Here is a 288,358-nt window from a genome sequence, read left to right as displayed (position 1 = left end):
GCGGGATAAGTGCTCTGTAACTACTTACCACTTTTGTCATTGTACTTTTCATAAGAGAAAAATATACAAAACAATTTCAGTGTATGTACACCTAACCAAAAAGTTTTGCATTTCTTTTCTCACTTCTTTTCTAAAGCCTTTCTAAAAAGTTCTTAAAAAGTTGAAAAAGTTTTTTTTCTGTCTTTCTAAAAGTTCTGAAAAACTTTTTCTTCACTTTTTCTGTCACTTAAACACTGTCGAAAATGTCTGGCACAGGCCAAACTGTTGATCTGTCCAAACTTGTTTATGATAACCTTAGCTGGAAAGAAGCAAGGAGTCTCTGCATAGATAGAGGTTTAAGTGTGAGGAAGAATCCTTCTAGAGAACTGTTAGTGAATATGCTTATTGAACAGGATAAGGCCACAGCTGGCACTCCTGTTGAAAAGTTAGCTGATGGTTCCCACTCTGACTCTGGGGCTTCCCAAAAGAGGTGGTATCAGACAGGGGAAGCAATTTCATGTCTGCTTACTTAAAGGCCATGTGGAAGGAGTGTGGTGTGACATACAAGTTCACTACACCCTATCATCCACAAACAAATGGACTGGTGGAGAGATTTAACAAAACTCTCAAAGGCATGATTATGGGACTCCCTGAAAAACTCCGCAGGAAATGGGATATCCTTTTACCATGCCTCCTTTTTGCTTACAGGGAGGTACCCCAGAAAGGAGTGGCCTTCAGCCCCTTTGAACTCCTCTTTGGACACCCAGTAAGAGGTCCTCTAACACTTGTTAAGGAGGGTTGGGAACAACCTTTAAAAGCTCCAAAGCAAGACATAGTGGACTATGTACTTGGCCTCAGATCAAGGATGGCTGAGTACATGAAAAAGGCCAGTAAAAACCTTCAGGCCAGCCAAGAGCTCCAAAAGCAATGGCATGACCAGAAGGCTGTTTTGGTTCAGTACCAACCAGGGCAGAAAGTGTGGGTCTTGGAGCCTGTGGCCCCAAGAGCACTCCAAGATAAATGGAGTGGACCCCACACATAATTGTTGAAAAGAAGGGTGAAGTCACCTACTTAGTTGACTTAGGCACTGCCAGGAGTCACCTTAGGGTGCTCCATGTCAATCGCCTGAAACCCTACTATGACAGGGCTGATCTCACCCTGCTCATGGCAACTGATGAGGGACAGGAAGAAGAGAGTGACCCTCTCCCTGATCTCTTCTCTTCCACAGAGCAAGATGCTCTAGTGGAAGGTGTAGTTTTGGCTGATTGTCTCACTGCTGAGCAGAGAGACCATTGCATAAATCTCCTGGGTCAGTTTTCTGAACTCTTCTCTACTGTGCCAGGTACCACTTCTTGGTGTGAGCACACTATAGATACTGGAGACAGCTTGCCTGTCAAAAGTAAAATCTATAGGCAGCCTGATCATGTCAGAGACTGCATAAAGCAAGAGGTGCAGAAAATGTTAGAACTGGGAGTGGTTGAGCACTCTGAAAGTCCATGGGCTTCTCCTGTGGTACTTGTACCAAAACCTCATTCCAAAGATGGAAAGAAGGAAATGCGGTTTTGTGTTGACTACAGAGGTCTCAACCAGGTAACCAAAACTGATGCTCACCCTATACCCAGGGCAGATGAGCTCATAGATACACTGGCATCTGCCAAGTATCTAAGCACTTTTGACTTGACTGCAGGGTATTGGCAGTTCAAATTATCAGAAGATGCAAAAGCAAAAACTGCATTTTCAACCATTGGAGGCCATTACCAATTCACAGTGATGCCTTTTGGATTGAAAAATGCACCTGCCACTTTTCAGAGGTTGGTGAACACACTCCTACAAGGGCTGGAAGCTTTTAGCGCAGCATATCTGGACGATATAGCTGTCTTTAGCTTCAGCTGGGATGATCACCTGGTCCACCTATGGAAAGTTTTGGAGGCCCTGCAAAAGGCAGGCCTCACTATCAAGGCTTCAAAGTGCCAGATAGGGCAGGGGAAGGTGGTTTATCTGGGACACCTTGTTGGTGGGGAACAGATTGCACCACTTCAGGGGAAAATCCAAACTATTATAGATTGGGTTCCCCCTACTACTCAGACTCAGGTGACAGCCTTCCTAGGCCTCACTGGGTATTACAGGAGGTTCATTAAGAACTATGGGTCCATTGCAGCCCCTCTTAATGACCTCACATCCAAGAAAATGCCTAAGAAGGTATTGTGGACAGCTAGCTGTCAGAAAGCTTTTGTGGAGCTGAAGCAGGCCATGTGCTCTGCACCTGTCCTAAAAAGCCCTTGTTACTCTAAAAGATTCTATGTCCAAACTGATGCATCTGAATTAGGAGTAGGGGCAGTCCTATCACAACTTAATTCTGAGGGCCAGGATCAACCTGTTGCTTTTATTAGTAGGAGGTTGACCCCTAGAGAAAAGCGTTGGTCTGCCATATAGAGGGAGGCCTTTGCTGTGGTCTGGGCACTGAAGAAGTTGAGGCCATATCTGTTTGGCACTCACTTCATTGTTCAGACAGACCACAAACCTCTACTTTGGCTAAAACAAATGAAAGGTGAAAATCCTAAATTATTGAGGTGGTCCAAATCCCTACAGGGAATGGACTATACAGTGGAACATAGACCTGGGAGTAGCCACTCCAATGCGGATGGACTCTCCAGATATTTCCACTTAGACAATGAAGCCTCATCAGGTCATGGCTAGTCTTATTGTCCTTCGTTTGGGGGGGGTTGTGTAGGAAAGTACCATCTTGCCTGGCATGTTACCCCCATTTTTCACTGTATATATGTTGTTTTAGTTGTATGTGTCACTGGGACCCTGCCAGCCAGGGCCCCAGTGCTCATAAGTGTGCCTGAATGTGTTACCTGTGTTATGACTAACTGTCTCACTGAGGCTCTGCTAATCAGAACCTCAGTGGTTATGCTCTCTCATGTCTCTCAAATTGTCACTAACAGGCTAGTGACCAATTTTACCAATTTACATTGGCTTACTGGAACACCCTTATAATTCCCTAGTTTATGGTACTGAGGTACCCAGGGTATTGGGGTTCCAGGAGATCCCTATGGGCTGCAGCATTTCTTTTGCCACCCATAGGGAGCTCTGACAATTCTTACACAGGCCTGCCACTGCAGCCTGAGTGAAATAACGTCCACGTTATTTCACAGCCATTTTACACTGCACTTAAGTAACTTATAAGTCACCTATATGTCTAACCTTTACCTGGTAAAGGTTGGGTGCTAAGTTACTTAGTGTGTGGGCACCCTGGCACTAGCCAAGGTGCCCCCACATTGTTCAGGGCCAATTCCCCGGACTTTGTGAGTGCGGGGACACCATTACACGCGTGCACTACATATAGGTCACTACCTATAAGTAGCTTCACAATGGTAACTCCGAATATGGCCATGTAACATGTCTATGATCATGGAATTGCCCCCTCTATGCCATCCTGGCATAGTTGGCACAATCCCATGATCCCAGAGGTCTGTAGCTCAGACCTGGGTACTGCCAAACTGCCTTTCCCGGGGTTTCACTGCAGCTGCTGCTGCTGCCAACCCCTCAGACAGGTTTCTGCCCTCCTGCGGTCCAGCCAGGCTTGGCCCAGGATGGCAGAACAAAGGACTTCCTCTGAGAGAGGGTGTTACACCTTCTCCCTTTGGAAAATGGTGTGAAGGCAGGAGAGGAGTAGCCTCCCCCAGCCTCTGGAAATGCTTTCATGGGCACACATGGTGCCCATTTCTGCATAAGCCAGTCTACACCGGTTCAGGGACCCCTCAGCCCTGCTCTGGCGCGAAACTGGACAAAGGAAAGGGGAGTGACCACTCCCCTGACCTGCACCTCCCCTGGGAGGTGCCCAGAGCTCCTCCAGTGTGCTCCAGACCTCTGCCATCTTGGAAACAGAGGTGCTGCTGGCACACTGGACTGCTCTGAGTGGCCAATGCCAGCAGGTGACGTCATAGACTCCTTCTGATAGGCTCCTTCAGGTGTTGCTAGCCTATCCTCTCTCCTAAGTAGCCAAACCCTCTTTTCTGGCTATTTAGGGTCTCTGTCTTTGGGGATTCCGGAGATAACGAATGTAAGAGCTCATCAGAGTTCCTCTGCATCTCTCTCTTCACCTTCTGCCAAGGAATCGACTGCTGACCGCGCTGGAAGCCTGCAAAACTGCAACAAAGTAGCAAAGACGACTACTGCAACTCTGTAACGCTGATCCTGCCGCCTTCTCGACTGCTTTCCTGGTGGTGCATGCTGTGGGGGTAGTCTGCCTCCTCTCTGCACTAGAAGCTCCGAAGAAATCTCCCGTGGGTCGACGGAATCGTCCCCCTGCAACCGCAGGCACCAAAGAACTGCATCACCGGTACCCTGGGTCTCCTCTCAGCACGACGAGCGAGGTCCCTTGAATCCAGCAACTCTGTCCAAGTGACTCCCACAGTCCAGTGACTCTTCAGTCCAAGTTTGGTGGAGGTAAGTCCTTGCCTCCTCACGCCAGACTGCATTGCTGGGAACCGTGACTTTTGCAGCTACTCCGGCCTCCGTGCACTTCTGGCGGAAATCCTTTGTGCACAGTCCAGCCTGGATTCCACAGCACTCTAACCTGCATTGCACGACCTTCTAAGTTGTCCTCCGGCGACGTGGGACTCCTTTGTGCGACTTCGGGTGAGCACCGTTTCACTCCACTTCATAGTGCCTGTTCAGGCACTTCTGCAGGTGCTGCCTGCTTCTGAGAGGGCTCCTTGTCTTGCTCGATGTCCCCTCTGTCCCCAGACGCAATTGGCGACATCCTGGTCCCTCCTGGGCTACAGCAGCATCCAAAAACCCTAACTGCATGATTTGCAGCTATCAAGGCTTGTTGGCAGTCTTTCTTCAAGAAGACACTTCTGAAACGACTCTCCACGGCGTGCGGGATCCATCCTTCAAAGGGGAAGTCTCTAGCCCTTGTCGTTCCTGCAGAACCTTCAGCTTCTACTGTCCAGTAGCAGCTTCTTTGCATCCACAGCTGGCATTTCCTGGGCATCTGCCCATCTCCGACTTGCTTGTGACTTTTGGACTTGGTCCCCTCGTTTCACAGGTACCCTCGACTGGAAATCCATCGTTGTTGCATTGCTGGTTTGTGTCTTTCCTGCAGAATTCCCCTATCACGACTTCTATGTCCTTTGGGGAACTTTAGTACACTTTGCACTCACTTTTCAGGGTCTTGGGGTGGGCTATTTTTCTAACCCTAACTGTTTTCTTACTGTCCCAGCGACCCTCTACAAGGTCACATAGGTTTGGGGTCCATTCGTGGTTCGCATTCCACTTTTGGAGTATATGGTTTGTGTTGCCCCTATCCCTATGTGTCCCCATTGCATCCTATTGTAACTATACATTGTTTGCACTGTTTTCTAATACTATTACTGCATATTTTGGTATTGTGTACATATATCTTGTGTACATTTGCTATCCTCATACTGAGGGTACTCACTGAGAGTATTCCAAAAATTCAGCTTATTCAGAGACAATTGTTGCTAGCTGATGTAAAGGAAGCACAATGGTCTGCAACACTAGCTGAGGAAAGAGTGTGGACTGATGCTGGGTGTTTGCAAAATGATGAGGGATTATGGGTTCACCAAGATGGGAGACCTGTTGCTCCACGTAGTATGTTCCTTCCCCTTACAAGGCTTGCTCATGGACCCACTCACATGGCACAAGGGGGGATGCATGAGCTAATTAGACAGGAATGGTTTGCACCAGGGATAACAGCCTTCACTGCACAATTCTGCTCCCAATGTCTTGTCTGTGCCCAACATACTAAAGGTCGGCCCCCTGCTACACATGATCACTTACCAGTACCACAGGGACCGTTTACCAATGTCCAAATAGACTTTGCCTATATGCCCCCAGTGAATGGATTCAAATATTTGCTGGTGTGTGGATCAATTTTCAAAATGGGTGGAGGCATTTCCCACAAGGAAGAATGATGCGCCAACTATAGTGCGATGCTTGATGAAAGATATCATACCCCGATTTGGGGTCTCCCAAGGCATTAATAGCGACAGAGGGGGTGAATTTGTGGCTCCAGTGGTGCAAAAGATGTGTGAATGTTTGGGAATAGAGTGGAAACTGCATACCCCTTACCACCCCCAAAGTTCAGGACAGGTGGAGAGGATGAACTCCACTATAAAAAATAGATTAGCAAAAACAACTGATGCAACAGGCCTGAAATGGCCTGATGCTCTGATGCTCTGCCATAAGGGCAACTCCATCTAGGACAACCCTTTTGTCCCCCCATGAGGTACTGATGGGGTGACCTATGTCTGTGGGGTTGAGGTTGCCTCTCCCAGCATCTCAAGCAGCACTGCTGTGGACAGATGAAAACATTTCTGACTATGCTATAAAATTGTCATCAGTCTTGAGGCATCACCATCTCCAGGTAAAGGAAGCTTTGCCCCTTCCGTCCTCAGAGCCAACACATCCTTTTAAAGATGGAGACATAGTCATGGACCACACCTCCTGCTCCTGGTGACGCGGACCGGGGTGAAGGTACAGGGACGTCCTGAGAGGATTCACGGCACTAGGTGCAGATCCGCACCATCAACAACAAAGACTGATGTGCCTGCAACGGATGAGCACATGCAACAACGCAATATACCAGAAAAAGGGGAGACAGACCAGACCGTTCCCAAGAGCCACGCTGAGGGCCCGTCATCAAGTGTCAGGTGACACCAACTGATGCAGTTGAGTGAAGCACACAACGTAGTCTCGAAGAAAGGTGATAGTCACACCTGTAGAAAAATAGACTGAAGAGGACACCACAGGGCAGGTCCATGAAACCGCCCTTGAACAAGACTACTGCAGACTAGTAGGGGAGGAAGAGGACAGCACGCTGCGTGCCATTGCCTTACTGAACAGACTTCATATATATATCTATAACTTTTGAAAAGAAAAAAATGCATTGTATAGTACAAATAATATTTTTTTGTACCTTAATTTTGTATGTAGTACCAGTATTTAGACAAACAGCTGACCATCCCCCCATTGCAGTACATGAGAAAGTAGCCCAAGTCTTAGGTCTTGAAAATTGCTGGATGTGTAGAGAATTATCCAGACACCCCAATGGCCCCATTGGCTTACATGGGACACCTGTGCCTATACAGAATTATGCACAAGGAAAAGGATGCCTTATACCAAATGTAACTTGGGACTGTGGAGAAAGAAGGACTGTATAGTACCCACGTTGTACCATACTGCCCAATATTCAAGCTGAATACCCAGTGTCACCTATGAGGGAGAACAATGCAGAGGACAGTGCTTTTCCTGTATGTATAAAGCATCAAGATTCAGGATGTAACCCAGCTTCCCAATACTTAGGATATCTCACAAGTAGCACGTGTCCTAACATATTAGAATTTGATGATACCACGGGTAATTGGAATATAAAGGACAGACAGTTAATAAGTAGGATTTGGACAACTAAGACACAAGGAAAGAAAGTTACCTACACTTTAGATTACTGGAACATCACTATTCATGGCGCGACACTGTTGATAACACCTGATGGTCTTCTATATGATCCACTAATTGAACAAGAAAATGATTATGCTAGGGCACCAAATGTGATTTCTAAAATATTAGAATATCCTTTATGGTCAGCTCGCTGCTCTTACATGGCGCCGTGGGCAAATGTTACTTTTATAAACTCTGCATGGATTGATTATAAGTGGTGTGACCAATTTCAGAACTCTTTCCCTGACGGGGTAGGCCTTCCTCTCAGTAAATATCACACATTGGACACACAGTTACAGGGCAGTATGTATTTCATTTGTGGAACTAAGGCTTACAAGGTGCTTCCGCTGCACTGGGAAGGCATGTGTGCTATTTCTCATCTTACACCAAACATTTCAGTTGTGCGGCATATTGCAGCACATGAGCCTTTAAACTTGGGAGTTTTGCTCATAGGTATAAAAGAGATATACATAGACCTATTCTGGAGGCTAGACAAGGTCTTTTTTTTAGCTAATGCGTATATTAATCCCTGGATATGGCGTATTTGGAATTGGCCCTTGTTAACACGTCTGTTGAGCTAGCCATAGCATTCAATGCAACAAGAGATGCACTTCAAGAGTTGCAGGTGGAAATTACTTCAGTGGTTGCCATGACTATTCAACATAGAATTGCCCTTGACCTCCTGACACTACAACAAGGAGGACTGTGAGTTTTGTTGAATTCCTCTTGCTGTTATTTTTTAAATGAAAGTGGAAACATAGCAAGGGATGTCACCCAAATTAAGAAAGCAGTTAGAATATTTAATGGAGCAGAGAAAATTTCTGATTCTGATGGTTGGTCTTGGCTTTGGTCATGGTTTCCAACAGGATGGCTGAAGAGCTTAGTTCTACCACTATTTGGTATCTTTTTAACAATAGTGGTACTTTTGTGTTGCCTCCAGTGCTGTTGCTCCATGCTCCAGCAGTTCTGTAGTAAGAACATCTATTCATTTTCTGCAGTTAAAGTTCTACATCCTACAGAGCAGGAGATAGCCCTCATATATCTTACAATACAACAAGATGTAGAGGAAGCACACAAAGAAATGTTTGATTTAATGGCTATCGACCCATAACACATGAATGCTTTAGATTAGATACTAGCATATAATTTAGTCTATTTTTAAATAATGAATATCTCATAGGTGTATATCTAGATGACAATATATGTGTTTCATCTAAACAAAATGTGTAATGCATCCGAAGATATGTATTTTATTGATACGTTATTACCATGCTTCTGCAATGTATATATATATTTTTGCAATCAAGTATGATATTACTATCAAAAAGGAGATATTGTTGGGAAAAAAATATATTCACATGTATGTACCTATAGATATGATACTTTAGTTCCAATTCTCTCGAAGACTTCCCTACTGACCTCTCTGACACCTATGCCAGTTGTACAAACAAACCTCTCCAAGCCAAGAAGTTTAGATCGGTCTCAAACTTTAAGTTCAGCCAGTCAGCAACCCAGACCCCTTTTCTTTAGAGACCACCCGTTGTCTGTTCACGTGTTCTTGCTCACACTGCATTATGTGTATTTTTACACTATGGACTTTTAGTTTTGTATATGCAGCATTTCTTTTGTATGTGCGTGCCCATATTTGGACTGTGTCCCCTTTTGGGGTTGTGCTGTGACAGCACTTATTAACATCTATAAGTGCCTGACTTATATGCTTCAGAGCAGAAGATGCCAGCTTGTAAGACGTAACACTGGGATGTGTGTCTGCCTTCTGCCTTGGCCTGCCAATAAACCTTGGTACCTCATGAAAGCATTTCATCTGTTCCGGAGCCTTGACTGGTGTTTGTGTTTTCTTTGCGTCACTCTGAGGAGGGTTGAAAAATAGTTTCCTAACATGCAAGGAGACACACACACGGATGGATCACTTTCTTCCTCACTGGTACAACACACAGAATCCACCCTCCACCTTTCATCTCTGAATGCAAGGATATAGTCTTCAGTGCCCCCAGGGCTCATTCCACAACCCCATGCTCTTTAATTCATATATGACCCAGCTGGCCAACATCATCAGAGCTCAAAGTCTCAAACAACATCCTACACAGCTTACACCCAAATCATCCTCTCACTCACCAATGACCACCAGGACCAACTTCCACAGTTCATTACAAGAATAAATGAAGAACAGCTGCCTGAAGCTGAACACAGACAAGGCGGAAGTCCTGGTTTTTGGATACAACAACAGCACATGGAACGACTCCTGGTGGCCATCTAACCTAGGACCCTCACACACCAACCACGTCAGAAAACTTTGAATCATCATCTGTAACAAGCTCACCATGAAATCACAGATAAAAACTGTTGCCTTTGCCTGGTTCCTCACCCTGCACATGTTATCTAAGATCTTCAAGTGGCTACCCCTACATCCAAGACACACCATGACTCAGGCCCTAATCACCAGCCGACTGGGCTATGGAAACACTCCCTATGGAGGAATTGCCACACTCCTCCTACAGAGACAAAGCCCGACAGCCTTGACCTCTCCTAATGAACTCACAGCACACCCCACCTCAGGCAGAACCACTGGCTCCCTGTACAGAAGAAATGTCAATTCAGGTATTGATCTACACACACAAGGCTCTTCACAACCAATGCCCCCTCTATGTCAAGAAAACTAGAAGACCTTCTAGAAAACTACACTCTGCCAACCTATCACTTGCCCAGACTCCCAGCATCTACTGAAGCAGAAGAGGAAGGTGTTCCTCTTACATCGCAACAAAGACCTGGAACAGCCTCCCCACACAGCTTAAGACCATCACCTCACTTCTAGAATTCCAAAGGGGCCTCAAAACCTGGCTGTTTGACTGAGCCTCCCAGGGCCTATTGGGTGATTAGCATTGATTGATTGAGGTCTGGACATTCACCTGCTAAGAAAAGCGGGAGGCGGCTCAGATTCAAAGACCATTGTTCCTCTGGCCTCTCCAATAGTTGTATTCTTTACACTTGCAACATTTGTTGTGGGCACCAGGCCTCCACGGTCTGACTTCAGGCAACCAGTCAACATGTTCAGTAGAATGGCCTTCCCAAGCATCCAAGGGTGGGATCTGAAGAGGGTGAGCTGAAAGAGAAGCCCTCCCGGCTCTACACCAAGCATTTGAGAAAGAAAGGTACCCTCTAGAATAGGCCAACAGTTATTTCCAGTCTTTGGAGAACTCTATTGCCAGCTTGCTTTCTTCTGTCAACATCTCAAGTTAAGTGTCAAGCAGCGCATGAATAACAGTGTTTACGGGCACAGCGGAACTATAATCCCATAGATTCACTGCCGCCTGTGTGCACTACCTATGACATGGCCACGTGATATCCACGAGCCCGCCAGTGCTTCTCGGCCAGATGTCAAGAATAACTATTTTTATTCGGCGTAACAGTTACATAATACAAGTAATTAGGTGTCGTCTGCGCCTCTGTCACACAATGTAATTAAATACAGTAACTCAAAACTGAAAGTAACTAATTACTGCCCTGGTTCACTCGCTTGCTCTCAGAGCACTGCTCAATTACGGGGGTAATTTATTAAAAAAGCAACCTCTAAGCCGATGAGCGCATGGTTTTTAATTTCAAATTGGGTCCCTGAAGAGGCCGCCTTTTTAATAACGATGAAATAATCCTGATCTCAAAAGACTGCTGTTCCTTGGAATATCAGAAGTAAAGCAAACACTTCAAATGAGTGAGGAGGGTGCGCCTTCGCCATTTCGAAACAGGGTTTCCTGGATTCGTGCCGCAGCTGTGCTTCGGGTCTTTCTTCCTCTTTGGTTGCTACTGTATATTTTTTTATTTCTGTGACTCTTTGCTATATATTAGAGCAGAGCACAAAAATAATCACGTCAAGACTGCGGGACTTCAAATACACAAAGGACAATTATTGAAGCCACTGAGAGGCCCGGATACATGCCAGATTGTTAGGTGAAACGCTGACAATGTACTTTTGTTTCATTCTAGTTGCATTTTGTGCACATTTCAGTTATTTTGCATATTCATTTCATGCAAATATCAGAATGGGTCAGACTATTCTAGCCTACGTTGGGCATCCCCTGTTTTAACCAGCCTGTTCCTTCTGCTACGGACAGCTAGTGAGTGCTGGAGAATACACGTCGTATACTTTGTTTTACTGTCCAAATCACATTTCTTACAAAAGCTTTTAAGATACTTTAGGGGAGTAGTTTGCATCCACCAACATAAGTTCCTAGAAACAAAAATATACAATTAAAACATTTAATTTGTTTAGTTTCCCGACATTGCTCCCCCTTCTATTTCCTCCAAAAATATTATGAAGCTCATGACGTTTGCACAGGAATAGATACAGGTGGTTTCAAACATAATAATCAGACAAAACACAACAAAACGCGAAACATGAAAAACACAAACTTTATGATTACATAAAAGAGAAGTCATCAAATATACTTCTCTTAATGGAAAGTACTCAAATTCACGCTCCTCTATCATCAGTTCGGCAGCATACTACTTAAGACACAGGACTCATGCACTTAAATTGTTTTTGGACATATACACATGGCCATAAAAAGTATGGACATCTCAGGGGAGCAATACCAAGTGAGTAATAGCCGGAAAAAAACCACATGACTACTCATTTTCTTATTATAAGCACCCCTAAGGGAAAGAAAGGCTCAATAATATCCCTTAACTCACCTTAATGTTGCTATGCTTTGTCTCAGTGCTATCTCCTGGCACTGTTTCTACCTATACTGTGCAGGGTGGTGATGCTGTCATACATTACAGACCCTCCACTATGGTCATCATTATTCTGAGGTGCTGACTGGATTCCACTACACTAAAAAAGAATCTTCCTGATGCAGAGTAAAAGCACCAGACTTAAAAACCCCAAGCATTTATTATTGATGATTCTACATTGACCTACTAAATCAAATTAAGGCCCTTATTTATACTTTTTGACGCAAAACTGCGCCGATGTAGTTTTGCGTCAAAAATGTTAACGCCATTTCTTTGCGCCGCTCGGGCATCAAATTTATACTTTGAAGCTCGGCGGCGCAAACCACTGGTGTGAGTCATTTTGTTTTACTCAAACCAATACGTCATGTCGTAAAGAAAAACAACGTTAACGTGGCGAAAATGACTTTTATCCGGTTTACGACGTCGCAAACCTGGCACGCACCTTTTTTTGCCGCAATTGCATCAAAAAGCGCCGCAAACACAGCAAAATGTGCAAAGGAGAGCCAAAATGGATCCCAGAAGCCTTGAGAGAGCCCAGGAACCAGCCAGGAGGACCCACACAAGACCCAGGAGAGGGAGACGAAGAAAAGAAAGTGTCGGTTCAGTGCAGAGGAGCAGGAAATACTGGTGAATGAGGTGACGGAACACCAGCACCAACTTTTAGTCACCTCTAAATTGCCAATTAGTATGAGAGAGGCAATTTGGCAACAAATTGTTGACAAGATCAACAGTGTGGCAGAATTACGGAGAACAGTCACCGAGTGCAAGAAACCCTGGAATGACTGGAAGCGCAGGACCAAGGAAAAGATGGCCGTGAACAGGAAGGCAGCACTGCAGACTGGAGGTGGGAGTCCAGCACCGCAGGAGGCCCTAGACCACATGGAGGATGTGGTGGCAGCCGTCATCCCTGAGGAGATCGTCACAGGGATTCAAGGACAGGACAGCGCAGACTACCAGGATACAACACAGATGCAGGGTAAGTGGCATGGGGAACAAAAATGCCTAATTGTTAACTGCAAGTAGGGGGAGACATACCTACTACACAATGCATGTCAGCCATGACAATCAGGTAGTAGAAAGGTCAAAGGGGCACAGCACGGGTGCACGGGCTGTGCAGGGGAAACCTGGGGCACAGCACAACACTACACCAACAACCGCTGCATGGGGGTACTCTGCCATGCCAAGGATGTTGGAAAGGCAAAGCCAGTCCAAGAGGGTAGGGTACAACATAAAACTGGCCTGCTGTCACACGACAGCTGGTATTGTCACAACATGAACTAGGTCTCAATTTCCAGTCTCAGGCCATATCCGCAAGTGCCATGTACCAACAGTTGCCATTACCACCTCTGCTGTGTGTGCAGGTCAAGTAGCCAATGGCAGTTACGTGCCCATGGATCAAACACACCCAAAATAGAGGGTTCAGGATGACAACGTTATCAATCTTCTGTAATCAATAAAAATGTGCTAATCCTGTCAAATGCTCATGTCTATAGGCGCTACAAACATCAGGTATTGTAATTAACATTATGAGGTACACAGCAGTAATGTCATGCCCATGCTGCACATGTCAGGGTCTACCCTGTGCCTGTGTTACAATAGCTGCAATGCCACCATGCAACATCTCAAGTGTCATAGTGCTAAGACAACAGCATTAAGGGGGAGAACATGTGTTTCTAGCTAGTGAAACACACCTGCACAATCATAAGAGGAAATGGGACACTGTTAGAACCATCAGTGCAATCCAATGTAACACACATTCCCCAACATCAGCAGTACACTCTACCAATGTTGACACCCATCTCGTGCCATGTAAATGCTACTCATAGTATATGCTAGGTCTCAGCAACACATAGCTGGATTTGAAATATCAGAGACTGGGTCAGTTCCAGATTGTTAAGCATGGTGCAAGTGCCATCAGAACACCCACAGCCAGTGCAAGGCCACACCATGATAATGGAAGTAGACAGAGGGTTGAGTAGTACAATAAGGTGGAAAATGCAATTTGGGCAGAACCTACACCTAGACGATGTGACGCAGACATTCCCAAACTGCCCACACTACATGTGACATGCAGGTGGGGCATAGGCCTGGGAGAATGCTAATGTTAATGACAGTAACAATGAACAGGAACCAAGATCACAATGTGCAACTAAAAGGAAGTCAGGAACGTCACATTACAAATGCCACAACACAGACACACTAATTGTACAATTTCTCATTGCAGAGGACGATGGCTCTCCTGGGATATGCCTGTCCTGGACTTCCCTGATGACATGGATGACGAGCTGACAAACGTTGGCCAGCAGACCCTCCAAGATGTCCTTGGAACCCTCCAGACCCCACCTTCAGTCACAAGGAGGAGCACAGAAGTAGCAGCCATCACAGAGGACCCACCCACCACCCCAATTGTACGACCTGCCAGCTCCAACCAAGCTGAGGACTCTGAGGACACTGGCACCACCTTTGAGAGGACTGTAGTTGGAGTGCAGCGGGAGCTGGCCAAGAAGGTGCGGGTGGAGATGCAAAATATGGCAGCCAGCCTTGAGGGGATGCGTTCGTGCATGATGTCATCTGCAGAACAGGCAGCAGCCATGCACGCGCTAACATCTATCCTGCAAGGACTACAACAAAGTGTAAAGGAATTCACCACTGCAGTAAGTGAGTTGCCACAACACTTCGCACCCCAAACCTTTAACTGCATGCACGAATGCAATCATGACCCCCTCAGGGCCGACCTGGCTGTCTACCACAGTAATGTAGCTGCTATCCTTAAGAACCAGCAGCTCCTCCTTGCTGTAGTACTGGCCTTAATAGCCCCACAGTTGGCAGCTACTGGGATTTCTGACTCCATGTCTTCAAACACTGAAGTGTGTGTTGCCCCTTCAAACCCACCACCACCAACGGCAGAGGAGGCGACACACACATCAGAAGATAAAGACATGGAACAGATCACCATCACCCGTAAGAGTACCCGGTAGCACAAGCCCATGCCACATGGGCACTTATATCCTAGGTCCTGTGCTTGTTAACATGCCAGTCTTGCAACAGCTGCTCACGCCCTCTGTTTTCCAGTCCACTGTTTACCTTGACACTATACTCTGTGATTGTCTCTCACTACCTCATTGGCAATTCATGTTCCTCTGCACTGTATGACACTTGACCCCAGCATGTCCAATGACATGTCCCATTGCACCTGTGTAGTATCACAATAGAAGGCGTCACACTAATGGACTCACAATCCTGGACTATGTAAATAGTGCAAAACAGCACTTTAAAATAAATAGCACTTATTTATTACACTTTGTCTCTGTGTAATGTGACACATCAACTGTGTAGGAGATTAGTGATGTATGTCACATGTGAATGGCCATAGAATGTCAATACAACTGCGTTAAAAGATTGTGGGCTGATAACTGTGCACTGGGGTCTGGATTGTATCATCATCTGCGCTTCCTGAGGGTTATTTCTGAAGTAAATAGAAAACTAACAGTATATTGCTGTGTTGGACTGAAAAAGTCAGCTTCACGGTATGTTTAAGCTGAAAATCAATCTGTTCAAAATTCCATACAAGACAATCTTTATGTATGTGACATCTGACTGCAAACTTTCATCGCACACACACAACATACAGCAGGAATGGATGTGTACGAGTGTATGGACAAATATGTAACCTGGGAGTACAATATAAGAAATGATACTTGTGAGTTATGTATACAATACTACATAAGATTATACCATCACTCACCTTATCAGGGTTCACATGAACATCAGGCTGCAGGCAGACGTACCACAGTGCCCAAGATTCCAAATCAGGACCAAACGATGATAGATTCAAAACACACATCCAAACTTAACGACACATTGGGAACCATAGTAACTTTGAGTGGTGGGTGCAATGGATGGCAGATACATAGAGTAGTAGCTTTGGTGTAGCTGCCAATGTGACTGCACATTAGGAATTGTGAATAACCATGTCAGTATTAGGATTTGTATGCAGGATGGAACACAAATGCAAATACTAAATTGACACTGTTCACCCATGCCAAGGCCCTCATTCCCAAGCATTTGACACATACTGTAAAGGAGTACCTAAATATTTATTTTACAGTACAAAAAGGATACTAAAACTAGAGGAAACACCTTAACTAACCTAACCTATCCTAACTACACATTACCCACAACTGGCTCTAACTACCCTAATCTAAACTTACTTATCACATTTAACCTAACACTCTAAACATCAGCCTCCCACCCCCCCCTTGCATGACGGGACACATGTAGGACAACATATACTAACCTAAACACAGACTAACTTATCCTAAACAAATATATAATTTTTTGTAATTTTATTTTTAAAAAATTATATATTTTTTGTATTTTTGATTTTTTTTATACACATAAACCCCAACATCATCCCCACCCACCCACCCACAAAAATAACACATGTAATAATATAACTCCTTCCAGTCCCCAACCCACCTATACTCACTAAACTAACAGCCTATTCTAACCTAACACTAAGCCCCCTAAACCCACTAAATATAAGAACCAGGAAAGAGGAGGGAGGGGAGGGAATCATGGCTAAGGGTCACAAAGTCACAAGTTTGCCCTCCGCAGGATCTTCTTTATTCAACGCAGTCTCCTGCTATTGCAGGACACCTCCTGCTGCAGCCTGTCCATCCTGCGCAACATCCATTGCATGTCACGTCTCATTTGTAGGAATTCTGCATTGTCTACCACTGCAGCAGGGGTTGTCTGTGTGCCACTAGTGGATGGTAGTGCTGGTGCCGGTGCTGTGCTTGGAGGGGGAGGTGCAGGTGCTGCTATCTGTGGGCCTGGAGCTGAGGAGGTAGAGGGACCTGCAACAGTGGCTGTCATTCTTTGTGCGACTGTGGTCAGAGTGGTTGTGCTGGTGGTGGTGGCTGCTGTGGGCAAGGATGGCCCCCCTTGGGCAAATGCCCTCCAGACCCTGTGGCTCTCTCATGCCGATAACGCCGTGCCATATTGCGGAACATCCAGTTTGTGGCGGTAACGCATCGCCCGCCTCTGGAATTCCCTGATCTGATGGGTATTCATGTTGGCAGCTGTAAAAATAGAGAAAGACAAACATTAGTGACATTAATGTGTGATACATCTACTGATGATAATCTAACACTTCCTCAAAATAAGCTTAAACAGTCAAAATCACAGTACAGATCATAGAATGTCCCCCGAGGAATGACAGGCCAACGCAGCCTACGCATCTCCTATCGAACAGCTCAGCAATGCTCAAAAAGCTGTGTACCTACTTAAATGATCTGTGCATCATTGTTCTGCCATTAGTCATCTAACAAATGCTGCAAGTACTCCACATGTGACGGCCAACTAATGAATATCTTCTGGATGACAATCAAGGCCCACAAGATCTGTGATTTGTCAATGGAATTGCCTGGACGGTATGCAGTTGCTAATCATGAGGGGGTATCCTAGGTTGGAACAAATTAATGTTGGAATTACATTTCTGTCTTCTACACTGGGATCCTCACACCTAGGTACACATATTTATTAACGCTAAAACTGTGCCTCAGGGGGTGATGGACATGCAACTCATACTTTCAAACATCAAGGACAGCCAGGAAGCTTTGGACAGCTGTCAATGGGTTTAGTCAGTCAACCACAGTTAATGAGGGCTGCCAAATAGGATTTACTCAAACATTGGACAATCACATCCACATTTATGTTCCTAATTGCGGACAATTGTCAACCTCATTTGATCTCACTAATACCTTTCCAAAAACAAGCACATAGATGCAAGCAGCCATCTAGGCTTGACCTGCATGCACACCTATGACATTCTACTCAGGTGCCACATAAACATAGCACAACATGTGGAGCCAGATGCTGCTAGGAAGTCAAACATACAGTCCTACATGTTCATTAGTTAACAGGGAGGCTCAAGTCTGTGTGTAATACTTTGGCATCACTGGTCTGTGTGAATCAGGGTATGACTTGCTGAGTAAATCATGAACATGGCCACCTCTTAATTTACCATTGGAATAAATGTAGCAACAAATTTCACCCTGTTCGTATGCCCATGCCTATAGCGCAGCACTAGAATCCCAAAATATGACTCTGCCACTGATTGTCCAACTCAAACATGGAACAAAATGTCAAACGTCTGGCAAGTCACATATCAAATCATGTGCCAGCACATCATACCTTGCAATGAGTCCAACACACAGGAGTCAATCTCACAACAGTGGCAAACACAACACAGAATTAACATATCAACACTTACTGGATATGTCTGGGTCCACAAATCGAGCCACTTCTCCAATTGTGTAGGGGGCTGGTCCACCTGTAACACATGGAAGGGTGAAATGTGCTCAATGTCTGCTCACTGTACAAAACTTGGAACATAAATCACTGTGTGTGACATTTTAGATAATAGATCAGCACCTCAGGCATGTAGACACCCCAACAGACATACCACTGCAAACATGTATTGACCCTGTCACTCCAGTGATTGATAGACACACATATGCACACATGCACTGGCCCTAACAATCATGTGGTGACAAACATGAGTACTCAATTTTGTGCAGAATTCTTTCTAGAGGATACTCCATTTCTTCATTTGTTGTTATGAGAGACATACAAAGCCACATTCCTGGTGCACTGCAATACCAGTCACTCAGGTATTGTGGCTTGTGCATCAAGGGACAATCCGTTACTGTGTGATGCTCATGTGGGTTGGGTTTAGTTCAGGAATTATTGTGCTTTCTGTGGTCCAATATATGTGGGCCTGTGTTGTCTGTAGGTTACATATACCACATTGCCAGTGTACCCACAGCCATATATGCCCCCTATGACACCATGAAGGCAGGGATCCTGTGTGTTACTTGATGACACTGTTACGCTAAACATGGATTGGCCATTTATCTAAATCAAAACAACAAAGAAAGATATGCTGACAGTATCTAATTTGATCATCCATGACAGAATGCATGGGCACAGGTGTAATCATTGCACCTGAAATGTGTTACTCAGGGCCCTGTGTACCTATATCAGGTATTGTAGATCACAGTTAGCCGCATTCATCATCTTACATATGCCAAGTTGGGTGATCTGTGGTTATACAACAAACTGACACTGTCCCCTCAGTGAAACACGGTTTAGCAAATGTCCTACTGTGGCAATCTTGATGAGGTAGGTCTCAATTTGTATGCACCTTGGGAATGGCAGCAGTCACAGGAATGCTGGTCTGCTGATCTTAGCATTCACCCATGTTTGTGATAGCCTTCATACTGAGAAGTTAAATATTGTACATATGCTGCACTAGATCAGCAGGGGTGTACTAAACGTACACTAGCAAACTATTTTGTCACTTTAAATGTATGATGGAAGCAGTCAGGGCTCCCTTGCACAACATCATGCAAATAAATGATTTGTGACCATGCATTCGCAAAGTTCAGGGATCCCATGATGACCCATTAACTTATGTAAATTGCTTGGCTATAAAGTGACACAGATGGCAAATGAATCAGTTCTGTACCACCAATTGTGCCTAAGGCAAATTAAAACACACAGGAACAATGAACATAGGGGCTGATTTTATATTATTTATTTTTATGTGTAGCATTTGCTTCCTGTTTTTTCGCTTCAGCTATGGAAAGTAGCACCAAACATTTAGATATTATCCAGTGTGCTTTACTTTGGCATCCATGATTAATTTAAATGGTGCACAAACCAAGTCAAAATATCAGCCTAAGATATTACCAGAGGTTAGGAAGATCTTTGTACGTATGGCCATGAATACAGTTCAGACATGTATTCCAAATAATTGGGGACTACATTCATTCCTTGCATTAGCTAGTGAAATACATCTCATTCCTGGTACGCTCACAGACCATGAATAAAACATTTGTTTGTATCACATTACCATCATCTATTGACGTCAAAGCAGCACTAATTTACAAGATCAAGTTGTGTTTTGTAAGTTTGTGCAGCTTTTGCGTCAACAAATGACGGTAATGCGTAGCAAATATTGTATATATCAGGGCCACTGTATGTTCAACTTGCATTCCACATGTCAACAAACCTTGCATGCAGCATGTCACCAAATCTTCTACTATCACTACAGAGCATTTTACTGTAGACATTAGTCTGATTTGTACTCACCAGCAGGGCCACCAATCACCACACCCAGGTGGTCCAGCAGGTCTTGCTCTCTGGCCACAAGGTCAGCCCAGCAATGTTTGAGTTGGTGATCATTGCGCTGGCTGTTGAATACCCTCTACAGGTGGAACAGCACCTAGGACCACCTGAGCCTCCTTGCCTCGGTGTGATACCCCTGTATCACCTTGCCACCAGCCTCTAACATCAGGTGGAGGAAGTGGCACACCAGCCAAATGAAAGCCCCCAGCTCCTCCTCACCCATTCTCCCCAGATGTGGCCTGCCCAACATCACAGAAAATAATAGGGATAGGAAAGGGAAAAGAGGGAAATACAGGGAAAGGAGGTTGGAAAATTAAACTTAAAGAACCCACAAACAGCCCAACAATCCCCCAACTAACAAAACCCACTACACACTCCCAACAGTACTAGGACCAAATTAGACACAAAAAATGACAAAAACACACTTACACTGAATTACTGAGACAATTACAAAAACAACAGATGACAATTGGAATGGCACACAGGAGACAAAAGCTCAATTTGGACAGGCACAACTCTCAGCACAGCCACACAGTCTAGAAGAATCACAGACTGCAAAGTGAAAGTGAAAGTACACCCACTGTACCATTTCTATAAACAGGATATCCTATTGCATCACTTCCTTTCTCAAATGTGGTGCGTTTTTATTATGATGTGTGAAATTGTATGACGCTTACAGGCTTTGTGTCAATATTTATTGCCGCATACACTTAAAAATTACCCCGCATTCAAAGATCAATATATTTTTCATGGATAACCAATTTCATGGGGTGCAGTGTTGGAATTAACGCTTGGGACCAATCGATGTATAATGGCTGTGAGCGTCATTTTTTAACGCTTATGCAGCATTTTTTGACGCATATGCGTCATTCTTTACGGGTTTGCGTCAAAATATCTGTCTTTAACTGTGTTTGTGTCATTTTTCTAATTTTTCACATACATGAAAGCTATAACTATCCAAAGATAGGCTGTTAGGGCCTGCTGTGTGTGTTCCAGTGTTTGGGCACATGTGGCAGACCACACTACCGCGGAGCATAATACTCATGTTGTTGTGCCGGATTAGCACTCTTAACTGACGCAACCCAAACATTTGGAATTAAAATTTGTATTCCCTAGTTTGAGCAGGTGGTGCGTCAATAGAGGATAGCAAGGCTACGCAGCTTAAAAAATGGACACATGGCCTGTGTGTTTATTTCTGTGAATTGGCTATTTCAATTGTTGTTGTGCCTCTGTGTGACGTCACAAGACGTGTTTTGCATAACGTGCTTGTATGCATGGGTTGTATTTGTGAATACCCATCATATGCCATTCATTGAGGTGCATCAGTCAGGATATTTATTTGTCATACCTGTAGCATCTTATGCTGTGTGAACTTCCTTGACTTTGGGGACAAAACATCTCCCATGACAAACTATACACAGGATAGATAGAGGACAGTTGATAATGGCAATGTTACAAAGGTAAGCCATCACATGTACTGGAATGTTGGATACCACTTCATGGTCACTTGTGTGTATACTACCCATGAGTCAGGCATTTGAACATGCTCGATAGGTACAGTGTTTGTGACACAGAGTCCCAACTCCAATTCAAAAAAGTTATGGTACACCACAGTTTGAGTCATGTAAATGACCTATGTTTCTCCTGTGGTTGTAGAAGACCAGCAGACCATGCTGCATGTGTTACATATTTCCAGTGGTTCATTTCACAAAGGTGTCCAGTTCAAGTGTGTGGCCATGTGTACCCTGTGTCAGTATTAGCCTCCATGTTGCCACAATTACGTGCAGGTCTAGTCACGTGTTTGTGGAGCCAACCCTTGAATTAACAGAGTATCCTTCAAAGCAGATTTGACCTAAAGCCAAAGATCAACTAACAACACACATGCGGATAGTCCAGCTGTAGCACTGCAGACCTTTAATAAGGCAGACGACAGGGCAACCTTGGTATGCTTAAAAATATTTTGCAACAATAATAGGAAACAGCAGGTTTCATAACAACATTTGTGCACAGGGTGGCCTCTAAAATTCTCACTGCAACAGGGAACATCAGTGCCTCTCTGCTGATTAATGTCACATCTAGTCATCACGCAAGCCCCATCAAAAGGTGGCGGCAGAAGTGAATCTGTGTGTGGACCGTCAGGGCACAAACATGTTTTGTCCTTACATACACATTGGAAACCCTTGTTTGTTGGTCTTGAGGCACCATACCGAATCCATGCATACAGCCATGGCACACTGTCACTGTTTGGCACTAATGAATATATGCAAAACCAGACAAGGGATGGGGGCTAGATTAGGCTATATGAATACATGTCCCAGAACAGACTACTATAAGGAAACTGATTAAACCATACTATATATTTGAGGATTCATCGTAGACCTACCGGACACAATACCCCATGAGGAAAGAGAGGGCATGGAAAGCATCTAAGAGACAAATGTAGCCACAGAGACCCTCTATGGTTAATGCAAAGACAGTAACCAGTCAGGCTAACAGGGTGCAGGCTCTGTCAGGAACAAACATGAACAAGGCAAATACACAGTGAGCAGAGTCTGACTGGGAAAAGCTGGAACTACACTGTGGGAACTAAAACCTGTTTTTGTGCTGTGGTCTGCAACGTTACACAATCCCCCAAGGGCTCTGTTACACAAGTGATTTGTACGCCAAGACACAATAAGGAGATTCAGAAAATGGCAGCTTCTAAGCAGTTCCAAGCAGCAGCAATGGCAGGGCAGGTTCAAATGGCTGGTCTGCATGGATGTGCTCACAGGTGTGTGCAGCTTCAGTCTCTCACAAGTCCTTGAGTTGAGAATGAAGTTCAAAAGGCCAAGTGGACCTTTCACATGGGAAGCAATGGACAGCTGATTACAGGTCCTACCAACTACCGGGCAGTGCATTCTCGGACCTGAAGTCCATGCAGACTGAGGTACTATGACTATGGCATGCCATACTGAAGAGGGAAGCACACAGGAGTCAGAATGGGAGTCTGGGTGTGTGTAGATGAAGGTTACCAGGGTACAGTTAGTCCATTTACAGGGCCCCCTAGAGAAGGGTGGGGAGAGACTTAAAACATGGCAGTAGCAGGATTTATTCCCTAGGATGGACTGCGCAGGGCATGTCTTGTGAGCAATACTTGTCATACCTGTCACGACTCACGTGCTGCTTGCGCCTGGAGTTTGCAGATCTTGAGGCGTGGATCTTGAGAGTTCGACTTTGGCCCAAAAAGGGGCGACTCTTTCTGGTAGCCACGGTGCTGTAGGCAAGGGAAACGCCAAGGACAGACCGTGACCGTGAGAAAGTAGCGGCAGAGGGAAAAAACCCCTTCAGAAGAAGAGGAAAAAACCTCCAAGAAGATTCGCAGAGGATTCCTGAAACAAGAACAGAGGAACAGGAATCAAAAGAACTGACGTAATAACACAGAAATGGCGAAATCCAGAGCTAAAGGCTAGGAAATCAGGAGCGAGGACACTAACTGAACAGAAAGTGTTGCAGCGCAAATAGGAGAAGAAAACACCACCCTTAAATACCATAAAACAGGAAGTGACCCACAGGAAGAAAAAGGACACCATCTTGGATAGGGAAAAGTAGATAGAATAGACTGGAGCAGAAACCATAGAGAATAGGGAAGGAGGAATGCTGGGAAGACAAGGGTAACCTGGGAAGGGGAAAAGACATAAAGGAAAGAGTAAGAAACAGACCCAAAAAGGAAGAAGACAGAAGAAAGAAGAAAAGGAGCCCAAACAGGTAAGAGGGGTCAGGAGACCCCAACAAAACGGAGGGAGAGAGCAGCGCGAGGCCCCAAGTAAGCCCTGGGGCCTCGTAGGGTGCAGGAAAGGCTCGGGGCGCGCCGCGTCTTAAAGACGCGAAGCGCGGCCCGAGCCGAACGCGCGGCTTATGCCGAACGCTCGGCTCGCGCCGCGCGGTGCGGCGCGACAGTAGGTCCCCCTCCCGAATGCCCTGGTTTGAAAGGAAATAAACGGTGAAAGCGCTGAGTCAGAAGAGGAGCATGAACAGAAGATGCATCTTCCCAAGAACATTCACTGAGAGGATAACCCTTCCAATGAATCAGATACTGCAGACGGGTGTGAAAAAGACGAGAGTCACAAATCTCCTGAACCTCATATTCAGGAACATCATCCACTAAGACAGGAGGAGGACAGGAAAACTGACGAGAATACGGATCTGGTACATAAGGTTTGAGTTGGGAGACATGGAAGACTGGATGAATCTTCCACGTGTGAGGCAAGTGAAGACGGACAGTGACAGGATTAAGCAACTGGAGAATGCGGAAAGGCCCGTAGTAGCGAGGTGTGAATTTGTTCTGAGAAAGACGTGAGGGTAAGAACTTTGAAGAAAGCCAAACTTTATCCTGTGGATGGTAGTCCGGAGTGGCCCTACGTTTCTTGTCTGCTACTTTCTTCATATATCTCTTGGTGTGTAAGAGATTAGAACGAATCAGTCTATGGATTTGTAGAAGACGTTTGGAAAAATGAGTAATAGCGGGCAAGGGAGTGGGAGACAGAGAAGAAGTAGGAAAAGAGGTAGGATGAAAACCATAAGAACAGAAAAAAGGAGTGGTCTTGGAGGCACTATGGACTGAATTATTGTAAGAGAATTCAGCAATAGGGAGATAAGTGTTCCAGTTGCTTTGAGTTGAGTTGCAAAAACAACGAAGGTATTGTTCTAAGCCTTGGTTCAGACGCTCGGTCTGTCCATTGGTCTGAGGATGGAAGCCCGATGACAGAGCTCTATCGATGTTTAGTGTCTTACAAAAATACCTCCAAAACCGGGAAATGTACTGAGGTCCTCTATCAGATATAATAGTATGAGGAAGTCCATGAAGACGGAAGATATGTTCGATGAATATCTGGCTTAACTCTTGGGATGTAGGTAGCTTTTTCAAGGCAGTGAAGTGAGCCATCTTAGTAAAGGAGTCCACAGTGACCATGATTACCCGGTTTCCTGCTGAAAGTGGTAACGAACACATAAAATCAGTAGAGATGGTGTGCCATGGAGTTGGCGGAACCGGCAAGGGCTGGAGTAATCCTGCAGGTCTGGTTCGGGGAATCTTGACTTGAGCGCATGTGGGACAAGCCTGAACGTATGTTTCAATATCCTGTTTCCAAGTAGGCCACCAGAAAAATCGTGATAACAGTTCTTGTGTGGCCTTGATGCTTCTATGACCAGCAACCGGTGAATCATGACACATTTGTAATGCCTTTTCTCTCACTCTGTTAGTAGGGATGAATAACAGATCGTGATAATAATAGTATCCTTGTCTCTTATGTAGAAGAGGCCTTAAGTTCTCTACTTCATCATCAGATAGATTGGGGTATTCCAGTTGTACCTCCTCCAGAAAAGACTGTGCTACCCCAATGATCTTATTAGGTTCCAGTAGGGGTTGAGCTGGGACAGGAGTACAATCTGGATAACGACGCGACAGAGCATCAGCCAGAATGTTTTGGGAGCCAGGAATATATGTAATGTAGAAATCATACTGGCTGAAGAAGAAGGCCCAACGAGCTTGACGACTATTTTGGCATACGAAATTTCGTAAACATTGTAAGTTTCGATGGTCTGTTCTCACTTCAAAAGGTTCCTTGGAACCCATCAGAAACTGTCTCCATTCAATACAAGCTGTTTTCAGAGCCAACAATTCTCTTTCCAGTACTGAGTAATGTTGTTCTGCAATAGAGAGTATATGAGACAAATAGAAAACAGGATGTTCAAGACCATCATCCTCTTGTTGTTGGAGTAGGACGGCACCAATGGCCTTTTCAGAAGCATCGGTGACGATAATAAATTGTTTGTTGGTATCTGGATGTCTTAAGATGGGAGCTTGTGTAAATGCCTTCTTTAAATCCTGAAAGGCTGTTTCGGCAGCTTTAGTCCAGACAAACCCTTTAATAAGATTTTCCTTCTTTAAAGTGTGAGTTATGTGGCTAGTTTGTTTTGCAAAGTCTGCGATGAATTGTCGATAGAAGTTCGCTAATCCTAGAAAGCATTGTGTTTCTTTAATAGAAGATGGAGAAGGCCAATCTAGAATAGCTTGTACCTTTTCTTGATCCATAGCTACACCGGTGGTACTTAAATGATATCCTAGATATTTGACTTCCGTCTTGTCAAACTCACACTTTTCGGGTTTGCAAAATAGTTGATGTGCCCGGAGTCGTTGAAGGACTTGTTTCACATGGGAAGAATGGAGTTCGGGATTTCTGGAATAAATAAGAATATCATCAAGGTAGATTACAACTGTCTGATTCAGGAGATCCGAAAATACTGAGTCCATAAATCTCTGAAAGATTGCCGGGGCATTAGTAAGACCGAAAGGCATTACCCTGTATTCAAAGTGGCCAAATGGAGTCCTAAAGGCCGTTTTCCACTCATCTCCTTCTTTAATGCGTAAGAGGTGATAGGCTCCCCGTAGATCTAGTTTGGTAAACCGTTGGGCCCATCTGACTGCCTCTAAAATGTCCCTTATGAGAGGCAAAGGATAACGATCTTTAATAGTTATTTTATTCAGGCCTCGAAAATCCAGGCAAGGGCGAAGATCCTTTGTCTTCTTGGGTACGAAAAAGAGAGGAGCCCCGGCCGGAGAAGACGATGGAACAATAAGACCACTTTGAATATTTTCATCCAAATACTCCTTTAGTACTTCCTTTTCAGTTTCCGTGAGGGAATACATCCTGCCAAAAGGAACGATAGTGCCAGGTTCCAAGGGAATAGCACAATCGTAATCTCGATGTGGAGGTAACACAGGTTTGGAAGGTTTTTGGAAGACATCTTGAAAATCCAAATAGTGTTCAGGAACTCCTTGGACTGTATTTATGGTCGAACCGGTAGTACCCTCCGTGATTATTGATCTCTTAGGCGACCAATACTTGTCTGAAGCAAAACAGTGCTCGTGACAGAACTGTGAAGACAAGGAAACCGTCCGGGTAGCCCAGTTCACATATGGATTATGTCGGATGAACCACGGGATTCCAAGAATGATGGTATGGTTGGGGGAAGTTATAAGATCAAAAGAGATGTGTTCCTGATGGTTACCGATCTGTAGATTCAGCATCAGGGTAGTTGTATCTACTGGACCCGATGATATCAAAGATCCGTCCACCGTGTGTACTTGTTCTGGAATCTCCTTAGGTTGTATAGGAACTTGTTGAGTAGTGGCCCACTTCTTATCCATATAAATACCACTAGCTCCACAATCTAGTAGTGCCATAGTCTTCTCTTGACGGCCATCAGGTAATTGTAACAAGACTGGTAAAATGAACAAGGATGTGGTATTGTCATTGAAAGAACTGATGGAAGGTATAGCTGCTAATCCCGTCCCCTCCCTTCTTACAGAGGACGGGAAGCGGCGTTTCCCGATGGCCTTGATGGACGTACTGGACAGGTACGCAGTATGTGGCCGGCAGAACCGCAGTATAAACACAAACCCTTCTTTCGTCTATCTTCTCGTTCGCTAGCGGAGAGAGGGCCTCGAGTTGTATCCACCTGCATGGGTTCTCCTTCGGTGTCTCTGACAGGAGGGCGAGGTTCCTCAGAACGATGCGGAAAAACTCGTGAGGTGCTTGGTGGAAAAGACCCTCTGCTCTTTCTCTTCTCTGTTCTCCGTTCCTGAAGGCGATACTCGATGGAGAGGGCCTGATCCATCAGGCCACGAAGATCTTCCACTCTGGTGGAATGTACTAGTTCATCTTTTATTTCTTCTTTGAGTCCTCTACGAAACAAAGTCACCAAAGTACGTTCCACCCAGGTGGTCTCTGCCGCTAGTTGACGAAAGTGTGTAATGTATTGAAGGACATCTTGTGAACCTTGATGAATATCGCATAAGGCTTCTTCCGCTGAAGCCTCCAATCCCGGACGACTAAACATCAGCTTGAAGCGGTTCACAAAGGCAGAATAATCCGACAATACCGGATCGTTAGATGATACCATCGGGGTTGCCCAGGCCAAGGCAGGACCAGATAAGGCACTGATGAGATAACCCACCTTTGTTCTGTCATGGGAGAATTGGGTGGGTCGGAAGGCGAAGTACACTGTTAAGGAATCAAGGAACTCACGCAGCTTGGTTGGTTCACCAGAAAAACGATGGGTAGAGGCGGAGAGCGTCGGAACATCACCACTGCGGAAAGCCAAAGCCTGTCGCAGCGCAGCATTCTCACTACGTAGTTGCTGTAATTCTTGAGCTTGTTGCTGAATTGTAGTTAGAAGAGCTTGATCCGGATCTGCAGCAGCTACCACAGTGTCTTCCATGGTGTTAGAAGACGTCGGGATGGTTAGGCGCTGCAATCTGTCACGACTCACGTGCTGCTTGCGCCTGGAGTTTGCAGATCTTGAGGCGTGGATCTTGAGAGTTCGACTTTGGCCCAAAAAGGGGCGACTCTTTCTGGTAGCCACGGTGCTGTAGGCAAGGGAAACGCCAAGGACAGACCGTGACCGTGAGAAAGTAGCGCCAGAGGGAAAAAACCCCTTCAGAAGAAGAGGAAAAAACCTCCAAGAAGATTCGCAGAGGATTCCTGAAACAAGAACAGAGGAACAGGAATCAAAAGAACTGACGTAATAACACAGAAATGGCGAAATCCAGAGCTAAAGGCTAGGAAATCAGGAGCGAGGACACTAACTGAACAGAAAGTGTTGCAGCGCAAAGAGGAGAAGAAAACACCACCCTTAAATACCATAAAACAGGAAGTGACCCACAGGAAGAAAAAGGACACCATCTTGGATAGGGAAAAGTAGATAGAATAGACTGGAGCAGAAACCATAGAGAATAGGGAAGGAGGAATGCTGGGAAGACAAGGGTAACCTGGGAAGGGGAAAAGACATAAAGGAAAGAGTAAGAAACAGACCCAAAAAGGAAGAAGACAGAAGAAAGAAGAAAAGGAGCCCAAACAGGTAAGAGGGGTCAGGAGACCCCAACAAAACGGAGGGAGAGAGCAGCGCGAGGCCCCAAGTAAGCCCTGGGGCCTCGTAGGGTGCAGGAAAGGCTCGGGGCGCGCCGCGTCTTAAAGACGCGAAGCGCGGCCCGAGCCGAACGCGCGGCTTGTGCCGAACGCTCGGCTCGCGCCGTGCGGTGCGGCGCGACAATACCTGGGGAACTCGTGCTATCCATTTTCAGCTTAGATGGACTCCTTGTCACACATGCTCCTTGCAAAGATAGCTGATGTCACACTTACTGCTGTCCTGGGTCTGGTCATACATTCCTGTTACCAATGCAATAGCGCATCCACTGACTTATATATGAGACACTTTTTTTACCTTATGATTGATGGTGTTTTAGTTGTGTTTCATGGGCTGCAATGAACCATGTTGGCGACAGGGATGTGTGTCATAGCTGTGGTCCTCTAATATTGGCCTTCACGTGTGAAATAGACAGGACATATGTCATTTACACTGTGTGTGATATTGGGTGTACATTCATACCCATCAAATGTGATGTGGCTTTTTCAGTATCCTATTCTGTATTTCTGCAATGCTCCATGAGGCTAAACTCTGATTATGATTCCTAGGGATCATGTGATGCATAAATAATTACCCAGAGCATGATTGAGTGATGAAGGTAGGTGTTTAATGACATATGCTAACAAAGTGGTGATGCTGACTATAGTTACACGTTTTGTAAAATGTGTTGTCTCTGACGCAATCCCAGTGCAGTGTTTGGATGGTCCCCCTCATGTTCATGAACAGCATCCTCCTCTTACTCCTCTTCAGGCATTTGTGGGTCTGGTTCATAGAGGGGAATGGTCCTCCTTACACAAATGTTGTGCAGGATGGCAATGGTCAAAATGATCTTGCAGACCATTTCAGGTGAATATAGGAGGCTGCCTCCGGTGATGTTGAGGCACCACAATCTGGACTTCAGGATGCCAAAAGTCATCTCTACTATGGTGCGTGTCCTCCGATGTGCCTCATTATAGGCACGTTCTGATGCTGTGCTTGGGTTGGCAAATGGGGTCATGATCCATGGATGGATCCCATAACCCTGATCAGCTGAAAGAGAAAATGAGTGTAAATATTTGGATGTTGGTTGGACCTTGATTATCACTTTGCATGGCAGTTGTTATCTTGTGTCATCTGTGACTCATCTGTGTTTGTGTTATTGTGTGGGGTCCTAGGGTTCTAGGATGTTCTTTCAGCATTGGGTTGTTTAATTATCAAAAATGGTGTTTGGCTGATTGACTGGATATCAGCGGTATATTTGTAAACTTGCAGCTCATTGTGTATCTCCCATGCATTATATCATATGAAAGATGTGTCCATGTGCCTTCAATGGAGGTGACATGATACTTCCACACACAGATTTGATTCCACTGTGGTGGTAACACGGTTGCACTCTATGGCCTGAACATCCCATCCAATTCAACATATGTAATAACATGTGAAAATCAACAGTGAGGCCCTTTGATTTGGCTAGGTGACAATGTACAACACATCTCCATATGTTGGCAGCACTGAGTGTTCACAATTGACAATCCACAAATATCCCATGTATGACAGTTATATGCAAACCTATATTTTGTGCCCTCACCGAGTTGCCTCTTGTGCAAATGTGTACCTACAGTACTGAACCTGCTCCAGGTAAGCTGGCTAACTTGGTTGTGGGGGTGAAGGTTTAAGTGTCAGAAGGTCCATGTACCTGTACATCTGTTGTGTATATGTGTAATTGTCTCAATCCGTATGTGTAGCAGTGTGCACTTTGCAATATTGTCACATCAATATGTGTTCTTAGCACAGTCCACTTGCTTATTGGTAGCGGGCAATGTCACCCCAGGAGTGATGTGAGATGTTGGTACAGCCTCAGTGATTCCATGTCACCTTCATTAGAGTCAGCATCATCATGCTATGTGTCTCATGGTGTTTGACCTGCAGCGAAACACATTACACACCCCTTACACAGTACGTATTGGTTGGAAGGGTGTGTGATTGAGTGTTATTGATGTGATATTGTAAGATTAATCTTCCAAGTTGTACTTGCAGTTAAGGCCTTGTCATTGTCACTGTGTGGTTTTGAATTGGTCCCGTGTGGCTGTGGAGTGGCACCTGTTGTTATTTGTATCTGTCATTTGTCCACAGGTGTGTATCCCATTGGGTCAGGATATCAAACAAGACTAGCAGTGTCACAACCTCAGGGTCTTCCTGGCCAAGTGTCAATGTAGTGGTGTATGTGTTGTGTGTCCTGCAGGGTTGCTGTGCTGTGTGTATATAATTAGGTTTCTGTACTTACCAACAAGTAGCCCGTTGCCATATCATCCATCCTGGAAGTGTTGATTGATGGTGCAGTGGTGGAAGATGAATGAATCATGTACACTCCCAGGATTCTTTGCCACGATGTTGGTGATCAATCCCCTGTGATCCACAATGGCCTGCACTTTGATGGAGTGTGTGTGCTTCCTGTTGCAGTATAGATGCTCTGTTGCAGCAGGTGGCACAATCCGTACATGTGTGCAGTCAATGGCACCAAGCACGTGTGGGAAGCCATTGATTTGATAGAAGCCCTGTTTGGTCTCCTGCTGCTTCTGCTGTGCGTTGGGGAAGCTGATGTGGCGGGGTGTGAGGGAGATGATGGCATCCAGTACCTTGGGTAGGAAGGCAGAGAATGAGGGCTGTGAGATCCCGGCAACCAGGGCACCAGTGGTTTGAAAAGAGCCACTTGCCAACATGTGGAGGACAGCTAGCAGCTTGGTCTCTGGTGGAATGATGTGAGGTGTCTGCAAGCTGGGTGCCAACTGTGGTTCAATGTTGCGCAGCAGCTGCTGTATGGCTTGCCAGTTTAGTCAACCTCTGGATGATGTCATGTTCCCTGAGGCCATGAAGGGTTGTCCTGGTCCGGAATATCCTCTCCTGCCTTCGGCGTTGCCTTTGGGGTCCCTGTTGGTGTGGTGGAAGCTGCTGCTGTTGCTCCTGTGCTCTGCGTCTTCGGGCATGCTCGATGAATAGCACCTCCATGTCTTCCTTTTCCTCTGATGTTGCTTCTGTGTGTTTTCCTTAAGTAGTGGTGTGTTTGCCCCATTTTAACGCCTGCCCTGATTCGGGCATAAATTTTTTACGCAAATCGGGATGTGTGCCATTTTCCAACTCCGCCTCCCAGCCATGCAGCATTTTTGCATGGTTGGATAAATATGGCGCATGGGTATTTAAGTCATTTTTTGGACGGGAACGCCTACCTTGCATGTCATTAACGCAAGGCAGTTTCACGCATCCAGAAAATGGCGCACACTGAGATATTTTGACATTATCCGGGTCTAGCGTCAAAGTTTAAATATGGTCTTAGATTTGCTTCGAATTTGCGTAAAAAAAATTACACAAATCCGGCACAAGCAGAGTATAAATATGCCCCTATGTATTTTGTACGTTTTGCGCCGCTTTTGCGTTAATAAATTACGCTAAGGTGGCGCTAACTTTTCATAAATCAGGCCATAGGTGTTTGAGAATAGGCTTTGGGTCAGAATTGTAGGCCATGTGGTAGGGCTCAGCATTCACAGACCTCTTAGCAGATCTATTTTCAGAGGCACCAACCTTGAATTTTCCTGGGAGGGGGTGGTGTAAGGTTGTTGAGTTGTGAAATATGATCTTTAATGTATGTGACATGACTACAATTGAAGGACTGGAGAATAGTTGGTGCGCTGAAAGAGAGAAGGGCATTGTGAGAGACAGCAGCAGGGTCGGACTAGAACAAAAAGTAGGCACAGCCACCAAAATAAAAGTGAAACCCCTTTGAGAATTAGATAGTTAAAATAGTGGCCCATGTTTGCAAATTGGGGCAATTTTGAACTTCTAAAAACCTGTTTTTCAAGGGATGGAAAGCTGCATGGTTTTGATATTGCTACAGGCAATGTTGGTTTTAATATCAGGAAAATCAACTGTAAAAATGGGTCCCTGCAGACCATAAAACAGGCCCAGAGGCAGCCAAAAAATGTCCAACACACTGACTTTTCAGAACAGCCTCTCGAGCACTGTCTGTTAGAAGAGGCACTGTCAGTGACGGTTCGACGAAGGGCTCTGTCATAGATGACTACAGGGGACACTGTCAGACAGGATTGGAGGAGGGCACTGTTGGGAAGTGCTGGAAGGGGCACTGTCAGAAGGTTAAGGTTGAGTGTTGACTATCGGTGGCTGGTAATACTTCAAAGTGCAGCAACTGTGGGAAGCAAGGTAGACATGCTGTCTCAAGGAGGGTTCATGGGAATTCTCTCCATGAAGTTTTTGAAAAAACTGAGGGTGAAACGTTGCATTTGTTCTGCACATTCTTGATGTAAATTTGCTAAAAAGTCGAAGGCTTTGAAAGGGCACTCATGAAATATTCCATTACTTTCATGGAATGGCAACTAAATCTAATGCTAAGCAGGACTGTTACAGGTTTTCCCATCAAAATGGCACATTTTGCAGTTCACTCTCGCTGGAAAACATTTGGGATGAGAATATTGTAACCAAAATATTACCTGACAAAATGACAAAAATATTGTCTTTTAAATATTTATAAAAATATCAAGTCATTCTACACCCAATTGGAGGATAATTTTATAAAAGCTTTCTATAGTGTCTGACAATAGGTTTGCCAGCTATACTCTGACATTCACCTCAAGAAATATGTCTTTAAACCATAGGTGATTCAGACAGTTCCAAAGATGCAATTTCACTTGGCCTATCATTTATCAAAGAACTTATCCACACTTCATCATTTCACTTCCATTCATTTTCCCCTGCTCTCACTTGTTTCTCAGTTATTAATTATGATGAGAATCTCCTTAAAAGGTGCAGGATAGGGTAATACAAATGTAATCCAAGCTCAGAAATAGCTGTAGAGCTAGACAAATATTCTGGACTCACACGGCTATTCAATCGCTCAGGTTATGGAGACTTTGCTGGTTTCAAAAGCAGATAAATTACACTAATCATACAGTTTATGGTTTCAGACAGCTATACCGAGTATTACTTGAACATCTGCTTTAAATATATATTTGGAAATTGAATCTTTTTGTCCCAAACATTAGCTTGCATGTTTTAATGTTGAAAACATGTTTTGTGTTTTTGAAACAGTAAATGGCAGTTCCCGAAACAAAAGGTTATCAGTTTCATGAAAAAAAACTCTTGTTCGATATAAATACTGCCTTGAGCATGCATCACCATATTATGCATGGATGCCCACAATAGGAGTAAAAGTAGTACTATTAGGATAGGATAGGATCAGTAGCATACCGAGGCTTGGAATAATCATGCCATGGATGCAAAAAAATTCAAGGAATTACTACCATTCTGCCAAAGTCAGAATTACGCTAGGTGTATGCACCCTGGTGCATTAAATGACACAATATACAACAAATGGCCATCATTACGAAAGAGCCAGCATTACTACAGGATGCTGTGGGTGACCCCAGTAGGCCAAGAATTACGATCAATATGCCAGGGCAAGCATCATTACATGGATGCCCATCTGATTCTCAGCATTACCACCATTATGCAATGGTCAGCAATACCTAGGATAAGGATCATCACATCAATAATTACAGTCAGTATGCCAATGACCATTATGTATCAAAAGTGGACATATCACACCATGGATGCCACTAGTATGCCAATAATTGTCGCCAGTACTCCTTAGCAATCATTTTACTGAGGGGTGGGCATATCAATCCTTGGATTCACCTTATATGCAAAGTGCTACAACTACTGTTTTATATTTCCCCATTGATCAAGTCTCCACCGTTCAACTACCACTAATAAGTGCAGGCAACTGTGAACTCATTCAGAAATCAACCACTAATTCATTGGTTGTCTTAAGTTCTTATATTTTGGAGAATTTACACTGAACGCTTTTTTATTCTACTTTAAGTTTTGTGACTAGCTTCCGAGTTTACTTCTCTATAAGGGTCATATTATTCCTAAGCTTGCAATGCATGACTCAAGGAAAAAAACAAATTTGCATTAGATTGATGAATTTATTTCCAAGGGACAACATCCACTTCTGAGCAAACTCTTAAAACTGACAGTGGTCCTAACCCTATTATATCTGTTGCCAGCCTTCAACAAGGTCAACCATAACATACATTTAGATAGACTTCATCATGCTGGACATAAGGGTGTAGCTTTTGGCTGTTTCCTCTCTTTTTTGAGTTCTCGATCACAGCAGTATCACTTGGCCCTAACCAAGCCTCCTTTATGACCCAAAGCTGAGGAGTTTGTCAGGACTTGGCCCTCAGGCCCAGATACAATTTAAGGCTTGGCAAAGTGGGCAATTGCGTAGGGCCCCCACCTTCTTAGGGACCCCCGGCATGGACGTCTGCAGAAATGTTGTCGGGGGGAATAATTTGAACACATCCATCCTCTGAGCCTTTTAGACAATGTCAAAAAGGGCAGGAGCATAGTCATTATCACATAAAGCGCAAGCATGCAAAGGGTTGAGAAACCTGATGCAAAACATTGATAGAATGATCAAGCTGCCATTGTCTGATTAGCAATTTCTAATCTGTTTTTATGTTAACATATTATCCACCACATAAATATTATAATTAGCTCCAGTTACAGCTATTTTACTTCTCCCTGTAACAAGATGCTCAGTGCGACACACACACTGCAGCCTGCTTCTTCTGACTGACGCGAGCCTGAGCACTTCTGCTAGGGGCTCAGGCGGGTCAACTTTGGAGGTCGAATGGCAGAGTCGGACGCAGATTGGTCCAACTCAGGAGTCAGGCACTGTCACTGGTAACGGCGTGCTCAGCCTCAGCTAAGAATGGCAGTGCAAGACTCCCAAGTCGGAACAATCTGGGATGACTGCAACTCAGAGTTAGCTTCTACCAGGAGGACCCACCCACTGTGACCCGTCTGCCATGGTCCATAGTGTCCTGGACTGTTTTTAGCAGGGGCCTCGGCCGTATTAGTGCAGGCAACGTAACACTATGGCGGTCGTAGTGTTATGCTGCACTGTGAGCCTGCACACCAGGCCATACCTAAATCCAGGGGTGGCAAGCACCCTCCCTTACCCCCTTTGCAGACGCCCATGACCCCCAGGGAAGTGAACTTTTTCTCTATTAAACCTCTATTCTGTGTGTCCCTCTAAATCGCTCTCCCTCTCTGCCTACATATTCCTCTCACTTTCTCTCTCTCTCTCGACCCAGTATCATTGAAGGGTTTTTGGGATGCTGGGCAAAACATATTTCAGCGTTTTTTTGTGACCCTGTTATCGTTTAACATATAATTCATTATTAATAGTATTTAACATCATGCCATAGGAATTAGCAGTATATGGGTAATAAATTCACATTTGTTCTGTATAGTGGCCTCTACAGTACGTCTTGCACAGGGCCCCCAAAATCCTTAACATGACACTGCTCAGCCCCACCTCTGTTTAGCCTGTATGTGTCACCCCTTGCTGCGTTAATTTTTTGCTTTGGCTTTCACTTTTAAGCTTATGTTGATGACACAGCTCATTCTTCACCTGGACAACAGGGTGGACTTGCTTGACCATTTTAGATCATGTATGATGTCAATTGCCAAATGGATGAATGCCAACTCACTGTGGCTGAATTCTGATAAGACCTTAGTTCAGGTGTTTGGGGATGCAATGACTTGGTCCTCGTCGTGGTGGGTTCACTCTCTTGAATTTAGCCCTGTACCTGCTACATCGGTTCACAATTTGGGTATCATTTATGATGCTAACCTGGCATTCAAGCTTCACATCCAGAAACTGAAACATTACCTGTTTCATTAGCGTGAAGATCTTATAATGTATTCTACCTCTGATTTCCACTGATTTCAAGCAGCAATTAGTCCTGTCTCTGGTCCTAAGCCGATTGTATTCCAGTAACGCTCTTTATGTGGGACCTTCCTGCTGCCTAGCCACAGGTTACAGATCATTCAAAATTCTTTCATACAGCTTCTCTTCTCCACTCCTAAGCATTCTTCCATCTCAATGTATATAAAAAGTTTCAATTGGTTTGCCATTCATCAAAGATGCATTCTCAAAATGCTATGCTTTTGTCACAAAGCAGTTCACTAAACCACACATAGGAGCTATTTCTTTTCTTTATTTTTTAGATACTCCCCTTCCAGAGCGCTATGCTATTCTACTGCTTTCCTTGTTTCAGTTGCGAGGTTCTGCAGATTTCAGATTAGTGGACACCCCTTCCTTGTAATCATAGCTAAGTACTGAAAAGCTCTCCCACTTAAATTCCATAAAATGCTAAATCACAGAAACTACAAAATACAGTTATATTTTGTACGTTTGCGCTACTTTTCCATCAAAAAATGACACAAATGCGGTGCAAAAAAAGTATAAATATGGGCCTTAGTGTCACCTTTGGGTAATCGTGAGCTCTACAAACTAAGGCCCATATTTATACTTTTTGACAGTGCTGGTTTGCGTCAAAAAATTTACCGCCGGCTAACGCCATTCCAATGCACCAGGCGGGCGCCTTATTTATGGATTGACGTTAGCCGGTGCTGCGGGCTGGTCAGAGTAAAAAAAATTACTCTATCCAGGCAGCGCCGGCGTAGGGAAAAATGGGAGTTGTGCGTCAAAAAATGGTGCAAGTCAGGTTAGAGTAAAAAATCATGGCTCTAACCGGACAACCCCCATTAAAAAGACTCCTGTCTTAGCAAAGACAGGAGTCATGCCCCCTTGCCCAATGGCCATGCCTAGGGGACTTGTGTCCCCTGGGCATGGCCATTGGGCACAGTGGCATGTAGGGGGTCCAAGTTAGGCCCCCCATACCACTTAAACAAATAAAACAATTATACTTAACTCTACTTACCTGGGATGGGTGCTCCCATCCATAGGTGTCCTCCAGGCGAGGGTGGCAGGGGGTGTCCCTGGGGGCAGGGAATAGCACCTGTGGACTGCTTCCATGGTCAGAAACCATGGAAGTGAGCCCACAGGCCCCTTAATGCTTGCCCTCGCCCAGGCTTTAAAAAACAGCGCACATCAGGCTGTGCAAATTTTTTTAAGGCCCTTCCCCTCCTGTGCGTCAAAATGACACAGGATTATAAATAAGGCTCACAGGCTTTAAAGTAATTTTTTGAACGAGAACGCCTACCTTGCATGTCATTAACGCAAGGCGGTTTCCCGCATCCAGAAAATGCCGCACACAGACGAATTTTGACGTTCGCAGGGTCGGGCATCATAGTATAAATATGGTGTTAGGTTTGCGCAAAATTGAATTTGGCGCAAACAGAGTATAAATATGCCCCTAAATACCATAACATTAGATAAATGTTCCCCAACTGTTCCTCTGAATACCAGTGATGTAGCTACAGCTAGTTTAACAGGCAATTGGACACCGAAGTTCAGGAGGTTAAGAGGTCCATTTCACTCCAATATTGGCTAGGTATACTAACCACAAGAAGTGCGTATTATATATGCAGACATAGTATGTGCTGTGAGGAGTCCCCCCAAGAGCGACAAGGAGCAACCCATAAGAATTATTATGGTTCCTGGCCAACAACAGGCATGGTAGTAATCAGAAGTCTATTGTATTGTCTGCTCCCCTTTGGTGGAATGTCATTCCAAGATGCCCACCAAACTCAGACTCCATGCTGGCCAAGATGGCAATCACACATGGACTCCTTTGTAAGATAACCAACAAAAACTTCATTCTAAGAAGGCTACCAAACATAAACGTCATTCCAGTATGTTCCTTTCTGAGAGCATCTCTGTACCCATGATACACCCGGGGCCGACTGTGTTGCTTCCAGAAGGGGTTGTTCTCTTCTTAGAGCCTCTAAGGAAGAAGTGAAGGATCAACTCCTGCACCTAGCCCTTTACAGGAATGAGTATTTTCAGCCATCCATGATATGTGCTCTGTGGAGTTCACCCAGGAATGGCCAGAAACAACCCACAGTAATGGGCATTTAGAACCAGTCATGGTTTATGCTTTGAGGAGTCCACTTAGATACAACAGGGAACAAGCAATAGGAATGGAAGTTTGTACAACTAGCAGTAATACATACTCCACGTACTGCATCCAGGAGCAGCAGGGAATAAACTATTATGCAACTAGTAACAGTATACGCTCTGCTCACCTTTCTAATAAGAAGACTTTGATCCCACATTTCAAAAGCACTTCATTTATACAGTCCATTGCACAAGAATATCCACTATAACAAGTTAGTTTCATCCGATAAGAGGTGCTCGTTTACTGTGAGTCACTGACACATGTAAGTAGAACAGAAACTGCTCTCACGTGAGTAACGAATTACATCAGCACAGCAAACCACAATCATTTCTCCTCCATCCTTACACTCATTGATCATACTGTGGTATCTGTGGCAGTTAATCACTCCAAACTGATAACAACTCTAGGCAGCCTTGACATCTCTGCCAAATAGAAACTTATACAAAACTGATAACCCTATTGTTTAAGGGTGTGCACTGCACCTCCCTAGAACCCCTCTCCCACACCGTTTCCCTTTGATCCACCATCCAAAACCATTACATCACTACAAAGCCTCTACTTGACCCTTATATGTTCTTCGCAAACCTCATGCATCCCCTCCATTGGAATTCGCTCCAATGAGCTGACGCGTTACTCCCCGCATTTAAGATAGTTGTCAAAGTCCATCTAAGCAAGTTCATAACTAACATGGCTGACAACTGCTATCCACATAGCAAGGCCTTTCCAGCTGCCCCACAGCTGTTTCCAACACAACATGAAAATATGCATAATGTGCCAGGGCCTCAATTAGTGTATCGGGTTTGTTGCTGCTCTGCAACACCAACCATCATGCATCTTTTGTATTATTATATGTTTAAAAAAAAAATTGTTGCTATGCCTTGGTATTGCCGGTTGATTGCTTTGGGCAGTGTTTCTGATACAACTGCTTTGCTCTTACATAAACGCAAACTCAAACAACTAACTCGTAAGTGTAATGAGTCCTGAGAAGGAAGCAATTAAAATAGATATGGCCCTTCCTATGAAGAGACCCAAAAGAAGAACAGTATTTGTAGCCGAGCCTGAGGTGGCAGGCCTCTGCCGTCTCGTGGCACCATGCACACGGCCCTGTGATGTCTGTGGCCTGCCTTGTGTTCCCTGGGAGGCATGTGTTGCCCGGGTGTGCGTGTGTCACCCGGGGATACCTTGCTTCTGCCTCAGGCTTGTATTTTCCCCTCCGTCCGTCTCACTGGCCACAGGTTACAGGCCAGCACGCCACCTCTGTTCTCCATTCATCAGCGCACATTCCGAACATTATTACTTTGGACCCGATTGCACCAGGAGAATAGGCGATGACACCAGATAAAATAGGATTATTGGAAGGCATGCGCGGGCAGTAAAACATCCCAAGCCTGGATCCCGCCCAAGGCCGAAGAGTGCTTGAGTGGCACCCCGCTCTTCTTCGCGCACACCGCTCAAACACACCAGAACAACGACTATAAAGGTAACATGACCCTCACTTCCACAGCTGTAAGCGTGGTTCATTTATTAAAAATGAGTGAATAGATTTATAATGGGCTATTTTCGCCATTATTAGTAGTAGGAATGGTAGGGCGATTAATGTCATTATTAGTAGCTTGAGCAACAGCATCGGTGTTTCGGCACACCAAGCCACAGCATCGTATTTTCAAGACACAACATGTAAATGGAAGGGGTGTTAAGATTTGTGGGCCTTTTTCAAGACTGCTAGGACAGACATGTTTACTGGGCTCAGAACTATGGCAATCAGAGCCTGTTCCACTGGTGCCCTTGGGTTTAACCTTTCTGTTGAGCCCAACCCTGAGGCACCAAGTAAACCCCTTTAACACTTGACTCTTGGGATAACAAAGACAAGCAGTCTGAGGCTTACTCAAGGAGATGGGGTGGGGACAGAAACTGAAAACTCAGTGAAACATCTGAAAACAAATAAAACAAGCATTTGCAATGCAATTGGCCCGCATTTGCAAAAGTTAGAGCTCTAGGTGTTGAAAATGGCATTTTTTAAACTTTTGTTTTTTGTATGCAGTGGAGTGATGATATTTGCATAGCGCTAGTGCTATTCGTATGACCTTGCGGCGCTGGAGAACCAGAAAATACTGTTCTAATGTGCATGAAGTAGGGAAAGGGTGTAGTACCACAGGCTGTCACTAGGTGTCCCTTAAAACTTATTTTGGCCACATAAGGTACTGCATCCTGCAATCTTGAATTCAACACATCCCCAATGACTTTCATGTGCCGTGCTGAAAAATGAAGGGCGGTGACCGTTTTGAGAAAAGTTTTACGCTGTGCATTCAGGTTATGAGGGAGGGAAGACAAGAGTAATATGCTGGCTGAAAAAAAATAAGTAACATCATCCTGGAAAAAGCAAACACTCATAGAGAATGCAAAATTTAGTAAAGCATGTGAAAGTAAGCAGGAAAAACATGATTACATTAATGCTTTTACACTTATAACATGCTGGCTGAAAAAAACCTGCAACATTTACTGTTCTAATGTGCATGAAGCAGAGAAATAAGAACAGATAAACACGACAAAGCGTAATTATGCAGTAGTTAGTCCATGCGTACAACCTGTGCAATGTTAGACGCAATGGACAGACAGGGAACAGGAGTACTTTTTGTGGCAGGGAGGGGGTGACATACTTTGGTAGAATCAGAGTGATCCAAGGCACATGAGACAAGTGTACCTTTCTAGGAATACAACTTCAGGCTCAAAGTAGGATGGCCAGATTTTGTTTAAAAAAAACTGGGACAGGCCACAAACACAGAAGTAGGACTATAATTTTTCATTGATTGACGGGCACATAAAGACTTGGCCACGCTGATCAACATAGGAGAGACAGATAATATGGCACTATAGTGAATTAAATGCAACTTTTATTCACAGTATTAGCTGTGTTAACTAAGTTCTTTCAGATAAGGGCTAATGATTAATTGTACATCAAAATACCTAAAAACCTGACTCCCTCTGTACTGTCTACCATCTCTGAAAACCGGGACATGCTGAAACTTGCTGAGAAATTTTGGTCGGAGAATGTGGAGAGATGCACAATGATCCATAAAATTATACTTGCATTGCTACAAAATGGGTGGAAAATAAAACGTAGAGGACCTCTTCTTGAAAGGTGACTTAGCATTGAAGATGTGAATACTTTTCACAACTTAAACAAAAATAGTGCAGTGTTTTCATTAAGTACACCCTCTCATCTGCGACTTGTTTTAAAGTTAAGGGGAAAGCTCGCAAGCTTGGACATCCCCGGAGGGTCTTATCGTTGATACTTAGCTTCTCTTTGCATCCGACTGTGCTGCTTCAGTAAGAAACTACAGCACCGCAGGGAAGTCTTTAAAAATATAAAACGATTAACCTTTAGTATCCACAGTGATTGAACAATGAGAGGGTCAAAGGAAATGCCAGCCTTCACTCTGTTTGAAATGTATTGTGCAGGCTTACTTGTTGCTTTCCGCAAAACCTGGACATTTTTCATTTTTTAATGAAATTTTCATGACACCGGGACAGTCCACGAAAAACCGGGACTGGCCGGGGAAAACCGGGGTGTTTGGTCACCCTAACTAGGAATCTTGCGCTGCCCACACCGATCCTCTCATTACTTGACTTTATGTCGGAGAAGCGTGTCATCCACAAATGTCATTCTGAACCTGGAAATGGATGTCGGGGGTTTCGTGCAAGCACGCTAATGGTTTAGATGGGTCTGAGGGTTCCAGTCACTTTTCTCTCCTGGTGAAAGTAGTCAGTGGTAAAAGGGCGAGGAGTGCAGAGTTCTGCAGCGCCACGAGGAGAGAGAATGTGGCCGCCCTTCTCCGAATAACACAGCCGCCCCCACAGCTTGCTCCATATGGGTGTGAATTAAGTTGCACGACATTTTTAATATTTTACTGAGTGGCACTGGAACTATTTCCTGGCAATAATAATTAATCACGCACACAGTCTTGCAGAGAAAGCCAAAGATGTACCCAAAAAATCAGATGAAAAAAGGCACTTAATATTCAGAAGACATTTAGATGAACTAGCTAATGGAATTACATTGCTGACTATTCGTGGGCAGATGGCTATGGTGTGGACCAGCAGCTCCGAGCTGTGCACAGTTGTGAAGAGGTTTACAGGGAGTGCAGAATTATTAGGCAAATGAGTATTTTGACCACATCATCCTCTTTATGCATGTTGTCTTACTCCAAGCTGTATAGGCTCGAAAGCCTACTACCAATTAAGCATATTAGGTGAGGTGCATCTCTGTAATGAGAAGGGGTGTGGTCTAATGACATCAACACCCTATATCAGGTGTGCATAATTATTAGGCAACTTCCTTTCCTTTGGCAAAATGGGTCAAAAGAAGGACTTGACAGGCTCAGAAAAGTCAAAAATAGTGAGATATCTTGCAGAGGGATGCAGCACTCTTAAAATTGCAAAGCTTCTGAAGCGTGATCATCGAACAATCAAGCGTTTCATTCAAAATAGTCAACAGGGTCGCAAGAAGCGTGTGGAAAAACCAAGGCGCAAAATAACTGCCCATGAACTGAGAAAAGTCAAGCGTGCAGCTGCCACGATGCCACTTGCCACCAGTTTGGCCATATTTCAGAGCTGCAACATCACTGGAGTGCCCAAAAGCACAAGGTGTGCAATACTCAGAGACATGGCCAAGGTAAGAAAGGCTGAAAGATGACCACCATTGAACAAGACACACAAGCTGAAACGTCAAGACTGGGCCAAGAAATATCTCAAGACTGATTTTTCTAAGGTTTTATGGACTGATGAAATGAGAGTGAGTCTTGATGGGCCAGATGGATGGGCCCGTGGCTGGATTGGTAAAGGGCAGAGAGCTCCAGTCCGACTCAGACGCCAGCAAGGTGGAGGTGGAGTACTGGTTTGGGCTGGTATCATCAAAGATGAGCTTGTGGGGCCTTTTCGGGTTGAGGATGGAGTCAAGCTCAACTCCCAGTCCTACTGCCAGTTCCTGGAAGTCACCTTCTTCAAGCAGTGGTACAGGAAGAAGTCTGCATCCTTCAAGAAAAACATGATTTTCATGCAGGACAATGTTCCATCACACGCGTCCAAGTACTCCACAGCGTGGCTGGCAAGAAAGGGTATAAAAGAAGGAAATCTAATGACATGGCCTCCTTGTTCACCTGATCTGAACCCCATTGAGAACCTGTGGTCCATCATCAAATGTGAGATTTACAAGGAGGGAAAACAGTACACCTCTCTGAACAGTGTCTGGGAGGCTGTGGTTGCTGCTGCACGCAATGTTGATGGTGAACAGATCAAAACACTGACAGAATCCATGGATGGCAGGCTTTTGAGTGTCCTTGCAAAGAAAGGTGGCTATATTGGTCACTGATTTGTTTTTGTTTTGTTTTTGAATGTCAGAAATGTATATTTGTGAATGTTGAGATGTTATATTGGTTTCACTGGTAATAATAAATAATTGAAATGGGTATATATTTTTTTTTGTTAAGTTGCCTAATAATTATGCACAGTAATAGTCACCTGCACACACAGATATCCCCCTAACATAGCTAAAACTAAAAACAAACTAAAAACTACTTCCAAAAATATTCAGCTTTGATATTAATGAGTTTTTTGGGTTCATTGAGAACATGGTTGTTGTTCAATAATAAAATTAATCCTCAAAAATACAACTTGCCTAATAATTCTGCACTCCCTGTAATTCATGCACAGAGCTCGTGTCCCGTGCACGGGTGCTAAAAATCGTCATTTTTGGTAGCGCAGTTGTGCGCCATTAAACACATAGGGCCTCATTACAACCTTGGCGGACGGCCTCTGCCGCCCACCAAGGTTTAACCGATGTGCGCCCGCCAATGTGGGCGCACTCCCGGAGGCCCCATTTTGACATCCCCGCTGGGCCAGCGGGCAGAAACAGAGTTGGGGATGTCGCTCGCAACTTGGGAGCCGGGCGGTGTTGCGGCCGTGCGACAGGTGCAGCTGCACCTGTCGCGGTTTTCACTGTCTGCTGTGCAGACAGTGAAAAACAGTGTGAGGCTGTGCGTGGGGGGCCCTGCACTGCCCATGCCAAGTGCATGGCAGTGCAGGGGCCCCCATGGGCCCACGATCCCCCTTCCCACCAGCCTTTCCATGGCGGTCTCTACCGCCATGGACAGGCTGGTGGGAAGGGGACTCGTAATCCCCTGGGCAGCGCTGCAAGCAGCGCTGCCCTGGCGGATTAAAACCACCGGGACAACCATGCCGGTAAATCGCCGATCCCGGCGGTGCGACCACGGCGCTTCCGCCGCGGTCGCAATCCGCAAGATATTACCGCCAGCCTATTGGCAGTACAATCTCCAAAACAGCCCTGGCGGTCTTTGACCGCCAGGGTTGTAATGAGGCCCATAGCGCTGTTCTCAGGAGCAGAGAAAACAGGGAACACAATGACTTATAAAATTCTTTTGAATGCTCAGAGGGGAGGGTGTGGGATCTCCTGCTGGCCACATCAGAGCAGGAGTTGGGGAACATCTTGCCTGCATTAGACTCGGCTCTGCTGTAATGTGTCAGACACATGCATTTGAGTATGCAAAATCATAAGAGGCAGGGAATGGAAAGAATAGGCAAGTGTGGTTTTTATCTTGTTGGTTGCAACATTTACTCTTCTGCAAATAAAAAGGCAAGCTTCTCCGAACACGAGCAGGAAACCAAGAGGAAAAAAGTCCCCCAAAGAACAAATAAACATGACAAAGGGTAATTGTACAGTAGTTAGTCCCTGCTCCCAAAGAGAACAAGAATGGACAAAGAGGCATGACTGACCACTAACAAGCAAGGATTTTTAAATGACACTGAAACAAACAAATACAATGGTTTTAAGCCCACAGAAGTATACTTAAAGTATACAAGAGGTCCTACGCTTACACTCAACTTAAAAATCACTGTCCAGACAGAACATTAGTATGTGATAGAAAAGTACTTATCACTAGCAAACAGCACAGTTACTGTAGATAACCGTCAAAGTGCTTTGTAACTGATATACAGATTGTAACCAATGACCATGGTAATCTGAAGGGCTGTCTAAACTGTTCCCCAAAGACAAGTCTTACATGGTAATATTCTCACGTTCTCAGGATATTTGCCCTGGGTGAGGGGTTGTGGGCAGGGGCCTCCTGCAGCTAAGTTCATTGTTGTGCCCCAGAGTTATCATTTCAGTCCCCAAACTTAATAATTACTCCAGCACTGGAATCACAATGTCACAGTACTTTCCTGCCTTTGATTGTAGTTAATGCAGACCAGGTCTGCAGTTTGTCTCTGGCCAGCAGCCTTGCAGCTCAAGCTTTTTGCAGCGCATACACCCACCTGGTGGGACTTGTCTGCTCTTCTCCCCAGTCTAGCTGACATTGGTTCCAGTCTGCAGTAGAATATTAGGCATATTTTTCGTCAAGGGGACATATGCAGCGCTGGCACCAGCAGTGGAGGGGCTGTACAGTGCCCATGCTTCCTGTGGCTGGGTGAATTCTGCACCACAGCTTCTCCTGGGCCCATAAAGCAACCTCCCACACAAACAAAGCTAAAAGCCCACCCCAAGTGTAATGATGAGTCAGGCAACAATCAGTATCATCATTCATTAACCAGGTTTTGCTTTTGTCTTAGCACTGTACAGTTGAGCGCAACCGCCAGCTTCAGTCATAGGTTGAGGATCATCCTGCATTTCGAGATGCTAGCTTCCTATGCACTTCATTGATCTTCCAGAACTTCCATGGACCAGCACACAGTGCATGTGCACTATGGTCACCTGGAGCTCATGTCTCGTCATGAGCGGTAAATGTCATACCAAGGTTACAGAGACCATTGCAGTTTGTCACCTCCTCAGCTGCTTCACTGGCCTCATTTCTAGGCAGCATCTACCTCATGCAGGACACATCCGAAGTCTCTCCACAGCAATTGGCCTACTCCTTCATTCAGGGCATGTTCTGAGGCAGCGTTTCCTGGAAGATTATCAAACTTTCCCTGGTTCTGGTCCTAAACCCGGAGCACAAATGATTTCCTCTGTCACCACTGGTTTGGGACCCTTGAGTTTAGTAGAAATATGTTTGCATACCAACTGGAAATTTCTGTGTGATATTTGTACCAAAGTTGTACAGAGTAGTTCTGTATTCCATTAGTTTTGAGACCAGTTGTTGGCAGTTGTGCTCCTTTTACCTTTCCATTACGACTGGTTCAGCCAAAGGTTTGACTATAAGGACCTAGCAGAAAATTGGAGTGGAGATAGGGGTCCTCTTGTCTGATGAACCCAAAACAAGGGTACAAAAGAAGAATAAACTGTCCTACGTACCTATCTGTTAATGTTTGGTTGTACCCATTCCAGTGAGCAATGGGCCCAGAAAGGGAAGGGGAAACTCCTTCAACTTCAGAAGGATCTGTGGCTCATCTCCTGCCCAACATACCACAATGTCTGACTCACTACAAAGGATCCCTGGATTGTCCTGAGCGAGCTCGCCAATTCACATTTGCTGGTTTCTCCTTTTCCCACCCTCCATCCAAAGTACCACTGGGATGTAAGAAAATACAAAATGGATTCCATTGTGGCTTTAACCACTGAGATCACACACTATCCATACACATTCTCTAGATATGCAGATAGGCATACACACACAACATCCAGGCCCCTTAGGGATGGGAGAAGGACCAGGTTGTAACGGAATGGCAGCCCAATTTCAAAAGGTGGCAAAGGCCAATAGGCAACTTTCCCTCATAGGAAGAGGTAAGAAGGACTACAATGCCACTATATTTATCAGCGGCACCACGAAGCACCATGTAAAAACAAGAATAGACACAGCCAGTTGGTCTTTGTTTAATGTGCTGACACATGACTCAGAAACACATTGTAACCAGACAGGAAATGAAAGGAGGTCTGGAGTGAAGACTTCTTTACCTTTGATACAGTCCTGCTGTTGTTTCTATTTCACACAAATGTTGGATGACAAGGGAGCCTTTATTACAGTGATTTAAACAAATGTAGGACATTAGAAAGGAAGGAAGTACTATACTGAGAGCTTACTTGCCATTCCATCTTCTTTGCACATACAAACGAAAATAAGATGTTTCTGAAAGCAAGAGAACCTTCAGTATAGCCCACCTTTCATTTCGCAAGTGCCTTTGGTGGCAGCTAAGCAAAGCACCATACTAACACACAAGGTACTTGAGTACTGAGGGAAATAAATGTGTATATGGTCGTTTTATAGGTTGCAGCCTACCAGATAGCACAGCAGTGTGGTTTGCTAAAGACATCAAAGGCATCTTGAGGACACTCAGAAAGCTGACCTAGGAATGCATTCTTCTCATTGCTTGCCATTGGCTTTGTGGTTTGTAACTCACATTTTCTTGCTTTCTATTTCCTACTTTATTTGTTTTAGGCTTTCCAGCTTGAGTTCATACCTTTCTTTGCCAAAACTTTATTTAAAATGTCCTTCCAAGTGCTCCCTTTCTATAAACATGCCTGTAAATCTTGTTCTTACCTCCTTACATTTGCTGTGCATTCAAAGACCAAGGGCAAATGTCAGATGCAGTCTTCCAAGGGACCTTTTTAGCTTTTCTTTCTCTGACTTCAAAGTGAAAGGATTTATGTGCCATTCTTGTCTGATAATGGGGGTAGGAAATAATTTTTTCTACATCACTATGAACTGTGTAAGTATTACAGTACAAATCAGATTTAGTAACACAAATAAAGCACATTTTTTTGTTATTTCAAGTTTGTTGGAAACAAATATTTTAATATGATCAAAACAAATCTTTACACTAGTTGATGCAATTTCCACACATTTTCGTCAGTGCACTGTATAGTTTTATTGGTAAAACTGTACGTCTGTGCAAATATAATGGTAATTTCAATTGAACATGTGTTGTCTGTAATGGCAGTGTGCTACCACACCATGAATACTCCACTCTCTGCAACTCCACACTATTCTACACCACTACACTTTACACCACTCCATGCCACTGTACTCTGCACCACTCCATGCCACTGAACTCTATCCCACTTCACACTACGCCTCTTTACTCTACCCTGTAACACTCTACTCGGTGCCAATGCACTCTTTGCCACTCTACTTTACACCACTGCACTCTTGACCACTGCACTCTACACCACTCCAGTCTAGGCCACACAAATCTACTCTACACAACTCCACTCTATGCCACTGTACACTTTGCCACTCTGCAACACTGCACTCTATGGCACTGCACCATATGCCAATACATTCTAAGCCAATGCACTTTACTCTGTAACAGTCAACTCTATGCCCCTGCACCCTAAGCCAATTTACTGTATGCCACTCTACTCTACCCTGCACCACTGCACTGTATGCCACTGCATTCTACACCACTTTACTGTATGCCTTTAAACTCAATGCCACCCTACACAACTGCACTCCACCCTGCACCACTCCACTCTCTGCCACTTCACTCTTCCTTTTCGTCAGTGCACTGTATAGTTTTATTGGTAAAACTGTACGTCTGTGCAAATATAATGGTAATTTCAATTGAACATGTGTTGTCTGTAATGGCAGTGTGCTACCACACCATGAATACTCCACTCTCTGCAACTCTACTCTATTCTACACCACTACACTTTACACCATTCCATGCCACTGCACTCTGCACCACTCCACGCCACTGAATTCTATCCCACTTCACACTACGCCTCTTTACTCTACCCTGTAACACTCTACTCGGTGCCAATGCACTCTTTGCCACTCTACTTTACACCACTGCACTCTTGACCACTGCACTCTACACCACTCCAGTCTAGGCCACACAAATCTACTCTACACAACTCCACTCTATGCCACTGTACACTTTGCCACTCTGCAACACTGCACTCGATGGCACTGCACCCTATGCCAATACATTCTAAGCCAATGCACTTTACTCTGTAATAGTCAACTCTATGCCCCTGCACTCTAAGCCAATTTACTGTATGCCACTCTACTCTACCCTGCACCACTGCACCACTGCACTGTATGCCACTGCACTCTACACCACTTTACTGTATGCCTTTAAACTCAATGCCACCCTACACAACTGCACTCTACCCTGCACCACTCCACTCTGCCACTTCACTCTACTCTGAAACAATCTGTTCTACACCACTGCACTCTATGCCACTCTACTCACGCTGCACCTCTCTACTCTACGCCAATCTATGCCAATGCACTCTACACAACTGCACACTATGTCACTGCACTCTAATCTGCCACTATGCTCTATGCCACTGCTCTCTATGCCACTCTACTCCATTCTACACCACTGTGCTCTGCAACTCTACTCTGCAATACTGCACTCTCCACCACTGAACTCTACGCCATTCTACTCTGTACTACTCCTCTCTAGGTTAGTTCACTCTATGTCACTGTACTCTACACCACTGCACTTTACTGCACCATACTCTACTTTGCATCGCTCTTTGCTACTCTACTCTGCACCACTCTATGCCACTGCACTCTATGCCATACAACTCTGCACCACTGCCTTCTGCATCATTTTACAGTACACCACTCCACTCTGCACCACTCTACACCACTCTACTATATGTCACTGCACTCTACGCCAGTCTACTCTATTCTACTCTGTGCCACCCTACTCTGTGCCACTCTACTCTGCCCCACTCCACTCTGCGCCACTGCAGTCTGCACTACTGAACTCTGCACTACTGCACTCTACTATGCACCACTCTCATCTACGTCACTGCATTCCATGATGCTGCATAGTATGCCGTTGAATTCAATGCCACTGCACTCAATGCCACGGCACTCTAGACCACTTTACTATGCAAAACTTTACCACTTTACACCAGCTCACTCTCCTCTATGTCACTCCAGTCTATGACACTCTCAGCAACTCATCACTATGCCACTCCAAATCACAATACACTCTGCCACTCCACTCTACAACACTGTACTCCATTCTTTGCCATTCCACTCTACAACACTCCACACCACTCTCCTCTTCATCACTAACTCTTAGCTATGCTGAGCAGCAGCCATTCTGACGTACAACATGGCTAAAACACATTGCAAAGCCAATAGCTCTTGCTTAGGCGGGACCTAGTGGCTTTACCAATGCTTGTTAAGAAGTGGAAACAATCCTGACCGACAGGCTCATAAAGTGATATTGGAGAGGTTGCCTCACCTATAACATATCATGGCATGCTTCATCATTGGTGACCCCTTGTACGGAGTAAGATGACACCACTTCAATGGACTAAACCAAAATTGGCAGTTCTTAGATATTTTATCACAGGAGCATTTCAGAGGTCCAGATCTTAGGTTAAAAATACCTAAGGGTATACCCAAAGATCATTTCTTTATTGGTGGGTGTGGTTGGCCGGGTTAAAGGACAACACGAAGCTCTGGATTTGTTTACGAATGTGATTTATTGACCTATATAGTCGAGTGATGAATAGGTCCTCCTTTGTGAGTCTTGTATTGTTTCCTGGATAACTTCTGTTGTTTTTCCCTGGATCTTCACCTCTTCTCTGTCCTGCTCTTCTCTTTGAGGGCTCATCCGGGAAGCGCATGCATGAGAAAAAAACAAGAGAAGAACCGGTAAATGGGTTTTTCCTTGTCTGTCTCTTTCCTTCTCTACCTCTTCTTTTCCCTTCTTCCTCTGTCTTCCGTATGCCTTTCTCTTTTTCTCTCTTCCTGTTCTCTGTTCCGTTTGTTACTGTGTGCTTTGTTTCTCTCTCTCTCTTGTCTCTTCCTTTACTAGGATTCTGTGTCTCTTTTCTTCTGCTATATTGACTTTCCCCTCATTCATGTAGCCTTTACTGTCCTCTTACTGCCCTCTCTAGCTTTCAGATATTTTGTTCTCGTATGGCTCCTTCTCCTCCCTCTCCTGCTCTTTTTGTACTTTGTTGCTGACACCCTTCCTCTCGGTGTTGTACTACTGTGGTAACTTGTACTGTAGCGGCTACATACCTTGACGCCTTCTTTTATCTGGGTTTTCCCTTATAAGTGCCTGTATTGCTTCTCTTTTCCGTTATACCCTCCACCCACTCCCTCTTTGCTGATTATTTGTGTACGGACACACACCTGAGCCGGCCACGCTTCTCCAGAAGCGTGGCGGGATTTCTTGCTCTGCTTCCCGGGGCCACAGCGGACTTCCTTCCTTCGTCGGCCGTATCTTCTTCTCTCCCGATGAAAACCGTCTGTGCTCCTGCAACACCGCTCTCCTCCTCTTCCTCGTTGCACACCTCTCCTCTGTGGGATGCTGCCTTTTCTTTTCCTCCATGATCCGCGTTACCGTTTCCAGCAGGGGCGTCCGATTGGTTCCTGCCCCAGGTGATTCCAGAGCACCTGGGGCAGTGTCAACACAAGTTGGTGTTGTGTGCGGGCTATCTCCGATCTGCCCGTCACATACACTACCCCTAGCGAGCAGCTGATAGAGACGCTCCGACAATGGATATCGTGATAAAAAGTCAGCATTTGCCATGAGGGATCCCGGGGAATGTCGTATCTGAAAGGAGAAAGGCTGAAGTGAGAGGAACCATTGCAGTACATGGGAGTTGGCATCTTTGTTATGGGCGAGCCAGGTAAGGGGAGCATGATCAGTTACTAGGGTAAATGTTCTGCCCGCTAAATAGTATCGCAGGGATTCCACCGCCCATTTGATGGCTAAACATTCTTTTTCTAATGTGGGGTAATGTTGTTCTCGTGGAAGGAGTTTCCGACTTATGTATGCAACGGGGTGAAGGTTCCCATCGTCCTGTTCTTGTGAAAGGACAGCCCCAAGACCTACATCTGAGGCGTCTGTTTGTACAATAAAGGGTTTCTGGAAATCCGGACAACACAACACCGGTCCGGATGTCAATGCAGTCTTTAGCGCTTCAAAGCTCTGTCGTTCTATGTCAGAGAGAAGGGATAAGGTGTTTGGACATGATTTCTTTAAGAGGTCTGTAAGCGGTCCTGCTAAGGTGGAGAATTGTGGTGTGAATCGTCTATAGTACGCTACGAGACCAAGGAATGCTCGTATATCCTTCTTTGTGCGTGGGAGAGTGATTTTAGTGATGGCCTGTATTTTCTCAACCTGGGGTCTAACCTGCCCTTCTCCCAGTATACAGTATAGCCCAGATATTTAATTCTTGTGTGTCCCAACCTGCATTTTTCAGGATTTGCTGTAAAATTGGCCTTTCTCAGGGCCTGTAAGATGTTGTCTAAGTGTTTTAGGTGGTCTTCCCAGGTCCTGCTGTAGACTACGATATCATCGAGATATGCTGCGGCATACTGATGGTAAGGTTGCAGTATTCTGTTGATGGGTCTCTGAAAGGTGGCTGGGGCCCCATGAAGACCAAACGGAAGGACCGTGAAGTGATAGAGATACTGGATGGGGTCGCAAAGGCAGTTTTTTCCTTATCCTCTGGCCGCAATGGTATTTGCCAGTAACCTTTCGTTAGATCTAATGTGAACATATACCTAGCTTGACCTAATTGATCCAGAAGTTCATTGATGCGTGGCATGGGATAGGCGTCAAACTGGGACAGGGCGTTGACACGTCTGAAATCAACGCAAAAGCGAGTGCTTCCATCAGGCTTTGGTACTTGTTCCACAGGGGAACACCAAGGGCTAGTAGAGGGTTTAATGATACCAGCTTCTAACATGGATTGTACTTCTTGTTCTATGATTTTCTTTTTTGCTTCAGAGATACGATAGGGTCGCTGGTGGGCTATACCGTTGGACGTAATACGAATCACATGCTGTACTAAGGATGTCCATCCCGGTGATTTAGAGAATACGTCTCTGTGGTTATCGATCAGATGGTGGAGTTTCCTAAGATAGGGGTTTGGGATAGTGGGGTTTATTTGTGGAGGAGGGTCCTCGTGAGGTGAGTTATCAGGAAGGGAAGGGAAGGGAATCTCATCATGTGTTTCCTGTGTGATATACAGGATAGAATTATCACCAGAGGGTTCCTGACATTTTTAAAGCAAATTGATGTGATATATTTGCTCCCTTCCTGAGCCTTGGGGCATGGCGAGTCTACATGTGGTGGGATTAATTTGTTCTAAGACTTCATATGGACCCTGCCACCGAGCTAACAACTTATTTTCACAGCTGGGTAGGAGTACTAAGGTCTTGTCTCCAACCTTTAGACTTCGATAAACACTTTTCGCATCGTACAGCTCTTTTTGTTTGGTGTGGACCTTTCTTAAAGTGGCATGGACCTCTTCCCATACTGTGTGCAGGTTTTCTCGTAGTTCTCGGGTATAGGTCAAAAGGTCTTTAACCTCTTCCTCAGTTTCTTCCCATTGCTCAGCCAGCATCTCTAAAAGGGTACGGGGTTGTCTCCTAAATAACAGCTCAAAGGGGCTATGTCCTGTGAATGTCTGAACGTGGGTGCGTATGGCATAGAGCACTAGGGGTAGTTTCTTTTCCCAATCTTTCCCGGCTTCGGTAATGCTTTTTCAAAGTAGGGATTTAATGGTCTTATTATATCTATCTACTAGACCGTCTGTTTGGGGATGGTAAACAGATGTTCTGATTTGTTTAACCCCTAGGGAATGGCACACCTCTGCCATAAGTCTCGACATAAATGTAGTCCCTTGATCTGTGAGTATTTCTTTCGGAAACCCGAGTCATGAAAAGAATTCTATCATTGCCTGAGCTATGGTTTTGGTGTGCATACTGGGTAATGGTATGGCTTCAGGGTAACGGGTTGCGTAATCGATTAACACCAGACTATACTGTCGTCCTCTCACCGAAGGAGTTAGGGGACCTACAATGTCCATCCCGACTCTAGAAAAAGGGGTTTCTATAATGGGAAGGGGTTGAAGGGGGGCTGGACGGTGTGGAGAGGGATTCAGGAATTGACATCTCGGCCATTCTGAACAAAGTTTCCGGATATCTCCAAACACTCCCGGCCAATAGAAGCTCCGCAATACTGCCTCCTCCGTTTTCTCTCTCCCCGTATGTCCTTCCCCATTATCCCCATGGGCTAATTGTAGGACCTGCTGTCTATGGTTCCGGGTACCACTAGCTGCAGTTCTCTTTCCCCTACGGCAGAGGAGGTTCTATACAGTAAATTGTTTTTTACCAGGAACTTGGGACCTACCACCTGGTCATCCGGGTTCAGGGCTTGGTGCCATGCATGTTTCAGTGTGGGATCTTTGTGTTGGCTCTGTCGGAAATCTCCCATAATGGTACAGATGACGGCTGGGGGGTCTTTAGGGTCTGTAGGTCGGGAATCCCGAACAAGCTGATACTGTCGCTGTTGCTCTCTCTTTTGCTTCCTACTCAGTGTTTTCCGTGTTTTTCTGTTCTCTTCCTTACCTAGCTCAAAAGGTATTTCCTTCCACCATGTCTTAAGGATTTGCTCCTGTCCTGCTTTAGTTAGGAGGGAGGTAAAATCCATGTAGTCTGTCCCGAGGATGAGATTTTCTCCCAAATGGGGAATTACTCCCACCTTAATGGTCTCATCCTCTCCCTTCCAATTTAGGCGTACGGTAGCCACGGGATAGGGTAGTTGATCTCCATATACGCAAGCTATTAATACCTGGCTCTGCGGATTCCCTTGTCCGGGCATGACCAAGTTCTGTCTTATCACGCTTTGACTGCACCCTGAATCAACTAGAACTGTTCTTTCGATACCATTGAGGAGGACAGCCCTATTTCCATTGGTTCTTCAGGATCCTTTTTTAACGGACAGTGTCTAGCAATGTGTCCCCACTCGGAACAACGATAACATTGTGGTCCTGTGGTTGGATAACTTGGAGTTGCCAAAGTCATAGGGAGAGAACAATCCGGGCCATGTATGGCCGTAGGTCGCTGGGTTATACTCTTGGCTGCGGCTGGTCGGACTGAAGAAGGAAGCGGATGTCTACTGGATGCGGTGCGAAAGTCTGGTGCTCGGTGGTAAGCACAGGCTAGGTCAATGGCAGTCTGGTTTGTCAACCTCGGATGTTGTAGGGGGTCCAGATATTGTTCCAAGACAATTGTATCAAACATCTCCTCCCTAGTTGTTTCTGTGGGGTGTAACCATTTTCCTGCAGCATGATGCACCCGATAATATAAGGTGCATGGGTTTTCTTGTTGTTGCCATTTTGTCTGCCGGAACTTGGTTCTATAGCTCTCACTATCCAATCTGATGTGTTCCAGGATAGCTTTCTTTACCTCTTTAAAAGTAAGGGTGCCACCAGGGTTAATTGCCTGATAGGTGGCTTGCAACTGTCCCGTAAGTAATGGGGCTATATATTGACCCCACTTGTCTTAAGGCCAGTTTGCTGTGCTGGCTACCCTTTCAAAATTAGTAAAGAAAGAATCAGGATCCTCCTGTTCTTGATATCTTTGAGCACACTACTCAGTGCGTTCGGATAGGCCTTTGTATGGGCAATAGTTTCAGTCAGTTTTCCCAGGGCTGTTTCGTGAACCAACTGGTTGTTCGCTATTATGGTTGCCTGACTTTTCAGAGCCGTTTGTAAGGCCTCTTGTTCCTCCTTCGCCTCTTTCAGTTGTTGTTCCCAAACAATTTGTAGATGCCGTTGCCCCTCGACCAACTGGACAATCATGTCTGCCAAAGTTGGTTTCTCTTCCATGTCGGCGATGGTACTTTTGCCAAATCCCACTTCTGACACCATTTGTGGTTGGCCGGGTTAAAGGACAACACGAAGCTCTGGAATTGTTTACGGATGTGATTTATTGATGTATAGTCCTCCTTTGTGATTCTTGTATTGTTTCCTGGATAACTTCTGTTGTTTTTCCCTGGATCTTCACCTCTTCTCTGTCCTTCTCTTCTCTTTCAGGGCTCGTCCAGGAAGCGCATGCATGGGAAAAAAAACAAGAGAAGAACCGATAAGTGGGTTTTTTCTTGTCTGTCTCTTTCCTTCTCTACCTCTTCTTTTCCTTTCTTCCTCTGTCTTCAGTATGTCTTTCTCTTTTTCTCTCTTCCTGTTCTCTGTTCCGTTTGTTACTGTGTGCTCTGTTTCTCTCTCTCTTGTCTCTTCCTTTACTAGGATTCTGTGTCTCTTTTCTTCTGCTATATTGACTTCCCCCTCATTCATGTAGCCTTTACTGTCCTCTTACTGCCCTCTCTAGCTTTCAGATATTTTGTTCTCGTATGGTTCCTTCTCCTCCCTTTGCTGCTCTTTTTGCACTTTGTCGCTGATACCCTTCCTCTCGGTGTTGTACTACTGTGGTAACTTGTACTGTAGCGGCTTCATACCTTGACGCCTTCTTTTATCTGGGTTTCCCTTATAAGTGCCTCTATTGCTTCTCTTTTCCGTTATACCCTCCACCCACTCCCCCTTTGCTGATTAGTCCTTCCCCTCCTGACCTCCCGCCACCCTGGTTTCCCTTATTTGTGTACGGACACACACCTGAGCCGGCCACGCTACCCAGAAGCGTGGCAGGGTTTCTTGCTCTGCTTCCCGGGGCCACCGCGGACTTCGTTCCTTCGTCGGCCATATCTTCTTCTCTACTAATGAAAACCGTCTGTGCTCCTGCGACGCCGCTCTCCTCCTCTCCTCGTTGCGCGCCTCTCCTCTGTGGGACACTGCCTTTTCTTTTCCTCCATGATCTGTGTTATCGTTTCCTGGACGCAGGGTCACGGCCAGCCGGGGTGTCCGATTGGTTCCTGCCGCAGGTGATTCCGGAGCACCTGGGGCAGTGTCAGCACAAGTTGGTGTTGTGTGCGGGCTATCTCCGATCGGCCCGTCACAGTGGGTTAACTTGGAAAGGTTTAAAACTGAAATATGTGGTGTAAAGGTAGAAATTAATGTTTCACCTAACCACTTAATAATCCTGCATGTTGCTAACTAGCGAGGTACCAAAGCTGGAATGAGGCCTTCTTCAGGGCTAAAGAATTCGCCACTTAATTCATACATGCATTCCATGCAAAAATATGAGGCAAAAGGTTCTCATACCTGTCTGCTATTATTTAGTAAGGACGCCTTGAGGACTAAAAATAGTGATATATCTTCTTTAAAAATATATATTTGTCTTATTTAAAATATATATATATATACTCTTAACAACGCATGCTCACAAATGAGGCTCATAACAATGTGTGTTCACCAGTACATATATGTACTCATTCACCATTCTCACCCCATTGTGGACACTGCAAATCTCTAAATGATGTGAGGGATTCTTGTGTGTGAGGTGATACTGTAAAAATAGACACAGTGTATTTACATGCAAGTGATAATCACAATACCACCCGTACACTGCTTAGCAAACTTCAGGATAAATTTGAGCTTCATGGTTCAGAATGTGGGGCATCTCCTCTGTAGTCACACTCTAATTATATTGTCAATAACAACATGTCATTAAAAATTAAAACTAAAATCTCCATTGACTGTCCCAGGTTAAATGATATTTGTCTGTACATTCAAACTGTGGTTGGCTAAACAAAATATTCTCTGAGGAGGAGTGAAATGATATATGAGTTGGTTGTAACAAAGATGCCGATGTCACAATAGACAAGCAGAATAGACATGCAGGTCGACAGACACTAAAAACACAGATTATTCCTCGGAGTCATCAGTATAGAGAAATATAATACACAAGCCTGACGTAGGGAGAAACATGACACTGCATTCTATACTACTGCACTCTAGTGTAACCTGTACTTGCAGAAAGTTAATTTTGATGTATCCCTTAAAAAAGTAAACTTCTCCAAATATTTGAATAAATAAAACATTATAAACATCGCTGTTACTTTTATCGATATTCGTATGCACATACTTCGTCAAGAGGTAGATGGTGTCCTTCCCACATAAGAATCCCCCATACTGCCATATATACATGCAGAAACCATGCATGGCAAATCTTTTGAAAGATTTCCACATCTTGTACATGCCTCACGTTTAGTATGCAACATTTATATGGCTCATAATAGTCCAGAATCATAAGAAATGAAGTCAGAAGCCTCAAGGACAATCGAGAGAAAAGGAGTGTGAATGTTTCTTGCATGTTCATAGATTGCGAAGATGTGTAATACTTAACAGTCACTACTTGCCACAGAATAGCTAATCAAGAAGATTCTGAGGACTCTGTTCCATTGACATTGCACAAAAATGAGGTCAACATTTTCCAGCAGAATCCCCAGGTATTGTTTATATTAGATTTGTGTCCATGGAACATCATCATTCAGGCCCATACTTGATGTCCCCAAATCATAGCTCCACCTTTGTTCTGCATATGGAAGCTTATTGTCGATGTTCATCAGGTCCAAAGTCTTTGTCAGAGTAGTCTTTTTCAAGAAAATGTCTCATCATGTTTATGGATGTCTTTTTGCACCTAATTGTGCTCATCTGTTCCTTAATTCTAGTCTTTGCTTTGCGTGTTGTCATCCCTATGTATCTTAGACCACAGGAGCATGTTATAAGTTGAGTTGTTTGACTCTTCTCGTAAATCTACAACATTACAGTGTCCACAAAGCAAACCTCCAACTTAGGGTGGGAGATTCCATGTAGTGACAAGATTGTTCTTGATGATATGTTTTTATGGCATGTGTGTATAAGTTCATCTTTGATAAATTGTCCTCATTTAAAATAGAACATTGGTTTTTCAAACTTCAGTGCCACTGATGTAAGAATGCTGCAATTTTTGTTAACAATTTTCAGTACGCATTGGAATGGGTATCGCATTGTGACACAGATGAGACAGTCAGTGGTCTTTATTTGAACATTTGCAGTAATAAGTCCCTTAAGCTATTATGTGCCCTTTTAGATATTTTTTGTATTATATTTTTCTGATACTCCTTCTCCTGCAGTTTCTTGGTTAGTAGATCCGTGTGATGAATGTAGTCTTGTTTCTCCATATAGTTACTTCGCAGTCTCAGAATTTGTATAACAGGAGATTATCCTGCAAGGCTTTAGGATGACAACTGTCATATCGTAAAAAGTTATTAAGGCCAGTGAGTTTGTAGAAAACCTCACACTTGAGAGTGCTTTCAGTAGTTTGTATTGTCAAATCTAAGAAGGGAAGCTCTGTTCTACTTCTGCTCATAGTGAATCTAAAGAACTCATCCCTTTGTTTATTCCAATCTAAAAAAGTAACAGCAAAGATGCCAGTGTCACAACAGACAAAGAGATGATGAAAAAATTGTCGATGTAACGTTTCCATAGTGTCTTGTTAGTGAAATATGCATTGGAAGTGTTAAAGATGTTTTATTTTTCAAATGCTTGAATGCAAAGGCATGCCACACTGGTGCAAAAGTGCTGACCATTTATGTTCCGTGCACTTGTAAATAAAAATCATCCTTAAATTTAAAGTAATTCCTGGTAAGGGCCATGCATGCACAATCCTAAAACAAGAGTCATTCAGATTTTGACAGAAGTTCTTCCAGGACTTTAAGGGATTCTTCATATGGAATGCTTGTATAAAGCGCTTAAACATCCAAGGTCAGTGAAAGTTGCGTGAGAGTTAAAGGAAATTCCTTCTAGGACATTATTAAGGATATATTTTGTGCTTCTTACCTATGATGGCAGAGTGATTTGTAAAGGTCTAAGGAAGTGGTCCACAAATTTAGATAGGAGCTCTAGTGCAAATCCTATTCCTGCCACTATTGGACGACCTGGGGGTGGAACTTTTCCTTTATTCATCTTGAGTAAGATATAAAACTATGGGTCTTTCGGATAAAAGAAAAAATCTGCCTCTAGTTTTGTAATCCACTGGTTCTCATCTGCTTGTTTTACCATAAATAAGATGTCTTCCTCAATATCCTGTGTGAGATCCCTACTCAATTTCTTGTAATCCCTGGTATTACCCAGTGATTTTAGACACTCCTGTCTATACATGTCAACAGACATTACTACAACAGCTGCCCCTTTGTCAGCTGATTTTATCATCAAATCAAGTATGTTAGGTAGTTCAGCTAGTGTTTCTTTTTCAACTATAGAGATGTTGTGGAAGCCATGTAATACAGCAACTGCGATGGTACTAATTGGAGGATTTAATCATGATTTCCTTTTTAATCCAGTGTCAGTTTCTCTGTCTTCAATTGGTCTGTTATTAAAAAGCATTTTCAAGCGGATGATACAGAAAAATTCAGCAAGTTCCCTCTGTAGTTTGAAAAGACTTGTCTTTGTGTAGGGACGAAACCTAGACATTTTTTTGCAACTTCAGTTGGATTTTAGACAGTGTGTGATCACTTAAATGAATCACTTTATCCGCTCCTCGCTCGTCCTGTGTTGTGGGGAGGGTTCCTTCTCTTTTTGTTGATGCAGTTCACCATCGGAACTCTTCTAACTGTATTCTTTCCGCTGCCACCACGTCTTACCAAAAAAGGCATGGGTGGCTGGAACCATTGGAAGTTCCCAAAGGGAGCTTTGCTGGGCTCCATATGAAGAATGGTTGTTGATATTGTGGAGGACCAAAATGTTGTGGGGATCGTTCGGGTCTGTGTGCCCCTAGACGTAGATGTCGTGTGATGGGTATGACTGTATTCAGAGTCCAAAGAAAAGGACTTATTTAAAGAGCTATCTGCACTCTCAGTTCTTTTTGGTTAAAAGTCAGGTTTGGAATAGGGAAAACCCCTTCCAATGAGAATGTTTTTAAGCCTTTCTGAAATTTTAGTATCTTGGTTGTTGTCAAGTGATCTCTGAATTTTATGATTATCTTATTTGTCTCTTTACGTTTCTTTTTTAATATAGTGAGTGATAGCTGTGTTTTAAGGGCTGCTTCACTGATTTAAAATGTTACCAGTAAGACATCTGACAATTTTTGGCTGTTTGGATGATCACCACTAACCAGTCTCTGATATATTTCCATGTGATCAGAGACCAGTTTCTTTTTTCTGAACTCAGCATCTTCTTTAGCTTTTTGTCACTGTAAGTCCCTGGGTGCGGCATAACCTCTCAAATACTTGATCATTACCACCCCGTGGAGTAATGTTTTCATCTGTGATTTCTTCAAGTTCATTAATGACTCTCAATCATTTGCATTAGAAATAGTCTGGCTAATCGCAGTGTCACTGAAAAAGGATGGTGCTGAGAGTAAAAAAACACATCTGTCATCGGAAGCAACCAGGAAGAAACAGGATGAAAGAAAAGGTTGGGTAAAAAGTGCGCACAGCAGAGGGAATGAGATGCAAGAGGCTAGTGTGCAAGAGGAAACAAGTGCACTAAGAAAGGAGGGAGAAGCAGGAGAGACATAAAAGTGGGTTACAGGCAAGGGAAGAAGGACCACACAAGGAAAGGAAGAAAAGTGACGGACCAAAGCAAAACAAAATGGAGGGAGCAGGAATGGACAGAGAGGGCTACAATTGCAAAATAATTCCGTCATACAGTTCAATGAAAGTACTTGAGTCGAGATGGAGCAATACACCCAGTGCTTGATTTGATCCGGTTTACAAGTGGGGCCCACTGGCTCTCATTTTTGGTGAACAACACATTTATTTGGTCCAGAGGAAGAGAGACAAAACGAAAGATGGAATAAAAGTCACAAAGACAGCAAGCAAACATGAAAAAGAGGCTGCAAGAGTGAGATAAATGGGCAGGGAGTGCTTGGTGGTGGGTGAAATAGGATTGAGTTGGAATCAAGACTATGCAGCCTTGGTAATCACTGTAGGAGGCTGGACTGGCTTGTAGTGAGTACCAAGGGGTACTTACACCTTGCACCAGGCCCAGGTATCCCTTATTAGTGTATAGGGTGTCTAGCAGCTTAGGCTGATAGAAAAGGTAGCTTAGCAGAGCAGCTTAAAACTAGGAGACGAGTGAAGCTCCTACAGTACCACTAGTGTCATATGCACAATATCATAAGAAAACACAATACACAGATATACTAAAAATAAAGGTACTTTATTTTTATGACAATATGCCAAAGTATCTCAGTGAGTACCCTCAGTATGAGGATAGCAAATGTACACAAGATATATGTACACAATACTAAAATATGCAGTAATAGCAATAGAAAACAGTGCAAGCAATGTATAGTCACAATAGAATGCAATGGGGGCACATAGGGATAGGGGCAACACAAACCATATACTCTAGAAGTGGAATGCGAACCACAAATGGACCCCAAACCTATGTGACCTTGTAGAGGGTCGCTGGGACTGTAAGAAAACAGTGAGGGTTAGAAAAGTAGCCCACCCAAAGACCCTGAAAAGTGGGTGCAAAGTGCACCTAAGTTCCCCAAAGAGCACAGAAGTCGTGATAGGGGAATTCTGCAGTAAAGACCAACACCAGCAATGCAACAATGATGGATTTCCAGACGAGAGTACCTGTGGAACAAGGGGACCAAGTCCAATAGTTACGATCAAGTCGGGAGTGGGCAGATGCCCAGGAAATGCCAGCTGTGGGTGCAAGGAAGCTGCCACTGGATGGTAGAAGCTGAGGATTCTGCAAGAACGACAAGGGCTAGAAACTTCCTCTTTGGATGATGGATGCCCCACATCGTGAAGAGTCGTGCAGAAGTGTTTTCCCGCAGAAAGACCGCAAACAAGCCTTGCCAGCTGCAAAGCTCGCGGTTAGGGTTTTTGGATGCTGCTGTGGCCCAGGAGGGACCAGGATGTCACCAATTGCGTGAGAGGACAGAAGGGGCATCCAGCAAGACAAGGAATCCTCTCAGAAGCAAGCAGCACCCACAGAAGTGCCGGAACAGGCACTACGTAGTGGAGTGAAACGGTGATCACTCGAAGTTGCACAAGAGAGTCCCACGCCGCCGGAGGACAACTCAGGAGGTCGTGCAATGCAGGTTAGAGTGCCGTGGACTCAGGCTTGGCTGTGCACAAAGGAAATCCTGGAAAAGTGCACAGGAGCCGGAGTAGCTGCAAAACACACGGTTCCCAGCAATGCAGACTGGCGTGGGGAGGCAAGGACTTACCTCCACCAAACTTGGACTGAAGAGTCACTGGACTGTGGGAGTCACTTGGACAGAGTTGCTGAGTTCAAGAGACCTCGCTCGTCGTGCTGAGAGGAGACCCAGAGGACCAGTGATGCAGTTCTTTGGTGCCTGCGGTTGCAGGGGGAAGATTCCGTCGACCCACGGGAGATTTCTTCGGAGCTTCTAGTGCAGAGAGGAGGCAGACTACCCCCACAGCATGCACCACCAGGAAAACAGTTGAGAAGGCGGCAGGATCAGCGTTACAATGTCGCAGTAGTCGTCTTTGCTACTTTGTTGCAGTTTTGCAGGCTTCCAGCGCGGTCAGCAGTCGATTCCTTGGCAGAAGGTGAAGAGAGAGATGCAGAGGAACTCTGATGAGCTCTTGCATTCGTAATCTAAGGAATTCCCCAAAGCAGAGACCCTAAATAGCCAGAAAAGAGGGTTTGGCTACTTAGGAGAGAGGATAGGCTAGCAACACCTGAAGGAGCCTATCAGAAGGAGTCTCTGACGTCACCTGCTGGCACTGGCCATTCAGAGCAGTCCAGTGTGCCAGCAGCACCTCTTTTTCCAAGATGGCAGAGGTCTGGAGCACACTGGAGGAGCTCTGGGCACCTCCCAGGGGAGGTGCAGGTCAGGGGAGTGGTGACTCCCCTTTCCTTTGTCCAGTTTCACGCCAGAGCAGGGCTGAGGGGTCCCTGAATCGGTGTAGACTGGCTTATGCAGAAATGGGCACCATCTGTGCCCATGAAAGCATTTCCAGAGGCTGGGGGAGGCTACTCCTCCCCTGCCTTAACACCTTTTTCCAAAGGGAGAGGGTGTAACACCCGCTCTCTGAGGAAGTCCTTTGTTCTGCCTTCCTGGGCCAAGCCTGGCTGGACCACAGGAGGGCAGAAACCTGTCTGAGGGGTTGGCAGCAGCAGCAGCTGCAGTGAAACCCCTGAAAAGGCAGTTTGCCAGTACCCAGGTCTGTGCTAGAGACCCGGGGAATCATGGGATTGTCTCCCCAATACAAGGATGGCATTGGGGGGGCAATTCCATGATCTTAGACATGTTACATGGCCATGTTCGGAGTTACCATTGGGAAGCTACACATAGGTAGTGACCTATGTGTAGTGCACACGTGTAATGGTGTCCCCGCACTCACAAAGTCCGGGGAATTTGCCCTGAACAATGTGGGAGCACCTTGACTAGTACCAGGGTGCCCACACACTAAGTAACTTAGCACCCAACCTTTACCAGGTAAAGGTTAGACATATAGGTGACTTATAAGTTACTTAAGTGCAGTGGTAAATGGCTGTGAAATAACGTGGACGTTATTTCACTCAGGCTGCAGTGGCAGGCCTGTGTAAGAATTGTCAGAGCTCCCTATGGGTGGCAAAAGAAATGCTGCAACCCATAGGGATCTCCTGGAACCCCAATACCCTGGGTACCTCAGTACCATATACTAGGGAATTATAAGGGTGTTCCAGTATGCCAATGTGAATTGGTGAAATTGGTCACTAGCCTGTTAGTGACAATTTGGAAAGAAATGAGAGAGCATAACCACTGAGGTTCTGAATAGCAGAGCCTCAGTGAGACAGTTAGTCATAACACAGGTAACACATACAGGGCACACTTATGAGCACTGGGGCCCTGGCTGGCAGGGTCCCAGTGAAACATACAACTAAAACAACATATATACAGTGAAATATGGGGGTATCATGCCAGGCAAGATGGTACTTTCCTACAATCACCAACTTGACATTCAACAGCACAGGAAGCAATCTTCAGAACTAAACTTTGGGCAACAGCCAATCCCATTAGGTAGAGATTAATACTTCACTGGGCTGAGCCTAGACATAATTAATACAATTTCAGTAAAGTGGGTTAAATAGGTGTATTGGGGGCCCGTTACAGGGTTGCAGTCGACAGAGCGGGTTGCCGAGGCAACCCTGGATGCCGTTATCAGGAAGTGCCCTCCAGGCACTTAAAATAGCAGAGGCCCGACCAGGAGCGCAAACTTCCGGAGTAGGGGCTGGAGCGCCAAGAGAGAGAAACGCGAGCGGAGGATGCAAGAGGACGGCAAGGAGGAGAGAGAAAAAAGACACTGCAATGGGAGCGGAGGATGCGAGAGGACAGCAAGGAGGCGAGGAAGGAAAAGACACAACAGCAGAGCAACCGGGGTCAAATGGAGACTTCCAGGAAGGCACAGAAACAGCAGAGAGCGACGAGGAGGAGGAGAAGGAGGAGGAAAACAGAGGACCCCGAGGAGGGGACATACCGCTTGGTGTTGGAGTGGACTGAGAGCCAGCCAGAAAGGAGTATACCGCAAAAAGCCCACGCCACGTTCCTGGAGGAACGTGGCTACACAAGGTACAGACATTTTTCAACTCGAGTGTACTTAATGAGATTAAGGGGCACGAGGGGAAGTAAGGGAATCCTAGGAGGGGTAGCCTCCTAGATGAAGCAGGTCAGGTGGGAAAAGAGAATACCACTTTTGCATGTAAAACACGTGTTAAGCACTTTGAAGTGAGTCCTACCTCACTTCCCTCAGTCACTCCCCGCCCTGGTGAAACACCAACCATACTGCACTCTATTACACTTACCTGATACCTGGTTCTCCTTCATTCTGAAGTATATCGATGAAGAGCGTGACTGGGAACAGCAAACCTCCTCATCAAACCATCTAAAGAAAGAGGAACCAACTTAAAAGGAGAGAAAAGAGAAAGAACTTTAGTTAGACTACAAGACGGTGTCTTTATATCTGTCACAAAATGAATAAATAATCACAACCTCCCCATCCTAGACTGTGTTGCCATAAATATAGTATCAACCTCGTACATTAGGCTTGTCAAGGAAAGCCAACGGACGAAAGTGGTGGGCCCAAAGCTCATTTTAGCTAAATTATTAGCAAGAGGTCTGTTTGACTGCTGCACTGTCAAAACCCATGTTTAAACATATATTATTTTTTTAATTAAATCTGGGTAGGGAAACTTGTTTGAAAAATAAATGGATCAAAGGAAAAATATTAGTAAGAAGTCTGAATTACACAAATGTCTTGTGCCATGTCACCATCCTAGCTGTCACTATCCAGTTTTGCATTTATAAGTATATTGTGATGAATGGCTGCCCTTTGAAAGCAATTTGAGGCATATGGAAAATCTAGTAATTTCCAAATGGTAAGCATAAAAGGAATATCATTATTAATCTCAGAAAAAAAGTCAAAAATCTACTTTCGGCAGACATACAATTAGAAGCCAATAATAACAACAATAACTTGTTTTTAATACAGCGATAAAGACTGCACTTCTGCCATTTATAAACACTGTAATAACAGCTGTTACTGTTGCTATTCCCATTTATGGTACTCAATTTATTGACCTTGAAAATAAAAATAGAAAATGCTGAGTTTGCTTTGTTGAGATTCAAACTCATTATCTGCCAAACACTGAATTTTGTCAACGGTGAGGGACTGGGGGGGTCATTATGATCCTGGCGACCCTGCTCTGCCATGCTGGCAGTGGCGGCCAGACCGCCGACAGTGTGGCGGTGCAGGACCGTCAAATTATGACAACGGTAGTGAACTGACTGCCAGTTCACCACCTGTACCGCCAGAGAGGTAAGACCGCCTGGCCGAAGGTTGACCACCTTCGATCCAGCGGTCCACCTAACACCGCCTGCGGTATTTTGAGTATCCTTACTGCCAGGGATTCCGTGGCGGCAGTCCCGCCAGAGAATCCCTGGCGGTAACGATACTGGCGACAGGAATACTCATTCCTGTCACCTCTGAAGGACTCCCCAAACCCACCTCCATTTAGCACCGTCCCCTCGCCCCGACCCCATCAGAAGCCCCACCCCCCAAGCAATGACACCCCCCTCCCTGATCCCCATTAAACCCCTGTCCCTCGATCCCCATTCTGAACTTCTCGCTCCGTACATCCACGCACAAAGCACACAAACATACATAGACACACACATACACACACACTCATTCACACACACACCCGCATACACGCATTCACACAAGCACACATACACTTGCATGCACACGCACACAAACACACACAACACCCCCACCACCATCCATTCACACAAACACCCCTCATTCACGCACACAACACTCAACACCCGCCTCCCTCCCCTGTCGGTTGATTACCTTACCTGGTGGTCGTCCGGGAGGGAACGGGGGCCATGGCGCATGCTCCGCCGCCAGCGCCCCGTCACCACAACACCGCCACGCCGTTTACAGTGACATAATACAGCAGGCGGTGTTGTGGTAATGTGGCGTGGCAGTGGAGCAACCTCCACCACCACCAACCGCAGTATGGCTGCTGGCTGCTTCCCCGCCTAATAGTGACGGAGAGCAGCCAGAAGCCATAATATGAGTGTCTGAAGACCGCCAACACTGGCGGTCATTTGGCCAGCACGACATTGGAGGTCTTTGTAAAAATTTCAAAATGAGGACCTGTATTTCCAATGAGGTTGACACAGCTCACCTGCAAAATCTGCAGAACAAAACCATAAGATTAGCAACAAAATTGAAACCCTTAAAAGACTCAACGAAAACAAATGTTTCAGCTCCCAAGTTGGGCCCACTTCCATTTTGAGAAACTGCACTTAAATACAAATAACAAAGGTCCACCTATCTGAAATTACATCTCTACAGTAAAAACGTAAAACTGTTCTTCACCCTGACTCTGCCTTCATCCTCAACGTTTCCCTGTTCTCTACTAATAGAAGCAGTACACCTCTTTGCAAACCCTGTTTTTGTACTTAGCAACAGATTGCCAATTAAAACTAAATTATTTTGCTTCATATATATATATATATATATATATATATATATATATATATATATATATATGTATATATATATATAGAGAGAGAGATAGATAGATAGATAGATAGATAGATAGATAGATAGATAGATAGATAGATATGACATTACTCATGACGTACCCTTCATTGTCCATGTGTTGCCTCTGCCCTCTGTTGTCCATATGCTGCCCTACCCCTCACACCTGGCCTCCATTGTCCATGTGCAGAATCTCCAGCTTGCCTTTCAATGTCCATATGTTGGTCTTGCACCCTCCAGCTGCCCTCTGTAGTCAGCTTGCTGCCCCTCCCACCTGCCCTTCATTGTACATGTGCTGCCCTAGTTGCTCGCCCCTTCCACACCTCCGTTGTCTGTGTGCTGCGCCTGCCACCTCCTGTCTGCCCTCCATGATCACCTTGCTTTTCCAACCCTTCCGCCTACCTTCTGCTTTCTCCTTCCTGGTCCCTGGCCATGTGAATACATTTATTAAATAATTTTTGGTACCACTGTACCAGACAGGGTCTGCTATGGTGCTGCGGTACAAGCTGTTTGGTACCGCGGTACATTCCACCTGAAATATATACTTTTTCACTTTCATTGGAATTGGATGTCCATTTGGGGCCCTATACGTGGGCCTGGGTGTCTTAGTGTGCCCACCCTGCCACCTATTTGGCTTTTGAAATTCAGTTCTCAGTCACTGTGTTCCCGAATCCCATAGTGGCGGGTGTAGCATTTTGTTTCTAGCTGTGGACAGCTAACCATATTACTCTGTATTGCAGCACTGCTCCCTGTCCCATGGTACCAAAAAGACCAATGGGAGAAAAAGCTCCCTGGACCAATCAGAAGGCCTCTTTTGTTTAAAATGACGATTCCACAGGACTATTGCAGAACCAACTATCCAAATATAATTGTACTGCCAAATCACAAAAAGCACACTTTCTGAGTAAAGTTAGAATTTTTTGCTATATTTGGTGTAATTCAGTTAGGCCTTGTTTTTTAGAAGCCACAATAGATGTGACACTGATCATCCCAAAACTTTCCAGCGAGGAGCTGAGGTGGACTAACATTTTTTTAAAGTTCCATTCAACAAATGGCATCAAAGGTATATGTGAAATAAAAAGCCCTCTAACCTAACTAAAACTTCATGGTGGCGATAGATAGATAGATAGATAGATAGATAGATAGATAGATAGATAGATAGATAGATAGATAGATAGATAGATAGATAGATAGATAGATAGATAGATAGATTGATTTAACTGCACAGTAAAGTACCACATGGTAAAGGATGCGTGGTAAAGGCAAACCCCCATTACAATCTCTTACCTGCCAATTAATTATATACATGGAAATGTCTACAGGGTAAACGTAATGTGTTTTAAAGACTGCAGCGTAAAGGTTAGAACCCTGTGTGGATCAGAGATGTGGTTCAGCTATGGCAAGGTGAGTGCCAATAGATGCTACTTTAGTGGGAGTATTTCATTGCTGTCTATATATTTCAGAGAAGTCAGCTTCTAGTCCAGGCATACGAGTGCAAAAGCTATGGCAGATGGGGACGACTCTGGGAAAGCCAGGCCAGGCAAGGGTTCTTAGTTGCTAGATTGTCTTTAATACTAATACTAATATTAATACTAATACTAAAAATACAAATGATAATCTGTCTTATCCTTAGCAGGTACTGACGGCATAGCGTGGGTTACTGTCAGCGGGGTGAGGGCTATGCTGGCCTAGGGATTGTTTCTTTTATCACAGGTGTTTGGGATCTCTAACTCATCTTCTCTTATCCAGTGCAGGGTTCATCCCTCCTGCCATCCTGGCCTATCTAGTCTTAGTGGCAGCCTTATGGATGGATGTATTTGTTTGCTCCTACAGTGGGCATTCATTCTAGTTCTGTGAAAAATGCTCCCTCGCACTCGCATTATTGCATACTTTTTGTGATTTAATATTATGCAAATTATGTAAAATGGTGAAAATTATGCCAGTGTAAAATTCCACACACTTTGTGCTACAGAGGATTGATCTCAGCAGAAAACGTTTTCTGGGGACAGGTTTGAGCAGAAAATGTGTCACAAGATGTTTTCTCTGCCATACAGCCCCCTTGTTGTTATTTTGAGTGACTATTGATGTATGCCTTCACATTCAATTTTTGCTCAAGAGGCCATAGAGTGCATTTTGTATAGTTTCTATGTATTTTCCCGAATTTTCCAGATTTTTCAGTAGTTTTGTAAAAACAATTATAAGGATTTCACACACCCTTAATCTTTTCCTTTCCCAGTGCTGTCTGAGGTCTGCAGATAATTCATCCGGCTTCTTATATGGAAGACCTGTGAGAGATTTCGTCTGGTGCTGAACCTATTGTGGGTTAGGGCATTGAAACATTATTTATCTTTCTATTGTGGGCTGTCTCTGGGGATTGCCTGTCTCAGCTTTCTTGTGGTGCCCTTGGTTCATTTGGTTCTACTGAATGCCTTCCTTCTGTCCCACTATTTATCTTTTCAAATGTGTAGCCTATGGGCATTTCCACTGTGTCTAGTCTATTTTAGTTTTCTTACATTTTGCCTAGAAATGCCTTTGGTATTTGGATACCTGGACATCTGAGACACATCACGGTAGAGTATGGATAAGGATGTGGTGTGCTTATGTGGACAGTTCCCTAAGGTGTAGATATGAGGGTGGGTGAGGGATTAGGTTCTGTGTGTCTGTGAGAGAGGGAAGTAGAGATTTCACTTCTGGCCCTTTTTCAAGATAAGGGGACTGACCTCACAATTTATTTTTGTTCCAATTGGGGTCTGCTGCTTTTGGTTTCTCCTACATCTTCTGGGATAGACTCTGAAGGCCTCCCATCTTGCCCTTCACTTTACTAGTTTCTGTTCCTGTTCTCAAACATCTCTGTCTTCTCTGATGACTAGATGGAGTTGCTCCAGACATGGGAAAAATTGGATACTAGGTGTTCCGTGCGGCTTGTGGTGTGGTTCATGGGACATGGTACCTTTGTCTGGCACAATGCTCATCATCTTGTTGATTTGAAGAATTCATTTTCACTCCTCTCTGTCTTTGCCAGCCCCATGTATGTTTCAGATCCATAGGGATATTTATATGCCATAAGGAATCTAGGTAATATGTCTGCTGTGCCCTTTGGAGAGGCTAGGCTGTGTCCTGTTTTAGGGCTTGAGTTACTTTCTGTCTTTTGCTGTTGGTTTGTTCATTTTACAGGAGATAGTTTGGGGACTTGAATGCTATGCCATATTTACCAGATGATTGTTTTTTGCACACTGTGGATGGGCAGAGCCCACTCATTGTTACATAGCAGAAATCTTTTGTGTGCGCCGTCCCATAGTGGTGTTCCGACATTATGGTCTGGCTCATTTGAGCTGCATCCACGTTGAGTCACTGGGCTTGGTCAGAGTGTCTGTGTTTCAGAATGCTCCTTTCCCAGGGAGGCACATGAGAGGTCACCATGGAGACTGACCAGGCCTGGGGTTGTAGATCAGGGCTCCTCTCTAAAACTGGTTTTGGGCTGCTGAAGGGCTAATTTACTTTCACAGCTGTTAGGCATTTTCAAACCCAATGTGAGGGGGAAGGGTCCGGTGTTCTAAAAAAGAGTTTTTTCGGCTACAATAGTCTTGGTAAAAATGAAGAATTTTGTTAAATTGTACTGGCTTAGATGCTTCCTGTTCCACTAGCTTGATGTCTGCGTGGTTCTGGGATGCAGGTGAAATGGTAGCCCATCTCAGCAGTTGGCTTTGATATTCCTCATTATGAAATGGTTGAAATTAGGACGTATAATGCTTACATTACTTACTGATAGTCCTTTACATTGACTCTATTTATCCCATTTCTGTTCACTATTATCACCCGCCCTTCTGTATGGTGGCTGCGTCAGGTCGCCACGGATTGGTGATAGCATAGCAGGATGTCTTCTTGGTTGGTGATCCTTATTTATGTCCACAGGAGGGTAGGAGGGAACCACAAATATTTTTGAGACCGGTAGGATGATGAAATAGTGGCTTTCTGGGAAGGTGGCATACCTCATTGTGTTTGACTGGAGCAAATCAGCGTAATGAAAGTGTTGACAAGTAATTTAAACATTATGGCCCTCATTCTGACCCTGGCGGTCGGCGGAGAGACGGCGGTCGGACCGCGAACAGACCGGCGGTATTAAAAATGGCATTCTGACCGCGGCGGTCCCCGCCGCGACCGACCGCTACTTCTCCACTCCGACCGCCGCGGCGGTCATGACCGCGGGGCTGGAGTTTGCGCACTCCGGCCCGGCGGTCGTCCCAAGACCGCCAAGGGTATTATGACCCTGCCTACCGCCGCGGTTTCTTGCGGGCGGGAACCGCCGTGCGAACCATGGCGGTAAGCACTATCGGGGCCAGGGAATTCCTTCCCTGGCACTGATAGGGGTCTCCCCCACCCCCCACTACCCACCCGAGTCCTCCCCCCACACCCTCCACCCCCCTGCCACCCCCCAGAGGTGGTACGAACCCCCTCCCCACCCCCACCCCGACATGCACATACATGTACCCCGACATGCACACACCCCCAACATGCACATATACACGCCCCCTACACACACATACACAACGGGGACACATACCCGCACACATACATGCCGACATGCGCACCTGCCGAACAGCACACATTACCCATAGACACAGCAGCACCCCCCGCCCGCATACACGCACTCACACACCCCCTCTACACACTCACACGCACACCCCCATGCACGCCCACATCACACAACACCCCCCCACCCCCTCCCCTCACGGACGATCAACTTACCTTGTGCGTTGGTCCTCCGGGAGGCGACGGGAGCCATAGGGACGTGACCGCCAACAGAAGACCGCCAACAGAAGACCGCCACACAGAAATGTGGGTCGTAATTCTGTGGGCGGTGTTCTGCTGGCGTGGCGGTGGAGGTTGACCAGTCTCCACTTTCCCGCCGACCGCCAGTGTGGCTGCTGGCGGTTTTCCGGCGGAACGCTCCCAGCGGTCAGAATGCGCACAGCGGCACACCGCCGCGGTCGGCGGTCTTCACCGCGGCGGTAACTCAGCGGTCTTGCGAAAAGACCGCCAAGGTCAGAATGAGGGCCTATGTTACTCGTCTCATGGGTACACAGGGACATGCACGTTGGATCCAATAATAAACTGGCTCTGTATCTTAAACCTTCAGGACATACCAGTCCCATTTCTTAGCCTACCTCGAGCTCAAATACACTGAGGTGGTGTGAAAAGTGAAATTCGTTCCCTTATTCAAAAGCAAAAACTATTGGCTTGGTCAATGATTATTTATGTTGGTGCTCGGGATAAGGCAATAACTTCCTTTATTGAGTCAATGTGAAGTGTGAGAAAAGGCAGGATTCCCTAGCTTTAGATCGATCCCTTTACGCTATGTGGCAGGTCTATTCATTGTGGAAGCTATTGATGACTCTCAAAAAACATTGTATTAAAAACATCAAAAGGTAGATTTGTCCCGTTCTGAAACGATAGTGTCAATTTAGCCCTGGGATACAGGTGGAAACTAAAGCTGTGGATACAGTTAAAAAGGAGGAACATAGGTCTGGCTGTTAATTTGTAGATGGAGACATGCTTATACATGCATTAGTGTAGAAGACGCCAACCTATATGGAGTGATGCATAACAATATCGTTATACTAGAAACACTACATCTGTTGTTAAGTGTGTTTATTGATATGTGTAGGTTTCTTACATTAGTGTGTAATGCTTAGCGGTTGTTCAGATGCACACCATCACTCGTTGTTCCTTAGGTCATGTTCAGATATGCACCACCAGTCAGTACGCTCGGATGTGCCCCATCACTCCGTATCCATTGGGGTTTGTTCTGATGTCCACTATCAGTTGTGAATCCCCAGTCCAGAGACAGTTTTGCATCATCACACCTGTAATATTCAGTGCATGTTGGTATTTGCTCGACTGTTCAACAATCTTAAGTGCATGATTAGGTTTGTGCCAGCACTTAGCTCAGATTTGTACCTGCACTATTTAATACTTAATGCATCTTTAGAGTTGTCTCAACACTCAGTAAAAAATTTTGATTTTTCAGATTTGTCTCATTACTCAGTAATACACTGTTTAGGTTTGGTTTTTGGTTCTCACTCATTAAATTTTAGTCCATGTTCCTATTTTCCCAATCACTCACTTGTCCTCACTATGGGCCAGATGTAGGAAACTTTTGCGAGTCGTAAATGGCCCGAATCGCAATTTGAGACCCCGCAAAATCGGAAATGGGATGCAAAAATCCCATTTCCGACTCGCAAAATGCGACGCGAGCCATTACCGACTCGCAAAAATAGCATCCCATTTTGCGACCCGCTAATAGGAAGTCGCAATTTGCGAGTCGCAACCCAAATGCAATAGCCACTCGCAAATTGTGACTAGTCGCAAAAAGCCCATTTTGCACTTCCAATTTACCACTAACTCAGAGCAGGTGGTAACCAGAACCAAAGTATAAAAGGAGACCCAGAAGGCACCAGGGTTACTCAAGATGGCGGAGATATATGTGATAGGAATGAGGAGGAGATCCCACGCCGCCCAGCAGAGGAGGAGGAGGAGCCAGAGACAGGAGAAGATATACAGAACCAGGCAGACACTTTTCCAACAAACTGAGGAGGAGATTTATGATAAATATAGACTCAGCAGTGCAGCAATACTAGATTTAATAGAATTACTCAATCCACAGCTACAACGCCAGACTGTGCGTGGCTGCGCCATCCCTACACATGTGCAAGTGCTTTGCTCACTGCACCTCTTGGCCTCGGGTAGCTATCAGGGGGTCATTGCCGTAGCAGGTGGGGTATCCCAAAGTTCACTCTCACGGTTCTTCAGGGCATTCCTAGATGCCTTATTCACACACATGTCCAGATACATATACCTACCCAGGAATGAGGCAGAAATCAACAGCGCCAAGTTGGAATTCTACAGGATTGCCAACTTCCCTCATGTCATAGGGTGTGCAGATGGGACACATATACAAATATGCCCTCCTGCAAACCTGGAATATCTGTTCCGCAATAGGAAGTGTACCCACTCACTGAACATCCAGGTGGTATGTGACGCCCATTATGTTATCACTGATATGGTTGCCAAATTTCCAGGGAGTACACATGACTCCTACATTTTCAGGCACAGTGGGATACACCAACGCCTAGAACGTGGGGAGTTTGGAGACAGATACCTCCTAGGTATAGCTGAATACACCTTGCAGACATACACACAGGTCAATGTGGAACCCATCTATGCCCAGCTAACATTGTACAGTTTGTGCCACACAGGTGACAGTGCATATGCACTTCCACCATGGATACTTACCCCGTACTTAACACCCAGCAATGAGACAGAGAGGCGATACAACAATGCACATAGGAGGACCAGAAATATCATAGAACAGACCTTTGGACTGCTGAAAGCAAGATTCAGATGCCTCCACAGAAGTGGAGGTGCCCTCCAGTATACCCCAATAACAGCTTTAAAGATCGTTGTCACATGCGCTATACTGCACAACATTGCCACCAGACGTGGGCTACCTCTCACCCCTGAAGACCCTGATTCGGAGGATGAAGAGCAAGAGCTGCCACATCGCCATCATGGGGATAGAAGCATCGCAAATCAAGGCAGAATGAGACGGGAACACATTGCAAACCAATACTTTGGAAGGTACGTGCTAACTGTCACCACACTCACTAATGTCACACACAAAGAGTCCAGGTGTGAAGTGGAACTAACAAGTGATTTAATTTGTGCAACCAAAAAACCTATATACATTGACAACAGTTCAGGGGCTGTAACAGTCCACCTGGCATGAGGACACATTGACCTCATGTGCCCCAACCCCAGGACAGTGTGGAGCTCATATCCTACACCGGCCTCGGCCAGCATGGCTGGTACCAGGGGTGTCAGCAGTGCCCTGCCTTGCGCTTCCACTGCGCAACACCCTGGTGTCACTAGCAGAGACACTGCTGATGGTGGAGCCCTCCTTGCTGTCTTGCGGCGTGTCAGCAGCACCCCTGGCCACCTGCCGTGTCTCCATTATATCAACAGCGTGGCTGAGACGGCCCAGTCCACGTGCCACATCACTGGCAAAGTGGCCCATGTCAACTTGGAGGCTGACCGTGCGCCTAGAAAGGCCAGTAGTGTTCACAGCCAGCCTGACCATGGAGGCAGACATGCGGTCCAGCCGGTTAAGTAGCTGCCTCTCACGACACCTTGCACCCTCTCTCTCAGTTATGAGTTCGGCCACAAGTTGTCTCATGGAGAGTGCAAGGTCGCCCACATGTGTGTTCAGTTGTTGCAACTCCGTGTGTACAAGCTGCATACTACTGCTTTGGTTTCGCTCCATGCGCCGCATTGCCCCTGAAATTCTCCTAATCTCCTGTGTTTGCAGGCGCTGACCCATAGGAGTGCGGCCTCAGCACGCAACCTGGAGGCGTCCCCTTACTCTGCCGACGGCTCTGGTGGTACATTTACACGTCGCCTGCGACGCAGTGGAGGCTCTGTGTCTTCTACAGTGGCATTGTAGCTGGGACCAGGTGCTGGATCACACACCAGTATGGCAACTGGTGTATCATGAGGGGACTGAGTGTTGGTGGTGCAGGTCTCAGTGGTGGCTGGTCCTGATTCATCTGTTGGCTGGTGGCTGACCAGTGGCCCCTGGATGCTTTGGCTGGTGGGGCAGTCTTGTGAGAGACCTGTGGGACATAGGGAAAACACTGTCAGTATCTACCATCTGTTATCAACTTCCTAATAAACTGTTGCCTATCAACTGCCTACTTGACTACATTGCCCATAATGCACCATGCAGGTGGTTGCTACTCTGAAATGGAGCTATTTTGGTTGTGCATGCTACTGTGTACAAGGTGGGTGGGGGTATGGCATAATTGAGGGTACATGCATGTCTCATGGTACTCACCGGTTGATGGTCCTGGCTCTGATGTATCCAGCTCTCCCATCCCGCACACTGCCTCTGGCTCAAGGGTCTCCTCAACTCTTTCCTCCAGGGGTGTGGGTGGTGGTATTGTGGACGGTCCCCCTCCAGTGCCCCTCATCTCCCGGAGCCGCTCTGCCACCCTCTTCTTGGTCCGGGAGCGCAGGTCATACCACTGTTTTTTTAACTCATCAATGCTCCGGTGGCTGACACCCAGGGAGTTCACTTTGTCTTGGATGTCCGTCCAGATTCTTCTCTTCTCCACCTCTGGCACGGTGAGGGCTGCCCTCCCAAAAAGCTGGTCATGGTGCTGGCAGCACTCCTCTGTCAGCACCTCCAGCTCTTTCCCTGCAAATTTAAGTTTGCGCTACCTTGGTGTCTCAGCCATGGTAACTGCTGTTCTCTCTGTTTGCAGTTCTGCTGTTAAAATGGGTGTGGTCCTCCCTCCTCCCAGGTGTATTTGTAAACTTCCTGGCTGTGATGTCATCATCATGAGCCAGGAAGTGTTTTCCAGAGCGTTCTGCAACACCTGCATTCAATTTGCGGCACAGTCGCAATTTGCGACACCCACTCGCAAATTGCGTGTTCGTTTTTAGCGCGGTCGCAAAAAGCGACCTCGCAAACAGCGGACTCGCAATCTGCGGTGCGACTTCATTTGCGAGTCGCAAATTGAAGTCACGTTTTCTTCTTGGATACCATTTAGCGAGTCGGAAATTGCGAGTCGCAACGACTCGCAATTTCCGACTCGCAAAATTTTTCCTACCTACATCTGGCCCTATGCACCTAGACTTTCATTTAATACTCAGTGTAGTTCCCAGGAATACATGCCCAACTTTGCATTATGAGTTTGTGATCTTTAATGCAGGCTCAGAATTGTGTCAGCACTCAGCGACAATACAGAGACAGCAAACAAATGGTATCACTCTTCTGTCCCCTCAACCTTTTGCCCAACATCGTAAGGAAGTATTAACAAACAGCATTAGTTTTACTGCTGGGAGCTTCAGGTGTGTTTTGTCAATGTATTTTCTTGTATTTGCCAAGACAGTAGTCGCCTGGCTCTTCTAAAGTCAATAAGTTTGAAGCCCACAAAGTGAATGGTCTATTCAAAGCCTAGCAAAATGCTGTCCTACAGACAGAAAGATATATCTGACCAGAGCAGAAAAAAGCAGAACCTCATCAAGATAACAGAGAGGGACAGAAGTAGCTGTCACTAAACTCCCGCCACTCCTCCTACCTTCCCCGCAGTGCATACAACTCCATATTCAATTAGAAAAATAATAATACCGCCTGTGCCGGTTGAGCTCCAGTTCAACTCTAATAGTCAAACACCTGATGCCATGGAGAAGGACACTTAATGGGCAAGTGACAACAGGAAATTCCTGTGCACCAACAGAACCACTAGTCTTCTGCTAGGTCCTGGCTCAGGATTCACTTACCCCCCTTTCAGCCAAAGTCGCCAACATACTGTTTACCAACCATTCCTTTGTTGCTCTGTTGCTGAGTTTCCTTGAGAAGTCCCACAGGCCACTCTTTCTCTGCCTGTGGAAATCATCCTGTGTAGGTCCCCCAGCAGCTAGCAAATCCTGCAGTTCTGGAAATAACCCAAACTCCAGCACCTGGTCTGCTTCGGAAGACACATTCGCCTCTCCCTCTGGAGAAGAATTGATGTCCTCCATGGCCAGTGCCTTCCCGGAGTGTGCCCTTTCATGCAAACTTCCTTATCCCGCTCCCTGCAAATTAGGAATGGTTCCAGCATTGCCCTCAGACTTGACGTGCAGCCTGTGCTCTGGTCAACACAGCTGAGGGGATCTGAACCATAACAGCTTATGCTCCTGACACCAAGCCAGGGGCAATCAAATCATTGCCCAAGAGACAATCAGCACCTTTCTTTCTCCTTACCCCAACATTGACTATGACCCCCTTGCTGTCGATCTCAGTCTCAGCTCAGACAAGGAGGCACTCCCAATCTCCCAACTGGCTACCAAACCTGCATCTCTGGTACCAGGGAGAATCTCCTGAGGCTTAGGGTACTTCCTCTCAACCACTGTACAGAAGGATCCTTTATCTCTTCAGGGCATTCAGTTTACTCTACTTTCATCTACTTTGTAATAGCTTTCTGCACAAACAGCATCATGTTAGGATGAATGTGATCCAGAGCATCTGGAGCCCTCTCAAAGATGTCCATTGCCACAAGGTGGAGCACAACAAACAAAACATGTACTTTTCTTGCTATCACAAGTGCAGCTAGTACAGGGTCTTTCACCTGACAGTCTGCCTTGAAGAATCCCACCTGGTGGCTCTTATAGCAAGTCACCACCTTGGACTTGGAAGAACTTTCCTATCCTCCCTTCTCGTGATGCTTCTTCCCAGATACACCATTACAATTCTCACGTCATCTGGTCCCTTTTCTCTCTGGTTGCATGGAAATTACTCTGGTACTAACTCTCTGATTTGGAACCAGACTGAGGAGGGTCCTTCTTCCCCTTTGGCTTAGAACTGTGCTACGTTTGTTATGTTATATGCATTTGTAAAGTGCACTGTTGATTGTGAGGGTATCTTGGCAATGAACAGGTGTGTGTGCATAGCCCTGCATATGGTAGGTTGGTTAATTGAAAAGACAGGTCTTCAGTTTGATGAGGAATTCAAGGAATGAGGAGGCTCTGATGGGAAATGGGAGGTCATTTCATGACTTAGGAGTGATGTAAGAGAAAGTCCATCCTCCTGATTTGGTTCTGTGTATGTGTGGGATGTGCGCAAGTAAGAGTCCTGTGAAGTGGAGGTGTCTAAGTGGTTGGTGGAAGGAGATGCAAATGTTCAGGTAGGAATGTTCTGTCAGTGCTGGCGTCAAGCCAACCCTAGGACAGGCCTACAGAGCCCAGACGCAGGATGCATTATATTAAAAAGATAGACATGCACTTTATTAACTTTGCATATCCCAATGGTAAAAGCCCTACATTGACATATTTACTGTAGAGCGGCCAGTAGCCCCATTAGCAAGTATGAAGTTACACGCTGACAACTCAGCAGTACTAATAAACTCCCAATGGGACTACTAAACAAGGTACTTCAAGGTATCAAATGAATTGTTACATTAAACCCGACTTACTAAAGTCAAATTTGATATAACATTTATACAAAAGGTAACATTAGAATAATGCCAGTTGGTTACACAAACGTTCCAGTAGATGTTTACAGTTGCATACAAGTTGCTGACCTCTAGACAGCCTTCTGCTCTGCTGGTGAGTGGTGTGATGGGCTCTCAGGAAAGGAAAAAAGGTGCTGCAGAGGGAAGGGGTGTTGCCTCTTCCTGGCAGAATGGCCAGAGTGCGTTTGAGCCCAAAAGACGAGCTTCAAAGGGGAATCCGCCTGTGAAGGGCAAGTAGTAGTCAAACACAAGGTGGGCTGCTCTTTTTTTTAGCAGGCAAGCTTGCAACTTGGGCAGAGAGGGAGAAGCTGTGGTCAAAACATTTTTTCAAATTGAAGTGTGCATAGCCCCCAGGTAGCCACACATCTGGGTTGGGCTGGGGATCTCCACACACCAACAAAAGGCTTCTGCCATGCTGGGAGTGGGAATAGGAGTGCATTCTGGGCTAGCTAAATGCAACACTTTGCAGAAAATCATCATCAGTCACAAGGGGACCTGGTAGCCTATTGTCTACTTAACCGTCACATCTCCCTAGGCTTGTGGTGGGTAAAAAAGTAGCAGCCTTGACACCCAGACCTCAGATCACATCTGAACTGGAGAGAGGACCAATGAAGGACTGCCCTGCTGTTCCCTGGACCGACCAAAGAGAACCGGCACCAAAGGGCGGACTGCACCTGCTGCATCCTGGGTTGGCAAAGGAAGGACTGTGTCTGAAAAATCAATCCCGAGCCCAGACAGAGAAGGTGTCTAAGACTCAGTTGGCTTGATTCCCTGTTACAGCCACAGGGCCATAAAAGCTGAGAAGCCTGCTCCACGGAAAGCCAAGCGACAAGAAGCCTGATCACCACTGCATGCTAAGGCTCAGCTGGAGAGTCCTGAGAATCAAAATGTGCACTCAAGTCTGCAGGACCTGGGAGAGTTATAGGAGTGCAGTTTGGTCACCAGCACAGAAGGTACTGGAATTTCAAAGCAACCACTGGTTTTACTGTAGCCAGAGACCAGTGGACCAGTAGCAACAGGTTTTGTGCTGGACTACACTCGGAATTCGAGGGATATCGATCCCTGAGGACAAAGCTGCCCCACCATGCTTGTAGACCAAGGGGTGGACCACAGGAAAACTTTTGACACTGGCTCACCATCCTCAGAATCCTTGAGCATCCAGCATCCTTTGCATTAGGACCACTTCATAGACTTTTATGGTGGTTCACCCATAGACCCTGGAACTGGATTGGAGACTGCTTTAAATGTGAGATAACTGTTCAACTGGACCTTTTTGGGCCCGGTGGCTAGCTCTCTGTTGGAGTGGTTCCCCACAACAGTAACTGTTAGAAATGGGGTATCTAGTTGGAAATGGTTTCCACCCTGTCTAAGTAGGGACCCTCACTCTAGTCAGGATAAGGGAGTCACACAGCTAAGATAACCCCTGCTCACACCCTTAGTGGCTTGGCTGGAGCAGTCCAGCTTATCTCAGAGGCAATGTGTAATGTATTTGTACACTCACATTGTAACACAGTGAAAACACTACAAAAATGACTTCATACCAGCTTAGAAAAATAGCCAATATTTATCTTAATAAAACAAGACCACAAAGGCAATAATCTGACATACACAAGTCAAAATATCACTTTTTAAAAGATTAAACAAGTCTTACTCCATAGGAATCAATGGATGGATCCTGGATTCATCAAAAATAAAGACGATGCGGGCCACAGGGGAGGTGAGGTGTTTGAAAAGCAATGTGATGCATTGGTTCCTTAATGAGCAGGGGAGGTGCTGCGTTGATTCTTTCCTCACAGGTGAGATGATATGTCAGTTCCTTACTTGTAGGGGAGGTGATGTGTTGATTCATTCTTTGCAGGAAGCAGATGCGTTGATTTCTCAACACTCGGCCTCGGGGCCTTACTGTGGTGAGAGGCCGATGACAAATTGGCACCCAGGGACAAAGCGTGGGAAATCTAGACAGGCTGTGTTGATAGAAAAATGGTGAAACAGGTGCTGCCGTCGATTCTGCAGCCGTGGGACAGGTGATGTGTCAATTCTTCAGGCGCAAGACAGGTGCTGTGTTGATTCTTCTGGTGCAGCGCGCTGATGCATGGATTTTCTCCCTCAGATCACCAGCTTGCACTTCCAAAGGCCCAGGGACTTGAGTTGGCACCACTTGGCAAGTTAGTACTCTCAGCAGAAGAGCCCAGGCCCTGGCAGATTAAGGGGGTCATTATGACCCTGGAGGCCGGCGGTACACTGGCAGTAACACCGCCAACAGGCTGGCGGTGTTCCACCAGTGTATTATGACTGTGGTGCATTAGCCACGGCCATACCTCCGGCCCCTCCAATTGACCGCCAGGCATCCGCCAGGCAGTCATAATCCTCAGGGCAAGCAGCGCTGTCCTGGGGTTTATGAGTCCCCAACCGCCAGCCTGTCCATGGCTTTAAACACTGCCATGGAAAGGCTAGCAGTAAGGGGGACTCAGGCTGTCCCTGGGGGCCCCTGCACTGCCCATGCGCCTGGCATGGGCAGTGCAGGGGCCCCCAGGCACAGCCCCATCGAGCATTTCTGCATGACGGGTGGTGCTGCACCCGCTGCACATCAACATTGCCGCCGGCTCTATTAGGAGCCGCAGCAATGCTGATGTGGCTTTTCCGCTGGGCCAGCAGACAGAAACGCTGTTTCCGTCCGTTGGCCCAGAGGAAATGTCAAAATAGGGAGCCACCAATATCACCAGCACTGGCGGTATTGTGGCGCCCGCGGCTTCGGCGGTCTTTTTGCAAGACCGCCGAAGTCATAATGAGGGCCTAAGTCTTTGATGTCCCTGAGAATTCTTAACAGGAGGCAAGCTCAGTCCAAGCCCTTGGAGAACCTTTGGGAGCAGAATGTAGAAAGCCAAGTCAAGTCCTTTCACTCCCAGTACAGAACCAGCAAGCAGCCGTCCAGCACAACAAAGCAAGAGGCAGAGTGGCAGTCTCTCCTACACCATCCAGCTCTTCTTCCTGGCACAATTTCCTCAGTCCCAAAGGAGTCTAACTATGGAGTGTCAGAGGTCCAGTACTTATACCCATTTCTGTCTTTGAAGTAGGCAAATTCAAAGGAAAGTCTTTGTAGTGCACAAGAACCTGCTGTTCCCTGCTCTGGCTCCAGACACTCTCCAGGGGGTTTAAGATTCCATTATGTGAGGTCAGGCACAGACCTATTCTGGTGCAAGTGTCAGCTCCTCCCACCATTCTAGCTCAGGAAGTCCGATCGGGATATGCACGGGACACCTCAGCTCCCACTGTGCGACTGTCTAGAGTGAATGCACAAACAGCCCAACTGTCAGCCTGACCCATACGTGTATTCAGCAGACAGGCAGAGGTACAGAATGGTTAAGCAAGAAAATGCACACTTTCTAAAAGTGCCATTTTCAAACTCAGATTTAAAAAAACAACTTAACCAAAAGATGTATTTTTAAATTGTGAGTTCAGAGACCCCAAACTCCATTTCTCTATCTGCTCACAATGAGAAATTGCACCTAAAAGATATTTCAAGGCAATCCCCATGTTACCCTCTGTGAGAGATAGGTCTTGCAAAAGTGAAAAACAAATGTAGCAGTATTTCACTCTCAGGACATGTAAAGCACACCTCTACATGCCTTACCTTTTAAAATAGCACCCTGCCCTTTGGGCTGCCTTGGGCCTACTTTAGAGGTGACTTACATGTAGTAAAAGGGAAGGTTTGGGCCTGGCAAGTGGGTACACTTGCAAGGTCGAAATGGCAGTTTAGAACTGCACATACAGTCACTGCAGTGTCAGGTCTGAGGCATATTTATAGGGCTACTCGTGTGGGTGGCACAATTAGTGCTGCAGGCCTACTAGTAGCATTTGACTTATAGGCCCTGTGCACACACTGTGCACTATACTAGGGACTTACTAGTAGATCAATAATGCCAGTCATGGAAATCCAATCACCAATCCATTGTAGACAGAGAGCATATGCACTTTAGCACTGGTTAGCAGTGGTAAAGGTCCCAGAGTTCTAAAGCCTACAAAAACAGGTACGAAACAAGAGGAGAAAGAAGGCAAATAGTTTGGGGATAACCTTGCAAAAAGGTCCAGGTCCAACAGTGCCCTTAGGGCCATTTTCAAGTACTTGTTGAGGTTAACCCTAAACTGCAAATCACTGGAGATTTCAATGATTCACTGTGTTGAGTTAAAAGCTGTGATTTACTGCTTCCTTACAGGTGCATATCTAGGGAACCCTCTGGTGGATGTTTGTTGTTGAGGTGTCCATTAAATGATAAAAATACAATCTCTTTGTATAAATGGGTGTTGAATTTGTATTGCGCTTTGTTTTCATTTTATTCAATTGTTTTCATACTTCTTAATGTTTTACACTTGTTTCTTTTATAAAGTCTAACTGCTCTGAGCCACAACTACCATCTACTAAGCCAAGGATTTACAAACAAACCTCACTTGTCCTGATATGGAACTGTAACTTTATTACGCAGTGAAGTCTTACATCCACACCATATAATGAACAACTACCCTTATAGTGGGGTAAAGTACTCCTCCTTGAGTCACTCCATCACCATCAACTGGTTAAGGGGCTGAAAATACCTGGCCTCCATCCTTTCACCATGCATTCCAGTCACTGAGCACTTCATGAACCCATTTACCAAAAGGAACATCATCCACTCTCCTACCGCCTGTTGTTTCTCATGGACCATCTGGTCTGTCACAAGCATCTTTCCAATCATAGCTCTGCCATCCAATGGCATGCACTCCATTACCCCAGCTTCCTTGGACACCTTATTCAAGGCCTGCACCTTACAACCAAGCTCAAAGGTCACAAACAATTCCAAGATATCCTTACCTTTCACATGCATGTACACAAGATCTGTTGCAATCTTGGCCACAATCCGGTCTGAACTGCAGGTAGAGTCACTTATCCCAGATGGACCTGTCACTGCTGCTACCCTAAGCTTATTTCCTTCAAGGACTATCTTTCCATTCTCCTGCTGCCTTTCCCTATTTTACCTCTCTTCCCTTTCTCTTTGTTTCTCTTCCCTTTTTTGTAGTTTATCTTCCCAGGTCCATTTCTCCTGCCCCCCCTCCTCTTGTTCCTAGCATACAAGTCTCAGCTTCCCCTTCTTAAACTCCCTGGAATTCTCCTTCTCTTCAGTTTTAGCTTTCTGGACATCCAAATGCATGTTCAAGATATCTGCTAGACTCATCCCACTCAAGGGATTTCCTCATTGAATTGGTGACAGTGGTACCCTAGAAACTTAAGGTGACAACACACCTGGGGAATTCTAGAAACTAATAAGGGTTTGTGTATTGGGGAAACTCTGGAAAGTACATAAAGGGACAGACTCTGCATGTTCTGGGATAAATCTGTGCTAAGGGGAATCAAGAGACTAACTCCAGAGAGCTCTCATCCTGGGTTCATCTCATGGTCCCATCCCCTGAGTCTACTACAGCATTTTCCTTTGTATCTCAAATCTCAAATAGGTCTCCAACACAATCAGCAAGGACCTCTTTGTCCCTACCCCTGGAAACCCTCTACCCTCCTCTGCCCCTACCATGATCTTTCGTCTGATCTATGGACATGGTGCTGAGCTCTATTCCCCCTGTAATTTCCATTGTTTGCATATGCAGACTTTGGGCCTCATTTACTACAAAGTAGTGCAGCGCTGCCCCAAATTTGGCAGTGCCATGCTGCATCGCTTCAGAAACGCAGGGATGCACCATAGTTAAGAGAATATGTGCACCCCTGTGTTTTCCCCATCACTGGTGCTAAATGTAACTACTTAGCCCCAACGCAGGCATCCTTGCACCACAGTGCAAGGGTGCCTGCGCTGTAGGGAATGATTGTTTATGTGCAGGAAGGTGTCCCTTCCTGCATATAAACAATCAATAATGGTGATTTGTTACTTCTATGCATGCTGCAGAATACAGCACACATAGAAGTAGCAAATCACCATTATTTAATGAAGGTGTCTCTTCTTGCGCATGAACAATCATCCCTGTAACGCAGGCACCCTTGCACCATGGCGCAAGGCTGCCTGCATTGGTGCTAGGCTTACAATTGTTCATTAGCGCTGAGAAAAGTGAGTTGTATTGCTGTAAATATGATGCATCCCTGCACTTTCCTAATTGCGCAGCTCGGCACTGCAAGACGGCTTGAGGCACAGGGCTACATCATTATTTTGTAAATATGCTCCTTAGTGTATTACTGACATAAATTGGAAATCGCCAATGCACATTACTTGCACATTGGACTCATGATCATTAGTTGCCCTACCTCTTGCCACCAATTGTCAGAACCTCTTCAAGAGGGTCATAGGCAAACAGGAGTTAAAGGGCCCAACTATAGGGGTTGAGGCCTTTTATTCCTCATGTCCTGAGGCCCTTCCTCCTATGGGTCCTGAGCAACTGAGCCAAGTACCCCCTCAGCACTTGACGGTCATCTGTAGTGCAGGTCATGCCGTCCAAAGCTTCTTGGGGAGGGGGGAAGGTGCAAGGTAAACACAGACTCGAGGCTCAAAATGCATTCAGCAATCACAATAAATTAATGCCCAACCAAACACTACCTTTTATTTTATTTTATCTTATTTTATTTTATTTTATTTTATTTTCAAACACAAATTGAAATACAACACATATAGAAAACATAAATAAGCCCAGCACCCTAGCGTTGTCTAGACCCAAGTGTGAATCATACTTCCTTGTCTCCTGGTTGTGGTTGCTCCCATTTAGGCCATGAGTGAGTTTGCTTTAGCCGATGTACACTTTCAAAAGGAAACATTTCCCCTGAAGAAGGGCTATGCCCGAAATGCACTGGGATAAAGGAAATGTATAGGAAAACCTAACTATATGACGTGATGACACAACATTATATATTCTGGAAAGAGGCAGGTCATACACAGAAACAAGAATAAATGAAATCTTTATTTTTGAACTTTATTTGGAACATTGATTATATTTTGGAAGAATTATATAAGAACCGGGTACAATCTGTTGGATCAAGATTGACCCTTTTGCCGGAGGGCATGCAGTGGATGTCTCTCCTGACCAGGGTGAGAGCAATCAATTTATTTTTGACTTACATCTACAATTAGAGGGCGATACCCTGCTGCACATTTATAGCTCTGTTCTAGGTGATTACCGTTTGAATTACATTTGATTCATGAGGAGTGCCACCATCAACTACCTAGTAATCCCCATTTACAACACACAAAATTCATGTTAGTCCCCGCTATAAGATAGGGCCTTAGAACTCCCTTTATGACTATATAAAAATCAAAGTGTTCAAATGCCTCAGCACCATGAGGCAGGGCAAGTCCACTTAGTGCCCTTCAGTCGAGCGATCTGTCTTACCCACTCCTGCTGATGTTTGTGGATAGAAGACTCCAGGAGCATTCAGCACTCCAGCATCACAGAGAACAGAAGCCTTGTTTGCGAGAAGTATTAGTTTTGTTGTGGCCACTAGAACAGCTGGTGATCCACTTTGCTCCTTGGTTGAAGAGGTAAATTCCTCTGACCTGGAGGATAGAGGTGGTAGGTCGGCTTCCAATGCCTCAATCGAGCATCTAGATGCACAGGACAACACTCACAGGTCTTTGTGTTCCAACGATGGTCCAGTGACATCCCTCCCTCAGGCAGACGGTTCAATTAGGTGATGCCTTTGCTCTTCACAGAGGACTCTTTGTTGACACAGAGCAAGTTAGTGGTCTTCTTTCAGACCACGGGCAATGGTCCAGTTGGTGCTATAACAGTTACCATTGTGGTAGCCCCCTCTGGCATATGGGATCGGTGACTTACATCAGCACTAGACAGACAGCTGGATCAGTGCAATAGTGGTTTTGATTTATGGCGACTAGTCATGTTATGTTATGCTATGTTATGTTATGTCATGTTATGTTGTGTAGTGCTGTGTTGTACTGTATTATGTTTATTTGTAAAGCATACTATCACCTGCCAGGGTATCCTAGTACTGAGCATAGGTGCGCCAAGTCCTGCCTTGGATAGGTTTGCTAAATGAAAAGCCAGGTCTTCAGCGTCTTGTGTAAATCAAGAAGAGATTAAGTGGTTCTGATGTGGAGAGGGAGGATGTAAGAGAAGATCTCCTGATCTGGTTCTCTGTATGCATGGGATGAGTGTAGGAAAGTACCATCTTTTTGGCATGGTTACCCCCCACTTTTTGACTGTTGTCAGTGTGTTTTGACTGTGTTCACTGAGATCCTGCTAACCAGGACCCCAGTGACTGTGCTCTCTCCCTTTAAACTTGATTGCTTGACCACAAATTTGGCATTCAAGTGCCCCCTTATACACCCCTAGAATATGGTACCCAGCTACCAAGGGCATTGGGGCACCAGGGGGTTCCTCATGGGTTGCAGCATGTATTATGCCACCCATGGGAACCCATGTAAAATGTGTCTGCAGGCCTGCCTTTCAAGCCAGCATGAAAAGGTGCATGCACCCTTTCACTTCAGGTCACTGCACCAGGTCACTGTAGGTCACCCCTACGGTAGGCCCTCCTAGCCCAAAGGGCAGGTGCAGGTACCTGTGTGTGAGGGCACCCCTGCATGAGCAGCGGTGCCCCCAAGAACTCCAGCTCCATTTTCCTGGACTTCGTGAATGCAGGGACACCATTTTATGAGTGTACTGGACATAGGTCACTACCTATGTCCAGATACATAATGGTAACTCCGAACCTGGGCATGTTTTGTATCACACATGTCTAACTCATACCCCAATGCTATTGCCAGTATTGGTTGTATGTTTCCATGCACTCTGGGGGCTCCTTAGAGGACCCCCAGCATTGCTCCTACCAGCTTTCTGGGGTTTTCCGGGCAGCCCAAGCTGCTGCCACCCCTCAGACGGTTACTGCCCTCCTGCTGCTGAACACCTCAAGCCCAGAATGGCAGAACAAAGGATTTCCTCTGGGAGAGGGAGGCAACACCCTCTCCCTTTGGAAATAGGTGTTGCCTGGCTTGGGAGGGGTTGCCTCCCCACGCCACTGGTATGCTTTGAAGGTCATATTTGGTGCCCTCCTTGCATAAACCAGTCTGCACCAGTTCAGGGACCTCTGGTCCCTGCTCTGGCGCAAAACTGGACAATGGAAAGGGGAGTGACCACTCCCCTGTCCATCACTACCCCAGAGGTGGTGCCCAGAGCTCCTCTAGATGATCCCTTGATTCTGCCATCTTGAATCCAAGGTGGGCAGAGGCCTCTGGGAGCATCTGAGTGGCCAGGTAAGGCAGGTGATGTTAGAGCCACCTCCTGATAGGTGGTCACGTTGCTAGGTGACCCATCCCCCTTCCAGGGCTATTTAGGGTCTCCCTCTTGGGTGGGTCCCCAGATTAGACATGCAAGACTCCAGTAGGAATCCTCTGCAAAGTTTACTTTGATTTCTGGCCACTGAAACCGCAACTGGACTCCACAGGAACCTACAATCTGCATCAATAGTGATGACTTCGCCCTGCAACATTGTTTCTCCGGCACCTTCCAGCAAGTGCAACATTTCCCTGACTGTACATCCTCTGAGGGTGGCAAGTCTTCAGTCTGCGCAAGAAGCAAGAAGGAATCTCCCTTTGAGTGAAGGAGTCACTTCCCTGCATCCGCAGGCACCAACTGCAAAGACGACCGGCTGCGTGGATCGCCTCTCATCCTGACCTGCATGGATCCTGCATCACAGGTGGTGGTCTGAAGTGGTCCCCTTGTTCCTCTCTGCCAGCTATCCAACTTTGGTGAAGGTAGGTCCTGCAGAACAGCACCCCTGTGCACCGCTTCTCTTGCCGCTACCAAGGCTTGTTGGCAAGGCCTCCAAGTGATCTTCAGGCTCCGTGTAGCTCCAGGCCCCAGCACTCTTCCCTGTGATGCACAGCCCTCTGCGTGCTTCTACTGCGATGTGGAATCTGTACTCAGGTGTGCTGTGTGGGCCTCTTTGTGACTCCGGGGCTCCTTGCCTGTGGGTCTTCTGTGGGGGCAGCCTCATCTTCTTTGGACTCTCTGCACTGCTGAGGGTTGCCTGGGACTCCCTTCCCCATAGGTTGAGTCCCTCTAGACTTTGCTGGTCCTCGACAGCTCCACTTTTCCACCAACCGTGACATTTCCCTTTTTTCCAAGGCTTTTTAGTGATTTTTCCACACCACAGACTGACTGCAATCTTTCATCCGGCATAGGACATCGACTGCATCACCCAGGAACTCTTCATCTACTCCATTGCTGCATTGCTGACCTTCTTCGTCTCACCGTCGACGAACTTCTGCATCCCCAGGTGGTGGGTAGTGGCTTCTGACACTACCGGACACTCCAACGTGAACTGGACTTAGTCCCCTTCTTTTCCAGGTCTTCCTCTTCCAGGATTCACCTTTGGTTTCTTGCAGTTGTGTCTGGGTCTTGCAATATCCTTATCTGAAGTCCTTTGGGTTGGTTTGGGTAGAACCAGTAAATTACCTCTTTTCTCCTGGTCGCTGGGGGACACTCCAGTACTTACCTTTGTGGTTTCCTACTACCTACAGCTCCCCTCTACTGATTCCACTACCTTGGGCAGGGAACTGACCCTTGCATTCCATTTACTTAGTATATGGTTTGGTCTACCACTAGGCCTTCAGAATTGCCTATTGCTTTTCACTGTTTTCTATTGCTTTGTATGCCAATTTCTGATTGCTACTGTACATACAATAGTGTGTTTACGACCCTCCTATTGGAGAGTTGCCTATCTAGTATTTTAGGATTTGTGTCACTAAAATAAAGAACCTTTATTTTTGTAACACTGTGTGGTTCTTTCATGTGTGTGAGTGCTGTTTGACTACAGCGGTATTGCATGAGCTTTGCATGTCTTCTAGATAAGCTTTGGCTGCTCAGCCACTGCTACCTCTAGAGAGCCTGGTTTCTAGACACTGCCTACACTTCACTAATAAGGGGATACCGGGACCTGGTATAAGGTGATAATACCATAGGTATTCACCATACACCAGGCCAGCTTCCAACAATGAGTATAAGTAGAAGTCCTGCAGAGAGGGGGTGTCTGAGTGGAAGAAGATGTGACAGTTCAGGTAGGTGGGGGCTAAGAGGTGTAGTGCCTTGAATGTGTGTAAGAAGTTTGAAATGAGCCTGTTTGTGTTTCGGGACGCTGGAGAGCTTGGTTCTTAACTTGATGTGGCACATAGGCAGACGGACCGATCCATGCAAACACACATATCTTCTCAGTACCCCCTTACCATATGGAGTTAACAACTTTAGTCAGCACATGGGTGGACAGCCTAATCGGTGCAATGGTGAATTGGATTCATGGTGGCCGCCTCTGATATACTGGGTTACTGGGTCACTGACTTAATTCAGCAATGAGTGGATTGCTGAAATGGTGCATAAGCAATCCTCCCAGACCTGTCAGCAGGGATCCACTTGACAGGATCACCCACTGAACTTTGCACGCTAAAAGCGCTCTTCCTCCTCCTCACGTTTCCTCGGGTCTCAACAGGCAGGCGGGTAATGGTGTTCTAGGATCCAGTGCAGGTGATCTTGTGTCCCCTGGGTGATATCCCCTCTCCAAGCTGGGAGACCAACAGTCCCTGATCCCCAGTCCTGGCCACACAAGGCAGAACTCTTGCTGAACTTCTCCATGTCTAGGTACAGCCACACCTGGCTTCTTGATGGGTGACAACTTGGGAGCACGAAAGCTTCCCTTTTTATAATCCATTTCCAGACACAAATGTAATTTAGTGTCTCAGTGTTTCAAGTTCAGGTTTGGGGCTGCATACTCTGAAGTGCCCACTATACTGTCCTGTACTTTCCCCCAGGAAGTAGTCTGTCACAGCAGGACTTTATTCTATTCTATTCTATTTGAGATAGCCCCACAACATTGGAGGAACTTGGGAATTACACCTGAATGTCAGCCTCACTGATATACGCCAAACAAAGGGTTATCAAAGGGTCCCAGCCCTACCCTTTGTGGTTCTCTTATCAGCTGCAACTCCTTCCTGAGGTGTGCCCAGGTCCCTCTGACAAGGGACCTCTTTCAGAATCAAAGAGCCCTTTACACACCCATCTCTCAGAAATGTAGCAATCCTGAGATCTGTCTGTGTGCTCTAGAACTCTGCAGGCCTCTCCAAATGATCCTGTAAAAGGAACACATGGGCTACTATGCATTGTGCCACTCACAGGGACACGTACATCCCTGTGGATACACGCAAAACTCATGCACAGACTCCAACATATCACAGACACATACATCTCCACATGAACACACAGACAAGCGTGCTGGCTTCCCTGTATTGCACTACTCAAGGTATACATACATCCCAGTGTGAATAAGCAAGACACATGATCATTGTGCAACACTACATTAAATAAATCCAGGATTTGTAAAGCAGAGCAAATCACCTATGGGGGTCACAAGGCGCTGAATTTTAGACACAGAGAGATTAACGCCCAGAAACACAGGATGTTGAGCTGATGTTGAGACTCAAACCTGGCTACTCCAGCACAAAAGTCCTTAGCTCAGGCCTTTACGCCACACCCTCTCCCCATTCAACCCAATGTAGGCCAAGGGTGGGTTAAGAACCCAGCTGCAGAACTTTGGACGAGTTGTCCTGCAGCACCTTCTCCAGTGACACAGGTAAAAAAGCCTGTTCACGTCACTGATCACTATTACTTAAGGCACAGTGATCTGCCACCACATCGCTTGTGCTACCTAAATGCTCGTGAAAGGCATTCGATTTTCACCACACTTTGTGGATCCTCTTCAGGTCTCAGGAAAACGATAATCCATGAACTAAGCCCAGATCACAACACACATGCATAATCTGTGTTCGCCCAGGACAAAAAAATGAAGCACTAGGATCCAGATATCATTGCAGCTAGGCACTCAGAGCAGGGCTGTGTATCTGTTACTATGCGAGGGACTTTTCTGTCACAACAGTAGTCAAAGGTTGTACCTCAATAACATCGGTGTAGTACCTAAAGACAGCTATCATCAACTGGAAGGTGACCTGTCTCTGCTTGTCAAAAAGACTGCCAGTGTGCACGTGTGGCATCTGTGAAACCAACTTTTGATCCCATTGAGCTAGAAAGTGAATTTTATGTTAAAATCTGCACACTCTGCGGAAGGTGGTGGGTTAAGTGGGAGGTGTGGCACATCTATAATCATGCAGAAAGCGCTGGGGCAGAGTCACGTAAATCCAATGGCCCTTCTCAGCGTTGCTCGTTTCATCGGGCTCGGCATGATCTACAGAGGTTTGAAGTCAGACAGGACGTGGCGGTTTGCATCTTTGTCGGCACATGAATCCTATTAGAATTCTACATTGATAGTTGCTGGCTGGCATGGGACTGACGGCGTCTGTCCCAGCTCTTCCCGGTTTTAAGAAGAAACGGCGAGTTGGAAAAATGTCTTATCCTACGGGCCAGTCAACCACTGAGAAAAAAGCTTGTTGATCCGCGGATTTAAGAGCGATTCTCAACAACACACGCCACCTCATAAAAGGGAGAAGCAAGCACATCTTTAAAACGTAAAGCCTACCCAAGGACACCTCTCAAACACCTCTAAATGATCACATAGGGAGCATGCAAAATGTTTGTTAAGCATGTTATCTTGCATACATGCTATCCTATTCACCCAATGCACCGGCAGGTGGGTGGCTGTCCCACGAGCAGGCAGCTTCCCCCGCACATCCTGCAGTTAGTTATCTGGAATGGCCCAGCAGAAGGAGGGGTTTCCTTTGTTATTGTTTTGGAGTCAGGTCCACCCAGGGCTCCTATTGGGCCGTGACTGGGTTCGCAGGAGGGGAGCATGGAGGGCTCTGGCGTGCTTTTTTCCCAACACCCTGGGAAGCAGGCGCGGCAGACTGAGGACTCACTCCAGGCTGGACGAAGGGTCGGGAGGCAGCGGCGGAGCAGCCGCCTCAGGGAGACCCTCGAGACTGAGCCCCAAGCCCCCTGGCACACAGACACCCGCAGAGCCCGGGACGGGCAGACAGAGCAGCGAAGGCAGACACGCAGGGTGCGGAGGAGAATCATCGCACCCGGGCAGGGCGGGGGAGACCGCAGTCCATTCCCGTGCGGAGATAAAGCGGGCCACATCCCAAGGGAAGGGAGGCAGCCGGAGATAGGGACGGGAGAGGGGGCTACGAGCCAGGAGGGCAGAGATAGGGGGCAGGGCAGACCAATATCTTCGGGAGAGGTGGGGGCGTCCGGCCACCGAGGGAGGCAGGCAGCACACACAACCGAAGAAGCACACCCATCCCGTCAGCGCTGCGAGAACTGCCCTCTCTCACCCCTGGCATCAGCCTCTCCTCAAAGCACTCCTGCAGCCCTCCAGAAACCACCGCCCACATCGACAACCTGCCGGGTCGCTTGAAGCCCCCTTGATAATTTCCTGCAATACCACCACGTAGCACCCCGCCACCCATCTTTCAGCTCTCCCTGTCCCGGTCTGCTGCCTCGGGGGGAAAGCGCTGTATGAACTGGTCCTCGGCCCCAGCGCCTGCACCTGCTGCGCGGAGGAGAGCGAGTCTGAAACCCCTGCATTGGATACAGCGAGGAGGAGAAGATGCGGCTGTTCCTGAGCGTGTCCTGCGTGCTGGGTGAGTGCAGGAATTCACGTGCCCCAGCCTTGCCGCTCCGCTGATCTCTCTGGTCCGAGCTGTCACTCCTTGCATCCTCTTTGAACCAACCGCCAACCTATATGTCCAAATCCTCATATTTTCCTCGAGACGGAGAAACGGCATTCTAACTCCCCACTCCTCCCCCAAACGCCCCCCACCCCCAAGCAAAGCTTAGGAGCAGACTGGCGCTATATTTTATGTAGTGACTCCGTGTATCCCATAGTTAAGCGCACAGTATGGTTTCATTATAGTAGCATTGTGTCGTTACAGAGTTACGTTGAAATGTGCCCAGTACTAGAGTTTCATGATGCAGTTGTAAATTTACAGAACTAGTTATGTAGCTACTTTGTAATGTAGTTGCATAGTTGGCACCATTGTGTCCTACGACTATATAGTACAGTTGCATAGATGTAGATCGGTTTTGGTTACACAGTATAGATACATAATTAGTATATAGTTTTAGTTGAAGCCATTACGCACTACATCAGAGAGAAACATAACATGGATACATGGTTGGTACTCTTATATAGCATAGTTACATAGATGGTACAATTGTATAGTTTGGCTTCATCAGTGTTAAAAGGTACATAATTGGTACAGTTTCACAGCTCGTAAAAGTGCATAATTAGTACAGTTTCTTAGCTCCTAAAAGTGCATAATTGGTACAGTTTCACAGCTCCGAGAAAGTGCATCATTAGTACAGTTTCACAGCTCCTGGAAGTGCATAATTGGTAATGTTTTACAGCTCCTAAAAGTGCACAATTGGTACAGTTTCACAGCTCCCAAAAGTGCATCATTAGTACAGTTTCACAGCTCCTAAAAGTGCACAATTGTACAGTTTCATAGCTTCTAAAAGTACATAACTTGTAGTTTTACAGCCGGTAAAAGTGCATCGTTTTTGGTTCATCTACATAATATAGTTAAATAGTCGATACACTTAAGTGTTAGAGATCCATAGTTAGTTGTAACAGATGCATAATTGGTACCGTTACATAGTATAATTACACAGTTCGTACAGTTACATAGTGAAACGTTTACAGTATATAGTTATATACTTGCTACATTTGCATAGTTGGCACGGCCGCATAGTTGGTAGAGTTACGTGATGTAAGTAACTGCTTGTTGTAGTTGCATAGTTTCGGCAGTCATGTAATTGAAACACACGGTACAGGTCGGTGCTTAAATAGCTGGTGGCATCACAATATGCTTTGTCGCCCTACATATTTGGCCCACTGCGAAGAAGACTGGACTCGCGGAGTTTGGTTTCCTCCCTCTGCTTGTTCCAGACTCTATGATCCTGACGCGTGGTGGTGGGGGGGGGGTCTCACCTGGTTCGCCTCTCTCTGGGTGGAGGTGGGAGGAGGATGGAGCACGGGTTAAGACACTTGGTACAGTCCCACGCTATAGGTGCAGCTGGCCCATAAGTGAAACATACTCTGCAGTTGTATGATCGGTTCCAGTTGAATATCTTGTTCCGTCACATTGTTTACACTGTGTAGCCGCGAAGCTTTGCGCTTTCCCTCTGTCTGTCCAAGTGTCCATAGTCTATGATCCCGATGCGGACGGAGCTGTCCGCGTGGAGGCGGAAAGAGACAGCCGGCATCGGTTATTCCAAAGAGCAGGACACTGGCGCACAGGAAGTTTTTTGTCCGCAGGTGCGGAGCCTAGTGAGTTGGTCAGGGCTGCTCTGGCGCTTAACCGTGCTGCAGTCTCTCTTTCTGTCTTTTCCCATTGCATATAATTATAGAGTCGCTACTGAAAATCCCACGTTTGATTTGACGGATTACACTGACTGGGGAAGGAAGCTGTCCGCTGCAGTAACTTTACCCGCCCTTCCTCTTCCCGAAGTGTTGCTTTATACATCTTTTTTTAATTTTCATCCTTACGCTTGACACTTTGGTGCTTGTTTCTGATGTTCTTGTCGTAGCAGTGAGCAATTGAAGGCGTAGATTGCTCCGATCCACTTCTGTGCGCGCGCAAGCCGAGCCTTCCTGCCTAACCCCGAGTCCTACCTGCAGAGTCGCGCGCTCTGATGGACAGACATAAATTTCCAGGTTTACATACTGGCAGGAGGAAGAAATTATCAGCAGAAATAGCTTGTTTTATGTAGAGCAATACTCCACTGGAGTGTCCAATCACTCTAATAACACTTACAACCGTTACCTAAACAATGGTGAGAATGTTACCGACGTCCGAAGGATGAAAACCCGATGAGCCCGCAGGGAAGTAAACATGTCACAAGGTCACAAACCGAAGTATGCAAGTGGCGCATTGTGGGAGACAGAAAAAGGATGGACGGGTGGACGCATACATGCATTTGATAGTGAATTCTGGGACAGGAGGGTGAAGGGAGAGTGTGCAGACTGCACATCCTTGGTAGAGGTACAGTTGGGGGGATACAAACACGATTGACTAAGTATTTTCGTGCAATATGATGATTTTGCATTTGAGTCGGTAGCACATGAGTAGATGTGTGAGCCCTCTGCGATGAGCACGTGCCTGTAAGTGTACAGGGGCAGTGAGTTCGCGCGCAGAATAAGTGGAATCATGGCGCACACCCCGCACGGGGGCAGCAGCTCCGGGTCAGAGCCTCGAGCACCGGCCTGTACCAGGTCTGAAGGGCTGCGGAGAAGCAGGTCCTCGGGTATAACAGGGGCCGAACTAGAAAAAAAGATCAAACCGATGTGGGGGAGGGGGTGAAACTCAGCCGATGAAAAAGCGGCCTTGTTTGTCTGCCACAGAAGCTGAAAGGAGTTCTGGGGGATTACTGTCCTCCCGGCCTTCTGCCGGGTTAATCCCCGCGCCGCATGGGCTGGCTGCGGCCTGCAGCTACGCGCAAGATCTCATGGGTTCTGGGGGCAAAGTCCGCGAGACTGACTAAAATACAAATACACCTGATTTTTTCGTTTTCGAGGCAAACTGTACCAGATATCCCTGTGCACGCTCAGTGCACACGTGTCTGTGTGTGAATCCCGTGGGGGTGATCTTATTGCTCGCGGCGCGGTTCACTGACGCACCGTTTTATCTTGTGAACAGCATTTTCTCTCACAGAACGTAATTTGATTGGAATAAATTCAGACTTAAGTCACTTATAACTATTTACAACAACTTCACGCATTTCATCCTTAGTTTGTCATGGATATGACGAAATGAAAGCACTTAATACCATCCTCTAGCCTAAGAATGGTGCCCACTCCTGGACAGTGACCATCGCGTGGATAATCACATGTCCATTAAAGTGGTCAGCCAGTGAATGATGTCACAATCCATCTCAAAACCCCAGATGACGTCATCAAGCAAGGCAGCAGTCGAGATTTCTTGTTACTGGTGATTGTTAGATCTGCTGTACTGAGTAAAAATAACTGTTTCTTCTCTCTAACTTGATGGCCCATATAAGAAATAGAAGGGACAATTCATGTAACTTTCAGGGAGGTAGTAAACTGGTTGTTCCAGTGTGATATGAAAAACCCATAACCTCGTTTGCATAGTGTAGAGATAATACCAGAGGGGCTGTGAGTTTTAGGATTACTTTGTTAAGTTGAGGCAAACGTGCTTCCTTTCTCTTTTCACCCTCATCCTCAGGTAGAAAGGGAGGCAGCTCTGATTCTACCTTTGGCTACAGTCACATGCAGGCGCGGCCCGTCCTTTAGGGTGGAGGGGCCATGCCCCGCACCTGTTGCCCCTCATGAAGAGTGCCGGTCAGCCTGACAGACACTCTTCATGTTCAGCTCAGACAGCCAGGAGCAGACATGCGCGATTTGCGCAGACTCCTGGCTGCCTGAACTGAACTTTGCTGGGCTGAAGAGGCCACAGCTCCTATGTGCATGACCTTCTCGGCTCAGCAAAGGTGCCTCGAGACCCTACCCCACGGTGACGAGGGAAGCTTCACACATTGACTCTGACCTGGGCGCTTCAGGTTTAAGCCCTGAATCACCCGGGTGAGTGTCAATCAGTGACACCTCGTCACAGAGTGGGGTGGGATCAGCAGTATCACTGACCCCATCCCACTCTGTGACGAAGTTGGGACTGCTGCCTTCCCTCAGCCACTGAGGGAAGGTAGCAGTTCCAACCCTCCTAGGTCCTCCGAGCTGATCGTAAGTGTGTGTGTGTTTTTTAAATCAATGCTTGGTGCATGCATGTATGTTTGAATGTTCATGAGTGTTGTGAATGGATGTGTGTTCGTGTGTGAATGAATAAGTGTGAGTGTGCTTCCCACCCGCCCCACTCCCTCCTAAAATTGCCAGCCGCCACTGGTCACATGGAATATGTTATTCACACATCCAGAGGTTTTCAAGTGCTAAACTTTAAATCAGGCTCTAAATGCCTTGGAATGAATAGCACTCCACCTGATGTTCTGTCACCCCTTGATTGATGCAGTCTACTCTCGTAGGTACCCAAGCATCAGGTAAGGGGCGGTTCCTGGTTGTTTGTCCAGCGGCTGTTCTTCCAGATTTTTGGATCAACCTACTAATCCACTGAGACCGTGAATCAAAATAGCATTATATACAATGATGAATAAACATCTGAAAAACCTTTTCACCATGATTTCCCAGGTGGACAAACATTGCCATGAAGCCCCCTTTACAAAGCCTATTGGTTGCCCCAAAATGTTTTGAGTTCAGCTATTTACTTCTGGAGAAGCCAATAGGTAATCATGAGGGTGAGTGGCCCTTCCTGCTAAATCATTAACTCTGAGGTGCGCTTTTCTGGCACTTTGTAACCAACCTCTTACTTGCATGGTTCATTTAGGTCCCCAGTAATGAGTGATTGCATGAAGTAATTAATTCAGTAATGTTTATAGAATTTGGCTCTGCAGATCAAGTATCTGTTCCACGAAGATTTCAGGTTCTAAAGAGTAGGTGTACATGCATGATATAGGGCTGGAGCAAGCCATGCAGCTTCCCGTCCCAGGGTTTGCACCCCCCCAGACGTAGTGCGAGCTGAATGCTGCCGTCTCAAAGTGGTCTCATCCGACCCACCTTGTATGAAGTTGTCTAGGGTTTCCTAGAGACATAAATGATGAACTTTGGTTGTTATTTCCGAGTGCTACACAGTAGACTTAGTGAGAACGGCCAGAAATAAGTTAATCTATTAATGGAATGCTTGGACTGTAAAGGGTCTGCTCACACTCGGGTATCCAGCTGGAGTAGGAATTTATCAGGTAAGTTCAAGGATATTCCAGAGACACAAGGTTGTACTTTGTGACAGAGGTATTTTGATGGATGGAAGAATTTGTGTCTTGGTCAGAGGTTCTTAGACATGGGTGACATTTTTCTCTGGAATGCAAAAAGAGCAGATTCCACAGTTTTCAGCTTTCTGCCAAGGGTACAGAATGTAATTGCTTTCTGTACCTGAATGGCATACTGCTGGAATTCTCCTTCTGCCATATCTGTGTGTTTCCACTATGCACCTAGCTAACCCCAGCGTTCCTGACCACAAACATGGCCTATGGTGATATAGGGCGTGTCATCCATTCTGGCAGACTATTCAGAGTTTTTTAACACAAACACCAATTCTGATTTGCCAAATTACACCAAATCAGAATACCTGTTAGAACTCTTCATGACCAATCAGGATTGGTCTCTATGTTTAAGCAACATTGATTGGCTCAGTGAGAATAGCTGGACCTCACTGGTCCACCTGGATTACTTTGAGATGAGGAATGTTTAAATTTCCAGAAAAGGCGCAGGATGGAAGAAAATTCTGAATCTCGGAATCCAGCTGCAGTCTGTAGCCTGCAGCAGGACTCTGTCAAGACTCAGTAATGTAGCTATCATTGGTCCAGCGAAAGCAGTGGCACCTTGTGTGAGGGACTCGCTGGATCCCAATAATAACTGTTTTTTTTACTACAAGACCTGGGAATTCAGGCACATCTTCTTTGCCTAAACTAGGGTTCTTGGCACCCTTGCTGCACCTGCTATCTTCTGCAGTGATGTGATAGCAGATTCAATGATTCCAGAGGTGATGCAGAGATGAGTTAGAGCAGACAAAGTGAAAGGTGATGTGGATTGCTCTTGCCACCAATTTTTGGATGGGAAAAGAGCACATCAGAGTATTTTCTAAACCTCCTGGCTATGTCATCACTTCATTACAGGTGAGAGAGCGAAAAAGAGAGAGGATTCAGCTGGGAAAAGGTATGACATGGGGTTAGGCCCTCTGTTTTTACGAGCATGTATGTTCATAAGTGAAACTGCAGAGCGTGGACAATGATTCACTTTTGACCATTAGGTTCTTTTAGTCATACATGTGCTCCTGAGACTCACGTGAGCCATCACCAAATTGACAGAAAGAAGCTATTTAAGGGGGGCCGCGGTCTTCAGCTGGTAACACAATGCTCCCTCTTGCAACTACTATGCTTCACTTTATCCACTAATGTGAGATTTTACAATTACCAGTTTTACTCTTAGTGCAGGATCACTGGCTGTACAGTGTCAGTTCCTATTATGTATTTGAGGTCGAAGGTCGTGTGATGTCACTTCTTACATCACTTCAGTTACACCTGTAATTTTGTTAAAGTGATATTAATTTAGCTCTCCAGGATGGAGGGGCTCTGAAGGGCATGAGACAAGTGGGGGATCTTTGACAATTGCAACTAACTAAAACTACTAAGGAGTAGTTTTAGTTGGTAAGGGGAGCTAGAGCGATGCCTTGTAAGGAGAGCTAGAGCGATGCTGGGGTGACTAGGATGGGTACAACAGAAAGGGCGGTTGGGGTCCCCCACCCCATACACACCACTCTCACGGTTTAATCTCTAGCTTCCTGTCCATTTATGGAAGCCAACTCTTCAAATGGAGAATAGTAGATAGCTGGTGGCTTTGCACAATGATGTATGTGCTAAACAACAACATCAAATGGAGGTATTGAGTCCCTGGAATTAATTAGAAAATATGAGCATGGTACATGCACATCGGTTGAAGTTATAGCCAAATACCAATAGAAGGCACTTTAGGCATATTTTTATTTGACATTGACTCATAGAACCATGTAGTCTCTACCACAGTTTGACCCAGATTTATACTCTGTTTGTGCTGAATTAGCGTAATTTTTTAACGCTAATTCAGCACAAACCTAACTCCATATTTACATTTTAACGCTAGACTAGTCTAACGTAAAAATATTGAAGTAAAAGTCATTTTTTGCTAGAGGGAAACTATCTTGCATCAATGAGATGCAAGGTAGGCGTTCCGGTGCCAAAAATGACTCTAAGACCCTAGCGTCTTATTTATCCTCCCCTGCAAAAATGGTGCATGGGAGGGAGGCGGGCCTAAATAATGGCGCTAAGCTTGCTTAGCGCCATTATTTAACGCCTGGGTCAGGGCAGGCGTTAGGGGGGCCTCTGGGCCTATCAAGCCCACAGGTGCCCTCCCTAGGCCCCAGGAACACCCCCACTCACACCAGAGGGACAGCAGAGGATGGGGGACCCCATCCCAGGTAAGAAGAGGTAATCAGAGGTAAGTATTTGGTTTAAATTTTAAAAGTGCAATTGGGGGCCCTGAAACGGGCCCCCTACATGGCATTGGGTGCAAACCCAGAGGACCCTTGTCCCCTGTGCTGGCCATTCGGGTGGTGAGCATGGCTCCTGTCTTTTCTAAGACATGAATCATGTGGTATGGTAGGTTTTGCTTTGAGAAATTACGCTAGGCTGGTTAGTCTTTTTTTTTTTACTCTAACCAGCCTACTGTCATTTTTTAGTACAAACCCCCCCTACCCCCAAACCGCCACCCCCACCCGGCTAACGTAATTTTCCTTGACATTAGTCCACCCTTAGCGCTGGCTTGTGTCATTCATTATATATGGCGCCCGGCTGGCACTCTGGAATGGCGCTAACAGGCGGTAAACTTTTTCACACAAAACTGCATTAGCGCAGTTTTGCATGAAAAAGTTTAAATATGGGCCTTAGTGCGCATGCATGTTTTACTTTTGAGAATAGATTTTTAAGTTTATTAACTTCTCTGCTCACTCCGGAGTTCGTGGACTAACCTAAAACCTAGCTGTTATGTAAAACTGGGCCGTCATATTTTTCACTCACTGATTCCCACAATCAATCACATCCGACAAGAATGTAATTTGCATCAAATAAATCTGCACATTTTATCGTGCTAAAGACATTTCAAGTATTGTGCCTTCTGGGAGGTAAATGTGCATGGAGGGAGCCTTTAAAAACTGCACATAGGAATGTCTGTAAACTTTCTATGCTTTCTTCATAAAATAGTATAAACAGTCTGTGCTAATACACATTTTTCAGAGAAATCGAGACAATGTGCACATTTTCTTATATTTTTATGTAACCGTTTTGAAAGAACGTATGCTCTTATTTACTGCAAGACCAATATTTATAAGAACTGAAGAACTTTGTCCAAAGAGTCATTTTTTGCTGAAATCCATGAATTTGTCTAATTGTGGAATGCCTTATACATCAAATAGTGCACTGCTAAAAATATGCACAACTCTACTCTGGCCTATTTTTGACTTTGGGCATATATAATACTTGTTGCTAGAAGGCTATTTTTTAGATTTTCATGGTTTCGTAGTTTGGGTGCGATTTTCCATTAAAACATTTTCTGCATATTTTTATTTCAAATTTGAATTCAAATTATTCTAATAGAGTTTAACAAAATATAACTTATCACAAGGGCATATTCATCAAAAAACAAAGGCCCATATTTAAAAGAAAATGACAAAGCGCAATGCTGCACCAAAATTGGCAGTGCCGTGCTCTGTCATTTTCACAACGCAGGGATGTGCCGTAATATGGCACACCCATGTTTTGTCCCCTACCCTGGAGCTAAACTGAGCTGCCTAGCACCAATGCAGGGATCCTTGCACCATCGTGCAAGGATGTCTGTGTTGAGAGATTTGATTGTTTATGTGTTGGAAGGTGTCCTTTCCTGCACATAAACAATCACTAATGGCATTTTGGCACGTCTGTGTATGATGCAAATGCAGCACACACAGAAGTGCCAAAGCGTCATTTTGAAATGATTGTTTGTGTGCAGGAAGGGACACCTTCTGGAGGTTGTGTTCAGTAGGAGAAACAAGTACATGTTATATGTATATCCATATAGAGAAAACATAAACAATAATGACACAAAATAGCATTGACCTCACCAGAAGCAAAAGGCGCAAACTAGCATGCCTTACAATATGTAATATTATATTTAAGATCGCCTCACTATAAATTGAGAATACCCAGGAAGGTCCGGCCTCTAATATTACGTTGTGTACCTCTTTTCACTGAAAGCTTGTGTGCTCAATATCTGGCTCAGTTTCCTGATTTTGCCTGTGGTGTATCTTTCCAGTGCTCTAGCAACTCAAATCTCAAAATTATATTTTTTCATTAGATGGTCCGTCCCCAAGATTGTTGTCTAGGCCGGTTTGCAGTGGCGGAACGTAAAATGATGGACCTCCACTGTAGAATACGAAGAGGGGCCCATAACTCTTAGATATTCATGGGTCACAGATGGAATGAGGCCCCGTTGAAGGGTTTGAGGACCCCCTGAGTGACAGGGGACTGTGTTTTACGCCCTGCCAGTTTGTTTGTTTCACAGGTTGGGTAGGTGCATTGTCCGAGAATGTTGAGCTATGAAATATCTCCTAGTATGTACCATTTTATTTGTTGCATTCATTTGTTTTGCACATGTAAATACACCGTCCAGAGTTCCAATTTCCAATAACTTTATTTCGGCTAAAAAACCATAAAAGTATGCAAGGAGCACTATATCATAATTATACAATACCATATTACAGGGAAGAAATAGACAAAATGTGCCAGATAATACATTAAGAGACCCTGAATAAGTTATAAAATCACAAATTTTGTTAAGACAGCATAAGCAGACATTAATCTTAAAAAGTCTTAAAATCCTAAAGTATTAAAATGTTGACATATAACGTACCACTATATCTTAAGACCAATCATTTAACAGCTGTTACATTAAATAATTCTAAAATCCATTGGTTAAAATACACAATTATAACAGTTCTCTGGTTCTTATAGCCCATGCGTTTTGTAGGTATCTCGCAACTGAAAAGACTACCTTATCAGTTGTATCGGTTGTCAAGATACGTAATGATGTCTTATATTCCCTTATCCCCATTAGCCTACATAGCGGAATGATCCACTACTTCCTGGGGACCAAGTATCTAGGGCAAAAAAACATAAAATGTGCAGGTGTCTCTGGTTTCTCCTGGCAGTAATGACAAAAGATCAGATTGCAATCCTCCACGCTCCACCTCGCGGTAAATGTCTTGAGCGGGAGAATCCCTAATCTGAATTTAATAAAGAGGGTTTTAGTGTATGGAGGATTTACATTATCCATATAGGCCTCGAATTTAGGGCTACATTTATGGTCCAAGAACTGCACGGCCCGACTGCCTTGAGTTTTTTTGGACCAGATCTGCACCAAAATGTTCTCCCAGTAGCACCTGCTTATGCACACTTTTGCTTCCTTGGTCAAGTTGTGAGGATCTCTCCACACCTCCTCCATTTTAAGAATTTTACACATGTCTCTGATGTATCTAAACCAGGGGATTTTTAGTGCACTATCATCCATAAGGAGCTCATCAGTTGCTGTTTGGAAGGTGGACAAATGCTCAGAAGACCAAAGGCGGACCCAGTACATAAGATGTCTTAAAGCGATTTCATTGTGAACCTCGTTTAGGGCTAAATCAAATCTAAGGGGTGTAAGAGGAGTACTCATCGGGAGCTGCAAAAAATTACGTATAAAGTGGTTTTCTACCGTCGTCAAACACCTGGAATTAGAGTGCCCTCAAAGCTCGGCACCATAAATTGAAGCTGCCGCTGCCACTGCCGCTGCTTTGTAGACTGTGATGGCAGGTGAGATTTCCCCTTCCGAGATATTGGCGATTTCCTTCCCTATCACTGCTGACCTCTGTCTAAGGACTGAGAGACTCTTCTCAATCTGCGCCGACCACTGTTGGTTGTCTGCTAGCCTAAGCCCCAGATAGTCGAATTGACTAACTCTCTCTACCAAGTGGCCTGCTATGGTCATTGTCCCCCTAAATGATTTATGTGGATTGAAAGCCATAAACTTTGATTTGGTTGGATTTATTTCAAGTCCACTGCTGGAGCAAAAGTTGTAAAAAGCATCCAGTTCATTTTGTAGGCCCATTGGAGTTCTTGAAATTAATAAAGTGTCGTCGGCGAACATTAAAGTGGGGACAGGGGCTCCTGCTAGCTTTGGAGCATCGTGGTTGCAGTGTAACAACTGGTCCACCGCACCATTAATAAAAAGATTGAACAATGTAGGGGCCAGGATGCACCCCTGCCTTACCGCCCTATTGACAGGTATAGCTTCTGTCAGATCACCACTTTGAGACCAGCGTACCTGAGCATAAGTCCCCTCATGTAAAAACCTAATCAATCTTAATAATTCTCTATCAATCTGATAGCTCTCCAGAGCATTCCACAGTAGATCCCGTGGAACCATATCGAAAGCGGCTTTTAGGTCAATAAAAGCCACATACAAATGGCTCTTGTTGAGTGAGAGGTATTTCCAGCAAAGAAGGTTAAATCTAAACGCTTGCTCTATTGTGCTCACTCCTTTCCTGAATCCTGCCTGGAAGTCGGAAAGGATGTGAGAATCCTCTATCCATGTCTGTAATCTGTTCAGTACCTGCTTGCAAAATATTTTTTGGCTAACATCAATTAGACTTATTGGCCTATAATTAGTTGGTTCTTCCCTAGGCCCTTTCTTAAAAATAGGGACTATAATTGCTCCTTGCCACGTGGGGGGAAGTCCTCCACCCCTCAGTATCTCGTTACTGAGCGCATTTAAATATAAAGACCAAGTTGTTGGTAGAGACAAGTATAAGTCGCCTGGGATACCATCTAGCCCGGGAGCTTTCCCTTTACGTACTGATTGGAGAGCCAAAGCTGTTTCTTTTAGAGAAAAGAGATCTAAGTCAAATTTTGGTGGTGTCACTATCTCACCAGTTGGTATGTGGGAGGAAAGAGACCCATTAGGTTTTAATAAAGGGACGGTAGTGCTAATAATTGGAGCCACTCTATATGAGTTTTTGAAATGTGACACCCAAGTTTCTGGCTGGATTACAGGATAATTCTCCACAGTTCGGGGGCTACCTTTGCCTGTCACTAATTTCCAAAATAATTTGAGATTCTTCTCATGAAGTGCATCCACCAGCCCATTCCAATATTTAGTTTCCCACTCTTTTTGGGCGTCTTTTAGTGCTGCTTAGTACATGACCCTTGATTCTCTTATCTCTTGGCGATTCCCTATCTTCAATGCTCCTAATAACTGTATTTTAACCTGACGCCGATACCTGATGTAAATTGTAGGTCACAGGTTTTAATGGTCTGATATTCATAAACATGGATGACAAGACATTTGAAAAATAGTAGTTTTGGTACATATCTTAAGTGCCTGCACGCTCCGGAGGATTTGTTTGAAGCTGGTTACCTACATATATCATAAACTGTCGTCTGCCTTGCCCGGGACTGATGATGTCATGGGAGATGTGGATTGGGAGATGCTTCAGTATTGCCTATACTAACACCGTCCAGAGTTAGTATAGGCAATACTGAAGCAAAACTACTATTTTTCAAATGGCTTGTCATCTATGTTTATGAATATCAGACCATTAAAACCAGTGACCTACAATTTACATCAGGTATCGGCGGGTGGGAATTAACCCACTGAGCTTCTTCCCTAACACAGGAGAGGTGTTTTTTTCACACACTTGGGGGCAGATTTACAAAAACGTCATGCAATGCAGCATAAGAATCAGAGTTGCTGCACTGCGCTGTGTGACAGGGAGAGAGCAGGACAGTGCCATATCTACAAAGGTTTGCCTGTCTCTTGCCATGCATATATGTTTGCACCATGGCGCAAGGGTGTTTGCGTTGTGTCTAGCATAGGCTTTGTACTGGAAGGGTACCCTTCCAATACAAAATTCCATGTTTAGACTAAAGTTTAAAACTATTCCTATATTGGCTGTGTGCTGCATAGTGTAGCGAGTGTGGAGAAATAAAAACATTTGTCTTTTTGAACTCTTCTCTCGAGGAAAAGTTGTGTTTTGAAGCAAAGCTCTGTCTACAGTTGTCAGTAGATTGGATTTTGCAACAAAGCCCATGGGTGGCTACATGGGAACTCCTATGTACAACCAATGGAACACTTCCTTGATGCAAACAAACACTAATAGTGCAAAGGGATATTTGTGTTACTTTTTGACAACATTCCAGGGCAAAGTAAGGTTTGTTCAGGAAAAAAAATAGTTTATCAAGGCTGTGCACCAATTTGTGTCACTTTTGTGATGTTGCACTGGTGCAAATCCTTGATACTTTTTCCCCTTAGTCTCCTAGTTGAGACTGCCACTGAATATGCAATAGAATGAGTACCATTCATTTTCATAAAATATCTGTCTAGGTGTTTAAAGTTAGGGTTGTTTTTCTTATATTATGAATCAAATATACTTGAAAAGAATACAAACAATAGAAAATAAGAACCATAGAAAGATGCCCTTTTCTACTAAATAATAGAAAAATAGTTTTTTTTTTTTTCTTTGTCTGACTGGGCTTTCCTCTCACCAAAAGCAAGTGGATGAGCTCAAACAGGTTTGTGTGTGAACCTATCTGCTTGAGAAGAGGTATAGTGAGTGCTGCAGGAGAACTGAGACATGTTTTCACCTAATCGTTAAGGTGAGATGCAGCTTCTAATCCCACAGTACTCCCTCTTTGCACACAGCACACAGGAGGGATGCTGAAGCTATCCAGCCACAGAATGCTCCTGGTGCAGTCTGTAACAGTATGTATACCCAGCAAAGGGAGCATTCTGAGTAGCTGGCAGCTCTCAACGATCTGTTTTGGGTGCAAATTTTCATTATGTTTGTCAAATGTTGGAAGACTGGATACTGCAACTCATGACTCCAGAATCCAAATTCTAAACCCCCACCACCGGACCTCTGGTCATACTTTTTCACAGGCAACATGTCTTGCACTGTAATTCTTCAGGTGTCATTGACTACATTTTCCCTGGATGCTACTGACACATCTCCTTCCATCGACTCCAGCTTCTATTGTATGCTTTCAGATATGAAATATACAACCTCCCAGGGCCAGACAACATACTATCTTTCTACTATCAACTATGCTACCTATGCTAAATCGTACGTATCTAGACAATACCACTCGCCCTGGACTGTACCTCCAGCTGTGCACCATGCCTCCTGCACCACAGCATACCTCGTGTACAAGAATGCAATGGGTTCGTGCAAACTTCCTGCATAAGGTTACACCTCCTAGTCAAGTTGATTCTACGTCAGATTATCGATTACAAAAATATTATCTAATATTCAGTTGTTCATTGGGTATAGATTTTCTATTATTAAGTTAATTGTAGCAATATGTTTGGAAGCAATATGTAGCACACAGAAATTTTGTAAGGCAATATTTAGGCCATAATATTCTTGAACCATACCACTCATGGCACATTCATTTCTCTAGACCACGACCACTGCTTCTATCTCAGACCATATATCCTGCCCTACACCACACCACCTACGCCAGAGCCCACCAACTGTCCTACATTGTGCCAGATCCTTACAAACGTTCTCCCCTAAGCTACACCTCCAGACATGAACAACAGCTCTTTGCTTGGCACATCCTGCCCTGTTCCACACTCCTGCCCTCAACCTCACTTCCTGTAACAGCCTGCACCTCCATAATTGGCTACACTCCTTCATCTGGACCACACATCCTGTCATCGACTAGCCATAATTCCATTTGTTAGACTTACTTCCCTGGATAGAACTTCCTACCTCTGAAAGCGGTGCCTCCCTTGACGCATACATCTTTTAGTGAACTACACCTTCAGTCTAGACCACACATCCTGTCTAGCTCACACATGCATTTCAAATCCCAGGTGCGTACAGCACCTCCTGCTTTGGTAACGCTGTTTGCTCTTGGACATACCTCCCAACCTGAACCACCGCTTGCGTCCTAGGCCACGCCCTCTGCATGGATCATATGTTCTCCCCTGATGCATACGTTCAAGTCTGCACCCCGTTACTGGCACCAGAGCACACCACCTTTTCTAGACTGCAGTAGACCCTCATTCTGCTCTCTCAAACCCTAACTACCTTTCCTGCCCTATTCCACACTTCATCTCTAAACATCATCTGCAACTAAGCACATCTCCTTTTCCAAACTGCACCACAACAACCCCCTGCCCTAGACTAGCTAGCCTTCCTCTGTAAGCCCAGACCCTCTGACCGGGACTATATCTACTGCCCTCACCACTTTACATCCACCCTGGCCACATTCCCCTTCTGCCCTTCCACAAGAAAGAAACACACCCTTGTGTTATTCCATTGCACAGCAGCATTGCTTTCTGCTTGATTGGGGGTCGGGGACATTACTCGGGCAGGGGAAAGAGCATTGTGTTTCATTCTCATCCTGCGTTATGCAAATATAACCCATTCGCCGTCTCATTGAATTGGTAATCAGTTTCAAACAGACTGTGAGAGAAAACTATGCCTAAATACCATCATACATATCATCGGCAGCCATTGAATTCCCAGACATAGCTATTGTTAGCATTGTGCACGCAGCAGTCTCCATCAGGCCCGCACACAACCTAGGATGACTGGCGGAATGTGAAAAGAATGAGTGAACTGTGTGAATGTTAGACAAAATTACGTACATAGGCAGCGCTGGACCGCTAACCTCAGAAGAAGCACGTGAAACCGCTGCCAGCCGGTTGTGGGTTGGAAGTGGCTTCAGATCGGGTTATGTGTTGCCTCTTTATTTGTGGGTGTGCTAGAGGACTGCCCGTGCATGCTCTAAAACATGTCATGTTCAAGCGAACACTTTAGCTTCTGTCTTAGCGATGGAATGGATTGGACATGTGGCAATTTTCCAAACCAGTTTTCTCAAGAAATCGCTTTCAACTGTGTGAGTGGTTTCGACACAGGTGAAGGAGAAATACGTCTAATATAGATACCAGGATTACAGGCCGGGGTTCCTCACGTGACGTTACTTACGCATTTTAACATCTGGGGGAGTAATGTGTAAAGGGGAAGCAAGCAGCACTGTTCATAGAAGGAATCTCATTGTAATCTCATTGTACAACAAAAGCTGTCATTCTCCTCCCCATCACCCTTGACATCTCCGGGCCAGGGCTGTTCACTTCCACGATAAAGGAGAGGGTTTTTGCAAAAGTTATGCGAGTTGAGACTATCACAAAATAAAATAAGGATTTTGGCACAAATATATGGGATTTACTGGCTTTTCGGGTACAAATGGATTATTGGGGTGGAGGGATCTCCCAAAGGAATATGTGTGTATTTGAAGAAATCAAGGAATGGAAATTCTGAAACACATCGGAGTTTGCTGGGGGTGCCCAGACATGATTTTGAAGAAGGAAAAATGAAATGTTTATTGAAGTGTACTCCTAGACCACATATTCCCCCTTTAAATTTTATGAAAGCAGTAGTGAAAAAGAACGAAAAAACATTAAAAAATTATGAACAGTATTAAAAACAAAGTTGATTGTGTGATATATATTTAGTAATGTCAACATGTGAACGTATGTGTGCTAAATGATAAAATGTAAGATCTGCTGCAGACTTATTAACTTTCCCAGTGTTTTTGTCGATGCAAGCCAGCATCGGTAAACAAAAAAAATGCTTTTTGCTGATTCTATGCACCATTGGCAACAAAAAGAGATAAGATAAGAAAGCACACAAGCATCATCATGCATGCACTCATATGGACCATAAAACTACGGCGGGCCAGAGTGATGGCGTGCTCACGTACATATGCGTCAACGCACATGGACGCATTCAACAAGACGCAGCCACCATTTCTTTATTTACCGCTCTATGTTCGCGGACCCCAACCTTGAAGTTGTAAGTAAAACAAAAAGGTGCATTTCGTGAAAGCAACGGCAAATGATCAAACTACAACTGCCGGGTCCTCCAAAATAGTACTGTGATGCGAGTGGTAGTGGAGTAATGGAGGCGTAGGGATGGGAAAAGCTAAGGGGGGAAGCAATAGGGAGTGGGGGCGGGGAGCAATAGGGAAGCTTAAGGCAAATAAATGTATGTACAACAAAAAGATTAGATCCTAATGCTAACTGCACATCATTATCTACAATTCTTTAAAATAACGCTTAGTGAATTATGAACCAGCACCAAGAAACTGAATGCGAAATGCAAGGCTTATGTTCAAAAAGTCACTGCTTTAATCTTTTGTTAGTCTAAGATTGTTAAAAAAGATTCATTTGTTTAGGAATAAACACTTATTGTATGTGTCACATAAATAATAATAATAATATAACTAGTGCTATTGGTTTTAGTATATTCCTTTTTTTGGCATTTCAGTCTGTATGTATCCATATTTTTGCCAACTTATTGCTATTTATTCAAATTTATTTTGAGGTCTGAGAATAAATGCAGTCATAAAATGATATATTTCCACATTTATTTAATTGATAAGCATGCACTCATACTTCGATACCTGTTGCATTTTGGCACATTAAGTAGTCAAATGGAGCAAAACTTCACACCCATAGGTAAATATCAGCATAATGCTACAGACATATGCTAACATATGTCTGTCGTTCAGGAAACTTCAACCTATGTTTTTTTTTTTACTTTCTGCACTGCCTATCTGCTCAGTTGTTGTTCTGGAACTCACAAAAGACAGCATGGAGAGCCATTCACAGGAAACACAATTTTCCTTATTTTCCACTCTTAAGAACAAGCACGGATAGGAAAGCCATTGTTTGTTTGCCTGTATTTATCTGTAAAAGTCAGTTTCATACAAAGCTTCAAACCAAATCATAGTTAAGGCTCCCGTTTTCCGTTTTTACTGATTCTTACAGATTAATACAGACAGAAAACCAAATAAAGAAGGATAAATACAGATAACATGATTTACAAATAATTGTAGATAAATGACAAAAAAAGGGGGCCTGTGGAGTTCTAATCATAGTTTATCTCCTAAGTTCTTGTGAAGTGACTAGGTAAGTTTCTTTATTTCCTGGATGGCATTACATTCGCTTGCAGCCAGGATGAGAATCGAAAAAGAGAAGTGTTAGTGGACCTCCCTCACGACAGACGAGACCTGCTCAATTATAAGCAGCATCCACTCCGTAGCCCTAACCTACCCCTACCACATCTTCAACAAGGCTAGTGCCTCAGTCGCGCCTGAATTCTGCAAGACCATCAACTGCACCCTCTAGTCAGCAACATACTCAGAAGACTGGAAGCATGCTGAGATCTGACCACTCCTGAAAAAACCCACAGCCAACCCAACGGATCTCAAGAACTACTGCCCCATCTAGGTGCTGCCCTTCCCAGCTAAGGCCACCGAGAAAACAATCAACACTCAGCTACACCAACACATTGAGGACAACACCACCCTGGACATCCCCAATCTGGATTCAGAACTAACCACAGCACCGAAACCGCCCTGTTCACCGCCATGGACGACAGCCGCTCCCTCCTCGACCGTGGACATACAGCAGCCCTCATCCTACTTGATCTTTCAGCCGCCTTCGATAAAGTATCCCACCGCACCCTATGCTCTAGACTCCACGCAGCATGCATACTTGGCAAGGCCCTTCAATGGATACACTCTTTCCTGATAGGTAGAACACAGAAAGTCAGACTCCCGCCACACCTATCAGAGCCTACAGACATCAGCTGTCGAGTACCCCAATGATCCTCGCTGAGCCCCACGCTGTTCAACGCCTACCTGACCCCGCTCACCCCTATCATCAGGAACTATGGCATGAACATCGTCTCCTATGCAGATGACACCCAGCTGATCATCTCCCTGACTGAGAACTTCTCAACAGCCAACAAGAATTTCAGGACGGGATGGAAGCAGTAACCAGCTGGATGAGGGAGGGCAGCCTTAAGCTGAACTCTGACAAAACCGAGATCCTCATCATGGGACCTTCCTCCTCAGCCTGGTTGACTTCTGGTGGCCCTCAACACTCAGCAGGTCCCCTCACCCAGACACGGACCACGCACGTAACCTCCGTGTCATCCTCGACCCAACGCTCACCATGACCAGACAGGTCAACTCCGTTGCCTCCACCTGCTTCCACAACCTCCGACTCCTACTAAAGATCTTCAGATGGATACCAACCGACTGCCAAAAAAATGTGACCCACGCACCAATCCCGCGCAGACTTGACTATGGCAACGGCCTCGATGCCGGAACCGCCAAGAAGAACCTGAGCAAACTGAAACAAATTCAGAACGCCGTCGCCAGACTCATCCTAAACATTCCCCGTCATGAGCACATCACAGAACACCTGAAAAACCTCCACTAGCTCACCGTTGAGAAGAGGATCAATTTCAAACTCCTCGTGCACGCCTACAGAGCCCTCCATGACAGCTACCCCAACCACCCCATCACCTAGTACTCCCCTTCCATACCTCTTCATTGGTCTCATAAGTCACTCGCCAACGTACCCCGCATAAAGAAGTCCTCGCCTAGAGGAAGATCTTTCACATACCTGGCAGCAAAAGGTTGGAACACCTTACCCCTTCATCTCAGACAGTCACCATTGCTGCCTCAGTTCAGGAAAGACCTCAAGATCTGGCTCTTCAACTGATCTCTGAGGACACACCCCCAGCGCCTTCCGAACCTATTGGTGAGTCGTGCACTTTAAAACATATGATCGATTGATTGAGTGTATTGGACACTCCTGGACTTGAAAATTAAAATAAGAGACCTCCTTCACCCCTTCAGTTTGCTACTAAAAAACATAAAGCACAATAACAGCGTGCATTGCTTCAATGTGTCCCAATGCCAGCCCTTATCAACGGGACACATTCATTATGTTTTGCTGAGGCTGGCTTGAATCCTGGGTACGGCTCAATCATAACTGCCTTATACAAGTTCGACTGGATCCCCCTATTTGCTCGCAGTGCTGACAGAGTAAAGATCCCACAGCTACACACCTTGAAAGATCTCACAATAGATGCAGAGCTGCAGCCCTCTTTCAGCTTTAGTAAGTTGGTGGATGTCATTTAGGGGTCACACCTGCAACCTTTGGCTTGCCCCTTGCGACTCCTGGCACTACCCTTCCTTCCCCTGGCCTCGGGGTGGCAAAATCAGGGCCAAGATTACACAGGGGAGTGTGGGGGGTCTGCATTCCTTATTGTCTGCCTGTTTTTCATTATACTAATATTGAATAATATTGTATTTTTCACTATTACTGTAAAAAAGTGGAACACACTTAGGACCTTTGGGTTCAGCTGTGGTAAGTAAAAATGGTTTTGAATGTATTTTGTATGCATGATTGCAGGTGAGAGCATGTTTAAGTGAGAGAGAGCATGCATCTATGTCAGAAAACGTTTTTGTATGTGTAAGCATGTGTGTAAAAGTGAAAGTAAATGAGAGTCAAGCAATGGGTAGTGAGTGAGATTGCGTGAGATTGAGGCCCGTATTTACTACTCTTTGGCATAATGCAACTCTGCACCAAAGTTGCTGTGCTGCCTTGCGTCAAAGGGGAGAGAAAAAATGCATCATATATAATAAGACATGGCACTTTTTTTTTCCAAGCCAATGCACATACCCTTGTGCCAGAGTGCAGTGTGCGTTTATTCTCGGAAGCACAGGTTTTGCACTGGAAGGGGTACCTTCCAGTACAAAAGCTATGATTTAAGACGTTTCCCACTTTCATGTATGCTGTACAATACAGCACACATGCAAAGTTGAAAAAACAAGAAATGAGAACATTTCTTCTTGTTACACCTGCCGAGAGGAGGCATAATATTTTTGTGCAAATTCCTTTCTACCAATGTTTGTAGTAAGGGATTTGCCGAAAACTCCAAAGGTGGTTGCATGGAAGCCCACTTGCACCATCCATGGAACACCTCCATGATACAAAATAATGCAAAGCAGTGCAAAGCAGAACTTTGTGTTACTTTGTGATACTATCCAACATAAATCCTCAGCATTGATGTTAGATCATGTGACATGCCGTCTATGGAAAATATCAGGATCACAGGGTCATATGATGTCACTTCCTGTAATATAATTGAGGTCAAAAGGCATGTGATGCCACTTCCTCCATGCACAGCATTTTGGTTTATTGACGCCCATGACTAAGTTGAGCTCACCACCACTCATCCACTCACATGCCCTCTCCCCGCTAGCAGCTGTCACTGGGATCCAGCGCAGCGAGAAAATATATTGGTAAGGGCATCACACAAACTCTACCAACCAAATTAGCTAAGTGTGATATCAGTGTTCCTGAATGCAGTGAAAAATACTGTTGCTACATTCAATATCGTTCCAAACACACACTCTGAAAGGACGCCAAGTACCTGATGCAAATCAGGCCATAAATGCCTGAAGGCAATAAAGTATTACACTGTATAGTGGTACCTTTCTGATATATATGCCCTACTGGGGTTGACATCAGTATGTACTTAAGAGATGAGCCTGCACTGACCCAGTAGATGAAGGAGAGTCCAACTGGTGAGGGTCTTTGGAGAGATATCAGCACTCTGATCGGTGGGGAGTCTCTAGATACGTATGTGAACCTACAACACAAACCGCACACAGTGCCACAAGGCCATTCAAGTTGCAGACGTACTCTTTATAAATCCTGATAACATAACCTATAGCCTTTGTAAGAAGAGCTCGTGCCCGCAGCCTGTGAGTACCTTTCTGTTCCAGCCCTTACTGCAAGCAGGGGTGCTGTGAGAGGAACACTGACGAAGTTTTGCCCAGGTGCTGTAGGAAATGGAGAAAGGGGGAGGGGGGCGCTGTAGGAGCCTGGCAGACATTCTTTTCACTGTTTCATCTTCTGTGTTCTCTAATGCGATGCTTCATAGCTTTGAGATCCCTGCTTATCATGAAGTAAAGTAGCAGTGTAGCTCCCATTTGTGAATGAGGTGCAGTGGAACCAGGGCCCAGAGTTGTGAAGAGCCCATTGCACCCCAAGAATAGCTGCCTTTTTATACCCAACAGTGGTCAGGACACCCACGCTCTTGCTATACCATTCATGTAAAAGGTGCAGGGTGCCTACCTACTGTTAAAGCCCACTCTTTTAGCTTTCTGTTTGTTATCGCCACACATACCTGAGAGCATCATGTGCTTCTCAGTGTCCCTTTCCTGGTAGTCCAGGCCCTGATCGCATTAATTATAAAAAATACACCATTAATAGCAGCATCCTAAGAGTACACCCCTAATCTGTGATCTTGCAGCTTTTAACAGGCCACCTTCGCCTCTTTGTTCCCCAACAGATGTTGCAGCCTCCCTCCTTTGATAGCAGAGAGCCCGCATCCTTAGCACACTTGCTGAATCCTATCTCCTCCCAGCAGCACCTCCTCACTGCTGGGATTGTCAAGTCACACTCTGTCATATGCCAGGCCACTAAATAGGATATGACTGTTCCTCTTGTGCAGAGGGCTTGTGGTCAGAAAAGAAGACATTTTGTTTTTGAGTGCCCTAACGCAGGCTGTTAAAATGTAGGACACATACCACAACACGTTTAGCACTTAGTATCATGTGTGGTATGAGAACCTATTCTCTCAGAGTGTGATATGTGAAGTTCTTTTTTAGGGTTGAATGCCATGTTGTGTTGTGCTGTGTTATGCTATACTGTTAAGTCATATATCATGTTTTGCTTATACTTGTTATGGCATGCTGTAGTCCGGCCCATTGGAATTATGCAGCAGTGGAAGACCAAATTATGTGGCAGGATTGACAAATTATGAGTCAAGGAAAGGCAAATTCTGTATTATTTGTGTGATACCTCTTTACATTAAAAGAGCTCTGCAGACCAGTATTACACATTTCTTAATTAGTGTGTATGTCTCACTAGGAGGTACTTTGAGATTTAAAACATGCGACATGAATAAGAGGTGCAATATTTTTGTGATTCTCCTAAACTCTGAGGGTCATTTCAGCGATGAGGACTGTCGTTGATGCAGACATAACTGTGTGTTAATGGAAAGGGCCCGGTTCGGCGGTCTGCTATTCTTGGGTAGGATACCGCTCTGCTCAATTAAGATTAGCCCAGAGTTCCCGCACCCGTGTTTCTCAGAAAATCCCCAATAAAATCCAGCCACTAAAATTACATGAGGCTGGGTCTGCAAGCGCAGCACGGTCCCAGCCCTTATCCGACCACCCTTCACGGCGGGGGGGGATCTGGAATAAATCAGACGTCCTGCTACTTCCTGGCGCCCTCATCACCTCGTCTCCCACATCTTGCCTGTAAGTAGATTTTTTTTTATTTAATGCGTTTTTATATAGCGCGGACTTTACCCGAAGGTGTCAGAGCGCTTCACAATAGGCAAAGTAAAGATACAAGAGGAGAAAAATTACAAGTGAGCCTGTTACAAAAACAAGCGTTACATTACAAGAGGCAATCATGATAATTGTGCACGTATCAAGAGCAAAAAATAAACGAGGTAGCAAACGATACGTTATGAGAGGAAAAAGTGACATGTGCAGGTTACAAGAGTAAATAAAGTACGAATAGAGGTAAAAAAAAGTTGCAATCAATGGAAGACACTCAAAACACTAAAACAATAGTTATGTTACATGAGGCAGTGGTGGCCGTTGTGCATGTATCAAAAGCAAACAAGATATAAGAGGTAGCAAATGATACGTTGAAAAGGAAAGGTGCTGTGTGCATGTTACAAACGAGTACAAGATACAGGTAGAGGTAAAATACTGCACTAAATGGCAGACACTCAAAACACAAAAACACCCTGAGAAGGCACTTCTATAGGCATGGAGAACAGAATATCCTATAATGGAAGGACTTCCTTCTGAAAACAGAGGGCTTCTGATGGCGCGTGGACGTGATTTGTCTCTGGTAAATCAGGGTCCACATTATTCCCCAGTCCGGTACCAATACTCATTGCCGGAAACCATCATTTCATCCACATGGTATCCCCACACATAAACCCGCCCAACTTGTGGCTGGGGCATTAGAAGAGATAATTGAATGAGCCGTGTTTGGTTTGTTTGTAATTGATTAAGGCCGTTGTTTTGTGCTGCAGATAAAAGTCCTTTCCCCACTCAATAAAATCGGGATCTTACACTGTCTGGTACGCTTTAAATCACCAGTGACAGCAATCAGCAGCTGAAGGTGACCTGTTGACTTTCACAAGTGACTGGTACAGCATTGCACCCTCTCTGCATCAATTTAAATAGAACTTGATCAATTTTAGACAGAAATCGTTGTTTTGGTGAAAATCTTCGAATTGTGCACTGGATGGTGGATTATGTGACAAGAGAAGTAAATTCATATTGTTAAAGAAAATGCTACAATTACAATTTCCGACTGGCCCTGGCTACAATATGTTATACGTTATTGTAATACCATGGTGCTATGTTGCGTTTGCCTCTACATTGTTCTGTTGCATGCTATTTAAAACTATTTATTGCTCTTTGTCTATATTATTTGTTTTCTTTTTGTTCTTTATGTTTTGCTGTGTTAGTGTTCACGGAATAGGCAGTCGCGTCTCGCAGGTCTCCAAGGGGGTGGGACGGAGCGGGACGCAGAGGGTGGGAGCGGTGGGTGCAAAACAACATAAAAAATAAAAAAAATGTAAAAAGTACCTCCGCTCCTGCAACGCCCTGCACTGTTCCTCTCCTCTTCCTTCTCGCTCCTGCACAGGCTGCCAGCCTGCCTTGCGACCAATCCTGACGCTCCTCAGAGCAGCATCAGGATTGGCTGGAGTGCCAAGCTATGGTGCTTCCAGGCAGACTGGGAGCCTGTGCAGGCTCTCTCCAGCCCAGCAACCGTGTTGCAGGGCTGGAGAGACCCTTCTGCGCATGTGTGTTTATCAGGCCCGAAACTGCCAGCCAAGCATACACGCGCTGAGAGGGGGAGTTCTGAGCACTCCCCGTCATTGCTCATCACCCCGGGGCTCTGCCCCTTTTCACCAAAACCTATAATAAACATAGTTTATTATAGTTTTTGGGGAAAAGTTCTGCAGCTGCCGCTGCTGGCAGTGGAAGCGGTTGGAGGGTGACCCTCCTCCGCCTTCATGGAAGAGCCACCTCTATAATAGGTAGGTTGTATTGTGAATTTCTAAGTATACTGAAGTTTGCATTACTCCAGGCAGCCCCAGCTATGTCTGTATAATTTTAAAATTGGATGTATTTTTAGTGTTTTCACCTCTGATGTTATTTTATGTGATCGTATGAAATGTTGTTAGTTTTTAGTGCTGCCCTTGTTGAGTGTCCGATCCCTCATAGGTAAGGATGTAAACAAACAAACAAATATAGAAGCCACATTTTGAAGGTTAAATGTCAGTGTCGCTTTCTTATGTTCTATGTTGAAAGCAATGTGAAATATACTGTGGACTTACAGCATTTCCTGTTAATTAACCTTTTGTGCCAGTAGTCTGCGGTTGACATTAGGTCTTGCAAAAAAGGGGCCCTTACACTTATAGAAAATAACCCCCATTAGATCTTTTCTGGGAGGTTTTCTGCTTGGGGGTTGGCATCTGACTATTGTGTCCTTCTTAGATGGACGTTTGGCTAGAAGTGAAAGGTGCCTTGGCCTGCACTTTGATACTTTAGATTTATGTATGCGTTGAAACTGATGCTGTGTCTGAGCTGATCATCAGCATGGCTGAGTTTTGGGGCCTTAAATTTTTTCCTGTGGCTCCAATCCCTTCTACTAGAAGCTAATCTGGATTATGCATCTGATTGGTGGTATATGTGTGCGTATGTGTCGGGAAGACCCTCCCAAAGATGTAGTACAGACCTAGTGGCAGTGTAACAGATTAACATTATGTCTGGAATGAACCATTGCTGAATGTCGCCTTGGTTTTCCCTGGTTCCCACTACTCTGGTGGACTGGAATTACCTCTTCCAGATGGTGGCACTACTCAGCATATGCCAGCAGGAAGCCCTCAGCACAATGGACCACCAACCCAAGGGTGGACCACGACACCTGGGCAGACATACCTTAATTAAGGTGTGTGCTGTTCCATTTATTGGAGCAGAAGTATTAAGGCATTAAAGTCCCAAATTTGAAATTCAGGATGCCTAGTTCTTAAAGTAGTCATACAAGTTACAAGTGAGAGGATAAGCACCCTCACAGTTGACCCATATGCCTCTGCAGCGCTTCCGAACCACACTGATCTTAATCCGCGTGGAACAGGATAAAAACACAACTAGAGAAGCTACTGGTTCGATGCATTGTTATAAAGTGCTGAAGTGATACTGTAGTTGCCTGCAATTTGAGTGCGTCGTTAGTGATTTCGTCTTGTCATCTTCACAAAAAATGATAGTAAAATTCATGACACAACTGAATTTCTTGTTTAAAGAAACCACTATAACAGAGCTACATCAGAGAATTTTTTTTTTTTTTTTACTTTAGCATTTTTTGCAAGCATCTGGTGGCCACACTTAGGTGGTGGTATGTTTTCTTTTTTTTCTTTTTGTGGCATATACTTGCAATAAAAATAAGTAGCCATTGCACCAATATGTACTTGTTGTTCCTTTGTTGTATTCAGCACTCCTGACCTGAAAATAAAAGTGGGCCTTACATATAACAGAAGGCATAGTTTCAGGTGGGACTGCCTTCACAAAGAATAGCTGGGAAAGGGAGGGAGAGAAAGATATTCTGAAGGAAGAGTGCAAGGTTGTGATTTAGTGATAAATAACAGTGTAAATTACTACCTGTACAGTGCAGCCTGCAGACTCTTTAGACAGCCTCTTTTGATGTAGCTGATCTCACCCCTTTTCTGACGGTTTGAATTTAGATTTTGCTAGTTTTGGGGATTGATCATTTGTATTCGTTATGAATCACTGTTTATTAACACTTTGGTTGTTACCAAAGAATGCTCAGAAATTCGAACTGATGGTTTGATTTCATGTGAAGTTATCAGGGGCGAAGGCCATGTGATATCACTTCTCTTGATGTTGGTGAAATGCGCCCTACCTCCACATGGAATCGTGCAAAACCCAAGGTTGATGAAATGCAGATTGAGGTCCCAGATCTGGGCACATTGTATTGAAATATTCTTTCGTGACTTGTTTGCCCCCCTCCCTGCAGCATTTGTTAAGTATTCTAATATCAAACAATCCCAATGATAATGTGAAGGCAAAGTGGATGATCAAAGTGAGACCATCCCATTGATCACCTGCACTTCCCACACTAACCCTCTGGCCGATGAGCAATAGATTATAGCCCAGAGTGAAGGTACAGGTGAAGTTGTGGTACGCAGACTATAGTGGAGGGACAACTTATTTATAGCATCTGAGATCACAAGCAGCGCTTTGTGTTTTAGTGTTTTGATTTGCATTGCATTGCGTTATGCAGCAGCTGAACCCTCTACGCAAAGAATTAACCACCCAGATTTACATTATTGTTTCAGATAAACAATGTTCTCAGGCTGTGCTGGAAGACAGCTAGGCCTCAATTACAAGAGGCCCATTCATTTTAGCGGATCTGGACATTGGAGTTCTAGATCTTGAAAGCCACTGCCATCTCCATTGGAAAGACTTCGGGGAAAGCAAGCATGACACAACACAGAAAAAACAATTCTTGCATATTGTTCCCCAAAGACTTGTAACGCCTGGTATTTTCCCATCCTAGAGAATTACCAGGACACCAAATAATGGTAACTCTAGGGCATCTGAGTAAAGAATATTTTGGGGAGTTAACCTGAGACATTGTCTTCTTCTAACTAAAATGACTCTGGCACAGAATTCCATACAAGAGTCGCTGTTAGCTAAACAGTTCTTTCCGCATGTTGGCATTTACATGCCTTCGGGATTGTTCACCCCAGGTGTAACTTGGCGCTACTGACAGATAACAAATGATTATTGTTACCATATTGAGAGTGACTCCTTCTAATAACCTCAGAAGGATGAAAGAATGGGTGGACCCACAAGGATTTAACATGAGACCCTGGGGTCAAACTAGTCAACTGAACCACCGGACCTGGATAGCAAGGAGAAATATAGTAGTAAGAATAGAGGACTCTGTTGAAGAAATGTTTATGTATTCTACATGTGAATTTAAATCTAATTCTCTCTTTAAGAAAACAAGAAATATTATTTATAACAATATAAACCTAAGAAAAATCTCAAAAAGGAACCACGCTACTGGAAAGAGGGAAAAACAATAAAATATCAAGAGACAACCAATTTTAAATATGACATAAAGATTTTTTTAAAGCAGGAAAAGTGAACAGAGGGAAAGGTGGAAGGGAAAAGCGCAAAGGGCATAATCGATATAATACACATATCTCTATCAATAGCATGATATTTATCATTAAGAAGTAATGTATGGTCTAGTATATGCAATATATGAAAACAGTTGCCCAAAAGTATGAATACAATTTACTATAAAGTAAATATAGCATTGCTTCAAAGACAGCAGGAATTCCTTGTTATAAATCTGTGGTGGGTTTGGCAGCTTTTTCTCGGAGGCGAAGACAAAGTTATCAGGGATGACCCTAAAATATATTTTTTTTAATGCACCTGAACCGATTTACAACTTACTTCGTCTCCTACAATAAATACTTTCAGGCTTAAAAATGTATTTCTCTCTGCCAGTGGGACCTACGTGAGTGACCGCAGAACTGGGCCAATGTCGGCGTTCTGCTTGAAGCCAGGGCTTCCCAGGTAGCTGCTCTGTGCGGCCTCCATGACTTGCTTTGTGTGTCCTAGATTGCCTGATTGCTAATGCTGCTTGCAGTCTCCGGGGAAAGATTTGAAGAAGACAGAAGCATTTACTCAAATCCAAAAATCCAAAAATCAAAGCTGTCGTTCTTTAGTCGACTTTAACTGAAACATGATAGAAGGGGACAGAGCTAACAACGGTACAGCAAGTGTAGTGGCACCGGAGCCCAGTGTTGTGAGGGCACCACTGCACCTCCACGTATAGAAGTCTTGTCATATGGAGCTGGTTGGTGGTGGGGGTCTGTGTCCTATGCTTGCATTAGCCATGCATCCCTGCTATGCCGCTGAGAATGGCCGGTGAAGTGAACAACTCTGATGTGGAGTTTTCTACAGATTTTTCAGTCTATACATTGATTTCTTGCATTTGCAGTGCGTGTGGAACTTTTTTTCTCCAAAATGAGGGTACAGAAATCAAAAACGTATACTACAAAATGTAAACTGTGACTCGTAGCCTTAAAGTACCATGATGTTGCGCGAGCGACTGTGCTCCGCACACTCCTACTTCCTGCTTCGCTGGTAGTGCTTGTTTAATAAATGCAGTACTTCATATTTTTAAACTATGAGTCAAAATTTCACAAATGGCTCTAGAAAAGGTGCATAATTCGGCATCCTGGCGATAAGGAGGGATGAGGTGTACTGAGTCAATTCACAATTGAAGTGTCTCTGAGAGCCAGTATGGTTATGTCAATATCCTGTGCAAAATATTCTTCTAAAAGACACAATTAAATATCATTTGTTGTGTAAATAGGAACATTTCATGTTACGAACTACAGTAGCTCACAAGGTTTGAAATGGTAAATACTTTATTAGGAGAAAATGCAAACTAACGAGGAACTGTGTTTTCATAACAAAAACTAATTGGGGGAAAAATGTTTTAAAAAATTCACAATGTAGCACAGCAACCAATTGGCAAAATGTCTGTTACGCTGGAGTAATACACATATTTTTTGGTATTTTTGTATTACTCTTGTTACACAAAATTCCCAAAGTTATGCTAGTGTGACACATTGCATAATTACATGCCATTTGCAGTAAAAATGTACCACAAATACTATATCTACTGTAAAGATTTATCGCAAACTAATGGGAACACAGCACACAACAGTGCGAGCAGCTGTTGCTTGCAGTGCTTTCTTTCTTTGCACTATTTTTTTGCGTGAAATGCATTCTTGCAACCAATGTGGACACAAGGATGCATTTTGTGCTACTATACAGTGCCAAATGCCAGTCTTGCATTTTGCATAATTACACATAGTTTTGCCAAAAATTAACATAATTATGCAAAATCAAAGAAGGTAAATTTCACACACCCACAGCAACCAAAGTTGCTGTGCTGCATTGCATGAAAAGGAAAGAGCAGGATAGTGTCATATATACACATGTATGGCAGTGCTGCTCGCTTCTAAAGCACTAGTGCCCTCCCAGTTGCCTTGTGTTACGCACAAACCCTTGCACCTGAGTACAAACTATGTGTGGATGTGCCACATAATCCATCTTTTGCTACATAATTTGCAAATGTTAACAAAAAAATGTGTTTTTATCTCAAACGGATCAATGGTTACTAAAAATTGGCGATGGTTTTGCACGTAGTGGAAAGCCTTTCACAAAAGTTAACTGGTCTTCTTTTAGTTGCTTACTCCTGTTTTTAGTTGCTGAACTGGTACTAATGAGGTGAAATATTTGCAGTGACAGAATTACTATGTGTAAAAATTACAAAATAAGTAATGCTATCAAAAAAGGTGCCACATTATGCCATATAATTTGCCCTTCCATGATGCACAATTTTGTCAACCCTGCCACATAATTTGGCGCTCCCCTGCTGCACAATTCCATTGGCCATATCTTAGACTAATGTGAAACCTTTTCCCCTTTTGTATGTGTGTTGGATACACGCAAACTAGAGTGTTTGAAGAAAATAAAACTTTTCTAGTATTCTGCACCTGCTTCCCGGAGGTATATATTTTTGCCTCAAATCCCTTTCTCAAAATGTAAGTAAATAGGGCATTTCATCAAAAACATGGATAGTATGGGAACACCTAAGCACCACCTGTGGGAAGCCCCCTTGATGCAAAGTAGCTGAATGCAGCGCATAGCACTACTCTGTGTTACTTCAAGGCAACTTTCCAGCACACTGACCGGCGCAAACTGTTGATGAATCTGGCCCTTAAACTATACGTCGCAACTCCCTTCGCCTACCACCAGTACCAGGCCCTCTCGAAATTGCTGCCGCGCTCACTCCTCATGTTTTGAATTGCTTCTTGTAAACAATCACAGGCGTCACTAAACATTTGTCATACTTTGTCAAATTTTTTTGGAAGACATTCCGTAAATTGCCAGTCCATCGAAAGTGCTTGACATTATACACGTTGATTTTTACATATTAATAATTCCTGCCTAAGGAAAGGCTAAGTAGTTTTGCTAAAGAGAGATGGGTTCCCGCATAAAACGCATGAAAACCGTTGATTTAAAGGTACATTATACTTTCTTTCAATAAAGTCTTAATTAAAACTCTGTATGAATCGTTTAATCATACTCGCGTGTTGCGTAGAACGTCATACTTTTTTCGTTTCTAAACCCTGTGAATAATAACGTGTGTTACTATTATGCAGATTAGTAGTACTCAAGCAAAATGCTCGAAAATGTGCGTTTTGTGCCGCCTCGTTTTCCTTTGCCTGAATGTTGAAATCAGTGGTTTCATATGGTAAGAGTGCTCCCGTCTTACTTAGATTTATTTATTGCCTTGAAGCGAAAAAGCTCCTAGAGGCTTGGACCATCGATGTTAACGCTAGATATTACTTTGTTAATTTGACGGTCCTGGGTGTTTAATCTAGGATTGCTACAGAGCTGCACTTGCATTTGCTATAGGAAAGGGTTTGTTTGCACTGAGAGCCCTGTGTCCGGTGACATTCCTGACTTCCATTATTCACCCTGTCGCGCAAGGATGGGCAGAGGTTTTTTCCACACATCCTTCCTTCCAATGGGTGGTGTTTTATTTTGAGAAATGTGCCTTGGTCACTGATGCTTTAGACGCTGTCAGCTGCTGGCCTGCCGCGGGAAACCCTCCCACTCTTTGAGAAACCCTCTTCTGACCCCCTGGCCCGCCCCTCCGGCCTATTGTCAAACCGATTATTTTTACAACACAGGCAGGAAATGAATGCATTGACTCTGCCGCCCCTGGCGGAGTCCCGTCCGATTGTGTACAGTGGCGCCCCGGCACAGAATGGGATCAGAACCCAGCCTGCTGTGAACCAGCACTGCCCTGGCACACTGCCCTCTTAACCCCGTGTGGCAAGTGCCACTCTGGAGTGTGTAGGACTTCAAAGGTAGGCCCACCCCGCAGGAGCAGCTCAGTGTCCTTCTGCTAATCCGCCTTGCAGGGGGGAGACAACCCCCTCCCTTCAGCATCCGTCTTTCCAGTACAGGGTGTGCAAACAATCATTATTTTGTAACTACATTTCGTGTCACGCGCTTAAATCATGACAGTTGCCCAAGACGCCTGGCAGCTTGGGTGAAACAACAGCTTTTGTTCATAGCGAGCATTTCAGCCTGTGCATGATCACGACTGCGTGTGCAAGTGTATCTCTTCTTGGTGCCAAGGTTGAGTTTAACGTCTTCAAAGCTATGACGTCTATCTATTGTGCAAACCAGACTTTTTCCTACTGGAAGACAGGCCTCTCTACTGTCTGCAGATCAGACATAGTATTCGCTTCCTGCACTCTCAGCCCCCGGCCCACCCTTCCTCTCGAAGCCGCAGTCTCATGTGGCGCCACTGAGGAGGCTGTCAACTAGAAGCCCGTGGTAAGGGGAGCGACTTCACTAGGCAACCATTTCAAAGTTGACTGCGACTACCGATGTCCGCCATCTTCCCAGAGGCGCCGCAGCACCTACCATTTCCAACCTGGGAGGGATGTGAACTATGACTTAGACTATTCAACAATGGCATAAAATAGTAATAATCCCCATAATAGTTTACAGAGCAGGTTGTTCACATTTCTCTGACCAAATCGATGGCAGATTTGCAATTCTTAATCAAGACACCTCTACCACCAGACAGTACTATACGTACTACACAAAGTAGTAGCCATGTAATGTAGGATGTGTCATTGTAACTCTTCAGTGGGTAAAGTCTGTCCATAGCATAGGAACAGAATTATAATTAGTGGGCCAGTCCTTGTAGTATCCAAGAAGTTCAAAGAATCCAGAACATTATCAAATTTAAACCTCGAAAGCTGAACACTAAGGCCCAGATTTACCATGATTTTGCATTGGGATTGCGTTACTTTTGTGGCGCAGTCCTGATGCAAAATCATTTTTGGCATTTATTAAGCCACAGAAAATTGCTTTGCTTGGCTTTGTGCCGTTTAGTAAATACAAAGTAACAAAATGCAGAGCACAGCGCTGCCTTGTATTGCTTTGTGTCCGGTAGGCATTACATGGGTGGAGCCTGGGCATGCTCATGCACACTTCCATGCATTTTGCTCTAAATCCAAATTTATAAAGACTTGCAAACGTGGGTTTGCACCAAAATGATGTGCCTACTCGTCAGGCGTAGCGAGGAGAAATATCTTTCTTTCTTCTTTCCATGTGTGCGTGAGAATAAAGAGGAAAAAAGCCTCTAAGGATTGTTTGGAAGGTATTGCTTTGTTGCAGCGTGTTGTAAGTGTTCCTCACTTGGCGCTAGGCAGCACAAAGTGTGCCAGTGCTAGGAATGAGTAGACGGGAAGCATATCTTAGTACATGTGGCGCATTTCTGCTCTCTCCATTTCACGCAGTGCAGTGCAACAAGTTTGCTTGCAGTCCTGGGTTGCGTGAAATATTAGTACATTTCCCAAGTGTTGAATCGTACACTATTAGAAATCTGCAAAAGATAAACAGGCAGCCAACACAAATAGGTGTAATAGGTTGCTTGGAAAGTGCTCTAGTACATCTGTTTTGTGAACAGCAAAAAACAGTGTTTTTTCCTTTCCATTTTTTTTGCTCGCTTTATGGGGAGTGACGCCATAAAACTGCCTCGCCTCCTTGCCTTTTCAAAATAAAAATGTAATCGTAGATGACTCCACCTATCCCACACTTCTTGTGCTTCTGTGCCCAGGAGCTGGTGGGGCGCGGAACCGGCTGGGTGACCACCAGCAGCGAGGTACTGACGGCCAAATAGCTTTAACATGGTACATCACATCAGAATTTCTCGTTGTTGACAGTGGTTAATTTGTGCTTGTTGTTTCCGGTGCGGGCACCGGCACTTATTTTTGAGGGCTGGCGCTTATTTGTCTGCCTCAAGCATTTTCTAGAGCAAAAGACACATATGGGAAAGAGGGAGGAAGAGGAAAACGAAAAAGCGTCACAGAGGGCGAAAGCAGAAGGCTGCAAGAGTGAGTTAAAAGGGTAGGAGGTGGCTGTAAATATATTGAAGAGGCCAGAGATGGCGCCAGGATTACGCAGCCTCAATATTCCGTGTTGGCTCATTTAATTGCAGCAGCCGCGTGTTTAAAAGAAGGGCCTTGGGCACCAGCACTTTTTTATTTACAAATTAAGCACTGGTTGTTGACGTGCCGGTGCTGTGAGCCAGTGACGCACTCCAAGCACAGATGCACCTATTTTGATGTCATTAAACAAAAACAGGCATCAGGTCGAGTCCATTGTATTTTGGGCCGAACATCACCTGTTGTGAGGATCTTTGCGGCAAATAATCTAACATAACAAGATGAATGCGCCATTCACCCGCCCGCCCCAAGTTCTTGGCATTTGTGGATTGATGTTTAAAATAACTGTGGAAAATATTCCTTCTGGCATTATCTACTGAGAAAGCAGATACCCCATCTGATTGTAGATGAAATTGAGAAATGTAATGCACTAAAGAAACCCAACATTTTTACAGTTAAATCAGTAAACTGAAGGAGAAACAGAAGACAAATACCGTTAATCATTCTTTAAGCTGCAGCTCTCATCCTTAAAACAGACTGTGGTGGTACAGGAGGCCGACTGGCTGAGGGCTGGGATTCCTTATGGGTATTGAACGTGTTTGCTTCCATGTTTCTGACGTCATCATGAACCAGTTCTGCCAATCAAGCATCCTCGAAGCAGAAGCGGCTCTGCACGTGTCTTCCGTTACCTACCGTCTGTCTTTCATAACACTGACCCGAGCCAGCTTATCAGCCTACAACAAACCCAGGATGCCATGGCAGATGCAGTCTAGAAAAAGTTTCCTCTTCCTGGAACTCTGCACACAAGTAATGTAAAATATAATTCCCTGTTTAGCCGTCCCTCCCAAGGGTCCACGCTTCACTGCTGTGGTACTCACAGTATGATGGTCCTGGTCCAAGAACCACCAACACACCAAACACGCCCCTCTTTACATCACCGTGAATGCCTCTGACTGCATCCTTATAGGCAAAGCAAGCCTTCTACACACCGACGAGCGGATGGATGCTCAACTGATGAGCAAACAAGAAACAGCTTTTAAAAAAGAACGAGACCAGTCATACTCTTTTATGTTTTTACCCAGGTCCTATTTGTGATTTCCGTGTAAAACCAGCTTACATAAAAGTGGTGACATGAAAATTGCAGTTCTGACTTCCTCATCCAATCCAATAAATCATAACCACGACCATTTGGTAAAGTCCCTGTTACAAAAGAAAGATTTTAACATGGTGCCCAGTAGTTTAAATCAATGGTACACCTTCCATGGGTCGCCTCACGTTATGAATGGTGGCGGTTCTGTCTGGGCTCATGTGCACTTCAGTGCCAGGACTGGTGTGTCTGGGCTGCCGCACCAATTCTTTATAGTGTTTTTTAATGCTCGCCAATAATGATGCATTTATTTGTGTTTTGCGTATTTTATGATTGCCTCCTACCAAAGTCACACCAGTTGGCTTTTCCAAATCTTGTTGTCTAGGCATTTTGATTTCAGACCACCTGATCTACAAAGGTGGTTTAAAACAAGCATTTGCAATGCCATGGGTCTCGCGTTTGCTTGATTTAGAGCTATTAGCTTTGTAAATTCCTAACTGGCTTTTCTTGCCACATATATTGAAAATGAAAAGTAAAACAGTTGACATAAGTGAGCCGATTCAAAGCGCCGCAGCCGCCATGAGCATGAGTGCAAAGGATAGCCACAAAAGGAAAAAGAAGTTCACTCACAGTCAAACATATCGGCAAAGGTGCAATTATCCATGTAACAGGGTCGGTGTCCAAGGCGGTAACAAAACCCTCCCAAGGAGGGGCAAACGTAAAGCATTTACCAATGATAACAAAGGATTTTTAAAAGGCAAGCCAACAATCAAGTGATAGTGATGGGCGTGGATAAAAGCCCACAGACAGATTACAACAGGTTAAAGCGCTTGCGCACTCGACCTAATATGCAAGGGCGAGGGTATGCTGGCAAAGTTTGAAGATAGGATTTAAGAGAGTATTCCTTCACCAAAGTGGAAATAGAAGAGAGCATCAAACTTTTGATACTGCTTGTGAAACGGCACCACTAGCTTTCAAACTCGGTGTGTCCAATCTCGCTCAAAGTGCCTGACAGATTTTTAGGATATTCCATAATATAGCTGAACAAACTAATCTGTTCAGGAATTATTTGATAGTCACTGGCTATCCTGAAAATTTGGCACAGCTGTAACTCCTATGGACTCCCAAAAGACACCCCTGTTGGTAGCTTTTATCTTTAGTCTAAGGTAAATCTAATAGAATTCCCAGCCTTTGTTCCCCTTTTCATTTTTAAGTCATGCATGCTTGCGATATGCAATGTTAAAACTGCTAGCTGTATTTTCTTCTTTAGAGAATGGTATTTGAAGTTTGCATGCTTTCTATGGAATGTATAACGTTTAAGTAAAATGCTTTTGTCCTTGTGTTATTGTGTTATGTTATGTTGTGCAGGGCCGGACTGGGAACCCAAAGCAGCCTTGGCACATTTTGTCAGACCAGCCCTCATATGGTGCATAGCGAGTGGTCCTGACCACTGTAATGGGCTTTGTGGGGTTCCTCCCCTGTAAAAAAATAGGAGAAACATGGAAAAAAGGTACAATGTACAACACATTTTTCATTCTATATTCAGGTGTATTAGTTTTTAAAGCACAGTACACTAGCATACGGCCATCTTTATTGGAGCTCTTCAGCGATTCCCTCACCCTCTAACAGTGCCTCTCATGTATCCATAGCCCATCTCTCACATGTATTATATTTGTTTTATTGCACCTCTCTTACCAGCATAGAGTGTTGTAGCACTTTAAATCACACACACACATGCACACACACCCACACACACGGACAATAAATCATACATGTGAAAAGCAGTGTAGAGAAAATGTTATAAAAGAGAAAAGGGACTATAGTGTAGGATTCCCATGTCATCCATATTGGTAGGCATTTGTAAAGAGTGCTTTGTCTGAGGAAGCATTATCTCAGGATTCAGAACGTAATGCAGTGATTAGGGCTGTCTATACTAATACTTTGGTCCATATTTATACTATTTTAGCGTCGCATTTGCGTCTGTTTTTGATGCAGAAGCGGCGCAAACTTACAAAATACAATTGAATTTTGTAAATTTGCGCTGCTTTTGCGTCAAAAAGCAGCACGAATGTGGCGTGAAAAAAAGTATAAATATGGGCCTTTATGGCTACCCAAACAAACCCTTTTTAGCAAAATTAGGGTAATTAAAGACTGGTAAAAAACATAACTTTCTAAAATGTACCATGCAGTTTGATGGCAGTTCATAGCTCACTGTGCTAGATTATCAATGTAATTTATGAACTGCACAGTAACAAAAGGATCTCTGTGACAAAAGCAGTGTCCCACTGAGCATTGCACATAAAATATACTGTGATTTGCACAGTACACATTCTTTGCAGCAGGCATGTTAACCCTCTGCACTACCCTGGATGAGTCAAAACTGCCACTATACAAAACTTTGATCTCTCTCTAGCAGGCATATTAATCACCAGGATTATCTTGGCACTTTTATTGTTGCCTAAAAACTGTTGGACATCCAAGGGACTCAGCAGTGCTTTTAAAATTGCTGCACTGTATCAAAACCGGCCCATAGAACGAAAAGCGCTCCCTACCCTTCCAGCCTCCCAGGGAAACACCCGATGCATCGTAAAGCCAGTCCGGCCTTGATGTTGTGTTGTGTCTTATTATGTTATTTTATAGCACTACACTGACATTAGTATGGCGCTGGATTTATTTTGGGGTTTAGATACCTGAACGCCCTGGTCTTGCGGAGTGCATCCATCCATGTATTTTGCTGCAAATCCTAATGTCCATTTTGTGTTGGCGCAGTCTAACCTGTAATGTGCTACTTTTGTGCATCTATTTGGTTAACTGCCCTTGTTGATGTATGCATAGGAGGTAATTGAGAGTATTTTTTCTTGTTACAGTCGACAGTGTCCCTGTGTGGTGCTGGTAGTTTCTGGTTTAGTGTGTTATGTGTTTTCCATTGGTAGTATATTGTTGTGACTATAAACGTTAATTTTGCCTCCCCAGAAGCTGCTCCAATGGCTTTACCATGTTAAGTTCAGACGTCTAAAAGAAAGTTATATCAGCGACTGATGATTTGTTTCTGGTTTATTTAAGAAAGGGATTAGACTTGGAACTGTTTCTGAAACTGCCCAACCTTGGTTGGAGAATTAAGAGGCCAGAATGTAGACTTCTTTTGCAATAAAATAATCACTACCAGTCTTAGAAAGAGATACCCCAGTTCACGAGTATGCTCCTTTCCTGGCTTTACTCGACAGCTTTGTATCTACAAAACTGACCATTTTTAGTGCATCAGAAATAGATGAAGTTCACATGTGACCCAGTCTCTCCCAACATATCCTCATCATGCCATACGTAGGCATAGCCACATGCTCACAAATGATTAGAGTACATCTCTGAACCACATAAACAACACCACAGTACTTCCCACAAAGACCAAAATAGGAAACACACAAGCTAAAGACCATGCGAAACAAACTGCTTGCTCCACTACCCAGATAATTAGGCGTAGGAAAGCGCCATGCAAATGCCTCTATGCAGCACCAGACAAATAATTATTTAAATTGGTTTATACTTCTGAAGTGAACTCTAGAACTGTTTTGCCAGAGGGTAACTCTCTCTTCGACCTTTGACATCGAAAGCAAACCATCAATACTGATCAACAACCAGTGACATCTGTCAAGTGTCTTGTTCAATACACTCCCACTAGTAATAGTGATCATCTAGTGTTGGTAAACTATGGCAAAGTCAGACCAACACCATCTATGAGAGGACCATTGTGCTCTGGGATCCAGTCTCAATAGTGTGTTTGGGTACTTTTCCGCAACACGTAAAAAACAAGCAATGGCAAAGCCAATAAGTCTCACCCATGGGACCTAAAAGGTTTGCCAATGGTTGTTAGCTGTGTTGCACATCATCGCCAGAGGCACTATGGCTAAAGAATGTTAATAAAAACCTCTGATGCAACCAGTCACGTCATACTGTAGGCGTGTGCACAACGCAATGAAGCTAACTATTAGGTCACACTGCATTACTTTCTGCCAGTTTCTTTTCATGTCGTTACATCCTCTAGGGGCTAACTATATAGTTACATGACCAAGTTTATTACACATGCTGTTTTCATTGTGATGTGCTCTAAGGGCTGTTCTATGCATTCCAGTCAACATGTCAACATAGTACAAACATTTGCGGCATAGAAAATCGCCCCATAATGCTTTGCAGGGCATTACTTTTGTAAAACATTTTTGCTCATAACTCAGCCTATGGTGGTCATAGGACAATGGAACCGCCTTCAAAACATTCACCATGACATGCTCTTTGTCTGGGTCTCCACATTAGTTTTCTGGGGATGCCAAAATAATAACCCCTCCCACTTTGCAATGTCTTTTTAAGGGCTTTCATGGCTGTAACTTTTGTTTTACAACAGGAAGTAGTTTGTGTCTTAAAGGCCTTGTTTGTAATTTCATTGCAGTAAGCCTGCTTGCCCTAAAAATGGGTAATGTGCAATGCCCTCTAGGGGCTAAGTATATGGTTAAAGCGCATTACTTTCTGACATTTTCTTTTCATGTAGTTATGTCCTCTAGGGGACAACTATATGGTTGCATGACCATGTTTCTCACAGATGCTATTTTCATTGGGGTGTCCTCTAGAAGCTATTCTGAGGTTTACAGTCTAATGCCAAAAGTTTTATTTCTGATAAAGGTTTTTAATGGGTTTACATGATAAATGTATATGTTTTATTAATCTCTCCGTATTGCAATTATGACCATGATTCAGGCCAACTTAACATCCTTATTACACTATGACTGTTTGAACACTCTTGATCTCTTGTGTGATCCTTCTAGTTTAGTTTATTTCTCTTGTTACTCCTCTGTGGCTGTTTTCTATCTTTTTTGGGGGGGAATTGTGTTAGCCAGCCAGCAACTCTGATGGCGGGGTGGTGAAAGTGGTATTCTATTCAAATTAGCAGGGCAGATTTAAATTAGGATGCTAAATGGCAACATTTTCATTTTTGGCAGCAGATGGAGGAAGAAGGTAAATGGAAGTGCTTTAGTTATATGCAGGGCCACTGGAATTATGTGGCAGGAAACAACCAAATTATGAGGCAGGGTTGACCAATTTATGGGGCAAGAAAAGTCCAGTTATGATAATGTCAATAGCTCTAACTCAAGCAAGTGCCAGACCTATTGCATCGCAAATGCTTGTTTCTCTTTGTAGTTACGGATCGATAACTAAAAAGAAAAAAAATTGTGTGAAAGCATTTTTTGTAAGGGGTGGGGGGAAGCAACGTGGGAGCGAAAGCAACAGTGGGCCTAAGCAACACCAGGGAGGAAGCAGCACAAGGAGCATGGAAGGGGGTAGCAACATCCAGGGTGTGGGTGGTGGGAAGTAACAGGGAGGGTGTAGGTGGGGGAAAGCAGATGACAGGGCAAGAGAGAGAGGGAGAGACCAAATGGTAGTGCTAGAGGCAGTGGCGTAGCGTGGGGGGTGCAGTGGGGGCCGGCCGCACCGGGCGCAACATCTTGGAAGAGACTAAATCCATGGGTTAGGGGGCGCAAATTACTTGCCTTGCCCCGGGTTAGGGGGCGCAAATAACTTGCCTTGCCCCGGGTGCTGACAACCCACGCTAGGCCACTGGCTAGAGGGAGACAACAGGCAAAAGAGAGCATTGTGTAGGAGGTGGGGGAGAACCACAGGGCTAGAAAACAACACAGGGAAAGTACACAAGGGTGTTAGCAATACGGAGTGAGGTGGGGAGAAGCATGCGGGTGACAGAGAGCAAGGTCGTGCACGGAGAGAAAAGTACTTGAGAAAAACAGCTGGCTTGAGTGTAAAGGCACATGGGATGTTAGAATAGTAAATGCACACTGCATTACTGCGTGTGTGTGTATCTATACATACGCCCACCTAACAATTAACTTAGGGCCAGATGTAGAAAGCAGTTTTGCCCATTCTGTGTCTATGGGAAAATGTGTTCGTACATATGGCCCCTAATGTATACAATCGTCTTCCTTTGCGGGCACAGACAGCACAGGCACCTCTCTAAGTATTTTGAGATGCTGCAGGTGGAGTGGAAGGTAAAGCCAAGCATTCTCCTACCATGCTGAATCTTGGAACGCGCAATCCTAAACTGAGACATTTCTAAGAGAGGAAACTCTGCGATCACACTCCTATTCTCTTCCTCAGCTCTGCCAGTCCTGCAGCTCATGTCTCCCATTGCTAAGGGCCCCGGTGTCAGGCTTTATTGCTTAATTACCACTCGCTGCTACACTGCATTACATCTTAGCCTTAGAAATATGATGACATCAGCCCTAGCCAGCACCGGTCCGCAAACTCCAGCGAGTTTATCCGTATTCAGCACAGAGACTCGGATCTGCCCACAGGCAGATGGGCACCAGGGAAATATAGAGCAAATATTATTACAGACAAGATAAACTGTTCTGGGGCCGGTTTCATATAATATCTCGGATTCTGATTTTCCCAGAAGCCTGCATTCTGAAACGAGGTCAGCGCCAGCTTATATTACACATTCTGACTTTAGAAGGATTAAAATGGGCGAACAGGCTGGCATTGCTCTCAGTATTTCAGTGCTGCAGTCTGATATCGAAAGCCTGCTTGTGTCATAAGGAAGAGATGCAAGTCACACATTATGGTTCCCGCAGAAAACCACTGAGGTCCATCCACCAAAGGGTTAACATCTCTGGGTTTTCAGTTTGCTGATCATTTGATCTCCATGATTTTTGGGTACCTGATTGAGCAGCATAAATATGTGGCTGTTATCCCAGAAGAAATAATGGGACTGCAGCCATGAAAAGCTTAATTCACAGCTAAATCTCTTCAGGGGGTGTGACTAATTTGTGACTCATGCCCTTCATCTACGGAAGTGGATTCACATTAGCTAAATTAGTCCTGATCCAAAAGAGAGCGAGAGAGAGAAAGAGGGAAAGAAACAAAAAAGGAACGAAGGAAGATATTCGCATTGCTTATGAGCTCGGACTGGGTTGGATGGAGTACAGTGCTAAATGCAAATCTGGGGGCGTCTTGCAGATCTGTCCAGCTCCAGCACTGAACGCAAAATCATTGTGCGTGCGCGTGGGTGTGTGTGTGCACGTGCTTTGCACAAAATTATGAAGTGCCTACATAGAACCCCAATCCGTCTGGTTGCCTCAACGTGGCGGTGCTCCGTGCGTGCAGAGGGTGCAAACGTAACCACATCCTTCACACTGAAGTATAAGAACACAAACCACATTTCCCGGTGTGCTTTGCGGTTTCTGATGAAGAGTCAGCATGACATGTTCATACCCAGGCTTTGGAATGCCTCGTTCCTCAGCGGGATACTGGAGGCAGGGAGCTGGCGCTGTGTGTTCCACTTCAGTGATTATGCATTAGTTGCCAATTACAGCCAGGCGCATTTAATGCCAGGCTGACACATTAGCTGCCTAAACACAAAAGGCAATATCCTTATTGAAACTGATCAAGTGCTTAAAAATACCAAAAATATGATGAAGATTATTGACAAAATACAAAGTGCCTGGTTTATACTTTTTTAGCGCCGCAACTGCTGCGCTAAAAAAGTATAAATCAGGCCCAAAGTTTTGTAATGGAATGGAGGAAACATAAAATAGATTATGGGAAAGAAATATTGTGTGACCAGGAGGTATGTACAGTCACACTGAACTAGCAGTAGGTGACAGAAAGTTGCATTTGTATTTCATGCTTTCGCTGGTGGGTAGGTAACTCTTAACAGTGTTTTGCCCTTAAAGTTTGTGTCCTGTGAATACAGAAAACTATTCATCCATATTTTAGCTTGTCTGCAAAATGAGACAGGCATATTTCATGCCCACAAGGAACAAAACCCTTGATAGTCTACATCACGGGCAAAAGAGAAACTTTCCCATGTAGGACACTCAATTGGTACCAATTTCTTCTAAAAATGTAGTTAATTACGTTCAAAATTTCACTTTTACCGTTAAAATGTCAATGCATTTCCCAAACATTCAAAGTATCACGAATTTGACACAAAACAGGCACCGATTTAGCAATGAAAGCCGCCAGGGTTCTCCAAAATATCCTAATTTGGGTCCCAGCGGTACCTGTTTTTTGACCGTAGACTAGTTAGCCATTTAAGCCGCGATGCACAGGTATTGAATGCATGGGAGCCAGTTATGGGAATTTGCGGTAACACATTTGCACTCACATGCCTTTGATGCAGTGTTTAATTTGTGCTTGTTGTTTCAGGTGCGGAGCACCTGCACTTATTTTTGAGGGCCGGCGCCTATTTTTCTCCCTCAGGCATTTACTGCGAGCGAAAGGGACATATGGGAAAGACGGAGGAAGAGAAAAACGAAAAAGCGTCACAGAGGGCGAACCAGAAAGCTGCAAGAGTGAGCTGAAGGGGACAGGGAGTTACTTTAGATGGATTAAAGAGGCCCGAGATGGCTTCAGGGTTACACTACCTCAGTATTCCGTGCTCGCACATTTAATTGTAGCAGCCGCATGTTTCAGAGGAGGGCTTTGAGCACCGGCACGTTTTTATTTACAAATGAAGCACTGCTTCGATGTGATCTAGAGGCACTGCTTACTTTAAAGTCATTCTCCTTTCAGGGACCTATTTGGCTTCTACTTTTGGGACGAGGTGAGCTGGAATCTGCACCGCTCCCACAATGGCAGCCCAAATAGAAAGTGTGACATAGGCAGGGCACTGGGATTAGGCTGCAGGGGAGGACCAAGTTAGGAGGTAGGGTTGACTAATTTATGCAGCAAGAAAAGGCAAACAATGTGGCATAGTTAATTTTTTTTGTGATATTGTTACTTCATTATTTTGCCATTTTTATTACACATGGTAACCCTCCCTGGTCAAAGATTTCACCTTTACTGGGACCCTCCTACCTGCACTACAACTCCCAGCAGCCTCTGCATCTGTGAGAAAAGCTGCTGACTGGTTCCTTCTGGTTTTTCCCACTCCCCCTGACCTTAAAACCGCATGCCAACTCCTGCATCGCTGGACTCCCTGGGAACCTCCTACCTGCATTACAAGTCCCAGCAGCCACCATCTCTGAGAGGAGAGTTGCCGACTGGTTCCTTCCAGTCTTTCCCGCCTCACTGGCCTTAATACCGCACACTGACTCCTGCATCACAGGACTCACTGGGACCCCCCTACCTGCACTACAACCCCCAGCAGCCTCTGCCTCTGAGAGGAGAGGTGCCAACTGGTTCCTTCCGTTTTTTTTCACCCCACCAGACTTGAAACTGCACACTGACTCCCACATCGTGGGTCTCCCTGGATCCTTCCTACCTGCACTACAACTCCCAGCAGCCTCCGCCTCTGAGAGGAGAGTTGCCAACTGGTTCCTTCTGGTTTTTCCTGCGCCACCGACCATAAAACAGCAAGTCAACTCCCGCATTGCGGGACGTACATGGACAGCGCCCAGCCCAAGGACGGGCCCATCAGAGCCCAGGCTACCCTTCTTTCTCCTCAGCCTTTAGGTAAGATAAATTGCCTCCCCCTTTCCTGCGCCCATGATCAGGTTCTTCCCCTCCGTCTGTCTGGCTCCAATTTCTCCCTGTTGCCTGCCACTCTGCAGCGCTCACCCCAGCCTGCCCTGATCCACGCCTCTTGCCCCTCCTGCTGCCTGCCCTCCTTCAGGCCAGTCTCACCTGCTGTCCCCTGCCCTGTCCTCTGGCCCCACTGCTCCCCGCATCCCTCTTTTTGGCCCCTACAAGCCAGTAGTCATTGCTCTCGCACCTCCTGCTCCTCTCTGCTGTGCCAGGTCCCTCCCCCGGTGAAGGTCCTCCGCCTCTCCCCCCCACACACCGATCTCCCTCCATCATGGGGATCGCAGCAACCACGTGGTCAACGCACGCAGAGGGCATACTGTGTACGCACCAGGACCACATCCAGTGCTAGGACCCCAAGGACCGCCACCACTACACCCCAGACAAACTTTGAGCCCTGAACCATGGACGCCAGGATAACAACAACTGCACCCATGTCTCTCCCAGGACCACCGAAGGCCCTTTGTCCTGCCAAAAATGCTGCTTCATCTGCATCACCAATGAAACCACCCACGCTATGCCCACCAACCAAACCAAGTCGCACACAACCACCAACAAGGCCATCATCAACATCTCCTAAAAAATTCTGCTGATCAATGCACGCTGACTCGGACAACAAGCCATGGAAATCTGGGACACCATCATGACCAACGCCCCGGACGCCATTCTCATTACAGAGACCTGGCTGAACTCCCGCATCCGTGACAGACATCGCCACAGCCACCCCTGGCGGATATAAGACTGCACACCAGGTACGATCCAACAGATAGGGTGGCTGCATCACCATCATCTACAAGTAGAACCTCGAATGCTCCACCACCACTTCCACTGACAACGACACCTCCTTCATGGAATACCTCAACTTCCAACTCCGAACCAATAGCTAAACCACCAAAGGAGGTACCCTCGCCTACAGACCTCCAGGACCCCGCCTTCTGCAATGCCACTCCCAACTTCATTGCCCCCTTCGCCATCAACTCAAATCTTGACATCTTCCTAGGAGACCTCAACTTCCACCTTGAGAACACCGAAGATGCCAATTTGGCTGATGTCCTAAAAAGTATGGCCAACCTCAGACTCAAACAGCTGGTCACCGACCCCACCCACTCGGCAGGACACACACTCAACCCTACCTTCTCCCCCAGCAACAAAGTGAAATAGACCCAAGCCGAGGAGCTCACCTAGACCGGACACCACTGTGTCCACTTTGTCATCTCTGAACCACCCAGCACCCCTGCCTCCACCCCCAGCCAGACACAGCACACGTGGGCAAAGATATCAGAACAATGCTGGACCAACGTCCTCAACTCCTGACTACCCACCACCAAAAGGAAAGAAGATGGCTCACAGTAAGACCCCCCAGGCCCGAAAACACTTTAAAGATACCATCAACAGATACCACCACCTTCTGAAGAACATGAAGAAGGCTGTCACAGCACCCACATCAAGGACAGCTCCAACAACAGCAAGAAACTCGTCAACATAGTCAAGGAGTCCATTAACCCCTCTGCAATAAAAAGTAACATCACACCCTCTCCAGCTCCGTGACACCCTCACCAAGGACAGCATCAACCGCATCACACAGACCGACGTACACCCATACTAACTCACCTCGTGAAACATCCTCTCAGAGAAGGAAACAGCATCCACCATTAGATCCATCCACTCCGGAGCCCCAGCAGACCCTTGCCTACACCATACTTTCAAACTCTGCAATCAACCCATCAGCAAATAACTCACCAAGGTCCTCAACTCCTCAATGATCACTGCCCACTTCCCCCAGAAACGGAAGCATGCCGACGTGAAGCCACTGTTGAAGAAGACACCCACAGACGCAGGGGAACTTAAGAACTACCGATCTATCTCCCTTCTTCCTTTTCCAGCCAAGGTAATTGAGAAAGCCATCAACATCCAGCTCTTCAGACACATGGAGAACCACATCCTTTTGGCTTCAGAGCAAACCCCAGCACAGATACAGCCCTAGTTACAGCCACTGATGACATTAGAATACTGTTGGACCACAGAGAAATGGCAGCCCTCATCCTCCTTGACATCTCAGCAGCCTTCAACATCATATCCCACCACACACTGCTAAACCGACTCAACCAGATCAGAATCTGAGGAGCAGTCCTCAAGTGGATCACATCGTGCCTCACAGGAAGAACGCAGAAGGTCATCCTCCCGCCCTACACCTCGCTCCCTAAGAACTTCACAAGCAATGTACCTCAAGGCTCATCCCTCAGCCCAACCGTCTTCAACGTATACATGACACCCCTGACAAACATCGTCATGAGCCACGGACTCAACATCATTTCCTACACAGATGACACCCAATTCACCCTCTCCCTAATGACCCAACAACCACCAAGGACAAGTTCCAAAGATGCATAATAGACCTGGATGAACAACAACTGTCTCAAACTCAACACTAACAAGACAGAAGTAATCATCTTCAGGAAAGGCAAGGACACCGTCTGGAGCAACAAATGGTGGACACCTGAGCTAGGCCCAACCCCAAATCCACCAAACACTCCCACAACCTGGGCATCATCCTCAACAGCCAACCCTCCATGAAGAAGCAGGTCAGTGCCATCTCCTTTGCTTGCTTCCTCACCCTCTGAATGCTCAGGACGGTCTTCAGATGGCTCTCGTCCAACACCAGGCAAATAGTCACACAAGCTCTCATCACCAGCAGACAAGACTATGGCAAATCCCTCTACAGTGAAACTTCTGTCCAGCTCATGACAAAACTCCAGACTACACAAAACACTGCAGCCAGGCTCATTGTCGAACTCCCCAGATGGGCTCACATCACCCCTCACCTCAGGAAACTCCACTGGCTACCAGTCAGGAAGAGATGCCAGTTCAAGCTGCTCACCCACGCTTACAAGCCACTATACAGCGAAGGACTAGCTTACCTAAATATCCAATTGAAGTTGCACGAACCAACCAGGAAACTGTGCTATGAATCTCTCTCCCTAGGAGCCACACGTCACATCCACTGAACAAACAGCAGAGGCCACTTGTTCTCTCACCTGATGGCTAAAAAAAGGAACAACCTCCCCCTGCACCTCAGAGCCTCACCATCGCTCCAGCAGTTCAGGAAGGACCTCCAGACTTGAATGTTCAACCAATAGGAGAATTGGCAGCTCATCCTCCCAGCGCCTTGAGACCCTCATGGGTGATGCAGCCGCATTCTACAAATCTGATTGATTGCTTGATTGATTATTAGTACTAACACCCAAATACAGCAATAGGCATTTGAAAAATGACCAGTCAACCTCTGTGAAGGACTTTCCACAGTTTAGGAACATGTATGACCACATTTTTAGCACTTTTTCCTCAGTTTTAGCTAAAAACATTTTTTGGGTAAAATCTGCAGATTATGCAGTAGATGATGGATTATGTGACATACGCGGCAAATCCATAGTTATGCGAAAATAGGTATCTTAATCCCCCGCTCACTTCCAGTAAACATGACATCAGTGGAAAAGTGGGATTCCAGGATCATACAGAGGGCACCAATATAGGTAATTCCTCAGCTGTAAAAGCCAATGACCAATGTGCATTATTAGGGCAATGATAGTGCACATTTTTATGATATATTTCGTATTTATTTAGATATTTGTTATAATTTATTGTATATTTATTTCAATTATAGTGTTGCTGCTCACTGGTATTGTCAATGTGCTGTCCTGCATGAAAGGGTGCTTATTAAACAAATTACACAGTGAAATAATAGTATTCAAATCTAGAATTTCAAGCAGCAGAACTATTCTTACAAGAAGCAAATATCTTACTTGTTAACTGGCAGAGGCTACACACACTGTGGACTTTCCTTTTCACATCAACCTCTCTTGCTACCTCAGTGCATCATATACCTCCCACCTGTTGGCCACCTCTAATTCCTGTGCCTCTCATACTCTTTGTGCCTCTTATGCTCAGATTCTCACCATGCTTGCATGCATCTCCTGTTCAAGCTACACCATATTGCCAAGAACCTGTGTGTTTCCACACCTGTGCTCTCCTATGCCCCCCTACATGTATCCTATGCCTCACAACCAGTGCTCCCGTGTCTGCGCCCCTATCCATCACTGCCCTTTAGTCCAGTGGCTCAGACCTCAGTGCCACTATACAACATTTATTCCCTTTTTTTTCTCCTTGCTTGTCTCAACTTCTGGAGACCTCCATGTGCATCCCCTGCGTCTCACTGCTTGTGCTGCTTCCGTGTTTCGCACCTCATTCTCTCTTTTGTCTCCCTGATTGTACCCGTATTCTGATGCCACCCCGCTCCCCTTTTTGCGCCACTGCCACCTTCTTTTGCTTGCATTCCCTCTACTCTTGTGTCCTGTGCCTCCTTGCCACCATCACCCCTGTAACTCTCTCACCTATCCACCTCCCTTATCTCATATCCGCCTGCACTTCCATACCCGCCTCACCTCCCTTGCCTGTGTGTCCGTATCCATTTACCACTGCCTGTACACCACTACCTCTTCCACATGAACCTCTGTACCCCATTTGCTTTCTAGCCTCTCCGCTTCCTTGCCCATTGTGTTTTCATGCCCATTCCTCCACACCTGTAGTGCATGAATCCCGTTGTCACTGCCCACCTTGCGTCTTGGCCACTGCTTCTTCTTATTCTTGGTCACCTCACAACCATGAATCTGCACACCCTAGGCTGTCTTGCCTATGTGCACCCTTCACCTACTTCTCACATGCCCCTGTGCTTTCTTGACTTTGTTCTCCCTGCTCAAGTTGACACTCAAGCCATGTTAAACAGGTATCTCTATCCTCCTACCAGAGAAGCTAAAACACTGTCTCATTTAGCTATTTTGTGTGGGTGGAGCATGCACTTCTGCCTTTCATCTCCTCCTATACTGTGCCAGTTTTGTGTATAAAATGTGCACTGTTGCTGCCTATGCAGCACATAACACATGTGTGGAGGAAGTTTGTACTACTGCTGCCCATGTTGTACCTCTTCTTTGTGCCTTACCGATGCTTCAGGAGACATTTAGGCCCATATTTATAATTTTTTTGTGCTGCGTTTGTGGCATTTTTTGATGCAAAAGCGGCAAAAACGTGCAAAATATAATTGTATTTTGTAAGTTTGCACCACTCTTGCATTAAAAAATTAAGCAAATGTGGCGCAAAAAAGTATAAATGGGCCTAACACTGAAGCCAATTTGCTTGGTTTTGTCAAAGCGTGTTTTAACTGCATTTGCATTAACATGGTTTGTAATTGTCCTCACTAATAGTGAACACCTTGGGCATATTATAGAAAGTACCCGGGGAGTGTAACAGGCATGTGTGCCTGCTTTGTGCGTACCCGAGGCACTTTGGTATTACAGAAGGAGCCGCAGACGGTTGTGTGGCCCTTCTGTAATACAGATAGTACTGGTGCACATGCAGCGGCAGGGATATATAGAGACAGCGGTCCCTCTGGGGGTGTAACACCATGCAAATGAGGGAATCTTGTTGCCTCTGCGCCTGCGCCGTACTATGGACATGGGAGCAGTGACAAACTTGCCTTTAGGAGGTGCAGTGAAAGTGCACCACAAAAAAGTGGCACACTTTCAGGGTGCCTCCTAAATGCAGCCCTCTGGAGGGGAGAAAATGAGTTCCATGGACCCAAGACATCCCCCTGCAAGCGGGTGCAGTCACTCACTGCACCCGCCTGCAAGAAAATCTCGCTCCCCTCTTAAAAGTGCAGGCGGGTGCCACCTGCACCGTGAAACACAGAGCAACTTTGGAGCAGCCGCTCCATATTTCACTTGAACGCTCTTCCCCCAGTGCAATAAAAGTTTGAGGCTGTCCTGAGGGCAGCGCATTCACAGTAATGAATCACACTGTTCCTGTTTGCACATAGTGCACTTATTTACAGGTGCGCAGTGGCACAGACAGGGAAAGTGTGGCAAATATGTAATACGGCTGCTGAAGTACTCGGGCTGGGAGCCCCGAGCTAGCCCTGTACTCAGTACTGAGTGGAATGAGACCTAGAATCCCGGCCATGCCATCTTGTATGAGAAAGATATTATTATTATTCTATTGTAGGGCAAAACTAGCGGAGAGGATATATTCTGAGTAGAAATTTAGGTAAAACTGGCTATTCAAAGAGCTGCAAGCAGTGCCTTTTACTTGGTTTGTGAAATTATGATGGACAAAGCAAGATCTCCAGGAACAAACAGAAGAGCTGTGAGGGACATAGCCCAAAGTTCAGAGTTCCCTATAGCGCCTTCGAATACTGCATTGCCTTCAGAGCCAGTTATGCACACATTGATGAAGCCATTATTGTCTTCCTAATTATTTGTCTAGCATAAAGTGCTTCAGATGTCGGGTTTTCTGGCGTTTTGTCAGAGGCCAGAAAAATTTAGACCAGAAGAAGGCCTCTTTGGTGAAAAACCCCTATGAAAGAAAGCAGTGAGGGGGTTTAAAGTATGTCAACTCTCATACCTTTCAGTGTCAGAAAGGGAGGCTTTTTCAGGGAAAAAACATCCCAGGAGAGTAGAAATTATCCTTCAAAAGCCTCTCCTGCTTTTGGGAAACACTGGAGAATAAAGCCCGACGAGCCTATATTGAAATGGAGAGCTTTCCTGAAAGATCTCTGCTTCTGAACATGCGACTGACGGCGAACCCTAGGACATTGAACATAAAACCGCTGTGACAAATATTGATCAGATTAAGATTGATAAGTGCTTTGCTAGTCTAAATAAATATAAATGATAAAGTAGCGCAATTCAGCACAAGAAGTTTAAAAACATCATTCTTTGGATTATCTTTGGTTTCAAACAGATATTCAACACAGAATATAAGAAGCGAAAAATGCTTAATTCAAGGAACAACTCACCCATGATCAACTGTCTGGCTTCTTCAACTCAGGCTGAAGTATACAAAAAATAGTGATGGAAGGAATGCTTCAATTAATCTCAGCCACTGATAATTACTTGGGAAGCATCCTAGTCCCTCGTTATTTTGCCCACCATGCCACCTCAGTTTGGATCCAGCCATATGCAAATCAGTCATGACCCTGCTCCAGTGGGAACAGTCCAGCCCACCCCAGTCCACGGTTATTTTGCACACCATGCCACATCACTTTGGGCCTAGCCATATGCAAATCAGTCTTGACCCTGCTCCAGTCTTTCACTGAGTCCTGAGTTACTTGTGTTTTGATAAATGGAGGACCTAGCCTGGCAGTTCGTGCTGGGTTGTTCCCATTCTGGAAAGTGAAACCTCTTATTGGAACGCACCAGGTGCAACACTAGCCTCTAGGGGTAAATCAGGCTTAGCCATGAGAGCGCTTTGCTATTCTTCATAACACAATGAGGATATCCTGTTTTTCTTAGGAATAAACAGCAGTGTACAAACCTGCCAAGCCCAATTAACATTTCACTTTTTGTTCTTTTATCCGGTATTTGTTACCAGCCGAGCACGTTTATCCACTGTCCATTTTCTGGGAAATCTATAGAGCACATTGCTTTTGAGTTACCAACACAAGTAAATCAATGTACGCTCTTTCAATAATGTATGCCCCGCAATATGTAAAAGGAGCAAAACATGACTATCTAAAGGAAACCTCTCTAGGCCCGTCCTTGGACCTCTGGCATCCAGCTAAGTAGTACATGAATACAGCTGATCAGGAGCTATAATGGGCTTACACATTAAAAAGAAAAAATGCGGATTCAGCAGAGTTCCAGGATTAGTAGAAGTGACATAAGGATCACCTTAAACCTGGAAAACATCTGGAATGACTGCTTGTCACATGCATAGGCCATCAGCATCCTCCCATTTCTTGCTGACAGTACAAGGAAGGGCAAGGACTGGAGACAGAAAGCACAGAGCTCTTGGAGCTTACTTTTTGTCCCTGCCCTACATCACAAGCCATAAGACTTGCTTCTTACTATCACTATATGCAGTCCTTGGAAAAACTATTGAAGAAGGACTAATCCCATTCTTTCCTTTTTGTACAGTGAAGCAGCTTTACAAAGTTTCACCTAGATACACCAAGGGGAGCAGCAGTTTAAGCTTTCCTAACAAACAGAAGTACAGCCTGAAGAGCAGCATCAGCAGTGTATACTTCTTGTCTACACAGGACATGTGTATCAGCAGCACACATCTCCCTCGCGTGCAGAGAACAGTTACAGTGCGGTCATCAGCAGAGCAAGCTGCCCTGTTTTGGAGCATCACTGACTTTTCATATAGGATAATCTCAAAGTCAGTAATCTATATGGCAGTGAACAATCAATAAACAATATGTCCAAAAGAACAAAATGATTGTTAATAATGCAGATGTAGCAGTGATAAAACCAGTAACAAGCATCGACAAAGACAATAGGTTTCACCTAAGCGAGATCTATTGGTTTTGTCAGTGTTTTTTAGTAAAAAAAGAAAGCAGTATGAAGCAGCCAGCATTGACCGCGTCATAGCCCTTTTTTTCCTTTAAGTCATGTTGTGCAGCATCTGTGCTACTGTGCAATATGTGTTAAAATAGAACGGGCTCAGCATGGGGAAAGCAACATGAGGGAGGGAGTGGGGGACAAAAAAGACAGCGTGAGAAGGGGTGGGGGAAACAGGATGGACCGCAAGGTGGTGAGGTGGAGTAACCATAAGGGCCTGCAGAAGGGGGCGGGAGAAGGATGCAAACAGATTGGACAGCAGGAGGAGGAGGGGGGACAGAAGGAACAGCAGTAGGAGGGCGGGGAGAGGGAGAGGAACTGCAAAAGTAAAAATAGAGTCCCTGCAGGAGCCTTTGGCCTAAGGAAGGACACTGACCGCAGACAGGAAACTATGATTGGTCCATGCTCCTTGACAGGGACACAAGACGAACCCCCAGGTGAAAGCCGAGGTGAGGAGAAGGCTCTGACCAATTAGAAGCAGGGAAACAAGAGTGATGTCTGAGCCAACCCATGATTACAATCGAATATATCAAAGGTATATAATTCCAAATGCAGCTACAAACCATTAAACAGTTTCTAGCTCCTCAAAGGAACTGGTAACTGATTTGCCAAGGGAAAACTGACACCTTTGGACAGCTTCCCCTCTCAGAATTGTGTTCCATGGCTCTGGGGGAGTAGGCAGTCGTCCAGTGAACATCTGCATCCGTCCCCCAGTGTTTTCCCAAATTGTTAAAATTGTTAAAAGAAATTATGGGTGTACCTCTTCACTTAGGGAAATGGAACTACAGCCTTCACTGTAAGATACCTGCAAGATGCAGAGACAACAACACCAGGCCTGGAGGCAACCTGAGGAATAACAACAGGCAAGTTTTTCACATCAAAAATATGAAATATAGGGTGTGCCTGAAACTGCTCCCAGGAAGTGGTTGATACAGCAGTATTAGACAAAGTGTCTGGACATTGTAACGAGGCAGACAACGATGAGGCTGTGAGTAGAGAGCTGGTAGGAAGCAGGATGAGTTTAGAAACATTGAAGCTAGAAACCATATTGAATATATTCAAACAAAAGAGGCTAGAGTTAGCCTGCCAGTGGTAAACCTGGAGGTTACGTCAACCTGTGGCAGAACAGGAAGGACCTGTTAGTGGTAAAGCTGAAGGGAAAAGGGCAGAACTTGGCTGGTCGCTTTAACCTGGAGACCATGTGGAGCCTGTTAGGGGCATTTCTGCTACTTAACGCTCCTAAATTTTCTTCGATGGGTCATTCCCTTGCCACTCTCCATTGGCTTCCGCTGAGGAAGAGAGTGGCGTTTAAGAGCTCTAAGCTGCTGCCATAAAATTATAAAGGGAAAGAGCCCCTGGTACTTACACCCTCTGATTAATGTCTGTTGCCCATACAGAAGTCTTAGATCTACTACTGCGGCACTCACATCAATCCTGAGAGTGAAGAAGGCACCTATGAGGGTCTCTTCTTTCAGGTTTTTGGCTCCTAAGCTATGGAACTCTCTGCCGCTTGATCTCAGGCAGGAAAAACTGGAGCCTGTCTTCTGCAAAAAGCTAAAGACCTGGATCTTCCAGGCCAGCTTAGATTAGAGCTTGAGTTTCCTGTATTTGTGAAGTGAACCCTTAGCGAGGGGACACACAGGACTGGAGTAACCAGGTACTCTATAAATACCCTTAACATAACATTTAGGGCACAAAGGTGGGTGGATCTGGCAGTCTTATAGCTGAAAAACGTGTATACTACAAAAGTAGAAAGCAGCAAGCATTTGCAAAGCCAATAGGTCTCCTCTTCAAGACTTATTAGCATTGATAATGGCTTTAGCGCTGCTGTACAACATCCCTGATAATGTGCAGCATCACTAAAGAGAAAACAAGCAAAACAAGGTACCATGATGAGACCACTGTAGAGTCATTTTGCAGGCACAAGTACCACGCATGCTTGCACCTACAAAATAAGGAGGGTGCTTTTTTTAATTTACCAGTTCAAACTGGATCAGTGAAAAAAAAGCAGCAGAAGGGTGCTGCTGAGGGAAGCAACTTGAGTGTGCAGGTGTGGGAAGCAACACAGAGGGCATGGGCAGAACCAACGTGAAGGGATCAGGTGAGCGGAAGTAACACAGAGGGCACAGGTGCGGGCAGAAGAAACATGGAGAGTGGAGGCAGAAATACAGCAATTGGTAGGAGAGCAATGTGGAGTAGGTAGGAAGCACACGGGAGAGAAATCAATGTAGGGGGAAGAAGCACTCAAAAGCGAGTGCAACTAAGAAGTGGTGGAAAAGTACACAAGGGAGTCAGCTGGAAAACACACGCACTCTCCTGGAATCCTTCACCAAAAAGAAAAAAGTTACGGCCAAAAAACTAGCAGTGGAAGGACACTCGTAAGGAGGCGATGCACCAGAGGAGGGACAAAGACAAAGAAAGATGAGAAAGGAAAACCCACCCAAATAAAAAGTAAGCAAATGAGAGTGACAGTAGAGTCAACCAGTGGCAAGCAGTAGGTGTGCTCTAATCCTCTTGTAAGCTGGTATTTTCACAAACCGAGAGCTTGCACTCCTTGGTACGCAAGCCTTAAAATAAGTGGGCCTTTCGGTGATGAAGCTAAATACTGCATGAAACCTGTCGGTAAAGCAAATAAAAAACCTGCTGGGTGAACCCTGCAGTCCTGATCTTCTGTCAAAGTTGTCTCTTACCACACCCCTTCACCCAATCTTGCCTGCCACTAGATGCTTGTCTCTGTACTCGGGACCATCACCTCCTACTGCACATGTGGTTCCGTTATCCATTTGTCAATTAGTTTCCACCTCAAGCAGGGAGTGGGGGGTCTCAAAACTATCCAATGCTGGTCTGGGGTTCCCAGAGTGTCCAGAACAGTGACAATCTACCCCTTGAGAATTAGGAGGGTGACTTTGACAGTGTATGCGCTCTATGCCTTTCTATCCACCTCTGGCTGTGTAATACTTGTTCAAGTTTCTCTACCCACCATCTCAATTTCAGTTGTCACTATTGCCAGTGCCATCCACCATTCTGGCTGCGCCAGAACCCGTAACTGGGTGCATAATGCACCAATAGGTTCTTACTTATGTCAGGCTGTCGCAGCTCGAGCCCGCACTTCACACACAATCGCAGTATTGTCCTGCAGCTTGGAGCATCCCCTCGGGCATAGAAGAAGGACTATAATTGAAAACAAGCGTTATCTTTTATGTTTGGTTATGAAAGGACTCCTGTTCTAATGTGGCCAGGCATCTATTTGCATACAGAAAATCACAATGCTACGGTAGCACCGCAGGTTACGTCTTTAAAGCTGCACATCAAAGGGTGCACTCCTTCGGCGAAGCAAGGATATTTGAAGCTAGCAACTATCTCCTGGAAGCCACTGTTTCATTGGCCTTTTGCTGTAAAGTTTGAAACAAAAAAGAGAGGATGTATAAAGTCGACCAATCAAGTAGCTACTCCTCTTGATAGACACTGAAGAGGATCAGTCGCAGAGCATCTCCCGATTTACTCTTCGCCCTAGAACTCGGCGAATGGGCGTGCTGGTGTCCAGCCTGAGTACAGACTCCCAGAGCGGCCCATCGGCAAGGACTGTAAGATTATCATTAGCAAAAATATTTTCAGGCAGAAATATTGTGTCATAAATATTGTTTATAAAAATATTGTCCCGTTGCGTGTACGTTTTCTCTTATTAATTCCAGTGGGGCAATATCTTTGTATGCATTATTTAGGACATGCTATTTCTGTTTGAAAGCATTCTTGCTAAGGTGTTCTGGCACGATTTAAACATATGTGAGAGATCTGTGCCCATTTTGAGCCACCCTTCACCCAAACATCTTGACAACCCGATCGGGTATGTTACCGATGCATCCCACCACTAACTTCATCACTTCTGGCCGTTCTTTTCATCCCCTTAAGACTGTGAGAGTGCGACCTACTATTACCTCCTGTCTTGACTGGTGCTTTGTAAACATCTTTACCAAAATGTTACTAAGGCCTAATTTTGCTAGACAAGGGGGAGTCTGAGGAACCCTGATTTCATGAGTGACTAAGTGGTTTCAGTTGAAACTACAGGAAGTGTTATGATTCTGAATTCTGATTTAGGGAATTCGAAACAATAAACAATGGAAATTCATTTTAAATCTCTTTTGTGTAGATAGCAAAAAAAGTTATGCTTTGACAAGCTTGTTTTGTATTCCACTCCCTTTTGCCATTATCTTAGAATTGTTGTCTATGATTGGTAGTTTGTCGCACTTGGCATAGCTCTTCTTGAAGTTTGCTGGTCTAACCTTCCACACTTAGAGAAGCATCAGGTTGGAAACCTGTAAGCGTAAGAAAGACACAGGTCTTCTGCTGTGAAATGAGGACATGGAACTCTACCCCTGACCAAATCTGACAAGCAAAATCCCTTGGAAGAAAATGAAGACACATCTCTTCAAGGAAAATCTGGCCCTTTTTTCACCTTGCAGCAGAATGGACCCTCACTGGAGAGTTCTTGCTCCCTGGCACCCCGACTCTTGATAAAGCTTAGATTCCCCTCTGTACCCCAAGCTCACAGCTGTAGAAACAGACCCCTTCTCTGTACCACTTTGCACATGTTTTGTTTTTCAGAACTCTAGGGGTTTGCTCGGTGTGGTTGGTATTGTACCAGAATATCAAGTCTTCAATATCGTGCTATCACACTATCATAGCCAAAGTACTGGGGACCAAAATATGAACAAAGCACAGGTTTCCTTTAACGACATGTATATGGTTTATATAAGCAGGTTTCTTCAATCCCAGGGATGGGTTGTGTGGCTGTTGTCAATCGAGGGTTTTGTCAGTGTAGGCTGCTCACTTTTTATTTCCTATTGTAATCTGCATCTGTGGGGTCATTCTGGACTGGGAGTTAAGTCTGTCCTGTCACGAACTGTGGTTTTAGTATTTTTACTGTGCACACTCTTTTATTTCTAATGGGACACCATTCACCCCTTATTTTCCCGGTGGTACCTCTCATGCGGAAAGGATACGGTGGCGGGGTGGGAAGGGGAACATGAAACTTCAGAGCATTTTCTTTATAATAAAGCACACGAGTGAGCCGAAAGGCTGTGCCTGGCTCCACTTCCTGCTCTCCATTGTTCATGTTTCCGTTCCATGTGGTTACAGTACAAGGTCAATCGCCCAAAATGTTGGAATAAATGGCACACCAGTGACCAACCAGTATAAATGGAGCTTGGTCGTGTCCTTCATCACACAAAACGCAGTTAGGTTTCAAAACTCCTTCTTTACCCTTGCAGCCTTTGAAAGCAAAACTTAAATAACAGATGCTCAAAATATTTGGGCCCAAATAAGAGGTAGCAACCTAACATAAACGACCACCATGGTTCAAACCAAGCTGTATCTAGGGGTGGCGGTTTTACTCCTCTGCCATGATACCCCACCACTTGGTGGCATCTCCTGGGGCCACATCAAGAAGAGGTGCTGTGTCCACTGAGAGCCTGCTTTTTAGGACAAGCTCGCAAGCGATTTGACCTGTTGTAAGTATTGTGGACTTTGAACATGCCCATCACTTTCATTCATACGTTGTCTTCCTTTCAAAGATCACTTGATGTAATTGGTAAATGCTTTACGTTTGTCCTACGTTTAGGCGGTTTTGTTACCGCTTTGCAGACTCATCCATTTACATGGATGATTGCCGATATACTTCAGCATGGGCAAACTACTTTTTTCTTTTGGCTGCTCTTTGGATTCTATGGCGCTCAGAGCGTGAACTCGATCAGCGGGATAGGAGGACTGCTCACATTGTTTACACTGTTACCTAATAAGAGTCATTTCAATTTTGCTTCTGTCATGATAAAGTAGCACAGAAGGTTAATATGCCTTCTGCAAAGAACGTGTACTAAGCAGATCAGAGTGCATATAATATAAAAATGTCAAAATAACTCTGGCGATTAATGTTCTTTCGGGAGAGAGAGCGGCTTTGAATTTCTGCCTCCGGGTCAAATCTCGACTATAAAGTCACTTGTGGTCTCTGCTATATGTCCTGGTGACCCTTTGACCCATATTTATACTTTTTTAAGTACACAGATGAATGCAAAAGCACAATGTGGAACTGGGAAGAAGCATACAGGTGAGAAAGCAATGCAGGGGAGAGGCACACAAGGAAAAGCACAACACAGAGGTATGTGGGTTAGAAGCACATGGGCCGAACAACATGGAGCACGGTGTGGGGACAAAGAGAAGTACACAAAGGAGACACCTGCACTCATTCTAGGGTTCACAGCAACATCTTACCATGGAGTTTCTTTTACACAGTCACCTATTGATTTCCATAGATTAAAGCTGACAGGTCGATAGATAGCTCTAGATGACATGTAAATGCTTCTTAATCTTTGTTATGACTTAGCTTTACTGGATACCTAGATGCACCAACAATTTGCTTGCAAGTGAGCAAACCAAGGCCACAACTTTCCATGAAAACAACAATCAAGTGGTGAGTTGAAATGGTTGTTAAAAAGGGATTTTGAAAGAATTAAGAGCCATGTTGAGTGAAAGTTTGGTGGTGGTGAGGATGGTTAAGATGGTGAAGGTAGTGGAGTTGGTGAGAGTAGTGCTGAGGTTGGTGGTGGTCAATGTGTTTGATGGTGAGGTGGTGATCATAATGCTGGGGATGGTGGCATTAGGGATGTGGGTAGGATAGTGGTAGTGGCTAGGGTGGTGGTAGTGAGGGTGGTGTGGTGGGTGGTGGTGAGGGGGTTGGTGGTGAGAGCAGTAGTGAGGGTAGTGGTGGCTTGAATGGTGTTGTAGTGAGGGTGCTAGTGGTGAGGGTGGTGATGGGGCTGGTGGTGGTAGTGGTAGGGTGGTGGTGAAGGTGGTGATGGCAGTGGTCGTAAGGATGGTAGTGACAGCGGTGCTGGTTAGGTTGGTGCAGGATAGGATTGAGTTGTGGTGATGGTTATAGTAGTGGCATTGGGTAGGGTGGTGGTTATGTATTTAATTGGTGTTTAGAGTGGTGTTAGGGTCATGGGGGTTAGGGTGGTGGAAGGGTGGTGGTGGTAGGGGTAGTGGTGCTAGGATGGTGGTTATGGCTGTGGTAGTTAGCTGGTTGTGGTTAGGGTGGTGTTTATGGAGGTGATGATGGTTGGTGTGTTGGTTAGACTGGTGGTAGGGCGATTGTGATAGGGTAGTGGTGTGGTGGTAAGGTCCTGGGGTGGTGGTGGTGAGGGTAATGCTGGTTGTTAGGGTGGTGGTGTGGCTGGTGGCAGTTAGAGTAATTTTTGTATCTCAAATTGTGCTAAATATTAGTGGATTCCAAACATAAACCTTTAGGCACCTATAATCAATTGTGATGATTTGAACTCTTTATAGCTGTACTCTGGAATCAGTCAGGAAGTTCAGGCTGTTGTGCTAAATTGACAGGTCAAGAGATTAATCGGCTTGCTATACAGATCTGTATGTAACCTGCAGGTCAAAGATTCAAATCACATCTGGTCAATGGAGAATGTATTCCTTCCAATGAAATAAAATTAGTTTTATTCATTTGATTAAAGAATTCCTAGCTCTTTAGGAAGCTGTTTGGTCTGCATTATTGCTCTCTTCTTCCACTATTAACAGCGTCCTTTTTAGGGATCATATGGGAGTAAATTAATTTTTCCATTCCCGTTCTGAGTTGAGGCAACCAACATCTCCTCTTTTCTCACAATGTACATGTTGATTTGTTTGATTACCTTATTACCAAACTGTCTAATGGCGATGACCACTTTGATCACTGCCTTGGCTCATGGCCCCCGTACCCAACCATGGGGTTACTTCATTCCATCCCACTTAGCTAAAAAATGACATCCCTAGCTCCACACATAGCAACCAACCAGAAGGATGATCTATTTAAAAATCCATTTGACTCTAGATGCCTCCTCCCACTCGGTGTCTTGCAGACCACTCTCTTTCTGAAGATGCTGTCACTACTCCCTAGACAGTTAGTGACTGTCAAATGTTAGAGCATTCCCTCATATTCTACTTGTGGAGCGCAATAGTTCCTCGCGGTAAGGTGTCTCTTTATATACTTAATATAAAAAACATAAAATGAAAATAGTTACAAGATTGAACATTAACACAGCTTACCATTAACACAGCTAGTATTTGAGTCCAAATTATCTTGAAATAAAATATTTATATGCACCACTGGCATTTTGGCGAGACAAGGAAATGGATACAATTGAAGGTATGGTGGAGTGTGGTTGTAAAAAACCTTCTAAAATCTTGTTTTTCATAGAAAATATTTAGCAAACCATATGTAAAATTCTCGGTCAGGTAACAATTAAGACCTGAGGGCCTTACTTAGAGCACTAGGGGATGTCTCGTCCAACCTATTTATAATCTACAAATGTGTACTCTAAGTAGGAGCGAAGAGACACCCACTGATGTTTGATAGATTGCCCACATCTACCGAACTCTAGATTTTTGTACTATTCAAAATAAAAAAGCAAAGCAAGATTATTTTATCATACAACAAAGTCACTGTAGTTGTATACCACGTACCAAACAGTAGCATTCTAGGCCTCGAAATCAATCAACCTAGTATGTTATATGTCACTTTTCTATAACTCTGAGATCAAATGATGATGCCTAATAATTATCGTCTAAAGAGGCTGCAGAATACATCCTCTTTGTGGAGATGCCAAGTGGAATAAAGATTAAATTACAGTATCATTTTTTGCAAGTGGGATTTACCAGAAGTATTTGATTATAATAGCTAACAGATACAAACTCCTTATATCCATATTTATAAAATCGATTTGATGCTGACATTCTCTGAAAACAGTTTTTCATATGAGACCATTTTATGAATTTGAACTTAGGTACAAAGTGCTCTTGTGCTTGTTACTAATCATGTTTGGTTGCTTTATAATGTCAAGCCGTTAAGGTTTTGTGTGTCATATATGAGTATTTCAGTGATGGTGCAGGATGTCCTCTGACTGGTTGATGGCATCTCATTTGATGATCTCAAGTACTGGAAGAAAATGGAAGTTTGAAAGGAAATCCCTCCATAGCCAGATGTATGGCAGGAAATGCCAGTGTTTATTTTCCAGACGAGTGATTTCCTACTTACAGGCTTCCTAGAATTGAACTTCTTGAACTTGTACTGAGCAACATAGAGGCTGAACTATTCTGGCTTCTCAGTCAACGCGAACATAGAAATGATGTCAGATAAAGGGTTCCAGACCCTTCCAGTCTTCGCTTAGACACAAAAATCCTCAACACTTCACCACTTTCCCATCCTCAACATTGTGTCTTTCTGTCTGGCCCAAGACTTTTTGATTACGCATATATGTTTTTTACCAAGCCCTATCACACTGATAGGCTGGCCCTTGAATTCCCTTCAAGTCCTTCTGCTCCCTCTGCCTTCAATTGCTTGCACATTTTTCTGTTAGGTCTGACCTAAACACAACTCTCACCTTCTTGCCAGCCTCTTGCAATAAACAGTGCTTACATATATGCATCACTAGGGGGCTTTGAGTCATTGTATAACATCACCACTCAATTGTCATCCATGTTTTGCATACACCCAACAAATCAAACATGGGACAGCATGGGGCAATGGGTCAGTCCACTTAAGGCATCGCACTATGAGTGATGGTATTTTTTTTCCTCATCACGTGTTCATCCTCCTAAAAAGAAGTGTACTTCAGTGCCGGAGCTGGTGGGTTAATATGTTACTTTGCCAATGCTTTTAAATTTCTATTATTTATGCTTTATTATTTTTAGTCATCTTTGTTATACTATGTGTTTGGGTTATAGTACTTCATAGTGAAGTGTGCCTTCTCTTTGAGCCAATAGGTATCATATTATTCTGTGATATGCATTAAAACTAAAATAGGTTATAAACCTGTTCTACGTAAACATGCCTGCTAAAAAGCATGTGCACTAATCTATCAAAATTATGTGCAATGGATAATTAATTGTTAAATAAAAAAAAATACAGCAACCATTTAACCATGTTAGGTGATGTTATGCTTTCTTTTTTTCTTCTTTTTATTTTTGTTATTTATGCCTTTAATAAACAAATATTATATCAGCTTGCTAAAGTAAGTCTGTCCCCTTTGCCAATGCTTGTTAATATGTGGAACAAAAGCTGTGTTCAGAGCATAAATCAATCAAGTATTAAACTTAGAAGAGAATACTCAGAAACCATTTATATCAAACATCTTAAGTTAAAGTCCATGAGTCTTCCAAGAATGGTGGTATAGAGTTATTTATTTTTTAGTTTTAGTTTATAATTATTCTAGATATTAGCAATTCTTAGGCAAAGGAGGGGAGGGAAAAGCCCCATTCCTTTTTCCAATGGTTTAAACCCCACACATATACAAACTTTATCTAATTTATCTTTAGCCCTCATGACCTCAAAACATTAATACAATACGCCACTTGAGGCGTAACCAGTGAGGTATAGAGCGTTTGCATAAACTGCGATTTCATCTCATTGTGCCTCCGTATCCCAGCTTTACTCAACTTTACTCATTAAACCAATGGCCTCAGATGACTGCTCAGTCGAAATAAAGTTTTAGATATTACAACATCAAGAGAAGTCTGGCATATGACGAGCTCTTCTCAAGTCCTACAGAATTTCAAGGGCATCAGTTTGTCAGAGAAATATCCTGATTTCTCTATATGCCGGTCCTCCTTTGTTGGTATGACCACAGCAGTGCTACTTGCCACATACATGCAAATGCAAGGTGGTAATAACAGGTCAATATGCTTCAGACATACCAACAAAAACCTTATAGCTTTGGCAGTGGTAACTGGGACATAAAGAGAAGTAGTGACCTTTTTCTTAGATGCATCCTAACTATTTTGTTCTGGGTTTGCATGTTTTAATATTCATGTCAAGATGCTCATGACACGCACACACTCGTCTTATTCAGCTGAGTAACATTGCATTGTGCAAAATTAAAACCACCAAAAGAATTAAATGAATGCATGAATTGATTGTGAAATAGTTTTTTTCGAATAGTTCGATCCAGTACTGGAACTCCAGTGATCTGATTTAGATGTGATCCGTGTGATATGAACAATTAGATTGATGTTGCCATTTGATTGGGAAGAAAGGGCCAGGCTTCCACAGGATCAAGTGTTTCAGACAAAAGTTAATGCCTCAAAAGGTAAATTATCATTCCCAGTTGTGAGACTCCCAAAAAGTCTGTGTTTGAATGTTAATGTCTCACCCTCAGTGAGTTAGGCTGAATTGTCTAAGGAAAATGTCATCTGCTTCTAGCTGGCATGGCTTCAGCCATAAAATATATCATATTGATATTTGTATAGTGCACCCCTATCCCTTGTGGGGAACAAACCATTTTTCAGAAGGATCACATGATAAAAGTGCTTGTTTATCTAAAGGCACTTTTAAAGTTCAGTTTTACATTTCTCGAAATTATTTCAAATGAGCTTTGAGTCATTTTTAACACTTATTAATATCAGGAACCTGTTTTATTTATTGATTGTTTAACCCATTGTTTAATCTGTGGAAATGAAGATAGCTCTAGGATCACGAAACAGAACAACTTTCGACGCTGGGTTATATTCTATAAGTTGTCCAGGCGCCATACCAAAATCTCAGTGTGCAAAACTGAAGAAAATTACTGGAATTGGAAAATCACTGTATTGTATTTTATGCACCCACAGATATATTGCTGGTCAAGTATCTTACTAACAAATGCGATTTTGGTATATAGATTTTGTGGCTTTTCTCAGGTGATAATACCACGTGGAATAAGCTCCTGATATGTCCTGTTTAAGATGGGCTTTCTAAGAAACCACTCACAAATGACTTTTTGGTAAGGTTATACAATTTTCAATGGAGATTGCCCACGCAATAGCCAGATTGGAAACATTGATACACTTTTGACTATTTTACCCTCCTACCCATGTTTGAACTTATGTTTGGGATCTAAGCCCTTATTAATTCAACACATAGTGGCCCCACATGTGGCAGCCTGGAAAACTATAATAATAAGCAGTGATTAACTCGTAAAGAAAGTTTTGCTTAGAAGCTTATGGCTAGCGCAACGAATATCAGGGGTGCTGAACTCCAAGGCTGTGGAGTCTCTCCCATTCATCTCACTTCTGGAGTTTCCTTTTCATCCATGTTTCCTTCCTTTCCTCCTTGTTTGTTTTTCTCTCTGTTGATTTTGGTCACATTCTGATGGCAAAAAATAATTGCTAATCAAACTGAGAGCTGGTTGCCCCACCTGCAACCACCCGCTCAGATTAAGCACTAATCATCAGAAGGTATTTTGTTGCAGTGAAACATTTTGGGATGGATTGTTATCACTTGAAATAAATAAAGGGCCTGATTGCGACCTGGGGGGAGGGGATTACATCATAAAAAAAGTGACAGATATCCCACATGCTGTATTACAAGTTCCATTATATCCTATGGAACTCGTAAAAAATGGCAGACGGGATATCCATCACGTTTGTGACGGAGTAATCCCATGCACCAAGGTCGTAATTCAGCCCAAAATGATTGCCAAATGCATGTTTTACGTTTTTTATGTTTTCTTTCCTCTGTTTATTACTGCAAATTGTGCATCTTTTATATTGCTGTGGAAAAGCCTGAGGCACAAAACTTTGATTTTAGTAATGCCATAGTATACATCTCCCTTTTCTTGTACAATAAAAGCGCCTTACAATTAACAGATAACGCACAACTAATGTTGCCTCAATATCAACATCAATCTTTTCCTCAACCTTTGCCAAACAAATATCATACCCAGTGCAAGTACATTACGCATCTTCACCAAATGTCACCATTAAAGGAAAGGCACTACACCTGTTCATCAAATGATATCACAATTAAAGCAATCACACAACTCATCTCCATCTAACACATATTAAAGGTTCACCACTCCTCCTCAACCATACTACACTTGCTGTGAAAGCATTGCCTCTTGTCACCAAATGTATACCACACCCAGGCCAAGCGAGACGCCATTCTTTCTGAACACAATATTATGAAATTCTAAACAAAAAAAAGATGAGGGAAAGGTGTAGAAGGTAATCTCTAGTAATCCTGAAATCAGACTGGTTATTCGGAATTTTGCTTCGTAATTAAACAGGTTCCTAATTGTAGCTTCTACGATGCAGACAGAGGTGTAGCTTCAGAGTAGGTGTTTGGGGTGCTACTCCGCCCTAATAAATGTATTTTATGATAAATAGTTGGGTACATGTGCTTTCAGTCGGATATGGTGCAGAGTCTGTTGAATTTCACCAGGACTTTTTACATACAGACAAAAAAGCACACACTCTCTCCCCCTCTCTGTTTGGAAAGACCTCACAACTGTTTGTTGTTTCACAAAATAATGTGCTTTCTCTCACTTAGTATGCCTATCGCATTCCTCTCCCTTTCTGCTACCCTCTGGTCCCTCGTGCTCCATGCTTGTCGTAAAATGCATTTTAACATTATGTGCCAGTGTGATTGCTGGGTGATGTGAAGCTCACACCTTCTCAAACTGACTGACCTAGCTACGCCCCTGGATACATAATACAATAGATCCGAATTCGGAATGTTTTCAAAATGTATTTTGATGTCAATAGCAAAAGAATTATATTTTAATACCTACATACAATGAAGACAAGACTTACCAAAAGTAATTAAATAAACAGTTGTCCTATACTTTCTTAAAATTACATCACTATTCCAAAATAAACGGCTCTGAATGATTCCCCTTAGCCTCTCACCGCCCCATCAGCTTCTAAATTCAGCAGGTTTCAATGCCATTAACCAAGGCCAATGAAGATCTTCTTTTGCCCGAAAAAATGCCATCAAATGTCAATTAGCCTCCCTATCGTTTATTTCTCTGTCTCAAAATGTATGTTCCTTTTCAAAGCGGTCTTCATGGTCTGTCAAGCTGTCTGAGAAAAAGGACAGTAGGAATGAAAAACGGGTGCCCGTTTTACCCTACCAAGCACATCTTGAGTACTCGCCACAGACAATCAAGCAATCACTTTATTTCGCCCATGTGAACCAGGGTGATAAGTGCAGGACAATGCCTGCCTGGAAGACTGCCCCCACCTCTCCAAGGTAGTGGGTAGATGTGCTGGCTTATCAGAGCCCACCAGGGTGTCTACAAGTGACCGGGACGCATTTTCCTTCTCTTGTTCATGTCCAATTGTGAGGGCTACAAAGGCAGTAGTCATTTCTCATTCAGCCTATTCCTCTCAGTGACACTGAGTGGGCACAATGCGCTGCGTTAAATCATAGACCCCATCCCTTGCACTTTTCCGCTGAGAGCTTTATCACTGAGCAGTTACCAGGGCTTTTGGTCAAGTGGATCACAGATCAACGCATATGCATAAATTTCATGATGGGATCAAGGCTGGTGATTTTTTTTTTGCCGCATCAACAGGTAGACATTTTTTCTACACTCATTCTTACTGGTGCAAGGGAAAACTCTGGCCCATATTTATACTCGGTTTGCGCTGAATTAGCGTCATTTTTATGACACTAATTCTGTGCAAACCTAACTCCATATTTATACTTTGACGCTAGACACATCTAGTGCCAAAGTTATGGAGTTAACGTTGTTTTCTGAAGGGGAAAACCTACCTTGCGTCAATGAGATGCAAGGTAGGCATTCCCATCCAGAAAAGGACGATATGGCCTTTGCACCATATTTATCCCCCATGCAAAAATCCAGCACCAGGATGGGGGCCTTAAATAATGGCGATAAGCTTGCTTAGCGCCATTATTTAACACCTGGATATGGGCAGGCGTAAGGGGACCTGTAGGTATATTTCAATGGAAATTGCCCACAGGTGCCCTTCCTTGGCCCCAGGGGCACCCCCATCCACCACACCCACACCAGGAGGACACCTAAGGATGGGGGACCCATCCCAGGTAAATAAGGGTAATTTTTTTTTTTCCCAACACCACTCGGGGCCCTGACTTGCGGCCCCTGCTCTGCGCTGGCCCCAGTGGCCATGCCCAAGGCACATTCCTCCACTGGGCATGGCCACTGGGGTGGTGGGCATGGCTCCTGTCTTTAATAAGACAGAAGCCATGTCCATGGGGGCTGTGCGACAGAAAATGGCACTATACAGCTTAGAGGCAATTGTTTTGCCTCTCAACAGTGTAGCGCCATAATTCGGTACAGTTTTAATTTCCAAAGCCTGCCTTTGAACCTTATGTAATTTTACTTAGTTTTTGTGGACACACTATTTTGAGTTTTTAAGGTTCAGGCTCATCTGAAATCCTTAATTTGCGAAATCACTATTTCTTTTGCTTCTTTTATCAAAATGTTTTTTTTTCTCGACAAACATTTTTACAGTCAATGCGGTGTTCCTAGTGTTGAAAATATATTAGGTGCACCTTTGCAACATAAGATGACAAAGCATAGCTTATATCTCTCTAGCTATCTAGGTGGGCAATATGAGAGAGGCAAAAGTGGGAGAGTTTTCAAAATTATACTGGGGAACAACATATGCAAGTTTAAGTTTTAAAGGTTTATTTGGTTTAAAGAGGGTAATGAAAAGTTTCAGCTTCCACTGTATTCTTTTATATCGGCAGTATATGTAGAGCAGGCCCATAATACCCGAGACCCTCTCTGATAGCTGGCAGCGAATTCACTGGCATAGTTTCGTCAGTCATGGGGCTAATAGAAGATGTGAAATTCCCATGCCCTTTGACCTCCGGCGGCCAGAACAGGAAGTGAGACTGCATGGCATTTGACCGCAACCACAGGAAGTGGATAAACGAATCCTACAATAAACTGAAAAACTAATCAATAACTTATCACACTCACTGAAATAGGTAAAAGTAAGGAACGCATACACTACACGTAGATGTTCGACACGAGGACGAAAGAGAGACCTGGTTGACATCTGCATGGATATATTGCCAGAAAGTGGAGCTAGAGTGATTTCAGTTTTATCAGTTTTCAACCTAACCTCCCTATACTGAATCAAAAAAGCTTGAAGGTTTCAGGACTGGAGATAGTGTGTTGTAAAAGCACTGTCTCAAACGAATTGAGGAGAATCTCCTCACAACCTGAACTGTTACACTGTTTTACTCAACAGGACCTCTTGAGCAAAAGGGGACAAGGCTTGTTCCTTTACAGTCAAGAAAAGAATGTGTTAGTACAATTGACACATTTGTCATCCCTTTTGCATAGCCAATGCTACTACACTGTTAACCAAAAACACTGCATGTTGCATTGCTGTGATAAATGTTTGCAACTGTACAAAGCCCTGCGTTGGCTTCTTAGCGTGAGCTCAGTGCAAGTTGATTTGAAAATAACCATGAGAGATCCTTTCTTAAGTGACTATGTACCCCCTACCCCACACCACGCCACACAACACCAAGGTCATCTGAGGAACATGAAACTAATTGCAAAACCTTGTTATTTAGCTATATGTACTGATCTTATTGAGGTTCCATCATAGTAGTATCCCTTCACTTTCTATTAAGAATTAGAACATTACACTAGGTTTATTCTTTAGGGCCCAAAAACCTACATCACATACTCTTTGAGAACAATCACGACAGGTAGTCCAAATAGACAGGGCTATATTAGGCATGACATATATCGACAAGCAGGTATAAAGGGTCGTAACTCACCCTTCTTTTTAGAGCTAGTAAACATCTATACATCATATTTGTCTACCATAGGCAATCTTATTTCTAAGGACCAATGACAGCAGAATTCAAGATTTTGAATTCACATTGTACTATTCTTTAGCCAAGTTGACTTTCACAACTTGAAGTTCTGGGGCACACGTTTACCATCGTCACCCTCACCAAAAAAGGGCTTCTGCCTCCATGAAAGACTGCCCTGAGACAATGCTGACAGTCTAGGGTGAGACACATGCCCTTTAACGGAGGATACCACCTTGTGTGGCTGAGCGCTTCCTTTTACTCAGCAACACCTGTTGAGTAAGCCTTAGGGCCTGATTTCGTTTGGCCGACTGCTTAGTCACTGCTTAGTCACAAATTTGGAGGCTACCCCATTCACCTTATTACAAATGAAAGTCTATGGGACTTGTAATAATGTAATAATGTGGACTAGATATCAGCCATATTTGTGACGGAATACACCTTCCACCAAGCTCTAAATCAGGCCCTCAGTACAACAGGATCTGTCCGGGTCACTTTGAGACTGTTCCTTTACCATAAACTAGTTTCAGTAATACACATATCTTCTTTCACTGCTTTCATTATATGAATAGCTAGTAGGCCCTCTCCATACAAGGAATACACATAAAAAGTACTTTAACTATGACTATAATATAGCTTTGACCCCTGTTTTGCCCCTTGCAACCCTTGGCACTGCCTATGTGCCCTCAGAGGTGGCAACATTAGTGCCAACTACTCGGGGAGGCTCACCTTTATGGGTGTCGTTCTTGGATGAACCCTCCTTGTTTTTCTGCCAATGTGTATTATACTAATAGCAAATAATACTGTATTATACACTATTAGGGCACTTAAAATGAAGTACAATTAGCTGACATGGGACCTTTTCTGGCAACTGAAGTAAGTAAAAGAATGTTTTTAAATGTATTCTGTCTGACAGCATGATTATGTGACAGAGTGTGTATTGATGTGTGTGTGTATGTGTAAGCATGTGTTTGAATGAATGTCAGTGAGACAGAGTGACAAGTAATGAGTGTGAATTAGTGAGATTGAGTGTCAGTAAGTGAGTAGGAGTAAGCCAGTGTGAGGGAGACTGAGCTCATATGTTAAACTGAGAGAGTGAGTAAGAATGAGCGAGTGACTGCAAGAGAGTGAGTAAGCGAGAATGAATGAGTATGAGGGTGTGCTAGAGAGTAAGTGAGGATAAATGTAAGGATGTGCAAGAGTGACAGTGAATGAGTGTAACTATGACTAAGAATAAGGGAGAAAAAGAGAGCAAGAGTGAGGGCAAGTGAGTGTGATTGAGAAATTATAGGTAGGTGAATGTGAGCGAGAGTGAGTGAGTGTGACTCGAGAATGGATGGTTCAGAGTGAGTGATAAGAGAAAGTGAGTGAGAATGAAGGAGTGTAAGTAATTGAAAGAGAGTGACTCACAGTAAATGAGTGAAAATGAATACGTGAAAATGAATGTGAGTGAGAGAATGTAAGCGATCATGAGTGGAAAACGGTATTATATTTACCAGCTCTGTGGTTGGCCCTGGAAGACGTAAGGTAAGTCTTGACTTATAGAGCCACCCATAGCAAAATACTGGTACTGGCATCCTGGAAAGCAGTTATTGGCATGACAGACACCTGTGACAAAATACTGCAATTGGCATATGGGAGGAAATTCCTGGTATATTAGACACCCAAAGTAAAATACTTGTAGTTTTGTACCATAGCTAATTCCTGGCATTTGGGGCATCCATGACACAATACTTGCACCAGCACTTTAGAAGTAATTCTTGGCATGAGGGAGCACAACTGTGGCATATGTGAAGAGGACAGCCATGACAAAACCATGGCCCTGACACACTGAGGTTATTTTTGACAAAATGATCAACTGTGGTGTATGGATAGTATTAATAGCAACATTCTGGCAGTGGTATATTTTGTATCATTTGTGGCCCAAGGGGACACCAGTGGCATTTGGGAGGCACTCATGACAAAATGCTGGCCCTGACACAAATGAGGTAATTTTGAACATATAGGGGCATCCATAACACAATCTGAATAAACTAAAATGGGGTCAACTCTTGGGGAATATTAGGATTAATTAGCTTGGCAACCATGAGAGGACTGAATATTTAATGAGTGTTGCTTTGGGTCTTATGGGTTTTTGGCAAATTTATGTGAAAGTTGTGCTTTTAGATGCACTTTTGACCCCATATTTTTCAAAAAATTCTCAGAGAAGAACACCCAGAACCTATTTAGAAGATGTCTGGCTCACTCGCTTGCTCACCACCATTCAGGGCTAGCATTGCACCTCAGCACTTTCAAAGAACAGGTGATCACCATTAATATAGGTCTGTATTGTGTTGTTAATTTAATTATGCAGTTATTATGGAACTTCAGCAATGTCACTTATTGTGGTTTCATGAGGGTTAAGGTCTTGTGACGACTTCCTGGGAAAATGCATAATCAAAGGTCATATGATGTCACTTCCTGTGACACATTTAGGGTCAAAGGTCATGCAATGCTACTTCTACTGCCTATGACATTTTGATGAATTGACAGACAGGCGTCAGGGGCCTACTTTGCATACCTAAGGTGGTGGGGTTTGAGTCCTGTACATTAAGAAATGCACTTGTGAATCCAACCTTGATAGCCAATATCCAGTATGACTCACCTCTAAACAATATGAAATACAACCAATAATGAACAGTTAACCGGAGTCAAACTAGTCTGACTCCAGTCTAAAAGAATCCCTGAACTGTAAATATTGCCTATGTTCTGAACGCATTTGTGTAGGATATAAGTGGCTAGAAGACACTGCATAACCACCTAAATGCAGTTAACATAACAGAAGTAACAATTAAATTAGGTATTTTGCCAGGTAGAGGGACTAAGGCCCTGGTTTATACTTTTTTTGCGCTGCATTACCGTCATTTATTGACGCAAAAGTGGCGCAAACTTACAAAATTCAATTGTATTTTGTAAGTTTGCGCCATTTTTGCGTCAAAAAATGACGGTAATGTGGCACAAAAAAAGTATAAATCAGGGCCTTAATGTTGTTCATTTGTCCTCAGTGTGTAGTCAGGGTCGGACTGGCCTATAGGGCTATCTGGCAGGCCCGCATATGGACCCTTACTTTGTCTGTTGTGGTTCTGTTTCATTGTCCTGTGGGTCGTTTTTTTTACTTTTGATTTCGCTGGTATCACCACAAACGTCTGCATCAAGCACAAATGCAGCAGTCTTTAATGCCTAGCAAAACACATAAACAGCTTATCTTTACAAGTTAAAACTATCCATATTTGCAAACCTGAGCCACTTTTTTTTTAGTTAGCTGACTTTATAAGGGGGGTCACTTTTAGTTTGTTCTCGGACTATATTTTCTGTTCCAAGTCGACTCTTCTTGGCATCCCTACAAAACAGATGGATTGCAATAATCTGTTCAACCATATGGAAAAGGATTATTCCAACCACCCTATGTTTCCCTTATTTGCCCTCTTGGTCTGAGTTTCTGAAGAGACTAGACGCTCTGAAACAACTGTGCGGCCAGATTCGGTCTTTCTGGGCGGGCCTGTTTACGTTTCCGACGGTATTCTTCTCAGCTTCCTCTTTCCCTATTTATAGATATTTTGGGAGACAATGTATTTCGTTTGACAAACGCGGTGCCGGGCGGCGCGGAAGGAAGGGCTGTCCAATATGAGGCCCCGCGGAAGTGGGGCGACCCATACTGCACGGCCATTCTTTGTACCCTCCGCCACACTGAAGCCTCGGAGTGAGTCAGAGCATGGGGGTAAGGCAGGGGCACGCCTTTGGCACGAGCATCTCGACTCGTTCTTCCCCCTCCCTGATCCACGGCGAGGTCTCAATACAGTTCAGTGAAAATATATCCGTTTCAGTAAAAGCCAGGTAACAAAACTTTTGCCATTATATATATATATATATATATATATATATATATATATATATATATATATATATATATAGAGGGAGAGAGAGAGAGAGAGATGTATATATATATATATATGTATATATATATATATATATATATATATATATATATAGAGAGAGAGAGAGAGAGAGAGAGAGAGAGAGAGAGAGAGAGAGATATGTATATATATATATATATATATATACGTATATATATATATAGTTGGGCATAACTAATTAAACTGACAAAGGAAATATTAGGATGCCTTGTTAAAGGGCCCAGATGATTACATGCTAGGCCTAGAAAAAAAGTCCTTGTGTGGTTACTCTATATTAATAGATGAAACTGAAAAAAAGGATTATTTGAAGGGGGCAGGTACTCCAATGTCAGAGTCACAACTGGCACATCTATCACCTCACCCCTAACCCAGAGCCTCAAATTATAGACCACCACCACTTCTTCTCAGTGTGCTCACAAGAGTTAGTCTGACACCACCAAAATTTTACCGGGTTTATTTTGTAGATAAAAGATGTCTTGTTTTGACCTCCTCTCCACCATTCCAAGCATCTCCTGCCTACCACACCTCTGATCACAACACCAAACACACCCTAGTCAGTAATAAACTCTTTTTTTCCTTATTAAATTATTTGCAAATTTTGCATAGCACAAGCATGCCACCTTACACCACACCGAGAGCACCCTGGTAGGAGGATACTGGCCAAAATACTTTCGATCACTAGATCAAGTGTATCTCAGAAGTAGGGGCTTGCATGCATTTGCCCCATATTCTTTTCATTCAATAGACTGTGAATATCGGGTTCTTACATTCTCACCTCAGAACAAAATACATGGGTTCTTCTCTGTTTTCTTCGATCCGTGCCATTATCTTATGAAAATCTGTCCTGATATTACTTCCCCAACCGTTTATCTGCTCCTTAACGCCCCAACGCCCAATCTTCAGTTCCCCTCAGCCACTGCATCCCACTGCATCCCTGTTCGTCCTAATACATTGAGGGCCATATTTACTAACCTTTCACGTAACTCAGTGTAGCAAGGCAACTTTCTGCGCTGCATTGTGTGAACGGGAGAAAGCCGAAATGCACCATATCTATTAAAATCAGGTGCACTTCTATGCTCTCTCATAGCGCTGGTGCACTTCAGGCAGCCTAGCACCAACATAGGCACCCTTGAACCATGGTGCAAGAGTGCCTGTGTTACAAGGGAAAGTTGTTTCCTTCCTGCATAAAAACAACCTCTCAAGGCATTTTCCTGTTTCTATGTGTGCTGCAGGGTGCTGCACACATAGAAAGAGAAAATAACGAGGGGAAAAAAAGATTTTTCTCCTCGTGACGCTTTCCTCTGGGAGGCGTAGTGATTTCACGCAATCCCAGGTTTACAAACCTTTGTAAATCATGGATTGAGTGAAATCCATGGATGGATGCATGGGAACGCCCATGTTTCACCCATGGAATGCCTCCCAGAATGAAATGTAAAGCAATGCAGTGCAAGCTTCAACACTGCTGACTCCACTTGTTTCATTGCCTACTTTAGGTTCTGCCTCAGTGATTCTAATTCACAGTCCAGTTCCTTCACAATATACTTCCATTTTATCCATTACCTTATGTCAGTGCAACATCTTCTATAGCAAGCTCCATCACTTAAACCTGTTCGCTGTCATCTCCTTTAGAACAGTGCTTTTTTCACATTCTCCATTTCCTCTATCATATACTCTGGTCCCTGTCACTTACTCCAGAATTTCCATCATTGCCCTCATCTTCTACATCATTTGATCCAGTTTTTTATTGCCTTTTAACCCCCTTCTGTAAACCTTATTTGCAGATGATTCTTCACTGCAGAGGCCCTTAAACCAGCGGTGGTCACTGTAAATCTCAAGGAGGGGGGAGGAGAGAAGGGGACGGAGACAGAGGGGGAAAATAAATAAAAATAAAAACTTACCTTACTGCTGTCTCCATCTCCTGCAGCCTCTCGCTCCCCTTTCTTCCAGCAAATGCTGGGACACCAGCACAGGCTCCCCAGCAATCCTGGCATTGCTTACATGCTAAACATAGCATGTAAGCAGCGTCAGTATTGGTGTGAGTGGCTGTCACTGCCGCTCAGACACAAGCATGGAGTCTGTGCTGAGTATGCAGCCGGGTTGGAGAAACATAAGCGCGCATGTGTGTTTGGCCAGCCTCAGACAGTGCGCTCTCCCCTCCTCCACCATCCCACCTCCTATGGCCCTGCACCATCCCTCTCTTGTACTGCTGGCTGATCCTGCAGATGAAACATGAAACAATAGAAAACTATTGTTTCATTTTTCATCTCCTGGCTCTTGGCCAGGAGGGCAACATTCCTTCGCCTTAGCGAAGGAGCCACCCCTGCCTTACACGCTTTGGCCAAGATAGGAGCAAGTGTAAAATCGTAAAATCTTTTGTCATCAATTCTGATTTGTGTCTCTTAGAACCAAGTGCCCTTTTCTTTCACATCTTCACTTTGTTATGTTATGAAGCACTTATCAAGTTCTAGCTCTCAGCCAAGAGGGTGTTCTGGCACTTTCACACTGTGCTTCCCCCTTCTCAGCCTCCATACACTATAATGTAACATGGAGGCAAGGGTGAAGGCTTCTAATCGAGGGCAGCAAGCCAGATAAGCCATTTTCCTCACATTGTGGGCAATGCATGGAGGAGCTCAGATTGTGGGTGTACAGGACCATGGGGCGTCATCAGCCCTGTTCTCTAAAAATGTCAGAAATGTATTTCTTCTGCACTAACAAATTATTTTAAGCCCATATTTCAAATTCTCTGTGGTTTTGGAATAGGATAAAATATTGCCAGGGACAATTCTAGGATGTAATAAAATTAGAGTGTGCATAGGAATGGTGTAATAATGTTACTGTATTTTATATACTGCTTTACAACGGAGATCCAATTGTCCCAAGCCATGTATGAGTAGTTCATACAATTGAAGACACTTAGATGTTGTAAATGCGCCCCCTATGCTTTTGTTTCAAGTTTGTGCTCCAGAGAAACTAAACTTTGAATTGACCCTCGTCCTAACTCGGTAGCAGTCAGAGACGAGAGACAGGCACATTTGTGCACCAGTCCTGGATGCAGGAACCGACAGGGACCTGATAGTTAGCTATTTACGTTCTGTGGCCCGCGCATTAATGTATACTGTCATTTACTGTCCTCAGTGAGTGTGATCCCAGTGCAGTCGCATGTAACTCATGCATTGCATCTCTTTTATCTGGCTCTGTAACTTATTTCAGCTTGTTTGTTCTTACACTTCTCACAGGACTTTGTGGTTATTGGGCAGTAAAGTATTCATTGTCAGAGTTCCTTTAGTGTTATGTTTATTTGTGAAGCAAATATTTACTGTCTGGGTGACCTTTTGGCACATTCTCATAAGGCTGACAAAAGACATGTGTCACTTTTACTACTCTTGCAAGTTCAGTGAAATCCAGCCAGTGACCCAACCAGGTCTCTGTTTTTTAATGTGTGTTTGAGGTCTTGCAAATTTTTATTTTTCGTGATTTTACAACCACATAAAAAGCTAAACAATAACCATGGGTTATATTCTGCAAAGAATCCATATCTACAGCTTGTGTGAATACAGGTGTGCCACAGACAGACTTTGGCACCTGAACCATTAACAACATAAACAAACATTCACAAAGACAATGGGGGTTATTACAACTTTGGAGGAGGTGTTAATCCGTCCCAAAAGTGACGGTAAAGTGACGGATATACCACCAGCCGTATTACGAGTTCCACAGGATATAATGGACTCGTAATACGGCTGGTGGTATATCCGTCACTTTACCGTCACTTTTGGGACGGATTAACACCTCCTCCAAAGTTGTAATAACCCCCAAAATCTTTTTTTAGACCTATTGACTTTGTCAATTACTTTTAGCAATGCTTTGCGGCATCAGCAAAAAAAGTTCCATGTGCGCATCCGTTCAGATGCTATTGCAGGCCAGTGTGAAGACATATGCATGCCATGTATTACCATGTATGTGCAGGAATATGGCATGAGGCTGCCACCATTTTGGTTATGTTTGTATTTACCTGTTCCAAGTTGGTGGACACCACTTGCCGCAGTAAATAAAGAAACATTTAAATGACCGAAAAGGAGCAGCCTGGAAGCATATGGCAGCTGCTGAGTGAAAAGTCAGAGCTGGAGAAAACGCAGGGAATGAGTGTGGGAGAGATGGAGGAGCTTGAGGTGGGGGGTGAAATAAAAGCAAAAAAAGCTGTGATGGGGAAATAGTTGATGAGCTGGGGTGAAGTACAAGCTACAAGGAGCGTGCAGGGCATGTATTAGTGAGGGAAGCAGCACACAAGGGAGAGAGCAAGAAAACCTATACACACCTGTGGAGTCTTGTAAGCAAAACTACAGTAAACAAACATTGGCATTATCAGCCCTGATGTTTTGCTGATAATGCAGACCCACTTGCTTTACAAATGATTTTTGATAATGCAGTTAAGTATGAGTAAAAAAAGAAAAGCGTTTTGACAATTATGTACAGCATCGACCACAAAAAGAGATGCAGACATCTTTGTTTTTATTTACTTATCAGAGAGGGCGGACATCAACCTTGCAGTGGGAAATTAAAAAATGTTACATGTGCGCAGAATTGCCTTTTGAAGCAGAGTACTCAAATTCTACCTGCAGGGCCCTCCTAAATAGGAGGAAAAAAGAAAAGTAAAAATAAAGAATGCATTCTGGTGGAGCGGTAGGATAGAGGCAGGGGAGGAGAGAGGGACAGCGCTCGAGAAGTCAGGAGGGTAGTTCAAAAGTGAATGTCACCAGGTGGCAGCAGCGAGGGAGGAGGGGTGAGGGCACGAAGAGGAGAGGTGCAGTCACACCGGGAAGCAACAAGGAGCTGGAGATCACCCAAAAAATGTGGTTTTAAAAATACAAATCAGATGGTTAGGAGGGGTTAAGCAAGGAAGAGGAGTAGGCAAAAGCAACAGAGAAAGCACACAGCGTGGTGTAGTTTTGAGAAGGAAAGTAGCACATGAGGGAGAGAGCAAGACAACATATGCACTTGCATGTAGTGCTGAAATGAAAACAAAAAAGTAGTTCCATGAATGAAAGCAGTATAAGGATGAAATTCATCCAACCAAAAGGGTGATTAAAGAAGCTATGCTTTACGGAAGGTCAAATTTAAGAAGAGGAAAGAAAACCATCCAATCAGAAGCTATCATATGAGAGTGCCAAGAAAGCCAAGAAAGCCACAAGTGCACCGGCCCAAAGGTCACTGTAAGTTTTTGGTGTGGTTCATCAGAGGTTTTTAGACAGCCAACAGCTAAAAGCTGTCTGTTGTCAAGACCTAGAGAGTAGTTCCCTGAATGTGAGCAGTGGATAGATACAAGTCACGCACTCGAGAGGATGGTAAAGAAGCTATGTAACACGGGAGGGGCAAATATAAGGAGATGAAAGAAAGCCATTCACTAAGAAGCAAGCAAATGAGAGTGACAGGCAAGCGAACCAATGGTAAGCGCAGGGCAGTTCAAGGACCCCTGTTAAGTTTTGTGTGATCTACAATTGGCCTTTCTACAACATACCTCTGTAAACTGTCTGTAAACAAGACTAAAATGCACAGTCATCACTTTGTTCTGTGAAAGAACGCAAGTACTTGTGAGTGCACAGCAGAAACCTATGACGTGTCAGTAACACTCGTCCTTGGGACATTTTAAATGAGCATTGCTTCCTTTCTCCTTTCTTGTTCAATCATGCTTAATTTGTAGAAATATGAGTGCGCTGTATTTCTTAGGAGCCCGCTGTCAGCTCTTGCAAATAAGAAGGTTGTCTAGTCTTGATTCCTCCTCATGCCCCTTTCTTCCAACTCTTGCGCTCCTCATCTATACAAGGCGCTGCTGTTCCATGCAAAAAATTTCGAATGTTACTTGTACATGAGTAAGGAAGAACTTTAATTCCGACGGTTATCTCTAACCTTTAGACGCCCCAAGAACCTCTTCCATGGAAGCCATTCAGATTCACACCACCTGTCAAACCATTGCTGTCCCCATGGCAACAAATTGCACAGCCACCAAGGAAAAGCCAAGCTTCCCTTCTCTTTCCACTTTTAGCCTTTGATGACACAGAAGTGACGGAGGGAGAATCATGTCCCCCTTTTAGGCCAGGCTTGGTGCGTTCTATACCAGGGAAACTCTGGGACAGGCGAGTTGGTGGCGGGCTGGAAGGGGTGGGGGGGGGGCGGGCATGGGGTTTGGAGGGGGCTCGAGAGGAAACTCCAATTAACTTCACAGTCAGCCTGTCACCGCTGGGAGATTTGTGATTCGGTTAATTAGCTTAAACTCCTATTGTATCAGATGAAGGGAAGGGAGAGAAAAGGGTGGAGGAGGGTCAGCGCTGCTCGAGAAAGGGCAGGATGGACAATATTTAAAAATAAATAGCTCCCCCATGATGACAGAGCGCAGTGGGCAATCTCGCTGTCAAGAGGCAGTGATGGAAGATATCTGGGTCAGCTGTGGATGTTCGGGGGCGGACACGCCCGGAGTCTGAGCAATTAATGACATGTGACTGATCATCAGAGGGTGGGGATGCAGCCCTGTGAGATTCAAAGAAAGACCTCCCCAGATGGAAGGTGGCCCCCGGGCGTGGACAACGCAGGGCTTTGGTCGGTAGAGTGTGGGGCGGGCTTGGGCCCTACATAGGCGCATACTAACAGTCAATAATTGGACTAATAATTTTAAAATAGTTTTCCCATTATACCTATTGGATGTGGCTATTGTTCTACGATAGGAAGCTTTAGCACTATAATCGCACATTATTATCTGAAATAAGGGCCCAAACTAGCTAATTTGCCATACGATTAGAACCTGTGACCTCTACGTTTCAAAACTCTGCAGCTGGTGCATTAACCCGCTACACTTTCTCACGATTATCAAAACTGCGCTATATCGGACAGTGAGATCTCTGCATCAAATGCACATGTGCATTCACTCACTGAGTTGTGCGAGTGTCAGATTAGGGACAGTGACATGCAGGCTGCACATATGTCCCTGCACTTGGGCTATTATTGCACTGCACTAACCCGCAAGGATCAGAAACAGTGATTCCAGATTACACTCAGCACTCTGCAAACAGCACATTAATCACACAGGGTATCTCACTTAGGCCCATATTTATACTTTTTGACGCAGTTTACAGCCGGCTAACGCCATTCCTACGCTCCTTGCGGGCACCTTATTTAAGGAATGACGTTAGCTGACACTGCTGAGTAAAAAAAAATGACTCAAACCAGGCAGCGCCGGCGTAGGGGAAAATGGGGATTGTGCGTCAAAAAATGGTGCAAGTCAGGTTTGAGGCAAAAATCATGCCTCAAACCGGACTTGCGCCATTTTTTGATGCACAACCCCCATTGAAATGACTCCTTTCTTAGCACAGGCGTCATGCCCCCTTGCCCAATGGCCATGCCCAGGGGACTTTTGTCCCCTGGGCATGGCCATTGGGCACAGTGGCATGTAGGGGGGGGGGGGCAAATTAGGCCCCCCTATGCCACTCAAAAAAAAAATACTTACCTCAACTTACCTGTACTTACCTGGGATGGGTCCCCCCATCCATGGGTGTCCTCCAAGGGGTGGGCGAGGGTGGCAGGGGGTGTCCCGGGGGCAGGGAAGGGCACCTCTGGACTCCTTCCATGGTCAGAGACCATGGAAGTGAGCCCACAGGTCCCTTAACGCCTGCCCTGACCCAGGCTTTAAAAAACGGCGCACATCAGGCTGTGCGCCGTTTTTTAAGGCCCGCCCTCTCCTGGGCGTCAAAATGACGCAGAAGTATAAATAAGGTGCACAAGCCTTAAAGTCATTTTTTGGGCGGGAACGCCTACTATGCATGTCATTAAGGCAAGGCAGTTTCCCGCATCCAAAAAATGACTCACACAGAGGAATTTTGACGTCCGCGGGCGTCAAAGTATAAATATGGGGCAAGGTTTGCGCCGAATGTGCGTCAAAGTTTTGACGCACATTCAGCACAAACAGAGTATAAATATGCCCCTTACTTTTTAACCTATGGCATACAGAGCATGTTTAGTTTTCTCTTAATTTTCATTTTATATTTGTTTATCTCTTGGTTCTTTTCCGTTTACTCCTTATATATCCTTTATTTCTCTAGCTTTATCCATGTTTTACACTGCTCGTTTGCTCTCTCCTCTCACTCCCAGGTCTCAGCATGACTTTTACTTATTTTTTTCTGCCAGCTTTTGCGATATGCACATAATATTGACAAGTGTATAAGAATATAAAAATAAAGGATCTGCCTAGCAGCGCAGGTATACGAGCCCTGCCACTGAAGCCATAGCCATTTTCAGGCAGTCGGTCACTTCCGGCCAGGCACAATGTCATCACTCACAGTGCCAGTCAGACAATAGTGAAATAGGCTGCCCTCTTGCTGCATGGAGTATGCTGGTTGGAAGCTAAATATGATTGCCACTTGAACAGACCGATGGATGAGAAGGGCTCGATTTAGGCCGTTGTATATGTGTGTGTATATATATATGCATTATGATTTTTAGGAAAATGTGGCTGGCAACGCGTAGCTGAAGCAGTCTTTAAGCCTGCCCTAAAAATGCGAATGAAATATGCCTTTAAAAGCGGCGCTTTTATTCAGTGACTTGAGACTGAGAATTGTAATATGAATTTACATATTCTTCAAAAATAAATATTGATGCACTATTGAATGCCATTATATCTGAAAAGGTGTCATCAAGTTGGCCACAACAGATGTTGAGTTTATAAATCTGTCAGTAGTTCCTTTGGTCGTACGCTTGGGCCTGCTCTAAAGCTTTGTCTTTCTGGTCTGAAGTATATGATTGGTTAGACTTGGTGTTAGAAATGGGGTCTTTGATTGACAGTCAGGTTACCCCCTGTTCAAGCAAGGACCCTCACTCTAGTCAGGGTAAAAGAGAATCACCCTCAGCTAACCCCTGCTTACCCCCTTGGTAGCTTGGCAGAGCAGTAGGCTTAACTTCAGAGTGCTACGTGTAAAGTATTTGTACCAACACACACAGTAACTTAATGAAAACACTACAAAATGACATAACACATGTTTAGAAAAATAGGAAATATTTATCTAAACAAAACAAGACCAAAATGACAAAAATCCACAATACACAAGTCAAGTTATCAATTAAAAATCAAAAAGAGTCTTTAAGTAGTTTTAAAAACACACTAGCGATGCTAGAGTGAAAATGTACCTGGTGTGCGTCAAAAATAACCCCGCACGGGCGGGTGTGCGTCAAAAATAACTCCGCACGGCGGTACTTGAGTCAAAAATCCAGCCGCACGATGATTTGAAAATCCCGCCGCGCAGGTTGCGATCTCCCAGCCTCCGTCAGCGATGCTGCGCGTCGTTTCTCCTGCTCCGTGCGTCGATTTTTCGGTTGCGTTTCCTGCGAGCGTCGTTTCTCAGCTGCGGAGCCGGCGGCGCGTCGTTTTTTCAGCCACAGATCGGATTTGCGTCAATCTTTACCCCGCACGGCGCTCTGTGCGTGGATTTTCTTGTCTTTATGCTGCCAGCTTCTCCTTTCAGGGTCCCAGGAACTGGATGGGCACCACAGGGCAGAGTAGGAGTCTCTCCAGAGACTCCAGGTGCTGGCAGAGAGAAGTCTTTGCTGTCCCTGAGACTTCAAACAACAGGAGGCAAGCTCTAGATCAAGCCCTTGGAGATTTCTTCTCAAGATGGAAGGCACACAAAGTCCAGTCTTTGCCCTCTTACTCTGGCAGAAGCAGCACTGCAGGAAAGCTCCACAAAGCACAGTCACAGGCAGGGCAGCACTTCTTCCTCAGCTATCAGCTCTTCTCCAGGCAGAGGTTCCTCCTGGTTCCAGAAGTGTTTCTAAAGTCTGTAGATTTGGGTGCCCTTCTTATACCCATTTTAGTCTTTGAAGTCACCTTTCTTCAAAGGGGACTCACACCTACTTGTGAAATCCTGCCTTGCCCAGGCAAGGCCTCAGACACACACCAGGGGGTTGGAGCCGGCATTGTTAGAGGCAGGCACAGTCCTTTCAGATGAGAGTGACCACTCCACCCCTCCCTCCTAGCAGAGATGGCTAATCAGGAAATGCAGGTTACACCCCAGCTCCCTTTGTGTCACTGTCTGGTGTGAGGTGAAAAACAACCAACTGTCAAACTGACCCAGACAGGGAATCCACAAACAAGGCAGAGTCACAGAATGGTTTAAGCAAGAAAATGCTCACTTTCTAAAAGTGGCATTTTCAAACGCACAATCTTAAAATCAACTTTACTAAAAGATGTATTTTTAAATTGTGAGTTCAGGGACCCCAAACTCCACATGTCCATCTACTCTCTAGGGGAATCTACACTTTAATCATATTTAAAGGTAGCCCCCATATTATCCTATGAGAGAGACAGGCTTTGCAACAGTGAAAAACGAAATTGGCAGTATTTCACTGTCAGGACATATAAACCACATTACTATATGTCCTACCTTATCCATACACTGCACCCTGCCCTTGGGGCTACCTAGGGCCTACCTTAGGGGTGCCTTACATGTAAGAAAAGGGAAGGTTTAGGCCTGGCAAGTGGGTACACTTGCCAAGTCGAATTTACAGCGTAAAAATACACACACAGACACTGCAGTGGCAGGTCTGAGACATGATTACAGAGCTACTTATGTGAGTGGCACAACCAGTGCTGCAGGCCCACTAGTAGCATTTGATTTACAGGCCCTGGGCACCTCTAGTGCACTTTACTAGGGACTTAACAGTAAAACAAATATGCCAATCATGGAGAACCAATTACATACAATTTACACGGAGAGCATATGCACTTTAGCACTGGTTAGCAGTGGTAAAGTGCTCAGAGTTGAAAAGCCAACAGCAACAGGTCATAAAAAAATAGGAGGCAGGAGGCAAAAAGACTGGGGATGACCCTGCATAAGCAAAAGTCCAACACTTGGTACTTGGTCGGACTTTTACCTCTGCTACATGGGATACACCTTTTCCCAAAAACTTGGACTTTGTATTTAGATGAGCTGGCTTTCACAAGCATTAATGACAACTAATGTAGTTATTCTGCGAAAAGTGGAAGGTTCTAGAGTTCCAAATGCCGGTGTTCAGATTCTGGAGATGACTATATTATCTTGTAATAAGGTTATATTTTGTGAGATTTCCTACACATGATCATTGTGGTACCTGCAATGCTTTTTATTGAGTTAGACCTATATTCTGCTGGCTGGCCTCTCTATTATACCCAGAGGTATAGGTCGAATGAAACAGGTGGGATCTCTCTAGAGGTGGCATGGCCAAGGAAGCGTAACGAGGCATCCTTTCCAAGGAGTGCAACCCCTGTAATTAAGAATTGATTGAATACATGTGGACTTGAATCTTGTGCTTTACACCGCATGCCACTTGGCCAGTATCCGGGTGCCTCTTTGCCTGGTTTCTCTTATTGCACCCAAACAACAAGTAAATGCATAAAGCAAGCCAGACCTTTCAGCTTGTTAGTAGTAACAGCTAAATGAGTAACAACAATGGCAATATTCTGAATAATTAGAATTTAAAATGATTCAATCCTGAAAATTGAGACTGTGAATTGAACAATACTAAGGTATGTGGTAGTGATCTTTGGAGTGTCTCATTCCCTCCCATTCCCCCATTTACACCACTTTCTTCTGCAACCTGTGATTCTTTTAAAACACTGACATCATTTTCTCCCCTCATCTTTCTGAAATCCTCCGTCTGCATATCCAACATATAATTTCCTTCCTCTACATCACTGCCTTTTCACTCTGGCTTCTGCATGTACTTCTTAATCACGTCCCTTCAACATGGCCACACACACACTTTCTTTTATCCCCCACTCCTTCCCCTCTCTCCCCTCCCTCCCTCTCTCTTCTCTTACTTTCGAGCTACCAATAATTACACAGTTGTGTATACATCTTTCACACACACACATGTCCATCCCACTTTGCACTCGAAGAGAGGCCAAGAGTTGGATGAAGATCTATTCTGAACACCTTTATGACCAATAGACATGGTGCTGTAATCAATGATCTTTCCTTTGATAGTAGGAGTCAGCTAGCCAGTTCACGTAAGATAGATTTATTTAAAAGGTTACAGGATAAGTTATAAGTTACTTAATAAAGAAACCCCACCAGGAGCAGTATCCCCTCTGCTCAGCCCACTATCTCTGTCACAGTCCTCCAGTCACTCACCAACACTCCATGACATCATACCCTTGCTGAGCAGAGCAGAGAACAATGGAGGTATGCACAGAATGTATTACAAGCTTAGCAGATTATACCACAGCCACTGTTAGAAACTCACACTTCCTTCATCCTCAAATGCAGAGCTCTACCTAGTGCCCCATCATGAACACTGAGGGTCTTACTCTTTCACAGCATCACGGATATTCCATCTGACATGTTATAAGTACCATAGGACATAGTGGACTTGTTAATAAGGTTGATGGGATAGCCTCTAACCCATCTGGCAACCTCTACACCAAGATCTTAGTCAAACCCTGAAATTACCCAGATACCCAGAGGTGACTGAGTTCACAGTATACACTGCACAAAGCATATGTGTGCATAGAAAAAAAACTATAGACATTCAATATCTCGAAATCTCAAGTACTCTTAGGAATGCAAGATGAAGTAAAACGTGAATGTAAAAAGGGACTTCAACTTCGACATGGATTAGCTTGAGTTTTTACAGTTATTGATAGGAAATTGTTCAGTGTTTTTGTCTGTAAGGTTGAGGACATGATTATAGTGCTCAATAGAGTCCTGTTTCAAGGACAGTTTTTAATTACTGCCAGGTACGAGCGCTGGCAGAACGCACTTCAGTTAAAGCCCTGATTATGTCTATCCCCCCCTTAGCATATTGCAGCCCTTTCTGAGGACCACACAAGTGACTAAAAATGGTTAATTGCTACATATATATGATATATATATATATGTTGTCATTTTACTTTGCAGAAATGTATTATCTCTTCAATGAGGTATGGTATAAAATGGTTTGCAGCATGTAGATTCCATGCGGTGCACACTTATGCTATCTAGTCTTGAGTGTGGAACTTGTTATTCCGTAAAGAAGAGGTTTTAGTTTCAAGGTGTCTTGTGATACCTCCCCGAAACCCACAATGCACCAAGACACAGACCACCTTAGATTGTATTTTCTGGCATGTACCTTCCACCAGGGTCATGATGACTGACACTCTTAGGTAAGCTGTGCCTACCTAGTTTTATTTGCCCATGGGCTTCAAAACGTTTATGAGTGCTACAGTCATTTATCCTACACATAAAACTAACACTGTACAGGCACAGTTTGCTCAATGCAATCTAATGCACCACTTTCCAATGTACTGCACCATCTTAGCACAATGCTCCACATAGGATGGTTTTAGACCATTATCATGGACACAATCACTCTTATTCTTGGGACTCCAAAGGGGTCTCAAATCTGAGACTAAAGGAGCAGGGAATCTGAATAAAAGAAGCTATGCTTGTGAAATAGTGTACTCCTACACATATATATATACACATGTGGTTGTTCTAGCCAGGAATAAGGAGTTTGCAAGAAAGTCACCCAAAATGAAGCAATTATTCTGTAAACAACGTGAAAGAATATAATGAGCTATACCAGGATGGCCCTTTAGAAGGTATTTATTTTGGAATATCTTTCTTCAGGCATTCTATACAATCAGTTTTTGTTGATAGTTTGTTTGGGGAAATGCCCTTAAGGCCGACTCCGGAACAACGAAGTCCTGCTTAACGAAAGCGGAACAACGCTTTCCTTAACCATGACTTCGTTGTTTTGTGCCTTAACCACGCATGTGCTGAACAACGCACATGCTTGGTTAAGGCACAAACAAGGGAGTCGGCTGAGGAGGATGACGTGACGAGGCGACTACTCAGGTAAGTGGGGCGGGGTGGGGGTTAGGGTATTTTCTGTTTTAGGTGCAGGAGGTCGGGGTTTTAGGTTTAGGGCTGGGGTGGGGGGTCGGGGTATTTTCTGTTTTAGGGGTGGGGCGGGGTGCAGTGTCGGGGTTTTATGTTTAGGACCGGGGTGGGGGTATTTTCTGTTTTAGGGGCGGGGGCAGGGTGGGGGGTCGGGGTTTTAGTTTTAGGGGTGGGGTGTTGGGGTATTTTCAGTTTTAGGGGGTGGGATGGAGGGTTGGTGTTTTAGGTTTTAGGGGTGGATTGGGGGGTCGGGTAATTTTAGGGGCAGGGTGGGAAATTGGTGGGATTTAGTTTTAGGGGCAGGGGTGGGGGTATTTTCAGTTTGCGGGGCGGGGGTGGGGGGTTGGGGTTTTAGGTTTTAGGGGTGGGTTGGGTAGTTTTAGGGGCGGGTGGGGGGTTGGGGGTTTAGGGGCAGGGTGGGGGGCTCGGAGTAGTTTTAGGGGTGGGGGTTGGGGTACTTTAGGTTTCAGGGATGGGGTGGGGGTTGGGGTTGTTTTAGGTTTTGGGGTAGGGTGGGGGTCAGCTTTAGGGGCGGGGGCAGGGGTGGGGGGCTGGGGTTTTAGGTTTTAGGGGTGGGTTGGGGGGTCGGGTAATTTTAGGGGCGGGTTGGGGGTTAGGTTTAGGGGCAGGGTGGGGGGCTCGGAGTAGTTTTATGGGTGGGGTACTTTAGGTTTCAGGGATGGGGTGGGGGTTGGGGTTGTTTTGGGGGTAGGGTGGGGGTCAGTTTTAGGGGCGGGGCGGGGGTAGTTTTAGGGGCAAGGGTGGGGGGTTGGTATGGTTTTAGGGGGGGCAGTGGTGGGGTCGCTGTAATTTTTAGGGGTGGGGGGCAAGGGGGGACGCATGCAGGAACAATGGATGCCTATCACTAATGCCTTTACCAGGAATCCCTTTACAATGAAAAATCGTTGTTAAGGCATTCGTGGTAAAGGCATTAGTGGTAAAAACGAGGTCGTTGTTCCAAACTCGTTGTTCAGGCATTCGTTGTTCCGGAAGGCGTCGTTTGTTTGTGGCAGATCCATAGAAATCACTTTTCTGACTGCAGATGTAGCAGTGACTCAACAGGAACACATTCTAGGATTTCTCTCATATAAAGTACTATCAGACACTGGGGAAAGCACAAATGCTTTCATCACCCTCCTCTAATAACCTTGGAACATCACTTACAAACACATGAAGGGTATTTGCAGGTATGTTACCCACAGTTAGTGGTGGTCACTGTTACATAATTATTTTTCTTTGGTTCCTTGATTTGTCACACCCTAAGGTGTGTTAGGTAGTTGAAAGTTAAACGTTAAAAAAATGCTCCAGTGTATGACTGACACAGGTCACAATGAATGTCATGGACATCTTTTGTGGCCCCCTCCACCTGTTTCTCCTTCATTCTTCCTACTATGGCTTTCTAGAGGCAACCACTTGAAGATTCCCTGTGTGATCTCAACATCCTCCCCATAAACACTAGCAAGAACACATGGCTCTCTTATCTTTAAAATTACACTAACTAGTAACTTCTATTCGCAAGAAGAGACAGCACTTTAAGGCTTCTAGTATTAAAGGAACAAGCTCCAAAATAACCCTTAAAACTGCAGGTTTCTAAGGGGTCCAGATGGGGAGTAGGATGCTCTAAGGGCACTTCATCTTACTGGCCCAATTGAAAATGGAAAGTCTTTTGATGCGCAGCCAGTTACCATTCCCTGATGACTGTAAAAATAACTTCCTTATGATTTCAATACCTTCTACTGAAGGGAACCCGTCTCTCGCTTTTTGTTGAATAATAAGTTCTGCAGCCATTTGAGCCCTTTCACTAAATTCCATCCTGTCTACCTTTGGGATTTCCTCTAATGGGCCTGACAGTTCCACATTATCCTTCTCTGGCCCACTTTTGTGTAGACCAGGGGCTGGTTACCCACTAACTCTATAACAGAAGGATTAGCCAGTGTGTATTTTTTCTTTTGAAGTGTCCTCTACATCTGTCCACATTTCTACTTTTATTTCTATCCCTGATGCTGGTATAAAGGTTCGAGAGATGTCCACTTCTTTGTGTATGAACTTCTGGGATTTCAGTCCAGGGTTAAGCTCAGTGAATGAGTGAGAAAGTAAATGAGTCAACCCGGGAGTCTGTGAGAGAATGGGTAAGTAAATGACAGAGACGATTGGTACTGGGTGAGTGGATGAGTAATTGTACAAGGAGGTATAAGTCAGTATGGAGACTTATGTAATCTGTGTGTTACCTACACTGGAGCCTCCACCTGGCAGTGGATGGCCAGTGGCCTGGTTTTTGACACTGACAGCTGACAGTGGCCCACTGTTCTGGTACCAATGTTCCTTCCTCTTGGATCCCCAATTTTTTCTATAAACCACTCCATGTTCATCTCCCTTGCAATACCCTTCTGAGTAAACTAGAGTGGGAACCCTATTCTTCTTTTACCTTGGTCTTTGGCTTCACCTCTTAACTTTCCCAGGATCAGTGTTGGTTACATTGGGTCCATCTACTTCTTGGTTCCAAATCCACAATCTCTGCCTTCCTCCATTCGCTCAATGAGATATTAATCATTCCTTAGCTTTCTTCATACTATTCCATAGTAGCTAAACATAATGTGACCAAATTTCATGCCCTTAATCTCATCCAGTGCAATATCTGTATCCAAATGTAATTTTTGTATTATTTGAGGGAGTCACCCAATCGATTCTTGTCGCCTCCTGCTTCCTAATCAGTCCACCCGAAGGATAGAGCTATTTCCTGGGAGTGCATTCATCAGTATTAATTCATCTTCACTGCAGCTTTTTAAAGGTTAATTATATATCTCATGGGCTCTTCTACACCAAGCTCACCCACATGGACCAGAATAGTAATAGTTTGGTTACTATTATGGATATGCATGGACACAGTTAGAGATTCACCACCTCATCAAACAAAGAGATGTATGATAATTTCTGCCCTTCACACAAAAGGGGGTGGGGGAGAAATTTAGATGATGTTCCATAGAAGGTGGGTATTAAGATATTGCCGGGGGAAGGAACGTTTCGAACCATGAAAATATATTTTAGAATATTTTAATAAAATGCAATGGTTCCTGTTCTTGGCCTTGAAGATTGCAGATGAAGTAGTTACAAAATATTATCAACCTGATTTATGTTTGTATCTTACTTTAGGCTTTGCTGCTCTGTCAACATTGAAGGCTGATGACACAGGTACACCATCAGCAGGCACTGCGAAGCCTGCAATTGCTTCTGCTGGTCTAACCAGCCCATCGGCAGTAATACAAGCAAGTCCTGCAGTAACAACAGACAACAAATTGCAACCTGCAACTGGCCTGCAAATAGCAGGACAGCCATCCAGCAATCTACCTTCAACAACCTCTGCCCTGCATATCCCTTCTACAAATGTTCCGGCTCTAACTAGCTCAGTACCTGGCTCAGGCTCACATGGCAGCTCTATAAACGGATCAGCTGTGAGCAAACCACCAGAAACCTCTAGTATGTCAACGAGCACCTCTGTGTCTGGCCCTTTACCCAGTCCTTCGGGAGGAGCTTCAATTTCCTCAGCGACGACAGAAGTATCAAAAAGCATCTCAGTATCTGTCGGTGCCTCTGCTGCCACTATAGCAGCTTCAGCGTCTTCACAGTCCCCGAGTGCTGCTTCTGTGGACACAGGGTCAAGTAAAACTCCTGGATCTTTGGTTGTAGATCAAAGTCAGAGCACAACTGTTGGAGCAAGCATACCAGGGAGCACTTCCAAACAAATCACAACTGCAGCCCTTACACCAGCACCCGAAGGCCCTGTTTTGACTTCTGGTAATAAAAATATCTTCATTGTTTATGTTTTCACTGCTACAATATGACCTGATTTATTTGTTCCTATGCACAACTGTAACCAACATAAATAGGTAAAATCTGTACTGAACATCCGAATGAAAAATGCCGAGTATTTCTAAATGATGATGCATCTGTATCTACCTTCAAATAAAAAAGATTAACATGTATTGGGAACAGATCAAGTTTATATTCCGATAGCTACAAATCGAAAGCTAGGTTTTAAAGAACATATGAATGAGAAGGGAAAACCCAGATGAAAAGTTATCTAGAATACTCCAATCATTTGTCTGGGGATTTTTTTTAAAACATTTGCTTTAAGGGTGGATTTCCGAAATCAATTGTAGAAGGTTGCTGCCATGATAGAATGTATGTTTTCTTGTTTGGTGTGGGGCAGACACCAGGTCAGATGTACTGCCTGATTTTCACATTAATTTAGATTTGAGAATGGGCTGACTTGATGACCCAGGACTGCACCATGCCTTACAAGTAGTTGCGCCTTTAAGAAGATATCTTCCAGAGATGAGAGGATTTTCAAAAATACCAGTCCTAGCAGCAGCTGCTGCATTGCCACAAGCAGGCCTGCACTTTTTTGTTTCCCTCTGCAGACTCTTATTGCCAGCTTACAACAAAGCAGGTGCATATTTGGGATAGGAGGCAAGTTGCCGTCTCGCTAATGCACTGATTTCTCATTTTAAGGCAAACAGCTGGGCAGAGGGCCGTGAGAAAGGCACTCACTGGCTCTCTGAAGCAGCTACAGGATCCCATCAGTAGGACAGGAAGTCCCTTATTGAGTGTCATTGCCATAAAGAATCAGGCATCAATGCAAAGGGTACCGTAGATGCCAGAGCTAAATTGGTATGCAGATAAGCACTGCACCCTTCCACCCAACCTCACATTGAGTTACTTTGGCAGCAGGGAGAGAGGAGGAGCACTTGAAACTGGATACTGATATTCTGTGGGGACAGATTTCTAATGGCTATTTATAGTGAAATGGGCATGTAAATGGCCTGTTAGGGCAGAGTTCTTAAAGGTCTGTTCAATGTTGGAGACAGCGACTACAACAGAAAAAATGATAGATGGAAACGTTTGGTCTGATCTTAAACTTTAGCAATTTCTATGGGCCAATTTAATCACCCTTGAGCTTGACTGTGTCATTACACCCTGCAAATCCAAAGGTACAGTTTACAGGTCTTCCCAACTCCGTAGCAGGCCCCCAATGCCGCGGCCTGTCCGGTACTGTTGGTTTTGTTGATCACAATGGCGTGATAGCCCCAGGTGGAGCTATCGACTTCAAGGAACTGTATTTTTGAGTAAATCTTGCAGAATTCATATATTTATTACTGTATGTTAGATTTTTATCGTATTTGGTCCTGTTTTATATAGATAAATATTGACTATTTTTCTAAAACTGGGGTGGGGTCCTTTTGTAGTGTTTTCACTGTGTTACTGTCTGACTGCTCATGCCAAGCTACTAAGGGGGTGAGCAGGGGTTATCTGAGAAGATATCTCCCTTATCCTGACTAGAGTGAGGGTCCGTACTTGGACAGGGTGAAAACTGACTGCCAACTAGAGACCCCATTCCTAACAGATACCAGTAACTCTAATAATTACAGGAGTTTGAAACTGCCATGTATGCTACCACTTAGAAGTGGACCATAACCAGTTCCATGCTCATTTAGGGTTAGAGGCCAAATTGAAAAGGATCCAGGCTTTGATGTATGTCAACGCTGTGATAGCAGTGATTTGAAACTGTATGCATCACCTCACTGTTGAACACCCAGGTCTGTATCACACATACAGCGCAAACAAGGAAAATATGCTGGATTAGCATGAATGCACTGCCCCCAGGGAAGCTGTGAACTCCCGCTGCTCCTGGGGCAGCACAATCATGTGAAAAATGGATCAGCGGCTTTGAAGGTAGGTAAGGTAGGTGGCAACCTGCACTTTTAAGGGGGATTAGAGATCCCCTTGCAGGTGGGAGAAGTGAGTTACTGCACCCACCAGCAGGGAGATGTCTATGGGGGGGGGGGTCCATGGGACCCCTTTATAACCCCGTTCAGATGGCTGCCATCAGGGGATGCACTGACAGTGCGCCACCTTTTACTTGGTGCACTGTCAGTGCACCTCCTGACAGCTTATTTGCCTCCGCTGCCGCGTCTATATTATGGCATGGGTGCAGAGGCAAAGGGAGTCCCTCACTTGCATGGGCCACGCCCCCATGAAAATGAGAGAACACCCTCTGGTGATAGCATTGGCACTATATATGCTCCAGCACTATTAGTATTACAGAAGGGGCCCCCACAAGTGTTTGCGGCCCCTTTGGTAATACCAAAGTGCTCCAGGGGCACGCAAAGCGGGTGCACATGCCTGCTTTGCCCCCGGGGCATTTTTGCATTATGGCCCCAGAAAGTTAAAGGACATTTAGAGTGTTCTCCACTGTATCACCAAGAAGGCAAACTGTGAGCATCCAGGCTCCCCAATGAAGGTGCTCTGGAGCAGTGACTGACAGTGATGAGTTCTCAGGCACAACGCATTTCCACAGTCAATAATTCATGGACCCTAATGGACTCAAGCTCATTAATATTAGAATTAGTACTCATATTATGTCTTCCACAACTAGGTGCACTGTTCCACCACTTTGAATTTGGAAAGCACTCCGAACAGGAAAGATACGATGTCCTGCTGTAGGTTAAAACAAAGGATCAATGTCAGTTTGACAGCTCCTTTTAATTCCCATCGTTAACAGCAAAGCATCGCATGACACTGGGCAAATGCATTTTCCCCATTTATTTTGACAACCTGGTCAAAGCAAAAGACTGTGAGGTTCAAAGCCATGTTCTGAGTTATCCTCTAAGTGCAGTGCAAATGCCATTTTTATGATGAGAATCCAATGGCACTGCACCTCCGGTTAAAAACCAAGGGCCTCATTTACATCTTTTTCCCTCAGGGTAGCACCGTAAGGCTTCTTGCAGTGCTGCCCTGAATCAAAAGGAAAGGGCAGGAATGCACCATATTAATGCACCAGTGTACAAATTGGTGCCTAGCGTCAACATAGGCAAGGGTGTCTGCGTTGCTGACACAATTGTTTTTGTTGCAGGAAGGGACACCTTTGTGCACAAAAACAATCAATGGAGGTGGAAAAAACAAGGAGAAATAAAGTTATTTCTCCCCATTACTCCTCCCCTGGGGAGGTGCACAGTTTTGATGCATTCCCGGGTCTACAGATCCTTGTAAATCTGGGAACGTGTCAAATCCCATGGGTGTTGTGTGGGAAACCCACGGCAACGCCCATGGAACACCTCCTTGACGTAGAGTAAGGCAAGGCAGCACTTTGTGCTGCCCTGCCTTAATCCATATCTATGAGGCCATGCAAAGCCAAGCGCAGTGGCTTTGAATCACCTCATAGATATGATTGACAGGCCTGCGCCACAGAGCGTCATAAAAAATGATGCTCTGGCGGCGCAGTCCTCTTGTAAATGAGGCCCCTAGTTAAGCACTAAACTAGAATGTGGTTGTCTTGCATTTTTATGTAGCTCTTAATACTGGTCAGTAGCCACCTTCTACATTTTCTTAATTTTCACAGTTAAGAAAGTAGAGGAAAGTAAAAGTGATTTGCATAAGATTTCTGAAAGCATGTACATATCACTCAGATTGCATGGTTCCTTCTAACACTGACAACTACTTGAGTTCTACGCCACATATGCTTCGTTTTGTAGCTTTGGGCAATATCCTGCAGTGCATTGCAACTGAAACAGCAACATTGAAGCATTCAATAGGCCAACAGCAAAAGGTGTGAAATCACACAAAAGGAGATCTACAGAGGATGAAGAGCCCACTCCAGTGAGTAGGAACACAAAGCAAGTACCCATTAACCTTTTGACTTGTTTGAAAGGCAAAATCCTCAATGGATATGTATTATAAAGCATTAAGGCCCATATTTATACTTTTTGATGCAAATCAGAGCCAGGGCAGATTTGCGTCAATAAGTTTACCGCCGGCTAACGCCATTCCAATGCGCCAGCCAGACGCCTTATTTATGGAATGACATTAGCCAGCGCTGTGGCCTGGTTAGCGTCAAAATAAATTACACTAACCGGGCAGCGGAGGCGAAGGGAAGACTGGGGGTTGGGCACCAAAGAATGGTGGAAGTCAGGTTAGAGTCAAAAATATTGGCTCTAGCCTGACTTGGGCCATTTTTGGACGCACAACCCCCATGGAAATGACTCCTGTCTTAGCAAAGACAGGAGTCATGCCCCCCGCCCAATGGCCATGCCCAGGGGACTTCTGTCCCCTGGGCATGGCCATTGGGCACAATGGCATGTAGAGGGCCCAAGTTAGGCCCCCCTATGCCACTTTAAAAAAATATATATATATACTTACCTGCACTCATCATGAATGGGTCCCCCCATCCATGGGTGTCCTCCAGGGGTGGGATAGGGTGGCAGGGGGTGTCCCTGGGTGCAGGGAAGGGCACCTGTGGACTACTTCCATGGTCTCCCACCATGGAAATGAGCCCACAGGTCCCTTAACGCCTGCCCTGACCCAGGCGTTAAAAAACGTTTCAAATCTGTCTGGGCGCCTTGTTTTAAGGCCCGCCTCCTCCTGTGCGTCCTTTTGACGCCGGAGGATAAATAAGGCGCACATGCCTTAGAGTAATGTTTTGCACGGGAATGCCTACCTTACAAGTCATTAGCACAAGGTAGGTTTTCACGTCCCCAAAATGACTCAAACTCCATAACTTTGGCGCTGGACGGGTCTAGCGCCAAAGTATAAATATAGAGTTAAGTTTGCACCGAATTTGCGTTAAAAAAAATGACGCCAATCCGGCGGAAACAGAGTATAAATATGGCCCTAAATGAGAAACAAAAAATTCGGGCATCGTACTGCTTGGTTTGTGTACAGTGCCAGTGTCGAAATCTCGAGTCTAGATGAAATACATTTTTGTTTCTGCATATGCTTGTGAAAAAATACCTACACATTTGTTCCTAACTTGCCCAAGCATACAAAATAATAAACTAAATATAGGAGAGGTCTCCTTTAGGCATTTTTGGAAAGGCTGAAATGTATGCTTTCTTAATCAAATAGCACAGCGTTCATGGTTCAGTGAGATCTGTTGAAAAGAAACACTCATGTGAATCAACGAAGGCATTCAGCAGCTGACAAATCCAAACTTAAGCATGCCTTTTATGTCGAATATAGTTTTAAGATGTTTTTTCGAGAGGATCACAAAGATCTTCTTACTTTGCCTTTTTACTTATTTTGTATGTGGGAATCCCCTAGATCAACTCTTCATTTGTGTCTGCACCTATCTCACCTATTTGATATCCTCTATTTCTTCCTCATCGTGCTCTGATTACAACTGTTTACCACTGTTGCATATTTTTGGTCCACCATATTCCACCTCAACTTCCCACCTTGCGTTGTAAGTCTGGGAACAGCCACAAATATGTACATTTAGGGGCATTCACAAACTGAAGTCGGATCCCTGCCTACCATGGAAATGGTCAGAGTTACCTTTCCAAAATTGAAAGGGCAACAGATCACTCCATGTCTGTTTTGGTAGAAGGAAAATATTTTCCCCATAAGGAAAATAGTTTCTCTGTGGAGAAAAATTAAATAATAAAAGAAATGTGTTTTTGCACATTTGTCTGTCATTTCCACTCTGCAGAATCGTATGTTATGTACCATTCTGCAGAGGGCGGCTAGGAAGCCAAAAAATGCACGTGGAATACTGCCCTTGCATTGTTTTCCAGCGGTACTATTACACCTGTGAAATAAATGTTTTTATACTTGACATCTCTTACATCTTTTGAAGGCTCTAACGTGTCCCAGGAAGCAGTACAATCAACATCTACATCCAACGTTGCAGTGACCAAAGCCACATCTAATGTGACAGACAAAGAAACAGATTTACCAGGGAAGCTCTCAGGCGTCACATCTACTACGTACTCATCTCCTGTTGAAAGCAGCACGGCAACTAAAACAGCGACAGCACCCATCGTCCCTGGAGAGGTCCCTCGTGTCACCAGCTCTCCAACCACACTCCAGGTAAACCACAGCACATCAAGGCTAAGGGGACACCCTGTCCAATGCTTTCAAGTAAACTAATGCCATTGCATCTGGTGTAGTGTGAATGTTCTACCCGACTCAGACATTCTCAATGAGGGGCTACTTCTCAAATATGCATTTGAGAAGGATGCAAGCATGTATGAATTATTGATGGTGCCTGGTTAATGGAGGGGTGCTACTGCCAAGAGGTACAGATTTGCTTCAAAATGGCATAAATTATTATACATCACAGTGAACTCCTTTTGTTAATCTGGTTGGTATGCCTGAGTAAGCATGACAAAAATCATGATCAACCCAAAACTAAGAAGGAGCCTAATCATGGTCAGCTCCTCCCAGTACTCAAAAACACTCAACATCACAGACGCTTTCAACTAGAACCGTAGTACCTGTGAGTGGGCCTGGTTTTGTCACAATAGATACAGAGGGTTGGGTGGTGTTAGAAATGGGGTGTCTGGTAGCTTGTGGTTGCTTGGCACAAAGAAGTCAGGCTTATCTAAAGAGGCAATGTGTGAAGTATTTGTGCAACACATACACACACTAACACAATTAAAACACCACAAATAGGGTCTCCACAGGTTTAGAAAAATAGACAATAATTTTATGAATAAATCAAGACCAAATGACAAAGGCAATAAGTAGAAGTCAAGTTAGGAATTTTTAAAGAATAAAAAAGTTCTAGCACTTAGAGGCAAGAGGGGTAGAGACTTTGATATCCCCGAGTCTCAAGCCAAAGGAGGCAAGCCAACAAGCCCTTGAGCACACTTCAGGTAGAAGGCAGTACAGCCATCCTTCAGTAGAGTCAGAGTCCAGCAAGCAGTAGAGCAACACAAGAGAAAAGCAGGTCTTCCAGGTCCAGCAGTCCAGCAGATGAGTCGGTCAAGCAGCACAGCATTTCTTCTGACAGAGTCCAGTAGTAGGTCCAGAAGTGTCTGATTTAGTGCAGTCAGAGACCCAGTACTTATACCCAAAAGTGCCTTTCAAGTGGGGGTGACTTCAAAGAAGGGTCTTTAAAGCGTGCAGACGTCCTTTCTTTCTAGCCCTGGCCCAGCCTATCAGTAGGGAGTAATCAACCGTGAATGGGGAGAAAAGCACTCCCTATTCAGGTGTTAAGTCTGTGTTCCCCTCTGGGATGCAGCTTCAGTGGGGGTGTTTGGGGTGTTACATCCCCCTAATGAATGTATTTTCTGGTAAATAGTTAGGTACATGTGCTTTCAGTCAGGTATGGTGAGGAGTCTGTCAGATTTCACCAGAAATTGTTACATACACACAGACAAAAACGTACATACACTGTCTCCCTCTCTGATTTGAAGTCTTCAAAAATGTTAGTCATTTTACAAAAGATTGTGTTTTCTTTCACTTAGTACTCCTACCAATCCATATAAGTCTCCCTTTCTACTGCCCCTCTCATGTGCCCTGCTTGTCGTGTAATCTATTTTAATATTACATGCCAGCGTGATTGTTGGGAAATCTTAACCTCACACCCCCTCAATCTTAATGACCAAGCTACAACCCTGGTTCCCCTCCACCCCTCCTGCCCAGCAATAGCCATCAGAATGCAGATGAGTCCTCAGACACATCTACCCTTCCTGTGTTTGTGGCTGTCTAGAGGAAATGCACAAAGCGTAGCTGTCACCCGCCCCAGACATATATTGGAGACAGGCTGCAAGGCACACAGAGCAGTAAGAGCAGAGAAATGTCCCCTTTCTAAAAGTGTCATTTCTAAAATAGTAATGTTAAATCCGACTTTATCAGTAAAAAGGATTTATCATTACCATTCCAAAAATATGAAACATGACTTAACTACTACTTTCTAATCAGGAATTACAGCACACATGTGTATTAAGGAATTCCCAGTTGTACCTTATGAGAGGAGTTGGCCTCACAGTAGTGAAAAACGACTTTGGGAGTTTTCACTACTAGGACATGTAACACTTAAAAGTACATGTCCTACTTTTTACTTACACAGCACCCGGCCCTATGGGCTATCTAAGGCCTACTTTACGGGTGACCTATGTGTAATAAAAGAGGAGTTTAAGGCTTGTCAAGGGGTTTAAATGCCAAGTCCAACTTGCAGTAAAATACACACAGAGACCGTGCAATTCCAGGCCTGAGACAGGTTTGAAAGGCTACTTGCGTGGGTGGCACAATCAGTGCTATAGGCCCATTGATATTATTTAATTTATAGGCCCTGGGTACATGGTATACTGCTTTATAAGAGACTTATAAGTACATTAAATATGCCAATTGTGTATTCACCAATGTTACCATGTGTAGGGGCGAAGCACATGCACTTTAGCACTGGTCATCAGTGGTAAAGTACTCAGAATCCTAAAGCCAACGAAAAGAATCAGCAACAATATGAGGCAAGCAGGCAAAAGGTTTGGGGTAAGACCCCCCAAAGGATGACAGGTCCAACAAGTGGGCACTGGACTCATGGTCTTGTGCACTCAAGGGATCTTGACCACTCTGCTTTTCTTATCTGCTGTCTAAGTGCAAAGGCCGTTTGTCTCCTTCTGATGGGCTGCGCCTCTGGCACACTTTTGTTGTAGATACACGGTGAAATGGGGCTTATCTTGCGCTGGCAGGTAGGCTTTGTATATCAACTACACACTTTCAGTCTAAATAGTAGAGAGAATGATATGCACAATACATTTTTAGTCACCCGGCAACGACCTCGAAGAAAAACAAGAGAAAGACATCGCCTGCCTTCACCCGATGAGCAGCTGTATCGTGAAGGTTTTTGTGCAAATAGTTATATTCTGCTTCACACAAGGGCGAATGACTTAACAGAGCAAATCTGTGGATGAAAGGGTCTATGTATGGCTTTCTGAAGCATCATTTTGTAGGTACATATTAATGTCCTCAAACAGCTGTTTATGTATTTTTTTAGCTGCTTGGGTTTTGCCTTGCACAGAGTGGGACATTGTACTGTGAACAGATTCCCTGTTATTCACGTTATTTTTTATTTCCTTTATATCATAATATCGCATTAATCTAGAATCAAATTGTCGACCTCCCCCGAAAACAATGAATGTCATCAACACATTTATTATTGATTTAACACTGCAGATTTGGAATATGTGTTGTCTGTTCCATGTTCAGAATAACTAAGGCATTTGTGTTCGTAGTAACATTATCGTAAAACGTTGCTTTGCATTCACTGCCATGTGCAGTCTAGTCCCTAAATCTGATCTGGACACTGATCCGCTATCTAAACTAAAGAGTATTCACTAAATTTAAGGGAACTAGGAATGAAATATGCAGAAAAAATGTCTTTTGTTAGTGATTAGAAAAAAGTTACTCTGACAGCTAATGTGTCTGCTGGAGCAGTCCAGGCGGATCTTCTGTGCCAGTCTCACTGTCCATTTCAGCAGTTGCTTTTGCTTAGAGAAGACTCTGCATCGTCAGGATGTGCTATGCCCTGGTGGTTGTAGGAAAGTCACTCTTTTTGGCATGGTTACCCCCACTTTTTGCCTGTTGTCAGTGTGCTTAGACTGTTTTCACGGGGATCCAGCTAACCAAGACCCCAGTGATTGTGCTCTCTCCTCTATATTTGGTTGTTCTGGTTCCCTTTACTTCCCCCGATTGGCATACTGGTGTACCCCTGTTAGTCCCTAGTATATGGTACTTAGGTACCCAGGGATTTGGTACACCAGGGGTCCCCCATGGGCTGCAGCATGTATTATGCCATCCATCGGAGCCCATGCAAACAGTGTCTGCAGGCCTGCCATTTGCAGCCTGCGTGAAAGAGTGCATGCACCCTTTCACTGCTGGTCACTACATCAGTTCACTGTAAGTCACCACTGTGGTAGGCCTTTGCAGTCCTAAGGGTGGGGTGCAAGTGCCTGGGTGTGTGGGCACCCCTGCATGAGCAGTGGTGCCACTACAAACTCCAGTTCCAATTCCCTGGACTTCATAAGTGCGGGAAAGCTATTTTAGCTATGTACTGGCCATAGATCACTACCTATGGTCCAGCTACATAATGGTAACTCTGAACCTAGGCATGTTTGGTATCAAAGATGTCGGAATCATACTCCAATACTGATGCCAGTGTTGGTGGCATGATTCAATGCACTCTGGGGTTCCTTAGAGGATCCCCCACTATTGCTCCTACCAGTCTTCTAGGGTCTGCAAGCAGCCCATGCTGCTGCAGCCCCTCAGACAGGATTTTGCTCTCCTGCTGCTTGACCAGCTCAAGCAGGGGAAGGAAGAACAAAGGATTTACTGTGAGAGAGGGATGTAACCCCCTCTCCCTTGGAAATAGGTGGTACAAGGTTTGGGAGGGGTTGCCTCCCCACACCCCCAGCTTGTTTTGAAGGGCAAATTTGGTGCCCTCCTTGCATAATCCAGTTTGCACCAGTGCAGAGACCTCTGGTCTCTGCTCTAGCGTGAAACTACACAAAGGAAAGGGGAGTGACCACACCCCTGTCCATCACCACCTCAGGGGTGGTGCCCAGAGCACCTTCTAGTGGCCACTTGATTCTGCCATCTTGAAACCAAGATGGGCAGAGACTCCTGGGAGCATCTGAGAGGTCAGGTTAGGCAAGTGACAGGTGGGTCCCCAGATATGGCAGGCAAGACTTTACCAGGACTCCTTTGCAATGACCTCTTCTGCTCCTGGCCACTGGAACCGCTGGTGGACTTCACAGGACCCAAACAAGACTACAGCACCAGGACAACCTCGCCTTGCAACATTGTTTCTGCGGCTCCTGTCAGTGCTTTGCAACATTTCCATGGCTGTGCATCCTCTGGGTTTAGCAAGACTTCAGATGCACCAAAGAAGCAAGAAGGAATCTTCTTTGGAGTGAAAGAGTCATTCCCCTGCATCTGCAGTCACCTACAGCAATGATGTACAGCTGCTGAAATCTGCTGTCCTCTGGACATACGAAGATTCTCCAACACAGGTGGTAGTTCTGAGGGGTCCCCTGGGTCTTCTCGGCCTTCTATCCAAGTAGGGAGTCGGTGAGCCTTTGGACAGAATCCCTGTGCACCGCAACTGTTTCAGCAACCAAGGCTTGTTGACTTCTGCTCCTAGGGACCTTCAGGCTCCAAGTAACCCGGCCCCCAGCACTCTATCTGTGCAAGTACAGTCTGCCCTCTGTTGCTCCAGCGATGTGCGACTCCTCTTCATGTGTGCTGCTTGGGCCTTCCAGCGACTTACCGTGCCTGCTGCCAGTGGGTTGCTTTTGGAGGCTCCAACTACTTCTGCTGGCTGTCTTGTCTTCTTTGGGTCAGCCGAGACTCTCCTCCAAGAGTTGAGTCCCTAGGACCTTGCTCATCCTCTTCAGCCCTGCAAATACTTATCAGCTCCAATTTGCTTGTGCTTGTTGGAGGTCCTTCCGACCACTGATCCATCTGCAATCCGCCAACCATCGAGGGACAGCTCACTAATGACTTCAGGGACTCCTCTGCAGCTCCTGGACTCCACTGCTGGGCTTCACCCATCACCGTCATTCCAGATCTTCACTGACAGAAGGTTGGGCATTACCTTTTGCCCCACCTGGACACTCCTGCATGGACTGGCTCTGACCCCTTCTTTTACAGGTCCTCTTCATCTGGAAGCCACCATTGGGTTCTACCGGTCCAATCCTGTTCTTGCATTGTTTCAATCCTAAGTCCCCATGTTAGCCTGTGGGACAACCAGATAATGTACCTCTGATCTACGGGTCACTGAGGGTCTTCTAGATCCTCACTTCTTGGGGTTCCTTACTCTCCCAGCCCTTGGCTAACTACACCATATCCTCTGGTGGGGGACCCATTCTCGCATTCCACCTAGGGTTGGAGCTGGACAGAGGAGTCGCCACTCCACTTTCCTTTGTGTGTTTCGCGCCAGAGCAAGGACCAGTGGTCCCTGGACTGGTGCAAACCGTATTATGCAATGAGGGCAACAAATGTGACGATCAAAGCAGTCCCTACACAGCCCAGTAACACCTATTTCTAAAGGAGATAAGGTTACACCCCTCTCCTACAGGAGATTCTTTGTTCTGCTGTGCCTTGCTTGAGCTGGTCAATCAGCAGGTCAGAATCATTTCTGAGGGGCTGCAGCAGCACGGGCTGCCCGGCAGACTCTGGAAGATTCGTAGAAGCGGATCTGGGGGATCCTCTAAAGAACCCTCAAGGTGCATGGAAGCATGCCACTAGTACTGGAATCAGTATTATGGTATGATTCCGACACGTTTGATACCAAACATGCCAAGATTTGGAGAGACTGTTATGTAGCTGGACCACAGGTAGTGACCAGTGGCCAGTATATAGCTAAAATGGCTTCCCCTCACTAACGAAGTCAAGTGAATTGGAACTGGAGTTCGTAGGTTCACCTCTGCTCATGTAGGGGTGCCCACACACACAGGGACCTGCACCCTGCCCTTTGGGCTGAAAGGGCATACCATAGGGGTGACTTACAGTGACCTGGTGTAGTGACTAGTAGTGAAAGGATGCGTGCACCTTTTCACGTAGGCTGCAAATGGCAGGCCTGCAGACACAGTTTGCATGGCCTCCCATGGGTGGCATAATACATGTTGCAGCCCATGGGGGACCCCTTGTGTACCAATGCCCTGGGTATCTAAGTACTATCTACCAGGGACTTAGAGGGGTACACCTGTATGCTATCTGTGGGGTGTAAAAAGTACCAAGACAACCAAATTTAGAGGAGAGAGCACAATCACTAGGGTCCTAACTAGCAGGGCTCCAGTTAAAACAGTCTAAGTACACTGACATCAAGCAAAACAATCATTTGCAATGCACTAGGGTCTCACATTTGTCAGAGTTACAGCTGTTCACAGTTGTAAACTCCCAACCGGATATTTCTTGCATTAAAAGAAAAAAACAGCGCGATCGCGTGCTATAGTTCACACGTAATAATACCTATCGGCAAAAGTGCAATTATGAACGTAACCGACAAAAGTGCAATTAACTGTGTAACAAGGTCAATAGTATGCGAATCGCTCAATTTCTACCCAGCGAGATCGCGCTGCGAAAATAGAGAAAAAGTAGTCCACAAACCCAGCGAGCCTCGCATGTTTTCTGTACTTGGTCGCTGCGCTCGAGGAGGACTAACCATCGGAAAAGTCATGACGTATGCGTGCCTTCCACTAATCAAAAGAAGCTGATTCTAACAGGCAAGCCAACTTGCCAATGAAAGACACTGACGTGATGTCAACGGGGCTCCGAGCCCTTTTCGAATACCTACAGCTTCTCGCCAGCGATACGCATGCGCGAGCGCATGCGGCGCAGGCTCGACCCTAAAAATGGGGGTAACCATGTCAGAAAGAGGGGATTTTTCTACATTCAGGAATTGGCCAGCTGAAGTTTTGGATAAAATTAATGCATCCATTAGGTATGTTATGGAATTTGAGAGACAGTTCATGCTAAGTTAGAGGATGTTTTATGGCATGTGTGGAGGTATTCCAGCATCTATTGTCTGGTTTCCTTAAGATAGCATCACTGCTTTTGTCATCTCAGCATGTACAATTAGTGTTGCCAGTCTGATCCCGTGAGAAGTATGTATTTGAAGATGTGCATTTTGTGTATGAACCTTTTTGGTGTGTCTATTTCTGGTGTCTCTGGCTATGAGGTTGAGGCTTGATTTCCACCTTCTTCGCCAATTAGAGAAACTCAGTCATGACACAAGGAAATAATGGAGTAAAAAAATATGCTGCATACATTTTTAAAAATGGTGGGCCGTGTGAAATTGTGTAACTAGATTTTTCTTAACTTCGTGTAATAAGAATTGCTCTTTAGCCACAGTTAAGAGTAATTATGCTAAAAATCCATTAGTATAGAAACATTTGTAGGTTATCTTTGGAGGGGGATCCTGAATACTCCGGGGAAGCGTAAAACAGAGCGGCAGACTAGAAATGTTTCATACAGATTTTTTGGATTGTAAAACAATTGATGTAAATTTGTGCTTTAAAATGCAAAGGTACGCACGCCGATCTCATGATTTAATAACCACAACAGCAGCAAGGCTTCCTGCTTTGGTCGTAGTTGCCACCTGACTAGCATCTCACCGAAAATATTGTAATAAGGCAGAGTGAAATGTGTAATACTGATATGTAATCTAGACAACTCCCTGCATGCAGGTCACTCATCTACATAAAGCTTCTATTTTCCTCTGTGGCCAAAAGTAGAACGGAGTATCCACTTACTGATATGCGGAAATATGAGGTATTGTTTGGAAAGTTGTGCCTTATTTGCAAAAAAAAATAAAAGTGCAGACTAATTGCACCAACTCCCCACCTATATTTGTTTCCATCTGTGCTGTTTTATGTCTCTAGTGCACAACCAAATATATTCTAAAACACACACCATACAAATGCCTGAAAATATTTTCACTTCTTAGGGATACATTTTATTCATATAGGAAAAACACATTTAAATAATTTAAGAGGCACACAAAGCGACTGATGTTATAAAATATATGAATGCCATGGATATGGTTTTTGTTAAATGGCACCCAACAACATAATTTACTCTTACGTTCAAAAATGTAAAGTGAAGTTTCATACAATCCGTGAAGCATCGGTATGAACGCTAGCTCTAAGTTACTAAATTAATATCATTATTGAAATATATTAGTTTAATTTGGTCCAGTTCTAGCGGATTTGTGTGTTCCCCACTAGTTTGTAAAGATGAGCTTTAATCTACGGTGATGTTAATGTTGCACCTGTGAAAGTGACTATTGTCATCCATGCAGAAAGCAGAAGTGCACGTCCACCACTTACCTGGTGTAATATGCACATGGCAGTGATTCACCAACCCAGTAACATATGTTTCCTTTATTTTTCACAGGCCTCGGACTCTGTTCCCAGTGCAGGACCAATCACACATACTTTTCCTGGGATTAAGGTAACGTGTCACTCTACTTACTTTTTTTGTTTTTTTGTTCCTGTATTAAATTTCATCCTAGCCAGAACCAACTGTTTCATTCGGCAATCCTTAGCAACCATAGTGAACATAGGTGAAAGGGTGATGCCACATAAAGCACCAACAATGCAATCCCACGTGGAGACCATTGTTGTGGGCCAGGGAGATGAGGTGAATGGCTGCTGCTTCCCGCCATCTTGTAATCTAAACTTCGCAGCATCCTCTCCAGTGATATCCATAACAGTGCTCCAGGACCCGCTCATGGTTCACATTGGCAAGAACATGCCTACTCCTTCACTGGTGGCCGGCAACAGGTCATTGGCGTAAGGAAACTTGAGGAGGGGCCTTGGCAAAGGACATGGAGGCTTCCACACCCACCCTGTCAGGAGCTCCCAGGGTACGGCCCGCCGCTTGTGCACAGTGCCAGCAGCGCCGAGGAGGCTCCCTGGAGCTCGGGCTCCCCCCAACACCGCAGGGTGTTCGGGGGCAAATGTTTTGCCACTATGACAGGTGCCACTGCATCTGGTGAGATTACCTTGGAGAGGAGCCCCAGGGACAAGAAGGTGCTGAGCAGCATTCTTCAATCCAATCTTCAAAAGCTACTACCTAGAACCTTACTAAAGCTGAGTAACGAAGACTTTTTCTGTGGGAGTTCCTCTTTTAAATACATCCAAATGCACAGTGAACAGCGATCAAATGCTTCAACTGAGTTAACTCTCTTACAACACATTCTCGGTGTTGTAGGAAAGAACAAGTTGTAGGAAAGAATTAAATAATACCAGTGACAGTCCCTTAGGATTGTAGATAAAAAGATTAGACTCGTTACACAACAGCAACTTGGATGAAAAGGAGTGGTTGTTCCCCGTTAAACGGCCCTAGTCCATTATACATTAAGGCCTTCATTAGGAGTGTTCCTTAAACACCATGGTGGTGTTCACCTTCTTTACTGGCCCCAATGTGATGATAAGTCTAGCGGAAACATCGCAGGTTGGGAGTGTTCCACCCACACACATCATCTGCCAAAAGCATGAAAAACTTCTGGATGGCATCCATGGGGAAAACGGGAATTATTATATTAAAGGGGTGCGGTAGTCCTGATTTCCCCAGTAATTCTTCATTTCTCATGGGTTTCGTTATATTACAGTATATCCCCTGCTTGACTGGTCAGGGCCTATGCATCAGGGACCTCAACCACACCACCAGCACCACTACGTACCCCGCCCCATCATCTATGCCTTCCTATACATATATTTTTCTAGTGGCTAATTTTCAGCCAGAGGATGTTCCACCTTTCAAAGCCTGAAAATACTGACAGGGAAAACCGTGCATTTGTGCAGGGCCTCAGGTGGGAAAACGTTGCTTCTTCAGAATACCAAATCAGAACGCTTTGTCTGGCTTCACCAATGCAGTGTTATAAAAAGTCGGCGACTTTTAGGGACGAAGGTAAACCCTTTGCCCACCATTAATCCTAATTTAAGATAGTGTTCTTTCTGCACCAATTATGATATCTATAAATACTAAGATATTGTGCTGCCTTGAATTTTCATGATTTAGACTTTCTGTATTCTGTAGATATTGTAATTCGCATAAATATGAGTTTCTTGTGCTGCCCTTTTGTGTCTAAGTTATAGACTTTCTATGCTCTTTAGCAGTGGTTCCCAACCTTTTGACTCCTGAGAACTACCACTCCCCCCAAGCAATTTGTATGATTTAAATTTCAAACATTACAACAGTAATTAGCAAAAAATACACAAACAAGTACACATCAAACAAATACGTAAATTACTAAAGATATAATTCTTTTATAATGAAAAATATGGAAAAATCGAAAAATTGTAATGGGAAGGTTGGCGCTGGATGTTTAGTGACTAACTTTACAACGCTTGGTTTTATTTACGAAAGCTGAATCCTCGGGTCAGGTTCTACATTTCCCAAGTGATTTCAGTTTTTATTTTTTAGGTTCATAGGATATGAGAAAGCTTTTTTGCAGAAATATGTGGTAAAGAAAGGAAGTAAAAGCACAAGGGCCTCTCAGTTCCTCATAAACTTTCTGTCACATGTAATTATTATGTTTTATAGAACCTTTCATACCAGTGTAGGGTATCAGAGCACTTTACATAATATTAAGAATGTATTTCTACGCAAGCAAACCTTGTTTAGCAGCTTAAGGATAATAAAAGACTGGGGAAAAAACATAACTTTCTAATTTGTGCCATGCAGTTTGCATTCAGCTCTTTGATAGTAGTTCATAGCTCCCTGTGCTAGATTACTATTGTAACTTAGGAACTGCACAGTAACAAAAGAATTGCTGTGACAAAAGCAGTACCCAGTGTGCTACGCACATAAAATACTGTTCTTTGCATGATACACGTTTTTTTGCAGCAGGCATATTAACCATCTGTGCTACCTTAGATGAGTCAGAACTGCCACTCCCATCTCTCTCCAGCAGGTACATTCATCACCAGAGTTATGTTGATGCTTTTATTTTTACCCGAAAGCTGCTGGATGTACAAGTAACTTTGCAGTGCTTTTAAAAACTGCTGCACAAATGAAGTAATAACTATAAAAACATGCATGTGTTTCTGTTGAGAGGCTCCAGCTGGAGAACTGCCTGCCAGCCCAGGCCTGCAAACCCCCTCGGTATGTGTCACAGGCCCCTTGGGGTCCACAGACCACAGGTTGAGAACCGCTGTTCTATAGCTATTGTACTGTGTGCAGATATTACCACATTGTACTTTCTATTAGATATTAAAACATTTTTCACTTTTAGTGTGTATAATATACATGTATGACTGTGCAATATGAGACATATGCACTCTGGATGATATAAACAGACCAGAAAATTATTTATTATAGTGCTTCCAGCCCCTGCAACGCATTTCGGCCCCACAGCCTTGATCATGTTATGACAGGAGGTTTACATGAGTTGAAATTTGCATGTAATGGCAATAGGTGAAGTGAGCTATGCAACAGCTTTTGACACAGGCAATGTATATATTTATTTTCTCGCTGTAAATTCAGACTTCTGCAGACATAGGCATTTGTGACAGAAATTTAAGAAGTTTGTGGCAACATTGTCCTTTGGGGGTATATGAGCAATACTAGTTGTACTTGTTCATATATTTCCTGCACAGTATACTGTGGGTGCTGCTATCATGAATTGGATTGTGCAATTACGTATGATGTTATGAAAGCCTTGCATCTTGTCTTAGTTGCAACATCTACAGTTGCATGAGGTATTTTGTCTCTTTACTTATGTGCAATTTGATTTGTTATATTATCTTTGCTTAACTCCATTCCAAGGTGGTGAATCATTCACTTGCAGTGTAACACACTTGGGCCTCATTTACAAGAAACTGATGCATTGGCCTCGGCTCCGATGCATCAGATTTCTTGTACTGTCTAATGATTCCCTAACGACACCATGGATGCGCTGTATTTACAATACAGAGGCCCTCATTACGACCCTGGCGGTTTGTAACCGCCAGGGCCGCGGGACGCGGTGGCACCGCCGACAGGCCGGCGGTGCCCCGCGGGGCATTCTGACCGCGGCGGCTTAGCCGCGGTCAGAGAAGGGAAACCGGCGGTCTCCCGCCGGTTTCCCGCTGCCCCCAAGGAATCCTCCAAGCCGGCGCAGCTTGCTGGGGATTCCGACTCCCCCTCCCGCCATCCAGTTCCTGGCGGTTCTCCCGCCGGGAACCGGATGGCGGGAGGGGGAGTCGCGGGGCCCCTGGGGGCCCCTGCAGTGCCCATGCCAATGGCATGGGCACTGCAGGGGCCCCCGTAAGAGGGCCCGCTTGTATTTCACTGTCTGCATAGCAGACAGTGAAATACGCGACGGGTGCAGTAGCACCCGTCGCACCTTCCCACTCCGCCGGCTCGATTACGAGCCGGCTTCATGGTGGGAAGGTCGTTTTCCCCTGGGCTGGCGGGCGGCCTTTCGGCGGCCGCCCGCCAGCCCAGGGGAAAACTTGGAATGCCGGCCGCGGTCTTCAGACCGCAGTGCGGTATTCCTGCGGCGCAACTTTGGCGGGCGGCCTCCGCCGCCCGTCAAAGTTGTAATGAGGGCCAGAGTCTCTTAGGGCACGTTTTTACAGATGTATCAGAAAGTCTAATGCATCTGTTGGCGCCAACCTAATGCACTGCTGGTCTAGCATTCATTTAATGCCTTCTCTGAACAGGCGTTAAATTATATGTTTGACACAGTAAAGTCGCAGAATGACACAGTGAAATGTTGTAAATTTCACTGCGTCAGTTCTGCTTGGCTTTTTGGCCAGGAACGTCTACCTTGCATATCATTGCCGGTAGCTGGTGCCCAGTGGTTAAAAGTGACGCTAGAGGCCTCTAGCGACACTTTGTTGACTTAGAGTTGTTTTTGAGCCGTCACAGCATTAAAAAAAGGATGTCTAAGTGGTGCAAGGGCCTTGTAAATAAGCCCCTGGGTTTTCTCTGCCAGGCCTGTTTTTATGTTCATGTTTAAGCACAAACTTTAGTGTCTTTAAATATTGGGTATTGTTTGGCCCTTTATGCGTGATCAAGGCAGTGGGGCTGAAACACATATGAGGGGCTGGAAGCACATTAATAAATAATTTTCTGGTTTATATCATCCTACTGCACGCAGTCGTTTGGATTTCTTTGTGCCGGGGACTGCTCCAGGCACTTTGTGACACCCCTGAGTGGCAGCAAGGCCTAAAGGGGACTGGGTATGCAATATATATATATATATTTATATACACACACAAATATATATATATATATCGAACAAAGTGGTCTAAGAGTTGCTGGGCGGCACACTCCACTGCCGGTGCCCAGTGACAGAGAGGACCAATCTCGAAAAGTATAAATAACCAAGAATTTTCACCGCACTCCACGAAGTCTCAATAATGTGTATTTATTTTAAGTAACAACCACCAAAATTAGAAAATCACTAATTTTAATTTTATGTGTAATATATGTAAACTACGATATCCATAAAGCATTGTGCATGATGTAGTGATATTGAGTATAGCAAAAGGGAAAAGGGACTTATTCACTTTGAACAAGACTCAATGGGGATTTGAAACACGTTGGTGGTTGTTACTTAAAATAAATACACATTATTGAGAAAGGTGGTTGTTACTTAAAATAAATACACATTATTGAGACTTTGTGGAGTGTGGTGAAAATTCTTGGTTATTTATACATATATATTTCTATCTGTAGTATTTTTTGCGTGGGGCCTCGTTATGAGTGCCTGAATGTGCGGGTGTTAATGCGTACCCCCAGAATTAGCAAAATCTTACGTTTCATTAACTCCTGGGGTCTGAATCATTAGTGATCCTTAGCCGAACTCTTAGAATTCCTGTAGAAATTAGGAATTATTGAGGGAAACCCTATTTTTACCGATCCCCCAGTAAATGTACATTTTGCCATGCTATTTCACTCGGAGGTCGGGCGTGTTTCCACAAATCTCACAATTCCAATGAGACTGATAACTGCTGTTACCAATGCCATCGGAATGAAAAGTAGCTGCTTAATTCAAGAACACTTTACTGTCTATAGAGTATACATTTTCTTTAGATAGTCCTGCCAATGGATATAGTATTGTCTATACTTATGGCACTGTGTGTAGATATTAAGATATTGCACCCTCTGTAAATATTGCATAATTCAAGGACAGCATGATATTCTGGAGAGATAGATACAGTACTGCTTATAACTGAAGGATATTGTACTGGCTGCAAATATTGTACTGCCTTTAAGAAGTAAGAGAACAGACTGCTTCCTACTTTATTTTAACAAGCTCATACTTCCATGTATCAAAAGTCAAAAGCAGGTCTGATATGAAAAGGAAGGAGGTCTTCCAGTGTGCACAGAGCGCTGTGCAGAATTGATCTGAGAGATGCCTCGCCGCCTGAGAGCCTGAAAGCCTGAAAGCAGTGCAATACTGACTTCCATTTATATTTATTTTTATTTTTCAGCTGACATGTTTCAACCAGGCTGTATTCAATAAGTCACTGATACTTGAGACGAAGGACCCAAAAACAACACTTTGCGTAAGTAGGAATTTAAACATTATTGTATAGTAAAGTTGTTCATGAAAGATGCATGGTAATCACCACTAGCACTGATAGTATGTCTTCAACCCATGGAAAATTTAGCCCCCCTTCCCACCCGCCTCAGGCATGCATACAAGCAGGACATGTCATATAGATTCTGCCAGTAGCATAATTTTATCAAAACCATAGGGCTAGCTGGAGTGACATCACAAGACCTTTGACTTGCAGGCATATCACAAGAAGTAACAGCACACAACATTTACCCTGATTACAGACCATTGCACCTTTTTAATTCTTCGTTGAAAACCTCAGGCTGCAGTGTCCTAATCAATAGTGATTAACAACAAGCACAAAGTGAAACCTGCAGAGAACAGCAGGCACAATTTATTTGAAAAGATCAACATTCAGGTTCCTTTATTTTATTTTAGTGAAGATATGGAGAGAAATGAGCCTAGTGGGCAGCGGGACTTTTTAAAATTAATAAGAAAATACAGTGAAAAGAGTAGGAGGTCATTGTAACTTGTCCGTAACAAAGAGCAGTGAGAACAAAAATCAATTTCGGCAGTAGGGTCTGGTAACCTTAGAACACAAACAAATAAAAGGGATAGCAATTATTGATTTGCATATAGGATTTGGAGAGTGAGGTCTGCTAATCCTAAAACCTCTTCTGAACGAAAGCAATCTGCTATCTTCAGAAAGATTGGTCCATGGTCTGGGCACCATGAATAATTGCAGGAGTTACTAAGCTTTCCGCATGTTTTGCAAGCAGCAGTATAAATGCACAAGATGCCAGCCCTGACTACCCAATGCCTAATTTGTACAACTCTAAGAGAGGTAAAGGCAGAAAAATGAGAAAGAAGGAAGAAGAGAGAGGGAGTAAACTGCTGCAGCGCCACGGAATCCAAGCTATTATTTACACTGAATAGTGGATTCTGCGCTAGAGGACGATGGATCGAAGCGACATAGGTTTGAGGGGATGTCATCAATGAGTAATGTGCGCATCAATAATAATCAACATAATCAATGAAATTAAACCTCAGTCAATAACGACACCTGCTTATTAAGAAGAATTATAAAATGTATTTCCCTGGATTAACAATGCTAATGTTACTAAAATAACTCTCCAACATAAATGGTAAGCACATAAGATTATTAACGGTTTATTGGAACGTCTTATATATCTCAATTTAATTAAGACAACCAAACAAATAATCTCCAAGAGAATTACACTTATTAATAATATCAAGACTGGTAATAATGGCAACACTCAAAAGATGTCAATGTAAGTCATGAGCATTTCAAGTTAATTCCCTCACTAACCACAAATTAGCATCAACATGTTGGGCTTCAGGTGAAAAGAATTTAGTAACACAAATTTAGGAAAACTATTTAACTCGGGTTAATAAAAAAATATTTATATGTAGCAATCAGATCATAACTTGCAGCTGGTACCAGGAAAGCAACAGAGACACATATAACATTACAATGACATACTTTACCCCAAAATTGATAGCAACAAGCAGTCTACTTCAACTAGGGGACACCATCAGTTATGTCTTCAGAAGAATTGGGCCTAACAACAGCTAAACTCACACTGCTACGGGAACCCCCGGAAACTGCAATCTCATATTGACTCTAATCATCTGAACTCTGGCCATCTGCGCTCTAGAGAATCCTACCTAAGTTCTTATACTAATTTCTAAAAAGCTTATGATTGGTCAGTCTATGGTGTGGTTAGTTTTCAGCCAATCAACAACTAAATTGATAACCGAAAATACGACAATACTACATCAACTAGACCATTTTCTTCAACAGTATCTTTCCTCTTCCATCTCAGCTGTAGCTCCGTTGTACCATCTCCGTCCAAACACCTCTCTTCAGGAAGAAACTTTTACAGTATCGACTTCACTTCCACCCTAGAGGAAAAATCATGTATTAGTAACATTCTGAAACAATAGAACATTCAACTTATGCAATGCTCAGTTAAAACATGACCTTGTAAGACATAATGCAGCAACCCACTAGGGGTAGCTGTGGACACATTTACTAAAGCTCCAAATGCACTTTTATGTAAGCATTGAGTTATGGAAAGTAACCACAATGTTTATTGAGAATTTTGCTCAGTTAGGAACAGAAAATGAACTGTGGCAACCATTTTCAAAAGCCACCCGTTTTACATGTTAATTCATCATACATTTAGTTACACCAAAAAAATTAATGAACATATTAGAAAATTCACACTCTCACAAAACCAAGACAAAGGAGGGATGAAAAACCTGCATCGGTGAGATAAACAGAGAAGTGCAGGGTGGTTGAGGAGAGAGGCATGAAGTGCAAACACAGACAGCCCGGGCATTCAGTAGTGACAGCTGAGGACTCCCAAAAAAACACTGGGCCCCTGTGCTTATATTTTCATACAAATTAAGCCCAGTAGATTACCCCATGAATGCCCCTTTAGACTACTCATTCACGGGCTATGATTACAGGTATTTTGATCTACTCAACATTCCAGTGTATGATAAAGCTATTGATATATATATATATATATATATATATATATATATATATATATATAAATATATATATATATATATATATATATATATATATATATATATATTCTTTCAATAAGGTGTTAATAAGGCTGTAGTTTCTTAAAGATTTTACACTTAACTCCAACGCGAGTTCCTTCTTTATGTGTGGCACAGTGGCATAAGGAATCCTGAGGGGGCTCCCCTGGAAACTACATTGAGGTGCCCTCGCCAACCCCCCGGACCCAGTCGGGAGCTCTCAGGCCAGGGCCCGTCGTCTGTGCGCAGTGCGGGCTGCGCTGGAGTGGCCCCTGAAAGCTCAGGCCCCTACGCACCGCAAGGACTGTGGGGGCTAATGTTACGCCACTGGTGTGGTACCAAATAAACTTGTGATCATTAACACTCCCTGTTACGTACCTTTATTATTTTCTGTAACATTATCAAAAGAACGAATTTTCAGGCTCCGTTTCATAAAAGCATTTATGAGTGCAAGAAGTAGAGGTACTGAAGTATTATTTTAAGTACCCTTACATGCCTTTGTGAATCTATCCCAAAACGTTAACACCCTCTAGTAAAAGTACAAAAATGTCACAGTCCTTTTTATTTAAACTAATTGTACATGGTCAGTCCAGTTCTAGATGTTATGGGTCCAATTCACAAAGGCATGTAGAAGTACATAAATGAGTACTACAGGAGTACTACCTTATATACTCCAAAATACCATTGTGGATAAGTCACCATGTTTTATCATTTGCCAGTAAAACACAAGATGCCTCCGAGCTGTGTTCCGCTAGGAAAAACTACCAACAAATATATAAATGGAGAAAAACAATTAGGCTTCTTCCGCTTCATAAAACTACTAATAATTAAACAAATGAAGAGGGAATGAAACATTGACTGGGGTCTCAGCTAATAACGCGCAGGCTAGAAGTCTTGATACAAACGTTTCTTATTTCAACAATATTCTTCATACTTAAAAACGATTCACTCCTGCCACCTGCTGGTCAAAGTAAAAACTTGCTTTAAACCTGACAAGTAATTGGAGGAATTGCTTGGAGCTATTTCGCCTACAGCTAATTCAACGGAGGTAAGCCATGAATGCAAGAGCTACTGGTTGAGAATCTTTACGATGAGTTTTCCGTTTAGTTTCCATTAACAGGCTGATGGAGAGAAAGCTAAGCAGTACGTCTGATGTATTTATTTTGCATTTTGTTTTTATAAAACACAGATCCGGCCGCAGAGGGCAATTGAGCACTGTACACCGTAATTTATTTTAAGAATAGGTCAATATGAAGGGTAAAACTCTTGAAAACTGTGCATTTTTAAGTATGGTATCCGAATGTTGTATGTATTCTAAGATGAGGTTTTTTTTTTTAGCTATGTGAAGTTAATTTCCTGTGTGTTACGCACAGGAGGTTTATAAATAGAATGTTATGTGTACAATGCTTGTTGTTTGTTTTGAAAAATGTATGTTTTTGTGCTTTGCATAAGACATTTATTCTTTATGTATTCTGCGTGTATGGATTGTATTCTCTACCTACGACGTGTGTTCTAACAATGTGTAATTTGAATGCAAAATGTGTTAAATAGCAGCTATGTGAGGGAGGCTTTTGATGTGTGCACTAAATCAGTGTTGTGTGTACATTTTACGTTTTGAGTATTACAGACCTTGCAGATTCGTCTGATAATTGTATGTCACTGCGAGGGTCGGGTGTTTGTAAGAATGCTTCAATGTCGTATGTATTTGAGGGATTTGCAGCCCCTTCCAGCCTTCCCCGCCAGGCGCACAGTTTCCTCAGTGGCTTGCCATTTAACCAATTCGGAATGGTCCAAACACCGCACCTGCTAACAGCTTACATTTTTGTGTCCACTCATTGTGGTACCACCTGTAATTGAGCTCCACTCGTAGAGAGGGATGTTAGTCAGTCAGTGATAAAATAGCTGCAGCGTCGTAACTTATAAGGCATCTCGTAGCTCTAATCTGAAGGATGTTTTTGTGACATACACCAGAATGTCATATTTTATGTAGCACCAGTACAAGATGAAACCCTGAGAAGATGCACCTCAGATTATGACTGTGAAGGCACTAAGACGCATTTGGCTTATGTGATCTCTCAATGGCAATTGCTACACTAGTATGTTAGCCAACATGTTTATGACATTTCATGAGCAGAGGTAGGCTATTGATCTAGCGAGGTCCGTCTCCCCTGTTTCCACATGCTCCGTTGCGACCTATGGTCTTAGCACAAGCCTCTAACTCTGTTTTCATGACTAAACGTTTAGCTAGGTTCTGCCAGTTGGTGGTTCTCGGCTCCTTACAAGTGAATGTAGGAAGGCCGTTGCTGAGAGTGATCTGGGAAATGGTGGTCCCTGCACGGACACCTGTTTGTGCAAGGTCTGCAATGTTGTAATGTTTATCACAGCCAGCTATAGTGGTAACAATTGCTCCCCATGTTAAATGTCACCAGCTCCAGATTATTTGCCAGGAGCTGGATTGTTTTTTTAACCTCCCCATTGTTTATATCCACCAAAGTAGTAGACATCTTCTAACATAAAGACATGGATTGTTGTTTTTTATTCACTTTAAATGTTAATATCCTTCACAAAAGCTAATATGTATGTCCACACCTACAAGCACACCAGAAGACACACCCGACTAATAAATGTAAACAAGCCACCTCCGCCTTCATCTAAACAGATTAAATTCACATAATGAACCTAGTCCTTGATACTCCATAAAACAACAGACCAAGTGCTTGTATGTCTGAATATCACTGACAAAAACATTGTCTGACATAAAGATCACATCTTAAATAAAGTTCACTAAAACCTTGTTCTATTGGGTGTAGATGTTTTATTCTTAACTTCCGTACGGCAACATTTTGGTAAACAATGTTTAGGACACAATATTTTTGTCAGATGCTATTTAGCCCACAATTGTCTGGAACCATTTCCTGTTGGTAGTTTCAGGTTAGTGAGAAAAGAAAAGTCTCTTTTAAGAAAGATAATAAGGAATCAGGTGAAGAAACCCTACATCTTTGATGCAAGTGGTAATTACCATATCGAAACGTCAAGAGCTTACTGTGATAAGAGTTAAATAAAGATATCCATAAATAAATTATTGTTAGGAAAGAATTTGGAGTGATACAAACATGCAGGAGGAACCTAAATATGGTCTTTTTGACCAATTAAAGTCCATCTGTAAAGACATTTTGGTAGATCTTTCACTGAACCTAATGCATTGCTGGTGCTCTTGCAAATAAATAGTGATATTAAGCTGGAGTTACCAATCTAAACACAGAATTTATGCAGTGATGGAGGGCCCACCACAAAGATGGATTCCGCAACCTAACCACAGCCTTTATGTAGTTATTGACAGTGGCAGCTGCCACTGAACAGCGGTGGTGGGGCAGAACAGGGCACAAAGGGGAGAGAGTGTTTAAAAAAATAAATACACTCACCTTCGAGGGGAGACACATTAGTCTCCCTTCCGTCCTCTTCCTCTTCCCGACTGCACACGCTTCTGACAGCAGTGTTGTGATTCGTCTGAGTGGCCTGCTTTGCCACTCAGACTGGGAGTGGGAGCCTGTGCATGTGCACAGTGTGCGTTTCTTTATGGCTTGCCCAACACGGCCGGCCAAACAGACATGTGCACTTTGGGGCATATTTATACTGTGTTTGCGCTGGATTTGCGTCAATTTTTTTGCGTAAATCTGGCGCAAACTTAACTCCATATTTATACTTTGACGCTAGACGTGTCTTTTGGAGTTAATGACATTTTTTGCCTGTGGAAAACGACCTTGCTTCAATGAGATGCCTGGGCAAAAAATGACTCGAAGGCCTTTGAGCCTTAGCTATCCTCCTGTGCAAAAATCAAATCACGCAAGGGAGGAAGAGGGCCTTAAATAATGGCGCTAAGCCTATTTAGCACCATTATTTAACGCCTGGGTCACAGCAGGTTTTAGGGGACCTGTGGGCCATTTTCCATGGTCACAGACCATGGAAATATCCCACAGGTGCCCTTCCCTGCATCCAGGGAAACCCCCACCCACACCTGGAGGACACCTAAGGATGGGGGGACCCATCCCAGGTAAGCCCAGGTAAGATTTTTTTTTTTAAAGTGCCATAAAGGGGCCTAACTCGGGCCCCCCTACATGGCAGTGGGCCCAATGGCCATGCCCAGTGGGACATAAGTTCCCTGAGCATGACCATTGGGCAGGGAGACTTGACTCCTGTGTTTGCTAAGACAGGAGTCATGTCCATGGGGGTTGTGCATCAAAAAATGACGCTAGTCAGGTTAGAGTCATTTTTCTGACTCTAACCTGACTAGCGCCATTCTTTGACGCACAACCTCCTGTTTCCCCTACGCCTCTCCCGCCCGGTTAGCATAATTTATTTTGACACTAATCGGGCCTTACCGCAGGCTAGCGTCATTCCTTAAATATGATGCCCGGCTGGCGCCCAGGCATGGTGCTAGCTGGCGGTAAACATTTTGACGCAAACCTGCACTAATGCAGGTTTGCGTCAAAAAGTATAAATCAGGGCCTTTATCTGCACATAGCATTCCTTTGACCCCCACTCTCCAGCCCAGCTCCGCCCCATCCTAAAAGGAAAAATAAAATGATAATAACATAATATACATTATCATTTTATTTTTCCTTTTTGGAAAAACCAGTAGGGCGACACTCCTCCGGCTTAGCAGGGGAGCAGCAGCTGGTTATTGATGGAATTTTACCTTTTCAAGGCTAATCCCTTTTGTCTTTTTTCCACTATTGAGCTTTCAAGGTTATTGTCCAGTTCAATGCTAACGGGATATGGAGGAGCTGTTCTCTCTTTACCTTCCTGGTGCAAGAAAAATAGAATTGCAAGTTTATCCCCCAAATGTACCAGTGTCACAACTTTAGATCAATATTGATTCAGCAAGGGATGGTATAATCTTTCAAAACCTAAACCAAGTGACTAATACATCTCATAAATATGTGTACATAAAAATCTGATGTTGTTTATGAAAATGTTACTGCTGAAATTATGTTATTGAGTTAGATCCTTTAAGACTTTTTTTTAATTTTAACCTTGCACTTGACCTTTTTCTAAACAGACAACTAAATGATAGACACAGCTCCATCAACTCAGAGTACCATTAAACACTAACTTAAACTACTAAACTCAATGACAACTGAAGGCTTTAAGGAGAAAAATGTTTTGATGATTCATAAATCACATAGTATAATTCTTTATTGGTTCCCCAAAAAGTTCCCAGATTCTCAAAGATCTTAATGGCAGATACCAAATCTGAACAAATCGGCATATCAGATCATGCTTTTTCTCATTCAGCTGAGCAAAGGAGACCTATGAGCTAAGCAGAATTTCCTCCCTCTTTCAGAGGTTCCAGTGACACTGTGAGCTATGACAGGAGGCAGAGGGAGACACTCCTGTATGCTTGCTGCAAAGGGTCTGCCTTTTGTTTTCCCCTAACAATCAATATATATTTTGGAGTGACAGGGAAAAGAGAGAGGCCGAGTTTGTGGATTAAGACATTGTAATGTGGACAGCAGCAGTGCCTGGACCAGCTTTTATATATCACTGCAGCTCCATTGTTGTCAATTGAGCTCTCAGCATTCCAGTTCACTTGGATAACCCCCTTAAAGATTTTAATTTGAATATGGGATTCGAAGTGCAGATGTGACATTTTTTATATAAGTACTGTTAGGTGTTTTTTTTATCTAACTAAAGAAATAGTTGATACCACCTCCCGTTTTTATAGACAATTTTAATTAATGCAGTTATTGGGGTTCAGCATGGTATTATTTTGATTAGTTCCTTTCCTCAATAATGGAGTTCACATTGTAAATTCTTAATCCAAATGGCGGTATTACTTCTAAAATAAACAATAAGTTCAATTAAAATTACATTGATCTTTAAAAACAGGAAGTTAATTTCAGCAAAAGGACTCTGAAAAAGAGTTGGTCTATGCTTTATATTGGTTGACTATATATGTCCCCTTGTCAATAGTATGTGGATCCTTCAGGATTTCCTGCCAAATTAGGACTCTGTTTAAATCTAATAGCTATACCCACCTTTATGTTGATACTATGAATAAGAAGAATGTTTAATCGTTAGTAGAACCTTTACTTTTCAATTATATTATTTGATTCTTTGGTAGGTGTGTCTCTAAGTTTACAGCAAATTTTATTTCCAATAATGAAATATTAACATAAAATGATCGACCAAACCACCTCCATTGAAACATTTTTTATTTTGCTTTTTAAAATAAACCATTTACAGCCAACAAAAATATGACAATTTAATTTCTGTGCATTCCTGGTGACTTGGCTTTGTTACACTTGGTTTTGCAACCTCAGTATTGCAATACCATAAACACTATTTAAATCATATTTAAACAGATTACCACTTTTAGCTATTTTTATGTTAACTTTGTTTTCATCAAATCAATGAATTGCTTCTACTGTAATAACTTTTTTGTATTACTATCCTGAGGCAATTTATAGTTTTCTTAATTATTTAGTATTGTGATTATTATTTTGTTCTATAAGTATCGATTTTTAAATACATTTTTCAATTTTCTATTTCTGTTTTGTCTTACAATAATCTTAAAAATGCAGCTTAAAGACACATGCTCAATTGCAGTTATAACATAAGTTATGCACATTACTGTATAATGCAAGGAAACGTGATTTAGCTACATAAAAAGCATTTTGCATAATTTAAAAAACTTTATCTATTTGTGACATCACTATCCAACTATGATAAAAACACGCCATTTCAAAGCTCCCCTTCTTTTGAAGTTTATTTCCCTCAAAGATCAGTCCTAAGCCAATAAGGAGGCATTTATTGAAAATGTGTATGCATTTCAAGAACACAGGAAACTATCTACATGCTACCACACATTCCAGAGAACAAATTATGCTCTGATAGTTATAAGAAACTGCTTAAATATGTGATTGTAACAAATTACAACTTATTTTGTTTACTTTCTAACCTCTTGCTTTTCAGCATATGCTCAAACATTCCTTTCCCTCAACCAGCATTCTATAAGCCTTTGAACATCCAGTCGGTGTTCCCCTATTCAAAAGGTCCAGTGCAGATTTTTGGAATTCTTTAGAATTTCAGCCTCTATTGCTGCTGCCTCATAAGGCTACAATTCGTAGATAGAAACCCTAATATCCAAATGTTAAGTCTACTGTAATCTTTCACCAACCTGGAGCATGCTCAGTCTGGATTCCATCTACTTCATGGATGGCACCATTTTCAGTAACACTGCTGGATCAAGAAAGCACATTGTCTTGACCTTTTTTAATCTCTGTACGGTCTATAATACTGTAGACCACCAGCCATGATTAAAAATACTATAAGACATAAGCACCAGACAGCACAACCTTGACTGGTTTACAACTTTCCTTAGAGACAGACATAGGGCAGTTTCAATCCTCCCCCAGGTCAGCCTTCTCTTCTCTTTCATATGCGCTATCACTAGTTTCTTCGCTGATCATCACATTATTGAATATTTTCACTGCTCCTCTTGCACCTCTAATCAGATCACTTTGACTGTTTTTGTATCTGCACAGACAAGACAAAACTCGTGGTTAGATTTAATGCCTATCGGTCTTCAGCGTAATATTGATGCGTTGTCTGAATATTCTGAAGAAAACTTTTTTCTAAAATTAAAATAGTACCACTCAGAGAGAGGAAATAGTATTGTCCCATAAATGGAGACTAGGGGTTAGACCAGTCGAAGTGGTTGAAACATATAATTACTTAGGGAGGGTGTTCTTGGAGACTCTAGAATGTAGTTCTCATTTTTCCCCACATAGGGCTTAAGGCTACTTCCCACTTAAGTTAAGTGCACTAAAAAGATTTTACTCCACCTATGGTAAGAGACATTTTAAAGTCTGTCTTGATATTTACCAGATTAAAATACCTCCTATCCTCTTGTATCTCTTGTATGCTCTTGAATATATCTCCATTGGCAAATGGACAGTTTTAAATATAATTGAAGGTAGGCGTCTTTCCAAGATTACATCCCTGAGACAAGCCACCCCTATACAGGCATTACGCCTTGAGTATTCTTTGCCTACTGCATATTCTAGATCTCTGGCAAATGTCATTAGGTGGGCATATAATCTCTTGCATGCGACTGGAGGCTCTTTGAGAGCATTTTTGAGGGATGAAACCTTTCAAGGGAATAGAAGGGTATATACATTTAATAGTAATCTCGAGATTGCACTAGAAAAATGTCAATGTTCTATCGCCTACTTGAAATCATGGACACTGGCACATTTAATGTTGTTTTTGAGAAACTTGATACCCAGACTGAGTTTTACTCAGGACACTGTGCATTGCTCCCAGTTGGTGATGTATAGGTCCCTTGTAGATACATTTGTATAACAAAGTTCTCAAAAGTATCTGGGGTTTGTACTAGACCATAGCATTCAGCGGTGTATAACTATGTTGCGCTTGGGCTTGCTACCATTAAATAGTGTCACAAGTCACTGGAAGAACTCTAGTGACAAGGCAGGAATATGTAATCTCTGTCGGGGAGTTATTCAAGATGTTCAACATGTTTTATATACCTCTCCCGGTAGGAAAGTGGGAGTGGCTAGGAACCATTTTATAAAACTTTTGTGTTTTAAATATGGCGTGATTAAAATTAAGGACCTGATTGCTTTAGCAGAGTCTCCTCCGGATGAATTTGCGTGTAATTTACTGTATACATTTTTTAAACGTTTTTACCTTTATATTAACAATAGGCATCAGCAGAGATGGTTATGTCTTTTACTTTTTTCTTCAGGTGATATTTTACTGCATTTTGTACTGTTGGCCTCTGTTGAGATCGAAATCAATAAAAATAAAATTTGAATTTGAGATTTAATGTCACTGATCCTTGCATTTCCATTCTTCCATGTCGATTATTTCATCTTAAGTGAATACAAATGTATTGACATTAAACTCTGATAATAACAAGGATTTTTCTGTGGGCAGCCTCCTGTTTGGGATTCCGCATCATTGCTGCCCACCTTGTGCCCTACTCCAACTCTTGTGGCCAGGGTTAGAACCTCAAGAACATAGATGAGACCAAGGATTGTGAGCATTGTAAGGACAAGCCTAGAAATAAATATACTTCTTAAAAACAAAAGAAATCAGATTACTGACAAGTGAAAATGTCTACAAATCACACATTCCACTCAAATTACAATCAGCCAAACCAGTTCTCCAAAATAGTGAGTAACAGTCCAAGGAGAGAGCGAAATTAACAATGTGAAAATAACTACTCATCAAAACGGGCAACCCAATGAATATACGGTTGAAGAAAGGGAGTTTTAGGTTTAAAATATAAATAATTGAAGATGGTTCTGATATAGCATGGCCTAACATTAAACAAAAAAAAATAGTCTACACCAGTCAATGACTTGGACTAAGTGTGTTGTTTTGGGGCATTTCAGAGTCAATAACCTAAATGATCCATCTAAAAATCTTCAATTTAGAACCGAAATAACCCTCCTGGATCCCTAGGGCACAACATATTTTAAAGAATGGCCAAGAGTTCAAGGGTAGTCAATTAATACAACATAGACTTTTCCAAATAAACTCCTGTGTATCAGCAACCAGACAGGCTGCAGTAGCGAGCACTACCTCCACTGGTGGGGTTAAAAGACACGCGTCATAGGTTTAATCTTTCAGAATCCACACCAGAGGTAAGTCGGTATCTGCTTCTGAGGAATGTGCAGCAATTTACATACCAAAGGAACCCCTGATGGAAGGGCAAATGAATTGGTATAACAGCTTAATAATACAAGTAAAATAATCTTGTTGCATGGGCACTTAACAGCAGTATAATTATAATGGAATGATACACGCTCCAAAACGGGCCTCAACTAAACAGACGTTTTATTCATGTAGTGTGTTGTTATTTGTCTACACCTTGGAAGTTCATAAAAGAATAATCTATTTGTGTTGTCAGGGGCACAGGCCTTTATGCCCTTTAAAGCTTCTCTGTTTGCTGGATACCTGGCCCCAATTTGGCCTCCTTGTCTGTCAGATGGATACATGAAGAAGAGTCCCACCCCAAACCTCTGTGTATGATATTAACTGCTATGTTTTGCACACGTTTACGTTAAAAGAGGAGGTTTTACAGTAACAGATCAAAACGCACTATTAGCCAATGTTATTAATATCAAAACCTATTAACCCACTTCTGCCGCCCTCAACAATCTGAGCCAGTTTCCTCAAGATTTGAAATTTTGATGCCTAAGTTGACCATAGTTTCTGTGGTAGGTATATCAACCAACGGGCAGGCTTATCAGTGAAAGCTGTAAATTTACACAAGTAGGAGTACTCATAGATAAACAAATAGGAGTACTCATAGATTAACAAAAAGTGGACAGGAAAAGGGATGAATACCCTGTTTTTCCTATGGAAGCCCTGGCAATGCCCATGCTATCTGCTGTTTCATGTGTTCTAAAGGCAGAAGACTGTAGTAAGCAGAACTCCAAGAGGCCAGCTTACTTTCTTTGGTTTAACCTCCTTAGTTTTGCGATTCCCTCAGCAGTAAATAGCGAGATGTTGAGTGGCCAAGGATTGGAAAAGGGAACAACCCTTTGAAATCATCAAGGAAGCAAAGGATGTGTGGTCTCAATACGCCAACCTCTGCCTTTTTTGTGAATTGGCGTCCAAGGGATTTCTAGGTTTGGAGCAAATTGCTGACTTTGGTGGAATTTTTAAATAGTTCCTAGAGTAGGCACGAAAACTTGTGGTACTCATATAGTCCCTTCAGAATATGTATATGTAAAATGTCCTCATGTAGAATTGGTATCAGGTTTAGAGTTTTGGAATTGTAAACTGAATGCTAATGTGTACTTGTACACTTTATTTATTTATGTTTTTTTGCTTATCGTGTGATAGCTTATCCCAAGGAGAAACTACTTCCTCTCAACATTCTATGAACTTTAGGGGTGTTTTCGCCTCACCTCTACACTGAATACCCTCTTACACCGGCTCCTGACAGAAGGAGCCTTACGTGTGATTTGAGCTGGCAAAATGACCTGCACGTCAGTAGTGAATACAAATAAACACACGTTTGTCGGTGTTGGTCACCCTTCAGCCCAGTGCGCTGTTATTAATCATACAGTGTTCGACCGCAGATCAAGCCATGCCTGTGACCTCATTTGCTCAGTTCCTGAGTCACGCCTGCCTTTCCTTTCCGCTGCATAGTTCGAAGTGTTTTTAGGGGCTTGTTGATGTCAGCGGAGCAAGTGACCTCACTGGGGGATGTTAGTTTTAGATTGGAACCAATGTGGGAACGAGATTAGGCCCATCCTTCAACTCGAGCTGTAAACGTAAATCCTTGCCAAGGAATGTGAATGTCGCTGGCTGATTTTTTAGGTTAGTTTTGCGCGCACGACGGGGAAGTGACATTGGTTCACACAGTATTACACTAGCACATTTTTTGAGGCCCTTGCGACAGGAGCCAGCTTCAAAAGAATTTTCGCTTATTCGACTACATTTCTCGTACGAAAATGTTATGTGGTGGCACTTTTCACTGGAGATTTATTTGTGCGGCACAAGTTGAGACCTAAGGCTGCTAAAACCCTGAGTTAATTGCGATGCCACTGGGGCCACCTACTCTTTGGCACGCAGGTTAAACACTTTCAATGCGCCAACCTGTTTACTTGCCCAGATTTGTAATTAGAATTTTGTTGCTTTTTCCTCTGCTCATGTTTTCGACAGTAGCAGCTGGTGTAGAGCGAGGGTCGGATGTTTGGCCTGCTGTGGGGATGTGAGTCATAGGCATGTACAGTATACAAAGCAGCAGATCTATCTCTCACTTTGATGTGAATGGGAACACCCGTGAGTCACTCCAGAACAGATGAGATTGAAGGAATGAGGCTCCAGGTGAATCACCACTAACTTAAGGGCAGGTGCAAAACATGGCTGCAAACCACAGCCTTAAGAATGTCCACTCTTATGAGATTCAAGAAACTTTAACCTTCACCAGACCTAGACAATGCAGCGCATTAGCAATCAGTGGTTAGCGACAGGCAAACAATAGTGCTAAATAGTCCAGAAAAAGAAATAGTGTATTTAAATGTAAAAGAGCAGTAGTCAAACCTCACCTCTACTACACTCAGTGCTAAAGCTACAAGCATAATTGTATTGTCACCGTCTGTCTTTTTCTGTCACATGCATGTGGCTCATTTTACTGGGTTATGTTCTTAAGATTTACTAAAATAAAATAGAACACAACTGTAAAGTTTTGGCCCTTAAAATTATTTTTTTAGCATTCATCAGGGCTCCTAATGCAGTTTGGCTGTGTTAATCTAACTTTATATATAGTTGGATATGTACTGAATGATTCTCCACTGTGTGGGAAACCATCTCAGTTAGTCCCAAACTTGAATATCAGTAATACATGCATTCCAATTATAATTTCAAATGGTTGGTAATTTGCATATTAAATGACTTGCATTTAGGATGTAAAGGGATTTTATTAGATGAGTAGGTAAATCCTAAAATGATGTCAAAACAGGTGCAAGAAAAGCACTTTGGTACTGTAGAATGAAAGAGCTCACTTGCTGTCCATACTTAATTCAGTTCACAATTTCACCCCTTCAGAATAAATCATTCACTGTTTTCGTTCAGCCAACATATGTTTCGCTTCACTGTGTCATGCCTGTCAGCTTTCTGAAAGCTCAAGTGTGTTTTCTTGTCAGCTTTCTAAATGATCTGATTGCCAAACATAAACAAAAAGGAAATCAAGATCTGTTCAGTCACTCTACCCATTGCCAGTTCCTTTGGTAAACTGTGGTTGGACCAATCATGCGTGCTACTGACTTTGGTGTAGAGACAGGCTATCCACATTTTAAATCATTACAATTAAATATGGATGCCATTAGTATTTATTCACCGCTTGTTACTCATGTTTCTGATCATTTAAGGTTTGTTGCACATGGCAATACATTTTGTAGTGCGCCTCTAGACTCGTTTCTCTATCAGCGATACCTTTGCATTGTATTCTAAAAAATGTTGAGCTGGATACTCTGCAACAGTCTGGGTCCCACGGTATTATAATATATTTCTAATAAGTATAGTTGAGTCCAGTTTCTTATAATGTGTTATCAAACGTTAATCAAAAACTCTTAATTAACATCCCTTTGGCTCATCGTTCATTGCTGACCATTCACTTTTGTTTCTTCCAGGACTCATGTTTAAATTCTCACTACTATCCATGGATATTAATGCATTTCCATTAAAAGCCCCAACGCATTTCAAGCCCCAGCTCTTCACTAGGGTCCTACTCATGGTAGCAGTTCATCTTCTCCCTTTGATGGGCTCGTCATTTATTATTCTAAACCTATGATATACTGCATTTGTGTGAGCTGAGGTCAGTTAAAATGCAATGTACAGAGGATAATTTTGGGCAAATGTGATACCCCCTTGTCATTGGGGTCACAACGACAAAAGGATGTATTTCCATGTGAAGTAAGGTGCTTTCACAAGGATGTATAGTGCACACCATAGTCAATGTCTGAGAATCATAACTACCATGCATTTAATTTTGTCATATACAGTTGTGGTCAATATATGTTTTCAACTAACCATTGCCAGGAAAATCACACTTACATCCTCTGATGCCATCATGTCAAAAATGGAGTATAGTATCATTCCAAAGTTACCTTCTGTATGCTAGACATGAGTAGACAACACGGATCTTAAAATCTCCCTTTGTTTAATGATATCAAGTTGGGTTTTGAGTCCTAATGAGGCATCTTTATCAGATGGACACTTTAAGGCATGTAGTTACTTTAATTTCTTTTTATTTATATAAATACAGTTTATTAAAACTAAAAAATCACAGAATAGCACCAAGATAAGGAAAAGCACACTACATGTGTCCATGCACGTCCTGCAAATTCCTCAATTACTAAACAATAATGCTGTATATAGGCTAAAGTTCCCTCATTGTACATTATGAGTCTATTGCAAGTCACCAAGGAGTGTTGTGACCATATGGAGGAACAAGGATGAAAGTCAAATTCCTTCATTGGTCATTGAACACAGAGATTACTTGTGCTATTCTTTTAGTGCATGGTAGGGGTATTTCATTCCTTAGATTATATAGTCATACAATCAATCTTGCCAAAAAAACACTTACATCCTTAGTGACACTCTAAAGCAAGACATCTGCCACATCTAAATAATGCCCTAAACATTTAAGCTACAGCTATTCTCATAGTAATAATTATCAGACACACATTACTTCTCTTCTATACACATATCCTTATTGAAAGTGGACTGTACAACCTCATGCAATTGCCTATATCCCTTTATCTTACTAGTTATTTCAGTCTACATCACCGCAACACCCATAAAGTATGTACACGTTTTGCAAAATTAGAATATTGACTGTGCTCTTCAAGTGAAATTTTTGTCTCCTCCCCCGATAAACACATTTTCCCACCCTCAAAGCGCTCCCTATAGTCGGGTTTCCTTTCAGATAGAGGTGCTTATCTTGGCGTATCACTCCTTCCCTTCAGCCCTCAATCAGTTGACATGCTTCTTGCATCTCCTACAGGCAACAGAGAAATGGTTGGCTTAGCGCATCATGTCCGAGTACATCTTCGAGAAGATAACCCTTGGCTCCATTCCTCTTGCGCCTATTTTATCTCCTAGCTTGTTGATGTGGGAACCCGTGGTCTGATGGCAGAGATGCTAGAGCGGCAACAAATTATTGTTCATCGGGACAGCCGGTTGTCTGCCCCCATTTTGCAACTGTCTTCATTGCAGAACTTCGTTTTTGTGTATTTCAAGAAATTGCTTTCTCACCTTCTGTGATGAAATTGTATTCACTTGTTGAAATCTTGTGAAAGGAAAGTATGTTTCAATTGGCTGTTTACATACGTCATTTCAATTATCCTCAAACGGTGCAGTAAAGCTCTTTCCAGTTCGAAAGAGAGAAAGACAGCAAAAAGAGACTGATGTAAAGGAAGTGTGTGCGCAAGCATGCACGCCAGAAACCCCACAATTGCCCACATCAGAACCTCTCCTCTCCCTGTTGTGTGCACCCACTGCGCACGGACTGGAATTCGGGTGCCTTGATGGAGATTCTACGTCCTCTATAACTCTAGATCACATGGAAGTTACTTGACATCTTGTTTGTGTGGATGCCGTTGGTGCATGGATAGTTCACGGACCCAAGTATCAGTTTAAGAGCTTACGTTACTGAGGTATGGTCACTCTGATTCGCTCACATAGCCAATCAAGCCTGATTATTGAGGTTGTATGTTCACGGCCTCACAAATATTGCAGACGTACCCATGCTAAAAGCTGCCGAAGGCTCTTGGGGTCAGGCTTAGTGACTTCCAGACGACAAGACCCACTGAGTTCCTGCAAAGCATAGCCCCTGCTTTGTCGTCCCCTGCTGAACCGTGTATTGATCCAGTGATGAGGAGTGTGGTAGATTTGTTGCACTGTAAATTCACATGCAAATGTTGCAGGCAAATATTGCTACTCTGATGGAAATGTGGCCTGTGCCATGCAGTTATGAGTTAATCCCCATGGAATGGGGAATTAGCATATGGGGTTGGCTTTTCCAGCTGTAAACCTGCACAGAATTCCGAATTGTGTGGGGTTTAACACATACATTTACCACTTGCACCAAGCATGTGGTAAATATATGCTGCTGTTAGAAGAAATAAAATGAGTTTGTGACTTGGCTGCCGTCTGACCTGTTTTCAAGGTCACGGACATGGCTCCTTTATGAGTTGCACTTGTGATTTAAGTGACGCCACTGTAGTGTGCAGTTGTTGTTCTGCGGTTTCCACTGAATCCATTCGGGATTCCATAGCCTTTACCCGGTTGTTCATGGACAACAAGTCCTTCCTTACTTTAAGATTTTGCTTTCTCTGTCCGCATCGTTGCTAGTTCTGTAGCATGAGTGCTTTCACAGCCAGCTTTGAGTTTCACAAGACAGTCTTTTAAGTCCTTCTTGGACAAAGGGGACATAGTGAGTAGCGAAAACATGTTCACATCTGATCCGGCTGCCATGTTAGTATGACATCTACTCAAGAACTTGATGATTGCTCCACTTCCTGTGTGCGTGGACGAGTTGGCCACGAACTGGTTCGGAAGCTCACACACACATTGGCAACTGCCTTCCACCCCAGTGATATGGTGGGGTCTCTCTCTTTAACGCTACCATGCAGATGTTTACCAACCCATGCTGTATATTATCTGGTGAAGCATCACTGCCATGTATAGGGACCCAAGCATCTCACAGGCCCACAAGAACAGAAGAGGGGACAGAAGGGCCAGGAAGGACTCACTGGGCCTAGGTAAGTTCGTGCCACAGCCTCACCTAAAAAGTATTACAAGATGTTCTTCTTTGGCGCCACTTGCCTCATCTCCTGCCAGCACTAAACTTCAGCATCGTCACTTTTCTGAGCATCAGTGTATCCTCATGTACTGCCCCCCCCCCACCAGAGCTGTGTTTGTCTGCTCCATCAGATATGCATGTTAGGTTCAGTGTTCAGTGAGCCTCTTACCCGGGGGCATTGCGTTGCTTTAATCATGCCAGCGCCGCCATCTTGTCCTGGGTCCGTGGGCACCCGCCTGAGTGCCACTACGGTTTAATGCAAGGAAGTGGCCTCTGTGGTGTTCGTCGACCCCCCTGTCATCAGCGACCATTTCTAGGAGAGGAATGATGGCTTTAGGGTCCATGAAGCTACTGGCTAGGGACCTGTCTCCCTCGTGGCAGGGCTCAGAGCATCGTGCTGAGGGCTTGGGTTCTGCCACCCTAACCTGACGTCCCCATGCTTAGATGTGTTTAAATCGATTTACCTGATCTTGTGTTTTGAAATTAAATTGTAGACATTCCTAGTGAAAAATGTGCTCACTCACGACTGTCTGTGGCTTCAGATTATGGTGAAGTCCTTTGACGAAGGACGGTGTGTGCTGTGTGGACGACCATAGCGCGTTGCTTCTCTAGAGCGCAGTGCGGGGGATTTTTTCTCATTTTTAGATTACCTAATATCTCAATTTGTTTGATACCTACCACACATTTCTTTAATGCCTCCCTTCCTTGGTGCTTCATCTCAAAATGACGCTTGCTGCATGAAATACGGAGTTTGCATTAAATAATTCCAATGTAAGACAGGTGGATCCCGACAAGGAAAACGCTGAGATTCCAAAGTAAGCAGCGGAAGTACCAATGACCTTCTCCCGGGTGGCAGGTGTTTGGTACATGAAACATGAACTCTGACGTCAGCTCTGTTAAGGGCATGGTGCAGCTCCCACCTCTAGTTCACCTCATTTAAGGAAGCCTGCACATGAATGGTTCCTTTACTGTCAAACACGCGCTAATGCCCGTCTCCTTAGACTATCGTTTCACTTTTCCCCCCGTTACTTCTTGTCTATGAATGATTTTTTTTTTAGAGTCTGGACTCTGTTTCTAAATAAGGCGCTTTTCTATTATGATAGTTTGGCGGGGCTAAAGGGTACACTCGAGATTTCCATCATTCTGGTTCGCAGAGACAGTCAGCGCCACCAGAAACACTAACATATATAAAGCATTGCTGGAATAGTACAACTTTCTGCTAATTGCTGTACTAAAAGGATACATTTCCCGGGCAGTCTATGCACAGTGCTTAATTTGAGCCAGGGGTCACAGGTGGTGCCCACTGAACTCATTCTTCGAGGCCAACACTTATTTTCCCTCATCAGCCTTTGCCCCAGAGCAGGAGAGGTTATAACAACGGGGGTAAAGATGGAGAAAAAGACAGAAATACTGTGACACAGGGAGAAAGCAGGAACTTGCAAGAGTGAGATAAAGAGGCTGTGAGTGTCTGATGGATGAAAGAGGCAACAGGGTGTTTCAAGACTACACAGTCTTGCTATTCAGCACTCCATCCTCCGATAGCGCCCGCCGCAGGCTTCTCAGCGGAACTCTGAGCCCCTGATACTCATTCTTCTACAATTAAGCAGTATCAATGCACCGCACAGTCTTAAAGCATTACAGCCCGGTCAAGCGTACTGAAAAGCCGAGCTATGCGGAGCTACGGTAAGTGAGTAGGAGGTTGTGTGTGTAGATTTTCATGAATTCGATTTTTTTGCAACTTGTTATAGTGAATAGTTGTTTTAATGTCCATTTACTCCATATATCAAAAATGTGTGGAAGAAAAATAAAATGGCTCATCAGGAGATCCCTAGTTAAGGAAGCTGTACCATGGGGCTAGTAACAGACAGGATGAAGCTACATTGCAATAGCCCAGTAAAGTATTTGGGGTCTCCACTGAAGGCCAATGGCCATAATACGAGCCTGACTCTCTCCAGGTCTCTGCAATTGCACTTGACAGTAGCTGGCACTTTTATATTATCAACTGGACGGCCATGGTTGCTCATCCCCACTTGCGAGATGCCAGTTCCAAGGTGGAAGTTAGTTGTACTACGACTGACTCTCAGAGGTCAATGTCTAGCAGGGAAACTCACAGCCAGAGTCCAAGATGAACCCTATGAGAGACACATTAACGGCCATATGTACGAACATTTTTTCCCATAGACACAGAATGGGTAAAATCCTTTGCTACATCTGGCCCTAAGAACCGAATAACGGTTTGACAAGAAGCAATAACGACTGTAGAATGCTTGATTTGTGTCCCAGAGCACTTTAAACAATTAGTGTCCGTTGACTGATGAAATAAAACAGTTAGTGCGAATAAAGTTCACAACACTACAACAATTGTGGCGACGCAATGGAAATATGAACACAACTGCTATGTTGAAGAAATGCTGTAAGAAAGTGCAAACGTACAAACATCTTCTTAAAAACAAACATGTATACAAAGAAAAACAAGGGTAAAATGTATTTAAAACCTTAAAAAATAAATGCCAAAGGCATTTGGTGCTGCATCTCAAAGTATCAGGTACTGAAAGTCAGCTAAAAGCACGGTCGGTAGCGAAGAGCTAAGAGAGTTATACTGCAGTAAGAACAGAGGTACCACACGGTAAATACATGGTATATGGCCAGTCTCCTTCCAAGCCACCGACTGAACAAACAAGTATTACATTGCCGACAACTTGTAAACTGTCTGGAGGGCAGTACCTGACTACCTGATAACATACATCCTGCAGCGCTATGCAGATGCAGGTTCTAACTTCAAGTGCCTGTATTCTCTGCTAATAAAAACAACCATTGGCAAAATCAATAGTTTTGGCTGTTGTTGTTCCCAAAGCAGCGAGGCATGCTCAATTTGTATTTCAGAAGTGGACGGTTGGCAGGAACAAGGGAGCTACCAGCCATGTTGAATGTCATCAGGGGCCCAGCGGCTAAAAGTGGTTGCCAGGGATGCTTGAGGCTTTTTACTGAAATAGCTAAAATTAGAGGAACAGCCTTTCTGCATTGCCATAAAGTAAATGTGTCTTGAGGTGAAAAAATATACAAAGTAGTTATTTTTTGTGTGCAATGCATGTATAACATAAAAAAATGAATGTGACAGTTGAGTGTATTTTTCAGATGTAAAATATTTAATCTTGCATTCCAATGGAAGCACTTCTTAGTTGACTGAAGGATACACCCAAACAGCCAGTAGCATGATGATGAGTCTAAAATACTCCCCTTGGCTAACCTGAGTGATCAACAGTGTCTCAAGCCAATTGGCTAAAAGGTGTTCACCCAAACAAGCCAATAGTTTGAAAGGGCTGCCCTACAACCCGCTCTCTGAGTATTAAATACAAGAGGCTGGTTTTGCGAGACTTAAATATGCCCCAGGTCAGAAAGTATCATTACCCCCTTGTGCAGTAAAGGGGTATTAAATCTGCCTGCAAACTACTGCAGGCAGCTCTATTGGATGCAAGTGGGAAAATGCCTTCACAACACTTGCTCTAGCAGGCCAGGGATGTTTGGATTAAAAAATATAATTCCCTTAGAATAGACAGGAGTATTCCTAAATCAGTAAAGGTTGTCAATTGTATGGAACATTAATAAGTAATTAGGAAATAAATGAACCAAGAAAACCCCCCTCCTATCATTTATTTCACGTTGGGGGCAAAGCCTCTCCTATTTCTCCCTCCAACTATGTGTGACATCATCATTTTACAGTATTCACCTGTGGACCCTATTTTCTTCCCCCAGCAGAATACTTTAATTTGTACACTGTGAACATTTCAAATACAGTTGACTGTGTAGATAACCTTAAATCATGTCAAAAATTAGCCAACTGATGGATTCTGAATAACCTGTTAAATACCTTTAGTGATTGCAGGTTCTCCTGCATTCTCAAACCCCTGCTGCAGAAGCTGCATTTATATATATATAAAAAAAAGAAAAGAAAATACTTTCTTTGGTTTCACATTTTATCTACACTGTTCTCGTCACAACAGCAGTATATCAGTTACTACTCTAGGTGTACTCACTCGCTCTCTAGCCTCTTGTGCTCCTCATCTTCCCCTCATCGTCAATGCTTATTTAATGCTGCTAAGTGTGCATGTGTCAAAGACTCTCTTAGGACAACACGTCTGGGTCAGAGGTTATGCTGAGAAGGAATCATGTCCTAGGAGTCAGGTACAAAGGTACAAACCGCTGGTCCTTTGCTGATTCCAAGGTGTTGTATTTATGGAAATTGCACAAGAAGGGTTCAACATCCAGGCATCATAGGTGGAAGGCAATGGCACAAACTCTATAGGAATGAGTATGTTCTTTCAGGTAGTGCTTTCCAAAGACTATGCTGTTAATGCTCAATTGTTCCCAAGCACGCCTATGAAATTCAAACGTGTGGAATCTCAGCCTGCCATTTTGAGACATTGTCCTCCAGGCTGTAAGAACTGTCGAGAAGGAATGGCCTTGAGATACATTTTGATGGATAGGAAGGAACATCTTGATGCCACAGATCTTGATTTTCAGTGTATTACCTTTATGCTGCAAAGTCAAGCACTATACATTAAATAAGCTCATGCCATCTGTGACACCTTCAGCCCTCCCTGGTATTTATTTACAGTATATGACGCACATTTTCATTTTCCCCTTTTCCGTACGAGCGCACGAATACCGTCATTCAGATTCTTCTCTGTGAACATCCAGGACTTGCTAGGAGAGCTACTTAGCCCACGTGCTATGCTGTTGGTGGAAATCTGGACTTTAGCAGCACAGGCAGCTTCTTGCATCCCTGTGCACCTGCAACATTAAGGGACCAGGTCTGCGTGCGTTTTTATGGCTGCTCTTAAATAGCAAATTATGTCACAGAGTTTAGCTAACTCACATCCCTTACCAAGTAGCATTGGCAAAGTCAATAGCCCTGCAGAAACTGTCACCCTTTTCCATGTTGTCAATGCCTATTTTGGTTTTTCATGATTTTTGCAAGACGTTATTGATGGAGGAGGTGCTGAAACCTTGCCAGTATTAAAACACAAACGCAGTTAGAAGAAACACTACTTTTTACCTCAAAAAGCACATGGCCATAGTAGTCCCTGCCACTGAAGGGAGCTACTTTATGTATGGATGTCCTCCTTGTAAAAGGGCAGGATGTTGTGTCTCACAGTGAATGGCCGAAGTGGGATGACCCATTCCTCCATGCTGTGTACTGCAGTGAGCCGAAGAAAAATGTGAATGACACAATAACAGACCAATGGATTAACTGGGTTGGCTGAAATCCCCTATACGTGTGTATATTTATATAATTGTACTTTAAAAAATGTCTCGGCTACCGCCAGCCCTAAAGGACAGCCAATGTGAGTGCATTACTGACAGACTGTTTTTTTTTTTGTTTTGTTTTTCTTTTTGCGATGACACGGTTAATTGGCACACTTCTTGGAAGACAAAAATAAGAACGAAAAAGACGTGAAGTTTGGATGAGGTCACGTAGAATGTTGTTATAACCTAGAAGTGGTGTAAGAATGTATTCAACACCTCACCAAACATATAATAAAGTGAATACAACAAGAAAAAACTAGCTGAGAATAGAAATTAGAGGGTATAACCTTGAGCAAGGTTAGTTAAAATGAACGATTCAAGGGTTTGATGGATAAATTCAGTGAATTGTAGGGAGGAAAGGTGATGACAGGCCTTAGGATCAGGCTATTAGCAGCAGTGACTAGAACAGCTGTGGGACCAAAGGACAGCGTGGTTGGTGGATACATCAAAGTAAATGAGGGAAGGAAATGCAATTAAAGTCCATCCTGCCCTACTTTATGTTCACAAACAAATCATGGATATCCATTAAAAGAAGTAGTTAAGATTCTTACATTAAGTTTGTCAGGGACACTTGCAGATCCTTCTGTCCCTGACTGTCCCGTCAAGTTGGGCATGCTCTCCCATTTAGTGTGTGCTGAATGTGGCACATCTGGCAAAAACTGGCAGATGTCCCGTCACTGCCCTATTTAGGATATGAACTTGAGAAATACAGGCTAAATTATTGCACTCTTAATAAGTATACAAACAACCTGTTAAATTCAGGTGTTTAGGTGCCGCTTACTCCATATTGTGCAGACATTTTAGATTTCAATAAGCGTACAGGCAAGGAGATGAGAAGGATGCACAGCTAGTGGCCTAGACTGCCTTCTAATGTCCCTTCGCAGTTTATAGACTGGGTGGAGACTGCGAGAGCACCCATGGAGCTGTTTGTGCTGCCCCCTCTCTACACTGTATCTAAGTATCGATGAGCATGGCTTTGTCTCATTCATTGCCTTTGAGTCTTTCACCGCTCCTCTAACCTCACTCAGGAAGTTAGTTCCACTGCAGTAGGGTGTAGATCAGAGGTTTGAATTCAAGTATGTCCGCTGAGCCTTTTATGCTTTGGAGTTTGATAAAAATACGTCATTGGGAGTAATACCTTCTATTGTGTAAAGGGTTTGAAGAGGAATGTAGGGCCTGGCTTTGGTAGTGCTTAACAGATGTATGTTTCCGTGCTTCATCACTGAGCAATTTTTGTTTTTGCCTCAGTTGTGCAATTCATTCTCCGGGAATCTGGGGGCACTAACCCCATCCTTTTTTTAATCCTATCTTCTAGCCGCGCCTAGAGAGAGTGAGCAAGCTTTAGTCTCCACAGTTACTCCAATGTTCTACACATAGTCACACTGATTGCTGTAGATCACAAGTGCAGTGGTCTTCCTTGGTACCACATATTGTGTAGTAGCTGAGATCCTACTCTCAGCAGTTGCAGAATCTACCCTCCAGCCATCTGCCTCCAGTGCCTGACCAGCACTTTAAAGACACAATACAGACACCGTACGTAAGCACCAAGACTTGCAGCTTCTACCAGAAATCATATTCTGACAACACTCAACTGTGCATAAACATCAATGATCAGAAGTGACCAATGTTTAGCAAGGGTGGACCTAGAAATTTTTGCGTTTATGGTATTGGGTTAACCCGCTACCTCAATCACGCTGTCGTGCAGCAGTTAGTGACCGACAGAGGTTTTTTATTCCTATTTTCATTTGGTTAAACATAACATGTAGGCATCAAGTAATGGTACCTAGAGAGCTACACCTTGTAGTATGAAGGGGCAGGGTAATGAGAGCGCTTCAACACAATCTTGTCCCCTTGATCAGTAATATTTCACAACTAATATAGCCTTAGAACCCGCCGTAGCGGGCTCTACCGGCTATTAAAGGCCCGCTCCCCGCGTTAAATGCCCGAGCCGAAGGCGAGGGCATTTAACAAGGGAGAGGGACTTTAATAGCCGGTAGAGCTCGCTACGGCGGGTTCTAAGGCTATTAGAACATTCTGCCACACAGGGCAGAATGTTCTATTAAAAAAAAAAAAAATTCACGGAGCCCGAGGGGATTTAAATCCCCTCGGGCTCTGTGAGGCTTTGTTCACAGCTGTTGCTGTGAACAAAGCGAACATTGGAATGTTGGCGCTGCGGGCTTTTACCGGCCAGTAAAAGCCCGCAGCACTCCATTGTTTTCAATGGAGCCTCCAGCATTCCAATGTTCTAATATAGCCTTAGAACCCGCCATAGCAGGCTCTACCGGCTATTAAAGGCCCGCTCCCGAGTTAAATGCCCGAGCCGAAGGCCTCCAGCATTCCAATGTTCTAATATACACTGTATACTCAGAGATCACAGTGAATATCAAGCTATAATTCGTTTACATTTATAAATCCATCTTAAAATATTTTTTAACATAAAAACACTTTTTTCACCAAAGTGTACATATGGGGAACTTCATTACAAAAAATCTTCAAAGTATGTTTACACTATCGCCCCTTTGCATCTTAATTCACTCCCCAGACTCTGTTTTACTAAATTCGTGTTTTCTTTGTGAAAACATAGATCTATTAGAGGTTATAAACGTAGTGCTAACTGTAATCTCCTTTCTTATCGGCGACACCACATTTCAACGGTTCATACGCTATTTGCTTCAGAACAAAACATATTTTCTCATTCACTAGTAAATTATAAGTACTGTGATCACACAATTCATGACATCTTTATTCTACAAGATACTAAAAACATTAGACTAAAATAAAGGAAAATAACATAATTCATCGGGCAGATAAGAATATATCTATCTCATTTCACAAGGAGATATTAAATTGCAATTTATATTCCATTGAGACTCGACAGTTTGTAGTGAATATAGAGGCGATGGGCGATATTCTCTTTTAGAGATATTGTCTTAATGAGAGCATTTGTGTAAAGCTCACCTTGCATTTGTGTTTTAACAGAATGACAACATACCTGTGGATCAGACAAAGTTACTCACCATACTCTGCGAGACAGTGAAGCCCGGGTTCAAGTTCAGTGAAAACAAAGACAACTGCACCGTGCAACTGGGCTACAACAATGAGCAGCCACACAAGTTTGCAGTTTTGGCGGTCTCAGTTCAAAGTGAGTAATTTCTCTGTAATATGTACATTATAGTGGGAAGTTTGGTAAGTATCCATTTTCGTGGGTGTTACATGGTCTGTAGATTAAAAAAATTAGTACGAAAACATTGTCGTGCTTGTTAGCTAGACCTTTACTCGACCAGCTAGATGTCTGTGAATATCTGTTACTCAGTATGTCTGAAACAAATGTTATTTAAAAAAAACACATGAAACAGTATTATTATTAGCAAACAGATTGAGAGGCAACCAGTAGTTTCCGTCAGATAAAGTTACAAAGGAGTGGTAAGTGGCATGTATTTTTGTACACGTCTCTGTTATGCTTTAAGGCAATTTCTCAGCAATCTTAAAAATAATGATTTTGTGAAGATTTACGTGGACGAAATTAGAGGTCCTACAAAACACAGCTTGCCTCAAATAAATACATGCCAGAAAATATTGGAGAACTATAAACATAGTCCCAGTAGCTGACTTAATTAATTGAAGTAGTAAAAGCTATTCATGAAATGATGTCACCGAAAAGTGACAGCTATCGTTGTCCATTCTTGCCTATGCCAACCTTCTACTAGCAGATGACCCCTCCCCACTTGGCCGATGTCTTTAATCCTTGTGTTACACACCTTATGACCAAAGTCCATCCCCAATGGGTCTGCAATCTTTCCCAACTCTACCTTTCTCTTTGAGTCAGGGGCCTGTCTCACACAATTCCCCAGTGGGTTGTGTGTTTTGTACTCAACTGTGTTGTTTAGAGAACCATATGTTGAGCTTGGAATTTAGCAAAGGCTGAGTGCAGTTGTCAGTCTTTAGCTGTGAGACGAGAATCGTTAATAATCTCTACCTTCCCCATAGTTTAGGGGTGCTAGTGTGAGCACCCAACGAACACTTTCTTTCCCTACAATAAATATTATGCTGCAATATTTTGTGATCGAAGCACAGCACTTGGCTCTGTGCAGATCAGTGTGAGTCATTATCCACCAAGGGTGAAATCCCAAAGGGCTCTCTCTGATTCCTTCAACAATGTTTAGCGGTTCCTTCCAAGAAATACAAATCCCGACCGTACAACAAAACCACAATTTTGTGGTGAGCTATACAGAAGACCACAATTTTGTGAGATGCCATTGCACCACTTTGAGGTTTGCATACTTAAGTGAACTGTATTAACACTAGGCCACAATTTGGTAGTGTGCGACACCAATACACAAAATACACCATTGTGTTGTCAGTTACACCAGCGATGAAGCAATTATGTTGCCAAAGGCCATAACAAAGCCTCAAGACAACCTTTTGGTATTACCTCGATATTTCTTAATTAACACTACAAAGTAAAATAATTTAGTGTAAAAATGGAAATGAAGTACATTCACAATTTTGTCCCCTGGGCATGGCCATTGGGCATAGTGGCATGTAGGGGGGCCCAAATCAGGCCCCCCTTATTCCACTTAAAAAAACGTAAAAAAATACGTACCTGAACTTACCTTTACTTCCCTGGATGGGTCCCCCCATCCATGGGTGTCCTCCAGGGGTGGGCGAGGGTGGCAGGGGGTATCCCTGGGGGCGGGGAGGGCACCTCTGGACTCCTTCCGAGCCCACAGGTCCCTTAACGCCTGCCCTGACCCAGGTGTTAAAAAACGGCGCCCATCAGGCTGTGTGCCGTTTTTTAAGGCCCACCCCCTCCTGTGCGTCAAAATGACGCTGGGGGATAAATAAGGCGCACAGGCCTTAAAGTCATTTTTTGGAAGGGAACGCCTACCTTGCATATCATTAACGCAAGGCAGTTTCCCGCTTCCAAAAAATGACGCACATGGTGGAATTTTGACGTCCGCGGGGTCCGGCATCAAAGTTTAAATATGGGGCAGTGTTTGCGCCGAATGTGCATCAAAATGTTTTAAAGCACATTTGGCGCAAACAGAGTATAAATATGCCCCAAGCTTTTTATAGGTAGCCAGGACCGGACTAGGAACCCAAAGCAGCCCTGGCAACACTGTCGGACCCGCCACCCAGGAGGGTGGGGTGTGGGGAGGGGTTCAGGTGTGAAGAACTGCTTCTTTTGTTACTGCAGGCCCTTATAGCAGCACCACTGCAAAACCGACTCCCAGTAACCAAACCGGCCTCCACTGCTGTAAAACCAGCCCCCACCCTTCCAGCCTTCTGGGGAAATGCCCGATGCCCACTATGGTCAGTCTGGCCCTGTAGGTAGCGGTGCCATCCTCAAAGGTTACCATTTTGCACCAACTGTGAAGGGCACACATCATCTTTCCCACAAAATCTAATATTAAATTTCAGTGGTTCATGGGTCTAAGCCACATCAAACTGCTCCATTGAGGGAGCTCCTGAACCACTGGGCCTGGCTAGAAGGTCTCTTGCCACAAAATCCAGGAGTTCTCCAAGGAGTCCAAGGAGAAAAGAGATTGGAGGCAGTCGCTTTCACCAAGGCTATCAACTTTAGCTCTGAATTGGGATACACCAATGAATATAGGAAAAGGTTTTGTGTTATATGAATAAAGAGATTTAAACCATAAATGGTGACACAACCAATTTTCGTAGCCAACCAGGCTTTCTGACGGGAATGAAATGAAAAAGAACCTGCAAGAGCGAGATAAAGAGGCAAGGAGTGACTGGTGGTGGATTAAAGAGGTATGAGATGGAATCAAGACTAGGCAGTCTTGGCATTCAGCTCCCCAACCTTCAATAGTGACGGCCAGGGGCTTTTAGGCACAGCTTTGAGCCCCCCTTCCTTATTCGTTTAGAAATCAAACACTGGCAGTGTGTCGAGTATTAGCGATTTACATGCTGTACAAGCATGCCATCTAGTGGTTGAAATCAGAAAGTACAACTTATCTTATACCATTTATGAGGAGGTTAAAAACCTGTTTTGGGGCACTCTCTTTCCCTGTATAATTGCTTTGAACGTACTTTCTTAACGTGGAGTTATTACCTCACTATCCATATTTTTCTTTGTCCAAACGCAATAGCAAAACTTTTGGTTTTATAAAATGAAATTAAAATCAAATATTGTTTTGGATTAAAACGATATTTGGAGTGGGCCCAACTTCATGTCCTACTTCGCTTCATGAGGAAGAGTACTGCTTCACAAACTATGCATAGTATGTGAGCATAGGACAGAGACTGGGAGGTGTATGAAAGAAGTCACTCACCTATAACAATGATTTTGCATCTTAATTTACCTATAATTTTAACATGTGTCCACATAGGGTTGCAGGGGACAAACAGATACCATAGCTCACTTACAAATATATAATTCACAGCTACAGCAAAAGGAATGTCCAAACAACCATATTTGAATAATCTCGTCATAATGGCTCTGTTTTAAATCACAGTCATGTTCGAGAACAAAAAGATTTAGAATAGCAAACTTAGGGCCAGGTTTATACTTTTCACGCAAAACTGCATTAGCGCAGGTTTGCATGAAAAAGTATAGCGCCAGCTAGCACAATTCCAAGACGCCGGCCGGGCTCCATGTTTATGGAATAATGTCCTTGGAAAGGACGTTAACAGGGTGGGGGAGGCGTAGGGGAAACCGGGGTTTGTGCGCTGAAGAACGGCGCTACACTGTTTAGAGGCAGAAAAATTGCCTCTAAGCAGTGTAGCGACATTTTCTAAGTAAAGACAGGAGCCATGCCCACCACCCCAATGGCCATGCCCAGGGGACAAATGCCAATGGGGCCAGCGCCTTGCAGGTGGCCCCAAGTCAGGGCCCCCGAGTGGGGTTATATAAAAAAACATATACTTACCAGGAAATACTTGGGATAGGTTCCCCATCCTCTGGTGTCCCTCTGGTGTGGGCGGGGGTGTCTCAGGGGCCAGGGAAGGGCACTTGTGGGCACTTTTCATGGTCTCTGACCATGGAAATATGCCTACAGGGCCCCTAACGCCTGCCCACACCCAGGTGTTAAATAATGGCCCTAAGCAAGCTTAGCGCCATTATTTAAGGCCCCCGTCCTCCCCGTGCTGGATTTTAGCGCAGGGGGATAAATTTGGCGCACAGGCCAAATCGTCGTTTTCTGGACGGGAACGCCTGCCTTGCATCTCATTGACGCAAGGTAGGTTTTCACGTCCAGAAAACGACGTTAACTCCATAACTTTGGCGCTAGACGTGTTTAGCGCCAAAGTATAAATATGGAGTTAGATTTGTGCCAAATTAGGGTAACAAAATTACGCTAATTCAGCGCAAACTTAGTATAAATATGGGCGCTACTCTCAGTTTCCAACCACAACATGGCGGCATGTTAACAACTTTTTATTATATAATAGGTTGATGCAACAAAGTCACTCTTACAGGTAAGCAACTTATTTATTTTTAACGTCATTAAGATCATCTTTGCCTTTAACAGCGGTAATTGACAGACACCTACTGCAGTAGACAGTGGATTGCCCACATTCCATAAATTCCAAAAAGCAGTTGTGGGTCAGGCTTATACAGCCCACAGATTTATTCCTACGAGATACAGTTTTGGTTAGGGATTCTGACAGTTCGTACCAGCCTCAGCCCCAAATACAACAAATAACACACATTCTTTAACTATGTTGGCTGGAGGATACACATATCTCAAACTGTACCACCCAGGATTGGAATGCGCATTGCCCAGGACATTAAATGACATACTCCTATTATGTGGTATCAAACATTATACCAGGAAGGGGAGTTGTGGTCAATGCCATGTTTGTACATCAGATCGAATACCAACTGGTGAATGAATGTAAAAATAAATGTGTCCGTTTTCACTGTGTCTGCGAGCGCGTTTGTGTGCCAGTGTTTTGTAAATATTTGAGTTTTTGTGTTCCCCTGTTGCATGTTGCTAAACGCACATGACTTGAAAGCATATGTTTTATTACATCCTTTAAAGTGCAATTCATATCTAGAACTGACAACTGTGTTACTAGTTGACTGAGAATGCATTATCCAATTTCTATAAACTGTTTCGACTCTACGGTGCAGTGTGTAATATGTAGCATAAACATTTCAAACACAGTGAAGGCGGTACGAGTGTTTTATTCAAGTGTACATATTAAAATACATTGTAAAGAATGTTAAATGGCATTCAGGCAGGTTATGCCGTTGTTAAAGTTTTAGGATTGTATAATTTACAGATGTGCAAGTTGAATTCGTATCTAGAAAGGGGTAGCATGTCTAAACAGAAGTCTTCGGTAAGACAAAAGTGAGCAGAGTTCAGTCGCTGTTAATATTTATGTGCAGGGTACTTTAGCAAAGGAGGGCAAACTTTGTACGTATTAGTTGTGCTAAAATCAGCAGTTTTTAAGGTGTGCTCAAATTGCGGCCGGGGCGTCTACAGTATTTGTGTCGCAGTTTCACAAATATACTTTGGCGCAAATGTTAAGCAATGGGTGTCAATTTCAGCAGTGTAAAAAACAAGCATTTAACAGGCTCCGATCATCATGAGGTGGGGAGCCATGGAAGGTGTTTTTCAGAAATCCATCAGGTCCGAATGCAAATCCATCACATCAGGTCCGATGGTGGGTGGGAGACATCCAGCAGGAATGAGAGTCTGTGTTCTTCAGGTGGACACATGTTCCAGCCTGGTTGCTCGATTGGGACATGAAGTCAGCAGATGACTGTGGTAAGACTGGCAGCTCAACAAGCTGACCCCAGAGCTCCTTTCCAAAGTGAAGTGCCCAATGGTCTGGAAGAGAAATGTATGTACACAGGAGAGCGGCTTGAGAAGAGGGAGCAGTAGGTTTTTTTTGCACTTCTTGCAGTCTAATGACATGTTAAAGGTGCCTCTGTGGGTGCACTGAAAGGGCAGTAGCTTGGGATGGAAGTAGGCCTTGGTGACATTTTAATTACGCAGGAGTAATCAGAGTAATTTCAGTATTTATGCAGTACTCTTGTGATGCAAAATGATATGATTATGCCAACTTTAGTAATTAAGAGTAATTCGGAGTAAAAAATCGCGCTGCAGGAGCATAGGAACAAAAATCTGAAAGAGATCAAGTGGCTTCTGGCCGCTGCTCCTATCTTGCAGCATTAAGTGCTATTTTTTCAGCACAAAATGCATCCTCAGAGCCATTTTGGACTTCAGGGTGCATTTTGTCCTAAGTAAATAGCACTGAATTCTAGCTTGCACATCTCACATAAGTAGGAGTAATTTTGCTGTAATTATAAGTAATTATGCTTGAGAGAATTACACCAGTTATGTCCACCCCTAGATCAACTTGTAGGTCTGTGACTACTGAGTTCGGATGCAGTGAATAGAGAAGGCTAAATAGAATTTGATAATTTATTTTCTAGAATGCCTCTTCAGGTTAGAGATGATCAAGCAGTTGCTTCCAATGGCCCAGCACTCATGGCACAACTCAGAAAAGTGAAACTCAAATTTATAGGTTGGGGACACGTAGTTGACTCAGGTAATCCCTTCCGCATAGGCTCATTCCACAAATGTATGTATATAACTTCCAGTTTATAGCAATAAAGGATTTGGATTTACTACTGTGTTGTCCCATGTCTTCAGAGGCACCAAAGTCAAATTACACTACACAGTATGCATAGCAGCCAAATATTTGGCTGGAACCAATGCCTGTTTGGGTGGTTTAAGATGATTTAGCAATGAGGTGTATCAAAGAAGTGAAATATTTAGCCTTATTCATTACATTCATTGGGTTTGGATGTTTGCACAATATGTGCTTTAAGACACTTACATATTGTCGAGTATAATAACCCTTTTGTGTTTTTAATAGGTGTTAATGTTAAGTTACACTGTTTCTGGAGCACAAGAAGCACAGGAAGTGTTATTTGGGATGCAATGTCCAAACTGTATTGCAGATCTGTTGTGTCTCTTTTGCACATGACACCAACTCTTGACATTGGATGCTTGTGTGTATTTATGTAAATGTTATGCCTACAGTGCACAGGTTGTGCTGGTTATGTGCATATGTTGAACATTTTGCACTGTTTATATAATGGTTGAGTTTTATGTAATGTTCATGATGTTATTTGGCCTGCTAAGGAGTACTTGTGGCAAAGTGGCTCACTTTAATGGAAAACTGTCTAGCATCATGGTAAACATCAGGCACCTGGGTGTGTTTTTGAGTTCTGGTGGATTCTAATGTAGAGAGAGGGCTTGCATATCATTGCTTCTATCCATGATGTGACAGGTCTTAACTCCTTCGCTGCCAGGCCTTTTTCCCTCCCGTGCCGAGCCTTTTTTTGGCTATTTGGGGCAGTTCGCACTTAGGCCCTCATAACTTTTTGTCCACATGAGCTATCCACTCCAAATTTGTGTCCTCTTTTTCCAACATCCTAGGGATTCTAGAGGTACCCAGAGTTTGTGGTTTCCCCTGGAGGAGACTAAGAAATTAGCCAAAATACAGCAAACCTTTTTTTGGCATTTTACTGGGACATACCCCATTTTTACTATTTTTTGTGCTTTGAGCCTCCTTCCAGTTAGTGACAGAAACGGGTGTGAAGCCAATGTTGGATCACAGAAAGCTAAAGATTTCTGAAAAGTATACAATATTCTGAATTCAGCAAGGGGTAATTTGTGTAGATCCTACAAGTGTTTCCTACCGAAAATAATAGCTGAAATAAAACAACATTGAAATTGAGGTGAAACAAACCAGCCATTTTTCTCCACGTTTGTAGGAAAGTACCATCTTGCCTGGCATGTTACCCCCATTTTTACATGTATTTAAGTTTGTTTTTTGCCTGTCTCACTGGGATCTTTCTAGCCAGGACCCCAGTGCTCATAGTTTGTGGCCTGAATGTGTGTAGCTGTGTAGTGACTAACTGTATCAATGAGGCTCTGCTAACCAGAACCTCAGTGCTTATGCTCTCTCTGCTTTTAAAATTGTCACTATAGGCTAGTGACCATTTTCACTAATTCTAATTGGCACACTGTAAAACCCTTATAATTCCCTAGTATATGATACCTAGGTACCCAGGGTATTGGGGTGGCAGGAGATCCCTATGAGCTGCAGCATTTCTTTTGCCACCCATAGGGAGCTCAGTCAAATCTTACACAGGACTGCCACTGCAGCCTGAGTGAAATAACGCACACTTTATTTCGCAGCCATTTTCACTGAACTTAAGTAATTTATAAGTCACCTATATGTCTAGCCTTCACTTGCTGAAGGTTAGGTGCATGGTTACTAAGTGTGAGGGCACCCTTGCACTAGCAAAGGTGCCCCCACATAGTTCAGGGCCATTTCTCCAGACTTTGTGAGTGCGGGACACCATTACACGTGTGCACTACATATAGGTCAATACCAATTTGTAGCTTCACAATGGTAACTCCGAATATGGCCATGTAACATGTCTAAGATCATGGAATTGTCCCCCCATGCCAAATCTGGTATTGGGGTGCCAATCCCATGCATTCCCAGGGCTCCACTATGGACCCCGGGTACTGCCAAACCAGCTCTCTGGGGTTTTCTCTGCAGCTACCGCTTCCGCCAACCCACAGACAGGGTTCTGCCCTCCTGGGGTCTGGGCAGCCCAGTCCCAGGAAGGCAGAACAAAGAATTTCCTCTGAGAGAGGGTGTTACACCCTCTCCCTTTGGAAATAGGTGTTAAGGGCTGGGGAGGAGTAGCCTCATCCAGCCTCTGGAAATGCTTTGAAGGGCACAGATGGTGCCCTCCTTGCATAAGCCAGTCTACACAGGTTCAGGGAACCCCCAGTCCCTGCTCTGGCGCAAAACTGGACAAAGGAAAGGGAAGTGACCACTCCCCTGTCCATCACCACCCCAGGGGTGGTGCCCAGAGCTCCTCCAGTGTGTCCCAGACCTCTGCCATCTTGAATCCAGAGGTGTGAGGGCACTCTGGAGGCCTCTGAGTGGCCAGTGCCAGCGGGTGACGTCAGAGACCCCTGCTGATAGGAGCTTACCTGACTAGGTGGTCAATCTCCTCTGAGGGCTATTTGTGTCTCTCCAGTGGGCTTTTCCTCAGATAACAACTTGCAAGAATTCACCTGAGTTCCTCTGCACCTCTCTCTTCAACTTCTGCCAAGGATCGATCGCTGACTGCTCCAGGACGCCTGCAAAACTGCAACAAAGTAGCACAAATACTACCAGCGAAATTGTAGCGCCTAATCCTGCTGGCTTTCTTGACTGTTTCCTGGTGGTGCATGCTTTGGAAGCTGCCTGCCTTCATCCTGCAGTGGAAGCCACGAAGAAATCTCCTGTGGGTTGATGAAATCTTCCCCCTGCTCCAGCCGGCACCAAACTTCAGCATCACCAGTACTCTGGGACCCATTTCATCCTGACGAGCGTGGCCCCTGGAACACAGGTGGTGGACCCAAGTGACCAGACTGTCCAGTGGTCCAACTGTCCAAATTTGGAGGAGGTAAGTCCTTCCTCCCCTCTCCAGACAGTAATCCTGTGCACCGCTTGAACTGCAGCTGCTAGGGCTCCTGTGCACCTTTCCAAGGAATCCTTCGTGCACAGCCAAGCCCAGGTCCCCAGCACTCCGTCCTGCATCAACTCCCTGAGTTGACCTCCGGCTTCGTGGGACCCTCTTTTGTAGTGTTGAGATCACTGCCGTGCTCAGTCTTCTTGAACCCGTGTTTAAAGACTTCTGTGGGTGCTACCTTCTTGTGCATGGGCTCACTACGTTGCTGAGGGCCCCCTCTGTCTCTTCTCCCAAGTGGCGACATTCTGCTCCTTCCTGGGCCCGGGCAGCACCCTTTTTCTTTAACCGTGACCTTTGCAGCTAGCAAGGCTTGTTTGTGGTATTTTTCCAAAGAAACAACTCTGCATCCTCCAGCACTCCATGGGACATCTACTGCATGAAGGAGAACTTCCAAGCACCTTTCGTTGTTGCAGAATCTTCAGCTTCTTCCATCCAGAGGCAGCCATTTTGCACCTTCATCCGGGTTTTAGTGGGCTCCTGCCCCCTGGACACTTTCACCACTCTTGGAGTTGGTCCCCTTCCTTTGCAGGTCCTCAGGTCCAGGAATCCATCTTCAGTGCTTTGCAGTCTGTTGTGGTCATTGCAAAATCCTCTATCACAAGTTTAGTGTGTTTCTGGGGATATAGTAGTACTTTACTCCTACTTTCCAGGGTCTTTGGGTGGGGTATCTTGGACACTCTTAGTGTTTTCTTACACTCCCAGTGACCCTCTACACACTACACTAGCCTACAGGTTCATTCGTGGTTCGCATTCCACTTTCTTAGTATTTGGTTTGTGTTGACCCTAGGCCTATTGCATCCTATTGTTTCATACAGTGTTTGCACTACTTTCTGACTGTTTTACTTACCTGATTTTAGTTTGTGTGTATATTTTGTGTATTTTACTTACCCCCTAAGGGAGTATATCCTCTGAGATATTTTTGGCACATTGTCACTAAAATAAAGTAGCTTTATTTTTTAACAACCCTGAGTATTGTGTTTCCTATGATATAGTACCTATATAAGTGGTATAGTAGGAGCTTTGCATGTCTCCTAGTTCAGCCTAAGCTGCTCTGCTATAGCTACCTCTATAAGCCTAAGCTGATAGAACACTACTAATCTACTAATAAGGGATAACTGGACCTGGCACAAGGTGTAAGTACCATCAGGTACCCGCTATAAGCCAGGCCAGCCTCCTACAACGTTTTACTCTGTAACTTTCTCCTGCTATGTCATATGTTCAAAAGCAATATACTGTACGTCTGCTAGACTGTTCTGGTTGCGGGGATATATAGGGCTTGTAGGTTCACCAAGAACTCTAGGTACCCTGAGCCAATAAAGGAGATGACATTGCAACGGGTTTTCATTGTATACCGGGCATACAGCAATTAATTTGGTGAAATATAAAAAGTGAGAAATAGGTATTGAGAAAACCTTCGTATTTCCAAAATGCGCACGAGATAAGGTGTTGAGAAGCAGTGGTTATTTGCACATCTCTGAATCCAGGGTGCCAATACCAGCATGTGAATTACAGGGCATTTCTCAAATAGACATATTTTTTAGCCACTGTCTTACATTTGGAAGGAAAAAATGTAGAGAAAGACAAGGGGCAACAACACCAAGTCTCCTGATAAAATGGTACCTCACTTGTGTGGGTAGGCCTAATGCTCGTGACAGGAAACCCAACATGAACACATCACATTTTTATATTGAAATCTGACATGTTTTTTGCAAAGTGCCTAGCTGTGGTTTCTGGCCTCCAGCTCAGCCAGCACCTAGGGAAACCTAGCAAACCTTCGCATTTTTGAAAACTAGACACCTAGGGGAATCCAAGATTGGGTGACTTGTGGGGCTCTCACCAGGTTCTGTTACCCTGAATCCTTTGCAAACCCCAAACCCCAAAATTTGGCCAAAAAAACAGATTTTTCTCTCATTTCGGTGACAGAAAGTCCTGGAATCTGAGAGGAGCCCCCAAGTTTCCCGATAAAAATGGTACCTCACTTGTGTGGGTAGGCCTACTGCCCGCAAAAGGAAATGCCCCAAAACACTATCTGTACACATCAAAATTATCAAATACAAAAATACCTGTTTTTGCGGGGGGCACCTGAGTTTTTGGTCCTGGGCTCAGCAGCCATCTAAGGAAACCTACCAAACCCAGACATTTCTGAAAACTAGACACCCAAGGGAGTCCAGGGAGGTGTGACGTGTGTGGATCCCACAATGTTTTCTTACTCAGAATCCTCAGCAAACCTCACATTTAGCTAAAAAAATCACACTTTTCCCTTATTTCTGTCTGGGATCACCACACCGGGACAAATTTCCTACCACCCAACATACCCCTCAGTCTCCCGGTAAAAATTATACCTCACTTGTGTAGGTGGGTCAAGTGCTTGTGACAGGGAAGAGCCAAAAACATGTTGAAATTGAGGGGTAACCAAAGCGGGTCCAGAAGGGCAGTTTGAAAAAAAACATTTTTAGGCTGACAAGTGCAGCAGAATTTTTATCGGTATAGATGAGACAATGCTGGGCGGTAGGAATTTTGTGGATTCCTGCAGATTCCGGAAGGGTCCATCACAAAAATGTGGGAAAAATGTGTGATTTCCAGCAAAGTTGGAGGTTTGCAGGGCATTGTGGGTAAGAAAATGGTGCGAGTGCATGTGAAGCACACCACCCTGGAATCACCCAGAGGTTTAGTTTTCAGATGTGTCTAGGTCTTGTGGATTTTTCTACATGGCAGTGTCCCAAAGTCCATAAAGTGCAGCCCTCACCATTCCAAGTGGGACGATTTTGAGAGTTAGCCAAGCTCTCATGGCCCAAATGTTAAACCAAAACCCAAAATAATCAAATGTCCTCTTGCTTGCCATGGGATAAGATGTTTTAGTGTACAGGGGAGAGCTGAAAGACTGTTACTCCCTTCAGTTGGGGTGCAGGCATAACCAGGCCCATACTGGTTGGTAGCCACCACCCAACTTTTTTTTTTTTTTTTTAATTCCCTGGCATCTAGTAGACTTTAAGCCCCCCGGGGTGTGGATCAGGGGTAATTGCTCCATCTGCCCACTGGTGCGCAGAACAACTTTGGCCCCATTTATTTGGGGTGGCGGAATGCCCATACCCCCACCCTCTTATTTTGGAAAAAAATCTCCCTGGTCTCTGGTGGGCTTTCTGCCCCCCTTGGGGCAGATGGGCCTTCTAAAAATATGGCCAACAGTAATATTCCCCCTTTGGGGAGCGACCCTTACCCAAGGGGCCTCCCCCAAACAAACACACACATACACACACACCAATCCCTGGTGCCCAAGTGCCCAGATCGGCCTAATAAAAATAGGCTGATCTGCCCCCAAGGGGGGCAGAAATGGCCTAAAATAAATTTGTCCTCCCAGGGGAACGACCCTTGCTAAGGTGTTGCTACCCTTGCATGAAACTGACGCAAAAAAATAAAGATCCCTGTGTCTAGTGGTTTCTGCCTAACAAAAATCACCCGAACTGCCCCCAAGGGTCGTTCCCCATATATAAAAAACAAAAGTAAACATAAACAAAAATATATCTTTGGTGTCTAGTGGTTTCTGCCCCCCCCCCCCTTTGGGGGCAGATTGGCCTAACAAAAATAGGCCGATCTGCCCCAAAGCAGGGCAGAAATGGCCTAAATACAATTTGCCCCCCAGGGGAACGACCCTTGCCTAAGGGGTCACTCCCCACCTCTAAAAAAAAGAAAAGAAAAAAAAAATGTATCCCTGGTGCCTAGAGGTTTCTGCCTCCCCCGGGGGGCAGATCAGCCTAATAACAATAGTCGGATCGGCCCGGGGGGTAGAAATGGCCTAAAATAAAGTCCCCCCCCTCCCCAGGCAGCAACCCTTGCCTATGGGGTCGCTCCCCTTGCGTGAATTTGCCTTAAAAAAACAACTCCCTGGTGTCTAGTGGTTTCTGCCCCCCTTGGGGGGAAATAAAAAAAAAAAAAAAGATCCCCGGCGCTTAGAGGTTTCTGCATATCGGCCTAATAACAATAGGAAAAAAGTGGAAAAAATCCCCGGTGTCTAGTGGGCATTTCAGCAGCAAGATTGCTTCATAATCTGGCTGCTAAAATGCTCTGAGAGATTTAAAAGGGAAGGAAATTCCTTTCCTTCCCTTTGAAACCTCTCAGGCCCCCATCACACCACATGATTGGAAGGGAAATGCTTTGCATTTCTCTTCCGAGCGCACCAGCTTCCAGCGTGATGGGAGGTGGCCTCTGGGGGGGGGGGGGGGGTCAGGAGTGGAAGGGCTTCCCCTGGGGATTATGACATCCCTACCGCCAGCCTGTTTCTGGCGGTTTGCCCGGTCCTGGGGCCCCTGGAGGCCCCTGCACTGTCCATGCCACTGGCATGGGCAGTGCAGGGGCCCCCTAACAGGGCCCCGGCCAGCTTTTCACTGTCTGCATAGCAGACAGTGAAAAGCGCGACGGGTGCAACTGCACCCGTCGCACGGCCGCAACACCGCCGGCTCCATTAGGAGCCGGCTCCTATGTTGCGGCCTCATCCCCGCTGGGCCGGCGGGCGCAAACTTGGTTTGCACCCGCCGGCCCAGCGGGAATGCCATAATGGGGGCCGTGCGAGTGCGGCCGCATTGGCGGACACACAGCGGTTACCGCCTGGCGGGCGGCGGTAGCCGCCCGCCAAGGTCCTAATGACCCCCATTGTCTCTAAATGTGTCAATGGTTTTCATACTTCTATATCTGAACTTTGCAGCCTCCATATTCATGCTGATTGGTAAATCTCCTTATATGCACATAGTATTTCTTGGTTTAGTTCAAGGCTACTCAACCTCAGTTCCTCACTGCTTGTAGCATCCTTCAAACACCTCTTGTGCAATATCTCTAGTGAAACTTCATGCTCAATATCTTCTTCCTTGTCCTTACCTTGCAAGGACATCTGTACTATTGTGACAGTATCTGCCTTTTTTTTTTACATTCCCTCTGTTTTGCTTCAGAGTGCGTCACAACCTGAGAGTCCTGGCAGGTGTTCCATATATTATTTAAATTCTGTGAACATACACACAACAAGAGTCTGCTAGACCGGACAAGGTGTACCTGTTCCTATATTAGATGGCGGTCATCCCTGGACTCCATCAGATTACAGACTTGCTGATTATTGGTGGCATTTGAGGTCTGAGTAAAGGCTGTTTTACCTGCACTTTTAGGAAAGGAGTCTTAAAACCCTTGTCATGTAAAGTCCACACTAACTAGCATCTTTCACTTCATCCTACGTGTTTATGATGAGATGTGGCTTATAGCATGGGTACCACACATGTTGTGTTTCCGTGCAGTGTGTGGATGGTGTTCTCTCTAGCAAGGTGAATGTAGCTAAAGATCTGTCCTCCAACCTACTCTCCAAGAACTATTTCATGTCATGGCACTCATGGTCCCAGAAGTACTGCTTGACCTTAGTAGCAATATTGCTCTTCAGGATGGTGGAAGTGGTTGCAGACAATTAATGGAAGGTGCCATCCGGTGCTTGGTGTCACAGGAAGTTTTAAAACTCAACCAGACATAATCATGCAAAGCAACATTCTGAAATGCCTCTCGTTGATGATTATTAGAGACGCAGGACTGGGAAAAGAAAATTGTTTTTCCTCTACATCTATGAAATGGAAATACATTGTTATTCTTTCAACAGCATTGTGGTGTTTGAGTACATTACAGATGTATTTCAGAAGTATGGAGTATGCAAATAACAAGACAACAACGCCAACCATTACATTAATGGGTATTCCTATTTGTCCCTTCTATCATTAGCGAATGCTGCGGCTGAAGACATAGATACAATTCTGAAGAGCAAAACGGAGGAACTGAAGAAGGTAATTGCATGCTTCAATACTATTTTCAATCTGTTGCCTAGTTTAATGTAATACGTTCTACTCATAAGCTCCTGTTGGGATGTAGGAAGCTTTACAAAATAGAAAATTTTAATAATAAGTGCTGCTTTCATGCTCCATCTCTATCTGTTCCCTAGTTTAATGTAAGGTGTTTTGCTCATAAACTACTGTCGGGATGTAGGAAGCTTTGTGTAAAAGAACATTTTAATAATAAGTGTTGCCTCATGCTGTCCCTCCATCTTTGGTCCAGTTTAATGTAGTACATTCTACTCATAAGCTACTGTCAGGATGTTAGAAGCGTTACAATAATGAACATTTTGATAAGAAGTTTTTTAGCTCCCTCTCTATCGCCAGGTTGAATAAATAGATAACTACTGCTAAAAAACAGCAGGCACTTGGGCAAATCTTTGCAACACCTTTGCGTACATTTGTCTAAATTTAAATGTGTGCAATAGGTCAGGTACTACTCATCATAAAGAACAGTTGTCAATTCAGATAACTAATTCCCGATAAACAAGAGCTGTCTAAACACTATGATATCCATGCCTTCTGGTGAAGGTAAGGGTCATGGACCTTTTTTAGAGACCTCTACTCTCATACCAAAATATGTTATTGCACTCTAGGAGCTCCACACATTTCTGAAGCCTTTATGATAGCTCTCTTGCATCCAGGAAACAGAACAAGCAAAATTAACCAGTGGGAGTCACAAACTAATGCAGGAAATGTAAATACGCAATGTGTAACTAGGTGGTCTCCAAGCTGATTCAATATAAAATGGGGTTCATTGCAATAATGTCAGAGCTGACATCGAAACCTAATACAAGCCTAAATTGATTCGTTTATCTGAACCAAGACCTCTCAAAACCAATTTTCAGTGTCAATAAGAAACTGCGTAGGATTATAGCCCCAAAAGTCCACTCCAAAACTTGTGGTGGAGTCTACGTTTGCATGATACAGCAGAAATGCTACTTCAAGCAACTGGGGCAAACATCTAGTTTTAAATGTACTGACTGCATTTTCAGCATGCTAGGTCCTGAAGAGGTTTTAACTATATTTTCAAGCAAGGCCCAGTTTGATGCTACTCAAAGCCCCAAATAATAGATGTTTTTTCTAGATGGCACTTGGTGCCCAATGGCATTAACTTAGTCTTCATTTCATTGATGCTCATTTCCTTGCTCATACACTAAGCTGTATCACAGAGTAAAGAACTGAGCAATATGGTATTTGAAAATCGTAACTAAAATATTGTCTGACAGAAATACCATATCCTAAAATAAATTACAAAGATATCATCCCGTTAGAGATATTAATAAAATACCTACACCCAATGGGACAATATTTTGTAACCAATATTTAGGACACAATATTTCTGAGAGACAATACTGTTCTCACAACATGACATTCAACCAGACTTGGCATAGAAATCTCAGTCAAAGCAACTAAAACCTAATTTTCTGCAAATAGTAAATTCTCCTGAAATGGGCACTGGTGCTCCTTCCGAGAAAGACAGTGGAATCCACAAAGGGATTTATTAACTAACTGATCTAGAACTAAAACTGGTTTCTGTTATGGAAGGACACGAATCTCACAATATTTTTGACTTTTGGCATGTTTTTCCCCAAGTGTAAAACGTATGCTCTGCTCTCTTCAGACAAACGTTGTTAATGTGCGCCTAATTTATTCTGTACCTTCCTCTTCCCAGCTTGGGTTCCTTATTGACAAGAACTCTGGAGGAGAAAAGGTGCCACCTGAGGAATATGAAGACAGGATCAGCATCCCATTGATTATCACAATTGTGTGCCTGGCTGCCGTCTTGCTCCTTGTTGCAGCCATCTACAGCTGTTGCCACCAACGGCAGAGGCACAAAAAAGACCAAGTAAGAAGCTAATTCAAAGCTCTCTGGCACTATGCCACGATTCTTTTCTTATTGGTCTGCTCTGTCCTAATTTTTATATGATTTTTCATTCAAGTTCAACTTGTTCTATGTTCTAGTGTGCGAAGATAGCATGTTAGGTTATCCAACTCCAAGGTCTACAGTTTTAGGTTGTGGATTGTGGCTAAAAGCGGACTCTTTTGGGGCGCCTCCAAATGGTTGGTAAGACATGCCCAGGCCTGACCTTTGACAAATTCTTCCAAAGCTCTAGTAGCTGTCCAGAGGACACCCCATCTCTGATTAATTCATGCAACTCCCACATGTCATCCACAATGGTAGGCTTTTTCTAAGAGTGCTTGGTCCGGAGAAGCACCGACTCAGGATTCAGAACATAACACAGTGGTTAGCATTGACTTTAATAATAAGAATGTATTTTTAAGCACGCAAAACTTTTGTTTTAGCAGCATAAGGGAATGAAAGGCTGGGGGAAAAAACAAACTTTCTAATTTGTGTCTTGCAGCTTGCATGCAGCTCTTTGATGTCTGTACATAGCTCACTGTGCTAGATTAGGATTGCAATTTATGAACTGCACAGTAACAAAAGAATCTCTGTGACAAAAGCAGTAACTCACTGTGTTGGGCACATAAGATACTTTTCTCTGCATGATACATGTTATTTGTATCAGGCATATTAACCATCTGCCATACCTTAGATGAGCCAAAACTGCCACCAGACAAAACTCCCATCTCTCACCAGCAGCAACATTAATCACCAGAGTAATCTTGATGCTTTCATTTTCACCGGAAAGCTGCTGGATGTACAAGGAACTTAGGCGTGCTTTTACAACTGCTGCACATACAAAAAGATGCACGTGTTTCTGTCAGGCCCTAGCTGAAGAAGTACCTTTCTGTGCTCCCAGGCCTGCGGACCCCCTGGGAATGTGTCCACAGACCACAGGTTGGAAACCGCTGGTTTAAGCCACAATCTGAATTGACATTTAAATAACAGGTATGATTTGAACTGAACATGGACAGTTTTATAAAAAAGAGTGGAGCTTGTTTGGAAGGCCAGGGCTCACCCAGTAACCATGGAACAACAACAGTTCAAACAGCTCTAATTTGACAGTAATTCCTAACAGAAGTGCAGCAGGCAGACTTGCTTTGTCCCTGCCACACTTCAGGTCCGAGTTCAGGGTTCGTATATGATAGGCTCTTTATACTGCACTTATTTAATCGTTCTCTGAAGGATTAAACTTTGGACTAGCCAACCAGGGATTCAAACATGAAAACGTGAGCCCTATCGACTACACACAGATCTCTGCAGACAAGGGCACTAAAACACAACTGTCTTTTTAACCCTGCCATAACTTTAAATCTACTGCGTTCTGGAGAACATAGTTGAGGAGTGCCAAGGGGGCATTACAAATTCACATGTGCTACAGACCAAGTAGAAACCTGGTTCATTTGTAATCCTTCATGTGTGGACTGGGATCCATGTGCTGCCTGTTTCATGGGCATTTGTGATTGCAAACGCTGTAAATAGTGGAACGGTGAAAGGGAAATTCAGTTAATAATTTTTTAGACTTTAGACATCATGGATCTATTCGTTCAGCATCACTTGTCTCTGTGTGTGGGGCCTGAGTCAAAGTCATATTATTGTCTAAGCTCTTATTTGTCAGTAGTTATTTGAAGACTATGTAGTCTGGCTGTGTTTTTATTACTGGAGTAGGTCTGTTCCAAAGCAAAGAGCCATCTATTACTAATGACCTGCCCCCATGTTTCAGCCTATTGAGACTTGGTAGGCAGGTGGTCTTGCCACCGGCTGACAATTGGTTTGTACTTGTAGTACAGCTTGTGACCCACTTCTTTAGTTACTATGAGGCCTTGATCTAGAACACCAGACTTTGACCCGCAGCCACAGAGAAAAAGGAAAAAGAGGAAAAGCAAAGGAGGACGATAAAGGCCGAGACTCAGTGTAAAAGACAAATGAAAGTATGAATAAGAATCTGCAAGAATAAAGATACAGGAAGTGCAGGGTGATGGGTAGACGGAGGTATCAGCTGATAACAAGATTCAGCAACCCCAGCATTTGTCAGCGCTGGTGGTAGACTCCTAAGAAGAAATGTGTTCCCCCTGGACTTATTGCTTTATTTTTTTATTTTACACACTAAGCACTGCTTCAGTCTGTCACAACCACCTGTTCTTCATCCTCTTGCTAAGTGATCTGTCCACCACATTTGATACAATGTGTGAAATCGTCACTGCTAACGGCTGGGTGGTAGGAGTCGCGAAGGCTTTGAGGATGAGATGGTACAGAGCCCTAAATCAGCATTCCTGAAGATCTTGATGCAGCTGACCGATCTGGTACTTAATGATGTTAATGCCATTCCTCGACTCTTGTTAACTATCCATGAGGTGCACAGCTGCTGAAGTGTTCTGAAACAGTTTATGAGTATTCTTATTTTGGGTCACTGTCAAAGACCAATGAGATACAGAAAACAGGATTCAATATCACAGACAGTACAGTAACACCATTGTGAGGGTAGTCCATATGCCTATGGTGAATTTAAAGAGATTTATTTATTGGCCATCAGTGATTCAAATAAAGATTCTTATAAAAGGGCTTGCAATTTCAAGAAGGGAATGAGATATTGCACTTGCTGTAGGTGCAAGATGCACTTTTGAATCCCTGTGCATTGTCTCACCTTTTGCTTCCTATAACTGAGTGGGAATTGGGAATGCAAATATCTGTTAACACTACTAGAATATCCTGGGGCACACGGGGAGAACTCTGTGAGCTGATTGACCATATATACACTGTGCTAATGATCTTGAAGTTTGATGCTCTCTTTCCCTCTGAGTTGGAGATTCCTCTGTTCTCTTTGAAAACGTAAAGAGAAAAAAATATTACTAGAAAGAAAGTGGGGTTTTCAAATAAAAAAAATACAGGCCCATATTTATACTTTTTGATGCAAATCAGCGCTAGCGCAGATTTGCGTCAAAAAGTTTACCTCCGCTAACGCCATTCCAACGCGCCAGCCAGGCGCCTTATTTATGGAATGGCCTGGTTAGCGGCAAAATAAATGACGGTAACCGGGCAGCGGAGGCGAAGGGAAATCTAGGGGTTGTGCGCCAAAGCATGGTGCAAGTCAGGTTAGAGTCAAAAATATTGGCTCTAACCTGACTAGCGTCCTTTTTTGACACACAACCCCCATGGAAATGACTCCTGTCTTAGCAAAGACAGGAGTCATGTCCCCCTGCCCAATGGCCATGCCCAGGGGACTTCTGTCCCCTGGGCATGGCCATTGACCACAGTGGCATGTGGGGGGCCCAAGTTAGGCCCCACTATGCCTTTTAATAAAAAAAAAAATTATACTTACCTGCACTCACCATTGATGGGTCCCCCCATCCATGGGTGTCCTCCAGGGGTGGGCGAGGGTGGCAGGGGATGTTCTTGGGTGCAGGGAAGGGCACCTGTCGGAGACCATGGAAATGAGCCCACAGGTCCCTTAACCCCTGCCCTGACCCAGGCGTTAAAAAACGGCTCAAATCCGGCTGGGCGCCTTGTTTTAAGGCCCGCCTCCTCCTGTGCGTCATTTTGACACCGGAGGATAAATAAGGCGCACATGCCTTAGAGTAATTTTTTGCACGGGAACGCCTACCTTGCATGTCATTAGCACAAGGTAGGTTTTCACGAACAAAAAATGACTCAAACTCCATAACTTTGGTGCTAGATGGGTCTAGTGCCAAAGTATAAATATGGAGGTAAGTTTGGCTGAATTTGCGTAAAAAAAAATGACGCAAATCCAGCGCAAACAGAGTATAAATATGGGCCACAGTGTCAAAAGTTAGGCATTTCAAAAAAGGCAGAATAAGAGAAAGCTTTCAGCGGTAACAGCGGCAAAGTCCCAGCACGGAGGACATGAAACAGAAAACCTCTTAATTCTCACAGTTGGATACATTTTGGTTAAGGGGTGCATGGCAGTAGTTTGCACCTTCTATTCCTCACTGCTGCTCAGTTGAAAAAGCCAGGCTACTCAAAAGGCACTGTGCTAGTGTTTGGTGCTATTTTACCGTTTTTGCAGCACCATCCAATTCCCAAAGGTCCTTCCTCACCCCCTGCTAGTTTCTACTTGCTTTTATTTTTTCCTGGTTTCTAGATTCAATCTCTTTTTCCACATTGTCTCTAATGCTTTGATGCTACCTCCTGGAAGTTTAAAGTAACAGTAAGTAACTTAGCAGAAGAATGTGAGTTCCCACAGACGAAGGGTTTGTATAGAGGTACCAGGAACAAATACACAGGGAATAATCTACATATGCATCCTGAGAAGTGTTAACTCAAGCAGCGTATTGTAAGCACCAAATAACATTATAGGGACTGTCTATAATAAACAGATTTCCCTGTCAAACTGTTATAAACTGTTGCTGATGGCCATTCATTAATTGTTGGTAATGGTGCACAGAGCTGGCAGGTGAAGTGTTTAAACCCACTCCCACTGCAGAGATGGTGAGTCTTTTGCTCCAATGCTCGTTTCACATGTTTTTTCACTTCACTATGACATACTACTTACTTACATAATTACATACTTGTTGGGTGGTCTGAAATAATTTCTTCTGCTGCTTGGAAGAGGCTAGAGCTCAGTAGGTTATGATACATGTTATGAAACCTAATGCATTGTGTCGTATTCCCTCAGCCCTGACTGCCTTGTTTGCGTCTTTCATTCAACAGCGCCTCACAGAAGAACTGCAGACCATGGAGAATGGATACCATGATAATCCAACACTGGACGTTATGGAGACCTCCCCTGAGATGCAGGAGAAGAAGACCGGTCTGAACGGAGACCTTGGGGACAGCTGGATCGTCCCCTTGGATAACCTAGCAAAGGAGGATCTGGATGACGAAGAAGAGGACACCCATTTATAAAATGGAAAGGAGAAATAAAAATAGAGCAGTCAGACAGACTGATTACAACCAAAAGTGCCACCCTAAGCAGCACTCTCAATGAGAAATATTGGAGAGTGTTGGATTCATCATTTAATGCAACACAAAAGAACAGTGATGTGGCCAATTCTGTAAACTCTCCAACAGGCAAGCGTCAGGTGCCTCTTCTGTGCCAGGGTAGGCACCATCTTGAAAAATCATCCCAGTGCCTCACCTTTATGTTGGTTCAAAAAAGACATCTGTATATTTTTCTAGATGGATGCATTCCAGCCAAATCAAATTACTTTTGTGGCCAATGTATATAAAGTGCGTTGTCTTTGGGCAACTGATAATTGATGCAGGGAGGAAATGTATTTACATCATCCTTGGCAAAGGATGGATCAATGTCTTGGAATATGCATCCTTAACTCACATTTGCCCTATGAATTTCCTATACAGTAACCTGACTGATCACATGATACTCCACTAGTGATTCTCTAAGTGTTCCTGAGGCAGAGTCCATCGCAATCATTGTTCTGGAGAAGGCTACCCTAACCTACCAACAAAAATGTGGTACCAAGATCATCTGTATCATTGTGCAACATCAGCAGTACGCTAATGGGAATGTTCTTTGCCTAGGTGACCAGAGGGTCAATTGTATAATCTCTTTAATTTGTTGACAACACTGTAGCCAGCACTCACCACAAGAATGTGATGTCACCCATAACTTAAACAGGTCATTATTAGGATGAGAGAAACAGGTATTTTGCCTGGTGAACCATGTGATAGAAAATACACAGACCTATCTAATGTTACGTAATCCACAGCAATAATTCTTGGCATGGGGTGTCTGGGGAGGAGAGGTTCCTTGTTGAAAAGCATTGGAAGCACAACAGTGTGTTCCTTTCAACCAGGTGTGGGGTAAGAGGTAAAGAGATAAAGTAGGTGGCCTCTTACAGAGTGAAAAGAGCTGGCATGAAAACTGAACAAAACTGTGGCCAGGTTGGAAGCCTTCAAGTATATGTGTCAGGCAGAGAAGATTAAGATGATGTAGCTGTTTTGATGCATGTCCCGTACTGTAAGGTTTGCTCAGATCTCCTGAGGGTGTGTGAGAAAGTAACAGAAATCCTATTAATTTGGAAACTGTTGTTATGGTCCTTTGGAACAACACACAGAGCCAAAGATCAGCTTCACAAAGGCAAAAATAAAATAAAAGAAAGCAGGGAGTATATCAAGTGCAGCTAATGATGGGAGTCAGATTAGAAGTCACACCTCCTATCTACTCTTACTCCTGTGGACAATCATTTATGAAAAAATGAGAATGCTTAGTTACAAAATTCTCCAATTTTGAAAAAGAGACTTCAATAACCCTTACAGCCTATACTACACACATGCATCTTTGCTTCTTACGTGGCCCAGTTTATGGGCACATAGTTACCTACTGAGAGGAAGATAATTGCATCCTTACTCATCATAATATGGTGGCTACATAGACTATGGAATTGCCCGTGCTTTGACAATGAGAGCCGCCCGGAACTGTAACAATCTTATGTACTGATCTCTACAGAACTAGAGGAGACATATCTCACCAAACATAGTCCATATACATTTAGGGCACACCTCCAAGTAGGCCTTCAAAAACAATCCTTATACCTTCTAAATCAGCTGATATTTAAATTTGTAATCAGGAATGGAATTGGTCTCACGCATTACACCCCAGAAAATAGATTCCAAAGCAACTGAGAATTCAGTTAATCCTGATCCATCTTAAATCAAGAAGCATGAATCTGATTTATTTTATTAAATCTTAGAAACTGGTAAGGGATATACAAGAAACACGCATGCATTAGATAAGGTACAGCCAATTCCTAAAACAATTATAGCCCAGTGCGGATCTAAGTTCAGATTCTGAGATATAACCCACCAATACAAAGAGATTGGCGTGGGTTTGTATTGCCGCTGCCAATAACAGTATGGTGTCCTAATTTTGTTATGCATGCAGTTGGAAGGTCACCTTCTCAGGTATCCTGCATACAGGCTTTATAAGCAACATAAATACTACACGGAGCATCACTAAATAGGAATTTTCCCTCAAGGCTAGACAGGTTTCAGGAATCTCAAGGTCTAGTTCAAGCAAACCTGTACATGGACGAGGAGCTGGGTTGAGTGCCTAATGAGTTTCTTGTTTCAAGAGGGAACCTAAGATTCCTGAAGAGTGGCCCTAACATAAAGGAGATATCATTGATTTTACCATCAAAGACTGTGGTCCTAAATGGCCAAACCTTATAATGTACATGCAACGATTAGTATGCAGTGTTGCTAGCAATTAGGAGCTATTGGTAAAAGCGTGGCTTTACTGAATTCCCTTTTGCATACTGGTGTACCACTAGACATGCACATGAACATGGAAATGGGGCATTAGGAACAAAATCACACATCACTTCTCAAATTGAAATGCTCATTGATGTAAACACACTGTGTTCGTTTGTGATAGTAAAACTGGATGGACCACTCATCTGTTTATTGTCTAGTCAATAGTATTGACAAACTAAAAACAACAGGCTAGGAAGATTTGCTCAGAGATCGAAGTGTAATTTGAGCTGTCTACTTTTCACATCCTACAGGGATCTGTGACAAAATTGAATCTGTGACAAAATTCAAATCCCACTTATTTGCATTGTATTTTTTTTTTTAGTAATACTTAATCTACCCGCTAAGAGTGTAGACACTGAAGGATATCTCTCTTACATTCTTCATGAAATGCCCCGGCTTACAATCATTCTACTGAGGATGTATTTTGTGGACCTCCCAAGGGGAAGACTGGATGCTATGTGAGCAGAAGGGAGGATTGCTATGTGAAAAGTAGACCTGATTTGCTGCAGGCAGTATGCTGTGCCAGCCAGCAACAGCGCATTCATGTACTCCGTCTACAACGAAGGACAGAACGTTTTTTCAGGAGCTGCAGCGCATCGAGTTGTACCGTGTGGAATGGTATTAATGTCAATATCAGCCAAAACATGGATGCCAAACCTAATGGAGCTGATAAACTGGCATTGTCGAAAACAGATTGATTTGTGGTCACTTGTAGGCACTCGATGGCCCATATATAAGCAGGGAATTACACTGACTTCTTAAGAAGAAGATTATCAACACACTACCCAGTCGGAGCAAAGTACATGACTTTAGTGACTTTGATGGACGAAGACATGTTAGGGCATTGACATGGGTGCAAAAGGTTGTCTTTTTATGTCTACGGCAAAATGTGGTAACTCACAGTTTCGAGGTATAGTTTAAAGCTGATTGCAGTTAAGCCAAATCTACATTACACATATGAAGGTCAGTTTTTCACTGGAATGTCTAGGGTAGAAATTGCATAATCTAGATTATGTTTTGTCTGTTTCTTATAAAGTTCACACTACATTTTGTTTACGTCCTCACATTTACGTAATCTCTATGTACTCATCTTTTAAAAATAATGTTTTATTTGTTGAAGTAGAAATAGGAACTTGACGTATATAGCAGTCGAAATATGCATTCAGATATTAACACACAAATCTTTTCTTAATGATTTATATGACTATAGGCCATCCTTATAGAGAGAGAGGGGAATATAAAACAGTCCTGTGCAAAGCTAACACTGGATCACTTGGCCAGGAAGGTTACATTCCATATCTCCGACATTTCTCACCTACACCTACAGGGAAGCGGAAAATGTAGACAAAATCTGCACAACGATTAATTTTTCCTAGCTGCTCTTTCAATTTTACATGTCCCGTTACTATAGATTGTAAACTCATTCATGTAGAACTTTTCTGAAAAATGTTCTTAAAAAATGCTAATTATAGAACCAATGTCATACTTAATCTTTGAGTGACAGTTCAAAAGACGGATGAGAAACAGTGATGTGAGCTAGCATACACTGAGGTCAGATTTACACTTTTGCAAATAGAGTAAAGACCCAACGGTGAACTCTGTGAGTTTGTGTGAACCGCCATGATGGCAGACCATATAAAGCCAACCAAACGTTTGGTGTGCATCCGTCATTTGTGTCTGGCATTTACACCAAATTTCCACAAGTTTTTTTTCGAAAATCAAACTTTCAAAGCAGGAGTCAGTTTTTTGGAAAAAGAAAAACGAATGGCCTGGAAACATGGGGAATTTGTGTCCCAAGTTGCAAGAGGTCATTTCTCTATTTTTACTTTCCCTCACCACCAAGATATTACTGGAGGTAACAGACAGTGGAAAAATAGCCATCCTGACCCTCGATTCTAAATAGGCAGACGGTCGTATGGCTTCCCTCTGTAGGTTTATAACCCCCTGGGCCATCGGAGGAAGGCTGATGCCGACAAGTGTAGCCATGATGAAACGTTATCACTCGATATCAGGAAGACGCTGATGATGATGGAGGAAAGTGAAATCTGCGCACTTTCAGGATTGCTGTGCTTTTTGTCTACTTTTGATAACAAGAACCATGGGGTCCCTTTCATGTGCTACAGCTCATTATGAGGCTGCCAGTCTCCTTAAGTGGTTTGATGACTAATTGGTAAATAAGCTAGAATGGGAAGGGATAGGTCAGATTGAGTGTACTGGAGTGGTATGTCGCTGCAATATGCCCCAGGGTTTCTCCTTAGTTACATGACCTGTTGGACATGAAGGGATAGTGTTTCACATCTACCTGGATGATGTGCAGCCAGTGCTCCCTAAGGTGTTTTTAAGGCACAGTCTTCTCATTCGTCTTCGCTGACATGGGACAACCAGGCTTGAATGCACAAGAGCAGAATAGCCTCAAATACAAACAAAGCCAAATTACTGGTTGGGTTTGAAGCCTGCCATAAAAACATTGGGGCCTTTCTTACGAACTACAATGTGGGCAATATGACTATGAGACTTTCCTCAAAGTGTAAGTCCCCAGCAGTCATGTTAAATAGTTCCCTCTCCAAGGAACAGCAGACCACAGCCTTTTCAGAAGCTCGTGGCTGCATCCAACTCCTGATTAAGCCGAGACCACTGCAGTCTACAAAATAAAAGCGGGTCAGTACAGTGCAGAAGATGATAGGCCCCATGCTAGATTACCACTGTTCTATATTTGCTACAACGCAAACATGGTGCAGCACCATCTGGAAAACATACAAAACTAAGCTGTAGAGGTGTTCACTGGCCTCACAAATTAAGAACATGTTAGCCCGATGATGTATGAGGTATTCTTAAGGGCTATGAAAGGTTACACAGTCTAGTATCGATTTATAAAACTATAAACTAGCAGATACTTGATCTGGGGTAACAGAAAAAAAGCTTAAAAATCAGACTACCTATTGAGAAAAGTAGATTGGCTTCTTTCTTTTAAATTCTAATGAAAGACTCTGGAGCAAACTAAGTTAATGAGCTGGAGTGATGGTCTTCTTATTTTGAGACAGAAGACTTACTAGGGGAGGTGCCAGAGAATACTGTTCTCGGCTGACCTTTCATTTTGTGGTAGAGGATATCCTGTTTAACGCTTTGACTGTTCTTTGAAGCCTCAGGTTTACAAATCTCCTGATGTGAAACAAACCTGATGTGAAACCAACAGTGCATGCCCAGAGGTTTGTTTATTTCAAATCACAAGTCAACTATGCTGCCTTTTCAAGATTAAGCAAATTCAAGATGTGGTAGGCAAAGGTGGTCAACAACTACAAAATTAGTCCTCTGGATATCAGTCCTACCTGAGAAACAAACTGCATCTTTAGCCTCACGACTGCCTCTAAAATCTATGACTCATCAGGGGTCCATGTTCTCTCTGAATGCATTCAGGACTCAAATCAACGAACAACATGACAGCCTGTGCCTCTACTGTAAAAAGGTTTTTAAAAAACACTAAGAGAATTCAAATAGTTAGGCCAGCTTGAGTGTTAGAATCTAGGAAAATAATTAACGTATAGTCGAATATTGAAGCTGTACATGTTAAATATAAAAAATACATGGAAACACATTACATTAAAACAAGACATGGATTTATTATATGTTAATACGACTCTTTATGCTGTCAAATGCATAAGGAATGCAAAGAAAATTCTCTTTTTTGTATCATTCTGGAGGAGCTAGAGTAAGAGGTAAAATATATTCTGTTAAGTTTTACAATACAGTCAGCTTCCCAGCCTCTATTTTCTTATACTGGCTAAAAGACAAAGTTTGCTGTTTGTGCAAACGTATATATTCGTTGTTCTGTAAAAGCTACTGATATCTGTGTGGCAGAGTTGAAACACACTTTGTATATGTGTGCACTGCTTCAAGGTTGAAAAAATACAAAACTATATTTTCTAACTATTAGTAAACATATGAAAGCTGAATTGAGTCAGCAAGGTATAATTTAGAGAGGATTTTTGTACATTGAAAATGTTTGTAATATACTCTTTCAAGTTGTCTTCGGGTTACCATGTATGTATAAATACAAGCTTTGTTTCTGCTGTGAAAACTAGGCTAGCCATGGTAGAAAAGGAGCACAGAAATTATGTTAACTATTTGTTTTATGATTGTAACTTAAGAATTGTAAAGAAGCTGAATCTGTTAAAATACCATTATGAAAACCCTTTTGAAGCTAATCTCAAGACATACCATATTTTTAGCGCTAGTGCTGAATATAACACATTCTATACAGGCCCAGTAAATCTTAATCATTGGTCTACAGTACGTTTTGTTAATTTGATCTGAATTGTTTATTATTTCTTCCTTGTCACTTCCTATGTAAACTGAATTGGTGCCTTTCAAAAACACCCATGGTCTGGAAAAAATGTGCTTTAGACTAGAATATTACAATGTATGTGTATCTCCAAACTGAAAGAGACTCTTACGACTTGCAATAGCAAACACAAAAATACAAATTAAAAATCTTAAAATATTAGCTGGAACATCCATTTTTCCTAACTAATGCTTCAAATGATGCAAGATAATTCTAGGTAAAGGGTTCAAAAGGAGAAACACTGTTCTATTGTTCAGTTTTAAAACGTTTAAAAAATGAATACATATGTGAACTTATTTGAAGATATAGCAGTCTAAAAAACTCTAATCTTTGAATCTTTAAAATGATTACCTCTAGACCCTGATAATAGTCACAACAAAAACATTAGAAACCTCAATTTTCCTTCCTATACTGAATCACATCAATATAGAAATAATCAATATAGGCCATAGATCGTGGCAGATGCCTCATGTAGAGGCACAGATTGTTTTGTGACTTTGTTTGGTAAAATGCTTAGACTCCTCTCAAAAAATGGAAATACATTGGTCTGCTTTCATGTTAAACACCCATACATAATGTAAAAAAATGTGTAAGCAGAGACGTTTTACTGTCTGTTAAGGCTTTTGGTAAAGAAACAATTTGAAAAAAACATTTTACTTACAAAAGACCTGAAATGGCCCTCACAAATACTACTGCATGCCTTATGTTAAGCATTGAGTAAATTCAATCTTATGGCCTTTCTTTTAGAATCTGTACGTTTGCAGCTCTTTTGCTAATTTTATTCAATGTTGGTTTGCTTTGAATCAGATGCTGTAACTGCGGCACAGTCTCCCTTACCATGAGAAGAGGGCACCCAATTGCACACTAATTCTCATTTTTAATTATATCAACATCTTGGAAATAATGTAATTGTCTGCTGTGGCAAAATGCATACCACTGTGGAAATCAAGCCATTGTTTTTTAAATTAACTGTTTGAGAAACATAGTTTTATAAGGCCATGGGAGCAGATATGTTTCAAATAAATACAGAAGTTCTATTTAAAAAAAGGTTTAGGTCATGAAAATCACACATGCCCAAGACAATCACTGGGATGTACATTTTGCAGGCGTTGAGTATCGTTATCTCATTAGTAATGTCTTTAAGGCTACTGCTAGAAGAGCAGAGTCTGTGTGTCTATGATCAGGAGTACAAAGGCAATTCACATTTAGTAGAACACAAAATATATCCCACCCTTTCCTTTGTGGTATTACATTAACAGACTGGACCAACAGGTCAGGTTAGTATGCACAGTTTAAAAATGCTCTTTCCCTGAGGTTTAGGCACTTGTGTTTGTAGACTTGACACTCATTACATTTACCCAGTTATATTTGTCTATTCTTGTATATTTTCAATATAAGCCATTAACCAAACATTCAACAGTAAAAGACTTTTTGCTTAAGCAAAAAATTAAAAAACCCAGGACATTGCTGTGTTTATTGGTTTCATTTTGATTTCTATAATCATCTGTAGATTGAAAATTGCCAGGTATAGTTGAGAGGAATCTAAATTGACTCATTATTCAGATTGAGGGTTTTATACTAAGTTATTTGACTCTACCATGCTTTACCTCTACTTATTCAATGAGTGCAGCCATCAAAATATATAGCCGCACACAAATTTCTAAATTGCATCTTTTTAGTTATGAATAAAAATAGTATCCAGACTGTGCTCTTGTGCATGGCAAATTATAACAAAACCCACTTAGCTGACTGTCAAGTTATGAATATTTTACAGATGCCTTGGCACAGAAAAAGCTGTGGTTGGCAGCGACAAGGAAAAAAGAAAAAAAACTATAACAGGCATTTCAGATCTCTCTGTACAGCTGATTAGTGGTTTATTTGACAGGAACAGGAGTCTATCACACACTGGAAGTCACTGAGGAAAAGGAGTTTAATAAAAGACTGTATTATTTGTTTTTAAAACTTTGACATATTATATTTTGAAAATTATGTATTCTGTCAATAAACTACTGCTTTTGTGTAAACCTGGCTCAGTCTTTCATCTATTTCAGAGATGCATATAATTGTGTTTTTTGCTAGTGTTTAAGAATTCATTGGCACATGGAAACAATCAGATTGCGGCCACAGGTCTGAAATGGCAGAAGATGCTGTTTGTGCATGGTGTCTGATACTGATCTGCTTTAGAATATCTATTAATTCAGGAACGCCACTATTTTTTCAACTCTCAGCATTTTTTCTCTGTAACCTATGAGTTACTGCTCATTTGTGTTTTTGTCATTCTACTACCCCTATAAATGTCTCTCTCTATGAACATTCTTAATGGATCTGTGTATGAAGAACTAATGCAATCACGTTTCTGAAAAGGGAAATATGCTGGACAATAATAAGACTAGAAAAGAAACAACCTTATAAAGAGTTTTGTTTTTTAAATTAAGAAGCAACCCTTTTGTAAATGCCAATGGTTTTATAAAACTAAAATTCACAAAATGCACCGACTGAGTGCTGTAGTATGGCAGCAAGAATCACTATAAATGTTTGAAACTGAGAAAGGACAATGAAGGAGATTGTGAGCAAGCTTGTGAGAAGAGAAAAGGTCGGTCTGTGCAGCACCTTACTGGCTAACAAAAGGCACACTAGTCTTCTATCTAGTACTGCTCTATTTTGTATTTGTTTCACATTTGGAGTACTGTGAAAAGTACTGCCAGGCAGGTTCACCCAAATGGCAAGCACCAACATAATTGGTGAGCACAGTAGCACATAGTGAACACAAATGATCCCTTTCTCTCTCTCTCTCTCTCTCACTTTCTCTCTCTCTCTCTCTCTCTCTCTCTGTTTCTTTCTCTCTGTTTGTGTGTGTATAGAATGAGAGCGAGAGAGAGAAGGACAGAGAGATAGATATATAGAAAAATGCATATGGCAATTAATGTGGTAGCCCAATAAAACATTAATGGGGCAAGTGTACCAATAAATGCACACACAATGATTACCACAGTACAGTACAACTGACATGAAAAATCACTGCCTGCTTTGTCAGAAGAAAGTTCATCATCGATATACAGAGGAAAGACAGTTCTGCAAAAAGTCATGAGGTCTTTTGAGGTGATTTTCTCTCAATGCACAGATGTAGCCCATTGTATTCTGTTTCTTTTTAAAAAAGATACCTTTGTTCAGAACTAGTACACAAGTCAAACAAGCATAAACCAAAATTGCAGACAGTGCTGCGAGCAGCAAGCCATTTATGACCATTGTTGAGAAAGAGGCAGGGCCTCATGACATACGTGAGGCTTCGCCTCTCGTTAGTCACAGCACCTCCTTACATATAACAATGGTAATAAAAAGTGGATGACATCCTGAACACTTGTATACATCTTATTTTTTACCCAGTCAGCAATAGTGACTGTAGTTGCTGCTAGCTCAGAGTCTCCATTAAAATGCATTTCGTTTTCCTAATAACATTGGCATTTGACAAATCTGTTCAAATGTTTCCAAACACAATCTCATCTGATTTGGGTTCAGCATGGCAAGGTTTGTAAAGATCCATCAAGGGTGAGGGTAAAAAGAATGGAGTACCAAAACTGCCATGGATGATGTCTTCACTGATTGACCAAACAGTCCTCTCATCAAGGGATGTTATGATCCTTGAAAGCATAGGACCTGTGCAGAGATCAGTTGATGTGTTTTAAATGCATATCAATCTTGTTAGATACTGTGATGAATTTCTTGAGAAAAAAAGAGCACGAAAATAATCATCAAAGTTCTTATACCTTTAATATTAGCACTGGTGATTTTGCAGGAAAGTCCTCTCACCCTCACTATCTATATAGCGTTGTGTAGCAACACTTAAAAGCACAACATCATTAAATTACATATACTTGAACCACCACTATATTCATAATCGTTTCTTTCATAATGTTAATGGCAATGTGATATGTAATCTCATCTGTAAGATTATTTATGATATTTCCAATACTATCTGCCACATCAAGGATAAGGAAATGAACATTATATTTAGGGTTACAGTTTGCATGTCTGCTGCACGAGTTATGGATTCCAGTACTAACCATACCTTCTTAGAAGATTTTTGGTTTAAATTTGTAACCATAAATGTACTTATCTGTGGGATTTTAAGTGATTTTGAGTTTCAAACACACATTAAGCTGCTATAACTAAAGTTAATCATAGCTTCACTTTAACCTTTGACCAGACATTATCATTAGCCTGTGGACCATTTTCTAACATATTTAAAGATTTTCCATGTGGAACATTTCTTAAAACAGAAGTACTGGTCTCTAGAGAAAACTTCTGGATGTGCCTTTAAAAATAATTGCATAACTGAGCACATAACTACAGAAAGAAGGATCTCAAAGAAATCTGACATGTCTTGAAAAAAACAAACACCACCAAACTCTCACATGGCTCAGAAAATACAAAATTACAAATCAGTCATTACAGTAGCAAAATTGCAGTTTTTGAAAGATTAAATTCTCTCTTCCAGTGGTCACCATCCTCACAGATGAATAAGAGATCTACTCCCAAATCAGAACTATTGATAGAAGCCTCACAAAACTTAAATGGAAGTTTCAAAACCCACTTTAACGATAAAAAGGGAAAATAACAAACTATTTTGATTTGATGCCTAAGCCTCCAATTCCATCTATTGAATTCTTCAAAATGTGGGATTAATTGATGGCCATCTCCCCCAAAAACCTAAGTAATGCAGTACAAATTTTCAAATCCACAAATGACTTAAGAGATCCGTTCCCCACAAAATTCATAAAAGACAACTTTCCACTATTTCAAGAGTCATGGAGTAAGCTAACAAATGTGTCACTCATTCAAGAAACATTTACCCCATCATGAAAAAGCAGTAAAATCACACCTAGCCGGTCTTGCCACTCATCAATCTAGATACAGGGTTGGATATAGTTTTCAATCCACTACCCTAAAAGCACTAGCTGATGTATACCAGAGCCTTGACAAGGTGGGGGCACATACCCAATAATTCCCTTCGATATACCTGTGGCATTTGGCAATATATCAGTCTTCTAATAATGTTTAAACACCAAATGGGCTTCAAATAAAATCTGCTAAATTGGTTCTTATCCTCTCAGAGAAACAGTCAATTTCTGGTAAAAATTGGGGACTTCACATCTGAAAGAGTGGATTTAACATGTCAGTCCCATAAGGATTGAGCCTGAGCCCAAATCTATTTAACATTTACAAGGAACCACTGGAACTATTGAAAGATACTGATGTGGGCATACAACAGTATGTGGGAAACAATCAACTATATGCAAAATTACATAATTTACAAGACATCATGACTCTTACAATCTGCCTTACTGGGTACAAATGTGAATGAACAAAAATGTTCTCCTTCTCAAAGCAAAGAAAACTGACTTTCTATTACTTTCCATATCAGTAAAGACATTTAGCTCATCACTACTGAACTCCCTCAACCTGAACAGATTCTTCCCTTCTTCTGTCTCTTCAGCCAAATCACTATTCATTATAGAAAACAATCTGCCATTCATCATGCACAATAAGAAGATACATAAGCTATGGCCTTTCAGTTTCATTGAATAAAGAAAATCTAGCACATAATACCTGAGGATCTTCTAAACACAGTAGTCCATGCCCTAATCACCTCAAAACTGGTGTCTGAAAATGCCAGCATCACCTTCAAACTATGCACCTTCACTTGCAATGCTCTTTATGCAAACATTTCAAATAAATACTCCTTACTTATCACAACTCCTGACCACTGCACGGTGTTCTAGAAATCTAAGAAGCAAAGATCCACTTAAACTGGAAGTACACACTTTCAAATCTGCATTGACCAGTAAACAGTCATTCTTGGAGCGACTTCCAGCAAACTTGAGGACATTAACCCACTTATGACAGTCAGGAAAGAAATGCAGCCTTGAAAGAGTTCTCTCATGCTCGACAGTGCCTTTGTTTCTGTTTCCTTTCATTGCTGTTGAGGTTCTTCCTCAATGTTCATTTCTTAGGCAGAGCTGGATGGAGCAGATCCCCATCTAAATGCAAGAAAACTAAAATTTAAGGTGGTGTCTGTGTCATGTTGCATCTTGGGTTTTGAAGAAGCATCTTGGGCTTTGAAGAATATAATCATTCATCTTTTTATTCATGTTGAAACCCAGAACAAGAACTTCAAAGAAAAAACAGTTGGATTGTTACAAAGTCAACAATAGATAACAGGACACTGCACAACACAAGACTGTACAACAGTATAAGCTGGAAACTGAATGTTACAAGTAATATTTTTCCAATATTTATTTGCTTTTATTACTTATTAAGCACTTCATACATACCATACAAAGAAGACCTTTAAGATGCATAAGATAAAAACAGACACAAAGACACATGGCTTGCCAGGACTAAAAGAGCTGTAATAGTCTTAAGTTTCAAGGGACTTCACTACTTCTCCATGTGCTGAGACCAGTTGTGTCACCTGTAGCCTACTAGAGTAGAATAAGCACTGCTGTATCTGGGTGGAGGGGGGCTGTTGAGGAGTATCCTAGTGCAACCGATGACAGATCCTGAGTTCATCTGCTACATCTCTCACAGCCTTCACATCTGAATGAGCACAATATTGAAAAAGACTCACCACAGTCAATAGTGTAACCTGCTGCAAGTCTGGCCACTGAGTCATCCCAGGGACACCAGCTGTGCAGGAGGAATAAACTTAGGAAGCAGGAGTTCTGCAGCAATGCGCGAGCGTTGCATGTCAATGGTCTAAAAGGCTGTGGTAGACACAGGTAGACAAAGACGTAGGGCCTCTACACCATGGTTCCTCTACCAGCAATGACAGCACTGCTTCACTTTGGCAGCAGTTCGTCCAAGGCTGTGGGTCCTCCATTCCACATATGCATGTTTGGAATGCTACATAACCCCAACACAGATAGTTTTGGAGTCTCATGAATTGTTAAAGGTACATATCTTCTGTAAGGATAGGGTGTTGAAACTCCTTGGCTTGTCGATATTTTGAATTGGTGACTGATTCATGAAAGAGTGGTATTGCGCTCCCTCAACACCATATATACAGTCTTGGCAAAGAAAATCACTGTAATTGAATCAAATGTTATAGTTGTAGAAGGCCTCTCTGTTTGCGTAGTTCACATAAATGCAATTTAACAAACTCTGCAACTAAGATGCAGATCTGTATATGAAAGTATGTGAAATATGGAAGTCCTTAAGAGTCAACAGACACATTTAAGGGCTGTGATAGTGTGTTTTGTAACTTGTCACCAGAATGGAGATGCTAGATAAAGTGTGTGAAGGTGCCAGTGTGCAGGTTTTTGGTATTTCTTGATTGATCCTTGTGGAGTCCCCCGTAACTGTGATGGGGAAAAAGCTGCATGAGGTACTTAAGGTGAGAGAAGACACCACATGCCTTCTGTTGGCAAACATCAATTTCAGACATTTGTGGTACAGTGATAGTAACTTTTAAGTTCATCAGAATGCCGTACAGTAAGGATTATTTCAGAAGTAGTGCTGCTTGATAGATGTGTTGTTTTGTTTTTCAAGACTTATGCCCTCTGTTGGTCTACTCTTCAGGTTGAAAGTTGAACCCTGTGGAAAGCAGTATGGGTTAGAGACCATTGCACACATTATGCGGTCTGCTCATTGTTTTCCCCGCTGTAGAGAGGCCGATTCAGAAAAGCATTTATTATTACTGGAAGTAGTACTACAGGAGCACTCTGTATTGTACTCTTAAACGCATCTGTAAAACCACTATGAATCGTTTAAACCCCCCTTAATAAAAGGGCAAAGAGATCACAGCGCTTTCCATTTGTACTAATTGTCTATGAATATTTGAATATCAACTGTTTTTGGGACCAATTCACAAAGACATGTATGAGTACCTCAAAGAGTATTATAGGAGTACTACTTTATGTACTTCAAAATGCCTTTGTGAATTGTCCCCTTCTTGTCTCTTACCTCTATTGTGGCTCTTTCCTTCTCTTTTTAATCATGGTGGGCTGCTGAGATAGTTTGGCGTTGTTAACCCGCTTGACCATGCCTCAGTATGAAGATGTGGCTATATTGGGTGGATTGTTGCTTAATGTCTGCGTTGTTCCTAGGTGTGTTGCACTGTATTCAATGCCAGAGTTGTGTTTGATGCTAATACTAATTATTTTAAATAAATATATATATGTTCAATGGCATTTGTAGCTGCGGATACACATGCTGTGCACTGTTCCTGCCATCTAGTATTGGGCTTGGAGTGTTACAAGTTGTTTTTCTTCGAAGAAGTCTTTTCGAGTCACAGGACCGAGTGGCTCCTCCTTTTCGGCTCCATTGCGCATGGGCGTTGACTCCATCTTAGATTGTTTTCTTTCCGCCATCGGGTTCGGACGTGTTCCTCTTCGCTCCGTAATTCGAATAGGGAAACTTAGAAAATTATCGAAATTTGTTGGTATTGTTTACGTTCGGGACCGGTTTAGTTTCATCACATTGGCACCAACAACAAGACCGCTTCGGCTGCCCTTCGGGGCTTCCGCACTTCACCAAGGCCTGGTCGGCCCGACCACACCCGTCGTCGAAGACTAATGGACTGGACCCCCTTCCGTTTCTGTCCCAAGTGTCACGCAAAGTATCCTTATACAGACCAGCATCGGGTCTGTAACCTGTGTTTATCGCCCGAACACAGAGAAGATACTTGTGAGGCCTGCTGAGCGTTTCGATCCAAGAAGACCTTAAGGGATCGACGCGCAAGACGACTACAGATGGCGTAGAAGCCGAAACAACATCTCGACATCGAAGAAGAAGAGATGTGGATATCCATTCAAGGATCGGACTCGGATGAATCCGACGGTGATCGACCTTAGACGGCGGCGCAAAAAGTGAGTACACCTGCCCCGTCCCACACCCAAGGTCAGAGCAAAAAACAAAAGGCCTCGGGGACGCCACTGCAGGAAGGCCATGGTTCCACCCACAGAAAAGAAGGTGACCAACTAACATCGGCACTGAAAAAGGCCAAGACATTGCCGAAGACTTCCGACTCCGGTCGAGAAACCGGCACCGAAAAATTTCGGCATCGAGTACTCGAGGCGAGCAAGCCTCGAAAAAGCCTATCGGAACCGAAAAAAACAATTTCAATGGGAATTTCGGTACCAAAAAAAACGGCTTTGGAGCCGAAACGGACTTCCTACACGGAAGAGCAAGGGCTCTCTCTACAGCTCAAAGAAAAGCATAGATTTGAGCAAGAACTGGATTTACAAGAGCATGATCAAACTCAGCAGAGGTTAGAAATCCAGAAAGACACAGGGAAGATACAAACCATCCCTCCGCTCAAGTCAAAAAGAAAACTGGCTTTTCATGAGACTGAGATGCAACCAAAAGCCAAAGTGGTTAGAGAAAGGTCACCACCCCAACATTTCTCACCAGAAAAGTCCCCACCTCAATCACCACAGTTGTCACCAGTGGGTACACCAAAAGCACAGTCACCCACACATACTGGGATGACTCAAGACAATGCTGACCCCTGGGATCTATACGACCCACCAATATCGGACAACAGCCCAGAGTGTTATCCAACAAAACCTTCACCGCCAGAGGACAATACGTCCTACACGCAGGTTCTGACCAGAGCAGCAACATTTCACAACGTGACAATGCACTCTGAACCGGTTGAGGATGACTTCCTGTTTAACACTCTGGCATCCACACATGCATCGTACCAAAGTTTGCCAATGTTACTAGGCATGCTTAAACACGCCCAGCAGGTCTTCCAAGAACCTGTAAAAGGCAGAGCCATCATGCCATGGGTCGAAAAGAAATATAAACTGCCCCCGTCAGACCCAGTGTTTATTACTCAACAACTCCCTCCGGACTCAGTGGTTGTGGGGGCTGCAAGGAAACGGGCAAATTCGCAGTCATCAGGGGATGCGCCACCCCCTGATAAGGAAAGTCGTAAATTCGATGCAGAGGGGAAAAGAGTGGCATCGCAAGCAGCCAATCAGTGGCGAATTGCCAACTCACAAGCCCTACTGGCCCGCTACGACAGGGCGCATTGGGACAAGATGCAAGACATCATCCAGCACTTGCCCAAAGAGCACCAAAAACGTGTCCAACAAGTGGTAAAGAAGGACAAGCCATATCAAACAACCAAATCCGCTCTGCACTAGACTCTGCTGATACAGCAGCACGGACTGTAAATTCAGCAGTAACAATTAGAAGACATGCATGGCTGCGAAGTTCTGGGTTTAAGATACAACAGGCGGTATTGAATATGCTGTTTAATCAACATCAACTATTCTGGCCGGAAGTGGATACCGCAAAAGAAAAAATGAAAAAGGACATGGACACGGCCAAAGCCATGGGCACGCTCTACTCCTCGCAATATAGGGGAACATTTAGGAAACCACAGTTTAGGGGAGGGTTTAGACAGCAACCATCAGACCCATCCACCTCCCAAACAAAACCCACCTACCAATCTCAGTACCAGAGAGGGGGGTTTCATGGTTCCTGCAGAGGACAGTTCCCAAAAGGAAGAGGGAAATTCCAGCCTGCCAAACCAACCCTTAGCAAGCAGTGACTTCAATGTCACACTTCGAGCACATATCACCGGTGGGGGGAGATTAACCAAATATCACCACAATTGGACACACATTACCACAGACACGTGGGTCCTATCAATTATCCAACATGGTTACTGCATAGCGTTCACAAGATTCCCTCCAGATGTTCCCTCAAGAACGCACAAAATGTCTATACAACACTTAGACCTATTACAAATAGAGGTCCAAGCACTGCTAGCAAAAGAAGCAATAGAGCTAGTACCCTATCACCAGAAAGGAACAGGAGTTTACTCCCTGTATTTCCTTATCCCGAAAAAAGACAAAACGTTAAGGCCTATCTTAGATCTCAGAACACTGAATCTCTTCATCAAATCAGATCATTTACACATGGTAACACTTCAGGACATAGTCCCCTTACTAAAACAAGGAGAATACATGGAAACACTGGATCTCAAAGATGCGTATTTTCACATACCCATCCACCCATCTCACAGGAAATACCTCAGGTTTGTAGTACAAGGCAAACATTACCAATTCAAGGTGCTACCGTTCGGAATAACGACAGCCCCCAGGGTATTTACAAAATGCCTAGCTGCAGTAGCAGCTCATATAAGGAGACATCACATGCACGTATTCCCATATCCTGACGATTGGCTAATAAAAGCCAACACTCAGCAACAATGTCACGTTCACACGCAATACGTAATAGATACTCTACACAAACTAGTGTTTTCTATAAATTACCAAAAATCACATTTACAACCATCCCAAATACAGCAATACTTGAGAGCAACACTCAACACACAAAGAGCAATTGCCACTCCAAGTCCACAAAGAGTTCAGTCGTTTCAAAATATAAGATCAAGCATGCAACCAAACCAACAATACACGGTCAGGTTTGTGATGAAACTACTAGGCATAATGTCCTCATGCATAGCTATTGTCCCAAACGCAAGGCTACACATGCGGCCCTTACAGCAGTGCCTAGCAAAACAATGGACGCAGGCACAGGGTCAACCCCAAGATCTAGTGTTGATAGACCGCCAAACACACTCTTCGCTTCAATGGTGGAACCCTGTAAATTTAAACAAGGGGTGGCCTTTTCAAGACCTAGTGCCTCACGCCATTATCACAACAGAAGCCTCCTTGATTGGGTGGGGAGCACACCTCAACAATCACAGCATACAAGGTCAATGGGACAATCAACAAAAACTACTTCACATAAATCACTTAGAACTGCTGGCAGTATTTCTAGCATTAAAAGCTTTTCAGCCCCTTCTAGCCCACAAACACATTCTTGTCAAGACAGACAATATGACAACAATGATTTATCTAAACAAACAGGGGAAGGACACACTCATCACAGCTGTGTCTCTTAGCACAAAAAATTTGGCATTGGGCAATTCACAACAACATTCGCCTGATAGCACAATATATTCCAGGCATTCAAAATCAGTTAGCCGACAATCTCAGTCGAGATCAACAGCAAACTCACGAATGGGAAATACATCCCCAGATTCTACAAGATCACTTCTACCGCTGGGGGACACCAAACATAGATCTGTTTGCAACAAACGAAAACGCGAAATGCCAAAACTTTGCGGCCAGGTACCCACATCCTCAGTCCAAGGGCAATGCTCTATGGATCAGCTGGTCAGGGATATTTGCTTACGCTTTTCCCCCTCTCCCGCTCATTCCTTATTTGGTCAACAAACTGAGTCAAAACAAATTCAAACTAATACTTATAGCACCAACTTGGGCTCGCCATACCGTGGTACACCACACTGTTGGACCTATCTCTGGAACCCCACATCAAACTACCAAACAGACCAGATCTGTTAACACAACACAAACAACAGATCAGACACCCGAATCCAACATCGCTCAACCTAGCAATCTGGCTCCTGAAGTCTTAGAATTTGGATATCTAAACCTTTCCAAAGAGTGAATGGAGGTCATTAAACAAGCAAGAAAACTCACAACAAGACATTGTTAGGCTAACAAATGGAAAAGATTTGTTTGCTACTGCCAGGCTAATCAGATTATGCCATTAGACACCTCCACACAAACATTGTAAGTTATTTACTACACTTACAAAAGTACTATCTAGCCTTCTCTTCCATTAAAATCCATCTCACTGCAATATCTGCTTATCTGCAGATTAAAGATACAAAATTGCTTTTTAGAATCCCAGTTATTAAAGCCTTTATGGAAGGACTAAAAAGAATCATACCCCCAAGGACACCACCAGTACCTTCGTGGAATCTTAATATTGTATTAACACGACTCCTGGGCCCACCATTTGAACCCATGCATTCTTCTCAAATCCAATTTTTGACTTGGCAAGTAGCCTTTCTAATAGCCATCACTTCACTTCGAAGAGGTAGCGAAATACAGGCGCTTACTATTCAAGAACCCTTTATACAAATACATGGACATAAGGTGGTTCTCCGTACAAATCCACAATTCTTACCAAACGTCATATCACCGTTTCATCTAAACCAAACTGTAGAACTCCCAGTCTTCTTTCCACAGCCAGACTCAGTAGCAGAGAAGGCATTGCATACGTTAGACATAAAAAGAGTGCTAATGTATTACATTGACAGAACAAAACAATTTTGTGAAACAAAACAATTGTTCGTAGCTTTCCAAAAACTGCATGCAGGTAGCCCTATATCCAAACAGGGCATTGCCAGATGGATAGTCAAATGCATTCAGACCTGTTACCTAGAAGCTAAAAGAGATTTACACATTACTCCAAGGGCACACTCCACTAGAAAGAAAGGCGCCACAATGGCTTTTCTTGGAAATATACCAATGACAGAGATTTGTAAGGCAGCCACCTGGTCTACGCCACATACATTTACTAAGCATTACTGTGTAGATGTATTAGCAACACATCAAGCCACAGTAGGACAGGCTGTACTAAGAACATTATTTCAGACAACTTCAACTCCTACAGGCTAACCACCGCTTTTGGGGAGATTACTGCTTTGTAGTCTATGCACAGCATGTGTATCTGCAGCTACACATGCCATCGAATGGAAAATGTCACTTACCCAGAGTACATCTGTTCATGGCATGTTGCGCTGCAGATTCACATGCGCCCTCCAACCTCCCCGGGAGCCTGTAGCCATTTTAGTTGCATGTAAATCATAAATATGTAAATAAATATTCCTTTACTACACACTATGTACATATATATCTACTCCATTGCATGGGCACCTCTAGTATCCTTACTTCACCAACTCCTACCTCACCCTTTGCGGGGAAAACAATCTAAGATGGAGTCGACGCCCATGCGCAATGGAGCCGAAAAGGAGGAGCCACTCGGTCCCGTGACTCGAAAAGACAACTTGTAACACTCCGAGCCCAACACTAGATGGCAGGAACAGTGCAGAGCATGTGAATCTGCAGCGCAACATGCCACGAACAGATGTACACTGGGTAAGTGACATTTTCCATATACATATATTTATTTATATATATGTGTGTGTGTATATATATATACATACACATATATATATATAAATACACACACTAGCATAGGACCACACATATGAAAAAATATAATGTACAAAAAAAACGAACTGAGTCATAAATCTCGCTGGAAAAAACAGTACCTAGCAGCTATCTAACATAATGGATCCATAGTTTAACTGTCTCAATGAGACAAATAAGCTCTCAAAGGTGATTAAAGGACCACAGTGCTTCTCCCTTAAACATCTGAAAGCAAATTTCTGCGTTTATCTCTAGGAAATATTTAAAGTGACCAGTGGTCGATGGTTTGGGGTTTGAATCGGACTATACAGTTCAACTGAAGGCCCTAACAGTAAACAGGCCGGAGAGATACACTAGATTAGAGGGGGCTCAACGATTCCATGATAAAACGTGTCACTGGGATGGCTGGCACACAATTAAACAATCCAGATTTTTTACCCCAAAGGGTTACATTATGATATTTTCTGAGAGAAAATATAATCCCTATTACCTTGGTCTGTACCAATTGCTGTTTGTTAAGCAATGTGGATAAGTTAATCATTGAAATAAATATTGTATGCATGAAACGCCCACAACATGTATGAAAATTTCTCCGCATTCAAAAAGGGACTTGACCTTATCAGCCAGTACAACTTCATTCACCTGTGTGCGGTCAAAATCAAAACCCATGCATGACCTCAGACACCTATGCACGCTGAAAGATATCCAAACGTGCTGTCAAACATTCTCCTTACACTATCAGACACCCGTGCATGCTATTAGACACTGACACACACAATCTAACATGCATGAACACAGTCTGCACATACACCACACCTGGTCAGATATGCATGCATATCATCAGATACTCTTGTATGCAATCAAATACTGTTGTGTTCACAGTCACCCTTATACACATTCAACTTCCATGCACGTGTCCAGACACCAATACGCATGGTCGTACATCACTGAACACATTCATGTGTCTGTGCACACACTCTGACAGTGATGCACATAACCCAAAACAAATCATAGAGCCACACACAAGGAGAAACTTGCATCTATAGTCTCCAATGTGCGCTATCAGACACTTGTGTACACCATCAGACTTACACATCTCACATACTGTCACTCAAACACACAAAGGGCACTCATTGTCAGGGACCAACACTCAAACATCCACTCATGCACACATATTCAAACATACAATTGGAAAAAAATACTCTATTTGACAGACACAGAGAGACACATATCGAAGCCATCAAATTCAACACACATGCACACCATTGCATGTACTCAGACACTCACTAGTTATAAAACAAAAAAACATGTCCAGACACTAACACACATCACCAGATGACCACATATGGCAACAGATAACCATGTTTACCAACAAATACCAATACATGCCAAACTACATCAATGAATTTGACACTCCATCAAACATGTACACAGTCACAGACCACAATGACATAATTTACTAGCACACATGCTGAGACACTCAGGCATGCAATTACATACCTGTGTACATCACCAGGAATATCATTAACATTAACAGACACCCATATGTTCACTGAGAAAAGCCTGCTACATACCACAAAGTGCATATATCCGGGAAACAAGCAATAAATGAAACACAAAACCTCAAATATTCACCCACTATCACACACACGCTCGAGACACAAACATCGAGATAAGTTATAAGTTATTTCTTACTTCAAGATTCAACTTGGGATCCACTGTAATTCGAGTGTGATTCTACTCCAGCACACCACCTTGTTGATGCGATACACAGTGAGTCTGCTGGACCCTCACCAGGTCTTTTTGCCATGTTGTAGTCCTATTGGTTAATCAGTACATCTCTTGATTTTTGTTTTTCCTCCCCTAGATTGGAGGAGTTAAGGCTTGGCCTCTATACTGGCCTCTTCTTTTACGAGGTCCAGTCCATCCCTTACCTAATTCTACCTGGAGTCTATAATGAGTTGGTGTACTCCTTCTGAAAGGTGAACCATACTCGCAGCCCTTAACTGCCGCCCCCAGCCCCCACCCCCCCGGCAGATCCTCTACTTTTCAACTTCCTTGAGCCATACTGCCCATACTGGCCTGGTAAGGTTTATCCTTGATCAATATCAAGTTGTGAGTTACTTTTCACCAGGACTTCCTTCGTGCCATAGGGCAATTAGTCCCCCCTTTCGCACCGGCATGTTTCACTATTTTCTATGGCATCCGGATTATATGGTTCCGCAGGGGGTCCCTTGTCCACGCTGCATGCTTTTCTGGTCCTTTCATATCCTTATCTTTTCATAACCTTATCCTCTACCTTGTGGCACCTCATGATGCATTTGTATTTGCACCTTGGCTTAGAAGCCCCCGGTCTGGGCTCTGTTCATCGGCCCAACGCTTCTCAAAGTGCCCGGTACAGGGACCCACATCACCAGGAAAGTCTTCCCTGGTTTCTTTAGATATGAAGCTTTCCCGGACTCTGGATGAGAGCCCCAGCAGACCCTGGGTTTGAAGTCCCTGGCCCTGGGTTTCATTTGCCAGCCTGCCATTTCTCAAAGTGCCCAGGACGAGAACCTGCAGGCCTGGAAAGATCTTCCCTGCTTGGCTGGGATAAGAAGCTGTGACCGGGTCCCGTACCAGTGCCCTGGCAGACCCTGGATTGGAAATGCCCAGCTCTGGGCTCAGTTCCTTAATCTGCCTTGTCTCAAAGTGCTCGGGATGGAGGAGGGATGGGAGGGTGGGCTGTGTGGCCACACCAATGACCGTAATGGCCGCTCGGCTGTGAAGCTCCACCAGCAACTCCATTGGAAATACAGGGAATGGACAGACTCAGCCTGTGCTGACGATGGAAGATGGGGCCCTACAACGCCTGAAGGTAGGGGAGCGAGGGGAAAGCCACAACGATTCCATTTTGTGGCAGTGGGTGCTGTGACCTCCGGCAGACCGCCCGCACTCAGCCTGCATGCTTCGAAGGCCCTGAGGTGACAGGGACCTCGGACAAGCCTGAGGCGTGTGGCCAATCGGGCAGCGCAGTGCTGCCTGAGACTACGAGTTGTGGGCGCCCTTCCCCTCCTCTGCCTACCGCTAGCTACTATTCCTCACTCTGCAAGCCAATGGTGGGAAGAGGCCAGACATATCTACTGTGTCATGGCCTGGTCGAGCCTGATTCCCCAGACGACATGCTTGTTATTGGCATGCAGCTTACAATGCATATTCTGGCTCCCCGCCTGTGGCAAAGCACCAAGCTGGCACTAATCAAAGTGCACAGGGTAGGGGACATTAACTTCCCTATTACAGGGCGGCCGGGCCCCTAGGAGTTTTACACATATCTTTACTTTGGGTGCCCTTTGTACACTGGGCGCACAGCGCATTCAGCACTCTCCCCTCATCACCTTCATTCCTGCTGACCCATATGGACCATACCACCATTAATCCTGGGCGAGAGTGTTTGCTACTTAAACCTAGGTGGCACGGGTGCCTCTGATCCATAGTACAGGTGAACCAGTGAACTACGCCATTGTCCACGCCACAGGCCACCTATGCTGGACAATTCTTGTACTCTACTACTGCATTACTTGGCCTGTCACCGCATTGTATTGGGGGCTTGTTGATGGACCGGAAATCCTTTGTCATTTCAGCACTATATACCTCTTTGTACTAGCTCAGCGCCTACTCCCTAACCTCCCACATTAATCCTCAGTGGCACCTACTGGACTGTGCTTCAAGAGAGGTATGGTGCTCAATGCCCCGATATGGAAATGGTGCAAGGGGACCCCAGACAGTGAAAGCTTCCCTTTGAGAAACCCATGCCATCAGAAGCGACTGCCACTGCCCAATATCTGAAGTGGACACCACTGACTGCTCGACACAGCCGAAGATGACGGGCATAGACGACATCATGGTGGAGCTCCGGGCACATTTCCACTCGGTTAAATACCTTAACCACCAGACTGGATGGCATGGGAGAACGTCTTGATAGACAACAAACCCAACTGGAGGATGATGAGGAACGCATTTCGGGACTGGAAGACGGGACCACAAAAGTTGTGACGAGGCTGGAAAAAGTAGAAGCCAGACTGCGGACAGTAGCTATTAAGCATGAGGATTTGGAAGCGAGAGGCGGCAGAAACAACCTGCGTATCGTCAGTATTGAGGAAACAACACCGGCCGAATGGACCTTTTTGTGGAGGGCCTGCTCACAGACCTCCAATGCCATTAAAACCTCAACGTTCGTGGTAGACCCGCATCAGGGGCAGTGGCACAACTCTTAATCGCATGGTTGCGCAACTACAGAGACCGTGACACTTCGCTCCGTCTCGTCAGGGAGAAGAGGCCCCTCAAATACCAAGGCACGGTCATCTCTCTAGTCCCAGACTATACTCCTGTTGTCCAGGAGGCCAAGAGGAAATTCATGGATGCGAAACGTTCACTCCAAAAATTGGGCCTCCGCTATGCCATGCTCTGCCAGGCCAGGCTGCGGGTTGATATGAACGGCAACCCACGGTATTTTGACAATCCCGTCAATGCCTTAACTTTCTGCAAACACCAAGCATGGCACTGTATCTCAGAACTTGACCCCAGAACGCGAAGCTCCTGATGTGTGCCCTACCGCCAGCATGGACATTTTCCCTCCAGATTGACACTATTGTCCCTGCCTGAAAGATTGCACTCTATGATTCTCGGGCATGGTCCTATTGGATCACAAGAGTCCTACCTCCGACTTCTGTTTGGACTACGCCAATCATGGCCGTTCACTATTTATGTTCGCTCATTCCTATTCCAGTATGCTGTTGTTAATTTTTCTTGTTCTGCGGGGATGCTTTGCCTTTGCCTTGTCACGCCCACATGGTTGATACCAAAGTCAATATTACTAAGTTGGGGGTATTGTTTTGTTGGGGCTTTCGGATTCACCTGGCATTTCACCGCTGTGTGTGGGTGGGGGGTGTATTTTTCTTTTTGACTGGGTTGAATATTCGAATGCCTACATAATACTGCAACGCTTATTATTTTCATTGTTTTGCCAACTGACATGCCACAATATACTATATCAATGATGGGTGTCACGCACGCAAGAAGGCAGGTGGCAGGCATGACTTCTATGTCTTGGACTGAACACTCCTTTCCATCCACATGAGGCCCGCACAACTACTATGCCAACTACAGTACATATTCTCGGGTGTATGTATCCTGATACATCAAAGTCTTCCCTTTATTTGCTCCTCCTCTTATTTAGATGAGGAAGGCAGATTTATTATCATCATAGGAAAACTTGTGGGTCTCAAAATACGGCTAATTAATGTGTATGCACCGAATATTGACTTGCCTGACTTCTTTCATGCTTTACAATCCCACATGAACCACTTTGAGGCAGATCACGTATTCCTAGGTGGGACCATAACATAGTATTTAACCCCTCATTAGACACCACTGCCATAGTCCCTACCACTAAACTCTGATCCCTTCGGGTCCTACGAACTATCTGGAAGACAAATTCACTACATGACATGTGGTGCCTCCACAACACTGATGCAAGGGCCTTCACTCTGCATTCGGTGCCGCATGCCACCTGGACATGAACTGACTACTGGCTCCTTACTAGCCCAATACCCACCTCCATCAAACACCTCTCACACAAGTTATCCGATCATTCCCTGGTGCTGCTCACACCTAGGGTTCCTGTACAGGGGGGTGTCCTAAGACTGTGGCATTTCCTGGACATGGCACTGCACGATGCGTTTTTCTGATCCAAACTGAGAGATGCCATAGTAGCATACTTCCGGCTCAATTACGGCTCTGTGAGCACACATGCAATTTTCTGGGAAGCATTTAAGGCGTATGCAAGGGGCATTTTCATTTTCAAACATTCTGGGGTGTTGCACGACATCAGGCGCAGTCTTGCTGCAGGTGGAAGCACAGCTCTCAGAGATTAATGGCAAACCTACAGAATCCGATGGCGACTCCCACCTTCACAAATGTAAACTACTTTTGGATTAATTCTATGACCTAGCAGAAAGAGAAGCATGTCATGTGTGGAAATATGCTGAGGCCAGTAGATAAGGGAAAGGCGAGCGAGCAGGACGCACGCTGGCCAGACTTCTCCACCCATCGTACTCATCTGTGTATATACTCGAACTTAGGAGGGAGGATGGCACACGTGCCATAGGCCCCACAGCACACGTGCCTTAGGCCCCACGGAGGTCCAGTCTGAATCTTTCAATTATTACTCCTGTCTCTATGTCTCCCCACCCACCTCACTCCATGTGGGCCTGCAGCAATATCTCGATGAGGTTGAGGTGGTGTGGTTAACCACTGCCCAACAACAATTTCTCAGTGGACCATTCACCACCTAGGAAGTCATACACGCCATAGCTGCTATGCAGGGTATACGTACCCCCGGACTAGATGGGTTCACTGGGATGTTGTATAAAGCATATAAAGAGATATTGGCACCAGGACTTCTATTGTGTATGCCCAAACCTTGCAACGACCCGCTTGAGTGAGGCTCATATCGGCCCTTCTTTCTTCTAAATTTCAATAGCAAGGTCCTTGCCAAGCTGATTGCCGTGCGACTCTTACTTCTCCGAGACTAAGGGCCAGATGTAGGTAGACAGCAAATTGCGACTTGCAATTTGCGAGTCAGAGCGACTCGCAAGTTGCAACTCGCAATTTGCTATGCAGAAAGGTGTCTCAGACACCTTCTGCGACTCGCTATGGGGTCGCAAAGACCCACCTCATTAATATTAATGAGGTGGGTCGCAGTTTGCGACCCCATAGCGAGTCTGGGCACTCACGGGGATGGTGGCCTGCTGGAGACAGCAGACCACCATGTCCGTGACTGCTTTTAAATAAAGCCGTTTTTTTTTTCTATCTGCAGCCCGTTTTCCTTAAAGGAAAACGAGCTGTACATAGAAAAATTCCTGATACCTTTTGTTTCGTTTTTTTTTCAGAGCAGGCAGTGGTCCATTGGACCACTGCCTGCTCTGAAAAAATAATTGTGTCATCATTCACAAAGGGGAAGGGGTCTCCTGGGGACCCCTTCCCGTTTGCGAATGAGTTACCATCCTCTTCAAGTGGATGGTAACTGCGAGTTGATTTGCGACCGCTTTCGCGGTCGCAAATCAACTTACATCGCGGTGTGAGTCGCAAATAGGAAGGGAACACCCCTTCCTATTTGCGAGTCGGAAACGCATTTTGCGAGTCGGTTCCGACTCGCAAAATGCGTTTCTGCATCGCGGGCATTAGCGCCTCGCAAACGGCGTTTTTCGCCGTTTGCGAGGCGCTAATGCCTTGCTACTTCTGGCCCTAAATTATTTCCCCAGCTCAGTCAGCCTTTGTATCGCATCGTTCCACTTCTATTAACCTCTGCACGTGTTTTTCAGTTGTAAACAGAATATATCCTACAACCCCAGAAGCCATAGCACGGCTAGATGCGGAAAAGGCTTTCAAATTCCTTTCATGGCCATTCCTTCATGCCACTTTGTGAAAGCTTGGATTCCAGCAGGGATACACGGCTCTAATTTCCGTACTATACTCTGAACCCTTAGCTACAATATGTCTTAACGGAACGCTCCCTCCCACCTTCCCCATCAAACAGTGAACACGTAAAGGGGGCCCACTTTCCCCTTTACTTTTTATCATAGCAATGGACTCCCTGGTGTGTCATATGCAGGAGAAACATATTGTCAGAGGTTTATAATTCAACAGAGGTCCGCTTCTCATATCGCTATACGTGGACGAAATGTTATTGTTTATGCATCACCCTGGAGATAACTTTAACCCTGTTCTGGATGAAACGGTCCACTTTGGTACATTCCAAGGTCTACACATACATTGGGGAAAATCGGAACTTTTTCCATTCTACTACCCCACCCTGCTCGGGTTATCCCTTAAAATGGTGTAGCGAATCAACAAAATATCTTAGCATTCATATTCATAGAGATAAAGAGCAGATTACATGGCTCAACTATGGGGCTGTTATCGAGGGACCAACGGCGCAGGTGGATTAATGGGTGAAGCTCCCGCTGTCCATGGCGGGCCGAATTTCTCTCATAAAAATGATAGTGCTTCCAAAGTTTCTTTATATTTTTTTTAATGTTTCTATCCCGCTCACTAACAACTTTTTTGACACCCTCCGTGGCTTACTGATTTGGCTTGTTTGGACAGGCGGTGGGAAGTTCTCACTCTCCCATATGAACACAGAGGCTTCAGAGTGACCCATATGAAACTCTGTTTTATAGCAGCACAATGTCACTTCTCCTACCACTGGTTTCATCCTGATGCACACATCCCTTATGCAATCCCAGAACGTGACCTCGCTGCCCCAGTGACTTTACGTACACTCCTACCCTGGGGCGTCCCCTTGGACCTCAGAGACATTCACACATTATCCACTACAAGCCGGCATAACGTAAAAATTGCACACGTAACACAGTGTGAATTACTTTACTCTCCTGCCTTGACGTTGTCTAATAACCCATATTTTCTCATCACTCAGGAAGCATTAGTTCAGCACTAGCTACAAACATTTAACATTCACACATTGGGTAATGTATTCCCAAATGAAAATGTTTTCTCACTTACTGAAGATACACGCTCTGCCGATGCCACCGACCTGGAGCATTTTGTGCTATGACACTTACAATGCACTTTACTGCTCGCTTTCCTTCCTACCCACTGACCCCTGCTGACTCCCCCCCCCCTCAGGATAGTTATTACAGCAGACTAAGGGATACATCTTGTTTCCAAACTCTACCGAGCGGGTATTGCTATTCCAAATGTTTCTGATGTGAAGCTTAGGAAGGCTTGGCAATCGGACCTGGATTGGCCACTGTCTGAGACCATATGGTCTGCCTGTTGCACCCAAACCAGTTCAATGTCCTTTAACCACAGACATAAACTGTTACACTTTAAATTTTTGTGCAGGGCGTACCTAACACCCAGTGCTATAGAGCGAATGGACCCTTCCAGATCCTCTGCCTGCCTCAAATGCCATGCACCACTTTCTGACTTCCCGTACATGACGTGGACATGCCCCCCCATTAGACATTATTGGTGCAATCTGTTTGGCCGGCTGTCACAAATGCTGGGTAAGAATCTTAATCCTGACCCACTGATGGCCCTAGCTTTGTATGCGGAAGCTGTCGACCTGGGCGGCATTCCTAAAAGCATGAGATGGTACGCTCTCACACTCTTACTTGCCAAAAGAGAAGTAGCACTCCTTTGGGGAACCAAGCACGTTCCTACCACCAAGCGTTGGCTCACAAGCCTAATTTATTGTGACAACACTAGCAAGATATATGCATCTCTCCATCCCCCAGCGTCTAGACCGAGGAATATCTGGCAACCGCTTCGAGAGTATCTGCGCATCCTTGATGCCACTTCACCCACCACTCAACCATGTGTTGACATATGTTTCCACATGCCTCTCAATGACCCATCAGGTCTGTTGTCCAGCTCTTTATTGATATGCCTTCATGACGATTAAGCCTGTCTTGTTTTCCTTTTTGTGCATTGTACCTCAGCTTTCATTACACTGCTCGATCCTCTCCTTATGGCACTCAATTGACTGTTTGCATTGCTGTATATCTCTTGAAAATGAAAACTTTTTTTTTTTTTTAAGTGCTGTAATAGAGACCTGCAGGCCCCGGAAGGCTGCCCCTGCTTCCCCAAGATAAGATCTCTGACTTGGCGCCAGGTCAGAACTCCAACAGGCCCAGGGTTGGAAGCCCCTGGCACTGAGCTCTGTTCTGTGGCCCACCATGTCACTTTGAGTTGAGAACAGGGACCCACAAGCCCAGGGACGTCTCTCATGCTTGCATGGAATAAGAAGCTCTGAAAGGGCCCTGGGTCAGAGCTCTAGCTGGCCCAATGGTGGAACCCGCGGTCCAAGGCTCCCCTTCTCCAGCCCACAGTATTGCATAGTGCCCAAGACGCGATCCACAGACACCTCGAAGTTTACCCTCCATGTCTGGGTTGAGAAGCTCCAACGCGGCCTGGGTCAGCTCTCCAGGTGGCCCTCGGTTGGAAGCCCATGACCCTGACCTCCTTTCAGTGGTCTGTCATGCCACAAAGTGCTCAGATTGGTGTTTCGCAGGCAGTCAGAGGTTTCCCCTGCTTGTCAGGGCTCAGAAGCTCAGACCGAGCCCAGGGAGAGAGCTCCAGCTGGTCCTGGTGTAGAAGCCTTCATCTGTGGACCACCCCATTTTCTGGCTGGCTGTGTTGCAAAGTGCCCAGGATAGAATACTACAAGCCCAGGGAGGTCCCTCCCCACCGCTTGTCTGGGTTGAGAAGCTCAGTCCCTAGGTCAGAGCTCTGTGAAGCTGCCCCACTGCCCCTTGCCTGATACCCAGCTCAGGCTCCAAGAACTCAGGCCT

General features: G+C 44.0%; 1 protein-coding gene across 2 annotated transcripts; it reads left to right on the top strand.

Moving 5' to 3' along the window:
* Positions 1 to 66,098: 66,098 nt before the first annotated feature.
* PODXL (podocalyxin like) lies at positions 66,099 to 264,120 on the top strand. 2 transcript variants are annotated; one of them, XM_069229310.1, is made up of 9 exons: positions 66,099 to 66,421; positions 186,246 to 186,887; positions 192,724 to 192,956; positions 201,768 to 201,824; positions 207,803 to 207,877; positions 235,088 to 235,250; positions 250,374 to 250,435; positions 252,156 to 252,329; positions 257,055 to 264,120. In XM_069229310.1, exons 1-9 carry the CDS (start codon positions 66,118 to 66,120, stop codon positions 257,247 to 257,249), a joined length of 1,905 nt encoding a protein of 634 aa, XP_069085411.1. In that variant the 5' UTR covers positions 66,099 to 66,117; the 3' UTR covers positions 257,250 to 264,120. The 2 variants fall into 2 exon arrangements, with proteins under 2 accessions (XP_069085411.1, XP_069085412.1); XM_069229311.1 differs by lacking the exon at positions 66,099 to 66,421 and adding an exon at positions 94,699 to 95,514.
* The last annotated feature ends 24,238 nt before the right edge of the window (positions 264,121 to 288,358 follow it).

The sequence above is a fragment of the Pleurodeles waltl genome, chromosome 4_1 (genome assembly GCF_031143425.1).
Source record: "Pleurodeles waltl isolate 20211129_DDA chromosome 4_1, aPleWal1.hap1.20221129, whole genome shotgun sequence".
Taxonomy (NCBI): domain Eukaryota; kingdom Metazoa; phylum Chordata; class Amphibia; order Caudata; family Salamandridae; genus Pleurodeles; species Pleurodeles waltl.
The sequence above is the reverse complement of the archived record's forward strand: the minus strand, read 5'-3'. Positions and strand labels throughout refer to the sequence as shown.

Bases quoted from the DNA above. Each gene is read 5' to 3' on its own strand.
- PODXL (XM_069229310.1), top strand. From the start codon at position 66,118: ATGCAAGAGGACGGCAAGGAGGAGAGAGAAAAAAGACACTGCAATGGG. The intron at 186,888-192,723 runs GTAATAAAAATA...CATCTTTTGAAG, and splicing joins AGGCCCTGTTTTGACTTCTG to GCTCTAACGTGTCCCAGGAA. The intron at 192,957-201,767 runs GTAAACCACAGC...TATTTTTCACAG, and splicing joins GCTCTCCAACCACACTCCAG to GCCTCGGACTCTGTTCCCAG.